This window comes from Anser cygnoides, chromosome 1 (assembly GCF_040182565.1).
Source record: "Anser cygnoides isolate HZ-2024a breed goose chromosome 1, Taihu_goose_T2T_genome, whole genome shotgun sequence".
Taxonomy (NCBI): Eukaryota; Metazoa; Chordata; class Aves; order Anseriformes; family Anatidae; genus Anser; species Anser cygnoides.
Window position 1 is genome coordinate 193302446 of NC_089873.1, and position 263433 is coordinate 193565878.

A 263433-nucleotide genomic window follows, 5' to 3' on the forward strand; every position below is an offset into this window, starting at 1 on the left:
TGAGTAACGTGGCGGGGGGGGGGGGGGGGGGGGGGGGGGGGGGGGTATAATGGAAGGGTGTTATGAAGGTTAACAAATGTTTGCATGGCTAATAGCTTTTGATGTGAAGTATTAAGAAACACTTGTTCACTAACAAATTATTATCAAACAGTTGCTCACGCTGAAACATAAACACAGCTTTTAAGAGACATCTAATGGGAGAGCTGGACCAGGAAGCAAATTGGCTCAGCCAAAGTGTTTGTCACAGAAGTGAATGGAGATTAAAAAAGGAAAACGGTTTCTAAGTGGAATAGCATGAAGGTGCCTGCGACCATAGGAAGCTTTCTGCACTTGTTGCATATGAAGAGAAGGAGGTCGCCAAAATACATAATCTATTGATCCGTTGAGGTTTTGCAGTTCCCTAATACTTTCCTTTCAGTCATCCAATTCCTGGAGCTTTATGTAAGCTAAAGCATCTGTTTTTCTGGATTGGCAGAACCAGTTGTGTTCCATTTACCTGCTCTTAGCCCAGCATTCCCAGGAATTCCCAGAACATGCTCTGGTTACTTGGAAAACCTCAAACTGATTCCGTAATTTCTGCCCGCAGGACAGAGTGTTACAACAAAAAGTGAGATTTTTTTTTTTTTTTTTTCCTTCTCAATACCACACAAATAAATGCATGTACACTCCTTAACTTAGCAGTTGAGTATTTACTAAGTGTTGAGGGCTGTACGGTTTGGGGTCTTTTTGTTGTTGCTGTGGGGCTTTACTGTATTTTACAGTGAATTTATATGTTGGGGAGTCTGAAGGTCCGATTTCACCCTGTGTGAAGAGTGAGTGTGGAGAGAAAACACTACGTAATAGTGAAACCTTAAGGAACTGGGACTGCTGAAGCATCATCTAACGCAGTGTTTCTCTGGCTGTGCTTCCCTTCTGAGGCCCTCTGTCTTTGATTAACATTTCCCTTTTCTCAGAGGGTGAGAAGTCCTTCCACGTTAGGAGGACGGAAAAGTGGCTGTAATAGCTGCAAGTATTTACGTTCTCTGGGGAACAGGTAACTACCTTTAATTGCCGGCAGCAGCTAGGCAATTAGCTGTTCTCTGAGTAGCGTCAACACTTTGTGACCTCCTTTGAACCTTTCTTTGAGCATCCCTTTGAGCTAGAAGCATCCCGGTTTGAGGAGACACAGAGCTAAAGACAAGTAGAATTGTGAAAAAAACATCTCCAAAGAAAAACCAGTTATAAACGTCAATCTGACATTGTGATGGGAATCTTCCTTTTATTGGTTTCTGAAGCTCTTAAAGTTGTTTTAAGCTTTGTAAGAAGCTAGACAGATTGCACTATGAAAATACTATTATGCTGTACTGAGTCGTAAGGGGCACAGTCAGTAATTACCCACCAAGACAAGTTGTCGTCATATGATTTTAATTCTCTATTAGCTTGTTAATTCTGTTCGGCTTGTAGTCTTTCCATTCTTCATCCAATGACAGCCCGAAGGAGTGAGTGTGTCATTGTGTACAGTAGGGGCTTCCTCCATGTGAACTAAGCCCAATTTGGAGATTCTCGATGTAGCAAATACCTTGGCACATACGGTATTTATTCTGTTTCGCAATGACATTGCAGTCACGATCATTTGACTGTTAAAAGACACTCTGCTGTTCATTCTGAGATTTATCAGCTTTGGTGATTGCAGCTCTCTAAGCAGTTGTGATCATGCGGGGTATGCCCAGCTATTCCTGATTATCATTCCCTCAACTAAGTCAGCCTTCGGACCCTCGCTCTGGAAACATGGGTTTTTGTGTACCGAGGGTTTGCAGTTAGGTCTTGCCCCCAACCTCCTGTAGGCTGCAGAGACGGAAGACTGTTTTTGCAGGTGATTGTCTGCTACTGGTAGCCCAGGGAAAAACGAGCAGCACTAATGGTATAAATAATTTGGATTTAACAAGTTTGAGTTGTCTGGACTCACTTTAGTGACCTCTGTACCATCTAAATGTTAAGTACGTAGACTGTTTACTCATCTGCAGGTACGTGAATGAAGCCTACCCTTTGTACTTGATTTTTTAATGGAGAAATTCCTCTCCTAACATGAAAAACGTTTTGGCCTTTCAACTTCACAGAACACAATTTTATCACAAGAAACAGCAAGCAGTTAATGGTGAATGAAATCTAATACAGAACTCTTGGGAACCAAGCTTTGTTTTTTCTAATGGATATTTTCTCTGCAATTAGACATAGTCCACACCAGAAAAGTCCACTGCCCTTTTATAATATTCTAGCATGCTTTTTCTCAACAGTTTTGTACGCTTAGCAATTTGGCAAGTTTAAAAACAGCACTCGTAGGATGTTGTTTCATGAATGACTCCAGCACAGCGAAGGTTCCCGTTCTGTAGTGTATAAACAGCCAAAGGTGTAACAGCCAAGAACGCTGCTTTGAGTTGAGATATGCAGTATAGAGGAAGGCTCTCCCTGCCTGAAAAAACATCCTTTTAACTGCTGACTTGACACACATGTGGTAGCTGTATGATCTTTATATAAAAGTATTTAAAAGTAGAATATAAGAGACTCCTTCAAAATATCTACAACCAGTAGTCTGCTATAGTAATAGACAGCATGTCGTACATTTGCATCACCTAAAATTTACTGTGAATAAGCAAGAATAAAATGTTCTGCTCTAAGGAAAAAAAAAAAAAAGAAGCTACACTGGAATTTGCAACAAATACTTACATAAGCTAAAGAAGTTCTTGGTATGAATTGCCGTCGCTAATGATCTGAGCGACCGGACAAAAATTTCCATCTTATAACTGAAATAACTGTGAGTAGAGAATCAGGGTAAGCCGGTGTGTTCTCTGCTGTCGTGCAGTTTCCTGAGGTGGTGAAACGATGTGAATCCTGTACAGATGATTCTTCATACACTCTTCATTCTGATGATGGCTTGTTCTGGTTTACGAGCAACTTCATTTCTTGCTTATCTATGCTGGAATTTACGCTTTCGGCCTCTTTCTCTTGCTCAGGGACACAAGTGCAGCCCACTGGGATAGTGACGTAGTCTTCCGTGTACACGTAGCGGCCCCCGGCACACGACGAGGTGCGGCGGAGGATGACGGTGGGCATGTACACGGGGGTGCTGCGGAAGTGAAAATTCTCCTCGCCAAAGATCCCCATGAGGCAGCCCTTGCACAGACAGTATGCTTCAGGAATGTACTTAGGGTATCTCGTGGGATCGTATGAAATTCTACAGGAAAGCAAATAATAAAGATTCATTAGTATCTCTCTATGTATTCATCTGGAAAGCATTATTATAAAGTTATTTGACTGTAAACATTTATATAGCGTTTTTGTTGTTGGCTTTTTTTTCTTCTTTTTTTGGCCAGCAAAAACAGCTGTAGTTGTTGCTGTCTGGCTTCTTATTTGTAAAACGGAAAGAAAAAGCATGAACAGCTAACTTACAGAGCTGCTCGGGTCCTACAGGGCACGCTGAAGTATGAAGTGCCTGGCTTTCTGAAATGTGGGATTTGGGGGTTTAAAAGGAGCAAGTCTTGCATTTGACTGAGTGGGTAACTGGAACATTAAAAAAGAACCTTGGACATTTCCAAACTTTTGATCCGCCTTGAATTCTTAAAAATTACTACAACTACTTGTTAGCATTGTTACCATAGAAGCTATGACGTGATGATTTAAAATTTTATAATTTAAATAGAGTTAAGGTATGCTTGGAGTGTTCAGGGTTGTAAATGTTCCTTTTCCTTCAAAGCAGAACTCAGCATTTCTTTCTCTAATTCACCTCTCTTGTCTCTACTTCTCCCTCTAACAGAATAATAACACATGCACGCCTACGCTGAGATAAACTGCAATATTAATGTTTTTGCTGCCCTCTCCTGCCACATTTTGAAGTAAGGCATTGCCCCAAAGGTTCCAGAGTGTGCATCCTCTATTTTTTGTTGTCCTACATTTTGTTGTTTTACCCGTTCACTTTGCTTACTAAAGCACCGTTTCTGGAAAGTTCCCATTAGCAGTCGCTGGAAAGCTTGGAGCCTAAGTACGGCTTGCACCAACAGAGTCCAAGATACAACATTCCTCACTGGTCACAGTTGGAGGCAGAAATAAAGGCATTATATTAGGGTTTCAAGTAATAGTGATCCTGACTGTCTTAAAACTGGTGTTCTCAGCAGACAGTAAAAGCTGATAAAGTCAGCTTGGTTTTTTTGAAATTAAAAAGGAGTACACAGCATAAAAAATGAAGTGTGTAGTTACAAAGAATATCATGGTGATGATGTATTTGTTGCTTAGTTCTTCACCCACTTTTCTTGCTTATACTGGAAATAATCGCAGGGCATGGCTGTAACTTGTTAATTACAACTGGGTACCATGAGTCCAGCAAAAATGTTTGCATTGCCAGAAAAAGAGGATGTTTTTTATACGTGTAACATAATGCCTGCAGTCCTCCTTGTGCCTGCAACCTCTCCCCAGATCCCCTTCTTCCCTGGCGCTTCAGCACTGGCCCTGCTTCAGAGCTGGTTGAACCACGCGCTGCATGTCAGCGCGGGCCGCCCCTGTGCTCCTTCCCCAGAGCCCTGGGGAGGATGCTGACCCCGCGTTTCTTACCAGCAGCACTCACTCATCTCTCACCTAACAGAAAACCCTTTTCTTCCCCGTGCCCCTGCTCCTCCTTCACACAGCACGCTGTTCACCCACGCGCAGCACGCTGCCAGGCCTCTCCTGCAGGCTGCGGGAGTGGGAGGACGCTCTGGGAGGTCATCTGGGCCAAACGCCTCCACCGAGGCTAGTTTGGATGCGTTTGCTGATGTTTGTCCAGCCTGTTCTTAAAAACCTCCACAGGAGATTCCCCGGTCTGCCCAGAGGCTCTGCTGCATAGTTTGACTGCCTCTTTATTTGGTAAGTTTTCCAGCAGTGAAGCAGAGTGGGGTTTTTCTTGCAAACATAATCAATCATTTCCTGTGCTTGGCCTGGAAATTACAGCAGGGGAGGCTAAAAAAATGAGTAACAGTCAAAGGTTTGATATTAGGGGACGTACACAGCTGTAATGCTTATTGTGATGTGAAGCGCTGCAAAGCCAGTACAGCTTCTTGCACCGGGTTTTAAACCACCCTCTATACAGGATCAGGGTAGGACCACCAAGCAGGAGATGAAGTGGAACAGCTACATGAGAAAAGTGAACAAATGAAGTAACTATCAATCAGTATCATTATTTATGGGGTGATACAAACTGAATATACAATGCCCCCCTTCCCGCAGCAGTTTTAAAATAACCATTTGAAAAACTCAGTGGATTTAAAGTGATTCCCTAAATTATGTTTCCCGGAATGCCACAGTCTGCGCATCAGGGCTTGCATCACTGCCCATCCCAAACATGTCAGCCTTTAATCTTTCAAGTGGCCTCTGAGAGGAGAAGGGACTTCTGCTGCAGGAGGGGCAGCGTAAGCCTGCCTCCAGCTGTAACGACACAGGCACTTAATTCAACAAAATCTGCAGCTGCCAAAAAAGCAGCCGGGCTCTCCCTCGCACCTCTGCCCTGTGCTGGTGCTCATGTCCTTCTGGTCACAGGACTGATGGGGGAATATCTCCAACTGGAAAGCAGCCTGGCTGAAAGCTGGATTCGGGTCTTCAGCTGTCTTGCCGCATGTGAGCAGAGTCCTACACAAACGAGGCAGCGCGGACACGCAGCTGTAGATGGGGGTGGAGGGGGACTGCTCTTTTCAGGAGGAGTAACGCCAGTGTATCACATTAAAACAAATCTGGAACCACAGCTTTAGACAAACACAAACCCGATTATCCCTTCATCAAAGAAAATACTTTTTTACTGTTATTTTTGTGGTATATATTTTACCGTATATTCTGGATTCTTTGCCTGTTTAAGGAACTTGATTTCGTTGCAGAGAAATGCGACCAGTTCTCCCACAGCCAGACATCTGTGACACTGCAGATGCGTTTTGCAAAGCTTCTCTGTCCCATTTGCACTTGCTTACTTTCCCCAGGAAATACCTTCATGTTACAGGATCTCACACCAATGTGAAATAAAATGTCTGCTAGCCAGCAGAAAGTGGAATACGGTCATTTCTCCTGCGATACATTCCCATTTCAAACCCAAATGTGAATAATTTCAGTGGCAGGCTGTTAAACTCACCGTGTGTCAAGCCAGTATTTCCTATACTGTGTTATCTCTAGCACCTGGTTTATGATGTTACTGGAAAGCACAGAAAAGCTTGATGCAAACAGCACTTCCACTAATAACAAGAGGACCGTGTCAGTGGAATCAGGGTCTACAACAAACTTCCCCATTCTGAATTCTCGTGTGGCAAAAGTCTGGCATCAGTGAGGTTTTCTGGAAGGATGGTGTGGTGTGATTTCCTACTTTATTTGGAAAATCTCTTATATTCTCAAGTGTGGTATAGAAACCACTACTCCATGAGATGAGGACTGAAAGGAATCACAGAGGCTCCAAACCCCAAAATGAAGGCAAAACATAGAGGTGGTTTTGCATCCAGACCAGAACTTCAGTAATAATGAACCAGAAGTTGGGGAGCAATGCCTCCTGAAACTGAATGCTGCACTAAATGTACACTGCGCTTTGGAACCATACCCAAGGTTCTGCATCTTCAGCTCAAACCTGTTAAGAAAGGCAGCGAATGTAACTGAAGCCTCATTTTACTGTTTCTAGGCAGCCCAGACCGATGGGGTCTGAACTGCCAGCAAACCCCAGTAACCTAGCCATGTGAGGGCACTCGTGTGACCTGCCGTCATGCATTGCGTGTAATCACTTTGTGCATACAACGACAGGCTCTCCTGCTGAAGCTTGATGCAACTCCATTACTCCAAGCTCTACCAGTCACATTTTTAAGTCTTCTGCAACAGGACAAACATGTTTGGTTAAACTTGGGTTAAAGAACTGGATAAAAAGCATGCCCCAAGTTCTCCCTGACTCCTTCCTGCGCGTAGTGGAAGATGCACCTAACAGGTGGACACAGCAGTCAGCTGAGAGGAGCTGTTGATGTTGCTGTTAATGCAGCAAGCTGACTGCCTAACCTGTGCTCCTCAGCTGCAAGTGACAGGGCAGCGAGCTGTGCGGGGCTGCTGTGTTTCCATCTGCTGGAACAAGAAGCGGGTTTGTACTGAACTGGAACTGCTAATGAAGTGTTACTTGTTCTAGGTTGCTTTTCCTTATGACCCTGTAAGTGTTTTGAGAGCTCCCAGTGAAAAACAAACTTCCTGCCGTTTATGCACTAAGCCTGGAAATCACGAGAGACGCTTCTGTCACAAGCAAAGCTCTTGCAAAGACTTCATCTGTCTTGTCCTGTACTGCTACTTTCATATGTAGCATTTTTAATAATATTAGCACTTCGTAGTCCAAATCCAGAGAGTCAGATGCTGGATTCGGCAGGTACAGCTACCTCTTCAGAAAATCACAGCTGTTGTGAGGCTATTCAGTTACATGAGCACTGTACTTAGCTACCTGCGTATCAAACAAACTAAGCACAACGTAAACTCAACAAAAGAATGCCTGCTACAGAGAAATACTTGCTACGAGAAAAAAATAGTTGTTAGCTCCTAATCCTGTAAATATTTCAGAGCGCAAAGTAAAGGGACGATGATGTGCATGTTAGACCTCTGATAACATCCAGCTGTTGTACGAGCATGCGCTCAAACCACAAGGACAGCAGTTCTGCGTCCCCTTCTGTTCTTGCCCTCACCTGCATCTCTGGGTCTTGCATGGTGAGCCACACGATAGCGTTAAATCTTGGAAAACGTCCTGGGTAAGGTTCTTGAAAATCATTGGAGTCTTATTTAAAGGAAACGCCACCTCTTGTATGACATTTTTTCAAAAGCACAGCAGACAAGCTTGCCTTTAGTGGTAAAGACAAACTTGCCTGTATTGCTTTTGTTGAGATTTTATGTAAATAAGCACTAAGCCAAGGATGTGTATAAACTGAAATTGTTTTTTAAAAGCAGAAAAAACAAGCTAGGCAACATTTGAGAAAGGGACTAGCTAGGGTTTCATGATCAGGTTAACACTGACAATAACAATTAAATCTCTGTTTTACTCAGTGTTGCTCCCTAGGAACTCAGTACGGGAAAGGAGTTTAAGAAGGAATCCTTAAAGGATGTTGAGAAGCTTTGCTGATTGTTTCATCGTACTGCCTATCAGTAAACAACCCCCCATGGAAATCATCACCTCTCTACAGAAGTTCTTTATTACTTTTCTAGTAGAGACAAAATGTTGGATGCAAAACAAAAGAAGGCAGGCTCAGCTTTTGAGAAACTAAAGCTCTAACCTCATCTTTCAACCCAGTAAGTGAACCTTTAGTAAACACAGGAGTAGGCTCCCAGAGACAGACACAGAAGCCATGAGACTTGGAAATTCAGAATCAGGAATGAATACTTGAATATACATAAAGGGTTTTGCCAAATTCATGCAGAAGTGTGTTTGCAGAAGCCTCTGAATGTATTCCTGTAACTTCCTGTAATTTCTAGCCATGAAAGGTATTAGAGCCCTAAAAGAACAGATAATAAAACTGAAGCCGATGAAAATAAACAGCTGATTAATGGAACAGCACCTGAGGCTGATTAATGGAACAGCAGTCAAAGAAATCACAGATCAGCACTGTCTGCAAACTTGCCATTGACTTCAGTGGGACCAGACGGTTCAACCTTTACACCTAGCTTTATGATCGGAGCCTACAGACATGTAGGCACGTGCTTAAAATTAACCCCTTTTTAATGGCTCGTGTCCGTGAGTAAAGTTGCTTGCACGTGCATCTCTGGAGCTGAGCTTGCCTTGGTAAGAATCCACCATGCTTGTGGCTTCTGTAGATTTTAACAAGCGACACCCATCCTGTGCTGTCGGCAGGACGGTGAGACAAGCCCCTGCACGAACTCCTGTGAAGCTCCTGTGAAACACAGGAATGGCCAAGGACCACGGCACTTCTTTGCAGAAGCAGGCTTTCTGGGTTTCACTGAGTATCCACGCAATGCTACCAAGAAGGACAAGCAGTGCCTGGAGAGATGTCAGAAACTGGCACACCGTCAGCCTGATGATTTCACAGCATGCTGCTTTCAGGGCAGAGCTTCTGCTGCTGACTCTACTTTTTTTTAAAAATGGGTAATTCCTGGACCAGCTTCCTGCAGTGCTGAGCACATCCAGCATCCTCCAGATTTCACTCAGCTCAACTGACTTCAGTTCAGGGAACTCTGATGTCTCTTTATAGCTCTGCAGGGTAAAGAGCGATACAGGTGGCTAAACTTCATGCTCCGAGCTATACATTGATCTCCTGTGACCGTCAGGATGGAATTTCAGTATCAGGCAGATGAATTAATATTTTCCCCTAGCTTTTGCCTGAAATACCAACTGTTAGTTACCTGCCAGCAGCAGGATGTTGGATCAGATGGATGCTTGGTGCAATCCATGTGCAACTCCTTTATCTCTGGGTTGTAGCAAGCCAGAAGTGAAGTAAGTCTTGTAATTTGTATAACAAAATTAAAGATATTAAATACAAAATAAGTAATGAGAACAGAACAAAGACAAGGAAAGAAACCACATAAGGATCACCTGTACTTTTACCCAGTCAAGCCTAATTCTTCCACACTGAACAGAATGACAAACTTGGATACAGGCAGCCAAGTAGGGTGGATGTTATGCACGGATCTCTAAGTAATTTATTTGATTCTTTCTCACAAATGCTGGTTTGAAAAAATTTCAGTTGACTTGAACTGTCATGCGAGCAGAAGAATTACAAGAAGCAGTGTTAAACAGCTGGGAACAGGTGCCTAGGGAGATCTGCAGGGGAAGGTAAGTAGAGCCAGACTTAATATCTTTGTTATTAATGATCTGGAATGGGGAGTATAAACAGTATGTTAATGAAATCTGCAGATGGTCACAACGGGAACTGCTGCAACACCAGTGAAGACAGAGAAATAGCACAATATATCTCAGACATGAAAATGCAGGTCTAAAAGAAAAAAGACCCTGTCTGCATTAAGGAGAAATCAACTGCTCTGTAACTCTTTAGTGGCAGAAAAGAGGCTGGAGAGCTTCTGAAGTCTGCAAGACGCTGGGGCTGGGCAGGAATCTCAATGCAAGATTCAAACAGTGCCAGTCGTGCTTTGGGGGTACCCCATCCTGCCATAAAAGAGGGGACTGCCTGCTCTTCACAGGTGGGACTTGGTGAGCTCACTTCTGGGCCTTCACTGCGTGAATGACCCCAGTGATTCAAAGACACAGCAGCAGGCAACAGCCATGACCCTTGGTAAGATAAGGGAAGGGGAGCAATTTATGAGGAAAACCTGAAAGAATTAGATGTAAGCAGGATCATAAAAATAGTTCGGTAACACAGGAGAGAGCTGTACGCGGATTTTCAGAATAACACCCTTGCCATGGAAAAGAAATTGTTGGGATCATTTAAATGGAGTTGGTTAACCACTGACAAGACATAACGTGCCACGATCTGCTTTAATGGAGAGCAGCACACCCTTTTTGAAGAGACACAGCAGCTCCAATGGGATTTGGGAGACTGCTTAGAGGGTAACGGGGTGAATGCCTGCCACCTGAATGCTGCACAGCAGACCTGATCTTCCTAATGTTTTTTCTATCTGGCTTCACAATCTATGAAACAGCAGGTTGTAATAATAAAAGCACATTACTGTTCATAATGAGCAATTTTGTACTTTACACTTTCATCACACATTTTGTAATGTCTTTTGCTGTCTCATACTGGTAATGGTGAAGTAAAAATGGGATCAAGAGACAAAGCAGTGAGCTCTGCTAACTAGACAGTGTTCTCTCTTATGAACTAAGCCTATACAGAGCTCCAACTGAAAATAAATACCTGCCCAAAGAGATGTGAGTATGGAAATCACCACTTTCAGACAAGGAGAAAAATTTTCTGATAGCACGAGTGAAAACCAATGTAAAAATACCTGAGCCTACTGGTAGGTGTTCATCATACTTGTTTTTTGCATGTTTAGATTGGTTAAAAAATTCTCAGTCTGCTTTGAAAAAATGTATTACTAAAAATACTATTTCTAAAAATACTTTGTTTATGAAAGGCTTATTGATCAAATAAACCATTTTTCTCTCAGTAGGATTACTTCTTAAACTAAAAGTGGGCAAAAACCATGCCACAAAATAAATGTTTATGGGAGATTGCTAACAAGGAGATGTATTTAAGTTTGCTGGATATACAGTAACTGTGTCAGAGTATTTATGAAAGATAACACACAGAAAGTAGCAAGAAAGTTCCTTTAAAGTTTGTACGTGTTTTAGCTTCCCATTGCCTGCAGTGTCTTCACAGAAAGCTGGAAATTGTGCCCCCAAATCTGTCACTCTTTTTCAGCCAAAACTACCAGAAGACTTATCAGTGAGAATGGGACCAAAGTTTCCAAGCTTTTTCAGAGTATCCCACAGAAGCGCAGACCCTTGTTTTGGGGTATTAAGCAGCCTAACAGCAGATTTAGTTTGCTTATTTTTTTTTTACACCCCCCTAAAAACAGCCTGTCAGCCACCTCGGGGGATGTGTGTTTGTGAAGTGCTGGTTGAAAACAGATGTAGAGAACTGCAGCACTCATGCCTCTCCTACGCTCTTACAGCAAACTGGACAGAAAGCCGCTGGGAATATCAGTCTTGGGATACGTGAAGATACAGCTCCGTTGGTCTGCGCCCAGAGCACGTGCTGCTCTCAGGTGCATTTAGAAACCAGCGGTGGCTCGGGTCACGGCTCGGGGAGCGCACCTGAGCCCCATGGGGCTGCCATGAGGTGATGGGCAGAGTGCTTGGCCGCGGACTGCTGCCGATGGTCCTATGTGTCCAGCCAGGTTCATCTTGGCGTCCAGTCAGGTTCTCTGCTGAGTCCAGTCAGGTTCCCCCCTGTGCTCAGTCACGTTCACCTCTGTGTCCAGTCATGTTCCTCCCTATGTCCAGTCAGGTTTACCTCTAAGTCCAGTCAGGTTCCCCGCCATGTCCAGTCAGGTTCCTCCCTGTATCCAGTCAGGTTTCCCTTTGTGTCTAGTCACGTTCCCCTCTGCATCCAGTCAGATTCCCCTCTGTGTCCAGTCAGGTTCCCTTCTGTGTCCAGTCATGTTCTCCCCTGCATCCAGTCATGTTCCTCCCTATGTCCAGTGAGGTTCACCTTTAAGTCCAGTCAGGCTCCTCTCCATGTCCAGTCAGGTTCCCTGCTGCGTCCAGTCAGGTTTCCCCCTCGTGTCCAGTCATGTTCCCCTCTGTGTACAGTTGGGTTCCCTCCCATGTCCCCTCTGCCATGTTCCCCTCTGCATCCAGTCAGCCTCCCCTCTGCATGCCGTCCGGCTGGGGCTCTCACACGACGCTGCCCGGACCCCCTTAGGGAGTGCTCCCAGTGCGTGCAGCCGCACCTCGCCCCCCTCCCGCCTCGCCCCCATCCCTCCCCGTCCCCCCTTTCCCCCCGGTCTCTCCTCACCCACCGCCTCCCGCCCGTCCCCGCCGCCCCTCCGAGCAGCGGCATAGACCCCGGAGCCCCCGTCGCCGCCCGTGTCGCCCCCCTCCGAGCCACCCCGACCCCTCTCGCCCCTCCGCCGCTCACCTGTACGCCCAGGGCGAGGCGCTGCGCAGGTTGACGGGCAGCCGGAGCCTCTTGTCGCCGGCCGGCCGTGCCCCCGCCGGGCAGCTGGCGTTGTGCTGGCGGCCGGGCGGCTCGGGCTGCAGGGTGTGGTGGAAGGCGCTGAGCATGCCGGCGGCCAGCCGCCCGTACAGCTGCTCCAGCAGCTCCTCGGGCCGCTCGCCGCAGCTCCGGGGCCGAGCCGGCCGTTTGGGAGCTTTGGCGGCGTCCGAGGGGAGCGGGAGCAGCGCGGCGCACAGCAGCGCCGCCAGCACCTGCAACGACGCCGCCGTCAGCGGGGACGCAGCCGGGCGACCCCCGGACCCCGGCCCCGCCGCCCTGCCCGGCTCCCCCCATGCCCCTGCCCCGGCCCTCGGCTCCCTCCCCGTGGCTCCCCGCCGCCCTTACCCTGCCTCGCTGCATGGCGGCGGCCCGAGGAAGCCGAGGGGAGCCTGCCGCTGGCTCTCCCGCCGGAGGAGCTGTTGGAAAAGTGCCCCGCTCCGCGCTGCATCTCCCCGCGTGCCAGCAGCGTCTCAGGCGCTCCGCGCCGGGAGCTGCCCAGAGACCGGGACCGGGGAGGGGGAACAAGGGGGGGAACCCGCGGCCGGGGTGGATTGGGCACACCGAGCTGCAGAAGTGTCTGGTGCCACCCCTGCCCAAGCAGGGACACCCAGAGCAGGCTGCCCAGGACCACGTCCAGGCGGCTTTTGGAGATCCCCAAGGAGGAGACCCCACAGCCTCTCTGGGGGTCACTGAGCAGAGCCTGGCTCCGGCCTCTCTGCACCCTCCCTTCAGGGATTGAGGGACACGGATGAGATCCCCCTGAGCCTCCTCTTCTCCAGGCTGAGCAGCCCCAGCTCTCCCAGCCTCTCCTCACAGCAGAGATGCTCCAGTGCCTTCATCATCCTGGTGGCCCTGCCTTGGGCTCTCTCCAGTATGCCCAGGTCCCTCTGGTACTGGGGAGCCCAGAACTGGACCCAGCACTCCAGGTGTGGCCCCATCAGTGCTGCCTAGAGGGGAAGGATCACCACCTGTGACCTGCTGGCAATACTTTTCCTAATGCAGCCCAGGATACTGCAAGCTTCCTTTACAGCAAGAGCACATTGCTGCCTCATGTTCAGCTTGGTGCCCACCAGGACCACCTGGGCCTTTTTGCACAGCTGCTTTGCAGCTGAGTGGCCCCCAGTAAGTCCTGGTGACTGGGGATTTTCCTCTCCAGGTGAAGGACTTTGCATTTTCCTTGTTGAACTCTATGAGGTGCTGACAGCCCATTTCTCCAGCCTGTTGAGGTCCCTCTGGATGGCAGCATGGCCCTCTGCTGTATCAGCTACACCTCCCAGCTTTGTGTCATCTGTAAACTTGATGAGGGCACGTTCTGCCCAGATTCATACATATCATTAATGAAGACAATGAACGGGACTGGACCCATTATTAACCCCTAGGGCACATTGATAGTGATTGTCCTCCAACATGACTTTGTGCCTCTAGCCACTACTCTCTAGGCCTGGGCATTCAGCCAGTTTTCTGTCCACCTCACTGTCTGCTAATCCAGCTTCATCATCTTGTCTATGAGGATATTATGGAAGACTGTTTCAAAAGTATTACTGACAATATCTACTGCTCTCCCCTCCTCTAATGGGACAGCCATTACATTTTAAGTCAAGCATGACTTCCCCTTGGTGAGTCCATGCTTCTTACACCTGGTGGTTTTCTTGTCCTTCATATTCCTGGAAACGCTTTCCAGGATTAGCTGCTCCATCACCTTCCCAGGGACTGCTGTGAAGCTGACTGGCTTGTGGTTCCCTAGGTCCTCTTTCTTGCCCTTCTTGAAGATAGGAGTGTCATTTTCTTTCCTCCAGTGCTTGGATGCTTCTCCCAGTTGTCATGATCATTTGAAAATTATTGAGAGAGTCCTTGCCATAACATCAGCCAGCTCCCTTAGCACTCATAGGTGCATCCCATCAGGGCCCAATTGATGTACGTATTTGCAATTTGATGAAGTATTGCCTGACTTATCAAGTACCCTCTTCCACCAAGGGGGTATGTCTTCCTTGCTCTAGCCATTTCCACTGGTTTCTGGGACCTGTGATACCTGAAAGCCAGTCTTGCTGGTAAAGACTGAGTTGAAAGTGTCATCCAGTACCTCAGCCTTCTCTGTCGTCTGCGTAACCAGGTCCATTTTCTTACTCATCAATGGGCCCACATTTTCCCTAGTGTTCCTTTTGTCACCTATGAACTCACAGAAGTCCTTCTTGTCGTCTTTTACATCCCTGGCCAGATTCAATTCAATTTGGGCTTTAGCTTTCCTAACTTCATCCCTGGATTCTCAGACAATGACTCTGTCTTCTTCCCAGGTTACCTGTCCTTGCTTCTAACCTCTCTATGCTTCATTTTTGTGTGGAGCTCCTTGTTTATCCACAAAGGCCTCCTGGCATTTTTGCCTGACTTCCTGCTCATTGGGATGGACCTCTCTTGAGTCTGGAGGAGGAGATCCTTGAATGCCAACCAGCTTTCCTGGGCCCCTCTTCCATCCTATGGGCTGTACCAAGCAGATCTTTGAAGAGACCAAAGTCATAAGGGTAGTAAAGCTTGCTTTTTGCCTACCAGAGCCCTTCCCTCTGGATCCTGTGAAACCTCAGCTTGGTACCACAGAAATACAAGACATCAATTTCACAGACCACGCCAGATTTAAAACATAATGATCTGGCATACTTAATGTGATTAAGTGACTTAATTTCATGGGTTTTGAAAAGTGATTAAGTTGAGCCCAAATGTAATTTTTGTGGGTTTGGTACCTTATGAATCATAAGTCGGTAAATACTCATGCACGAGAGGTATCATAACCTTGAACTGTATGGGATTTGAATCAGGTTTCAGCTCTGAGGAAGGACTTCTTTTCTAATGGAATTCAAAACTCTTTCCTTTGCAGTCTTTGTGTCCTGGGGAAACAGGCTGTGGAGAGTGGCTTTCCATTTATCCTCATCCAGCCTAACCCCAAGCCCTACACTACACCTGTCCTAGTGTAACTTCAACACCTCCAAGTGATGTGTTGCAACATGATTAAGACTTATTGTAACACATCTTTTTATAATACTCTTCTTATGTTAAACCAGTATCTTTTCTTAACACTTTCTGAGCTGCTTGAGGATGTCTCACTTGGCTTTACATCAACATTACTGGGAGAAGTCTGGCTCAAAACTTCAGAGCGGAAGGAGTGGAAACAATGCCATAGATGTTAAATTGCCAAAAAATTTAAGGCTCTGAATTTCTAGAAAATATTCCAATTCTGTACACTAGTTGCATCATACTATCCAATTAGCAATCTCACTGATTTAAGTAATAACAAAAAGAATCATAGGAAGGCAACTGATGAGATTCCAGTACACAGGAACTATAACAGTGCAGTACTGTCTCTCATGACAGCGGACCCCAGAGACTTCTGAATTGTAAAAAAATTGGCTTATATACTTTGGTAAAACTTAGATTCTACCACGACTTTTAGGAGTTATTGAAATGTTATTAATGTACTGGTATTGTACCATTGTCATTGACTTATGGAAAAACCTACACGGACTTCCATGGGTAATGGATGTTTTCTAACAGAAGACAGGTAAGACAGTGAAATGCTTTCCTTTGAAGGCCTCAGATGAAATCACCAGACAGAGCACAGAGCATCCCAGTTGTGCCCAACCCCATGGTGAGGTCTGCATAGAGCCTGTTAGGCACAACGTGCCCCAGCCTCCTGCCTCCTCATGCTGAACGAAGGACGTGACTGGTGGCTCACGTCCCATGTGTTTCTGTACTGCTGTGTGACTGTCCATTTGCCACATTTTGAAACCCTCATACCTACATGATCTCAGAGCACCGACTGGCTTCCCACTCCCTTTATATCATTATGTGTGCATAACAAAATATTTACAGATTTCTGTACACATATAATAGAAGGGGTGTAGAATATGCTTAAATATATATTTATATCTATTTATGTGCATATATCACATATAAAGGTATTTAAATATGATAAGGAAACAAGGACCACACAAACCAGAAGAACCGGCCATCAGGTTCATGAATTGGAAACTTTTGTTTTGAGATGCACTTTGAGATTAAACTGGGCCTGTTTAGCCTGGAAAAGAAGACTGAGGGGAGACCTCATTATGTATACAAATATCTGAGGGGAGGGTGTCAAGAGGATGGAGCCGGTCTCTTTTCAGTTGTGCCCAGTAAGAGGATGAGAGGCAACAGACACAAACTGAAGCACAGGAGATTCTGGCTCAATACGAGGGGGCACTTCTTTACTGTGAGGTGACAGAGCACTGGGACAGGTTGCCCAGAGAGGTTGTGGAGTCTCCTTCTCTGGAGATACTCAAACCCCGCCTGGATGCCATCCTGCGCAATGTGCTCTAGGTGATCCTGCTCGGCAGGGGGGTTGGACTAAATGATCTTCAGAGATCATGATCTGCCAACCTCGGCCATTCTGTGATTCTGTGATTTTCACACAGAGAAACAGCAAGGGCATGGAGCTCCCCTCATCAGAGCTGTGGGACACATCCAGCTGCCTGTGAGCCCAGTCTGGTCCTGCAGCTGCAAAAACAGGGTAACACCAACAGACACGGGCAGCAGCCACCCTCAGTAGGCAAGGACAGCCCTTGCTCTGGCAAAGGGCTCTCCCCACCACAGGCCAAGGCTGCCTGTTAGTCCCACATCTCCCTGGTGGCCAAAAGACACAGCTGTGGTCTGGTCATTTCCCTGTCCAAGCCTCCAGCTCTAGGCAACAAAGAAACAACAGCCACTGCCTGTCCTGTCAGGGACAACCCCTGGCTCCCTGCTTGGTCCCAGCCCTCCCCACCTCTGCCCTCCTCCCCACCACAGCCCTTGCTCACCCACTCCTCGCCTCCAGCCTGGGCTGTCTGGCTCAGCTCACAGCCCTTTTTATACCTGTCCCGTGGCGGCTGTGACATGGGCACCGCCAACGTTCTGCTGCTGTGACATGGCCACCACATCACAGGGTGGGTGCTTGGAGCTGATGGAAGGCCCAGCACTCGGCTGCTGGTAAAAATAGGGCTGCTGCTCTTCTGCCTTGTTCAAACATAGTGGGATGGACAAAACCCAGAACTCTGTGGGAAAATGGCCGACACAGAGAGCCCACAGTCACTCCCGTCTGTGTGAGGACAGCCTCTCATGTGGGGCTGTTGTCACTCCAAGGCCTGTCACAGCCCTGTCCCATCCCACCCCACCTCCCCTCGGCCTCCTCATGGTGGCAGGGACCAGGAGAGGGAGGTGGAGCTCAGCATGAGGGTGCAGACAAACAAACGGAGTGTCTGAACACCAGGGAGCAATCCAGGTGTTTAACATGATCACCTCGTGCCCCTTTGGCTGTCTCACATCCTGATATCCTATGTGCATGCATGAAACTGGCAGATAGGACGCTGGGTCTGGGATCAGCCAGGTGGGATGCACAAGGGCAGCTCACATTGCACTAGATGCCCAAAATGTAATGCCCCAAAGTCCACTGTCTCTGTCTGTGGGCAGGTAGCTCATCCCTGCTGCACAGAGCAGGGCTCAGCCATCAGGACCATGGTCTGCAGTGTCACTGCAGGTGCTGCGAGGAGACCCCCTGACCCGGAGCTGCTGCACCAGAACAGGGCAGGGCTGAGGTAAACGTGCCCACAGCCCATGCTCTGAGAAGCTGTCGTCAAAGTTTTTGTTTGATTGATTTTTTGTTTTGTTTTGTTTTCCTGCCCACTTATGAAGCAGTAATGCACACAGAAGACTCTAGAGAGACTCAAGAAGACAAATGTCTGTTTCAGGGGACAGAATTCCTGTGACCACTTTCCACCTTCATCGAAGAAAGCTGCATTTCTGTGTTTTGTAAAATTACAGCAATTCACAGGATCATTATAAGGGAGCCTACTGTACCCCATAACATATTTCATACCTGTCAAGAGAAAGGTAACTACTTGCATCTAACTGAATCCAGCACATCCTGAAGACGACTTCTTATCTCTCATCTGAGAGGTCAACCAAGGATTGTTTAATACGTTTTTCATGATAATACAAGCTGAAACAGGATCTCAAAAGGATTAGCATTTCTCTAGGTTTAATACTGCTGCCTTTCTAAGATTAAATAAATAAATAAATAAAAATGACAGCGGTCCTATTGCATTTACAAAACTTTATTCAGGAATTTTAAATGACCTACTATTTCTAAAATGATAAACACAGAAACAGAGCTTTAATGGTGTCAGAAGCACGTACCTGCAGCGTGGCTTCTGGAGATGGAGTCCGTTTTATATGACCAAAGCTGACCGATCATTTCTCCTTGAGTTTCTGGGATCAAGGTAGATGTACTTAGCTCACAGTGTTTCCACTCCTGCAGTTTCGGAGATCTACCACAGGGCTGAGGGCTTTCTACGTGACAGCACGGAACACAACTCACATGGTTCCTAAGCTGAATGCCAGCCAGGTTAGCACCCTAATGGGGGCATGGTCACCACATCAACACAGCACAATAACCACCTATAACCCAGGTAATTGTTCTGGACAGTGCCCCACTAACATGGCCACACTTACTTCTAGACCCGAGCTACCTGAATCAGGCAGGTGTGTTCATTGGAGAGCTTGAGGCCCTCCAATAATGTGGTGACAGAGTGCTTTGGAAGCACACACAGCTGCTGTTTCCTGAAGGGATTCCAGGTGTATGTCCGCACGAAAGATCACTCTCCTGCCTGGAGTCCAGGAGGGATATCACATCTTATCTTCCTACGTGCAGAACATCTCAGCCAGCAGGAGGAGGCCGCACCTAAGTTGCCTATTAAGAATGGTTCCTGGCCCATGCCAGGCTTCGGGCCACGCCAGGGAATTGTCTGGGAGACCACTAATAGTCACGGGTCAAATCTGTACCACAGAGCGTGCTGATGGTCTTACAGTATGGATGGGTACACACATCAGCTCCCCTGCTCTAGGCCTGCCAGAGCAGGCAGTGTTTTGTTTCTAGCAGAGACACAGCCATGGCTAACATGGTTTTGAAGGAGCTGAATTTGGACTACATCATTTTGACTGTCAGCAGGACTTACCCTTCCAGTGTTGCAGCTTGATCACATGACTTTGTCAAGCTCTTGCAAAATAATGTGCAAATACACTGTAACCCAAACCATGACATAATCAGATCCTCATGCTATAAGAAACAACATGTTCCAGAAGTTCCTGGGAGTTTGGGCAGAAATGGAACAAAAGCGAAACTCTGTTTGTAAAACACAGAATTTCACATAATGCAGCTGTGCATCTGGGCAAACGAAACCAAGAAATTCCTACTGATCAAATCTGTCTATAGGAGTGTTTCTGCAGACTAAGATTGGCTGTGAACCATATCCCAAATAATTAATAACTCATACCACTTTATCATGGATTTGTCTGTGCAATTGCAGTATTTAAGTAGATGCTTTTGTGTTAGATGCTTTTGTGTTAGATGACAGTGTGACTGTATCTTGTCTTTTCCTTTGTTTTCCACTGTATCTTGTGACGGTCCCAAACACTCTCTCCCACTTTAATTAGACACATACTCCATTCCACTGCTACCTGCAGCTGAAAATGCTTCCTCCTGCCTGTTGTAACCTGGAAGCCCGCGTCTTCCAAGACTGTAAGCCCTACAGAAAATAACTACTGTAATATGCAGGAATATGTCATCCCAGGACCAGAGCAATAGATACGACAGAACTGAAGATGATAGCAAGAGAAAGATGGGTGCAAAATGTGGGCATAAGGTTAAGTCATTTGCCCGAGCCCTTCTCTAAGAACTGTTCAGCTGAATTCCCTTCCTGCCTCCCCTGTCTTTCTAACTAAATTAATTTAAAAAAGCTGCACTGTGTTATTGGATGTAAGTGCCAAGGTGCTGGTAACCAGGGGGCTGCAGGGGTGGCCTCTGTGAGGAGAGGTCAAGGCTGTCCCATGCCTGACCTGGCCAATTCCAGCCGGCTGCAAAGGACCAGCATATAGCAAGATGACAATAGTGCACACATTGTCTTTGTGTTGACAGGTGTGTACTGTCTTTGGACTACTGTCAAGGAGCAGAGAAATGTAATATAAAGGCTGCAGTGAAACTGGGGTTCACCAGAGACAGAAGATGCCACACTTTTCTGTATTTCTTATGCTAAAAGACATGGAAGGCCTCCTGCTCAGCTGAATTGAACCTGCAGCAGACGAAGTCATCTTTTTTCCTTTCTGTCCTGCTGCTGGGAGAGAACTGCAGAACAGGGAAGACTTGCAGAAATAAGATAGGTGGCATCTACTTCCTTCTTAAGCTTCTTCCTTCCCTTCCCTTCCCATTCTAAACCCTGAAAACCCAACCTAATTGCAGAAATACCTAGCAGATTGCCAAGAGACTGCAGAATGGCCCTGGTTCAGCTACACATAAACTAACAGTAAGATACTTTCTTCGGTAACAGTGTGTTTCACTGAATTGTGACCTCAGAGATGAACAAGGTCATATCCAGCATTTTCAGGAAGTCAATCCACACACCTTAAATAAATTGTGGCTTTGAATGATGAATATGGGACTTCCAACCTTATAATATCACTTTGAGGTATCTCACAGTGAAAGGTGAAATTTTAGAGACTGCTGCATTTCATACTATCACCATATGTATTTCTGAAAGCAAAAGTTTTATACATTTGATATAGTTTGCGCTGAGTTTGAGAGCCTGTGTAGTTTTTATGCAGGAATAAAAATAAAATCTGGTGGGGTTATTTATTTTTATCTTCAAAAATGTATTTTTTATATATCGTACCATAAATAAGAAGTGTTTCACAGGTATTTTATCAAAACCCACTAAAAAGTCATCACAAAGGAGTATTTTTCTGCTAAATCTTTTAAAAGGAGAAAAAATTATGAGTGGACCATATATTATTCTGGAAGCAAATCCTCTCCTAGTTCTTCATCAGCAAAGTCATCTTCCTCAGTTCTCTTTCTTGCTGCAGTTTTCGGTCTTTCTGCTTGTGGGCCAAGTGGATCTACGTAGGAGGCATCTAGGGTTTAAACAAGCACATTTGAAACAGTTACCTGCAAGTAATTTTAGTTTTGCTTTAAACATATACAATCAAACATAAGACTGCTTTTTAACATGACACATCTGTAAAAGTGTTTTTGAAATGCAGACTAGAAAGATCATACGAGCACTGAAAGCAAATACCACATTTGGGAAGTGAGGCACAGCACTAGGGCAAAGTTACCTGAGTTCTGATGATACGAGCTCTTTTTTTTTTTTTTTAATTTTTTCCACTTTTTTTTTCTTTATTTTTGTACAGACATTAAGTGAGAATAAGACTTCAGAAAGGTACATGGAACAGGAAGGTGGTGATAAGCTAGTCAAGGAAGGGCATTCTAGGAAGTAACACATTCCACAAGGATTAAAGTTTTTAAATCCCTTATACCCATTTGAAAACGCAGCTTTAAGGTTGCAGCAGACAAATATCAAAAGTAAATAAATATTTACATAGGCCACATTTCTTAATATCTATAATTACTTTAAAGTGAGTTCTACAGAATGCAACTAAATCGGGGGGAAAATGCTTTCCTAAGTATGTAATTATACTTGCCCTTCCAATAACTTAATTTTTCTAACTCTCCTCTCTTTGAGGGCCAGAAAAGTCAGAAGGTGTAAGCTGCCCACTTGCCTATTTCTTTACTGCTGCTACTTTCATAAGGTTCACTTGTTCCAGGCAAAGCTTTTAGTTTGGCACTCAGTTTTTCCCCTTTGGTACCACCAGTATCTGGAAGAAAAGAAAAAAAATAAATGACAAGTAACATGCTGTCATGTTTTGTGAAATCATGATACAAGAACAAGATAAATTAAGCCACTATCTGTCAAACAAGATTTGGATGAAACCATCTTTTCACGATGGATACAGTACTCATTTGTAATAGTAGTTATTACAACACAATGGATACTGTGTGCATGCATGTGTGTGTTCTAATGTCTTTTTTTCTCCTAATATATAGCTTTATTTATTTTGGAGTAAACATACTAAGCTATTTCTGCTTCAAATGCTGACATTTCACTTGCTTATAAATTACAGTCACATTTTGGAGTTAAAATAACCATGATAAATATAAGCACTGTCACAGTGCATTTTGACATTTTGTATGCCTGTGTGCTTACTAATATATTAGTCTGATCCACCTGTTCAATGCTGTCAAGGTTAAATACAACATTAACTTTGCTTTAAATTAGAAGAGTATATTTGGCATGTGTTGTCTGCATGGCAGGCAGGCACAGTTCATGTATACAGACCATCTCGGCCCTGCATCCTGCTGTAAACACTGTGCTGGCAGCTCAGCTTGCAGTGGGGCCCCTAGGAATGTGTCAGCTCTGAGGGCTGCCTCGTGCCCAGACAACATCAGATTAACATTCTCTTGCCACAGCAGTATTCCAGACACTTTAAATATTCTGTTCACCTCTGAATCTCCTTTTCACATTCATGGCAACCTTTCAATCTCACTTGCTACAACTGATTTTTATTCAATTTTTTTTTTTTTTTCCTCCTAGGCAAAAATGTTTCATGTTTGGCTTGGTGTATTTACAAGGCAGGACATGCCATGCAGCCAAATACAAACACACAGCACAAAACAATGTGGTTATTAAAACTCCATCTGTAAGGAAGAGAGATGGGTTTAATTCAGCAAACATTAATTACACAGTCTGGACTTGGCAACACATTTCCATTGTCTTACTTACTACAAATGTTCTTTTTATGAATTTAGTACTATTTTAAAAAAATATTCTTCCACAAAGTGCACAAACCTTCATTTCTCTATAAAAACTACTGCAGACTGACGTTTAATCAGGCCTAAATTGGAAGAAAATGCTTCTGCTCTGAAAAAGATCTACTGCATACAGCCTAATACATATATGTCAAATGGTTAATACATTTACAGGAGACAGATTATGGTTGAAATTTCAAAGCAAGGGAAGTCAACTTTAACATCCATTGACCTCCTTTTGCTCCATTCTCTGTGACAGGTGTCATGGAAGAAGTAAATGCCTAGCAAAGGATTTGAATAATCTGAATAAACCAAGGCGTTTGATTGCAAGGGGATCAATCAGAGGGCTGTGAAATTAAAAAGGCCCTCCTCTTGATTTCAGTGGGCTTTGAAACAGGCCTGCACAACCGGAGGTTAGTGCTGAGCTTCAAAGATGATGTGGATGAAAACATGTTGAGTACAGTTAGAGGGCAATACAAAAATGGTTTACAGGGAGAGGAATAGAGTAGAAATACGCACAGAGCCTTGTGAAAGGGAAAACAAGCAATTTACAAAGTGAAGAAAACTGGAAGAAGTATGGAAGAGACACAAAGATGGGAAAGATACAGCAGAAACCACAAGAGGGGAAGACTGAACACGTTGGAGGAACTGCATTAATGAGAATCATAGAATCAGTTAGGCTGGAAAACACCTTCAAGATCAAGTCCAACCATCAACCTGACCTGAAAAGTCTCATCACTAAACCATGTCCCTTAGTGCCACATCTACACATCTCTTAAATACCTCCAGGGACGGGGACTCTACCACTTCCCTGCGCATCCTGTTCCAGTGCTTGGCCACCCTCTCCATGAAGAAATTCTTCCTAATGTCTAGTCCAGGCTTTAGGAATGTCCATTACCCCCCTGGCATAACTTGAGACCATTTCCTTGCATCCTATCAATTGTCACTTGAGAAGAGACCACCACCCTCCTTGCTACAACCTCATTTCAGGTAGACGTAGAGAGTGATGAGGTATCCCCTCAACCTCCTCTTCTCCAGAATAAACAGCCCCAATTCCTTCTGTCACTCCTCATAAGTCTTGTTTTCTAGTCCCTTCACCAGCTTTGTTGCTCTTCTCTGCACACACTCAAACAACTCAATGTTATTCTTGTAGCGAGGGGCTCAAAACTGAACACAATATTCAAGGTGTGGTCTCACCAGTGCCACGTACAAAGGGACAATTGGTTGGTCCCAGAAAGGAAGAACTTGGTGTAGTGAAAATAAAAGATCAAGAAGATGGCATATCTAAGGTTTTCTACTATGAAGGAAGTAAAACAAAGTTTCAGTGATATTACCCAATGAAGCTGAAGGATTTGGTATTAACCAAATGAAGAAGAAAGGATGGTAGACAAAACAAAATGACTGAAATAAACCTCATATGCACAAGTTACCTGTACATCTTACTGTCCTAAATTGAACAATTTTAAACAACCTTTCTTAGTCATCCTAGGATCCTTAAATTTTATTAGGACTATATCCAAGACAGGAATAAAGCACTAAGACCAAATCTGTAAGACAAATTTTCTCCTATTTTCTCTTTCCCATCCACTATTAGATGTGCAACCCTTGAAGTGCCTCAACCTCACCAGCTTTGAATTTCCCTGAACACTTATTGCTATGATTGAGTTGCCCCAAATGGCCATCCTGAGCAGCAAGATGCCTGCAGGATGTTCAGCACGTGACCTCTGTGCCTAAATTCCCCTTCCAGTTTATGAATCAGTATCGTCAACAGGATTCTGAGTGCTATTACGGTGAGCAAATGTAACTGTAGGCACAAACGTAGCTTTTTAGGATTCAGTTGCCCAGACACGTTATTTACTGTCAGGTTAGTGAACTGAACTAGCCCACTAACACAGCAGAAACTTTTTTACAAGTTTATCAGCAAATTAATGCAGCTCACTTTACCTCTAGCGAGACCATTAAAGCAAGCGTGGAGGGAAGGTTAAGATCTCTTTTGGGAGCAGCCTACAGTTAGTTTGAATTAAGCTAATATATGAAACCATTTCAAGTCTCCAAAGACTGCACTATGCTCTAAGAAAGTGGAAGAAGAGTATCTTTCTTTTTAAAGTACATCTGGAAGAGAATAAGAGGTGGTTGACCCCATCTTCCTTACATGTAGATGTCAGACAGCAGCGCAGGACATGAGCGATCTGACTTCAATGCCTTCCTTCACCTGAGGGAGGTCAATCCCACAGCTCCCATCTTTCAGGAAGTGTCCTAGCTGGTGAGCCATTTGGGGTATGGCCTTTCTCGAAGCTCTGCCACAATACAGGATTTGGCTGCCAACATGGTAGCTATGTAAAATTCCGCTGACTATATAACTTTATCTGCCAGAAGTTTGAACCTCATCTTGAAACTACTTTTTATAGTTCTGTTTGTAGATCATCTATATGTTTATATTCAGTATACATATGTAACGTTGCCAAAGTTAAGGAACACTGGCTTGCAATGCAGAGTTCAGGATTTTGGTATCCTACACCAAATAGAACTTCAGGGGAAGAATCATTTTTAAGTTAGGTCATCACAAACACACTTACTTGTGAGGTACGCGGGGTGAGTTTTACAGTTTCTACCTGAGCTTCCTGTGGGGAATGAAACTTTTACTGAAGTAATACACAGGAAATAAACAAAGGTAACACTGGGACAAAGAATAATGATAAAAAGTCTGGATCAAAGGCCTTTTTTTTTTTTTTGTAGAATTTAGCTACTAAAAGTACAGTTTTGAGTGTTAACATCTGTCTGATTGCATTTGCCATCAAAGGACTACAGGTAAACATTTCTCAAACTGCAAACAAATTCTATATACACTACTTGAGTAACTGCACAAACCAATGCTCCTAATTAAATAAAGTTTTTGAATAATGGAAAACTCAGTGCTGAACTAAATTGCTTTCTTTATCCAATAAAACCTTCACTGTATGAATACATGCTCCTAATACATTTATGTATTGTGATTTTTTTTTAAAGCTATGTTATTACTGTAGGTTGTGTGGAAGCCAGTCGCTGTGTACCCACTCTGGGTTGAGAATGTGGATGCATGCACATAAACTGATTGCAGGAATATGGCTCCAGATCTTGGTTGAAAAAAACAAAATTAACTGATTAAGCAGAGCTTGGCAATATATTTTTTAAGATATATTTACTCTATAAAATGTTTATACTTGAGACTTGGATTATCACACTGACATCATCTTCTCACATTCTGCGTGCAATAGCATCAACTGGATCTATGCATATAAAGACACAAATAATATATTCTGTGTGCTGATATCTGTTACGGTACATTCCTCCTCTCATCTGGTTAAGAAGTCATGCCCATAATGTTGTATTTAGGATATTAATAAAATTATGCATTAAATCTATAATATGTTCTGTTCATTCAGATTTGTTCAACCTCCAAACAAAACCTAATTTGAATTAATTCCTCCCCATACAATTTAAAACAAAATACAAACCAACATCAAAAGAATCAAGTATAAAACTTAGTTTTTAAAAAATGGTTAATTTTACATGGCAGAAAAATGAATAAAGCAACATATTGCAAAAGTAACCCTGTCTTGGAATAATCCTATTTTAAGCACTGACATACCTAGCAAAAAAAGATTTCAAATTTGTGTGTTTCTGTACTTCCAGCTTAGAAAGATGTATACAACATGTGTATAACAATACAAACCAATAAAATCCATGATACTTATCTTTTAAAGGAACCTCACAAGTTGCAATTACAGCGATGAGATAAATGCATCAGGAATTCTTCCAGTATGACAAAGGACATATATTAGAATTTTTAGTACCATTTTACTCATCAGGAAAGATCAAAAGGTAAGTTTGTTCAGTAGTCTATGTTCAAGTAAAATGTTCAAGTAAAAAACTGCATAGTGGGGTAATAATTTTTAAGATTGCAGATGTTACATTAAATCCAGAATGTGTTTAAATGCAGCTCTTTGCACCTTTCACATTTGGGATGAAGGCACCTTCTTTAGAGAAGAGAGGGCTTTGTTTTGATTTAATTTGAACAGTAACTTCCATATAGCATACAGAATATTGTATTAAAACTGAGGAAAGAAGTGAGAAGCACGTGCAATTTTTAGCTCCACTGCAGTTCATTTTGCTTTGAAATTTAGTTGAATGAAGGTTGTTTCTGGTGTGTCAGTTAAGCTGACTCCTTAGGTGAGTTCAGATGCAGCAAACAAATTAAGATATTCTCGTCATTCAGATACTTTTCCTTTCCATTTATAAAAAATAAAACCTAAAACACAACTCTTTTTTAAAAAACTACAAAACAGTACACACAGCAGATGGAACCACCCTACGACAATTTGTAATTAATGAAGCATAAATAGACACAAAAAACCTAGCAAATATAAGTGATCGTGCAGTTCTTGCTGCAGAGTAACAGGAGAATCTCCTGCCTCAACTACAGTGAAGATTATTTAGGATGCTTATTGCCTTAACACTCAGAAAGTGCTTGCATATTATTTGAAGAGATCCCTATAGGGTGCTATAGAGTGTTTGAATACGGGATGTTTGTTTGGGATGGACAAACCCATTTCACCTCTAATATCATCACAGCTGAAATGAAAAAGGGAAAAGACAAACTATTCTTGTGCATGTTCCTTCCCAAATTCATCTGGACAGGCTTAGGTAGCAAGGAGAATGCAAAATGCTCAGCCTTTCATCTTCTGAATCCTACGTTACTTCTTTGGGCTTCTGTCCGAGACTGCACGACTCCTCATACACACAACTCCCCTCTCATCTGGTACAAACCTCCCCATTCAGAGAGCAGGGCAAATGCAGAGACCAAGTAAACACTGCTACTGTAATGTATGCCTTAAGGTCATACTTTCACTTATCTATGAAAGGCCTTATGGTCTTGAACAGCAAAAATCTCTTACAGTAGTGAAACCCACAATGTCCTAACTTCCAAATTCTGGATGTTAGTATCACATCTTGGCAAAACATGGAAAAGAGAAAATGCTGAAAAAAGCTGTTAATTTTCTTTCCATTTTTTTTTTAATTAACAAGAAAAGTTTTAAGGGATTATATCAATGTAATTTCCTTCCAACGTGAATCGAAAGGAACAAAAATCATTAATCTGATATTCACGAAGAGAAGAAACATTTATAAGAAGAGTGAACAAATGTGTTCAATTTTTGGTAGGCATTTTAGATTTAATGCTTATTCTTCTCACAATACAAGAGTGGACTTTAACTGACACTCAGATACTAGTTTTTTTGGTTGCCCTTTTTCCATTCTGTCTACCATCTATGCATACTGTAATCATATTCTTCAAATTATGGTTTGGTGCATCTCATGTTTCTTCTGTTTTAATTTATATTGGCAAAGTAATAGGTGTACAAACTCTACAGAGTAAGGTTTTAAGTACAAACCTTGTTGATTTCTCTTTTGTCATAGCTTCCTCTTTAAAAGCAATTTTAAATAATACTTCCTGAAACAAAGAAGCCTGAAGTATTAATACACCTACTACAAATAATATAGAGACAAAATACTTGAGGGGAAAAAAGTCTCCTAGGGATGCCAGTAAGTATGGAGACACTGAGCTGGTAAGAGGAAAGAAATAAAACCTGCATCATACTTAAAATATTTGGAATGCATACACACTTCATTTAGCTAGTAAGTACTAAACTAAGGATGATTCCATGCTTCACTGGGTTCAGTAATGATGGCAAATCCCTCATACAATGAAGGAAAATGATCCCTTTAGGTCTTGGCAACAGCACTGGAAGAGATGAAACTCAAAATGCTTATAAATGTTTCTTTTCTTATATTGAAGTCATTAATATTTCCAAAGTGTATTAAGATCTTAAAATAAAGTAACCATTGTTTATATTTCATGCGTGTCTCCATGCAGGCTGTGTACAGAAATTTCTTGCACTGTAAAACACAGATTCATAACCCGGGTGAACAACACTAAACTTTGGACAAAATAATGTTTGGATCTTCAGGTTTCCTTCAGTCTTCCTCAAGAAAAGGCAGACAAACTACAACGTAGTCCTTAACGTTTGCTGCCGCAAGTGTGTAGCTTCCTCACTGATAAGGAAGACTGACTCCCCAGAATCAACATTACTAGTTAAAAATGTGTAATGCCTTTCATTCCTTAGATATAAATATATATATCTACATTCACCACAACTTTTAATTAAGAATCCCCTCCAAAAGTTAACTCCAGGCTCAGTACAGGACCTTCTTTGTACCTCTGCTTGTTTGCTGAGTCATTTGCAGAAAGGTTGGATCATTGGCACTGACTTTGTATACTAGCAGCTTCCCAAACATGCTCTTACACAGACTTGTTCCCAAACTGTTTTTTTCCATTCTTTCATGAATTTGACACAGTATCTTGAGTAACAATCTAAGAATTACTGATAGGACAAATTCTAGGTCAGTTCTGACCTTGCTTATCCCCTCATCCTCTTCGTTTGCATCTGCTCTTCTTCAATTACTCTGATTATGGAGGGTGGAAAGTAATCCCTTGGAATTAGTAGAGTTTGCAAAGTTCCTGAAGTACTCAACTTTTTTAAGGGGGAGATAATTTTTCTTTTTCCTCTTTTTTTTTTTTTTAAATAAAACTTTCCAGAGATATTTCTGTTTTTAAAGAAAGTATTGACAAAGTGGTCGTTTGTGGGATTAATGTTGTCTCAGCATTTATCCAGCTTGGTTTTCATTTATATTCTCCATTGCTAAATTACTGACTCTCTTACTCTCTCTCCACACTTCTTTCACTAAGAAGGGTAGATATAATGACAAAATATAGTTACAAGAAGAGAAACCCGTTGTGCCATTTGCCTGGATGCCTGATGCAATGTTTTGCACAGCACTAAATACTCTTGCCTGCTCTTCATTTCTATTTATTGTAAGCCGAAGTAGATCTCCACTTTATGATAAAAATCTGTCCTGATGCCCTCTCACACTGCTGTTTTGCTGGCACCTCTATTTGATTGCCTCATCATAGAGCTTATGTTATAAAGGAGAGTCCAGAAACATTTCCATCCCTCTGTTACTAATCTCACCTCCAAATGAATTCTAAAAGTAAGAACTCTTCTGTGATTCTGTTACCAAAATAAGGAACTTCACCCCAGGAATTGTTTTGACCTGAGGCCCAGAACAGGTATAATTCAATCGGAGCCGAACAATGTTTTTTTTCTACTTAACAAGAAATGATTTAAAAGTTTCCTTAGTGAAACTACTGAGCTAAAAAAGGAATGAGGTCTCTCTTAAGAATCCAGTACTCAGTCTAAACTCCTAGATAAATCAGGAGATCAGTCTTCCTAAATGCAAAATAATTCCAAGGTCATTTTAAGATGATTTCCATGACCCTACAGAATTGGATCAGTGTAGTAAAACATCTGATAATATAGGTGGAGAAATAAAATTACCACCTAAGAAAAAAAAAATCCATGAATCGTTTCTCTGTAAAAGGAAGGGAAGAAAAGCAAGAATTTCTAGGGGAGATCTTCTATGACACCCACCGATGTAAGATAAAACAAAAGCAGAATACAAAGAAACCATTTCCTATTTGAGTCAAAATGGATTTTTTTCCAGCTGGCCAAATTAGCCTGAAGTCTGGTAGTTTCCTTAGAACGGCAGCGGGGAACAGTTAGGTTTAACAGTACTAATGTTTCATGAATTTAATAATGGGAGGGAAAAATCATTAGTTCTGCAGTATGCAGACTGCCGAGTGCAGAAAAGGCTAAGCAGGCAAGCTTCCAGACTTACCTTGCTAGAGTTTTACATTTATGAAACTCAGCATTGTGAATCTATAGGAGCACAGAGACATAACAGTCAGAGAGTGAGCTTTTCTTTGTGGATGCTGCTAGGACTTCAAATTTGCCATTCTGGGAAAATGGGAGGAAGGAGCTCAAAGGTAGTACAGGGGTCTGCTTATTACAGGGTTCGTTGCACAAAATAGCCTCTTGAGCTTGTAACAAACACTGCAAAAGACTAGATGGTAAGCACAAAATTCCTTTTTCTCCATGCTAAATAAAGATACAATGAACTTCTGTAGTTCATGGCTTACCCATTCTGTTTCGTTTTAATAAATGACTCCTTATAGTAACTATTCCAAATTTCATCCCAAGTTAATGGAATAAAAATGTTCAAGTCCACAGTATTAAAAACAAGTCGGGATTTAGCTTTAGGGATACACTGAGATCTGCATATAAAATACCAACCTTAGACCAAATCCATGCTTTAATACTGGTTGAGGTTTTGTACAATAAGATAATCAGAAAGTCTGAAACAAAATTTGTGAAGTGCTTGCTTATTACTCACTGAATATTTATGTGCATTTAGAAATGTAAGGCGCTTTTACAAACGCTTTAAGAAAAACTATTTTCTTTAGAATCCTGACAAGTCTGGTATTTAAGCAGAGGCATTAAGTACTTACCGCCACCAGCATTTCCTTCTTTGCGGCTACGTGCACTGCCATCTCTGCCAGACTTAATGCGCTGGAGAACAGTGAAACAGGTTTGAAAAGAACAGAACAAAAAAAAACGTTTAGTAATATGCGTTAGAAATAATTATTGAAAACTCAACCTAGCTTATTACTAAAACAGGAGAAGAATATTAAACTAGGCTTACTATACTGTAACTAATAAACCTTGTGTATTCAAAGGATAAAATTATCCTCAAAGTCAGCGTTAAAAACAATGTTTACATAAAACTAGAGTCCTGTGAAATTCAAACAGAATATCTCAATAAATTATTTTCCTTCAGATAAAATTTATACAAGGAATGTGCATAAAAATAGTTCAGATGAACCTTTGTAAAGTACAGCTGAAAAAACAGGCAACACAGCCCTCCTTGCATGAGTTCAAAGTAGCCTCTGCCTATTAACGTCTTGTAAATCCTACAAGCGTTTTATTATTGTAAAGATTCAAGGGGGGGGAAGTAGGGAAATCTATAAAAAGAACTATTCACTCCATAGATCTTACAATTTGAATACTTGGCACAGGACTGTACTTTACAGCAAAATTTAATTTGCTGTTGAGTGTTAAATGTAAGATAAAGGTGAAGGCAAATACTTTAAAAACTATGCTTAAAAAGGCAGCCCTCTTGCACTGAGGAAGGTACCATAAACATCTTCCAGCTGTGTTTTTTTAGGGTTATTTGAAAACTTTAACAGTTTATCAAAGCAATACCTCTGTATCACATGGCAGAACTGGCTTCTCCTGGCTAAACACCAAATTTCTCATGCATGTATCTTGTGAGTTACAAGAAGGTACATCTCGGTAAGGGACTTTTTTATGTACAGGTACAAATACTTGGCATTTAAAATACCTGGCTGTTAATAAAGTAATCTCTGTATCTTTTGAATTCAGGATCTGCTTAAAACACGTGCACACTACCTAGCTATGTATTACTGTAGCTTCTTCACTCATTTTTTCACCAGAAAAATATCATAGAGTCTGGCAAAGCTGGAACGACACAGAAGTGAAAGAACTTCCAAGCTTCTTGCCAAAATGAAAAGGAAGAACCCTTAAATCAAAATTCACAGGACTCAGACAGGAAAGCAACATGCCTAGCATGAAACCAGGAATGGTGTTGGAACTACCCAGTCTGGGACCAGAATTCTCATACTTTTTATTTATTTTGGTAAACCCTCAAGTCTATAATATGTTCTTTCAATTTTGGACTAGGTATCCTGTTCACCGTCCCGTGAAGCAACATGCCCTTCAGGAAGAATGTACAGACTATCCAAATGCTGCATGATCCCTCAGTCTCTCAGAAGTTCAGCTTTTGTCTGTCAGAGGGAAGTGGTCCCTATATGACAGTACCCTCATGGTATTTACATCATTGGACTTTATTCCCAAAATGTTACAGAAGTCCTAAAGCTTAAGCATATGAGTAATTCCTGTAAAGTTCCAAGTGAGTAGCTTATAAGTCATCCATACTGAAGGCAGACACTTAAAATAGTCCAGCGATTTCCACACTAAAAATGCCTATTTCTCTCCTATGACTGCAAAAGAAATTTAAGGATGATTAGTCCAGACGTGGATGCCTGAAGGTAAATGCAGTAAATCCCCCCCCTGTGTTCGCACCTATCATCATTGCTTCACACCACACCCAATCAGTCCCCTCTTTTCAGTCATTCAGCTCTCTTAATGGAAATAAATGGTAATGTGTGTATACATCAACACCAAGAAGCTAATGTGAACTTTTACACTAATACTTGCCTTTTATTAAACTGAAACATGAAAAAGAAATATTAATGCATTAAAAAATAACATGAAGGTTACAGCAAAAATCCAATGCTGAGAGAAACAGGGAGAAAAACTTCTACAGTGAATGAACCCCGCAGACGTTCCCAGATTCTTGGCTGGAAGCATTTAACAACTTGCCCATATTTGAGAACTGAGTGAAATAAGTACTCCAGAATATTTATTTTGGTATAAAATCCATGTGGATACATTTATTCTGGCAAAATGATGCCAAAACAGCAAATTTTGATAAATTTCTACACAGAGACAAAGTCTGTGTGCAGACTTTGAAATGCAGGTATATTACACTGGCATTTATCTTTTTCTCTTTACTGAGTGCAATCAAGAAACCACAGGTTAGTCTAAAACTGGGAGCAGGAATTGAGTTGTATCTGGTTTTGTTAACTGAAACCAGTGTGTCTTTTGGAAACTGAGGTGGTGAAATATTAAATTTGATAATTTTAGAGCTTGAAAATATGGTTTATGACTATATGCCCATGAATGACAGGAAGAATTTCCTAGGACAAAAATACCTAGTAATTCCCAATGCCAGATGGTAGACATAAGAGTAAAACATGCGCACACACACAGAATAAAACTTCAAACAAACAAACAAAACAAACGCGGATGGAAAGCCAGATGTAATACCAATACTAAAAAGGAAGTGGAGGACTATTGTTTGCAAGATAGTATTGAGATTCTGTCTTGTGCTACCAGGCATCTAAACTGAATTCCATTGAAATCTCTATCATTCAGGTACTAAAATCCCTTAACAAAAGGTGGTTAGAATGAAAAAAGCAAAATAAAACAAAACAAAACAAAAAAAACACATACATGTGCTACAGAAATCTCAGTTCTTAAATAATTTAGAGAATTTAATCTTCTTTAATACTTGCTAATAGCTTTTTCCCACCAGATAGTACAGAACTCTGTTCAAGAAAGCTCAGGTTTCCAACATGAAATAAACATGAGGAAATTTTGCAAACTTATTACTATTATTATTTACAAATTCAAATATCACTTTTCTCAAAAGAAAAATGTATTTTTCTTAGAGTTGTCAACATTTGCAGATGTATGGTACATAATTAAAATATTCAGTGCAAAAAATGCTGGAACTATATATCAGGAACTAGATTACCTCCCCATCTCCAGGGACCTCTCTACTTCTTACCAACTAAAATAATCCAGTTTTCAGCTCATTTCATCTCTGAGCTTTCCCAAGTAAAGTACTGAGGTACTAGGTAGTATTGCAAGGAACTATAACTGATATCGAATTGATACTACCTAAAAACTAAGAAAAGCATGTTTAACACAGTTCAGAGAGGACTTCTTTAATTGTTTTGTAGAATAGGAATATTGTATCTGGTTATCTGCTTTGTTTACTGTTATTATGGGGGAGACAGATGAATATTAGCACTACTACATTTTTAGACTGCTTTCTTTTGTTTATTTTTTGAAGTGCTCAAATTTCACATTTACAGAAAATCCAAAGCGAGGCTGTAGCATAAATTTGGAATTGTTTGATCAGCATTCCCCTTTATGAGCTCTTTTCACTTCTGAAATGCCCCAGCCTACACGTGCATACTTAGACTCTCTAGAATTGAAGTAAAATTGAAGTAACTAAGGATGTATTTACACATTATCTGACATTGAAAGGGAGTCAGTGAGTCTTACTAGTTAAATTAGGTAAGACTTAATGTGTCCTAATGGAACTCTGCAGCTTTCAGACAATTCACTGGACAGGAAGAGCAAGCTTGAATACTCTACAGCTCAATAACACAGACAATGCTTCCAAATAAGAACCTGTTTTTAATTTTTAAATCTTACTTTATCACAAGAATAACAAGAAAACTATTAACACACACCCACACTGCTCTGAATACAACACAAGTTGTGATTTCACACCTTTCACCTTTAGTTTTTCCATATTTTTTTTTTTCAGTTTACAATTTGCCACTGACATGAATGATTTACTTCATACCTATGTGATTTATGTAATTCAATGTTGCAGTTTTGTATACAGCAAAAAGGAGTTCTACTACATGAACAAATTCTTACGCTCCCCCCATCCCTCTATAGCTGCATTATTACTTGGCTGGTAAATATACTTCGCACAGTCTGGCAAATAAGTAGGAAAGACGACATTCCAGAGAGGCTGAATTATGTGGGTGGCTCCAGCATTCCCATCCCATACACATAACCCATCTTTCACTGGTATTTAAAATCACAGAAAATCCAGTGCTCAAAAAAAATTCAGACAGATTTAATGCTGATGCACAATTCAAATGAATGCACTAATTCAAAACTAAGAAACCCCAAATTCAAAACAGGAGCCTCTCCAAAACAGGAGAAATTAAATAAAATTAAATAAAAATTATTTTATTTTAAAGCATCAAAAATACTGTTTTGGCTTTGTGCAGTGAAACTATTATTGCAGAAAGAAACAGGCTTACCTGCTCTCTTATTTCTTTTAACTTTTCCACTTTTTTGAGCTTTGTCATATATTCTTGGACTTCTTTCAGTCCCATATCTGTGCAGAGACGAACTAAAAATCGGAGGCCTAATTGAAAAGCAAAACATTGTTAGAAAAAGGCTTACGAGGAGGTCACACTACAAGTGCACTCTACCAGAACTGGACATACAAAACGGCGCATGGAACATTGCAAATAGCTGGGAATACCAGGTGACTCTAGCCCAATAGCACTATGCAAGTTACGATAGTATGCAAAAATTCAGCACTTTCTGTGATGCAACGTCTGTGTCCACAAACAGTGCAAATACCATTTATATACAAAGATGCAAGACATACTGAATACTTCTGGCTCAGAATGCTTGACAAAATATTTTGGAAACTGGAAAGCATAATAGCAGTACTAATTTATTACTGAGGAAACACTACCAATAGCATTTTGTTGGAAACAATTTTACAAATGCCAAATGAATCAGAATGCTTTGTTTCTTCTGTTGCTCTAGGTGATTTTTTAAGATAAGTATTAATTCTATAGAATAAAAAATACAGACATGAAGATCAAATACAACTGTAGCACGGAACCAAGAGGACTCCAAGAAACAGTCATCACCAGACTCCCAAAATTTTGTTGCTATTCCTGTGTTTGTCAACATCCCCTTGAAAGAACTACCTCTGAAGCAGAAACAAGCATGACATGATCCACTTCCCTCCTGACTACTTTCATAAATGTATTTCTTTTTTATTTTAGTGCTAAGTTAGTTTTCTGCTGCTTTAGTGAGCTGCACCTGTTCACTAAGGGATCAGATAAGCATTGGAACCGGCATAAGGAAGAGGGTTGGGTGCATATGGCCAGGGAGGGAAGAGTGAAGAACCATGGTTCCAGCAGCAGAAAACTGTTCTATCGCTTACATTTCTTGTCCAACTGCTGCCTCAGTTTTGTAATTTGTAGAAACTACATTCAGAAAAATAGTGACATTTCTAAAAGGTTTAGTAAATACTCCACTCCTCTGAAATGTCAGTGACCACTATGAACATAACATTTTGCTTATAACTTTGAGATGTCGTAGTACTAAATTTCTCTTAAACAACAGAGCTCTATGATTCCTCTTTAAAAAAAAAAAAGTACATTTGTTAAAGCAGAATGACACAATTTTATTTTAACATACAATAAACACTCTTCCCACATAAAATTTAAAATTGTAGGCTTATTGGTGACAACATTGTATTTTGGAATTAGTAAAACTAAAGGCAGTGTGGGATGCAAAAGGATATTCAAAACAACCAGTGACAGCCTCTATTTTCTACAGGGCTTTTTCATTTAGACTACAGGTGTGACTGGTTCAGCAAAGTGTCTTTTCAAATGTTTCTTCAAATATATGTTTCTCATAGTGCAGTTTGAAATTCTCTAAGGATTTTCTCTAGAGACCAACTACTTGACCAACTATACTTAAAAACCCAACCATAAAATCACATCCTCTATGTTCTTTATGAAGGCTTTGCTTTGGTAAAAACAATATAATTTTCTCATATATGGAAACTTGCAGTGTGAGTTTCAACTAGTAGAGACTAGAAGCAAAAATGCATGTATTTTTCATCTCTCTTCTGAGAAAACAAGTAAACAAGTAACATAGAATCTAGCAAGTATGCAAGAGAATGAGCTCAACTGATCAGCTACAGTTAAAGTGTATTTTCATCTTTCTCCAGCATTATCCTAATATTTCTTAAAGCACACTTCATTAGTGTTACAAAAAATGGGGCAATAACATGAATTTAAAAAAAAGTTAATGAAAATATTTTTATATGAAAAAAACTTACATCATATGGATTACTACTCAATGAAACAACTTACATTCGACATTCTCTGGGAATTTTCTGTGAATGACTTTGTATTTCTCTAGAGCTTTCTGGTAATTACCTGCAAACAAAACAAATATCTCCTACCCACATATCCAAAATATAAAAAAGAATATCTGATGAGGAATTGATACAGTTTGATTTCACTTCATCTTGCCAGTTTGAGTACATGATTTAATATTATAAAAGCAAATTTGATAAAAACAAACTTAACATTCTTTAATTACTACCTGATAGTAAAAATTAAAAGCATTTGAAAATAGCCCAAATTATTCTGTGAAAAACAGTTTGCTGATTTTTGACCTTTTTTATACCTGCCTGTACAACCTCAACTTCCTGTGAGGCATCTACCAGATAAGATACATTAAACACACCGTGGCTTATCTGAGGCTGCAGAAATATATGGATTGATCAAATAGAAATGCGTAACTGCTGCACTCTGCCTGTATTTCCTTCAATCAGAATACTTGTTTCTCTCTCTCATTTTGTTTTGCCCAAACAGCAGTTTTCACAAATCTGGTAGCAAAATAATTAGACTTTAAGACTTCTGCCTCCAATTTGGCTCAGATTGATCATTATGCAAAGGACTGACAGAGCCTGAGAAGCTAAAAATTCATATCCATAACATAACTGACAAAAAAGTTTGTTCAGATATCACCGTTTTTATTTTCCTAATGTGAGATAGAGATCAATCTGACTTTCTATGTGTTAACATGATAATCTGGGAATTTTGCCAGTGAATCATAAATGATCTAAAAAACAGCCAAAAACGTGTTTCTTTCCTGGGAAAGAAGTTAATCTGCTTCTTTTTGGATGGTGCTGACTGTTCTTAATTCACTAACTTCCCCAGGTCCCGTTCCTTCTTTCACTGTTGAATTAAATATCAGTGAGAAAATACAATTGTTTATTATGGAATTGAGTCCTGCAAAGTTCTAAAGAAGGAAAAAGGAGAATGACAAAATGGGTCAACAAGAAAGAAGAGTATTATTTACAGGATTAAGTGATGAAAAAAACTAGAAAGATTAGTCTCTTTCTATTTTGCCTGTTGACATACTATATTCACAGTAAGAAAACACATTAAGACTGCTTTTTGTTTGTGTAATGCAAATACTACTATAATATCTAAAAATTACAACTACTGTTGGAAATGAATGGTCATTAAACAACTTTAAAATCTCATGACTACGTTAGATCAGATGGTACTACTAGTTACATTAAAAAAAATCTAGCAGATGATTTATGCTGCTTTTTCTTCTTTATTTTAATTATTTAACAGCATAAAGAGTATTTTATGCATATGTCAGTAAAGGCATACTTCTCAGAGTTAAAAGAGAAGTCACACTTTATTGCATATAAACAAAACATTTCTAACAAAATAATATATAACAATTTTTAAACAAAGTTTAGACCAGTATTGACATCAGACAGAAAGATCAAAAGGAAAAAAAAAATCAAAACATCAAACAAAACAAAATAAACCTTCAACTAATTACTAAAAATGTTACAGAACTTACCACTTCTTCGATAGCAACTGGCAACCATCAGCTGCCACTTCACTTGTGTAGGTCTGCACATAAATAAATAAAATTATGCACGTTGCCAAACAATAGGCAAAACATTCTGCATAGCATTTGCGAAGACCTCCCCACTTAGAGCTTTCCACTGTGCCATCACCTAGATGTGCCATCACCTTTCTATCTCCATTTTAAAATGTAATGGCGATACTTACGGCCAGAGAAAATATGAGACATTTGCTTATATACAACAAAACTGTGAGGACTCCTTCCTCACTCTTCTCAAGATAGCACGCAAATTAGGAAAATTTCATGTCAATTGTGTGAAGGTATTCTGAAGCTGAAGCACTTCTCATGTGACTTACAGTTTAGCATACCCAAAACACACTGCACACTATCATTTACAGGACAGTCTTTGTATTTATTTCCTTCAGTCCCTGCAGTCACAGCATAGGCCTTTTTTAACTCTAGCTAATCTGCTTCTTTGCCTGACAGTCACCAAACAATCTTGGAAAAGTCATCTGCTTCACATTTTTCAGTTTCAGCTAGATATGTCTCCTGCAAACTATAAAGGTAGCCAAACAGACACCAACACCATTCTACGGAAGTTTATTATGCAGTCCAGTGTTTAAATTCTAGAGAGAATAAGTTGTCAGCAGTCAGCATCAGCTTCACAATTAACTTTAGTAATGATAGATCTGTGTATGCTGGTAAAAAAAACTGTCTAACATCATCTTAGAAGGAAATTCTAAATGCTAATTATTGTGATTAAAACACTGAATACATTAAATAATGTTAAACTAAAAAAATGCTGGTCATGACTAAAGCAAAGTTATAATTTTTTAAATGTAATTTTATTTACAGTTAGAAGTGATACTTATTCAGCAATCCATGTCAACATTCATATTTATCAATTAGCATATCTAGACTATTTTTAATAACAAATAAACACCCAAATATCTATGTTGTGTTATGTACTAATAATATAATCCCACAGAGAAATAATTTCTCTGTATTACAGATAGATTACAGTTACAGATAATAATGAAGAATTTCGTATGCCAATTATTCGTAAGTACTTTACAGTCCAAATACTTCATGCTTCATGCAAGGACTGACTGCAACTTGAAGCCTAAAATATTTAGATCTTTGCCAAAACAAGATTATGAAATAATTCTTTTTAGTTTCAGCTGTTTTTTTCCAGTTTCTAAGAGGGCTGTGAGCGCCAGCATCTGTGATCTAATAGCTTGACTAAAATACAAATTTTTAAGGTGGGCAGTATTTATAGTGAAAGGAGTACTAGCAAACCTCTCCGTAAGTGTTGTGTGCAAAAGAAGAAAAAATGGAGACAAGAACATACCAGAAACTGCCAGGCATCTCCTGGCTGTAAATGACTAGCTGGTGAAAAACCAACTGAGGCCTACACCAGGCTCAGATGCCGATGTATGTTCAGCAACAAGACCCCGTATTTTGATGGAACTTCTTTCATCTCTTCTAGGGTATGCGGTGTCAACACACTATCAACTACTGAAATATTTGTTACTCTATGCTACCAATCTTTTCTTTGCAATTTGTACAGATTTGTTTGTAGGACCAAGTGATTGCAGAATGGAAGAATAATGCATAATGGAATATTTTACAGCTGCTACATCCATAATTTCAAATATTTATATCCTCTAATTACAATATGAAATTACATTATTTTAAATGTTTCGTTATTTTAAATGAAAAATTAGATTTACAATAGAATCACATTGATCATACCCTGCACAGATAAAGATTTGAAAACATTTTCATGACGTAAGAAGGAGTCTAAAGCACAACACCACCAGCATGAAGAAAACAGTCTCTGCATCTATTTGCATACTGTCAATTGTGGTAAGCAACACAGGTATGGTGAAAGGCCACACCAATGTATTGTGTAGCTTCCCCAAGCTGTGACTCAGACTGAATGCTAAACATCAGGAATATGATCTTAATCTAGTTTGTTCATTTAAAAGCAGTTTATGTGATACCTCATTTAGGAGTAATGCATTGTTGCTACTGGCATGATGGAAAGCTAGTGAGTTTGGTGTATTGTTTTATTTGCTTTTTAAAGAAGTTTTCTGAGATTTTGTGCTTTTATTATTGTTGTCACTCAAAACACTATGATTGTGTATTACAAAAAGTAACTATGAATTTCAATCAGGTTCTGTATTTTCCGTGTACCATAAAAAGTTCAAAGTGTAAGTTCAGTGACCAATATGAGAACAGGCACAACTTCAGTTAACTCTTTGTTTAAAGTATATTTATGTTTACACTTTCCTAATTTTTAATGTTGTGAACTGTCTCCTATATTTTTTTCACCTAATCTGTATGTCTTTCTTAATAATTATTACCTTGAGTGAAATCTGTTTTCCCATATATTTTTATTGCAACCTTTAATCCCTATTTAAACCTATGCTCTTCTCTTCTATAGTAATTAGTCATTTCTAACTGAAGCCCCTTCTAAACCAGAATTAATATTTCATACTGAACATCTAACAATATATGTGTATAATCTTTCCTTGTTCATATGCTGTCTTGTTCATGTATGTCATTCACATTCACATAAGAAAAAGAATATCAAATATTAGAGCATCACAAGGCAAGTAGTAACGAGTTTTCCTTAGTCTGATTTTCTGTAGGTTTCCCAAAACACACAAGAAAAATTTAGAATCACAGAATCATTAAGGTTGGAATAGACCTCCAAGATCATCTGGTCCAACCATACCCCTACCACCAATGTCACCCACTAAACCATGTCACTAAGCACCAGGCCCAACCTTTCCTTGAACACCCCCAGGGATGGTGACAACACCACTTCTCTGGGCAACCAGTCAAATGCCTGACTGCTCTTTCTGAGAAGAAATGTCTCCTCATTTCCATCCTAAACCTCCCCTGGCACAACTTGAGGCCATTCCCTCTAGTCCTATCGTTGGTTATCTGCGAGAAGAGGCTGACCCCCAGCTCCCCACACCTTCCTTTCAGGTAGTTGCAGAGAGCAATGAGGTCTCCCCTGAGCCTCCTCTTCTCCAGACTAAACAACCCCAGTTCCCTCAGCTGCTCCTCACAGGACTTGTGTTCCAGGCCCTTCACCAGCTTCACAGCCCTTCCCTGGACACTCTCCAGGGCCTCGATGTCCTTCTTGTAGTGAGGGGCCCAAAGCTGAACACAGCACTCGAGGTGCGGCCTCACCAGAGCTGAGTACAGGGGGAAAATTCACACTTGCTGGAGTTAATTTTGTTTCTATGAATTTCAGTTGGTCTATTACCATAAAATTCCTCATGAACATGGGGAGAAATCTTTGTTTCCACACAAGAAGACCAAATGCATGTCTTTTTGGAATTCCATTTGAACTGTGGTTTGCAGATTTAAATTAGACCGAAATTTTGTTAAGCTTTTGTCTCATAAGCTCCCTTTTCTGATGTAGAATAGAATGCTTAGCCTACAGACTCACTTTCTTAAGTACATCATATTCTGCTAAAGGTCAATTTCATTAATTAAGTTTAATTTACTATATATCAAATACCTACGTCAAGACCAATTTGATACGTCAGCCTACTTCCACTGACCATGGTAATTCTGCATGGAACATATTTGCTTACTTCTACACTTTGTTTGTAATATCATTCTTTTTGTGGTAGTAGAAGTTACGTGAGAAGGGAAAATGCAAAAACTGCTAAAAGATACATTTATCTAAACCATCAAATTCTCACTGTGTGATTAAAAAAAAAAACAACAACAAAAAACCAGAAAGGAAACAGTTCATATAAATCTATAGAGAAGGAAGTCTTGGGGGCTTAGTAGAGCTGTTCCCCACTTCATAGCTGTGTTTAATGGTAGAGGATAGAGAAAAGAGGTTCAAATATCTCATACTCTCTTGGGCCCAATGGAGGATCTTACTTAACATTGAAACTGCACAGTAAGAACAATACCATCCTGTAAATGAATAAAAGGTTGAGAAAATTAAATAATAATCCAAATATAATTAACTCTGGTATTTGCTTACAGTATTAGGTTAATTTATCTCTAGGCATGATTACGCATGTCCAATCACAAAATATTTGAGTAGGCATAAAATAATAATTACTTACAGGATAAGTGCTGCTCTTTCAAAGTACTCAATGGCTTTTTCACAAAACTGGGTGTCAATGTAATAGGCTCCAAGCCATTCAATGACCTCAATGTTTGAAGGGAAATACCGGTACGACTGACAAAATAGGAAAGGTGAAAGAAACACAATTTTACTGATAAACAACATCTTTATGTTACTTCTGGAATATCTTACTCAAGTGTTTAATTCCCCAGATGCCAAAAATATGCAATATATGAATGGAAGCAGTGTACTGTACGAACTAATCCTAAGAAGAAAAAAAAAAAAAGCATGCCAGGTTTTCTAATTACAGAATGCTTTTTAGAAGTTACCTGAGATGAGCCTGTCACATTTTCCATCTAGCCTTATTTGAAATACTATTTTAAACAGTTTGCAACAGCTAAAATGTTTACTTAGATCAGCTTTATATGTGAATAAGTTACCTAAACTGTTAAACAATGGTAACTAATACATGTACAATTTCACACTTAAGTCAGTCTTCAGAAAAACTAACCTAAAAGCATTCATTTCTATGAAATACATAGGTATGTAAATAACATTTTTGGATTCTTAGAAATTTCCATTGAAATAGGCGCCAAAATTATAATCACGCACAACCTACTAGTACTCAGAACTGCAACACAGACTTTGGTCATCCACACTTTACACAAAAAAAAAAAAAAAGAACTCTTGGCTTGCAAAGAAACTTCCTTTCTCCTGTTTCTAAAACAAAAGGATCTCTAGAAACCACAGCCAGTACCATAGACAGCTTGAAAGGAGAGAGGACACCTATCTTTAGGCAACTGTGTGTATATTACGTGTAACTGTACCATTAATGTATCTATAAATATATACCCATAAACACAAACATATATGTATAACCATATCCATTACACAGACATACCTTCCAATTAATGCTGCCAAGTTATGCACCTTTTAAAATCACATTTGTTATATCCATTTTTGATAATGTGTCTCAAACCAAATTTATATTGAAATTGTTAGGGGCCAACCGAAATAATGACTACAAGAAAAATGAAAGGTGGAGGGTCAAATACCATGTGGAAACACAGACTAAGTTTCTTCAGGATCTGACTACAAAAATTAGATTTTGCCAACTCTCTTGCCCCCTCAAAATCTCATTCTTTCTTATTTTGGGTAACATTTTGAATAGTTTAAAAAGAATCAATTGTTAATGTGATACACGAACATGTGACAACATTTTCTTTACTTATGAGAAAGATTTTTATTATGCATTGGAAAAATAACAAAAAGCAAGTACCTCGTAGTAATAATGAAAAGCTTGAGATTTATCACCTTCATTGTCATATAATTTCCCTAGCTTTGAAAGGACATGAGGGTCAGTTGGTACTACACTGATCAGCTGCATAAGCCACTCTATGGCTTGATTGGGATCGTCCATCATTTCATATCTGAGTTTTTTTTTCAGTCAAGGACTAATGATGATATTCTATTTTGATCTACTCAGAATTCCTATTGCTTTACATAATGTAACCCACACGCTGGACAGATATACCAGTCACTGTAGTATGGACATATATTGTTAACTTTTACACATTGGTTTCATAATTTCTTCAGCATCAGAAAGTATTTTTGTGAAAAAGAAATAATTCATAGAATCACAGAATGGTTTGGGTTGGAAGGGACCTTAAAGATCACCTCATTCCAACCCCCTGCCATGGGCAGGGACACCTCCCACCAGACCAGGTTGCCCAAAGCCCCATCCAGCCTGGCCTTGAGCACCTCCAGGGATGGGGCATCCACAGCTTCTCTGGGCAACCTGTGCCAGGGACTCACCACCCTCACAGTGAAGAATTTCTCCCTTTAGAGGCTGATCTGTCACCTTAAAAAACACCTTGGGCTTGGTTATCTTCTATGTTAGTCACTAATTTTACTTAGATTTCCTCATTTATAAGAGTGAAGAGTGAGAACCAGGAAATTTATTTGTAGCCTTCACGACTTGGTTTATTTTTCATAATATATAATTTTGACCTAAATAATCGATTACGTAAAACTGCTATGTTCAAGAACAGACTTTTGCCTGCAGTGAGATCTTCTGCTCTATGTCTAAGAAGCACAGCACAGACTGTACAATTCTGGTCCAGAGAACAGAAGCAGCTTTGGTTTTAATTATTCCTACAGCGTGCTCTCCCTTCCTTAGTCACCCCTAAGCTGCACAGCAGCTCAGATCTGCAGCACTGCGAGTTAGAGCTACTTCCCAACATGTTTTTCAATTTTTTGCTGCACCTTACCCTTACCCATCGTGGAAGAAGCTTGTGAGCACTGGTAGACAGCAGTTTTACACAGCAGTGGAGCACAGAAACTCTCACCCAGACAGAATTGGGAACTGTAAGGCCATTTATTCTGTTGTGAAATGGGCAAGGCAAGGAATAGAAACCACAGCCCTTTCGTATTTCTGGAGGTTGCTTATTTTACTGACTAAAATATATTTTTATTACCTTCATTACCCTTGGAAGTGTAGTACAGAAACTGGAATCTGTTCTGCCTTGGGGATGATTTTATTATGGTTTGCACATCCTCAGAAACATTGTTAAAGGAATTCATACTGTAGAATATCACTGGTGATGTGCAAAGCCAAAACACACCCCACCCCATGCTTGGCTTTCCAATCTGTTCTGCTTTTGCAGCAGTGGGAGACAATTACTTTCTTACACATACACTAGCCTGAAAACAGCCCTCCCAACAGAACTTCAATTTCATTAGTTATTTTTTCTTTCAGGTTTTACTCAACTGTGCTTACATCTGTGACACTAGTTTCATAATAAAATCAGCAGCATTTAAATAATCCAGAGCACACTTTAATACTGAGTGTAAATGTTTAACTATTCCCTGACACGCTGATGAATGCAATGCAAACAGTATTAACGTATTTTTCCACTTGCTTCATCAGAAATGTCGAAGAAGGTTGTAAGTTCTGTCCTTGTTTTTACAAACATGAGAGAACCAATCTATGCACGATCATCCTAGTTATAATGGACACTACAGTAAATTTTTTAGTCTCCTTGTCGTGACTAGAACACATATTTCAGATTAAATGAGTCTACCCAAACCACCATCACACCATCATCTACTAAAACCACCATTCCTTATGATAACCCAGAAAAAAGATACATGTTTGCTATTTGGTGAAGGACTTGGGCACTATTTCGAAGGATCGCATGGAGTTTCAGAAAACAATCCAAAGCTTCGTCTATTCTGCTTAACTTCTTGTATGTTAGACCTAAACAATAAAGGTTACAATACAAATGCAATGAGATAAAAATGTATTCAGCACATTAATTGACATGGTAATGAAGAAAAATAAAATAGGCACATGAAACTCAGCAGAAGTGTAACTGCCATGACATCAATGTACTCTATACTTGGGTCATCCTTGTAATTCCTTCCAGCTAGCATGACTTAAAATAATAGAGGCAAGGAGCAGGAACCTAATCAAAGACCAAGAACATTCTCACTTTCTGAACAACATTAATGAGGGCAAGGGATGGTTTTCAGGAGTGGAATGACTGTGATGGTTCAATAATGCCAGCGCTGGTAGGTTTTAGTAGATAGTAATATGTACAGTATTTTTTTAATATTCAAAATGACTTATCAATATCAAGTAATAATTGTAGATGATTAACATTTTTTTTTGTAGAAGAGATAGGAAGTTAATATCCTGCTATAACAAATTACTGAATAAAGTAATAAATTATAAATTAATAATAAAGTAATAAACAATAAAATAATAAATTTATATACAAGAAAGCCAGATTCTCAGAAACACTAGTATCACCTTTAGACAAAAGCTAAATCACAAAAGCACCTTTGGCTTACCAAGATTATAAAGTGCTTCAGTGCAAGAGGAATCATTCCTGAGAGCTTCCTTATAAAACTCAGCTGCTTTTTCATAGTCTCCATTTGCAAAAACAGTATTTCCTTTGTTAGTTAGAGCTGCTGGATTGTACCTATCAGAATTTACAGCTAAATCTGCATAGTTAGATGCTTGTGCCAATTCATTCTCCTATATGAACAAAACAAACATTGCATTAGTCATTTGTCAGTCAATCTCCTTGCAGCTCTGGCTTCTTCCGGTTACTGTAGTGGAATTTCAAAAGATTAAGAATGAAAAAATAATACATTCTTTAGTACTAAAATATTCCTTATGTATTTTTATAGGGCAGATCATCTCGTTCAAGTTTCAGGGAGCTTAACACTTCAGACTTGCCATTCTGTTGCATTCAGTCTGGAAGTTTTCTTAGCTGCAAAAAAGTACTATTTGTTTAAAAACAACAACAACAACAGCCCCACAAACCCTACAGATTTCATATGCAAACACTCCCGACTAACGTACATACTTCACATGTTCTTGAAGTTCAGCCATGGTCTTCAGGAGCTAAGTTTTAAATGCAGGTGATGAACAAATCACAAATCACACAATCACACTCCAGGCATACTTCTGTGGTGTGGGCATCCATCTCACTCCCTCCCAGCAGCAGCAGACAAGGGACATGCCCCAGACCACAGCCACAAAAGCATGTTCCAGAACAGCTCTTATGACAGGCAGTTTCTTGTTGTTTACACAGATTATTTAGACAAACACAAAAATTGCTCAAAGATCCAGAAATTGCTATATCAACTTTGGTTCTTCTTAACAGGTTTTGTTGAAGCAAACACTTACCAAATAATAAAGGAATGAAAGGTTTGTTGCAGCTGCGCTCTTTACTCTGCTATCCTTTTTTTCAAACATTTTTAAAGTCTCCAATGCCTAGAAGCAGTTCAGAAACAAGTTAATTCCCACTGAAGCAAACTTACACCAAATTCTTTCAGAAAGCACTGATAAATTACACAGTAATAAACATCTAAAATTACCACCTCATATAATCACATACATGATAATTACTACAGCTTGTAACACATGATTACAGACACACACACAAATATATATATGATATTAATCTTGGTCACAAAACTTAAATAGCATCAGCTATATACCACTTTTTATTTAGAATTTAGATTAGATATAGGTACCTTGAAATACAGATATCTGATAACAATTCTATATACATAGAAAACATAAGTTTATATTATTTGTTTTAATACAGCCAACAGATTAAAACTCTCACACCTATTTTTCCAGTTCTCTAAGTGAACACGAAAGGACTGAGTCTAAAACTCTTTATGAAAAAGATAAAAAAAATACATACTATGTAAAAATATTCAAGGACATGTAGGATTGGATTTCAACCTGAAGTTGTTTTGTGAAATATGATGAAAACACCTAAGTTTAGGAATTATTCAATTATGTGAAGACTGAGAATAGAAGATAAAGAAATATTTTACCCCCAAAAAAATAAAATTCATAAACTTTGAAATGAAGAAGTTCATGGACAAAAGTAAAGAAAAGGTAAATTTAATAAACTATCAAAGAAACTTTAATATCAGGGCTGCTTTTTTTCATTGACTATATAATAACATTTGTAACTGCAGACTAAACTGTTAAGAAAATCTTTCTTTACAGTAAATATTTGTATTAATTACACAAACTTGGAATATTACAGTGGGCCCAGTTCTGTTGCCTACTATAACACAGATGTGGCAACTTCAGTTTAGCCGTCAACATTTGCAACTCAAGTTTCCTTCTTCCTTTGCATGAAACCTATAACCCACTGTTTACATATCAAAATGAATGCATCACACCATATGTGGCATGCCAAAACAAACCAGAAGAAAACAAGTGTTAATTGACTGTCATCCATACTGTTTTTAGTTGCTTCACATGAAATACACAACAGTCCTAATGATGTGTAAAGCGACAAAGTATATAAAGCTAGTTGCAGTTAATGGATTTAGTGAACTACATTCAACACAGAACTATTAACTACTAAAGATCATAATATTCTCCTAACAACAGAAAACTCTCAGAAGAAACAAAGCAATTTCAACCAAAGAGAGCATTTCAAAAGTTTGACCGTACAGTTTGTGCTATCTGGTATGTGAGACTTCAGCTATGACAATTTCAATCTTTTGTATTTATTTGTGACTTTCTGCAAAAAGGGAATTGTCCAAAGTATTTACAGATATAAAACTGTATCTGAGATACCCTATTCCTAAGCACAGACTTGCTTCTTTGAGTAAAAGCCATGCATTTCTTACAGTGGAATCTTTTTTAGTGAAAGTAAGAGCTATATAGTTGAAAATCATTTTCTGAAAAGCCATTTCTTGTTGTATCTGATATGTTTAGCTTTGCTATTACAGCTAAATGGCACCTTTGACTGTAAAGACTATAGTGGATGTAATCTATTTTTCACTTATAATGAAAAGTTCATACGACTCTGAACTCTATTCACTTACTGGTAACCAAGCTGCAGGTCTCTTAAACCATTTCAGCAATTAGGAGCCTTAGGATGAAAATCAATAGCAAAACTCCTTCCATCCTTGCAGAGTGTAAGGGCTCTCTTTAACATCAACTAAATGAAATTTCTAAATAATTTTGTAACTTTTTAATCCCATCAATAATGTTTATTAGATTCAACAATCATAAAACAGATTGCCCTAATTATTCTTTATAACACGATTCCATTGTACCTAAATTACTTGCTTACAGAAGTTAAACTTGAAAACAGCTTGCCTGACTGAAGCAGGGTCTGCCAGAGATGTTAAGGAGCTGCATAACTAACTTACAGGCTTTTATTTTAAAATTAATTTTCGAAGTTCTTCTTTGAAATTAAGAAAACATTTTAAATATCCAATACACAAGCCCTTTCAATAATAGACTGCAGTCTAGATATACTGTGGGAATTTCCAACCTAAATTTATTTTATTTTTTTGTTAGGGCTATTTTAAAACAGTATTAATTATGATAAGCACATTAAGCCCATTAGAGTTACAGCAGAAATCCATTTCAGTTTTTCGGAAACTTAAACCTTCAGCCTAAAACTAAATATTTCAAGAAGTTTCCATTCCTGTTCTTCAGCCAAAGGTGTGTAGAGCAGGTGGTGAGTTACTAAGTATATGAACAAAAGACAGACTGGATGAATGTAACTGGCAGCTGCAGTTAGAAAAAAAAAGACTCTGTGCAATTACCATTCTGTAGTCCCACTCTACTACCAAGTAGTTCCAGTGCAGGTTATAGGTCTTCTACCACATAATCTAGGCAAAAAGTGCACCTTCCCCATTTACTCCAAACCTCCAATGCCCTTCCCTCTCCCTGCACTGAAGTACTCCACAGGAACATCATCAACAAACTCTGTATCTGCTTTTATCTCTGAGAAACAATTTTTATACCCTATATTGGATACTAACTGGAGACTGTGAATAAAATACCATCCAAACAGTGAATTCTTGAGATCATATTACTCTCTACCTACCTGTACATCTCTCACTCTCCAAAAATGATCAAAAAAGCTAAAGCCAAAATTTTCCAAACTCTCAGAGTACTTTTCATATATATATATATATATATATATATAAGAAAAGCTATCTGTCAGACATGCAGTATAATAAAAGGATACCTTTCTTGCTATATCTACAGGGAAGGAAAAGAGGACAGGGTGGGGGTGGACAGGAGCAGCTCAGGAATCCAGAAGAGCTTAAATACAGAGAAAGGAAGGTGGGCTTAAGTTAAGCACATGGCCCTGTGTGCATCCTTCCAAGCTATGGGAAGGTGAAGGCCCTTAGATGACAGAGGCATTCAGCTTCCACTATAATTTTGCTGCATACGATTCTCTCTATTTCTTGCCACTTGTACAACCCACGGGCTACTATATTCCTTCTCGTTTATTCAACGTTCCTATCATTGACTGTATTGAACAGTGCATGTTAGAAGGAAATTGAGCAAATCCTGTCAGATATCTGACTTGTGCAGATAAAGTTGTTTTCCAGCTGCTATCATTTCTAAACGAGCCTTTTTCACATGATGAAAATTTGGTATTATAAATTGTACTAAAACCTATTAAAAATTTCATTAAGAGCAAAAAATCAATTTGACTTAAAATAAAACAATATAAGGCACATGAACTTAGACAATAACAAAAACTTACACCTGGTAAATTGCAGTATTAATTTATACAACTTCACTGGCAATTTATAAGTGTATAAAAGGAAAGGTATAGCTAACAGCCTACTGTGCATATTAACAAGAGATTAGGGATAATTTCTACCATGAGAGCGATTCAACATGAAATTCAGTGGCAAAGATTTGTCTATAATAGCTACTGGATGGATACTGGATGAATAGCTACTTACATGGCCAAAAGTTACTTCACAGGTATACTTAAAAATCTAACAAAGCAACGAATAAGATGCGTGTAACAATATCTATGATACACACTAAAATCACAATGATTTTGGTAGCTTCATCTTCTGAACTTCTGCCAGTTAAATTTTGAGCAATGAGCTATGCTTTTACTTGAAAGCAGCGATACTGTGTCTTTTCTATGACCTTCCTCACTTGCTATTGTATACTGTAGCTTAAACCATTATAGTATCTTTTCAGTAATGGTAATTCATGTAATGGTGATTCATACTAGTTCTCTATGCTCTCTAGGCAAACAATCTTTTATGAGAGATGTAGAACTTTCCAAACTCCCGAGCAGACAATTTAATTCCAGTTTGTATTTCAATAGCAGGATAGGAAGGCTGACCAAAGTTCAAGGTGACATTAAAATATTTTAGGTAATGCTGTGATGCACAGGTAGAAGTGAGAATAGGATAACATCAACAGTATTGATACATACGAAGTGCGTCTGCAAATATTTTGGTGTTAAAGTCAACGTAACAGCGAAAGATTCAGATCATACTAATGAAAATAACCTCCTGGCTGATTAGCAAACTGCTCTTTAGGCTCCAATTCACTGTACTGACTACATTTCCATTAACTGCAAAGCGAGCTTAGACACCCAGTGAAGATAACTAAAAGTAGGTGTCTTAATTTTGAAATGAACTCCGTTCACTGTAACTTCTATGTCAGAAATTTCATTTAGATGAAACTCATCTCTTGGCAATGTGTTTTTATGAAGTTATTTTACTGAGGAGCTTCAATATAATTATTGGGCTTGCCCAGATCATTCTTATCCTTGCTGAAAATCATGCAGTGGCAATGTAAGATGTCTTTAACAATACAATATTAAAAAAAATATATTATTAAAAAAAATAATAATGTGAAAAGTTGCTATACCTGGTTAAAATCCTGTTGCCTCAAATAAGTAGTGGCTTTATTTATTTCCAGGTCATTGGCTAACTCTACATAGTGGGAAGCTTTCACTACTTCAACACACCTGCAAGAGAAAGAAATCTGATAAACAAAATGCATCTGTGCAAATGCCACTTTGTTACATACTTTTGCTGCCAATTCGCTTTCCAAATGTCCTTAGCTATTCCTTCTTTACAAAGGCAAACAGCACTTTGATTAAAAATATTTATGAACACACTTTGTTCCCATAATCAACTTCAGTAACTCTGTTCTCATTATATTTAGGCCACTGAATGAAAAAAAAAAATGTTATTTTCCATCACTGAGTGAACTTTGCAATACTGATGTCAAATATTGACCTAAACAGATGCTGGATAAATTACTCAGTGCTTGGTCTTGGATTCCATTCTTTGAAATGGAATCTTGGTTCCGTTCTGTTTTTAGATTTTTTTTTTTTATGTCAGAATTATTACAGCAAAATAGCACTGAGCTCGGGACACATTGTTTGACCTGCACTAACGTACGTTCTGTGAAAATACTCACATATTTTGTGTATGTTATCTATAATTAATATATCTGTGAGTATTTTCACAGAAATATGGAGGAAAATAGGGACAATATGCAAAATAAAAACATAGAAATAACTCCTAAAGTAACACTCAGCCTTTATATAAAGCCTTATTATGCTTAACTTCACACTATTGTTTTGGGGGAAACTCCTTCTTTGGACAGGTTCTCTCAGCTCATTTTTCAAGCCTGATCTCCTGTTGTGTATGATACTACCAAACCCATAAAGCAGCTTTGTGAACAGATGGTAGACTGTGTTCCTGAGCTACATAATAATAAAGTCATAATCGTAAACTTCTTTCTGCTCATCCCCCAGTTACTTTTGGCTTAGGGTCTTCTGCAAAGTGAGGGGAAAACAGAATGGAGGAGACAGTTCAGATGTTCATTCACAGACACCATCTTTTAGAGTTTGATGTGGTGTATTTTAAAAATACCTAATCACTTGAGGCAAGACCTTTTTTTTTTTTTTTGATTGAATGTATATACTGGTCTCCTAAACTGTTCGGAATTAAGCACACAATGTACAACTTTCTGTGATACTTTAATCCCTCCCACTTTCCCTAAGTGGTGGAAAGCTCTTTTATTTTAATAGTTGGCTAATTTGCCAACAACAGTTTAATTTAACAAACTGCCAGCTTCTATAATTGGGTTGGCACATGGATTGTCACTATACAAAGTATACAAGTGCTTTCTGACACTGGAGGAAAAATTATACTGAAAGAAAGGCAATTTCTGCAGAGGTCTGTAATAACAGAAAGGCCCCAGAACAGTTTTCAACTGTTCCTGTTACTTCTAACCATAAAATGCAGAGATCTATCTATCCGTCTGTTCCTTATGATGACAGAATAGTCTCAAGATTACATCACACTTTAAGAACTCTCAGTAAGAAGTTATGACATAGAAAGAATATTTGTCCCCGCTTTATTTTTGTGAAGAAAATTAATCTGATTAAAAGCACATTTAATATTCAGAGGACTCATGGCAAACTGTAGTACTTGGAAAACCAAACTCAAAATGCTCGTTAAACTAACATTTACAACTTCTTTACAGGGCTTGAATACTTCAGCCTAGGAGAGCGAAGAGTAAATCTGTCCTGATATATGCAAAACAATCCCACACATCTCACCATTTAGTTGTTTAAATAACAGACATGAAAGAGAACATTTTACTTCACGAAAAGTATTTTGTGGATAGCACCAAGGAAACTGAGTATCTGACAAACTGTGAAATAAGGGAAACTTACTTGGTTTTCATGAAGAAAAACCAATATACGGAACAAACAAATCAGACTTACTCAGCAACTGCTAAGAAGTTATAAAGCAACAAAATTATTTTCACAAGACATACTGTTCTGATAAGTCAGAATGGGAAAAGTAGGGAAATGATTGGATTATAATGATTATTAAATCATCAAACACCACCTTGTGGGCTGTGGCGGACTAAACATGTCCTCAGCATGAGAGATTACTTCATACTCCTATAAATTGCTTCATTAATAAATTACAGTCACAGGACCTTCAAATTTTGAAAATATTGCTAATTGGCCAAAAAAAAAAGTAAAGGCAGGAAAGTTCCCTTTTCGTATCAAACTTCCTTCAGTTCCCTACCCTATTTTTTCAAACATTAAGAAAATCTAACACTGAACTTATCTGTTAGTAATGCTGTGTTTGCAGATTCATTTGTGTACATTACCTTCCAATAAGGTTACAAAAATACTTAAAATATCAAAATAGGTCCTTATAATAGAAAAATTTAAAAGTTAACAAAATAGCTCAACAAGTTATACTAATAATTTTTATGCTGTCATTATAGAAAGTGTCTTTTTTAAAGAGTATTCTGTAAGCTGTAAATTGAAAAATAAACTGGATATAAAATCCAGAACACTAAACTGTATCACCAGCCTATCACTGTGCTTGTATATATGTTAAAGAAACAGTAGATGAAGTTTACATTTAGAATCATAGAATGCTTTGGGTTGGAAGGGATCTTATAAATCATCTAATTCCAACTCCTCTGCCAGAAGCAGAGACCCCTTTATTTACAAACACTAAGTTTACAAATTAAATGCAACTAAACGTTTCTAGTAAGATTTAGATTTCAGTAGTTTTATATAACGACTTTGTGGAGTAATGAGAACTTCTTAGGCACCCCAAGTCTTCCCTTTGCTATCTGCTACCTTACCATAAGGAATTGTGATTATTGTCTTCTGCAGCGCGTTTGCAGGTCAAGACTTTTAATAAGTTCTTGAATTGTCAAATTTATTTTCGAATGTAATTGAATTTTACAAAACTCCCTTTGTGCTAATACACAACAGTTCAAAAGGTATAATTAACAGTTGAGTTTTAGTAATGCAGTGAAATTCCTTTTTTTTTTTCTTCCCTCCAGTGGATTATGGAGGCAAACTGAAAACAGCCTGGACCCTGTGCTTGAGATGTGCAACAAATTGTATTTTCCAGACTCTTCAAGTTTGTGAATCTGGTCTAATAACCAGCACCAGAGACTGACATATGGGTTAGACAAAATGAAGGCCTGCTTAACTCTTACCAGTCATAGCCAACAGCAAAAGATGTTTCAATTACTGGTGCAATCAGTTTAGCAGCTGTCATGATGTATTCCTCTGCCATGGATTTCCTAAGGAAAAAGAAAAAACACAAACGTCACCATTTCAAAACCATGTATGCAAAATATAACCAAATCTTGTTCTTGCCTTTTCCTGCACTTGGGACATTCTGAAAACTCAATCTAACCAGTCCCTGCTAACACCACTGCCCTGTATCTTCACAGTGCTCTCAGTTTTTCCTGTTTTCCTTTCACTGCACACTGTAGTTTTACTTAAAAAAATAAACAAACAAAACAAAACAAAAGCTGCAATTTTATGCTGTGTAAACCATAGCATATGAGATAGATGTTTTATTTCCCCTTCTGCATTAAACCCCTATTTTATATTTTTTTTTTACAACTGTAGGACACTAAACTCAGTGATTCAGTTGGTTCTTCCAAACACGTTCTTTCTTAAAAATTACGAGGACACTTTTATATCAATAGCTGTGGACACACAAGAAGATTGGTAATGCTTTGAGGAACTAAAATCCATGGCATCAGAGTGAAGAAAGAACAAACTCCACTATTACCTCTCACGTTCTATTTGTCTTAAACTGTCATTTTTAATGGCTTCAATCAGTAGATTAGTATGTGGATCATCCTGGATGGGGACAAAACAACTGTAAGTAATTATGCCAGTATACATGCATTTTAATTATTTTATAGACAATTTGACTGCAAACATAAACAGATTACATAGTCTACAATGTCAGTTATTTACTTTTCACATTTCAAAAAGCTGACTTCAATTTAAAGTAGTTTTAAATCTAAGTACAAAATCTGAAGTTTGACATTACAACTACTTTCATCCTGTTTCAGTGCTCAGCCATGTGGTCATGAGGAAGTTCAGATTCCAACAAATTCTAAGCTAAATTAAGCATCTACAAACTTCACTAAAATCTTCCTTCTATAAAATACACTACGATATTACAAGTTTTATTATCACTCATTTGAGATTACTTGCATTAATTCACTCATTGCTTTGCTCCTTTTATTTTAGGTTATAAATCATTTACTATCATGTTAGGTAACTAAAGGAGGCAAAGCAATGAATGAGCTATGTAAGTCAGCCAGATGAATTTCAACAAAATCTTTAATAAAACAACTGTGAGGTATGGACATCATGTAAACCCTATCTTCTGAAAAAAAAAATAATTGAATATTCTCAACATATTTTACATTTCTGAGCAGTACTGTCACGCTTAATTCATTCTACTAAAAAATGTAATTTTAGATATGTAAATACACATCAATTTACATATTCAGTATCATCAAAGCATTCAACATCTCTTCCCCTTTCTCCTGAATTACCATATAAAAACATAGTTTATTTTGTTCAAACTTACATTTGTTGAAATGTATTTGTCATCATAATCCACTTCCAAGGGAACTGCAATCAGTTTTTGGAATGCTTTTTTCATTTGTTCACTGTCTCCAATAGCAAAATAACATAGGATCAAGTTGAAGCCTGCCTTCAGATTTGGGGACATGCTCATTATATGTTCAAAGGAAGAAATGGCATCAATGTATTGGCCAGTTTTAATAAATGCAACTCCAATATTTTGCATTATATTAATCCTAAATAAAGAAATCAGAATTAGATTACATTTTTAACTATGACATTGTACTCAAAACTTGCATTTCAGAACCCTAATAGCATAAACTCACCTCATCTCTTTGTGGACACTAGGAATCTGGTCTAGAGCCATACGGTAGAATTTGATAGCTTTGGAATAGTTTCGTTGTTTTAAATATATATTTCCCATATTGACCTTCAGTCTACCTATCATAAGAAGTGAATGAGTTACAGTCTTTTAAAGCATAGTTAGAGTATTTTTAAAAATTGTTTCAAAGGGAGAGCAGAACAACTTTTTAATAAATTTGTCTTCATTATAGGGTACCAGTATTCCTTTAAAGAACCCCTGCAAGGAACAGCCTCCTGGTAACTTTCACCCAGAAGGAGTTAAAGCAGTAGTGAAGTCTAAAAAAGAGCTATCAATGTAAGATGTACATCTGATTTTGATTGTGAATTGAGGAATGAGTAGAAATTTTTTATAGTGCGCTCCAAGAAGGCAGCTGTAAATAAGCATCTCTGAGAAAAAGCGAGTGGAGTCTGCAGAAGTCTCAAAGATGTGCGAAATACTGAAGGAAGATTTTAGAAGGGCAAGTTGAGTCAAAAGAGAATAAAATAGTATTAGAGCAGACAATGTAGCATGTTCCATGAGAAAATCATGTATTTGACTTTACGTTTAGCTTAGCTCATGGAAAGCAAAGATTTCATGAGCACAACCCCACTAAATGAGAGCAGGTCAGACAGTGTGTATCTGCCAGTCACCCTGGCAGACATGAGAACTGAGATCTCTGTGAGTCAACACAAGGGAGAGGAAGTCCTGATTTAGAAAGCTTGGCTACCAATTTTAATTCATTTTGGAATGTAACCTACCTCCATTGCTGAACATCTTATTCTTCACTATAACTTGATAAGTATTCAGTGCTTCAGCATACATTTCATTAGCAGCATACTGACTAGCCAGATTGAAAAGAACCTATCAAAAAATGGAATTATAGGTACAAGAAAATAAAAGTTCTCTCAACAGTAATAAATTTGAGTTCATAGCAGACAGTTTCACATTAATTTTACCTAAAAAGTATTGATTTCATTTTATTCTTTTCTTTTTTTTTTTTTTAACTTAACTACGAACAAAAATCATGCTACATAAAGACAGTGTTATAATGCAAGGTTATTAGAAGCATTTGTTTAAGACAATACTCAGAAACTATGTAATTTATGACCAACAACGTGTGGAAAACTGTCCTACTATCAGTGGTCCCTCAGTTTACGGAGAGATAATTTTTTGAACTGTTGTTTCAAAACAGAAGTTCCATTGGGGTCTGGTAAAATACTTAAACATTTTTCTGCCCAGCTTTACTCTGAACTTCACTGTAAAATTAATGACTGAGTCTGCCTAACCTGATGTATTCATTGCTTATCATTTTCTCTACAGCAATACCTGGAGTATAACCTTAAATTTCTCCCGAATATTTTTATTTATGTTGTAACCTTTTTTTTTTAAAAAAAAAAAAACAGCAAAACTACTAATTTGAAAACCAGAAAGTAAATCTAAATATCTGCTTTACAAGTCAGGATATTAATATGTCCTTTTTCACATAATATATTCCCTGACACTTTATGGTTCAAAATAAAGGCAGCGTCTGTCTGATCTCTTCTGCTTTCTTCATTATATTTTCTAGACTTGTTTTTGAAGCATGGGGTTTACATTTGTTATATTTTGATATTTTAATATGCATGCTTTTTATGTGAGTAGGTGGCTGGAATTAATGTTCATGGGTGCAGTTCTTCAATTAATGTTGACTATGTGGTTCCTGTGGTACTCAAGAGGGCATAGACTTGCAAGGGAATAGATTTGATAATATATATGGATCTTTGCAATCCAATATTAAGTTTTTAACTTTAAGAAGTCATTCACTTTATAAACTTTTTTTCTTTTTAAATTTAGACTGTATCTGATCTGAACACGCAGGGAAGTGGTGAAGTCCCCATCCCCCCACCCCTGGAGGTATTTAAGATGTATGGACGTGGCACTAATGGACATGGTTTAGTGATGAGACTTGGTAGGTCAGGTTTACGGTTGGACTTGATGACCTTGAAGGTCTTTTCAACCCTAAATGATTCTATGATTACAATAAACTCACTTAGCAAACACTGAAACATCATTAATAGGTTAGCTACCAACATGCCTCAGTCACTGAAGATTTCTAAGCGCTTACTGAGTATGTGAGATCTAAGTTGATGTTTTCTGGAGTAGAAATTTGTTCACGTTGTCTCACCAATACTCTTTCCTTTCTTCCAGCTTCTTTTGCTTTTTCCAGAGCCTTAAATAAATGACCAAAATTTAGTGATGCCTTGAATCTTACTAATCCAAGACCACAAAAATACATTCAAAACAAGTATGAAAATAATATACTCATGTCCATTTTCTTCAGATGCTCAGACTGCACACAGTGCTTGAAAAGTAGCACTATAACCCACAGAAAGGTGTTGATTGGCTATAAGCAGACATACTGTTGTCTAAGTCAGCTTAGCTGTAATAGTTTTAGAGAAGTATAGTTACACTGTGTATATGTACATATGCCATAATCATAACTGTAGGAACGTATTAATCATAGATTTGAAAGGGGGAAGGGATAAAACCAGGCTCCCCAGTGATAAGGTATGGAATAGCATGCCAAAATTTGAGGAACTGCATGTTAGTGAGATCCTTCAGGCAGCTCCATGAGGTGCTGGGTACAATGAGGCACGTTTGAAATGTTTGTACACCAATACACGTAGCGTGAGGAGGAAGCAAGAGGAGCTAGAAGCCTTGGCTCAGTCCCAGAGCTACGACATCATTGGCATAAGTGAGACCTGGTGGGAAGAGTCCTGCAACTGGTGTGTTAGGATGGACACAGGCTCTTCAGAAGGGACAGGCAGAGCAGGCAAGGGGGGGTAGTAGTGCTGGATGTAGTGGAGGGGTTGGACAGCATGGAGCTCGCAGCTGGCAATGACACAGCTGAGAGCCTCTGGGTAAGGATTAAGGGACAAACAAATAAAGCAGATGTTGTGGGAGTCTACTACAGACCACCCAGCCAGGACAATGACACTGATGAATTAGTCTTTAAGGAACTAAGAGATAACCTCTAGATCAGCCCCTCTTGTCCTTTTGGGTGACTTCAACTTGCCAGATATTAACTGGGAAAATCACACAGCTGATACATCAAGTCCAGGAGATCCCTAAAACACCTTCATGGTAACCTTAGTACAGGAACTAAGGGAGCTAACTAGGATTCTAGATTTGTTGCTTGTAATCAGAGAGTGTCTTGTGAGTGAAGTGGTGATTGATGGACATCTTGGCCATTGTGGCCATGAAGTAGTTGAGTTTAAAATCTTTAGTGGTAGAAGGAAAACTGCCACCAAAACTTCAGTCCTGGATATGGGGAGAGCAGACTTCAGGCTGCTTGGGGTACTAGTTAGTAAGGTCTCCCAGTAACCCAGTAGTTTAGGAGCTAGAGTTGGCCAACCCAAAGGATATGGAAAAAAGTATAAGCCTTGTCCTAAAAAGTAAGAGTTAGAAGTTATTTTGATACACAGGAACCCAACCAAGGTTGGTGTGCTTTATTGCCACTGTCCTGTGAAGGGTACTAGTGTTTGCAATTCAGGGTGTGCTTAGCTTGGAAGGTCCCCTTGTCTGAAAAACTGCAGAGAAGATGAAGTAATTCATTTTGCTGCTAATCCCTTATGGCGCAACAAAAGCAATATAGTAAGGGTCTTCCATGTGCTACAGCACCAGTAAATCCCTGACAGAGAAGGCTACTGTGGAGGTGGATTACATGCAATTGACCCTGGTGCTAAGGATCAGTCCTGGATGAAAATGACATTATCCAAAAGGCCTGAGTAATACCAAGAAAACAGAATGCCACTCAGACAAGATCCGTACATATCTGGGGATCAATTTTTGCAAAGATGGTTTTTACATGCCTGATATGGAAGAAGGGTCTGCCATTTCCATAGAGTCCATATGTTAAACTGGACTTATCTGTGCCGGTTATGATTAACAGATTAGACCTATATGAAGAGGCCAGTGGAGATATGGGGAAAGGAGTCTTTATAACACTGAAATCCTAACAAATACATACATAACAATAGAAGTCCTATCTTTACTGGGGGGCAACACAAGCTATCACTGTATTGGAAGAGTCATAAAATTAGAATGAAGATGATTTTAATAATTTGAAGTGTTTGAACCCCAAACTAATTCGAATCATCTAACTATGCAAATTGTGCTTCAAATAATATCAAAAGAGAAATGAAATCCAGAAAAAATACCAATTTCAAGTCTCCACAGCTGTTGGCAATGCAACTTTCTTCAACCAGTTCATTCACTTTTTTTTCTAACTGCCTAATCTTCTCTTCTGAACTAAAAAAAAAACACAAAACACAACAACAACAAAAACAAAACAAGAATAAAAGGATTGATTACCACCAGTAATGTAATGGCAAACACTAAGTTTTTATGCAGGATACTCTCAATAAAACAACTCAGTGATGTATCAGGTCACAACTAACCGATTTTCCCATCAAAGAAAATATAATGTGAAACTATGCCCAGAGAGAACCCTCCAAAGGTATCACATTCATACACACAAAGACCTAAGAAAACACAAATCCTCTTATGAGAACATGACAGACATGCAAATTTCATGCACCCAATTTGTTGAGGTGAAACAACAACAGAACAAGCAGATTAACTGGTGAAACTTCCAAATCAAATATCTTGTGAAACAAAATATTGTATTAAAAGCAATTAATTGAAACTCATTTGCATAGAAAACTTTAGAGCATAGCTTGCATGTGCAGATTTTGGTTAAAAGTTCTTATTCAACTGTATTTAAATAACCTCATTTAAATAACCAAACATTTCAGTAGGATTCCCTACTCCTACATACCTATATTTAAGGATTTAAGCTCAAAGACTTCCTCTCAGCCCGCTCACCAATATTCACACCAGACCACAAGACTTTCACAACCTCAGTTCTACCTCAGGTGTTAAGTTCAGACAGCAAACAGGGAGAAACAGCAGGCAAACCCACGCAAGTCCTCGCACAGAGCTACGCGCATCACGGTGTTCCTTGCCCGGAATACATTCTTTCATAGTTCTCCACAATCCTGTTCAGTCTTAAGAGTATTTGTGTGGCAACAGCTACATCCAGGCTGCTGGGCTACAGTCAGAGCCAAAAATCTCTGAAATCAGACTGTCCCTAAAGTCAGTGCAACTACTCTGGGGAGTCAGCTAACCATGTATATAAATGTTTGTGGCACTACACAAAGTTACAAGTTTGGGCCCTCAAGGATTTTTAATTGCCTGGATGTTTCTAAGCTCTGCTATCAGCTGTTTTTTTTTTCTGTAAATGCTTTGAAATCATTTAGAACAAACCTGTCTGGATTTTTCATTTCCAAAGGTGGAGCGGGACCTCTTGCTTGGCCAAGAGGATCAAATAAAGAACCTGCAAAATTAACACAGTACTGAAAATTGTAAAATAACATCTTCATCTGGCAGACAGCAATTTCTACAAACCGTACCTCTCATAGCTGCCTTAGTGTAACCTGCAGCATGCACTGCTGTCATGGGTCGAGAAACCCCATCCTTAAATAAAAACAAAGAAACATTGAGTGTTTGTAAAAAAACAGACTGTGGACAGTATGTGCATCAGTTACATATTACAAAACCTTTAAACACAACAAACAATTGTTACCACCTCAGAAAATTGCGTATTTTTAAACTGTTTTTATCGACCTGTGTATTTCCCAAACATTATACATTATAACTGTCCACAAAGAAGAGCAGCAAACAGCATATGGAAACTAGAATTGATACAAATATGCACTGAAAATTGTACATGTATTCACAATACTTAATTTCACACATTTTTATTTTTAGAAAAATCTTAAGAATTGCTGGTCTTGAGATCTGTAATGTGCTTTAGCTTACTGTCTGTCATACTGTTTCAGAAAGCAGATTTTTTTTCTTTTTATTACTAATTTTACACTATTTTTAGACTTTGCTGGTAATCAGAATGTTTGATTTGATTTAAACCAAGAGAGACAAAAAGAAACTAGAAATTTTCTGTATTAGTAACTTACTATCAGACAGTTCTTCCCCAAAATGTCTGACCCAACCCCAATACCATCGTATTAAACTAAAAAAAGTCAGGCCCCTGAGTGCAACTCATAAACCTTAATGGTTTTGACCACCTGGGACCTCCGCCCACACACCCTACCCATAGGTCCAGGAGCTTTATTTAAGCTCAGCCCTGGGCTCCCAGCTCTTCCCTGGTGTATGCTGAGGAGTACTGTTTTCTATGTTTGCTATAACACTTCTTTAATCCAGATTTCATCCAGCAGAGTGACTTCCTGGATTAATCTCAGCCTTGCTGCCATGGATGTGCCCAAGGGTCACTGCTCCTAATCATGGCCCACGCATTGAATTTTTGGCTTGACCTTGAACGTGCTCCATCTCCATTACATTGCCTTATTTTCTGGACTTTTAGTTGGACATAGCCACCATTTCCATGTGGAACCTACTTGGCTTGCTCAGGTACTGTGGGACTGTCTGGGCTGGTGAGGCCCCCTGCACTGCTGTCCATGTGATTTCTTCCTGGGCTCCTGGTTTGGCTTGGCTTCCCTTCCACTAGGGAGCAGCCCCATTCCTAATGTTTTCTGATAATTCCTGTCTCCCACCTGGACTGACACAAAGTGGATATATATTGATATATATTTAACACAAAGTCAATAAGTTTAAGGATGGTGGTGTGGAAAGTCATGGATGTGTTGCAGTAAATTCTTTCTGAAGTACAAATACATAAGAAAGATGTAAAAAAAAAAACAGAATTTTCTTCTTCTTTCAAAGAAAAGCTATTCAATGTATGTCAGGAAGTTTTAAAAACAATTACAGTGATACTGGCTCCGACTATGTGCTCAGATAACATACTCAACAAAAACACATTTGCTGATAGCAGTAGTACTTTAAAAAAGTACAAATTTAAAATAATCTTTTGTATTCTTATTTCAATTAACTCTTAAATATTTGTATCAAACCCAAACATGTAGCAGACATAACTGTTGTGAGACAATATAAAACATAAATACTAGAAACGTTTACCTGTATAGCTCCTGTCATTGGTCTTCCCATAGATGAAGTTAAAGTTGCCTTTGACTACAAAAACAAGGAACTTGTTTGAAACTAGTATTCACAAGGCACTAGAAGCCTGAAAACGCCATACCTAGTCTTTCCACAATTTAGTTTTAAGAGCTTATTAAACTCAGAATTTCTTAGTAGAAGTCCCATTTACATTATTCATGTGTAACATACTTGTGCCTGGTAAACTTGAAGATGTGGACCACTTCAGTTAGCATAAATATTTAATACTGTTTTTATGTATTTGGATATTTCTGCCAGGCTTTCAAAAGATGTAAATTCCATGGAAATTTCTAAGGCAACAATATTTTCCAATATTAAATTGTTGAAATTAATTTCAATTATTAAAAATTATGCATTTCAAAATCCATTACAAGTAATTTACACAAAACACTGCAGTAAGGTTCAGAGTACGGCTGATACAAGATTACAAACTGTAATTCGTCTATTTTGTTATGTTTTGGACAGCCTCCAAACATCATTTCACTGCAGAGTTTTTTTGCACTTAACTACGAATTTTGGGGAGAGATTTTGTCATACTTTCATGCAGATTTATTTTACAATAAACACAGATATGCTTTGAAACTGCCAGTGGCTATCTTTTCCATTAGCTGACATGTCACATATTGTCCTTTGGTATTACTGTTAGAAGTGTAAAGGAGTAAATGTATGAAACACTAGTAAATACTAAAGGTTGCTACACATACAATACAAATAGACAAAAATAAAAGGTCTTCAGGCCATGAGAAAATATTCCTGATTTCTACCCCTAAGTTTTACTGTTTTACCTACTATCCATCATGTATCATGATTGTTTTTTTCTCCTGCTTAAGGCTGTATTTACATTAATAAGGATTGTGGAGCAGGAGAAGCAAATTCTCAGAGTGAAAGAGGTAGTATCATGGACTGGACAGTGCTTTGGGGGTTTCTATCTCTAGGGTGGTCCTGCAGACTGATCCATTACTGGTTGGAGAACACTTGATCTACTTCTAGACTGCATCACTTGATTTAGCTTAATTCAAAAGAGCATAGTTTGCACACTCCAAGACCGGTCTGTGCACTTAGAAAATTAATAAATAAATGTCTAACTGGAGATCTAAATGTCTAACTGGAGAAAATTTAGACACGAGCTTTTTGCAAGGGATTAAATGATAAACTTAATTTTTGGCATTTTTTTGGTAAATATCTCACTTTCATTATATATACAATAGAACAAAAACCTACCCCAAATGCAGTACCTAAAGGTCTCGAAGCTGATGTACCGGGAATTTTGGCTGTCACCTGGAAGGGAGAAAGAAAGCAATGAACAACTGTGTGTTGATTAGTATTTTTACACAGTTAATTTGTAGAAATAATGCTTCAACTGTTATACAACTTGTAGAAATAAATTATTCTGGCAAATAAGTAATGCTAATCGGACAGTTTCACCTCTTCTTTAGTCATACAATATGTACCTCAAAAGTGCAGGTACCAAACCTGTATTTAGTTTTGAAAATTGAGAGGGGTTATGTCACAGCTAAACGAAAGTAAGAATTGACGTAATTTACATGAGTATGGAGGAAAAAAAATCAGAACAACACATGGTTTTCTAGATTACACTTTCTAGGATGTATCTCAACCTTAGTATAATGCCAGGGCCAGTAATTGTCTGCATAGAATATTAAAGTCCTTTGATAATATTTAGTTTTGTTCTTTAACAATCCTTTATTTAATTTCAAACATCAATACATGTTTCCAACCAAAATTCCTTGTTTGCTGTCTTCCAGCTTAACTCCAGAACTTAATGGAATTAATATTATGCTAATTTTTTACTTAATTTTCTATCAATATTTAAAACACATCTTCATGTTAGTAGTAGACAAAAAGATAAGAGACAAACTTTGCTTGGGTATCGGAGCTAAAATTAGAGCTAGGGCTCTAGAGAACTTCTACACTAGTAGTGTAGAAGTACCTGGAGTACTGCATTTGGCTCTGGGGGCCCCAGAACAAGAAAGACATGGACCTGTTAAGTCAGGTCCAGAGGAGGGCCATGAAGATGAGAAGGGCTGGAGAACCTCTCCTGTGAAGACATGCTGAGGGAGCTGGGGTTGTTCAGCCTGGAGAAGAGAAGGCTCTGGGGAGACCTTACAGCAGCCTTCCAGTACCTAAAGGGAGCCTACAGGAAAGCTGGGGAGGGGCTCCTTGTCAGGGAGTGCAGTGATAGGACAAGGGGAATGGTTTTAAACTAGAAGAGAGTACATTTAGATTAGACATTAGGAGCAAAATCTTTACTCAGAGGGTGCTGAGGCCCTGGCACAGGTTGCCCAGAGAAGCTGTGGATGCCCCATCCCTGGAGGTGTTCAAGGCCAGGCTGGATGGGGCTTTGGGCAACTTGGTCTGGTGGGAGGTGTCCCTGCCCATGGCAGGGGTTTAGAATTGGATGATCTTTAAGTTCTTTAAGTTCCCTTCCAACCCAAACCATTCTGTGATTCTATGATATATTTTAATATGTACTTACAGGGGGTCTTCTCCCATGACTTGTTCTTGCTGCCTGTTGAAAACCTATATCATTTTCTAAATCCTAGAAAGAATAAAAGAACTTCTTTAAACCTCACCATCCAAAGCCACAATCCCAGAACATTTTGACTACTGAAAGCAGACAGGTAAAAAATGATTCTTCTTCCAAAAACACTTGATAACTGAATGATAAGTTTTACTGACAGTAAGTAATGATTTTAGTTGGTCTACCTTTTTTGGTATTTTAGATTAAGAAATCTTCATTATTTCCTGAAAAGTGTAACCCTGAGGACGCAGAGCTTAAGTGATGAAATATAACTTTTTTTTTTCTGTCCAAAAGCTTACTCTTAGTTGTTTTTCTGAATTTTAACTGACATCAATGTCTGTCATGCCCATGCATTAAGATATCTCATGTCATTGAGGTTACGCTAAAACTCCCATTGACTTGACTGTAGGGATTTCACGCAGAATGCCAGGGAAGTCTGGTAACGTTAGTCCTGCTTTAGGTAGGGTTGTGGGGTTTGGACCAAAATACACTCCTGTTCCCTCTTATTGCTCCAATTCCACTACACCAGCAGTTTCCAGAAAGGGGTCTGCAGGGTTACTTGGCCATCCCAGATGCTCTACTGGTTGCATAGGGAGCTGCAGGGGGGGGGGAACTCTACTCATTTCTCATCTCCTTCAGCTGCAGCACAGTAAGAGACCAATGACTGGTAAGCTGCCTCTTTTATCAGGAACCTTGCAGCTGCACACCACATTGCATGTGAATATGAATATGGACTTCAGATAATTAGAATTTAATAAATTATAATCATTACAGTGTATTAGACCTGCTACAAAACCATTTTGTTAGAGAAGGTAACTATCAGAAATAATTATTCCAAAAGATCCTGGTGAAACTTCATAATTCTTGCTAAATACAGAATATTTCACTTCAAAGCAGTAGTGTCCTTGCACATTACTGTACCCAAGTTTGTACTTAAAAATGAATCCTATGTAAAGGAAAGGTGGGAAAGAGCAAGCACTTTTACCTCTGTGTCAAAAGTGGGATTATAATCATTGTAGCCAGAATAAAGATCATCTTCATCTTCCTCAGGAGCCAGGTGCACGTTTTGCATCATTTTTTCTGTGAAATAGTAAACATGACAAATATGACATATAAGATACATATATAAATCTTAAATATAATGGTGATGCCACCACCTCCCTGGGCAACCCGTCCCAATGCCTGACTGCTCTTTCTGAGAAAGAGTCTCCTCATTTCCAACCTAAACCTCCCCTGGTGCAACTTGAGGCCATTCCCTCTAGTCCTATCACTGGTTATCTGTGAGAAGAGGCTGACCCCCAGCTCCCCACACCTTCCTTTCAGGCAGTTGTAGAGAGCAATGAGGTCTCTCTGAGCCTCCTCTTCTCAAGACTGAACAACCCCAGTTCCCTCAGCCGCTCCTCCCAGGACTTGTGTTCCAGGCCCTTCCCTGGACACTCTCCAGGGCCTCGATGTCCTCCTTGTAGTGAGGGGCCCAAAGCTGAACACAGCACTCGAGGTGCGGCCTCAAAAGAGCCGAGTACAGGGGGACGATCGCCTCCCTGCTCCTGCTGGCCACACTATTCCCGATACAAGCCAGGACTGCCCACCTCCTGCTGCGGTAAGCCCGGGCCCGATCCTGAGCCCGGGCCCCAGGCCCCCTGCCCGCGTTGCCCGGGTGACGGGTGCAGCCGCGATCCCCTGATGCCCCGCGCCCGGTTGCCAGGAGACCAGAGCGGGGCGCATGCGCACAGCCGCCGCCGAAGCCTTTGCCCCCGCCTGGGCGTCTCTCCCCCGTGAGGGCGGGTTCCCGCCGCAAATGGCGGCGGGGGATGGAGGGCGGGGCTGGAGGGGGTTGGCAGGGTGCGTGCTGCGTCCTGAGGGCTAAAAACCAACACTTTTTGTAAACTTCACAGAAATACAATTCTGTCCTCCACTTCTTTTTTAGGACAGACAGACTTTTAAAGTGGATTAGTGTTGATCCCTGGGCTAGAGCTACATGTGAACTAAACTTCACTTTTTTTTGCTTCTTTTCGGACTTATTCTTACCTGCAAACGCTTACACATACACTTAATTTCCCGAGTTAGGTTGTCATAGTTTCAAGATGGGAATACGTGCTAAGGAATAAAAAGATGTGTCATACAATGGACATAACAAGCAAGTTTTGTTTTCCCCTATGCTTTCCTCAGCTTCCAGAAGAGGAACACAAAGCTCCTGTGAGGGATGACAGGCTCAACAGACTGCCTGCCTTTAGTCCATGGGATAATGATAATATAAATGGAAGTAAGATTTCTTATCTGCTGGACATTGCTTTGCTGTGTCTAGAAATAAAAATCTGATGAGTGACAGCTAGTTTGCCCACAACAAATCATTGCACTCTGTGAACTGAAATGATCCAGTGTTCAATGGAGACCTCTGAACTTGCCTACAGCATTTTGAGAGAGAAAAAGATTTATGAGGCCAATTGTAAGCTGCCCCTGCTGCCTGACACTGAAAGATATAGATGACACCTAAGAAAGCTACAAAGCCACTACGCAGCATGTGGTCAGCCAGGATACCCTTTTTATGGTCAAGGTTTGTGAGCATTACACAATGTCTGTGCTTTCTGCTGCTCACCTTCTTTCAGCCTCAAAGTCCTTTCAAAAGAGATAAGGCACAGAGGATACGAGTGAAAGGTCTTTCTATTCCGGCTCCCAGCAAGGGAAACAAAGATAACATAAAGAAGTATTAACACATTATCGCTTCTTGTATTAACTTGTTAACGTTCCATGCATGAACCACTTTCACACAGAAACTTTAGACTTGAGACCTTTGGACATGAGAATCTTTATCCCTGGCATTTCTGAAATACAAGTATTTTGCTGAGTAACAGACTCCAGGTGGAAAAAAATTTCAGGTGAATTACTTGCCACAAATTATGAACTTCAGGATAAAAAATACATATACACTACTATCCTCCCTTTTCTGCCTGTGACCCCTCATGTAAAATTAAGCCTATGTTTTTTAGATTTTCTGTCGGTCCCCAGACACACTCAGGCTGAGCAGCAGGTACATGCTGTAGCAGAAGCCCTAGCTCTGCTACCCAGCTCGTCCATCTCAGGGACCTGTGCATACCAGTGCTCAGTGCCTTGCGGTGTTTTCAGCCCAATTCTTTAGGGCACTGGAGAAAAGGAACTCCATGCTAAGGAGTCAGGGCACTTATCTTGTAAATAAAACAGTGTCAGGACACAACTGGAATCTGACTGTGCTCACATCAAACTTCCTTACCCTCCAAAACCAGCTGTTGGAAGATGTTCCTGGCCTCTATTCCCAGACCATACAGGGAATTGTATGGGAGAACAATAATTAGCTAACACTGTAATGGGCTACGTTAACAGCAGAGAGAGTTGACTCCAGCCCCTGGTCCAGCACTGTGCATTGCCCACATTAACAGGCTTTATTTATGCTTCTAAAAGCTGTAACTTTTTTTATTTTTCGTGAAGTATAAGTAAACTTTAATGCATAAAGATTTAACACAAAACCTCAGTCTCAAGATCCACCGTGACAACACTGGGCCTTACTCATGGGATGGGATTATGAGACATGCTCTTCCAAGGTTGCACAATGGGGTGAAACCCAAGTGATACATCTGCCTTTACTGTTTTGGGTTAAGTCCTGAGGGTGACCTGGATTGTGAAGCTGTCCCCCAAAAATGTTAAATGTTACAAGCAGCCCAAGCAACATCATATGCTGTGAACTCCCGATCATTTTAAGATGTCAGCACTGTCACTAAATTAAGTTGTCCAACTCTTTCTCCCCCTTCTGATTTTCATTCCTGTCCCAGATCTGTATGCTGACTTACACTGCGTTAGCTGTTTCTGCAATTAAAGCATACTACAGATCTGATTTTGTTGTTGTTCAGTTAACTTTTAAGACATTGTGTTCCTGGTCTCATTGATTCAGTGAAAACTTTATGGCAGGTTAAGGAGACCACAGAGACATCCTCTTAAGCGAGGAATTTCCTTGCAGTTCAATAAATACATGGTGCATCTGTCTTTTTGCAGCACTGACGCTGCAAGTAAGGACTCAAACTGTTCCAGCAGCTACTAACTTGGGTTCAGGGGTTACTGGCCTCTGTCTGCATGTTGTAATCATTGTTGGCACGTGCCCTACCCTTGCTCTGTCGGTTTAACTGTTTGTCTGATCTACCCTGAAGCTGTGTTTTTCTTTTTTTTTTGAAATCATTCTGAATTGGAAAAGTATTTCTCCCATTAAAATCTTCTAAAAGTGAGTAATTTTCTAGCATTGAATTCTGGTCTGACCAAACGTTCAGAAGTTTTCTACTACCATGTGAAGACACTTCAACTTAACTGTCACACACAGTAAAGCTGCCATTAACCACTCCTCTCAAAACTTCATAGATCTTGTCAGTATACCTACAAAAATTGTTGAGGGGAAAGAAAATATGGAATGTGTTTAAAGTTAAAGCATTTCTAATACTTAACTTTTTCTTTTTTCTTTAGTTGACAATTTAAGAGTTGAGTAGTAATTGAACTTATTGGTAACAAATTTATTGTACTGAGAATTAAAAATAAAAATTAAACCCTTAATCAAGCTCTTCCTATGCTTGGAAGTTCAAACTTCACTATTTTGCTGAGTGAATTATGTTATGGTCCTGATACTCTGGGCTCATTTATCTCATCAACATAAACAGATACGTATTGCATATTACTTTCCTCTTTTTATCAAGCATATGAACGGTACAGGTGTCAGACCCTTTATACATTAGCTCATTATTCCTGAGCTGTTAAAAAATCTCTGTAGCACTTTTTAACATAAAGTTCTTCCAGTAAAGGTTTCCAAGCATAAAAAAAATAAGTCTTTTGTCTCTTGTAGGAGACTTAAACTTTATATTTGTGATCTCTAAATTGCTGTGCATAAATATATATAAATTATATTAAGAGAAAGTTTAAAGATGATGTTTATAGATCCACTCTTGCTGCAATGATAAGTACAAGGATCAGAATTTTTTCAGGGTTAGGTTCTCAATAAAGAATTAATTAGGTAAAAATATTGTAAAAGGTTATACTGAAAATTTTCAATAGCGTTATTCAAATATCGTTCCAAAGGGGGGATTATATTCATTATAATTCTGTCCTAAATATCAATTAATATTTAGCCTATTTATTAAAGCAAGTAAATTTATGTTCAATTTGAAAACAAATAGAAGTCAATGGAACCTCCTTATAATCCATGTTATAAGTAATACATATATTGTAGTTTGGGCTTAAAAGACATTTACAACAGGGAAATTATCTTGTTGATGGGTATTTCTACTATTATAAGATACAATTCTCCCTAGCTTTGCTAAATCATGCCTTTGCGTAATTTTTTACTATGGACTTTCCAATTGCTGCAGATTGTTCAAGAATCAAGTTCTAGCACTACTGGTAATATTTGCATCAGACCACTTGCACTGTGAATGACCACCTAAGTTAACTGCATAAACTACTAGCAATAATTAGAGTTATAGTTTTAATTGTAGTATAATTTTAAAGTAGTCACTAATTATAATTAGTGTGCAAGCCATTAGCTAGACCTCTACATAATAGGAATAAAGTTACTAAATTATTATTTGAGCTTATTATGTTTCCTGAACCATTAGTATCATAGTAGTAACATATCATAGCTAACTACAAAAGAAATGTTCACCAGAACAATCCAAATGTACAAGTAACATATTAAACCAATCTAATACTTAATGAGGGTGAACTATGCCTCTGTTTTCATCCTACTCCAGAAGTTCAGGCTAGGATACTCTGTATTTTTGAGGCATGTGATTCCCTTATTTTCTGCATGGGAACTCACCCTTCCATCTCCCACACATTCCAACCCCTACTGGTCCCAGCAAGCATTGGAGACTCCCATGTCATTTATTCCAAGACTCTCTTATAGTGCCCAGCTCCTCCCCTACAGTAATCCCACCTCCTCTCTGCAGCCAATAGGGGTTTTCACCTCCTCCCAGGGGGCTGCAGAGGAGCATGCTCAACAGAGACTAGAAACATGGAGGAGTCAACTTTGCAGCTTCCAAGATGACAAGTCAGGTCTGCTCCTACTGCTGTTGGACTTCAAAAAAGAATACAGAGGCTGGTGAGTGCATATTGGCTCCACATAGGCCTCTTCTGCTGCTAATTGTAAGCTCTACTTCTCAGTCTCTAATGGAGCCCAGGGCTTTCCACCATATTATTGGTAAAAGGTTTTGATGAAGCCATCAGAAAGGTTTTGATCTTCAGCCTTTGGGCTGAAGATATTTTCTGGCCTTCCCATGTGAACTGCAGGAGAGGGAGGAGAATCACTGCTCCTTATTCTTGGAGACTCCAAGTACTGGGCCTAAAAGTCCTTATTTTGCGCAAAAATTAAACTTTCTGGTTTTTCTTTTTAACCATATTGTCTTCCCTTGACCTATGCTTCTTACAATTTAATTCTCTGCATTCCTCTTTCATCTTGCAAACCTCTCTCCTATTCATGTGTTGACAGTTTGGGCTCACTGGTGAGTTTGGCCATTGGAAACAATGGGGCATGTGGCTGTTGTCATGCCCTAATAAAATAACTAATGCAGAGTTATGTAGCATTGTTACTACTACATTGAAGGTAATAAAATAGTTCGGATTTCATTACCATAGACCTCTTGTTTTGTTCACCAGCAGGGTGAAGGCCTTGTAATTGCTGTTATCACAACTATGATTAGTTCTCAGATAGTTCCTGTAGTAACCCCTCCTGAATTGTTTAACTGAGCTCTTCATTTTGCAATATCGATTTGCCCAGCTATAACTGCTTTTGTCTCTAAAAGTCTAGTAGTTCTTATGACAACTCCAGGTATAAATGCACACCTACGTATATCAAGGAATACTGAAATAACCAGTGGGTATTTCCAAATAAGAGTGATAGTGAGCTTGTTTTGAAAACCATGGTTCCCAAGCCCAAAATACATCAGTTTTATGTTCTGGGAACTTACTTTTTTCTTTGAAGTAAAAACTTGAGCCCACAAAGTATACATTGCTTCAGTTATGCTTTGTCTAAACAAAGTTCTTTGTAACACATGCCAAGTCATGCCATTTCAAATTAGTCTTCAAAGGAGCAAAACTGGTATTTGCTATAATCATAAAACGATGCTTTCTGTGCCAGCCTTAGCAAACTGTGAGCCACGAACTGGCAAGGCCAGGTTTCCTGCACACTGCCCTCTTACTTACTTCCGTCTTCTTGTGGCCCAGGTATCTCTGCTTTGCTCCTCCTACATCTAACTGCTGGCAGCTCTCAGGTCACACGTGCAGCATTTAGGTCCTGAGGTCACGAAGATACTGGCGTGGTTTTCCATCTGCTGTCCTATGACTAGTCCTCATGAAAGCTTTAGGAATTTACACTTCTGAGATCTCTGTTTCTGTGCTAAGTATGGCTGGACTTAGTGAAGTGCTAGTGAGGGTCTTGGACATACAAAATGATTATGTTTTTAGTTATGTTATGTTTTTGTATTTTTTTTCCCCCTTGGAAACTAGAAGAAATGATAGCCAAATAATGTTTCACTGAAATTTTTCATCAGTAATTACGAAACACTTATTCTGAAAAAAATGTATCAATTTTCAACTTGGTTTTCACTATGCCAGTAACACATAACTTACAGGTGGTTTTCAGCTATATTAAGAGTACAGTAATATAATCAAAGAATCATAGAATGGCTCAGGTTGGAAGGGACCTTAAAGATAGTCTAACTCCAAGCCCCTTGCCATGGGCAGGGATGTCACCCACTAGATCACGTTGGCCAAGGCCCCATCCAGCCTGGCCTTGAACACCTCCAGGGATGGGGCATCCACAGCTTCTCTGGGCAACCTTTTCCAGTGCTTCACTACCCTTACAGTGAAGAATTTCCTCCTAATGTCTAATCTAAATCTATCCTCCTTTAGTTTAAGACCATTCCCCCTTGTCCTATCATTATCTACCTGAGTAAAGAGTCCTCCATCTTTTTTATAAGACCCCTTTAAGTAATGAAAGGCCGCAACGAGGTCTCCCCGGAGCCTTCTCTTCTCCAGGCTGAACATTCCCAGCTCTATCAGCCTTTCTTCACAGGAGGGGTGCTCCAGCCCTTTCATCATCTTCATGGCCCTCCTCTGGACCTGCTCTAACAGTCCCACATCTTTCTTGTGCTGGGGGCTCACACCTGGATGCAGTGCTCCAGGTGGGGCCTCACGAGGGCAGAGTAGAGGAGGACAGTCACCTCTGTCCACCTGCAGGCCACCCCTCTGTTAGTGCAGCCCAGGACGCAGTTGGCCTTCTGGGCTGCAGGCATGCACTGCTGGCTCGTGTTGGGCCCTTCGTCCACCAGAACCCCCAAGTCCTTCTCCACAGGGCTGCTCTCAATGAGTTCTTCTCCCAGTCTGTGCTTCTGTCTGGGATTGCCTTGACCCAGGTGCAGCACCTTGCTCTTGGACTTGTTGAACATCATGCGGTTCACATGGGCACAATTCTCCAGCCAGTCCAGGTCCCTTTGGATGGCATCTCTTCCTTCTTTGGTATCAACCGCACCACTCAGCTTGGTGTCATCTGCAAACTTGCTGAGGGTGCACTCAATCCCATCGCCTATATCATTGATGAAGATATTGAAAAGTGCCAGTCCCAGGACAGACCCCTGAGGGACACCACTCGTCACCGGCCTCCTGGACACAGAGCCACTGACCACTACTCTATGGGTGCTTTGCTATCTTTGCTAACAAGTAGGCATTTAAAATCTTAAATTTTGTTTCTTTTCAGGAATATCCAGCATGATTACAGAGCAACATGCAGGTGAGTAGGAACTGTATAGAATTAGAAAAAATGAGTAACACAGCATTCCAGCAGAACAGCTGATACTATAGAGCTGTCAAGATTATTAAAAAATTATGTTGACATTCTAATGTCACGTTTTTTTCACGATATAAAAAAGTTTTTGTGCAAAAATCAAGGAAAGCCAACAAAAATATATTATTTATCAGGATTCAAGAGAAAAGTATTTTAACAGTATGAAATTATAAATTTTTACTATAATTTAATTACAATAAATATTATATATTATAATTTATTATAATAAATTAATTTATTGTGTTACATTTTATTATATTTTTATTATAATATTATTCCCTAATGAAAAAAAAAAAGGAAATATTTTGGACTTTGAACTTCATTTTAGAATTCATTTGTGCCCTCATCAGGAAACTGAGAGCTGTGGGCTTTGACACACTTTCTCGTACTTTCTGTGGCCCAAGCGTCATGGGATGGGGGCTTTGCTTCTTCAGAGAAGGCTGCAAATCCCAGGGCCCCCATCCTCGAAGGTGTTTCAGTTTCATCAGGAGCTCATGTTGAACCTGAACACCTGATGTGGCCAGCAGGGTCTATGCTTTTGGACAGTAGGGTAACTTGGGCCTCAACTTTAAGGCCGGATTTCGGCAGTGGTTGGGTACACTCCCTTCGAGGCGGAACGGGCAGGCTGTACCGCAGCAAAGCCTGCCCTGAGCCTGGAAGGGGCTGCCCTCCCCTGCTGCCTCCTGGCACGGCGTGGGGCTGAGCACACAGCTCCCGTCCTTCCCCGGGGGGGACCGCAGCACGGCGCCCCGTTTTCGGAGGGGACGAGCCTCCGTGTAGGGCCGGCACGGCTGCGGCAGGAGACGAGGCGAGCCCCGGCCGAGAGCCACCGGGGGCGGTCTCCCTCCCGTCGTGGGAGCGAGGCGAGGCCGGCCCGGCCCGGCCCGAGAGGCGCGGCCAGCGGTAGCAGGAGCCAATGGGGGTGGCCGCGACATGGCGGCCGCCGTGGGTGGGGAGCGGGCGCCTTAAAGGCGGCGGCGGTGGCGGTGGCGGTGGCGGTGGCTCGGCCGCGTCCGCCGCGGGCATGGAGTCCTCGCAGGTTGCCGTGGTCGGCAGGTGAGGCCTCTCCTTCCCCGCCCGCATCTGGGGGGCTCCGGGAGCCGGCTGGAAGGAACAGGCGGGGGGCAGCGGGGCAGCGCCTCTCGCGGCCGGCCGGGCTCTCGGTGCCCTCTCCGGCCCGGTGCTGTGCCGCCTTGGTGCGGCTGGAAGCCCGCAGGAGGCTGGGGGCAGGTTTAACAGCTGCTGCCGTGAGCGGTGACCAGCCCTCGGGCTTCTCCCGTGTGCCCACGGCGTGGTCCTCGGTTGGGCACGCCGCGGTGGGTTTGTCTGTGAAGGCATCGCTTCGTCCTCTTAGGCTAAAATTCGTTTATTTGAGCAATAACCTGGTTAGGCGACGCTGGCAGCGAGGCTGCTCGAGGTCGGAGGCACGTGTCTGGCTGCTGTCACGCGCCAGCGATGAAAACCCGCCGCTACCGGTGGCACTCGGTGACATGAAGAAGTGTCCGGAGAGCTGGGCTCTGTGCTGCCTGTCCAAGGAGGGAACCTGCCACCCATAGCAGCCAAAGCCAAGCGAGCAGGTCTGGATCCACGGGCTGCAGCTCTGGGCCCAAAATGACAGTGCCTGCCTGTCCTAAAGGAACGTCTTGGGGTCAAGTGCATCAGCATCACTGCCGGCATATTGCTGTCGTGCTACTGCTCCAGCGTGCAAGTCTGGTACCTACCACTGACTTTGTACGCTTGTTAGTGCCAAAGAAATCACACAATCCTGAAAATCAATATCAGAATAAATTATTTGATCAAATGTTGATTTTTTTTTTTAAGAAAGTTAATTTAAAAGTGCAGTTTGAGAGAGGTGATGTTTATAAAGATACTAATGGCTTAGATATACTTGTTTAGGGGTTCAGGTGGTCCAAACGCTTGTAGCTGAGAAGTATTTGTTAGCTGGGAAGTTATCATAGCTAACAAACGATGACCCATATGTTACTTTTCCATAAGTGCTTGTTCTGTAGTTTGCCTGAGAACTGCTGAGATCTGGGCTTGCTGCAGTGAAGATGTTTGCTTTTTCTTTTAAATGATCTATTTTATATAGACAGTAAATTCTCATTTAACAACACTAAATACACGGTTTCACCCTGCACCCCACCCCCAGTTATTTCCACTGATTCCTGCTATTTCCTGAAACTTCCTGTTTTGTTCCATTTTTATTCTTCTTTAACTAAATGCTGAACACGTTCCTGTTTTCTCTTCCTTTTCTTATCTGGCCTCCTGCTTTATCTCTGAATTTTTACCCCCCATATCATCGTTTACTGATGACCTACTTGCCTTTCGTTTTTCCAGTTGACAGACATTGCTTAAGTTTAATGTTACAAGGACAGCAATCTCAGAAATGTCAAGAAATGCATGTGATAATCAACACCAGTAATAATATTCATGGATATAGAGTTCTGTTCTTGTTGCTGTTAGGATTATTGTTTGTGATGTTACTTAATCTTGCTGTACTGTGTCTCAGTACTTATGTTTAAAGAGGCTAATGCCTGCTAGTAAAGTTACTTAAATTAAAAACCTGCATTGCTTTGATAGACATGATGAAATTATCAGTTACTGTACATTTCCTTTATATATTTCTTAATAATGGGCTACAAGTAATATTGCTTTATCACAAGATGTGGGCAGACTGCTCCTGCAGGCCTCCAGCATGGTAGGATGTTTCATCTAAAAGCAAAGGTGATGCTAGACATGGGTAGGTGGAAAAGTAGCATAAAAACCACGTGTTTTTTTTTTTCTTGGTTTTCACACGCTCATGGTATTTCCTGAATTGTGGCGGATCCATGAGTGCAGTAGCTGGGCCTTAGGTTTCTCTGATTATCTCTGAAGCAGGATCTTGAACTCCTGGACAAATGGGCTGCTCTCCGTATTCAGACTTCGAATTAAACAAATCAATTTCAAAAAAATGAAAAAACAAACCCTTCATAATGTGATTTCATGCACCAGTTCCAGGTTAGGATTGCAGCTGACAAAACTGTTAATACTTGAATCCAGCGTTCCAGAGTAGCAGTTCCTACTCTTTAGAATTCTGCTAGCCTTTTTCTCTTTTTTTTTTTCCTTGTTATCTTTCTCCCAGCACTCAGAATCTGCTACACAACTACCAAAGGATATTGCTTTGTTACAGAGAGAGGTTGGTTTCTTATCAACATGTAAGTGATTTTTGGATCGATTGTTGTAGAGTCTGGACTGTTTTAGTTCTTGCACTGCTTGTTGTTGGACCTTCTCCAACCCACCCCAGATAAATGCTACTTTATTAACTGGTTAACATTTATTTCCTTTTCAGCGGACTCATTGGTCGCAGCTGGGCCATGGTGTTTGCTGCTGGAGGCTTCAAAGTGAAGCTTTATGACATTGCACAACAACAATTAACAAGTGCACTGGAAAACATACGGTAGGTCACCTGACTTGAAATGACTGACGTTGCAATGAATCTGTGGGATTTCTGTAATTATGAATGAACAGCCTCATCTTACTATTCAAGAGAATATAGATTTTAAGCATTAAAGAAGGCTTTAACTTAAAAGTACAACTCCTGTTAAGATCAGAACTGTGCCTCTAAATCTCTCAATGACACTTCTGAAGAGCACTTCAGTAATTAAATAATGGTTTAAGACCTTAAATTTAAATCCAAGTTCTTGAAACCATGTCTTCCATGATTAGGTTATCTATAGACTAAGCTTGAAATACAGGAGCATAAGAGTTTTTGCATAGAAAGACAACAAGGACTTCTTCAGAACTCGAAAGAGGCTAATACTGATTGCTAAAGAGACCTACTGTGATTACCACTTTTCTATAACTAGATTTTAAAAAAATTCTTAAAGTAACATTTCAGCATCCTAGCAGAAGAGGTGGCTAGTTCTATTAAAGACACAACTGCTGAACAGCTACAAGAGAGGCTTGGAAGCACCTTTAGAAGTTGTGAATTTGAGGACTTGAACATGAGAACAGTCAAAATGCTTCAGACAGTAGCCCCCTAGTCCTTTTCTGTTAACCCTGTGGCACTACAGCTGAAGCCCCACGCTTTGGAAACATGGAGCTGCAAATTCAAGTCCTGGCTGTCTGTCCTCCCTCCCCTGACCTGTAGTGCCTAGAAGTTGCTTATGTACTGAGTGACTCTTAACTATACTTCTTCCAAGTATTTCTCTTAACCTTGCCTTGAACCTGTGTAAATCTTTTTGCAGCCTCCTTGCCAAGGGACTTTGTGTTCTGCGGGTTTATTGCTCGCTGTGTGAAGAGCTGTTCTTCTTGTTTGTTTTGAACCTGACTCCTCAGGTGCTTTGTTTGACCCCTAGTTCTTATGTTAGAAGGGACAGTGACTGGTTGGTTCTACTCAACCTTTTTTTGCCCATCCTGGAAGTTTAGTGCTTGTGTATGTGAGAGTGTACATTGATAGAGTGGTTCTGTGTCCAGCCTCATATTGCTATATCAGCATTTAATGCTGAAGTTCAGATTGCTTCCTGATAAGCTTCCAGCTAAGTGCTTCAGCCCTCCTCTCTTGCTGTCTTGCAATGTGACATGTTAGCTGCTGTGCAGCAGCCTGTATGGGGATTAAGTTGTACCTAAAAAGGGATTGTGGTGTGTTGCTTTCGGTAACAAGGCTTACAGCAAAGAAGAGTGACTTCAGGAGCTCCTGTACACTAGCCCTGTTGTAGGAATTTAGATGTGAAACAGTATGTTATGTCTAGTGAGATTTTTTTTAAGTAAAAAGTTGGTAGTGAAGAAAGGGGGAAAATCTGTTACTTACAGTTTTTTTTTTTTGGATGGTTGTGGTTTTTTTTCCATTTCATCAAAACTCTCAAGATAAGTGTTAGTCAACCCTAATGTCTCTGTTACTACACCTATATGATGGTACTTTAATTTTTTTTTTTTCAGAATTGCTGTCATAGCAGTAGCCACGATGAGATTCTGGATTTCTGGAGTTGGGAGGGGACTTGTGGTCTGCATTAGTAAAGCTAGCACTCACCCCATTTTTTTTCTTTTGCTGATAGCAGAATGACAACTGCAGTTTTCCAAGGATTTCAGGTTGGAGAAGAAAAACTAATTATAGTGTGTAGTAGGGTAGAGAGGCATTTGGGTGTGTCAGTGTACTGTCCTGTGCCTGCACATGCTGTTCAATAGGAGTTCAAGGCAGGTTTTGCCTTTCAAATAAGGTGTTTTTAACTCAACCTATAATTAACTTATGTATCCTGGCTGTTGTAACATCTTAGTTAAAAAGTCTAGTTTCAATAAAACATAGTGTTCTTTTTTTTGACAAGAACACAAGCTACGTAGTTTCATCAACCAGTATTTTAATGATTGTATCTATCCAAATACAGTCAAACTTTTTTTTTTTTGCACTGGTTTCATAGCACACAATCTGCAGTAAATCCGTCTGGATTACTGATATGATACTTCTATAAGAGCTGGAGCTTAAGTAGGTAATGAAGGCTTGTAGAAGAGAGCAGCAGGGACTGCCCGTGGAACCTTTATGACAGAGCCAGCTGGTGGTTGCTCCTCTGGGTTTGCTGGGATGTGCTTTCCGTTCTCTCCACATTGCTAATAATTTAGGGAAGTTCTTAGATTTGACTGTGTGGGTTTTTTTGTTTGTTTGTTTGGTTAGTTGTTTTGTTTTGTTGGTGGTTTTTTAGCTTTAGTATTGAAAAGAGTTGTGTTCCGTTTTAGTTTAAAGTCTATGACTTAGTTGTATGTCCTTTACATATTAAAGAAAAACTGAAGAATACAGAGGACTTCTTAGTTTTATTGTCCTAAACCAAGGAAAAGTGGATTTGAGTAGTACACAGTAGCCACGTCTACAAGGAGTAGAGATAATTTGTTAACTGTTATATGATTGACTTTTAGTACGTTGACTTGTAACTCTTTCTGGATTTATATAATCTGTGTTTCAGTAGGGCACTTCGGGATTCATTAATCTAATGAATCCAACTCTCACAGCCGTTGTGTGCAGGCTTGCAAGAGGACTGGCATGGAGGCTGGGAGGGGCTTGCATTGAGGATGGGACCTGCATGTATCTGTGGGAAGTCTGAAATGTACTGTCACGTTTTTCAGAACACCTGGTCAAAAATGAGACTAAACTGTGATATTTCCATCTACTGACACAAATGGAAATAAGTGTCAGGTTGCCACAACGCCAGTAGGCCAGATATGGAAAGGAAATGAGAGTGTGGTTATTGAGGCCTAGCGTGGTACAGTAGATTTCCTACATACTTGTTGATACACGCTTGGTAGTCAGTGCCCTGACACAAAAAATGACTGCACACGGGATTGAACTGGGTGTACCATTAGCATTATTAACCAGTGTCTGCTCTAACGGAACAACCTCTTCCGGAGAAGAAAACAAACTATCGAACAGCTTTATGCCCTGCTTGACCTACTGAAAGAACCTGTACTAACTTGCCTCAGAAAATGTAAATTTACATATCCAATATGCTTTCTTCAGAGTCCATGTAATTCTGGTTTGAATGCAAGATTGTTGAGCTTTAAAATAAAGAGATTTAGAAAAACAAGTAGTGCCCTGTTCCTGGAAGTAATCCTAAAACATACTGTGTGGAAATGCTTTGGTGCATGTCCCCCAAAAACACTTTGACTCTTGTAATATGTAAACTTTTTTCAAATAGTTACCGTGCTACTGTTATAAACATAATCACATAGCTGATAAAGATAGGTAAAACACAGTAAAATGCTGTAATAAAAAGATAGTGAAGCTGTAGAATGAATTCTATATGGAAAAATAAGATGGGATGTTTGAGACTAGTCTAATTGTTTCCCAGAAACAGTTCTAGAACGGTAGCTTCCTCTAGCCACCCTTTCCACTGGGGAGGAAAAGAGTTTCCAAGCTCTTCTAAGGAACTGGAAGGCAGGGCAGGTTGGTAATGCTACTTCTCAGAAGTTCTGCATTCAGAAATGCTTTAGCTGTCTCCTGAGACTTAACGGTGGTGATGGTGTGAAGAGGTGCTGTGGGGCTTTTCTACTCGGTCATGTGAGGGTGGTGATGTACTCATTCTGTCCATGCCCTGAGCTCTTGCTGAGCCACTTACATTTGGAAGTGGTAGAGCCAAGTCCCTTTAGGCGTGGTGTCTGCTTCCATTCTCTTACGGTCCTTTCCCCAGCTGTAATAATAATAGGATATTTTCAAGATGCAAAGAGGACTTTCAAAGCTTTAAAGTTTCCTATTCGTCAGCTGATGAGACAGGACATAAAAGATTGGGAGACCTAAATACATTGCCTTTTTCTGTGGTTGAAAAAACAAAAACAAAAACAAACTTCCATCTGTGTCAGTGTAATGTTTCTAGATGTAGAGAGTAGACTTGGCATTTACTCCTTGAGTGTTTGCAAGTCAATTGAAACAGTATCCAAAGAGAAATGCTGTCTTTCTCCTCATTCCTGTGTGGCAGCCAGTTCCCCTTGGCAGCTCAAATATAAGCTCTAAATAAGACTGACTTTTGCAATGACAAAGGCTGTGTTTTGAGAACAGTTACGGTGTTGATGCTTGCCTGGTATGCAGAAGTAACAGGTTATCTGACAAGGTGATGAAACTTCCATTCCTGAAGGCTTTCAAGGTTTGGCTGCGCAAAGCCAAGGTTAACCTCATCTGGTCTAAGCAATAGTACTGCTGCAGGTGCAAGCTGGACTTGAGACTTCCTGAGGCCCCTGCGTGCCCGTGTGTGCATGTGAACCTTTAGGAGGTCTCAGAAGTCAGATCGGCTTGCATGCGTTGCCTTGCTTTTATGCTGTGCACCAGCTGCTCTGGAGTCCTTTGCTTTCTGCCTCTTCAAAACTGTGCCAGAGGAAGATGAGCAACTGTCCTACTTTAATGTACAGACACTTCTGTGGAGAAAGTGCATTTGACAGCTCTGGATCTCTCGTGTCTGGACCAGCTTGTCCTGCTGTTCTGGGTGGAAAACTTGTAATGTGTAAGTTGTATGCTCATATTCAGTTTGGGGAAAGCAGGAAGAGAGGATTTGGATGAGAATACTTTCAAACGGCCACTTGCAACTCAGTATCAGCAGCTTAGTGTTTGGCCATTGCGTGTGTAGACAGCTGGTCCTACTGTCAGGGGCATTTGTTTGCAAGCTTGATTTGTTGTGTCTCAGGCTAGATCTATGGGGCTGGTGATGTGATGTGGGTTCTGTGGGGTTTTGTTTTTTCCTGGAGGTCTTTAAAAGACGTTTAGATTTAGAGCTTAGTGATATGGTTTAGTGGAGGACTTGTTAGTGTTAGGTCAGAGGTTGGACTCGGTGATCTTGGAGTTCTTTTCCAACCTAGATGATTCTGTGATTCTTTCCATTCCAGCTATTCCCTCATTTATCAAACAGCAGTAGATAGCAGTCTGGTGCCATGACTGGTTACTGGCTCTGGTCTTTGGGCAAAGGTGGCTGGCTGAAGTTGTGAAGAAGCATTTTTGGTGTTGCTTCTTCTTCGCCTCCCTTCCCCTTGCTGATCTGGTCAGTAAGTTGTGATTCAGTAGTCATTAGCTATAGATTCCATACCTTACCTTGAAGTAAATAACAGTTCGGTTCCCAGAACAGTGTTGACATGGGCAGTCCTGTACAACAGAGAAGCTCTGGAGCTTGTTGAAGGGTGGGCTCTAAAAGGAAGCAGTATTTTCTTACGAACATGAATTCACCATTCTCTGAAGACCTTATGGGTACCGAGTCAAATTCTTCAAGCTGTTGCTTCATGTGCACCATGACACAACTGCAGAGTGAAGTCCTGTGGTGTGTTCTCCAGCAACAGCTGCCATGGCCTTTGAGTCTGTGATCGTACTCGGCGATCATCACCCCGAACATGAGGCTGCTCTGAATGAAAACTCACCCAGTAGAGGTCAGTGGTGCACTGCTGTATGCATAAACCAGTCAGTTGTGTGCCTTAATGTATGGTAAGTATGGGGAAGCTCTCTTCCATTGATCACACTTCTTCTGTGGCAGTCTAGTACCCCAAGGGAATGTAAGTAGGGTTTACCATTTGGAAGACTTAGAATTCATTTGTGGAAGAAAATAACCAAACTGTCAATAAATATATTAGTGAAAGGGCAAAAAAAATCCGCTAGGGAAAGGGGAAGCCAAAATTGAAGTAGTGCATTAATTGCATTTCATGTTCTATGTTCTAAGTAAAATTTAAATTGCAAGCTTGGTGATGTTAACAGAGGATTTTCTTTGGGAAGAAGAGGGGGTGAGGGAGGAATGATCTAGCCTCAAATTCTGAAGAATGAAGACAGTAGCTTTGTAGGTTAGTTAAGAAACTATATTCTCTGTGCACAGCGTAGTGCGTAATGGCTTGTGGCAGAAGCAGGAATGGGTGGAAGGTCATCACTGGCAGAGGAAAGAAAGGAAAAGAACAGGAGACAGGTGCTGCAAACTTCAGCAAGAGCTTGTGGAAGATGAGTAAATGCCACATATGTTGCTGGCTGTTTTGAATCCCTCAGTTACCAATCATGGTATGGAGTTTCAGAGGACCAGGAGGAATGTGGAAGTCTAATACTGCACAGAAAGTGAACAGGAGCTTCACCTCCTTTGTAGAAGGGCACAATTCTGTTGTGGTCTCTTCAAACTTTGCTTAAAAAAAAAAAGGTATGGGCTATGGCAAGAGGATGCTGGATTCAGGCAACTGTGCATGTGAAATGGACTTCTGATGAATGGATATTTGATGCATTCTGAATTAATTGGTCCCCTACCATTTCACCTCACAAGGAATGCATCAGGAGCCAGAAGTTTGGATATTTTAGTTTAGATGCTCCTGTCCCTTTACACACGAAGTGCTGGCATCTTTAGTGTGCCAGAAGCCTTAGAAAGTCAATTAGAGCTTTTGCCTAGCTATCCGTGGTGTACCCTGGCAGTTTGTAAAAAGGGAGCTGAAGTGTCCTGTTCCCCATCCCTTGCCACACAGATTACCGAAGAGTCAGAAGGCTGTGCTTTCCAGCTGTCCCACTGCTGTTTGTCAAGGAGCTGAGTGGGGAACTTACTGAGAAACTTGATGGATTTTCTGCTGATTTCTGTGGCACTAACCAGGGTTTTTGGGTATAAATCCGTATTTGAGAAAAGAAGCAAAAAGCTGATAGAACTCTGCATCAATTTTGAACTACACAGACTGATAGAAACGTTAGTATTGGTTTAAAATCCAAAGGACTCCAGAACAGCAAACATGACAGACCTGGGCAGTGCCTGAAAAGTGCATAACTCCTGGCTTCATTTTCTAGCTAAGAACTAACCTTTTCAAAGGTGTTGTCCAATGTAAACAGAATGCCATGCCTAGCTGTTTACTGAGGCATGCTCTTCCTAAAACAGTTTAAAAAAAACATTGTCAATGATCAGCTGTTACAAAAATAAAATATCAGAACTTGCACCACAGAAAAGATTATCTGGAGTTAAGTATTGAAGGATTTCCTTGAAGAGGAGAAAGTTAATGCTTGTAGGAGTTAGCTGTGTGTGTTTTATAGCTTTTTTTTCTTGTGTGTATTTGAAAGTTGAAATGTGTTTATTCTGCACATGTTAAAATGTGGGTGCGTATTCTGTTTTGGAAGGTAGAGTGTTAAACTTTACCAATTTCATATAGAATTTCAGTTGACATCTTGCCTACTCCCAAATTATAGGAAACACTTTGATTGAAGGTGCAAAGTCCATGGAGATTAGAAGGTATTTGCCTCTTCTGGCTCTTGTGCTAAACCAGGAGCAGAACTGGTCTATACACTAGTGACTGCTGCAGCGTGCTCCTTACCCAGACTTTCGTGGTAAGGTGTTGCAGCTCTGGGGTGGTGTTGGAGAGATGCATTAGGAATTTGGATTGTCTGCTGGGAAACAAATACTCTCCTTTACACTACTTTCAGTGGGAGGGAGGGCATCAAAGTAACTTGCAGGGCAGCAGGTGGTTATGACCTCTTAATAAAGCCATGATGGAACTACTAGAACCTATACTTGTATTTTCTTGGACACAATCCAGCCACACAGTTGCTGAAGTAAAATTCTGATTCTCTGGAAGCCGATGGTTGATTTAGTGAGCCATTTCAAGCTGAAGGTCTGAAGGCCCATTGAATCTCTGAGGTTTGACTTCCTTATGTATAGCTCAGTAGGAACTGGGTTGTCTTTAAATAAATCTCTGAAAACTTTTATCTTTGGTAGCTTCAGAATACTGTGGTCTAAATGGCTCATTCTACCTATTTCTCCATGAGCGAAAATAGCTGCTTCTGTCATAAGATGAGAAAGATTGCATATTTGGGTGCCTAAAAAAGATCAGGCAAATGTACCCAAAACACTTTGTTCTCCCTTCTCTAAAACGAGAGCTGAAGGTGATTGCCTCAGATGTACATGCTGACAGGGTAGGTGAGATGAATCCCCCTCAGTCTCTTTAAGAAATCTGGAGGAGGAAGCTTAATATTAGATCTGTGGGCTCAAGACTTGTTGACAGGAAGGAGCTCTAAATAAAGGGATGGCCTGACGAAGTGTGGGTGTGTTATCCCACACTGCTCAGCCGGCAGCCTGAAGAGCGTAGAGAAGAAGAGGAGGAGAGGCAGGGCAACCTACATCCCTTTCCCTTAATTCGAAGTGCTGCTTGGAAAAATATTGATGGACTCAGGGGGCCCCATCTCTTCTGAGGTCTTTAGATGCAAAAACAAATCCAGTGGTACTGTTTGGGTATGAGGGGGGACCTGGGCAGGCTTACTAAGGACTGGGTTGTGGCTGGATACAGAGGTCATCTTGGTCTATATAAATATCTTCTACGCATTTAACATGCGCTGTCCCAGAAAGCCCCTTGCGAAGACTGTCATGTCTGTGCTGCAGTCACTTAGAAAAAGCATGATGGATCCCTGGTTGTTTCAATATTCAGCTGTGTGATTCGTGTAACACAAAAATACACTAACTTTTTCTTTTCAGGCTGTACAGCTTCTCTGTTTGCTGTGTCTTTTCCACCCTCCAGTTGGGTGCCAAGTGCAATTTACTTGCTGTCTAAGGAGGCATTCAAAAAGAAGCCAAAGTTTCGGAACTTGTTTGGTAGGGAGAACAGAGGATTATTTTTTCTCCCACTGCTAATCATTAGCTCCATTTCCTCCTCTTCAGGATGAGCAATTTTTGCTGAATAATAAACAAAGGTTTTAGAGGAGTTCTGCCTTGAGGTAACCAACAGATTTAACTGTAATAATGGCTACATCAAATAGCTTCAGGTTGATTGTGATGAGGTGCTTTAATCCCACTTAATTTCTGTGGAAATTACACCTCTCAATTACTTATACAATTTTGAGGCTTGCTCTTGACTTTTGAGGGTTTTAAGCTGTGGAGGCACTTTCTCAGGTGGTGTGTCCAACCCCAGCAGTCGTGTACTTGAAAGTTCAGTTCAAACTCTGGCCACTTAGTTTAATAACTACAGGAATTTTCAGACATTTGCTCTGTAGTCATTATCTGTGCTAGGGGAATGTATTTTTTTAGGAATGACTCCTGGCAGTATGGGATGTATTTATTTATTTTTAATACAGTTAAACTGATCCTACAGAGGTGTCAACAAGAGCTGTTGTTTGTAATACTAGAGGAACTAAATTAAAGATATCTCTATTCCCATTAAATGTAAGTAGAAAAACTCTTGCTGATTCTGCGCTAGTGAAAACGGGCTTGAGGCGGTGACAAATTTGGGACTAGGAATAAATCTTGCAGCTACCCTGAAGCTGAAGAGAAGAAAAACCTCAGCAGGGAGAAATGACCGAAACTAACCTTTATATTCTTGAGTATAAATGTTTGCTGTGGCATATATAGTGTTCATATCACTGGGTTATTAAGAAGCTTTTATTTAAAAAACAAAAAAAGTAAAGGTGGCTTAAAAATGTACTTAAAGATCAAGTACTTATATGTGTCTTGTTTCTGTCAGGAAACAAATGAAAGAGCTGGAGGCGTCAGGATTCCTGAAAGGATCTTTGAGTGCAGAGAAGCAGTTGGCTCTCATCAGCATCTGCACAGACCTGAAGACAGCAGTAGAGGGTGCTGCTTTCATTCAGGTAAGCAAAGATTTAACAACAACTAGCAAACAGTTTAAGAAAGATGATGAAAAATTACTGTGCAGTAGGTGGGCGGTAGAGTTCAACACCCTGACCCTGTGAGGATGGTTGTGCTTGTTATGATTAAAATTCTTTCCAGCCTAGTATTCCAGCAGGGGAGATCGTGTCTCTTTGCAGGTTTGCCTACTCAAGAGTCCTTGCAAGTTTCTTCTGGGTTATGTTGGAAGAGGCTGACAGCTGGCTAAGCTGAGAGAGAATTGCTGACCTCCACGTGCAACAAAGACCATACCTGTTAGAAGAAGGAATGTGGGGCAGGAGATTCTTGGGGGAGAGCTTATCTATTTAGGCAACATTGCTCATGCTAGAGCTAGGACTAAAAAGTATTTCTTCTCCAGGTATCTGGGTAAGGGAGGGAATATGGCTATGCCCAGGGCTCACTTGTGACTATGATGGAAAGCAAGCCTCTTCTTGCTTGTGCCCTCAGGCGAAAACAGGTTAGGCTCTGTGGAGTGCACATCCTGTCTCTGCCGCAATCGCTTGTCACGGACGCTGCAAAGAGTGCTGCATGAAGAGGGAGAACTGTAGCCAAAACCAACTATCCACAGAGTGTTAGAGTATTAAAAATAAGGTTAGTAGACAGGGCTGGATCTGTGCTGCTAATAAAATTTGGCTGGGGAACAAGTTAAACTACTGGACCTGATTAGTCTGTGCTGCACAACTACTCATATGCTCACTGATGTGGGCATAGTTAAGGGAATAGGTGCATTAGCGACCATTTCTGGAGTAAAGTCTGAATGAGTCTGCACAGAACTCAACATGCTCTACCCTATGTGGTTGCCCAGTACTGTTCCAGAGTTGTACCATTAACTTTCCCACAACATGTGTTGCACCCAAGAGTTCACAATTTGCAGTGTTTCAGGTTGTAAATCCTACAGTCTGCTTAGCTGCAGTACATCCTTAATAATAAATGGAACTAAAAGAGGACATGTCCAGACCCTTTCTTCCTCCAAAGTAGCCAGTTGAGTGTAGAAGAATGGGAGGCAGAGCAAAGCCTCACAGAGGAGTCAAGGTGTGAATGCACTTGCAGATTCCTACAGTCATGAACTATTTTATGTCTACTTCCTTTTCACAAGGTCATGAAACTATATAGTGCTAGCCCAGTATCTTACTTCCTCATTAGTAATGAGCTTAGAGTTTGTCAGTTCATATTGTTTTCACGTATGTATCGTGTCTACAGAGTTTAATCTGCAAGTTTACTGTCTATTCACTCAGTCTTATAAAGTCCTTCTGCAGATGTTTGCAGTAGTAATAACAAGGATCAGCTTAATTCTATGAGCTAACTTGCAGGTCATTTCATCTCTGTGAAACAGCACTGGTCAGCATTTTTCACTGAGTAAGAGCTGACTGTTCTTCTTACTTGATGCTTACTATCCTTACCAGTTACTGTCCATGAAAGGACTCTTTTTCCCTCACGTAGCTGGTTAACTTCCTTGAAAGCCTATATATGTCAAATGACTTTGTTACAAGACTTCTGGACATCCTTACTGGCTGCATCAGCTGCGTGACTCCTGTGCCTGTTGCCTCATTTAGAGAATTCAACTAGATTTGTGAGGCAGTGCTTCTCTTTGAAAACGTTGCTTTGACTCTTCCACATTTATTTAAAGCTCATTCAGTGCTACCCTTTTTTCTTAACTTGTTTAATAGAGTCATAAAGCTTACAGGCTCAGTGTTGAAATCTTTTCTTAGTTCCCTTAAAATTGGCACCATGCTTGCTACTCTCCTGCTCTTTGGTATCAAAATGCATATGTTCAGTTGTTTCAAGTGAGCAGAGTTGTGTATCACTTACTGTTTTGGGTACTGCAAACACAGCAAAACTGGATACCATGTCCCAGTACCTTGATTTTTGATCCCCCTTCTGTTTGTTCTAAGATTTCTTCCACTTCTTCCCACTTGAGACAGACCCTGGGAGTTCCCAAGAGGAGAGCTTCAGTGTCTGCAAGGAGTAGAAAGGAGAAACAGAAGTATATTTAAAAAAAAATTGTTGTTCTGTGTGTTTTATCCAGACGTTCCTTCTGTACTTAGGTCATTTCTTGTCTCCATACATTACTCTTCTTAACGCATTTTGAAGAAGGAGAAATAACTTTTTTTCTGTGCATTTTTTGTCTTTGGCAAATTAACAGTCTTTCACTGGCGTGATCATTTGAGCACCTGGTCATCACAGCTTTATGAAGTCTGCCTTCTTGGTCCTAGCAGACTCCTAGTTTTGCCTGTTTTTCTCTTTCAAGCATTTCTTACCACCTAGTATGTCAATACGGTATGTCTGTTCCTTCCATGCCACCTGTAAGTATCTGGTCCTACTTTACTGACAAGTGTGCATCTGCTTTCAAGCATCCTCACTTGTATTTTACTGTCTTCTTCTGAAGCTGAGTGCAGTTGTGATGGAGTTACTGGCACTTGTTGCACCTAGGGATTTTGAATGTTTATTCCTGATAGAGACACTCTTCAGCTGTAAGAGTTTTGAGCAAGGTCCTGCATGCTACTTCAGATTAAATCAGGGGCTGCATTTTTTTGCCCCCTTCATATTCTTCTTGATCAGCTGATCAGTGAAGCGGGTATTGGGCAAGTGTTGCAAAATCAGAGTAATTCTGTGTTGGAAGGGACCTGTGGAAGTCACCTGGTCCAACCTGCTGCTCAAAGCAGGGCCAACTTACATCAGCTTGCTCAGGGTTTGTCCAGTTGAGTTTTGCGTATCTCTAAGGATGAAGACTTCCAGTCTCTTCAGGTAACTTGTTACAGATTAACCTCATTGTGAAACTTCTTTCCTAGTATCTAATTGGAATTTCCCTTCTTGCAACTTTTGTCTCTTGCCTCTCGTCCTCTCACCATGGACCTTTAAGAAGAATCTGGCTTCTGTGTGCTCCCCTCAGGTAGTTGAAGACAGCAGTGTTTTGTTCACAGTGTCTGAATAGCAACAATCTACCTGGGGTAGCTCGAGCTCTCAAGCTTTCTGGTACTATCTTATGTTCTCTTAATCCTTCTGATAACACTTAACAGCTACATGTTAAGCATATAAATAAATGAAGTAGGTGCAGTACGCTGATGGGTAACAAGCCTTTAGTGTGAAACACTTGTGGTGGTGTTCATATCAGCTTATCAGTTCCAGGCCATAGTATCAAATTTTGGCTTGAAATGAAGTGTTACCAGATATACAATGTAAGCAGACAAATTATTTGAACTAGTCTTTAATTTATTCTTTTGGGGGTGTGAAGAGAAATAAAAGAGAATCCTTATTTTTAGGTTCATAGCCCTATTTCAGCATTGAACTGACTACTTTCTGGCTGGCTGAACCATATTAAACTTCTGAAACTTCACAGAGTACAGCTTTAAACCTGGAAGGACAAGATGGACTATGAGGACAAATGTATTGTTTTTTTCTTATTTTTTATTTCTAATTATTGGTTACTTATAAATTAAAACTTCATTTGTGTTAATCTTGGTTGAATATAGAGGGCTTAATTTTCTGGCCTAGTGATAAAAGCCTACTGATTAACTTGTCAGAAGACTTCCATGAGATCTGCATTTCTTTACACTAGATTTCAGTTGGTTAAATCTTAACTTATTTTCAAATTTGGCCTATGTAGAGTAAGTCCACCTCAAACTAAAAATTTCCTTGATGTTTGCACTGCTTGAATGAATTCTGCAGGTAGCCTTCTATGCTGTTTTAGTGGGACATAACTTGAAACAAATGGGGTGAGATAATAAAAATACAGAACTTCTTGAGTAGCAGTAATGAAGATAAAATGAAAAAGTGAAGTGAAAGATGCAAGAAATAATTAGAAGGACTGAGAAGAAAATTTGGAACAGTAGTGTTGTGAACTTCTAAAAACAAGGTATGCCTTGTTGTGTCTTTGTTTATATCTTCTATCTCCTGGATGCTTTTATGAAGTAAGCTATCTTGATGATTTGGTATGCTTTACATCATCTTCAGAAGGAAATGAATTTGCTTTTTGCTTTAAAACTGAGCATTCACCCAGGAAAATGATGAAAGTGCAATTTCACCTCTCAGTTTTCATGTGCTACTTAGAAGCAGTTGGAAGTGCCTCTAATTACTAAATAATAAAAATCAGTGCAGCGTTTGTATAATCTCTTACCATGGTGCTATTAAAGTAAAAGCCTATCTTTATATGCTTTGTTCTATTTTTCTGCTACTAAATTCTTCCAAAGCTTATTAGCTCTCATAGGAGGATAAAATGACTAGTTGTTGGTGAGATCTAATGCTTGATACTTGAGCTACTGTGTTCTCCAGCAGCAAGCAGGGAGAGTGCCTTGGCTTTGAGGCCAGTGCTCACGGTGAGCTGCTTGCCTTGGCAGGGCTCCTTGCAGCTGGGGCTGGAGGGTGGCAGGGAGGTGCTCTCTGAGCCTGCCAGCTGGGCTGTGGCATGGGACAAAGCAGGCTGGCAAGAGGATGATGTTAAGCTTGAAATTCAGACTACTGCAGTGGAGAGAATTCATAATCCCCGTGGTGTGAGGTATTTATCCTTTTACATTTTAAAGGAACTTTGCCAAAAAAAGCCCTAGAGCAGTTTTTTTTTTTTTTTTTTTTTTTCCCCTCTTATATTAAAATGGGAGGACTCCCTCCTACCATCCTACCTTACATGTGCAAATTCTTGAACTGGTAATAATAACACTAATAGATTTTTGGCTTGGTTTCTTTCAGACCTTCCTGGATGTATTATCTCCCAGGTAGACATAAATTAAATAATTTTAAGGTGGTAGCACTTTTTTTTAATTATTAACCTTCAGAAAGTCTGGAGGTGCTTCAGGATGGGATATCAGCATTGACTTGGGAGTCCTGATGGTTGTTGTCTTGTGTCTCTTGTCACATAAACTTACTTGACTGATTGGTACCAATTTCTACTGTTAGTGTTTGTTCTGCTCTTCTGATGGCTTCCAAGAAGGTTTGTACTTCTGTTGATGACCTGTCTGCAGACAGGTCAATGTGCAAAGGTGTCTTCAGCTGCCCTGAGCTCATAGGCTGGGAGACGATCCTGGTTTGGAAGCTGTGTTAATGAAGTACCTCTGTAAATGAAAAGCTGCTGCAAGGCAGTGTGTGCAAGCATTGAGTAACAACTTCTTTGGGTCTGGTATATGGTCAGCTTGAAGCACTGGACAGGCAAACACGGATCTGTTTGCTCTTAACTGGGCAAATATAACCTTAGGCCTGGTTTTACCTTATCTACCTCAAACACTGGTCTGAGGCACCAGCAATTCCATTTCAGCTTCTGAGGGAGCTGGTTCTAGGGATGTTAACTGGCTCGCCATCTCTGTAGAAGCTTGAGGAAAACTGTTCTCCATTTTTAGGAGTGAAACAGTTAGAGCTCAAAGACTTGCTGTAAAATACTTTATGAAGTCCATGCTTGAGATGAACTGGAAGTCTGAGTAGGCAGCTGTGGTGCTGCTGTTGAATGGACTTTTATTCTTCCAGACTTTCTAACGTTCACTCCCACGTAGCATATGCATGTACCAGCTGGCACTGTCAACCATTACAGACCTTAAAATGGTTTTGTTCCCTGTTAGAGGAGGTCTTCACTGCCGTAACTGTTGTCCTGCCCAGCAGTTAACCCTGCTCCTGTGTTTTTTCACTGTTCTCTGGTCTCCTTTCAAGAACTGTATTATATTTCCATTGCCTTTCCTGGATTCCTTCCCCTGGCACTTTTCCCTGTTTTTCAGGTTGGATGGGATCACAGTAGAAGGAAACAGCAGGTCTGATTCTTCGAGAAAGGATGTGGGGTGGAGGATGTTGATCAGCCACATGTTGAGATCTTTTTGCCCCTTCCCTGAAGGACCAAAAAGGATTCTAATCCCTCCTGTGGCAGCCCTGATCATCATCTCTGTTTGTCTCTTGAAAGCTTTGTAGGATACAGTAACCTCAGGGAAAAAGGTGCTTGTCTTCATAGCATGATACTGACAATAAATGAGATGAAACTTGCCTTCATTTATGTATTTAAAAAAAAAAAAACACAATAATTCTCCACAAAAAAAACCCTCCTAAATCTACAAGTTTTTACTCTGATTTAGATAACATGTAATTCTGCTTGCCCAGCTCCTGTTCTGTGCTTTGTACTGACTGAAGGTTGAGCAGACACCTGTAATTCACTTGTTTGTTCTAACAGTGTACAGTGGCTGCAACTTGATATTTTACTGCTCCAGTTCCTTAACAGGGCATGTTTCTGAACTGTAGGAAGGTACAAAATGTTTCCATCGAAATGCTAGATTTCACCTCACCGAAGTGGTATTTATTTGTACAGTGTCATGTGGTAGACAGTCTCTCATGTCAGTCAAGAGCTAGTGATTTAGGAAGCATCAGATTTCCCTCTAGTATGAACTCATACAGTGAAGGCACCTAACAAGTTATTTAGGTAGATTTGAGGTGAGTTAATAGCCACAAAATTTCTAATTTTTATTTCTTTTCAAAGTCAGATTAGCTTAGAAATGCTGATGTTTTAACTGCTGCCTTTGTAACTGCTCCATAACAAATTAGGCTTGCTGGTCTGTTGCCCTTTAGTTGATGGTTTTAAGTTCTGTTAAAGCCTTTCAGAATATTACCATAACACCATTCGGAAAGCTGGATACTTGTAGATTTGCTGTAAGACACTTATATAACTATATTTTGAACTGAAATTTAAACAAGTCCAAACAATATGAATTGGAGTTAAACTTGTATAGGGGTTGCTCTGACTCTAAGCCTCTGCTCCTCAACAGAAGAGCCTATGAGAGGATTTCACCTTTATTAGAAGGTTCACCCTTACCTTTAGCTGCCCTGCCAGCTCCTGAGTTGTCCAAAGCCTGTCTGGAAGGGACTTCAGAGGTTACTTAGTCCATGCACTGCCGCAAGGCAGGATCAGTCATACTTGGACAACTGTCTGTCAGAAATGGTTCGACTTGTTTTTAAAATCGTCATGATGGGATTCCTTTTTCTTCCCCCTGTTAAACACTTTATTACCTACCCTTATTCTGAGTCTGTTACTGAACCCTGGGATGTGAACATATGTGACCATGCCCTTCCATTTTATTTACCATTTTTATAGTGTCACCAGCAGCGGTAATGTGTTCCCCCTCATTAATGACTCAGTGGTCTGCTCTTCAGTTAGCGTGCTGCTGTCCTTATCCTGTAAGCCACGGGTAAGAGAGAAGGATACCAGTTCGTGTTCAGGTTGAAAACAAAGACTTGATTGCTCAGGCTGTGTGGCTTGTTTTAGGGTAACTAAGCTGTTTAACATCTGAGTCTTTTGTCCACAGACATATTGTGTTACCGATCCAGTATTTGAACATGTGCTTAAACCCCATTTTGGAGGAAGTCCTGCACCAGCTGTGTGGAATGCATGTCTGCAGGGGGGAGAGGGGCAGGCAACCCGTTGAGCTGTCTTTCCTTGGCTTGTATCCCACGTAGCCTGGGTTCCTGCTTCACCCCCAAGTGTTTTGGGGCCAGTCTCTTGATCTCACCTCCCTGCCGTGCTCAGCCAGGTGCTCCCTGTGCTCTGAGCTGCTGGGGCTCAAGCTGTAGTCGTGCTCTAACGTAGCCGTGTCAATTATTAGAGTATGTTGTTGACTTTCTTTTTTCTTTTCTTTTTAATCTTCCTCACTTAAACCGATCAAAATGCTGATACCACACTGAAGGATGCTACATAGCCTGGGGCCTCCCTCACTAACAGCTGTGTGTGCATCTGCTGTTCCTGTGCTGTGTCCCACACCCCTGCGCTGGTGTGTGCAAATGTCTCCTGTCCAGCAGCTGTCCTTACCTTCACCCTCAGATACGGGTAATAGCTCTCCTTAAAAGGAGACTGAAAGAAATGTTTCTCCCCACCCACACCCCATCCTTGTAGTTTGAAATGATGCATTCTTATTTGACATCTCATCTTAGTTAATATACTTAATTACTAGATATGATTGTTTCTTGTGATTTGAGGTTGAGCAGGGGAAAGCTTAGAGTGACGACCTTAAAAACTAAAGCTGTAAAGCACTTTAATGCCCTTGGCTTTCAAAATAACTTGAGAGACTAAGAGAAAGCTAATAGTTTAGTTCTTTTTGACTTCTGTAATACGAGAACCCAGGAATAATGTGCAGTGACTTACTTTTTTAAAGCAATCTACGCTTGCAACTTTGCAAGACCTGCACATGCATCCTATTTCTTCGCTTCTGCTTGTTGTCTGAGTAGTGTGTTAGTACCCTGTACGTGCTGCTCCTTGCACTTGTTACTGATTTGTGAAGTCAAGACAACTTGTGGACAATCCCAGGACTCATATTTAACCACAGATTTAAGAGCAAATGTTTTGGAAAGTCATTGTTAGAACTCTGATAGGGCTGGAAAGACCTGATCTGGAATTAATTTCAACATGCTAGGAAAAGGGGAAAAATATTTTCTTTAGAGACTCTGTGATCATCATCTTTACTTCTCTGTCCTGTGCCAGAGGAAGGAATTAACACTTGAGTGATTCACTTCAGAGTGTAAAGGAGTATACCTTAAGTCAGGGTGTGGGGAGGCTGTTCTTCTTTCTTTTTTTTTTTATCCTGTTATGCTTCCTTATGTAGATATCTTAAGGAAGCTTTTACATGGTTGTTGCTGGAACTGATTTTAATCAATATTTTCATCATTGACCTGAGAATGTTGGTACACACTCCTGGTACTTGAGTTTGCAGGTGATAGTAAATTCTTTTAGGTGGCCTAATGCAATGCAAGCCTAAGAAATTCCTGACAAGCCTCCTAAACCTGAGCAGAGAGAAAGTACTAGGTGAGTAGTAACACAGATGTGAAAGAACATAAGGAAAAACTATTTAAATCATGGCTACATGATTCTGAAGTCACAAGTAGCAGTTGCAGTTTGGGAACGAAAATGTAATTGTCCAACTTTTCTCTAAAAAGTTCTCTTAAATCATCAATGCAGTGTGTGTTTGCAGCCAAAAAAAAAAAAAAGCTTGCAAAATGTTGAGTATCACTTGGGAAGGGATGAGAGGTGAGTGGGAGGTTATTGTCATACTGCTGTATGAAACTTTGGTGTGCCCTTGTCTCATAGGTGCTAGACCTGCAGACAGAACTCATCCCAACAAGGACGGGTGAGAACTAGGGGAGGTGCAGAGGAGAGCAACTGACATGATGAGGGGACTGGAGCCCCTTGACAGAAAGCACCACGTTACGTTGTGGGTGGTGAATTGCTGAAGTTGCCTGCTATGGAAAACCGGTGGCATGAAATATCAGCGGGTTTTTATAGCAGTTAGGCAAGGCGGGGGACAATATAGTGGGCTAGAGGATGTTTCTTACATTCTTAGGGAAAACCTAGGTAACTTCTGTCTCTGAGCCATTGTGTTCATGTCATTTGGTTTGGGGAGGTTCCACTTGTCTCTGTGTGCATGTGTGTATTTTTAAATCAATTATTAAAAAAACAGAGGCGGAGGGGGTTATCACCCTACAATATTTTAGACCATCCATCTTTTAAGCTTCTGATACAGATGATGAAAGCTCTATTTATAAATACATATAGTCATAAATTCATTTTAGGACAGAAAAGCTAAAGGAATACATGAAAAAACATATAGTGTGGTGAGATCTGTCTCACAGAGTAGCACCATACAGTCATTGTTTACATATTTTACAGTCAAACTACTTGTCATTTGGCTAAAACAACAAAATGCTTTGAATGATTTTGACTAGGATAAATAATAATAATAAAAAAAATACTTAGAGTTTGTGTAGAAATTGATAAAGAAATAGGGTCTTAATTTTAAACCTGTTCATATAACAGTTACTGGTATATCCACATACTACTTATCTTAAAACATGTCTCAAAATAAGCACCTAAAATTACTTTGTAATTTTTTTTTTAGAAAAAAGGGTGGGATAATAGGAAAATCTAGAATACTTGCTGTCATATATTTTCACTTGGAATATGTAATCATTTTGAATTTTGTTAAGTTACCAAACCTGTTTAACAAATGTAAAATACTTGATAGTTGAGCTAAATCGGTGATAACAGTAACATCAGAAACAAAATTGGTATTCTTACATAATAGCTTGTTCTGATGTTAAAAACACTTTTCTTTCTCAGCCCACTTTGCTTGCAGAACTCCTAAGCTTTGCAGTCAAAATGTCACACTTCTTAATTGCAGTGGTGTGGTTCATGTGTGTGACTCGTCTGCTGAGCAGGCTGTGTCTCAGTGTGTGACAGAACAAAAAGAAGCAAGTCCCTCTTTCCTTGACGGTGCACCTTCGATCTTCCAGAAGAGAATTGCAGACCTAAACCCTGCAGAAAAGATGAAACTAGCAAGTCTAACAAAAGCCTAAACAGAAATAATAGTTAGTCTTGAACTACTAATTATAGTAGTGAGTGTTTTAAACACTGTTTTACTGAAAATATAATTTGATTTTGGTTGATATGGATTCTGTGAAATGGCAATAGTGATGAGTGTAGCTGTTCATCTGCATACACAAGTGCAGTATTGCTTCGATAACTTCAATAATCTCAGCTGTGCAAGTAATATTGTACAAGAATTGTCTGCTAAATTGCAAGGTTTAATTTACAGATAGCTTATTTTAGCATTTGTACAATCTGTTTTTGAAGTCAGCTGTTTTTTTCCTACAAGATTCCTTTATTTAGATTTGCTAAATAATTTGGAATAAAGGCTTTTGACTGTACAGTTGCTAAATATAGTTAATAGATCTTTGCAGTCTTTTGTTTAACTAAATTTTCAGATCTTACCGATGTCTGGCCTTATAGAGATGAACTTAATACAGTTTAAAATCCATGGCTCCCTGCTTTATGTAGGTTTGTGTAAATCAGGCTTTGTTTTTAAAGATACATCTTTCTAACATGATTTGGTGGATTAAAAATAAAACAATTATGCCTGAAGTCTTTTCTGTGTTCTTTCTAGTGGATTATAGCTATAGAAGATAATGAAGGTATTTGTATAAAGGGATTAGGCACCAAGACTTTCAGAAAAGCAGCTTGGAGTTGCAGAGGTCTCTCTGCTCTTTGTTTCTTAATCCTCTGAAGATCTTCCTATTCCCTCCAGAAGCTGGTGGTCTGTTGCTGTAGGAATTAAAGTGGTTGTGTCCCAGGAGTGCTGTTGGTCCGGGTCCAGCTCGTGGGACAGGTCGGCACTCCAAAGGTGGCTGCTGTACATCTTTGTGTATGAGAGGATCGCTGTCACCTGGCTCTGGAAAGCATTCTGTAGAAAAGGAAAAGCTGAGACCACTTACAGTGCTGTAAATTACATGTGTACAAACACAGGAATGGAGCCAAGGTTCGTGGTACGTTTGGAGATCTCACTTAACTGCACAAGATGAAGAGCGTGCTTGTAGCAGTTGAAGTGGTTATGCTTTCTAAACAGCTCACCTGCTGCTTGAAGCCCTGTTGAATTCGGTGGGGACTAAGAAGGCCCAGAGCTCTTGCAAGTAATTTTCTATCTTTTGTTGTGGTTAGGGCAAGGCTGTAGGGCGTTCCTGCTGCAGCAGCTGCAGCATGGCGGTGAAGTACAACCGCTGGGGGTTAGGTGGTGTGCTCCGCGTGCCAAATGAAGGTAGGAGAGGAGGAGTATCTGCCTACGGGACTTCATAACATGCTGTGAGCTGGAATGTGGGTGGATTTTCAAGGATTAGTTCCTTCAAGCTCAAAATTGATCTGTCTTCACTTGCAGAGACTTATATTGTTGTAAATGTTCATATTAACGTTCTCAGAGAATAAGTGTTTTCTTCATTGCTTCTTGAATACACAGCAGCCAGAATCTAGTCAAGAGGTGGGAACTTGTCGTTGTACAGCTGTGGCTTTCAGTTTATTCAGGGATTCCTCATACTTGGTGACCACTGTCAAGCTCCATACTTGCTTATAGAGATGTCCCTGCTTCTTGCTCTGACAGCATCGTCAGGTGCTGTTATAGAAAGCTGGCTTGCTTGTTGCTGAACAATTAGTAATCTCCATGCCAGCTTAAATCTTGGGCTTTCATCTTACACTGTGATGCTTGTATTGCTATTTTAGGACTATACCGCTGTGTTGCAGTGCTTTGCTTCAGGCCATGCTTTGCTTCTTCACCTCACAGTGCTAGTAAATCCATTGCCTTGGCAGCAACTCCAGTTGCTAGTGCAAGGAGAAGGGAGGTATTTTGCAAGATAGCGTTTTGGGGAGTGTTTGCTAGAGGGTGATGCAGGTGAATTGCTTCCTTGGCATACCCAAGAACGGATAGGAAGAATCTGGGTAGATGCCAGCATTTAATATAGGTAAAAGAAGCTGTGCTCTCAGGTGAGCGTGGATGTGCGTGGGAGTGCAGACGGCACGGTGGGAAAAGCCTGTACAAAAACACAAACCCACTTGATTTCAACAGATTAAACTTCCTAGATTTGTATGTACTGGCATTCAAATGGTCACATCATATGTGAGTGCAGATTCCTAGTTAGGGCCGACTAGACCCTGATCACCACATCTGGGTATCACTTTTGGGGAGGAAGTCTGGCATGTCCTTACCTTGTCTAGTTCCTTCAGTGTTCATAGGCTGGCCAAGTAGCAGCTATGTGTTCTCTGAACATATAGATAACAGGCATTAAACTGTCTGACTAGAAGTTTTTAATACAATGCAGCTATTCCAGGAGGTGGGTTTTAAAAATAAGCAGGTGTCGTGTTCTGCTCAGGCTGCTGAAGAGGACATCTAATAAATTTTTAGTCAGATTAGCAGTAGCCTTGTCCAGGCGCTCAAGCCTTGGAATAAAGGCGCACTGTTTGTCGCAAATGAGAAGTGCAATCTCTACAAAAAGGGCACAGAAATATACAGTGTCACTTAAAATGCACTGAGGTGTTTGCTAACCTTTTTTTGCGCTGATTCTTTGACAGGGACTGTAGTAGCTTTAAAACTGTATCTTATCTTGCTGTTTGATCTTCTTTTTCTCAGGGTAAACAGAATAGCCTCAGACCTCTCCAGGCTCCATAACTGACAGCAAGTGAGGCTCCTGTTTAATAGGTTGTTTAGAGCTTAATTTTCTCTCTGTTCTTAAGGGAATTGGTGTGTCTGAGAAAATAATTGCATGCTTGATGAGGACAGAAGCTTTATTGCAGTGGTCCAAGAACCTGAATACAATTGTGACGATATATGAGAAACTTCAAGCAAATGGCCCATTCAGAAACCTTACGTAACCGCGGCAGAGGTTTGAGTTTCCAGCAGATTTGAATTTGCCTCTTTGATTATCATCTGATGTGAGAGGAGGCTTAGAGTTTCAAGTTCACAATACGTCTATTCAGTGAGACCCGTTTATTAGCCTGAACAGTATCTGCGGACTTCTCTTCATCTTTGGCTTTACTAAAAGAAACTATTTAAACTTAATTCCAGGCTCCAAGCTTGCTGGTTATGAGCAGAGTATCACTTTGTTTTGATAAGGATGCCTATTACTTTGAGCTCTCTCTGGAGTTCTTAAATGACCCCGTTTATCTCTCCTGCATCATGGAACTTTTAGTACTGTCCCATGCAGCAACGTGCTTATTTTCTTGGAAGACTTCAAATTAGTCTTAACCCATTTATATCCAGCCTGATGGAAAAACTGTGGCCCTGGGCATTCCTGCTGAGTTCAGCATAACAGGAAGGACCGAATGAAATGCTGATAGGTGGGAGAAGCTTAGGGCTGGAAAAAAAGTAGGTATTTTCTGTGTTTTGATGGGAAGCTGAAGTTTTGCAAGTTTAGGATTCTTCTAAGACTTTGTAGAACACTTCTGGGGAACAAAAAAAAAAAACAATAAAAACAAACAAAAAGCTGGCTGGCTTTATTCCCCTGTTTTGTCTTGGCCAGACTGAAGCCTTTCCTATTGATTGTGGGATCCACTGTAGTTGTTCTCCCATGTCCGTGTTGCTCTCAGACTGGTGGATTTCTGCATGCATTTCTGCATGCTCTCCTTCAGGCAGCTCATGGGGATAACTTTCAAATTCTGGGGACTGGAGATTCTGTCTGTTGGCTCATACAGGTAAAACTTCACAGCTCTGTAGAGCTGAATGTGCTCCATAGCTTGGGAGAAGTTTCGATAGCATGCATTCTACTTCAAAAATCTTTCTCACAGTTGAAGTAGGTGTCTGTATTTAAGCTTTTCAAGCATGAGGGTCACAGATATTTTGGTGCAGGTTCCAGAACTGTAAGTTGTGTTTTTCTGCCATAGTTCTGGAAATCATAGGTTTGTCTTCTTTTGAGCTACATATGTTCATTTCTGTCTTGTCTGAAAAAGAACAAAAGACCACTGACTTACTTCATTTGAGGTTCTCTTTTTTTTTTTAAATAAAAGCAAAACAACAACAAAAGAACAAGTCTTATTCCTCCTTACTATGTTACCTCTTTGTATGAATAGAAGTCTATACTTTATACAAAGCAGAATCATCTGCTTTGTGTTGAATCTCCAGCGGTATGTAGTCATCCATCTTCTGCAACAGAGAACCTCTAGGGCTTTCACTCCTTTGTGTGTAGAAAGGTATCTTTGTAGTATGGCTCACTGGTGCATCTAGGCTGAATTAAAACTGATGGTTTGTATGGATCAGTGAAGTCTGAAATGCATAGATAAGTGCTATTAAAATAGAAGACTTCTAATACGGTTTTTTGTTATTTCAGGAATGTACTCCAGAGAACCTGGAACTGAAAAAGAAGATTTTTGGTCAGCTGGATCTTATTGTTGGTGACAATGTTATCTTGAGCAGCTCGACCTCTTGTCTCTTACCCAGCAAACTGTTCACTGGCCTTAAGCATGTTAAGCAGTGTATTGTGTCGCATCCTGTAAGTATGATGACAAGTATTGTTTTTATAGTAACATTATAGGTATTTAGTTAAACTGTGTCCCAATTTCTTCCCAGCAGATTGAGAGAGGATATGTGGAGTGCTTTCATGTCTCTGTTAGTGTGCAGGGCCTGAATTTTTGGAAATGCTTTAGTTTGGTCATTCTGTGTGACAGCATATACTAAATTGAGAATGAGTGCATGTTTTGTACTGTCGGTTCTAGATACCTTCTGTGTAAATTCTTGTGCTCACATTGCTGTGTTATTCCAACTAATAGTTCTCAAAGTACAGGGAGTCTCTGTTCGGTAGACAAACCTATAATATTCCCTACGTTCTTCTCATGGCATCATTATTATTTTTCCTGGTGTCATTTTTCAGCTGATGTTCAGTATCAGTAGGGTTCCAAACAGCAAGCTGTATGCACTTGTCAGGTAATGTAGATGAAAGGTGGGAAGCTTTAACTCTGGCTTCATCAGATTTTTCATGCAGAGGTGGTACACCTGAAGAGGAGCAGCAGGCAGATGAAATGGAACAAATTGTACTTAAAGCTGAATTTGCATGCTTTGTGTCTGACTGGGACAAGTCAGTGATGCATAAGTAGCATGACTAGAGGTGGCAGCAGAACCTCAAAATGTTGAAGGCTACCTTTGAGCCTCTGTAAGCATTTGTGGGGCTGCTGGACAGCTGTTTTTCACCTCTGTCCTCAGCGTGGAGGAACATTTTGTCTTAATCCCTGGGATTCTTACTGCTCTGTCTTCTGGACTCTGAGTCTGTCAACTGATTTTTCAAACGCAAGACTAATGTTAGGTTAAGAGGGCTGTGGTCATGAAGGCTTGCAGTAACTGGAGAACGGTACTCTTCTGCTGTCTGTGGTTCATAGAATCACTGAATAGTTTGAGTTGCAAGGTATCTTAAGGATTATTGAATTCCAACCCCCCTGCCATGGGCAGGGATGTTACCCACTAGATCAGGTTGCTCAAAGCCCCATCCAGCCTGGCCTTGAACACTTCCCCAGGGATGGGGTATCCACAGTTTCTCTAGGCAGCCTGTTCCAGGGCCTCACCACCCACTGAGTAGAGAATTTCTTCCTTATATCTAATCTAAATCTCCCCTCTTGTAGTTTAAAACCATTACCCCTTATCCTGTCACTCCACTCCCTAACAAAGAGTCCCTCCCCAGCTTTTCCTGTAGGCCCCCTTTAGGTGTCAGAAGACCACTTTGAGGTCTCCCCGGAGCCTTCTCTTCTCCAGGCTGAACAACCCCAACTCCCCCAGCCTGTCTTTGCAGGAGAGCTGCTCCAGCCCCTTGATCATCTTTGTGGCCCTCCTCTGGACTTGTTCTAATACCTCGACATTGTTCTTGTGCTGGGGGACCCAGAGCTGAACGCAGGGCTCCAGGTGGGGTCTCACGAGAGCAGAGGGGGAGAATCCCCTCCCTTGACCTGCCAGCTAAAACATTACTACATTTTGTCTTTCCAGGGTAGAATGTACAGGCTCAGAATGTACAGTAAATGCCAATTCCGTTGGCATGCTCCAGAATGGCAATGTGAACACAAAAATACAGCACTACTTCATTGTGATATCTCTACAGCTGCCTGTAGCCTAATGCTGCAGTGTCAAAGCATTTGGTCAGCCCTTTTGACACCCCTTCACCACTACTATTGTGTCTTGGGGTGACTGAGGAGCAAAAGGAACAAAAGGATTGGTTTCTCTCCTTAAAACTGATTTTTTTTATCCCCTTTTAATTGGAAAAAGAAATCAAGCTTCAAAGTATGTATCTGTGCCTAAGTTTAGCCTTTCTCCAGTCTAAAACTCAGGAGTTCCTTATCTCAGATTTCCAGGGTTGTAACTTTCCATAGTGCAAAAGATCATGTCTCTTCTTCTAAGCTTCTGTATTAAGGAACTATAACTATGATTTTATATATTTATTACCATTCCCTAGGCTTCTTCCTGTGTTCTTCTACCTGTCAGCCTTTCATTTTTTTTCCTTTACTCTTTTATTGTTATCCCAAGCTGGTTTGTACTGGTTGCTCCATTTAGTTTCAGCTGCAGCCTTCATAGGATCTACTTCTGAAACCATCTTTGATCAGATCTGGCAAAGTAGCTAGTTTCTGCATAAACATTTTTCTAAGTTGCTGTTGTAAGGATATGTGTATTTTCCAAAGTAAATACTTCAGAGTGCCATAAAATGTCTCATTGTTCTGAGATGGCTTTGCAGTCTGAGACCACTTTCTTAGTAGTCTCAGCTTCACTCAAAGGGGAGTGTACTATTCCAGGGGCATTTCTCTACTTGTTATATCAAGAAAAATATTTGCTTTGTAGTAGTAGTTGGTTTTTGATTGTTTTGTTTTAATCATGACCTTACTAGCAACTTAAACAAAAGTAGGACATGGGGAATGGTGGCTGAAGGAAGTAATCTGTTCAGAAAGACACTGAAAATAAGAAGTGTGGAATTTGTTATTCCAGAAAAATAAAAAGCTCAAGTTGTAAAGCCTCTGGCACAGGTGAGCATGCTGAGGAGAAATGAAGTGAAATGCCCAAAGGCCAGAAGGAACTCTTCACTTTGCTTAACATAATAAGCTCAGTAATCAGAAAAAATAAACGAAATCCTGCAGCACAGCTGTATGATAGAAGTGCATGCAATACTTACAGGCACAGCTGTTCTGTCAGCAGTTTCAGGCCTTGTGGCGGTAGAGGTCTGCAGAGCAGTTCATTTCTCAAGTTCCATATGAGCCTGCCAGATCACACAGCTGGAAACATGGAGCTAGAGGAGACTGCCACCGAGTGAAGTTCCTTGCTGTAAGAGGAGGCATGTCATCAAGTTGTCTTAAAATATATTAAGCTCCCTCTTAGTTTTTTTTACTTGACTGCTTCTATATGAAGTTTCCTTTTATTTCAATCTTACTAATGGTCTGTTAAAATTTGCTTGTGTAGACTGTGTAGTTGTGTAGCTTTTTTCTAGTCTAATTCTGTCTCTCTTTACTTCATTTATCCCTTCTTAGTTATCATTTTGTTAGGCTGAGTAAGGTAAATTCTGCTCTCTTAAGAATGCCTTTGCATTACCCTTCTGATTTTAGAAGTCTTTTTTTTTTCTCCCTTTCAATTTCATCTGCATTTTACCACTTTTAGTTTTTACCAACATCAGTTATCTCACTCTTAAACAATTATCCTCCTAAGTCTCCACAGTGTGCTCAGTAACACACCCATACACTCCTTGTGCCAAGTCCGTGAAATAAAATATTTCAATAAGGTCTCTGTCAAAACTAATCATGGAAGAAATTCATAATAGCCTCAGTCTTGCTCAACAATTAGCTCGTCTTCTTTCTGATGAGACCCGGTGATATACTTAAGGGTTAGAAAAGCCTTCAGAGAACTTCTTGGAGCTTGCAGTGTTTCAGGTCTTGCTGAATTGCCTGGCACCGCCGTGTCTGCAGCGGTGTCCATCACACCACACAGCTTTGGTGGTGACACTGCCAAAGAAAATGAAGTAAATGTATTACATGGGTTAGAGCAGGCATAGCTGTACAGCAGGTTATGTGTTGGTCAGATGCTACAGTAAAGGAAAACATGTAAGTACTGAAACAAAAAACAAACCAGAGGAAGGACTGCTGGCACACTGCTGTGACTGAGTCCTGCATTTGCATTTACATGAGTACAGTTAAGAGCAGCTGACTGCAAGGGAGCATGGTGAAAGGATCAGTATTTAATTACCATCCTTTAAATGTGAATGTTTTTTCTGGTGGTCATTTATGGTATGTTGGGTCTGACTGTTACTTGGAAATGAGTACAAGAGCTTCATTTAAGACCTTAAGAATATAGTTTAAGAACTCCTGTTTCTGGGAGGAGCACACACTGGCTACTGCCTGTAACGCTGACCTGAAGAACTTTAGGCACTTCTAGGATGTTCGTTAGAATTTTTTGTTTATAACTTCAAAAACACACTGCACACAAGTCGAGACTTGTGTGTAAAATTACATTTGGGAAGAGTCATGGAGAAGTAGGTTTTTGTGGCTTTTTTTTTTTAAGGAGGTGCAGTGTCTGAAGGTAACCTGTTCCACAGCGTTCTTTTTTGGAAGTATGTATTATGTGATATCTGTTAATGTGTTTACAATATATTCACAGGCTTGGGCCAGTAGCCATTTATGTGTTGAGCTTTGCATCATACAGGTGGTGCATAGCAATAATTTTGTTACAAATTTTCTGATTATCTAAAAGGAAATGCCTTGTTTAATTTGGGAAGACAAGTGGTGGTCATTTTTTACAGCAAAAACCAACCTGCATATTGGGAAAACATCAGTTATTCAAGTCGGCATAAAGCCTTCTAGTACTGAAGTGTTCTCCTCCTTAGGCTACGTGAACTTTGTTGCGATTAAACAGAGCTAGATTTAATCATAGAAGATTTTATTTTTTAATTTGAATTAATATACTTTTTTTTACTGAACTGGTGAATTGTCTCAGGGTCTAAAGATCAGACCTACTCTATTCACTGGAAAATATCCACACTAGTAGAAAGTTATAGATACGCTTTATATTAACTTGGTCTGTTAGTCTCATAGCTGACATTCTTCTTCTGTGTTTCTTCTTCAGGTAAATCCACCTTACTTTGTGCCATTGGTTGAAATTGTTCCGCATCCAGAAACAGATCCTTCTACTATAGAGAGAACATACGCTCTTATGAAGAAGATTGGACAATCTCCTGTCAAATTAAACAGAGAAATTGAGGGCTTTGTTCTGAATCGGCTCCAGTATGCAGTGATAAGTGAAGCCTGGAGACTTGTGGGTGTACGTATATATTTTTGCAATTTTTACACACTGTCAGTTTTGTAGAGGCAAGCAAGATTATATATTTAAATTCCCTATAAAATTGTCTTTTTTATTAAACTGTCCCTTGTGTACATGAAAATTAAAATTAGCATGTAAGTTAAAAACAGTAAGAAGTGATGTCAGTAATAAATAGCAAAGTTTATGAAAAACAAAGTGATATGATCTTAACAACTATCCTTTATCCTGCTTTCATTTCAGAATACTGTCATTTTTTAGGACAATCAAAAGAACAACGTTGAAAGTGCAGAAATCAAGATGCTGATTTTTATTTTTTCTATGTTGTCTCACTATTTCCTGTTATTTTTCTGAATGTTGCTGGCTTACTTTTCAGTTATTATGAAATGTTTTAAATGGTTTTCTGTGTGGCCTTTCAGGAATTGAACTCTTAGGTTCATTTGATACTTGTAGGTAAAGACAGATCTCTCCTCCTCCCATTCTGACTTCTAGCTGAGAATCATCTGTTTGTTTTGCTTCAGCTTTTCCCACAGTTGCATGTTCTGTGCTACAAAATCCATTCTTTCACCAGGAAGAGCTGAATTAAGAGGCTGTTGGAATTCTGTTGAGAAGAGATTTAACTGGTGTGAGTGGGGCTGACTTTTTTGTCAGCCAAAGACTACTTTGACTTCTTTTATTTTTTTTCAAGCTGTTTAAAAAAAAATAACAAATGCACACAGATACAAGTAAAGATCTTGGAACTAAGGTAATATTAACATATTGTAAATAAAACAACTCTTTCCAAAACAGTATCTAAACATATTTGCTCAACTGATTTTACTTTCAGTTAGCTTCCACTAGCAACACAATGCAACAATGTAAAGGAGATGATGAGTAATAATACATAGTGATATTGGGAAGGAACTGAGCTTCTACTGAAGATGTTTCTTTAAATTAAAAAAGGTATCTGTTATTAAAAAAGTTAAAGCAAAACCTTAAGTATATGATTAAAAAACCCTTCAGAAAGCTGTACTCATGTTGAAAGACATAGGATAGAAAGGATATTAACCTTTAAATTATTTTTCAACCCATAATAAGGCTTATCAAGAGAAAAAAAAAAAAAAGAAAATAAAAACTACTACCAAAAATGTGAACAAGGAAGACAAACCCCTAGGGGAAAATGGCCGATGTTATTGCTAGGCCACTCTCCATCATCTTTGAAAGGTCTTGGAGAACAGGAGAGGTGCCTGAGGACTAGAAGAAAGCCAACATCATGCCAGTCTTCAAAAAAGGCAAGAAGGGAGGACCCAGGCAACTACAGGCCAGTCAGCCTCACCTCCATCCCTGGAAAGGTGATGGAACAGCTCATCCTGGAGATCATCTCCAAGCATGTAGAGGATAAGAAGGTGATCAGGAATAGTCAGCATGGATTCACCAGGGGGAAATCATGCTTAACCAATGTGATATCCTTCTATGACAAGATGACTAGCAGGGTAGGTGAGGGGAGAGTGGTGGATGTGGTCTACCTTGACCTCAGCAAGGCTTTTGACATTGTCTCCCATAACATCCTCATAGTCAAACTCAGGAAGTGCAGCCTAGATGAGTGGATGGTGGATTGGCAGTTGGCTGGATGGCAGAGCTCAGAGGGTTGTGCTTAGTGGTGCAGTCTAGTTGGAGGCCTGTAGCTAGTGGTGTCCCCTAGGGGTCAGGTCAGTACTGGGTCCTGTCTTGTTCAACTTATTCATCAATGAGCTGGACGATGGAACAGAGTGCACCCTCAGCAGGTTTGCTGATGACATGAAGCTGGGAGGAGTTGCTGATAGCCCAGAGGGCTGTGCTGCCGTTCAGAGGGATGTCAACAGGCTGGAGAGGTGGGCTGAGAAGAACCTCATGAAGTTCAAGGGCAAGTGCAGGGTCCTGCACCTAGGGAGGAATAACACCATGACCAGTACAGGCTGGGCTGGCCTGCTGGAGAGCAGCTCTGTGGAGAAGGACCTGGGAGTCCTGGTGGACAGCAGGCTGACCATGAGCACTTGTGGGCCAAGAAGGCCAACAGCATCCTGGGGTACATTTGTAAGTGTTGCCAGCAGGTCAAGTGAAGTGATCCTCCCCCTCTACTCAGCCCTGGTGAGGCCACACCTGGAGTAGTGTGTCCAGTTCTGGGCTCCCCAGTACAAGAGGGACATGGAACTATTGGAGTGAGTCCAGAGGAGGGCTACAAAGATGATTAGAGGACTGGAGTACCTGTTGTACAAGGACAGGTTGAAAGAACTGGGCCCGTTTAGCCTGGAAAAGAAGACTGAAGACAGGTTGCACAGAGAGGTGGTGGAGTCTCCTTCTTTGGAGATATTTAAAACCCGCCTGGATGCCATCCTGTGGAATGTGCTCTAGGTGATCCTGCTCGGCGGGGGGTTGGACTAAATGATCTTCAGAGGTCCCTTCCAACCTCGGCCATTCTGTGATTTTGTTTACTGAACTGTGGTGCTCACTGTTGAGGAGGTTCTCCAACTCTAATCTTTCCTTAAAAGAAAGGGGTCTAACAAGTTGTTTCAGTCATGCGAAGAACAAGATTTTTTAGAAGGGGAAAGATGAAATGAATAGCAGCAGATAATGAAAGGGAAATTGAACTTATCGAAGACTCCCAGAGCTCAAATATTAAGGTCATGAAATACTGGTGTAAGCATCTTTTTACACACCTGCTAGCATAGTATTGTAGAAATGGAAGTTAGCATTTACACCTGAGATTTAAAAAAAAAAAAAAAAGCTTCAAGTGTAGTTGGCAAATTGTGGACCAGTAAGTTTGGTAATGCGTAGGCATATATATCAGGGAAAGTAATGCCTCAAAAATGTAGGATTATTTCATGACTCTAAGAGGCTTAAGCTGAATTGTGAAACTTGCTGTCACAGAGACCTTGGATGCCAAAACTATGAATTGGTTCAGGGAACATTTAGACACATTTATGTTAAATGAAAACAATGTAGAAACAACCTCCAGCTCTCAAAATCTGAAAGACTGGATTGCTGGGAGCTGAGATACTGCTTGTGATTGAAGTATGAAAGTATCACTCTGTGTGTGCTCTTTGATTATGGAAAGATAAGAACACTCTGTAGGCTATTATCAGTGGGAGAAAAAAGGTACTGACGAGGTGAACTTCCAGTATGAACCTGTACCTTTAGTATAAACCTGTGGGTGGTATTATGTTAGTAGTAACACAACAGTGCTTTAAGCACTGACGAAGTTGCTTTCATTGTGCTTTATCTAAGTTTCCAAGTTGTTCTGGTTTTAATTTTATTGCATTTCAGGCAAATACACATTTAAACTGCAACAACTTTGATTGTATTTCCATTTCAAAAGTCTAGACGAATACCAGGTATCAAAGGCGTATAGTTTCAGCTGTATGACTTGGGGCTAAACAGCCCCTTTGTTGGGGGAGAATCACTGTAGATAGGTGAAAAATACAGGCCTTGAGCAGTTTTTCTTCCTACTGTTGTGCTGCCAACTTCGTCGTTTTCATTGCAAGTCATGTTCTTTTGGTGTTTTCCATTTGCAAAGCGGAGAAAATGTATTTCTTGGTTCTGACTTTTAAAGTCACTTTTTAGTCCTTATTTCTGAGGGTTAAAATATTTTGAAAAACATCAGCATCCCCAGCTCACAATTTTTGAGAAGCTCCTAAAAAATCAAATTTTATTCGGTGTTCTTATTTTCTTGCTGCAGAAGGTCATATTGATTCTTTCTAGTAACAAAACTTTTTGCTACCCTAAGAAGTACTGTAGTGGAAGCTAAACTACAAATATTAGCAATAGAGACATAGTAATAAAAGAGACCCGTTTGTCCAAAATGACCCTAGTATTAATCCTTTTGTGGTTAGATAGGTAAATCGTGTGTATTAGATTTGGCAGTCTAAGACATTTTGGATGCAGAACACAGGCATTCTTATGAAATTAGTTATGAATGCTTTGGTATTTCAATGCTAATAATTGTATACTGCTTTTGACTGTTGTAAAAGAACAGTGAAATGGAACCATAAAACATGATTTCAAGCATACTTGTTTTATTGCTGGTTGTAAAATGCCAGAACAAGTGTCTTTGTATGCCTGCCATTACTTTTCATAAATTGATCAGTGCTCATACTTCTGTTATGAATTTTCTTTGAATTTGTTTTTAACATGGTGAGTACTTGGGGGAAAATCTATGTTGTTGACAGAGGACTGCTGTATTTGCAACTGCTCTCTGACATATGCAGAAATATTTATGTCCTTGTTAAAAATGCCATGTGTGAACCAGGAGAGAAACACAGCAGCGATCTTAAGTGTTTTGAAGCCACTTGAAACTATCTTAAATCAGCCCCTTTATGTAAACAACCCTCTGTGAGGACTTTGAAACGTAAACTTGAAAATTCTCATCTGGGTCTTCACTTCAAAAATATTTACAGTAATAGCAGGGGGAGCAGCCTTACACCTGCACATGTGCAGAGGTACTTTCATGACAATCACCTTTTCTTTTAGTTTTTTTAATTAGCTGATCTTACTTCATCCAAGAAACTAGTTGAAAGTTCACTGGTAGAAGTATGTATGTACTGTTTAAAAGGGCATTGGTGATAGACATGCAGGTACAGCTGTGCTAACACCGTTTATCTGGAAAACATTATCAAGAGTAGACTGAACAGTTTGCAGGGTATGTTTTAGTTCCCAAATGTAGCTCAGTAACCGACAGCTTGCCAGTCCCCCTTTTCTTTAGCAGTGTTGTGATGAGATGCGTGAGGCATGGGGCAGGAATCGCACCACAGGAGAAGGGCTCTGATGCAAAGCTACGATTGTGTCACCTGATGAGGAGCATTTGAACATGGGGCTGTACAGAAAGCAAGCACTGCAGTCCCAAAGCCTTCATTGCTTGCTCTGAATTCCTGTGATAAATATAATTGCTTGCTGGATCATGCATTGGACTTGCCAATTTCTGCAGTCTGGGGTCTAAGAGTAGGAAGTGCAACAGCCAGGAATCTGGGGGGGGGCTTGCCAGCAGGTTGAGATCAGGCTCAGATTCCACATAGTGACCTAACTGCACGTGGGCATGGGTGCTTAAGCAGAGCACAGCAAATTTCAGGGCAAGGTGATGAAAGTAGCAATGATAAACCCAGACATTGGGATACAGTTTGCCTTTCCCAAAGATGTTGGGGTCCTCAAGCACCCATGAGCTGGTATATTGAACCCGGGCACAAACTGAGTGAATGCAGGACTGGGCCAAATGTGGGAGTGGGAGGTTAATGTGACGAAAAATTAGAAGAACTGGAGGTTGAGAACCCATTTTTTAGGGAAGTAGGAGAGCAAAACTGGTTTGGTGATGTGCAGAGAGTACACTTTGGTACTGAGAACTTTGGCGAGGTAGATAACATGAAATGTTGTTTTAAGGATACAGGAGTTCAACTTTACGAGAAGTTAGCAGCAAAGACCGTAGATTCACTTATGGGCTGAAAAGAAGGAATTCAAGCGAATGTTCTCCTTCAAGACGAGTGCTGCAATGAGATGTTTTATTTTAGATCTGAGCTAGTCTTTTTGTGTGACACGATGTCTTGTTGAACATTGTTTTGACATGCGAGTTACAAGCTCTTGGGCAGCGCAGGTGTTTGTGGCAGGAACTTCTTGTATTGGTTTTCTCTCTCCCCGGGCTCCAAATCTATTCCATGAAAATGCAGGTATTGGGAAGACTCCAGTTGTCTGTTTCCATGTCTTCCTCTTTGAGGTCAAGTATCTGAGAACTTCCTGGAGAAAACTAACGTAAAACCATCCAGGACATACAAGAAGTTCTTGTAGGCTTTATATTTTTAATTCTTTGGTTGCAAAGCTGTTTATAATGAGAGTAAGAGACATACTGTGAGATGTTGAGTTTGAAGACCTTTACTGCTCTGATCTTCCTAGTCGTCTTAACCTTAAATTTTGATATTTTAAGTTTGTAACTATTAAAATAATCTGTAACCAACAGTAGAGAAAAATACCTGACAGCTTTCTCTATTATTCCCTGTTATCATTTATTTACTTTCTCATACCTCCATTGACAGTAACCACTGCTATATCTGATTTTGTTTGTAGCTCATAGGAGCAGAGACTTGGCCTCTTTATTTGCTTAATTTAGGAGTTTCAGCTGCCTTTAAGAACGTGCAGAAACTACTTTGTGAGATGGATCATATGGTGCATGTCTCAAAGATTATGTCCTCTATGTAAGCTCTTAGTACCGCTTTAATACAAGTTTCTTTAAAAATGGGTTTACTCTTTAAGTTATAGTCATGGAGACTGTGTTCATTAAGAATGGGTGGTCCTGCTATTTAGTGTTTTGGGTTTGTTTTTGTCACTCTATTGGAAAATAAGCAGTTGTGGTTTGGCTGTGTCCATTTCAGTTCGTTTTCACAGCAAGAATGTGCATTGGCTTCAGTACCTAACTTATGTACCTCACCCATCTCAGGTGGCTAGCTTGGCTGTTCTTAAATACTGGTAAGGCTTCAAAATTCCAAATTCGTTATTATTAATTGTATTACAGTGTTGTTCAGAGATCCTTTACAAGAATCAAAGATAACTGTAGAGGGTTAAGCATGCAGTTTATGCAGTATCCATAAAAAGTGGACATCATAAAAAGAAGATCAAAAGCCCAGGGAGAAAAATAGTGTTGATACTCAGTTGTTCTTACAGGGTGAGGTGTGTGAGGGTGTCATGGGGGAAGATGAGGGCCAGCAAAGTAAGGAGGTGTAAACTGTAGGATAAGTTTCTCAAACGTGATGAAATGGGAAGAAATGGAGCTGGTAGAGGGATCTAGGAGAAAAGTCATATGCTCAATGATAGGACTGGAAAAAGATTTCATCAGGGTGTGGATCGAAGGGACTTGATTGAAGTGATAGTGAAGAAGTAAAGGGTGTAACGAGTGCTTTTGACAGAGAATGAATATATTAGTAGCAATCGGAGAGAAAAAAGACTGGACCGTAGAGATTCAGAGGATCCAGTGGCAAATCTGGAGACCTATTATGTGGTCAAGGAGGGAGTAGAGTCCAAAATAACTCCAGACAGGCTGGAGTTAGTAGGAGAACGTGGTGAATTGGTAGCAGCAGGAAAAAATAAGATTGTTTTTTGTCCGTGACATATTTAATATGATGACAATCCAAGTCGGTGACAGAAGTTGAGGTGCAGGTGTGACTCACAGACGTAAAACCTGGCAGGCTGGTCAGGGCCCAAAGGTGGAGATGGCAGAACCGCCACAGGCTTTTGGAAAGGAGAACAGGGTCCCCACATAGCGAGGATCACTAAATTACCGAAGGATAATACTCTGGCATCACAGGAGATTAAAATACGTGGGAAGATCTGATTGTGGTATCTAAGTGGTGTCATAAGCAGTGTGGAGGATTCTGATCTAGTGTAGATCTTGAAGTTTGGCTGCCCATTGCGGTCACTGAGGATTTTGGTGGAATTTGTTTTAAATTACCTCCTGAATTCTGTATCTGTGAAAGTCAGTCAGCTTCTGGTAAACAAAGCTTTAACTTTTATGTACTTCCTCTTCCCTTTGACAAGTGCTTAAGGGGAAGACTTGCAAGAAGGGTTAGGCAGAATGAAGAGGAGGAAAAATCCTCCTCGGGAGGGTTGTTTCACACCTAGACTTAATGAAACTGGGTTGGAAGACTTTCTTGTTTACTTCTTAGCATAAACACCAATCCTTGTGGAAGACACCTCGCTGACCTTGCACCCACCCCGCTGAATCATTCCACGAACTTAATGATCTCTTTAACATAAGTGGGAGTAGTTATCCCCTAGAGAAAGACAGTTTAACATATTCCTTACATGTCTTCTCGTTTCTGAACAGAACAAGGTAAAAGACTTTTCTTTAAGAGGATCTGTGTGACAAAGAAAATTGAGCTTATACGTACAGAATAATAAGAGACCTCAGCTGGAGGGATCTGTTTTATTTTCCTTCTGTTAACCACAATTTTTGCCTTTTAGCAGTCATAGCCATAAAATTACAGCTTTAGGCAGAAGGCCAAGAGCAAAGCACTCACCCTGTGATCCTGAGGGCTCCAGCTCTTCAAATGTTGGTACTGAAGACTACAGTATCGGAAGGAAGAGATCACTTTTTCATTTGAAAATTAATCTGCATTGATTCTGAATTGTTTCAAAAGTCTTATGTAAGGCTGTTAACTCTTTAATATTATAGTTTAAGTGCTGCTGCCATTCAGATGCTTGTCTGGAACTTGTGGTTAATTGTCTGCAAATCTTTGTCAACCTGAGAGGGGAAGAAAAAAAAAAATCACTCATCAAGCACAGCTTTACCAGCATAACTCATTGTTCGGATGAAGCACTGCCAACAGAAGGGTGCTTTTGTTGACTTTGCTATTCTTGTTCAAAGAAGTTGTGGTGTTATTTCAGGAGAAAAAAACTTTCACAGAACATGTGGTGCCTGATTGTTTCACTGACATCCGTTCTGTAACCTGAATGCCGAGGTTTGCACTTGGACCTGTCTTTACACAGACCTTCTTGTCTTCCTCTAGACAAGTTACCGTACCACTGCCTTACGTTTGGGTTGAAGAAAATAATGCTTCCTTATCCCTGCCATTGTGTGCCCAACTTGGGGTTGGAACTGGATGATCTTTCAGGTCCCTTCCAACCCTACCTATTCTATGATTATAATTAAATTGTTACCAGAGCTGCATGTTGCAAACATGGTGGGTTGATCGTAATAATTATGTCATTGTTTCCTTTTTCAAGATAGATTTCAAAAGTCTCCTGCAACAGTGACTCAGACAGGGTTATTTTTGATAGGAGCAATGCCTACTAACAGATTGAGACTTGAGATTGAATATTATAAAAGGCTCTATTTAAGCCTGAGGGGATTAAAAACTCGGTTTCTTTGGTTATGGAAGTTATGTTGGTCCTTGGCTTATCATTTTCTTCTAAAGTAACAGTAGATGTGTTTGACAAACATAGGACACTGTGGATGGGATTCAGCTCACTTAAGCTGAGACTTGTACAGTGCAGATGTTTGACTTGCAAGCTCCTTACTTGTTTTTCCGTGCATGAGGAAAATTAGGCCCTTTCAGGATACAACTCATCTGGCCTACTCCAGATGCATGCTTTAGGACGCTGATCTCCTTTTTTTCCCCTACTGATCGTAAAGAGAGTCTAGACGTCTAGCTCAGACATCAGAGTCTGCAGCAGGTCAGGAGAGCTGTCCCACATGCTTGTAGCTCTAGCTGATCACCGTGTGGTACAAAGGAGCGTGTCAGACGTGGTCCTGCAAGAGGGAAGGTTAACAAAAAAAAAAAAAAATCCTGTCTTGGCCAAGCAGACAAGTATATCTACTTGCCTTCTGCAGCTAAAGAAGGCTCATGGAGCAAGAGGTGCTGAGTAGGGGGATCACCTCCAGGTAGGCTACAGGTAGACAAACAATTCAGCATCTCTCTCACCTTAACAACCAGAAGGAAATAATTTTTCTTTTGTCATTGGGAATAAAGACAAGTTCTTGAAATGAAGCTGTATCTGATGGGAGTAGTTAGAACAGGTCTTAGTTCGTTCAGGCCTTTCCAGTAGGTGGAAAATCAACTTCATATGATAAATATTATTTTTCTTAAGTAAAGCTGCAAGGTAATGAACAGTAACTCATTTTTTATAAGCCTTAATGTACTTGCCCTAACCTGATGGGGGCGTTGGCTTTCCTGTAAGTGACACCATCTGGGTGGAACAGCAGCACTCAGTTTTTAACAGGAGAAATTCTTCATTTTGTATACTTCTGATCCTGCCAACTCTGAGGTTTGAGACTGGCAATGAACTCGAGAATCTGGGCAGGTTGAGGCTGTGTAGGTTGAATATTCAGTGAGTTTTTTGCAAGGGAGTGGCAGCTGCATTGCCTACATGTTTGGTCCTAGCCTTTTTTTTTTCAGGTGGCCTCAGGGTAGTGCCAGTGCTGCACCCCCATTCTGCCAATTGCAAGTCTGCACAAAAATCCTGAACTAGGAGAACATGAAGGGAGGTGTAAGGTTTAGCTAAAATTTCTGTATTTAAAAGTGCTGGTATGGTACTTGGACTTTACTGTAAACTCTTTTTGGTCATGTGCTATTAAGAGTGTCACCCTTGCTATGTGCTCTCTGATTCTCTTTTTCTAAGAAAAGTGTTTATTGGTTGACATAAACAGGTCAATTTAATTTTAATACATGAATTACTGTAAGTAGTAAGTATCAGGCAAACTGATGTGTACAGGTAGTTCGTATTACATAGTGTATTAATCTACTATCAATTTAAAAAATAAGGTACTGTCAAAATGTATTTAGATTATGAAGTACAGTGATCTTACCAATGTGTTTTAAAAAAAGTTAGGTGAATTAATGTTTATCCTGAATTATAAGAAGACTTGTATAGTAGGTGCACGATTCTGGCGAATATTTACTAACTGCTATTTCTAGTCTCACATTTTATTACTTCTTAAATCGTATTTTTTTAAATTATATGCAAAAAGCAGTCAGTTTTGCATTAAAGCTTAACATTCACAAGTTTTCCTCTTCTGCTATATAGGAAGGAATAATATCTCCTACTGATCTAGACCTTGTGATGTCTGATGGATTGGGAATGCGATATGCGTTTATTGGACCTCTGGAAACCATGCATCTTAATGCAGAAGGTAGGTACCTTGAAATGAGATATGGAGAAAGTCTTACATTGCATAATGTCAAAAATGACATCTAATTGAAACACCAGCTGTGTACCTCATTTTTCCAAGATCTGTCCCAGTGCTTTGAAACCATTGCTGTACACATAGTTCAGGACTGTGTGAGTGTCAGGAAAAAGTGTATCTGATAATCCCATGTCAACAGAAACTCGCTTTCCATAGGTGAGTGCCTTTTTTTTTTTTTTCTTTGTGGAACTGGTAGCAAAAGGTTCACTGTAAGTATGGCTGGTGCTGGTTTAATTTAAACTGGTTTAGTTCTTGAAGTGAAATTGTTTCTGTCTGCAAAACACTGTGCTTACAAAGTTGAATTAGTTGAAGCAGTCAGGTAACAGTTCAACATGTCTTGCATAATCAAGACAGATTTTACGTGTTTCTGGAATTGTGTATATATAAATCCAAGCTAAATAAAAAGTGAATTGCATAAAATGAAATCAAAATTAGAGACTGGGGCCACAAAGGTTTAAGCAATAAATGTTCCAAACATGAATGATCTTTACTTCCTAAAGACTACCTAAACACATTTTTAATTTTTTTTATGTTGTGGGCTGTCTTTATTCTGCTTTTGTATTGTCCTTGACATGGCAGCCCCCTTCTCCATAGATGGATCTTTCAGGAACTGCTGCAATGCATAAGAATACAATAATGAAATGAAAATAAGAAACCAAGGTTGTAAAATATCAGTGGAAAAAAGGAGTGTTTTATGACTTATTGATCAGTCACTTTGCAAAAAATTGTCTCTTAAGGCCAAATTGGCAATTTTGACATGAATGTGGAGCTGTGTCCTCCACCAGAGGCTTTCAGCTTGTCAGTTTGGTGGCATACCAGTAAATTAAATGTCACAAAGTGATTGCTTTTGTGCAATTGTTAGGGGAAACAACATCCATCCATCTAAGTAGAGGCATCTTCCTAAAAGCTTCCCCAAGAAATTTTCCAGTAATTTCTCCACTGAATATAGACTTACTCAATATAAAGCATATGCATTCTTTAGATAGATCAGAACAGATGCACATTGCACAATCCTTAAACACAGCAATCTACGTGGAGTCCTGCAGGCCAGGGTTCTCCAGTCCTTGCCACCTGATTCTACTAACCTGCCATGCTTCCTCTGCATGAACTGTCTTTGTGCAGGTGGTTCTGTCAGAGCAACTTGCTGGACTGCCTCAACTAAAGCATAAAAACAGAACGACGTGTATTAATACCAGAAAAAAAAAATGGTTTCAGAGGCTGAATCATTCTTGGGTATCCTTTATCTTATTTATATATAAATCTTAGAATTAAGGATCATGGATTTAAAAAAAAAATTTACTTGAGATGAATGGAATTTATAATCATTTGGGTTGGTTTTGATATTCTTCCTGGAGTGCCCTTTGACATTTAATGCTCCATCGTGATTCAGCTTAGTTTCCTTCTTCCCACCAGGAAGTAGTTACTGTTACAAAAACACTTCTGAAATTTGCCATCTCAAACCAGTTTTAAGTAGCATTTGCAATTGGTAGGTAAGTTGCTTATTCATGGCAGAGATTATCCAGATTCTAGATTAATGCTACCTTTTGTTAGGAATATTAGTATTCAAGATCAGAGGAGGAAAATTTACAAAATAGAATTGAGGAGACTGATAAACCCAAAGAGTAGCTTTGTGGTGGGTTTGCAAAATACAAAGCCAAAATATACCTATATAGTTATTTTAGCATTATATAACATTTTCAATTAAAAATTACTTTGATATAACGTAACTAGTACACTTGTGAACTGGGCCACTTGCTGACAAGGTGCTTTTGTGTTTGTTCAGTAACTTTGATCATGAGAAGTATTCCTTCGCTCCTGATCTAGAAGATGCCTTTTCTTCAACTCCAGAGCTGCTTCAGTTTGTGCTGGCAGACTTATTCAAGCTGCTGCTCTCATCAGAGACAGTTCTACATAAAAATTGCTGATGTCAGGACACACGATGGCTTATGGTCACACTTATACCACTGCCAACTTCTTTGTTTGCCCAGAATTGCTTCCCATAGTAAGGAGTAGCATGGACCTCACCTGCTTGCCCAGGACAGCACTCTAATGATGCATTGCACTAAGTGTCTATTTTTGAGCAGCAGAGAGAAATGGAGATGGAGATACCTCCGCTCTCCTGCTTGTTTGCCTGTCCAGCAGGTTTGCCAGCTTCACAGCAGCTACCTTTCTAGACTTAAGATGTTAATTTCCCACAATCTTAACCTCACTGCTTAGCAAATCAATGAGGAAGCATAGTAGGGATGCAGGAAGCATGAGAGGAAAATAGTGTTTGTGGGAAATCCTGGAAGGTGGGGAAGACCGTTTTTCCCTGTAAGGGCGGTGTGATATTTTTGTTTGGTTTTGAATAAAGAATATTACTCCAAAGATTTCTTTTGAAGTCAGCGTTAATTTGACATGCAATACATCAAGATCCTCCCATGAACCTCCTATGTGCTAATGCCAGGGTTCCCATGTTAGTTCTTCAGTCCTTTCCTGCATACTCATAAGTAGCTTTATCAAAAGCTATTATCTAGGCCACCTTAGACTACCAGTTAATCCATGCGTGAGTAATGGGAATTCTGAATATATGGCTGTGAGCCAACAGCTTTGAACATCAAAGTGATAATGTCAAGCCACTAAAAGGAGCAGAAGCAGCAACAGCAACTTGAGAACTGAATGGCAACAGACACAAAGGTAACCCCCCTTTAAAAAAAAAAAAAGGCACATTCAATTTACATATCATAATGCTGATTGTTGGTTTCACTTTCAGTAAGCTGTTTTTTGAGTTTCATCTTATGATTTCTCATGGCAGTAGCACAACAAATGCTGTTAAGTTCCTTTTACAAGGAACACGAATAGACTTCAGTAGAGTCATTTTACCTGCTTCCTTATTGAGGGATTATGTTAGCAGATAGTGTCCCTCCTGTATATGTGCCTGTATCATTAAAATACACATCCATCAACATTTATCACACAATCTTTACTAATTTTACTTACATCAATAAAAAGAATTCTTCATACCAGAAACAGTTCCATGATAGTTACCTGTGAAGATACTTAATATGATTTTGAAGGTTGGAATAGATGATGATAAAGGTCATTTCCAAACTAAATGCTTCTATTATGCAGCCTCAGTAAGATTGTATCTCCTATTTCTTGAACTGGCAATTGCTTTTAAGACCTTAGAAAAAATCATCTGTAAAACCAGAGGCCAGAGCAACATATACAGTATTTTACATGTTTGCAGCAGAAGTTCTTCATTCATATTTCATAGTTGTCTGTCTTAGGTCTGTTACTTTTATTATTGGGGTATTTAGTGAGCTATAATTATAATTTAATCTTGATCTAAACCTGGTAATATTAGTACAGGAGCTGGATATGGGGAGGTTGAAGGATCTTCGTTGCTATTTTTCTGTATTGTATTTATAAAAACACCATTCCAGATTCATATTCTGCCTGTTATTCACTGTGGTATTTGTGAGGTGTCCATAGCATGGACTGTATGGAAAATGGATTTGATATATGGTCCTTAAAAGCACAGATAGCCAGTAAGCACAGTATGACTCTTTGCGGTCAAAATTTTGCTTCTCTTACTGGAAGAAAGAATGCTAACTCAAACTCATCTTGGAAGCACCTGTCAGATGAATAGATTTTGGATGATAGGAGTAGAGTGATTGTGTTGTATGAAAGGCACAAAGGATCAAAGAGAAAGAGGGAGAATTATAACCCATAATTCAAAGCAAGGTTTTTCTTGCCTGATTTGGCAAAACATAGCCAAGTATGTATTTTAACAATTATGGTAGACATACATGCTGGCCAGTTCTAAAGCATAGGTTATTTTCATTGTTATGTCCTCTGGATTAATTCCTCCATAAAGGGAGCAAACAAAGATTCAACCCAGTTCAAGAGCTTTTGTGACACAAGTAAGCAGAATCTCTTTAGGTTAAGGTAGTCAAATCAAAGAAAAGGAAGATTGCCCCTCTTTCTGTCTAGCTCATGTGTTGTGTTTTATGATACTGAAATATCTCCATTTATTTCAGGAATACTTGTAGAGCTGAGATGATCACAGTGATGCATAATCCTACAATCTCTTCTTTCATGTGCCCACCAATTATTTCATACCTGTTTATTCACATTCAGTTTGCTTTCCAATAGGGTGATTAAAGCAGTTTATAGTCTCCTAGAACTGCTGTTTGCATCTGCAGCTGGAGGTTTTTTCTATGAGAACGCTTGTGTATAGTAAGCAAAGGTTATTCTTTTTTATTTTGATTTTTCAGTGCAGTGGCTGGTTTCACCAGTTTCCCACTATGGACCATTAGGTGCAAAGTGGGTCTCTCCATCTTCTGAAGGGAGCAACTTATCTTGCACAGGAATTCTACATGTTTTTTGCTCAAGCGATCACGATAAAGCTTGATTCTCAAGAACCCATCTCAGTGCCTTCTTCTCCCTTGTGCTAGCAGAGGAATTTGCATGCTCATCAAGTGACCTGGTATATGGAGCTCATCCCATATACAAAGCTGATCTAACAAAAGGAATATTTGTACACTGCTACTGAGATAGTAACACAGCACCAGTGAGAATAAAACTTTTTTGTTGCTACGACTGTCTTAGTGTAGTTGAAAGCATTCATGCAGCTTAAGTAACCTCACATGGAATTAATGTAGGGTAGCAAGTGTCCTGTGAATTCACACCCCTAACTGAGAGCATACATTTGTGTCCGAACACACCCTTGATGAAGATAGGATTACAGGTAGAAAGTTTTCCTCAGACTTACAATGTCAGCAAAACAAAGAGGTTGGGACTTTTTTCTCTGAACATATGCTAGCCATGACAAATTCCTCCATGGTGTTCCTGAAGTACACCCCTTTTTTCCGATCTTATCTATACTCATCTTCAGTCTTACGAAGTGCAACCTCTTCTTAGATTTTACCTGCTAAAATGACCCCACCCCAGTCTTTTCAAATATTTGATGTTACATCAGTGGCTTGACCATCTTGCCTTCTGTTTTTGAGTCATTACAGTATCTTCTTATTACATTGCTCATCAGATTTAAAAGTAGTCAAGTTAATGCCACTGTCTCTTTTTCTGTCTCACAAACATCTCAGTGCCTTCCTCATTTTGCCCCACGTGTAATGTCCTTGCCAAACTAGTTTACCAAGTTTGTTTGCTTGCATCCTTCAGCCTTCGTGCCTGTTGTCCTTCTTATGAAGAAGGAAGGAGACTTAGCATACAAGAAGCTAAGTTACTTGAAGCTCTTTACATGCTGTAATGCATGAACTACATAATGCATGTGCTACCTTTTATGTCACAATGTTTTCCCTTCTTTTTCACTGTTCCTCCCATTGCCTCTATATATAGGACCTTCACTTACAAAGAGGTCTTCTAAAGGACAAAAAGCATTTTATGCATACTTCTAAGCTAAAAGTCCATCCAGAGTTCCTTTTCTTTTCCATCCTCAATGCCCCGTTCATCTTGATGCAACTAGAGGCATTTCACTAATACCTATGTTTGCATCACACCAGTGCAAGTCCTTTAGGTGAGTACCTGCAAACCAGAAGTGTAGCTTACTCTTCCTTTGGCAGTGGTATAAAAGAGCCTTGCATTTCCTATTGGGCAAGGTATGGGCAGCTAAACAGCCTTGAATGAATGCCCTCATCTCATGGTAACATGTTCTTTTAACTGCACTGTACCAGGCAGAAATGCTGAGCGGGATAGAGACTTCCATGGTAGCTAGAATGTACCCCTTTTCATCTCTGTAATCCACATCTGCTGCTCCCTTAAAACACCTTGTTATTCCTTCCTCTTCTTCCCCTCTTCACCATAGTTGGAAGCGTGGTAGAAGGGAGATTCAGGGGACTCCTGCCTTCTCTGGAGGTATTTCTGTTCTGTGGTTGTAGTTCTCAGGTGCCTTCTGCAACATCTGCCTTCTTTCCCAGCTGCCTCTTTCCAACATGGATGAGGTCAGTGTGCAAGGAAGACAGAGGTTAGACAGGGAGACAACAAACCGCACGGGTAAAAGGAAACTGTTGGCATTCCTGTACTGCAAGTTGTTCCCTCTTTGTCTGAGATGCATCTGTTGTCATTCTTTTTTTTTCCAGTTGGAGATAATGAGGCATAGTAACTGGATGCAAGGAAAGATGGTGAGTGTCTTTAATAGCCCTATTTGCCACCATTTTCCTGTTTCTCCAGCTCCCAGGTGCTGCCATGTCTTATCTCACACTGTTTACAGATGCTAATTCATCCAGCTTTAGATGCTGTCTGGGTAGTATCAACAAGGATTAAAGTTAAAGGGACTGTGTCATACTTGTTTTCCATCTTCTGGTCCCTATGCTCCAGTCAAGTGCTCTTCTCATCCACCTTTGCAGTAGCCCTGACCTTTGAGTCAAGGAACTCTCAAGTCTGAAGATCTGGAGTCAAATATTTATCATTTTGAGTTTGCGTTTGAAAAGCAAAGTGATTTTTCCAGCAATATTCCCCATTGCTCAAGCAGTTTCTTAAAGCTGGCAGCATAGGTTTTATCTTGACTACTTATATCAAGTCAAACATTGTGTGTCTCTTGAGATTTCACGCTGGGAGTGCTATCTTGAGTTACCTATTTTGAAATGACTTTATTTTTTTTAAAGTCTTTGAGTAGTACTATGTGTATATTCAACTTTCAGTGCGTTCCCTTCTCCTGAGACTGGAAGGTGTTTGCATAGAGCATCCACACCATTTGACAAGCAGCATATACATGCCTGTGTGTTGCTATTTCAGCCACAATGTTGTGGTAAACTATATTGCTGCTCTTCTCTCCAGCCATAATACTTTGTTTTTATCTTTTCTTGTTTTGATGACTTTGCCTAAGTCTTCTTTTCATTCATACACTGCATGCAGTGAGTGAATTGTATTACCCAACCTGCGTTTGGCATGTCTTTGTTACCTTGGTGAGATACACCCACCCAGAAATTATTCTGATTCATTCATGCTGTAGGTGAGCTGCCAGTAGGAGCTCAATTTCCAGGACTAGCTGGCTGAGTGAGCTTTGAAGGCCATCTCCAACCCAGGAGTTCACATCCACTAGGTAAATGGATAAGCCAAGTCCAAGCATTCTGCTTCCCAAAATACTAATGTTCTCTCTTTAGGCTGAGGCTCCTGAAAAAAAATGCTGACACAGACTTCTGTTCTACCTTCTCTTGACTGTACAAGAATTGGAACTACTCAGATCTATGGTATTATTACACAGGCTGACCAGGTGGTTGAGAGGTTCACCTTGGGTTCTGGAAAATTACCAATCCCAAACTATTCAGCACTCATCTAGGTGTCATAGGCCTGTGTCAGCTGTTTAAGCACCAGAATAACTGGTAACTGACACTACTTTGTTTACCATTCGTTCGATTACTAATTGCTTGAATTGCCATGTTTGGCTGAATAGCGATTCCTGCTTTTGTGATTGTCCAGCTGGCAACAGCTGCTGCTAGCAGCTGTGCGTTAGCAAGGTGCCCATATAGTTCTGCACTCCTCAGCGTCAGCCATTTCTACTTCTGTATCTGGGAACTTTCTGTGACGTTGCAGAGTGTGGGGGCAAACATTTTGCTCAGACTCTTCACTGTTACAAGAAGCAGGTCACATGAGTAAGGTGAAATATAAGCATTGTCATCTTGCGGTTGGTGCATGAGTATCACTCAGAATATCTGCTGCAGGTTGATCTAGGTTGGCTTTAGGTGCCAGAGTCTGTGAACCTAGCTGTTAAGAGGTAGCAGACAGGCCCTTTATGCTAATTATGCTAATAACAGGGTATAGTCAGTGTTCCAATAACCAGTGGTCCTTTGCAGAGATTTTGTGGAGGAGGATGGTCTCTGCTTATGCCCTCAATGAAGAGATAAAATTATATCACAGCCTGTTCAACATCCCACAATAATGCTTTTCTTCCTGAATCACACTTCCTGTCAATGATGTTTTGGAGGCCACTAGGCAATTCGAATGGTTCTGGATTTGTTCAGTTTTCTTGACTGACACACATAAAAAGTTTCATACAACTGATACAGTATATCAGTTCTCTAGTTATATGGAAGCTTTCTATTTTGTTCAATTTGTATGACCAGCTATCCTACTTTTTTTTTTTGTGTGTGTGTTGGAGAAGACCAGAACATGCCAGAGAGGGTTCAAGGAGCAGGTGTGCTCCATGGGTAGATAGATAACAGAAGGAGGCAGGTTGACTAAATGCTGATTGGTATGCTCTTGGCACCACATATAGCTTCAGGATACTACAAGGTTGTCCTTTTTTTCAGAGTTTCTTTCCTTCTGACACTGGAGCATGTTTCTAATCCATTTTTGAATAGGGTTCAATGCACTCAAATCTTCCCAGGTTGCTCTCTTGCAATGGATATGTTCCCCCATTCTCTCCCATTTCTTAGGATGTGATGATCATCCTAACTTCAGAGTGCTAATTTCTTAATGGAAGCATCTGTCTTTTGAAAGTTCTTCCATCTCAGGTCCAGGAACAACAACATTCTCCATACTCTTACTGACCTCAGAAGCCTTTTGGAATGCATGTACTTCAGCGATTTCAGGCTAAGAGGCGTGCTGTGCCGTATAAGTATTGTAGTTTATGATTCATGGTTGCCAGTAGTCTGAGGTTTCCGTTCCTTCATCCACCTTTAACCTCAGCCATTTAGGGTTAGACAGGTGTGACTTCTGTGGTATTGATACCACACAGTATTGCATTCCAGGGAACTGTTTGTAAGCTGTTCAGGAAAAAGACTACTTAATGACCTGACCTAGGATTCTTTGGTGCGGTAGTCAGGCCACCCCACTTAAGTTTCTCACATTTTGTGGTTGGATAAGACCACGATGAGTTCAGACTCATGCTTCTCAGTCTGTACAATTTCCTGAGCCTTCGTGAAAGAGTTGGTGACTGTCCCCACCTGCCTTTGTTTTCTGGAGCTTTCTCTTTCTCTTTGCATGGATAATTAGTTACTTAAAATGAAAATGAAGGGTGAAAGTTCTTCCGTTCTAAGGTTCTCAGAAAAGGCAATTTGTCACAAACTTTTAGTGGATATTCAGAACTTCCCGTCTCAGATTTATGTTATTCATTGGGATAATCACATTCTTATTTGTGTTGACTTGCTTACTGACAGAACAGCATCGCTTGTTTACTGTTGTGGTGCAGCTTATGACTTCTAGATTGATGTTCACTGGGAAAGGCTGTCGTGTCCCTTCTTGATTATGTGATAGTTAGCAGCAGTAAGAAGTCCACTAGATATGTGTGTCTGGCTGAATGACTGAGTTCTCTTTTCGGTACATTTGTCATTATAGCTGCTCTCTAATGCCTCAGCACTAATTATTTTGGGATTGCTATTGGAAGCCCTACCTTTGGCCAAGGTCTACTTGACTGCCGTTTTAGCCATCATTACCAGCTAGCTGGTTCTATAGCTCTCTCACTACGTGTTTTCTAGGGTGCTGGTCAGAAGTCGTCAGTCAGAGGCTTTATTTGTCAGCAGGACTTCAGCCTTTGGGTACAGATTCTAATGGGTTTAGATTTCCAGCTTCCCTGCTCCCTTTCTTATCTATCCATTGAATGTAGCTTTCCCAATGGCCATTTTTCTGTGCTAGGATGAAGAAAATTCACACTGTTACAGCTGGTCCTTTTAATGCTCTCTTCTTTAAGACTGGTGTGTCATTGTCAATTTTAATTGGAAAAGTCATTCTTCTCTTTTCTCTAAGCCCCTTGCTACTGGTGCTGAATCTGTATTTTGCACATTTGATGTCAGGAGCCTTTTGGCTGACCTTGTAGATCCTGACCCTTTCAGTAGTGGTGTCTGAGGGTATTTGTTTCCACTGCTGAAAAATGCAGCTGCTCCATGCAACGGCTATCAAAGAGTAAAGTGGGTTATACTCAGAGGTGCTACGTTCAGCTTGTTGCCTACAGGGACTGGGAGTTCTTGGGATGCATGAGTCTGTGTTGTTACAAGTTGAGTTGACTGAACAATGCAACAGATTGCCCAGAAAGGCAGAGTCTCTCTTTTTGGAGATCTTCAAAAGGCACCTGGATGTGGTGCTGGGCAAGCTGCTCTAGGTGTTCCTGCTTGAGCGGGAGTGTTGAACCAGATGAGATCCAGATGTGCCTTGCAACCTCAACCATTCCATGATTGAGTTCTTTCTTCTGAGGTGTAGGGCCTTCCATTTGTCCTTGTTAATTATTTTTTTAAGGTCTCTGTCGACCCGTTCTTCCAGCCTAAGTTGTTCTGGATACTTGCCCTCCAGAGTATTGGCTGGTCCTCCCCCTCCCTCCCTAAGGAGCTCCCTAACCATCTCCCTAACCAGCTTAGTATCATTCAAAGACTTAATTACTATTATGCAGTACAGTTCTCGGGATAGATTCCTGTGGTACTCCACTTTTATTGGCCTCTGAGTAGAGTATAACCCATTAACTGCTACCTTCTGAGCCTGAGCATTCACTGCATCTTTATACATCTAATTATCCAAACATCTAGACCCCTAATATCCTAAGTCTGATACGAGACTATTATGGGATCAGTGTCAAATGCCCTTCTGAAGTTGAAGTAAATGATGTCCGCTACTTTCCCATTACCCATAAATCCAGTGATTTTATAACAGAAGTCAGTGAGGCTGGTCCAATATGATATACCATTGGCAAGTACATGCTGACTGTTAACAATCACTTTCCTCTTATTCCTGTGCCCAAGAATTTGTTTCCAGTCAAGGACTTGCTCCTTGATTTTCTCAGGGACAGAAGTGAGATCAATTGGCCTGTAGTACCCTGGATTGTTCTTCTGACCTTTTCTGAGGATGAGGGCAATATTTGCAATATTTGCTGTCATTTGGGAATCTCAAATGATTTGGTCAATGTATTAATTGTCATGATTTTACAATATGTGGCATTGCAAGGACGTTGGCCATTTCTCTCATATCCTTGAATGCAGTCTGTGTGGTCTGATGGACTCAGGTAGGGCTGAGTTCTTGCAAGTAATCCCTGACTAGATCCTCACCTACTGCTGGTTGCTCTTTTCTCCCTTGAACCCTGCCTCTTAAGCACAGAGGCATGGGAGACCTTGCTGAAGCAAAGAAAGCAATGAGTTACTCAGCATTACCTGTTTCTCCAGTCACTAAGTCACTAATTCAGCAACAGGCCCAGACTTCCCTTGTTCAACCTTTTATTACTAATATAACAGTAGAAGCCCTTCGTGTTATCCTTGACATCTCTGCAAGTTTCAACTGGAGTTGAGCTTTGGCTTTTCTGTCAACATTGCATTGGACGTGCATGGACAGTGTTTTTAAATTTCTCCTTATCTACCTCTCTTCCTGAGAATCAAGGTCTTGCCCTTGGAGGATGCTGTCCTTAAAGAATGGCCAGCTTTCCTGAGGTGCCTCGCCCCTCAGAGCAGCATCTCATTGGGATCTCACCAGTTTTCTGAATCAGCTCAAGTCTGCTGCCCCGAAGATCAGGGTCTGTACTCCACTAATACTCTTCCTTACTCCTTTCAGGATCTTCAACTCCAATATATCGTGGTTGCTACAGTCAAGGCTGCCATTGATTCTCATACCCCAACCAGAACTTCCTTGTTACTGAACAGCAGAGCCAGCTTTGCAGCACCCCTGGTTGGCCCATCCAGTACCTTTATCATGAGGATGTCCCTGACACCCTCCAGAAATAAGCTTGCCTGCTTTTGTTCTTATGTGTTGTCTTCCAGCTTTTTAATTCATCCACCTACTTACCCTGATTGTGTGGATGGCCTGTAACACACTCCCACTGTGAGATCCTCTTTACTGGCCTCTCTGCTGGTGCTGACCCACAAGCTCTCAAGTCTGTCACCCATCCCATAAAAGAGCTCCACAGATCTGAGCTGCTTCTTTACAGAGATAGCAACACCCCCTCCTTGTCTTCTCTGCCTGTCTTTCCTGAAGAATTTGTGTTGTCCACTGCAACGCTCCAGTGATGTGAGTGATCCCACCACGCCTCAGTTACTCTAACAGTCCCGTCATTGTGTGACCACACATGAAGCTCTCATCCTGCTTGTTTCCCAGGCTGCATGTGCACTACAGGTGGACTCCTCCTGCCTTGTTTTATTTTTTGTGAGGTTTGTCTTACTGTCCATTCCTTTCTTTTCACCCCAGTACACCCCTTTGTCATCTGACTACAGGTTGTAATGTTGCTTTTCCATTGTTCCTAATATAAAGCTTTCCTCACCAGATCTGTCAGCTTTATGGCAAAGATGCGTTTCCCTCATTTTGTTGGGTGAATCCCATTTTCCTCTAGCAGGGATCAACCCTCAGAGAGGGCTTTGTGGTCATAAAAGCCAAATCCCTGTTGTCACCCGTAGTTGCACAACAAGGTGTTCATCTGCAAGTATCCATCTGTTTCTCCTCAAGCCTTTCTCCTTCAGTGAAGACCACCTGGGTCTCTATGCCTTTGACTCTTTTCCCCAGAGCTTTGCTGCTCTTGATACATTCAAGATCAATAAATAAAATCAAAAACAGGGATGCTTCACCTGGTAAGACACATACCAAACAGGAGGAGAGAAGAGGTGAGAACATTCTCCCTATGAACACTGTTTGGGGAGGTTTTCTTGTCTCAAGTAACAAAGCACAAGTATACCCATGGTTGCCTACTGCATCCCTCACATAGCGTTGCCTGCTGGTATGGAACATTAATTGGTTTTGCAGTGAAGGCATGTCCTAAATGTTTTTTTCTTGAACTTTAATGAAAGTGCAGTGGATAGAACCCATTTTTCCTTGTGATAACGAGGTGTCTTAGGCATAATAGCACACCGTTTTTGGACTCTTGATTTAAGACAAAGCTTAAGCACAGGTAGTTATTGAAGTTAAAGTAGGAATTTCTGTTCAAGTGTACTTTTTCACTCTTATTTTTAGGTATTTCAAATTATTGTGAAAGATACCGTGAAGGTATGAAACTTGTTTTGAACACCTTTGGACCAGTTCCAGAATTTTCAGGCGAAACTGAGCAGAAAATCAGTCAGGTAAATATATAGAGAGTCAATAGATGCAATGACTTTCAGAACAAAGAATGTTAGCTTTTGTTTTAATGTATGTATAATTTCAATTTACTGTTAGAGGCATCTGTACTCTGTTTCTTGTGTGAATGTGTACCTTGAGCGAAAAGATCGGTACAGAACGTATATGATTATATAAGTCCCTTTTCCAAAGCACTTTGAAGTACATCAAGGGAATATGATCTAGCAGGTGAGTAACATGACTAGCCAGAGGAGTCAACCGCAAACAACCGTGGGTTATTTACATTAAATCCCCCACGCTATTTCTTATTGTGTCTGTTCTGTCCTCTACTGTTATATGCACAGCTCCGAATTTCCTTTTCTACACAATGAATTTTCTCCCTGTGTCTTCCTCTTACTCCATCTTCCTGCATAAGTCCTACAGCTTTTCTCCTCCAGCTGTTCTATTGACTTAGTATATTTACAAACTAGATCTTCAGTCTGTAATGCATACAAAGGTGTGTTTACGTTAAGCATGCTTACAGAAAAGATGTGTTTTTTAAGTGCTATGCTGTATCAGGACCCAGTTTGTCTATTACGTTTCAAAGCCAACAATTTGTTTATATTCACCATATAGGATATTATGTGTCCATAGCAGTTAACTCTGAAGTATTGCCATTTCCTAATTCTACCTTTTCATCATTGCCTTTTTTAATGCTTTGCTGAAGAACGTATGTATGTAATAAACTGTTTATGTTTAACTGTCACAGATTAATTCCACATATGCAGGCAATCTGTCTGGAAAATAGCTTTTTTGTTCCTCTTTGTTAATGCAATTTCAACATCAGCTCTGTTAAAAAGGAAGATTCTTCTATGCTTAAACAATATAGTCTGCTTGTAATAACAATCTGTGACAACTGTGGAGTTATTCACAATTAGAAGCTTTTAATTAGAATGAAACAGGTTGGTTTTCTTTATGGAATGCCAGATTCCAGTTCAGCATCTGTTTCTGTGTCCATTATCTACAGTCTTCAATGCCAAAGATGAGCTTGCAAGAATCCTCTCAAGTGTAAAACATTAAACATCTCTTATCTTACTCATCTATCCCTCCCCCAGATTTTTTTTTTTCTGGAGTGACTGCAACTTGCCAATTATTAGTAGCAGAACCAGGTTTTATCCAGTTTCTCAACAATTGCCTTTTAAACCTAAGACCTCAGGTGCTGCTTTGGCAAAGATGGCCTTGTAATCTGTACCTCCACTCTCAAACACAGCTTTTTTTCCTTAAATGAAAATCTGTTTCCCTTGTGCTAGCTTGCTTGAGTTTTCTATCTGTTCTTCTACTTTCAGTGATGTATTTAACAGATACATCTAGGCAGCTTTGTTTATGCACTCAGCAGCAAAGCACTTTTTTTTCCCCTCCATTTACTTGCAAATAATATTTCTGCCTTCTGATTCGTTCAGGCTTCTATCTTTGGACCCTCAAATAATGCTCTATGTTCTTTCCCCCATTTTCCATTAAAAAAATAAAATAAAATAAAATTCTGGGTTTGTTACATCTCTTTCCCTGTCATTTCAACTGTAACTGTCATTCCTAAAACAAATGTTTTCAAAAAAAATGTTATCTCCCATTACATTTATTAGGAGCCAGAAGAGAGACTGCAGCTTTAAATACACACACACAAATTTGGTTCAGAGTATATGTTTAGCCACGTAAAAGGCCAGGCGGCCTCCTTCCTACTTAATGAAAGATTATTGTCAAATAGGCGAGACAGTCGCTCTGTGGGGTAAACTAAGAAAAGAAACTGATGCACTGATGTTTCTGTAGACACGTTCATTGCGACATTCAAGCCAACCTTCTCCAAGTGGGAGCACTTCTCTCATACATTTTAGATAATTTCCAGTCAGCCTTGTGAAGAATTAGTGGCCTATTGCTTGTGATAGACTATGTTACAGTGTGTGTTGAAGGTTACTTGGTCTGATGCAGCAAAAGCAAGAAAACAATCCTGTTTACTACTCAGGAAAATGAGATTTAACCATCTCTTAAATTTTCTGTTTCAGGCAATGTCTGAAAAAATTCCAGTTGTTCCGAAACACCTCAATGCCAGGAGAGAATGGAGAGATGAATGTCTTACTGGTCTTGCCAAGCTGAAAAAACAAATGTCATCTAACTGAGGTGCACCTTGTCTAACAGGAGAGACCAAATGAAGAGCAGTTCTTCATAAAAAGTGGAAAATTTTGGTCACACAGAAGAGGAGACTGAATGTACAAGCAGTGATATGCACTTGTGTGGAGACCAATGAAACTTTTGGTCCAATTTTGTCATGACATAATTCATGAGTAACTGGAAACAGTTATTAAAAGTTCAGTTAAAACTTTATCAAATTATATATATGCATTGGATGTGCAAGCATTAAGTAGCTTTAGCAGTATGAATATTGTGCAATGCTGGAACACAATCATGTTTTAATGCATTTTTTCAGCTTGCTTAGAAATTCAGCGCTTGAACAATATTTGCTTATGCAGGGATCTGAAATTGGCAAACTTCAGCTGTTTGTCACTGGAGAAAACAAGCCCTCACCCGCCAATCAGTGTGGCAGTGAGGTTAATTTGTAAAGCACTGACTGTAGGTAGGGGGAGGTTGTGTTAAGCAAAGAGTAGATTTGCTGGCCAGTGAGCTGAGACCTCAGCAGCAGTAAGCGTCACTTCAGCTTAGCTCTGTAACCCTTCCACAATGTGAGGGAAAGAATTATTCGTCCTTTCCCTCCCTTTGGCACTTCTGTACTAGTGTGATGATCTAAATGTGAGTAAATAGATCCTTCCCTCACCCCCTTCTTCTAGTTCTGAAGATTTACCAGAGACCTGTACTCAGTTCTTCAGACCATGCACTTGATAACCCATGGCTTTGCCCAAACTTCAGTCAGGTATGACTACCTGTCAGTAGGCATTGCTATGTAGACATATGATCTATTGTAAGATTTGCCTATGAGAAATCAAGTAATGTGATTGAAAGTTTTTTGGGGAGATGATGTGGTAGAGTGGATTGGTCTGGACTCTTCCAGGCTACTCCATAACCTTCTGAGTGATCTTGGGAAGCCAGTTCACCTCTTTGTTTCCTCGTCTATTTTGTACATCAGAAACAATGACTGTTTCTTTAGGACTCAGCTGTAGAACCCAGGTATCTGATATCTTGCTCCCCTAGAGAAGGAAAGATGCAGTGGCTTAGGTGTAGTGCTTAAGCTTTACTGCTGTCCTTCCTGCAGGAGGCAGAAAGTTTGTGTAAGGCTGGAGTGTGCACCTGGAGGTAGTAGTGTCTTCTGTTGCTGCAGTGGCAAGCTTCAGTCCACAGCGGACGAAGTTGTCTTACAAATATGTGTACCATGTAATATAGCTGGATTTTGATTTTAGCTGGAACCTTAGGGCAGCATTGTTATGCAGATAATAACTCAAAACAGTGCATTGCACCCACATTACTCGAGTTAAGCATTTCTGAATTTTGTGCCAGCTGGTCACATACCTTCAGTCACAGCACAGATCCCAAAGCGTTAAGCTCTTGCTTTGCTAATGCTCAGCTCAGGGGCATTTCAAATCTTGTTCATTACAGAAGATGCAGATACACAAACAGGTTACCGCAGCTTAATTAGTTCTGGTGCTGAACAGCAGCAGTATCTGCATGTGCACACTAACACCACTTAGTTCTGCGCAGGTTGCAATGAACAAGACCTGAGATAAATTGCGTTGCTTGATGCACGTGGTGGGCCAAGAGCACACCTCTGGATGTGAAGCATGGGATGGGAGGCATGATGCAGAGATTGTGCTATGCTCTTTTATAATCAGCAGAGAGAAAGGAGAATTTGTAAGTTCAATTTATTTTATCCCAGTTTTAACCTAAAATTGTCAGATTTCTTCTAATGCTTTTTATTGTCACAGTGACAGGCACAACCTTCAGTTAGCCATCTGAAGTTGGGGACGTCAGCCCTTGCTCTTGGTGCCTTATTAAACAATAATAAATTAATTGAGGCTGATTTTCCTCATTTGATGTATGTTTTGTATTTTAGACAAAGCCTTAGAAGGTTCCAATTACTTTCAAGATCAGACCTGTTCCGCTATGAGCATACGACGCTGTCATAACTAATTAGCTCGCATTGCTTTTTTCTGAGATACTTTAAAACTCGATCGTGTCATCAAATATTTGCCTCCATTTTTATTATTTGCTTATGAATAAAAGATTTTAATGAGAAAGGCATTCTCCTGTGGTCTTGTGTGATGCTCTAGTGGCAGGACTACATCCGTGTCTTCAGAAACCAGTGCCTTGATAAAACAATTTATTGAAGTCGATGGGAATAAATAGGCAAGAAATAATGTGCTGTCTCCAGCACTTTTTCACTCTTGTGTGGGTGACCACTTGCTGCAGACACCAGGCCCTGCTACAAGGGAGTGGTTTTCTGTCTGGGCAAAAGCCTTAGGAAGGAACAGGAGAGTGCCAGAACGCTCCTGTGCGGTGACCCAGCTCCTCGCCAGGTCAGGACACAGCAAAGCTCACTTCAGAGCACTGCTCCCCACCCAGGTTCACAGCTTCTGGTGGGGGAGAGGCTCAGCAAAAAATGTATTCTACCTAGCATTTGCTTAGGATTTGAAGCACACAAAATTGCTAGTTGATAAATACAACAACTGGAAAACGTTAAGAAAAGTTAGCCGAAAGGATAAGATGGGCTCTCTTCTTCCCAAGGTTTTGTACCCTATTCACAATTAATCCCTTTTAATCAGCAGGAGGTTGGACCATAGACCTCCTAAGCTCCCTTCCAGCCTCAGCTATCCTGACTCCAAGTTTCCTTTCATTTTGGCCTATTTTGTATCAAAAGTTGCTGTGGCTTATGCAAATTATCTCCAAAGAATATATAGATAGATAGATAGATAGATTAGTTCAAATTATCACATTAATTGAGGACTTTATAACTTAAATTGTAACTGAAATTTAGGATGGTTTAATGATGGAAATACATTCTTTTTTTTTTTTTCCATGTATTTTCTTGGGAAGAAAAATTTAATGTCATTAAATTGGCATGGCTTTTTACATATAAGGAATTCCTTACAGAAAACTTTGACCCACCAAAAATTCCCTGGGAGGATATGGTGCTGTGTTCACATTGTGCAACATCTCCCCTTCTTGGGGCTGCCGTGAGGAGCAGTGGGTTGCACAGGATAGATTCCTCTTATTTCCAGAGGCAGGAGATCACAGAAATTTTTCACAGGGTTTGCTCTCAAGGTCTGAATTGGCCTTTTGGGATACAAACTCCTAGTTTCTAGTCTTGCTAGAAAGCTTTCTTTTTTTCTTGCCTTTTTTTTTCCTCCCTGATTTTTCCTCTTCAGTCTTGCCTTCTCTCTCTCCTTCCTATCCTCTCTCCCATTTCACTTTTTTCCTTTACTTTCCCCTCTTGGCTCTTAGCTTCCCCTAACAGTCCATCACTAACTACTTCCAGGGTATTTGGCTGGTAATTTGCAAGGAACTGCTTGTAGGCCTGTGCAATTGGTCTGCTAATTGGGTGTTGAAGAATCCCTTCTGGGGAGCAACTTGCTGGAGCTGAACTGCTTGTTAGATACAAATCCTGATTCTGATAAATTAATTGGTTTAATTACTTTCAAATTTGTGTCACTCCTTTTATCCCATGATTTTTTCCCATTATTTTTTTTTCCTCAAATGCAATAGACTTGCGGTGATAGACTGCACCTCGAGTGTGTTACGGGGACTTTTAACACCAAGAGTCCTAGCAAGTTGCAGAACTACCCCAGCTAAGGTCAAATATTTATTTTGTTTGATTATTAGCAGAAGAAGCAAGGTTCAAGCAATTGTTCGGTGGTAAACTAAGAGATATTTTGAAAGAATTTATCGTGTTTTTTTTTTTACATAACTGCGTATTTTAGGATCCTGTATTGTTTTTAATCATTACACCTATAGGTCATTTTTAAACCACATTTTTGTTGCACTGTATTCTCTGTTTTACCAATTTGTTACTGATCGTTTTCCTTGTTAGGTGTATTTTACTATTAGTTACTGCTTCTTAGTGGAAGCAGAGTAACAGTGTGTTCATATCATTTAATGCTGGTAGGAAATTCAAATCAGTGTTTTGGCATCAGATGAGGAAGAAATGGCAGCTACAAGGAAATACCTGCTTCGCTGAAGGAAGTCCAGTCCCTCCTTTCCTACATCTCTGAATGTAACACAAGCCTCTCATATCAATAATTTGTTTAATAGGGGGTTGGAAAAGATCTGGCAATCTAAATAGCAATGCCCTCATATCAATAGTTGGATAAGAATTGGGTGAAAAAAGTATGAAAAGGTGCTGGAGAGCCCTAACTTGGAGCAGCGTTGAGGCAAAACAGGGAGGCCTTGAATGCTGGGCCCTCGGTGTGCTGAGAAGCCCAGGCCTGCACACGCGGATCTGTTCTTGTGAAGCGCTCTGAGGAGGTGTCAGCAAAGGAGGCCGTGGCCACCTGCAGCCAGACCAGCAGGTTTCTTGCACGTAGCCCATCAAATATTGGTTCGACGTCCTCTGGCTGTGAGGAAAAGCATGCACCATTCCCAACAGACAATATCTAAAGACAACAGAACAGACAATAGCGAAAAAAGAGTGTTGGTGAGGGCATTGTTTCCACAAAATTCAGAGGACTGTTTTGCAATGCGTCAGGCTGCTTAGGGTTTCTGGTTTGCTGGGAAACTGCATGACGTATCTCCTTAAAGTACATTCAGATAAATTCTCCATAGGCTTGCACATCCCTCAGCATTTTTCCTTCCCAAAACACTAAGGGAACATATGAGAAAATGTTCTGATGACAGAAATCCCAGAAATGTCTCTGCACTTCGGTGGGGACTGACAGGTCCAGCTCTGGGTCCGAGCCACAGCACTCGTTTGTGGGGTTTCTTCTTCAGCCCCGGTAACCTGGAGACATTAATGCTTGGCTTTGTAGAGTTCTTTCTCCTGCTTGAGATTTCAGACCTGTACTCGCAAGAAGTGGAGATGTACAAGGGGCAGAAGCATCCAGGATCTTGTTTATCTGTGAGTGAAGTGCAGTCCAACATGGAAAGGTCACGAGCCCGTACTTACATGTGACTGTAGGAAACCTTTGTGCTGAAGTTGAATTTTTGCTTTTTATTTTTTAAGATTTCATTTTATAGAATATAGGGCTGCAAATTTGCCCCAGATGGGATGTTTGTAAAGTTTAGCTTAAGCCCAGGTGACAATTACTGCCACAGAATTGCACACTGCCCAAGGGACCCTGAACTCCATATGGGTCCAACACCTCTGGGCTGCCACGACAAAATGTGATGTTTTCCAGCTGAAGGCATTAAAAAGCTCCTGTAATTTCAGCTGTTGTGAAAACCTTCCTCTGTACTTCTTACAGGTTTTAACATTGGATCTTGCACTTAATTTTACAATATCATAACAATACATACTTTCCAGATGAAGCCACAGTTGCTTGTTTTGGGCTGCTTCAAAGCGGTAACACACCACAGTAATACAATGGGAGCATTTTGTGCAGTCCAAGGAGGCAGGGATGAGGCTGGAAAACCCTTGCTGTTGATCTGATATGACTGGAGAAAGGTTGTCATTTAGCTAGGAGTTGCTGGGAACAGCATTGATGGAACTGGTTCTTCTGAAAGAGAAATTAGGTGGATTTTTGTTGTTTATTTGGCTTGCCCAGTAACTGCTTAAACATAAATTAAAACTGGCACTGCCAGTGGGAACGGTCTACCCTTGTGCTTCCCTAGAGCAGCTACCTCAGTGAAAACCTTGGCAATTTTCATGTCCCAACATCCTCCCCTTCCTCCTTCTTTACCCCAGCTGTTATTGCTGAGCCTGGTGGCATGGGGCATCCCTTTGGCCAGCCTGGGCCAGCTCCTGGCTGTGTCCCCTCCCAGCTCCCTGGGCACCCCCAGGTACCTCGCTGGCAGGGCAGCACCAGGAGCTGAACAGTCCTTGGTCTGTGTGAGCACTGCTCTGCAACAACTAAACCATCCCTGTGTTATCAGCGCTATTTTCATCAGAAATCCATAACACAGCATCATACAAGCCTCTGCAAAGAAAATTATCCCGGCCAAAACCATGACATCCAGAAAGTGTTTATGTGCAAAGACAAGCTGTTGGAATCAGTGACGTAATACAGAGAAGGCAGACAGAGAAGTGCAGAGCTTTCTACGTCCCAGAGCACCCTAAGACCACAAAGAGAGATTTTTCCGATATTACTCAGCAGTGTCATTTCAAACCCATGGGGTAATGGAAACAGGTACTTGTGCCATTTCAAACATGCGGGATAGTGGAATTAGAGAATTGCATAACCAGGCAATTTAACTGAATGGGCAGTGCCTGTATGTGATGCACATCATGCCGGAGTGTATGGAGTAGCATCAAGTATCACTGTGTAATTCTGCCATCCAGAACCATGTCTTGCATTGGCTTTTGGTATTCTTTTTTAGGAAGAAAAGTTAATTCCAGACATCACCTCCCTGTTATGAAAATCAGTGTTAGTGCCTACTAAAGGGTGACAACAGAAGTTTGATCCATTTTTACAGTCTGAATATAGCTACAATTGCTCAGAGAGGAACATCCCACTTCTCTAGCCTGTCATTTACAAAACAAAAGCTATTAAAAATAAGGTTATGACAAGAGAAAAATACAAAATTTCTAATAAGATGCAGGTATTATTTATATTACTACAAATAAAAGTGTTTTTTTTAGTAACCTGAGCTTTACCTTCTTATTTATTAATCTGATTTTAGTATCTGAATACTTCAGTGTAAACAAAACCATTAGATAGGGATTAATGCAATCATATTTAATCATCAGTAAAAGTGAGGTATGTGCTAGTGTTGTCCTCGTACACTGTATGAACAGTGCTTACTGTGTCTGAGTATAACTTCTGTTCTTTAGTCTTTAAAAAACATCCTGTTCAGACCTCTCTGCAGTGCTACAGGGATAGTGCAGGGATAGTGCAGGGATAGTGCTGCCCTAACAACTCACCACAGTGCTGTCATACAGCTGGCAGAGACAAACTACTCAGAGAGTGGGTGCTGACTGGATGCCCAGGTAAGTATTGCCATGCCCACCGTGTTAGCAGTTCTGTCTGTATGCAACATTTATTCTTCTGTATATTCAGAGCAAAGGAAAATGCAATTTCCCACTCCTACCTCTCCTGTAATGTGCCCGTGTGTTTCTGGAAAGCCACCAAAGGGACCTTCCTCTCATACCCAGCACCTGGCTGTGCTGGTGCAGCTGCAGTTCAGTAGATACTCAGCATGGGTGCCTTGTCAACAACCCTGATTTTTGTTCCATTTCCTAGGCCTCATGGATCCTGCTTAACTTGCTGCCCTGTTTCTGTAACAAGAGAGTTCTGCCTGCATAGCCCAGTCTGCTCACACCAGCTCATGGTCTGAAAGAGGGTAGATTTTGGTGAGATATTAGGAAGAAATTCTTCACTGTGAGGGTGCTGAGGCCCTGGCACAGGCTGCCCAGAGAAGCTGTGGATGCCCCATCCCTGGAGGTGTTCAAGGCCAGGCTGGATGGGGCTTTGGGCAGCCTGGTCTGGTGGGAGGTGTCCCTGCCCATGGCAGGGGGTTGGAGCTGGGTGGGCTTTAAGGTAGGTCCCTTCCAACCCAAACCATTCTGTAATTCTATGGGAACCCTGGCCATAGCATGTTGCATAGCTAGAAGTGGATATTAATAGTTTATCCACATTGGCCTGTCTTCCAAACTTGGACTATTCACCTGTAAAATCTTTTTTTTTTTTTTTTATTCCTTCCAAGATAATTTATCTGCAAATCCAAGTGAGGCCACTCTCTTTCTTCCGTGATCTCTGCTGCAGCTTTTCTGATTTTCCCTAGTGCAGGTTACCACCAGCTGCCACGCTATGGTAGCATTATTTCTCTGTGAGGAAAGCTTAAGAACTTGCTGTGGAATGAACATTCACCTTATAGCAGCATGTGGCTCTTTTGCCAAGATGTGTGCAGTTGTAGGACCTTCTTCAGGTGGTCATATCAAAGGCTCAGAAACCTGTATTGTCATAATTAAAGGGCACAAGCGATCACTACTGGATGTTAGAGCCTACAAGAAGGGCTAGATGTGACCATAATCATGATTTTTGGGGGCATAAAAAGAAGTGATAATTTGGAAGCTGCCTAATTAAGGCATTGCTGAGAGACTTCCGAAACAATACATGATCACCTTCTTTACTAGTTTAATAGTATAACATGAAAGCACAAAGACTAGAACCGTAAGCTCAGTTACCATGGGTAGCCTGGTTAGTTTATCATTAAGATCATAGTGCTCTCCTACTTTTGCAACATGCACCAAGCTAATTTTCAAGTGTAGGAATGGGACCTGCATTACTCTGGTTACATTTCGTAAATCTTCCTATGTGGGTGCATTTCCTCAAGAAGTTTCTTTAAGGAAAGGAAGACTTTGTGTTTTCCAGCCCTTTTTTTAGTATATGGTCCTTTGCATGATCACGGAATCACAGAATGGTTGAGGTTGGAAGAGGCCTCTGAAGATCATTTAGTCCAACCCCCTGCCAAGCAGGATCACCTAGAGCACATTCTCCAAGCTCATGTAGCCATATGCTTATATAAAGTACACTTTATATTTCTTCTTTTTCCTTTTTTATTTTTTAAACCTTCCTCTGAATTGTCCAATCACCCTTTATCATACATCCCTGCTTCTACTCTCTTCTGATGACCCTTTATTGTTAATGTTTCTTAGCTGCTTAGGGGATCATCTTTAGTTTCAAAGCTACACACAGGAATTAATCGCTACCCAGAGGTTTTACAGGTCTCCCACTCCAGCCTCTGCAAGCAAACTGAATTTGTGGTGGTTACTGATATATTTTTCACTCAATAGACGGGATCCAGGTGCAGACCTCTGGCCATCTGGACCCCACATAACCTTGGCTGATGTCTCCAGAGCCTTTTTTGATCCTTCCCCAGCATCTGCTGTTCCCCAGGAGCAGCTCAGGAGCCCATTAGCAGCAACATCTCTGGTTCAGATTCCTCCTACAAAATGCCATGTGCTGCTAGCGGTGAACAGCCGGAGTCCTTTCCTAATCCTCTCTGTTGACAGTGATGTTTGGCTGCTCCAATTTAATCTTGTGATATGTTCCAAGATTAAGCTGCTCCCTTTTTTATGGCTGACTCAGCACTTACCTGTTGACTCAGTGGCTGCTGAGCTCATTGGTGACCAACTCGAAGTTATTGGCACGAGGCCTTTATATACCATGGGGGGTTTATATTTGAAGCTGCAGAGCGGTAGAAGCAGGACCCTGGTAACGAGTGTGGCCTCAGTAATTGGGAATGTTATTCCAAACCCTCATCACTTCACTTATATCTTCTCTTGCTCCATCAGGCTCTGGTAAAACCCTTCTTGATCATCACTTCTGGGCTTTCATCTGCCCTTCCACATGTTTTATGACCACGCTCTGCCTCACGGTCCTGCTTCAGCTGTGCGTAATGACTGTGTTGCGTCCCCATGCCACTTTCATTTCCTTATCCTCCTTTTGGAGGACAACTCAACAGGCAGGAGTCCAGAGTCCTGCTTTCTGCTCCTTGATTCATACTGCTGGCACGTGAGTGTGAGAAATGCCCTCCCAGATCACGCTGGTAGTCCTTTACTGCCAGGAGCCTGCACCATTTAAGGGAGAAGATGTGAACTCATCTGCTTCTTGCAATTCACACCATGATGCCTCCACACTTGTCAGATGGGGGATGTCAGCCATACATCACTGCCTACGTCCTTCATGGATCCTTCCTCCCTATCTGGATTTGAACCTCTTGCTCCAGAGCTGGTCTTGTCCCTGTTTGAACCCACCAGTGCTCCACCTCAGCTTCCTGCGGCGTTGAACTTCTGCAATTTCACTGGCCTGCGTGAAATGTTTTAAATTGTCACTTTCAGTGCCTGCCCCCTCATTTTAATATTGTTTGATTAAAGAAGAACAGCTCTGCATTCCCTATTTTTTGCTAAACCTGATGGTGCCCCTCTTCAGCCCTCTCCCCTCCCAGCAGAAGTCACGGCCTTTTGGGCTCCCAGGGCTGACCTCCCACCCCCTGCTCGTGTTGGCCACCTTTGGACTCCACGTGTGGTGGGCATGCCAGGCTCCACGCCACAGCTGAGCAGCGCTCTGTCTTTTGCCACATGCACTGCTGCAACTCGTCTGAGCCCCAGCTCCTTCCAGATCTCATTTTCTGTTCTTTTCCCTCCAGCCACGAGACATATTTTACTGATTTTCTGTTCTGCAGACACAGCCCTTCCAAACACGATCCTTTCTCGGATAGTCTTTATTCTTTTTGCTACTTGAGCTATTATTTACACTTTGTTTTTTACTTTTTTTTTATTATTATTATTTTGATTTTGTGTGTGGTTTATCCTGTAGTATCCACCAGAGAAAACCAGTTTTATCAAATCCCTGTCACCTGCTCCTCTTTTTCTTTCCTTTTTTGGTAGAATTATGAAGTGTTTAATATACGCTTCTCCTTTTGCAGGTCTTTTTCTCAGTCTGGGCACGGGACCAGCTACAGTTGCACAAACTTAGCAGGATCCTCCATCCTCGGTCAAAATCCCCTGTTCACATGCCCGGGAAAACCACAGTAGCTGGGTGGAGAAATTATCATCTCCACAACTAAATTGCAAGCTGACTCAATTAAGACAGATTTATTGGAGAGGATTTTATGACAGTATGTTTTCACCTTCGGCAGCAAGCTCACAGGAAGCCCAGCAGATAGTGCAGGGCTGCACAACAGCCCGGAGCGTGGCCGTGACATCAGAAGGCTACGTGTGGCCATCCCCAGGTGTGTGCCAGCATCTCCCTTCCCTGGCCAGGAATGGGCAATGGTCCTGGGTCACCCTCGTTGCTTCTGCCATTTATTCTTACTCATCATGCTTTCTCCTAGCTATTTTTTAATCGGTAGCTTTATACAGTTCCTGCTTTTCTACACCATTTTCTTCTATGTTTTTTTTTCCCCAAATCCATGACTGTTTAGGGGTCCCTTAGAGTTTCCTCTTCCTTTCAGCTGCCCCCTCACTGCTCAGCTGCATCTTTGCTTTTCCATTCTCCCCACCCAGGTGGAGGCAGGTGGACACCTGGGGCCTCTGCAGTTCCCAGGGGCTCTGGGCTGGGGACAGAGGCTGATCCAAGCCTGTACCTTGGCAGAGGTTGTTTTCTCAAGCCACAGTCTCAGCCCTAAGCCTGGCAAGTTAGAAAAGCCTGACAGGGGGGCGAACCCACATCACACTAAGACAGCGGTAAACCAAACAGGTTTATCACCTGCTGCGCATAGTTCCTCATCTCCTCCTCCTGATGCCCGCAATTTCGGCTGCTCTTCCATTTCCCACTAATTTATAACTGCTCATGTGGTCATGAATGTTGCTCCTACACTCTTGGACTCCACTGCTAATAAAATAAGTTAAGGAATATTATTGCAGCTTTTACAAGATTGTACCAAGTTTATCTTAGGTCAAAACAAAAGCATTAAGAGAGTTTGATTCACAGCTTACAATTAAGAAAGAAAAAAATCTTCCTAAGAGTAAGTTAAGCAACCAAACAAGCTGCTTAGAGCAGTTGCAAAGGTCTTTGAGGTCTTTTAGGGAAGATTAGATACACATCTTTTAGAGATGATGAAGATATAGTTAGCACAAATCAGAAACCCTTCATCCCTATAAACATACAAATTAAAAACAATTAAAATATACAACATTGCCTAATGCTTAATATAAGCATACACCCAATGCTCATGCAGCCGGCAATTAGTTCATCTAACAAAGAGACAAGAGGAAGACCAAGAAAAAGGTGGGGTGACACCTGATCACAATAAGTAAGGGCTGGATCACAGTAAGTAAGTGTTCACTCGTAGAAGGTGGTTTCCAAAGAGCAACTTTCAGAGCACTTTGGATGGTTCTAAGAAGAAAGGCTCACGGTAAACCAGAGGACAAATATTCGAGGAAACAATCCAAGATAGAGTGCGCATCACAGAAAGGTGTAAGCAAACGTGGTAAATCTACACAAGCCATAGAATAAAATTGTTACAGAAAAGGTATGAATAAGTCAAGGCTGCTGAGACATCACCATTGCACAAAGTAATGAAGAAATCACCAAGAGCTCATACTCATAGCTGTTAGAAAGGGGAAAGCATGAAGGAAATGGGAAATAAGGTCAAGATACACGAATGTAGGCCAATGACAGTAGTCATAACGGAACAGAGATGGTGGAGGTGAAGGGGGTGTGAAAGGAGGCTCAGGTGAAGGACCAGACTGTGCCATCCATCGCGATGTGAGCATTGGTGAGTTGAATTAATTGGGAAGCCAGTCGGGAGGGATCAGTGTTAACACTGAGGCAGTGATAGAATTGGGAACAGAAAAGGGAAGCAGCTCTAGAGGGAGGTGCTGGTCTCTGCTCCCTGGGAATGCTCCCAGGTATGGCACAAAGCTGCACCATGGAGGGTCACACTAGACATGAGGGGAAATTTCTGTACCCTGAGGGTGGTCAGACACTGGTACAGGCTTCTGAGTGAGGTGGTTGATGCCCCATGCCCGTCAATGTTCAAGAAGCATTTGGATAATGCCCTTAAAAATATGCTTTAACTTTTGGTTAGCCCTGAAGTGGTCAGGCAGTTGGACTGAATGATCTTTGTAGATCCCTTCCAACTGAACTGTTCTAATCCAGGTACAAAAGGGCTGTCCTGTGCCATGTGGGAAGGCAGTGAAACAGACCTCCCTGGTTTATCAGCCTATAGCCGGCTCTAGGGGCAGGTAACTGGTATGAAAGCTGCATCTGGTATCCAGTGCATCTGGTATCCAGCTCTTCATCGTGCACAGTCCAGCCCCACATCAACACTGTGATGGAGCTGTTTGCCGCTCCTCTCAGTGGGGCCCACACCACAGTATCCATCTGCTCTTGGCTCTTAGAGGTCTATGGCACATGAATGGCAGCTCTAGGATGTATAAAATAAATGGGGAGGTTGAGGGTTTTGCTATGTCTGGCATGATTGACAGGAGAATCAAATAGAGCAGGGCACGGCTGCACAACTAGCAGGAAAAGCCACTGAAACATCAGAAAAGATCTCCGAAAGCAGATGGAGTGAGGGTGATCTCAAGACTTCTTTAGAGACACAATGGGAGTTGGTACTGAAAGCCCTGGTGAAAGTAGCTGTCAGTGGATTCACATCAGTTCAAAGTGACCGAGGAAAAGGCGGTCACCTCCAACAGCCGGAGTGAGAGCTGGAGGACAACATGGGCTGGTTGTGCTCATTCCTTGCTGGAGGCGTTTGCTCCAGGATGCTGCACCTTGCAGGGCAAGCAGTAAATCATACAGGCGCTCAAGTGACAACGTTGTCATAAAAAAATGCACAGAGGTGATTGCAGCTCTCGAGGAATTGGCAAAACCCAATTAGGCCACTGATTGAAGTCAAGTACTAAGGACAGCCAAGGAATTGTGAAGCTCCCATGATTTTCACCATTTTTCTCAACAAAGATTTTGCATTTGGGGGCTGTGAGAGGTATTCCATGGAAGATCTGAATGCTCAGCAACGAGCATTGATTGCTGCAGGTAACTCAGCGTAGGTAGCCATTGTGTTCGAATTAGTGACAACACTTTCCATCACCCTGCAAACATCAGTTTTGCCATCTTGGTTTTACAGCTGTCTCATCAACTAGGTCTTCATCTAAGGAAGAGGGAAAAATGTTGCTGTGCAGCAGCAGGAGTTTGCAGAGAGCAGGTAAATGCCCTGCATGCAGGAGCTGCTCCATGGGCGATGACAAATGGAGACGTGGCTCAGCCACAGGTGTTGAATGAGTCCCAGTACTGAAACCATTCTTTGGAACCTTTATGTGGTGTCAAAGTGCAAATGTGTCCGAATCTGTGCACAGCAGGTCCATGGGCATTATTCCATGGACTGAGGATGGCTGCAGCATACAGAAGGCTGGGCGCATTAGATTTGTAAGTTTGGGGAAAAAAAACTGCAGATTAAAAGAATTGGTGGTAAGACAAATAAAGAGAGTAGGTTGTGAGATAAAGGTACATAATGGGCTATGGCCAAAAAAATTGTAGAGGTGATACGTAAAGAATGTCCTGAATTAATCACTTTCTTTGTGTAAGTATTTGGGCTTTGCAAATGGTTATCACTTAGCAACCTACATTGTGTTTTTTTTTTTTTTTTTACAAACTTGAACTGCTTCCTGGGGATATTATCTCTGTCTGGCTCAGCAAAATTAAAGCAGTATCTCATTTAATATTGCCTATAAGTAGATGAAAATAGTTGGCACCAGATGTGTTATGAATGACGCTTACAAAATTAAAGTGCTTTAGATGACAGAAAGTGGGGCATACTTGGTGTTCAACACTTTCTTATAGAGTAGCAATCCTTGTTTAGCTTCACGGATCTTATCAAGTGCTTGTTCAAGCCAAGTTACAGCTCCTGCCAAGAATACTTAGTGCCGTGTTTCTGGCAATGACGTGTGCACCAGGCAGGGACCTGGAGGACCTCTGGCCATAGGCTCCGCACCATTGTGTCCCACCAGCAGCAGGCTGTGGAGGGACCGTGGACCCGAGGATGGAGGGAGACATCATGGTGATGTTGTGTGAAGAGTTGCGAAGATCTCTATGGAAAAGGAGTCTCCAGCCTCTTCCCATGCTCCACGCCTTGTACGTTTTGGAGATGTTCCCTAGTAGCCAGTCAAAACATTCCTTGTTGCAGAAGGACAACTTATTTCTTCACGTCTATGTCTCAGCAGATAATGTAAAATGGTCACCTCCTTATGAAAGTTTTATGTGATGGAGGGCTGTTACCATCTTTGTTCCCAGTATTCGTCTCTAAATGAGCCAAGTTCCCCTAATTCATCCTTATGATTCCATGAGTTTCTTCTGATTCCTGTGCTCTCTGAATGCTCCTTGCTTTGTCAAGCCATATCCTGACCAGGATCCCCCCACTGCCATTAATTCATTCAGAGAAGATCTCAGCGTCCATTAAAGTGCATCAAGTCATCTCTCGTGACGACAACATTTGTCCTCTCCCAGTTCTTCCCAGGTGGATTTCCTTGGTGACCATGATGACCCGGGCTGGACACAGGGGTGTCCCCAGCCGGACCCCCACCCAGACTGCCTGCACCTTTTGCCCTCGCTCGTGGCTGCCACTTCCAGCCCTGTCTAGATGAGCAGAGAGGGAATGGGTGGAGGGCAGGGAGTGGATGATGAGTGGCTTGATCCTCCTCCTCCTCCCTAAAATCTCCTGCCCAGCTCTTGTGGCCGGCACGGAGGGAAGCCTGGGCTGGGCTCTGAGTCACCCCCACTCCTGCCTCCTCCTCAGCCACACGCTTTGCAGGAAAAATCCCTTCCCTCTCCGCTCATAGCCACCTCCAGTGCACAAACACAGCCCCGCTTGGAGCAACCACCTCTCCCAGTTCTTCTGGCCGATGAGCCTGGAGATCCTCCGCGGTGCCCCACTGCGAGGGATTTGTTGCAGCATTAAACACAGGCCAAGAGTCTGGAGAAACACAGCAACCATTTCATGACGTTGTACTGGCTGGTGGAGAGCTGAGATAGCACAGGTCTGCTGTGTGGGCATCTGCAAACCTGCAGAAAGCTGCTTTATTTATCCTGCCTTGATTAAATAACAAGGAAAGCTTAAACACGCCGTGTCACTTTACTGACAGCTGCCTTAATGCCACAGGTAGAGGTGAACAGAGGCATTAAGCGTTGGATAATTGTTAAGTGTTAAAAGCGACATGTCTGTGGCCATAGCACTCCTCTGGGAGTTCCCTTTAAGGCCTGAGCCTCCTAAAGCACCACCTAAAAAACCTCTGGTGCACGCAACCCAGCACCACCCTGGAACTGGCACTCAGGGACTTCACAAAATCAGGATTCTGACATGGAGATCACACAAGTTCTTACTGTAAAGTACACTTCTTATTAGCTATTTATATTAAAGCACTTGGTACTTTAAGATGAGTTTTTCTTTCTTTTTTTCCACAATCTGCAGGACTGTGGGAAGCAGTTTTTGGTTTGACATCCACTGGTTGTCTGTGTTGTGTGCAAAGGTTTTCACCTACCCCAGGTAACCAGCAAGGCTGGGTTTTCACAAAGGGAATCCATCACCAGCCAGCATTTGCAAAATCCTGCAAACTGCCCCCTCATGTTCTAAAACAGGAGGCAAATCTCCCGTTCACAGGCTCCTGAGCTGGAGGAGAGACCCCGCCTGGCCTCCAGGAGAGCGAGGAGGCTTTTCTCGCCCTGCCCTCGGCTCTAGCAAGAAGTGTCCCCTCTCACCCGCGCACCAGCGAGTCATGAAGCCTCCCTGGTGCTGCCCAGGCCAGTCTGGGGCCATTACTCATCCTCTCGTCCTGATCAGACATGTTCAACTGCTTTCTGCAACCCCCCCAAAGGGCTGACGGGTGCCTGCCGCCGCAAGCTGCTGTGAGCCCGTGCTGTGATCGGCTTTGAAGGCAAGGAAAAGCAGAGGCAACCTCGAGTTGGGTGCCCAAGGAGCCCCAGCACCACTGCTCCCCCCTGGTGAAAAACCCCACTGATGGCTGGTAGGGCCAACCCTCTCCTCCCATTAAACAGGCTGGGGCCTCACCATCAGGGTGGAGGTTGACCAGAAGTTTGTGTGTTGGGGAAGGTGTTGGTGGGCTCAGCACCCTCCTGCATCCTCAGCCCCATCTCAAACCACCTCTCCTCACTTTTTTTTAGCCACCACGAGGGATTTCGGTTTGGTCTAACCCCCTGTGCAGCCAGCAAGCAGGTTCCTATCTTGACTTAACCTACAGGTAGAACGACTCTGGTCACACAGCCAGCATAGTTCAGGGGTTTATGTCCACGCCCCTGTGGTGTGCGCAGTCCAGTATCCCTCAGGTTGTCTTTCATCATCGGTTATGCTTCAAGCCTCTGTAATCAGATATGGTTATCAGAGCAACAGGGAGAAATATTTACCAACATGAAATTCAGAGAAGTAAAAACAGAGAAGAAAGAAAGATGGAATGAGAAAAGAACTGGGAAGGGAAAGTCAGCTTTATTTGAAATGTGCATTGGTCTTTGTCAGAAAATGATTTAGTTGTGCTTTTAGACACGGGTAGTTCTATACACGAAGATTTATCTCATGCAACGTATTCTTTGCCTTCTGGCCTGCTTGTAATTTGGTTGATAAGGTACTCGTTTCTTTCCTCTGACACGTGTTTATCTTGAGGAAGACACCAAGAGCCTGGGATGCTGGAAGTTCAGATCTGGACAATATTTATACATTTTTATTGTTTTTCAGTAAACATCCACTAATTCTTTCCCAGAGTTTCCTCTTACCGGATGTTGTTTTGGCTCTGATCCAGAGCAGGTGGCTGAGATCTTGGTACAGATCGCTGAGCAGAGGTTTTACCACACACTGAGGTTCCCCTGCGTGCAGGTGACCAACCCCAAATACCATTCACCTACAGAAGTCAAAGAACACCCTTTCCTCGGGACCCTTTAGCCCTTGTATGAGAAAACAAGACCTTGGCAACTCCTGCAGCCATGACTTTTGGCAGAATATCTCAGTGGCCTTGTGCCCTTCTACCAAACTCTTTGGGGACAGCTGTCCTGTGCTGATGACTGCTTGATGTTATGGCACTCTGGTTACCTTCTCCCTGCTTAAGTGTTCCTCAGCTTTAAAATGGAAATTTTTGTTTCCCTAGGGTGAACTTGGATGGTTAATCGCCATGGGCTTCTCTGAGCCCTGGAAATGGAAAGTTTCACCAAAACTCAGTGCTGTTACTGCTGGCACTGTCCACAGATCTGTGGGATTCAAATGGGATTTCTGGTCTCATTTCTCTGCAAAAGTTGCTCATCTGGCTCTTCTGGACACACCCTGTCTTGTGACTGTCATCTCAGCACTTAATGAAGGGGTTAATGGGCATCTTCTCCTCCTCCCTGCTCAGTGAGGTTGCAATTCTAGCCTCGACCCTTCAGGGAGAGAGAGCAAGGATGGGTCTCACCAGGGAAGCAAGGATGGATCTCATCAGGGATCTCCTTCACAACAATAATATGTATTCCTGAAATCATGCCTCGTGAAGATCTGATGCGGCATGGGTTATACAGACAGCTTTGTGGACGCAGAAAGTGTTAAAAAGTACCTACTTATTGTGTTGCAAAGGGCATGCATTGCAAACTTGGGAAAGTATGTTAGGCAGCATGAATTCTGCCCTTAAGCAATATGTAATATGTGAATTACTTCTTAAAATTAGTATCCCGTGCTTGTTAGGATTTGTTTTTTTTTTTTCATTAAGTCTCTTTGCTACCTCATCAGGACCAGACTGTGCACTTCTGCCACTCTTTCAAATACTGCACTCTTTCTACTGGGCCTGCAGGGATTTGGGTCCCCAGGTTTTATAATCTGCAGGACCTGAGCTTTCGATGAGCACTGCACGTGCCCTGGAGCAGCTTGAAAGCAGGTAAGTACATGCTCAGCAGCGCCAGCAGCCCCCAACCAGCTAGTGCCATCCTGAAAGCCTTTCCCTGGCTTTGCAAAGAGGGAAGAGGCTGACTCAAGGTGAGACGTGAGTAGCTCATATAATGTTTTCCTTCTTAAGACACCAGCCACATGCCAGAGGGCCCCCTGAATGAAAAGCCCTGGGGAACACTTGTTCTCTGGGGTTAGGATAGGACGTTGGGTGGGAAAGCAAGTGGATGTCTGATTTCCCAAGAGGGTTTGGAAGACCTTGTACACGTTCATTACAAAGTCAATGGGTAAGAGGAGATAAGTGTCATGACAAAGCCATGCAGGCATGAAAAATGCAAGGGTCTGATTCCCTTTCCTCCATCAGCATTACTCTATGCTGATGAGATGGACTTGAAGGCACAGAAAGGGCCTGAGAGCCCTCACTAATGGGGCAGTTCTGATGGTTCAGAGTTTGGGCTATATATGGATTGTATCTACTTCAGAAAGGTGGTTTTCACAGCAAACATTTACAAAAATTAGAAGAAAATAAAAATAAAATAGGCTCCTTTAGGAGCCAGCAGAAATGGGAAGGGAGGTCTTGGTCACTGCTTGGAAGAGCGAGACTCCAGGTAGCAAACCAGCAAGGTAAGAAAACATTTTCTACCCCTACTCAGCTGGTGGTACGGTCCGCAGACCACACAGGCTTTGGAGACCTCAATTTTGGTCCAGAGAATAAAACCCTCTGGACATCCTTGCAACTCTCCTTCCTGCTTACATTTGGGATGGGGGTTTAATGAACCAGACTCATCTCTCATAAAGGCAGGGGAAGAGAGTTATTTACCTCTGGCTTATTCTCTGCTTTTGTTAATTTATCATATAATTTTGTTTTACAAGTAGGCAGTGACTTTTATTTTCTTGTTGGTGTGGTTATTTTATGGTTGAAGAAAGGGCAGAGATGTATATGAAGTACCAGAAAAGGAAGGAGTCCCTGATGCTGAGGGTCCTGGTGAAGGACAACATACTGGAATAGAGAGAACTCCTCTGCTCTCATAAAACACAGGATGCTTCAATTAAAAAAAAAAAAAAAGACTCAAGTTTCCCCTTGAAATTCAGAATTTACTAGAATCTCTTGAACCAAGAAAAATGCATCCATGGGAAAGGAGTGCCATTAATAACAGGTTTGCACTCACATTGGGTGGTAGAAGAAAAAGAAGCAGCAATTTCCCCCAAGGGAAGTGGGATTCTGAAAGTTAAACAGAAACATTTATAATTGCGAAGAGTTAAAAGGCTTCCTAGCCACCCTGGCTTCCCTTTCATATCCTGAACATGCTGGGGTAATGCATTAGCCCTGTGGCACAGTGGAAACAGCCCATCAAAGGGCCTGCTTTCTGTGGTTCCATCTTCTGCAGGGAAACTGAGGAAACACGAGAACAGGGAGGCGGGTAAGCGTGGACAGATCCTGCCCGCAGAAACTCCCTGTGGGGATTATTCACATTTTCTTTCCGTGCAGGAGACCACTGGTTTCTCAAGATCTGAATCCACCTGCCCTAGTTGAAAACAACTGCTGTTATGGGATTTGCTTTGTTAAATTTAAGGCAACACATACAAAAAGGACGCAGTTTGAGCAAGGTGTGGGTCGGCCTTTACACACTGGCCAAACTTCCCTTTCTATTTGGACTGTTCTGTCAAACTTGCATTTTAGACCTTTCTGCAATGTGAATTTTGGCTGGACACCAAACATAAACAATTATCCTGCTCTAATGTCACCTATGTTCTCCTACCACTCCTCCTACCAATGTGCCATGCGATCTATGCAGGTATCGATCCCAAATTAAAAGACAGCATCAAAATCTGAGTCACTTCCAAACATTATTAAGTGCCCATTTTGGTTAAGCTGATGATGGTTGCCAATCCCATTTCATACCTGCCCTTCCCTTTTTTCTAGTCTTTCTCTCCTCCTGGCAGAGGACTGTATACATGACCAAAACACAGTCTAATGTCTTTCGGTCTGCCTTTCACTTGGCTTTCATATGGATTTTGGTAGGATTTTTCAAATGGCTTTTGCTATGTTAATGATTTGACTTGATGATCTTAGAGGTGTTTTCCAACTTAAATGATTCTATGGTTCTATTTTATGTCATATCTTATGTCAGAGATGATCTTTTAGCTACATTCAGTCAGTCATCTCCCCTCTTGCCCATCTCACCAACCCTGGCTGAGATGAGTGTCTGACAATCTTGTATGGAGAAGCTGAACTCTGTAGTTCAAAAAAAAAAAAAGTCAGCTCCTTGCTGTTTTCACAGGGTGGAGAAAAATCTGCAACCAAAGCAAATCTGGTTTCATGGCTACCAGGCAAATTTTTCCTCCTCCACAGCTATGGGAGATCCTGAAAGTGTTGGATGAAAAAGATTTGCTGCATGGGATGGGGAAGGCAGAGCAGGAGGTAGTTTGCGAAGGGTCACTGTGGTGGCTTTACTCAGCTGGGCAGCTAAGCTCCACCACAACTGCTCTCTCGTTCCCCCTTCTCAAAGGGAAAGGGGGAGAAAATATGATGCAAAGGGTTCAAGGGTTGAGATAAGGACAGGAAGATCACTCAATAATTATCGTCGTGGGCAGAATAGGCTCAGCGTAGGGAGATAAGAGAAATTTATTACCTATTACTAACAAGCTAGAGCGGTGAGAAACTAAAAACACCTTCCCCCCATCCACCCTTTTCTACCTCCTCCCCCTGAGCAGTTAAGGGGAATGGGGGCTGAGGTCAGTCCCTGATGCTTCGTCTCCGCCGCTCCCTCACGGTCCCTCCCTGCCCCTGCTCCCCGTGGGGTCCCTCCCACGGGATGCCGTCCTTCCCGAACTGAGCCTGGGGGGCTGCCCACAGGCCGCAGCTCTTCCAGAACTGCTCCCACACGGCTCCGTACCACGGGGTCCATCCCCCAGGAGCAAACTGCTCCAGCACGGGTCCCCCACGGGCGGCAGCTCCCCCCAGACCCCCTGCTCCTGCGTGGGCTCCTCTCCACGGGCTGCAGCTCCGGCCCGGGGCCTGCTCCTGCGGGGGCTCTCCATGGGCCGCAGCCTCCTCCAGGCCACATCCACCTGCTCCACCGGGGGCTCCTCCACGGGCTGCAGCGTGGAGATCTGCTCCGTGTGGGACCCGTGGGCTGCAGGGGGACAGCCTGCTCCACCAGGGGCCTCTCCACGGGCCGCAGGGGAACTTGTGCTGTGTGCCTGGAGCACCTCCTGCCCTCCTGGTTCTCACTCCTCACTCTCCTGTAGTCCTACAGACAACACTCCCAGCTGCTGTCGTACAGCAGTTCGTTTTCTCTTTCTTATATATGCTCTCCCAGAGGCACAAACAACATCATTTATTGGCTTGGCTCCGGACAGCGGCAGGTCACTTTGGAGCTGGCTGAAACTGTCCCTTATCTAACATGGGGGAGCTGCTGGGCTCTGCTCACAGAAGCCACCCCTGCAGCCCCCCCGCTACCAAAACCTTGCCACATAAACCCAATACATGAGGTTATGTATGCAGTGACGCAGGAAGACCTCATGCTGTGAGGACACCTGGGAGGCTGGAGGTTTGCAGCCACAGGAGTTGGTGGCCTGGGCCTGTTATCTCCAACCATACAAACTGCTGATTGGTAGAGTCCCAGAGAGGTTAGCTGGTGTGTACCGCAGAGGGGATGAGGTCCCATAGGCATGATGGGCAAGACTAAATATGCAGAAGCCCATCCATCACTGGGCTTGATAGGATAAGTGGGAAGAGTCCTTCCTTAGGAGCCAAACTGGTTGCTGCATGACAAGGAAGGAGGTTTCCCTGTGACCTAAACACGTCTAGCATGGATTCAATGGGGGCCTTTAAGTGCCAGAAGACAAGAAGTCTTCCCACAGCCTGAGTCAGCTCTGTAATCCCCACACTGCAGATTACCACACAGACATGCACATAAAGCAGCAGAAAAAAAAATGGAGATTGCATCCCTCAGGAGCCACAGGTGCTCCACAGGCCTTTCTGCTGCTTTAGAAAATAACATCATTATGCCAGACCGCGAAAAGCAGAGGGTGTGACTGCCCTGCATTGCCCAACCCCTGCCCACTCAGCTTGGCAGGGCTGGTGGAGAAGAGAGGCAAGGAGAAGGCTGAACACTGGGGCAGGGGGAGCATGTCTGTATGTTAGCCCAAGGTTCACTAGGAGCAGCTGCGGCCCAGGGTGGTTTTTGATGGTGTGGGGTGACCCAGGTAGAAAGGGAGTCCATCCCTTTCTGCTGAGCAGGAATTAGATAAGAGGCACTCACTGGCCACTGAAAACCAATAGTGCTGGTTGAATGAAAACTCCTCGATAGTATTAACAGGCCCAACAGAAATGCCAGAAAGATGCTAATAGTCACTGGCTGATTGCGGCACCCTCTCCAAGGCCCACATGCAGTAGGGGATGGAAGACATCCCACAGGATTTCTGTGATGATCTCCTGCAGGGTGGGGGATATGTTTCTTAACTCTTCGGGTAGGACCTCATACAGCTCATGAAGTGTACCTGACCAAGTCAAAGCCAGGCTATGGTTTTAACCAGGACAACTCTGTTGAGACTGGCTTGACTACCCTGGGCCATCCCACTTGGGGATCCTTGTTGCTGAAGGAGAGATTACCTCTGGGGCTTTGATTCACGCAGACTGAGGATCATTGCAGAGGGATGAAAGCCGGGAAGTCCCCTTCCTTCTTTCTCTTCCTGCAGAGCCTGGCAGCCCAGTTTAGTCATTCTGAGCTGAGAGGTAGAGGGGAGGTCTGTCAAGATCTTCAATTAGTCACTGCATCTGCACACCTTAGGTCTTTTTAAAGTTAGGCAAGTGTCAGAGCTGGGGACAATAGCGCTTGAGCTGGAAGATGATGCTGGCTTTCTGCTCAGCCCATACCTGTGTTTCAGAGTTCAGGTTACTCAACTTGCATAAGGAGTGTTTTCTTAGAATGTTTTGCTTTTGAGATGCATCTGTGAGCACACATTGGGAATGGCTCCTCTTCAAATCCAGTGGCTGATGTCGCAAAATTTTGCACTTAAAAAAAATTTTTGCAAATCATGCCTTTGAAGTCATGATCTGTTTGGAATAACTCAAGGAAATCCATTATTATTTTGCCAGTGCTTTTGAGCTGTTTAGGCAATCAAAATGCTTGCAAGAACAGGCCTTTACCGAGAGTGTAAAAGGTGTCAAGTGTAGTGACAAGTCCCAAGTGACAAGCAGCAGGATGTGTGGGAGGAAAGAGGACGTGGGAGGATGAGAGTCATAAGAACCCCAGAACCTCCGTCACACAGACCTCATCGTGGTTCAAGGTGACAGATCAGCCTGGTCCAGCTGTGCAGGGAGAGCTGGGCAGCTCCAGGAGAGCCCGCTCCTTCTGAACCTTGGAAGTCTGGGAACAGGCAATAAATTAATGGGTAAAGATCACTTTAAGTCATGAAGAAAAATGTGAATTACTGGTGGAGTTTCAGCTCTGCACCAGTAGGGAGCCTTGTTTTTACTCCTTGGCCAAAGATATTAAGGAACATTTGGCATTTGAGGACAGTGGCAACTTTCTGCATTTCTATCACATGGGGTTTGGACAGATGCCATTACTTGTTTAGAGCTTGATTATGCAAACATATACATAGGTGAATACCTGCTTATGCAAATAATCCCTTTGAATGATTTTGTGGATGTATAAAAATATCCTTGTCAGACCCTCAGATCTCCAGGGACAGCAGAAAAAACACACAACTGAAGCTCTGAAGATTGACATCAGCTGTTAGGAACCTCAGTAGTGATATTTCTTATATATGATCATTTACAAGGTGAAAACGACAATGTAATAGATGGCATTTGAAGTTATTTTCTTATATTACTATCCATTTAGTGAATGTGCAGCTGCAGTTACCAACTGATGGGGCAAAGTCAAAGGCCCATAAATATACTTACATAATAATTCTTTTTGCCAAAACAAAGCATTGTCTTTCATGGCTGAAACATACATAGAAGTAAAAAACATACAGGAAAACAGTGAGACTGTGTTACTGTGCAGTTTCTCTAAGTAGCCATAGAAGCAGCCACGGAAGAAGAGAGCAAAATTCTTGGGAGCTTAGTCACTCAGGAACCTTGTGGCTAATTCATTATGGCTTTCTTCGTACTTCATAAGTTCCTGCACTTCATAAGGACCCAGCACTGGGTCACTAAGGCTAAATTCTGCAGGCCTGTATCAACTCACACTTAAGGTTTAATACATGGAGCCTCTGTCCTGCAGGATACTTTGCACAGCTGCATAAAACAGTTGTAAACATTGAATATCAAATAATGATAGAGCAGAAAAAAAGGCAAATCTTCAGAGAGAGAGACCTTTTTTTTTGCAGTACACCTGGATGCTGTGAAAGAGGAGCAGCTGAACTAGAGGTGTATACATACATATTTACTCTTCCTGACTGAGCCAGTAAGGAAGATGGACAGCCTGTGTATTTATATGGCTCTGTATTCTTTCCCAAATTCATGTCTCTTACTGACTGTCAAATAGGAGCAGACACAAGTGGCTAAACTCCTTTGGCCATCTTCTGCTGTTATCTACATCGAGCATATGGCTTCCTGGCTTTTGTGATCTCATGTGCATGTGTGTGTAAGGAATGTGAGATCAAGCTAATTTAGTTTTCTGTGACCTACACAGAAACCTGGCCTACCCCCAGAAATGTTGCCTCTAAGAGACCTCCCCAGAGAGGTCCCTCTCATCCTTGGAAGCTGGTCCTATTTCAGGTCAGGTATAACAATACTTTCCAAATTAGGGGTATTCCACCACCCCGATCAGCCAGAGAAGACAATTACCAGCATGGTTTAACTGGAAAATTTTCAACTCTTGAATATATTGTGGTGACATTTGCAGGTGGTATTGTTCATATGCATTGGGGGAAATGGGGCTTTTTGTTAATATGCATATCTAAGGTATGTGTAGGATTTGGCCTTTTTAAGTAGCTGTACTGATGTTAACTAAGGGTTGTCATGTTAGTAGCTGTCCTGTGTTCATTAAGATCTTCTACCATGGACAAGGAAAGATGAAAAGATGTTGTGGTGGAAAGGGAAGTTGTGGAAACTGCTGCTGCTAAGGCGATCCACAGCCCTGGAGACATGGGATGAAGCCACCTACCCACGCAGCGATCCTGACTCCCATCAGGACAATGCAGAGAAATGTCTTGTCCTTCACTATAGTTCTGTAATTTGAAATGGAGAGGAAGGAAAACTACATGACAAAGAGAGAGGAGGAGAGAAAGGTCTTTGGATTTACTGATGGAGGGAAAAAAGACCTCAACAACCTACCAGTATATAAGCAGTACTACCTTGCAGTAGCACCATGACAAATATCTCACAACACATTGTGCGGGGAAGCAACACCCCATGCCCCAGTCCATGCTGAAGGTGCTCTGCCTGCATGTTTTGGAAGATGACACAAACTTTTTGGGTAACGGGGTGACCTCTCTGAGCTACATACAACCCATGGGACAGGGAAAAACCACATCAGAGAATGGTAGAATCACAGAATATCCTGAGTTGGAGGGGACCCACGAGGATCATCAAGTCCAACTCCTGGACCATCCAAAAATCAGAGCAGATGTCTGAGAGTGTTGTCCAAGCACTCCTTGAACTCCAGCAGGCTCAGTGCTGTGACCACTGCCCTGGGGAGCCTGTCCCAGTGCCCGCCCACCCTCTGGGTGCAGAACCTTTCCCTAACACCCAGCCTGACCCTCCCCTGTCCCAGCTCCACGCCGTTCCCTCGGGTCCTGTCGCTGTCCCCAGAGAGCAGAGCTCAGCGCCTGCCCCTCCGCTCCCCTCGTGAGGGAGCTGCAGGCCGCCATGAGGCCTCCCCTCAGCCTGCTCTGCTCTGGGCTGAGCAAACCAAGGGACATCAGACACTCCTCATATGTCTTCCCCTCTGGACCCTTCACCATCTTTGTAGCCCTATGAATGTCACCATGCAGTATGTAACAACTCTTCCTTGGATGCAAGTCCTTTGAAATGGTTACATCTGAACTTTTTTTTCAGTTTGAGTTAAAACCACTTGCATAAATAATCTCGTAGAAGTGCTGTTTGTTGCTGTTGTTGTTTTTTCTCTCTCTCCCCTTCTCTTTGTTTAAGCATATTAACAACAGAGTAATTACATCAATATAGTGATACCAGTGAAAGCCTATAACACTGCTTTGAAATTACTTGCACAGGTTAACTTCATTTGTAATTTCTGAAGAAAGTGTGCAGTGCTTCATATCAGTGTTTTCCCAAACTGCAGATGTCTTTGAAGGGCAGGGTGGAGCTGAAAAAGGGAACAATTTTAGGCTGTCATTAACATTTTGGAGGACAAAATACCTCACACCAAATAAAGGTAAAAGGCCGTAAATACTTTCTTTATGTTACTATCTATGCAGCTGTTGTTCTTGCCACAGGGGTGCTTTGCAAATACAGGTGGAAAAGCTGGCTGTACATTAAAGGGTAGTTGTCCTCATTTCTGTCTTTCTTAATCTGTGTGCCACATTTTAAAAGCCTTGAGCATCCATATTTTAAAAGTATCAGCTCAGTGATGTGATGACTTTTTAATGGAGCCACTGTCAGAAAGATGCCTTACCAAATTGGAAGATGTCAAGAAGAGTCTAACATCTAGTAATTTTAAAAAGTCTAACTTTAGATCTAATTTTAATGTTATTTTAATTACCATAGTGGAGAATGAAATTAGATGTCTGTGGACCAATCCTATTCTCATAACATTTTTGAGAGGTTTGGCAGCAGCTTTTATGAGAACAGGGCTGGGTGTCATACCTATGTATACTAGTAATGGGAGAGGGATTGCCAGTGTCTGTATCTTCTGGAAAGTCAGACAACCTTTGTAAATCATGCAAGCTGTCTGAAGCTCATAATAGGAGGACCTGTAAAGATGAATTCAAAGGTGGTCACTTATACAGGAGAGAGAGTGGGTGACAGAGCAGCAGGGATATGACCGGCTTGCATTAACAGGAATATACAGAAGTTGTGCATCCTGCCCTGCCTACCGTGCTGAGGTCTTCCCTAGAGAGTTGTTATTGAGTGTATGAACCTGCAAGAAAAAGAGACAAACTGAAGTGAATTTGTAGCTGCAGGAAATAAAGAGATGAACGTTTCTGGTGAAAACAGCACTTGTGTGGCTGTTTTTCAAAAAGCCGAAACCCAGCTCTCCCAAACCGTCATCCAAGGTTCTTGGGTATTCAACATCACTGTAATCTGGTATCTAACAACCAGAGGCAGAACAAAAACGTGCTAGGAATACAATGGCTTTGCCATCCATGCAAAGCAATGCAGAGACAGGCTAATTCACTGCAAGTGAAATTGAAGAGCATTAGCCACACAGTGTAGGCTTCCTCCTGAAGGCTGGAGGGAAGCTTTAGAAGAACGGGCTGGAGAGATATTCTGGTAGTTTTACCCTGCTGGGCAGCTGAACCTCCACCATTGCTGCTCTCTCACTCACCCTCCTCAAAGAAAAAAAGGGGAGAAAATATGATGGAAAGGATTCAAGGATTGAGATAAGGACAGGGAGATCATTCAACAGTTATTGAGACAGGCAGAACAGACTCACCATATGGAGTTTAATAAAATTTATTACCTATCACTAGCAGACTAGAGCAGTGAGAACTGAAAGCAAACCAAAACCACCTACCTCCTCCCCCCAGGCAACACAGGGGAATGGGGAGTGGGGGCTGATTAGATTAGAGAAATTTATTACCTATTACTAACAAGCTAGAGCAGTGAGAAACTAAAAACAAAACTAACACCACCTTCCTCCCATCCACCCTCTTTCACCTCCTCCCCCTGAGCAGCGCAGGGGAACGGGGAATGGGGGCTGCGGTCAGTCCCTGACGCTTCGTCTCCACCGCTCCTTCACGGTCCCTCCCTGCCCCTGCTCCCCGTGGGGTCCCTCCCACGGGATGCCGTCCTTCCCGAACTGAGCCTGGGGGGCTGCCCACAGGCCGCAGCTCTTCCAGAACTGCTCCCACACGGCTCCGTACCACGGGGTCCATCCCCCAGGAGCAAACTGCTCCAGCACGGGTCCCCCACGGGCGGCAGCTCCCCCCAGACCCCCTGCTCCTGCGTGGGCTCCTCTCCACGGGCTGCAGCTCCGGCCCGGGGCCTGCTCCTGCGGGGGCTCTCCATGGGCCGCAGCCTCCTCCAGGCCACATCCACCTGCTCCACCGGGGGCTCCTCCACGGGCTGCAGCGTGGAGATCTGCTCCGTGTGGGACCCGTGGGCTGCAGGGGGACAGCCTGCTCCACCAGGGGCCTCTCCACGGGCCGCAGGGGAACTTGTGCTGCGTGCCTGGAGCACCTCCTGCCCTCCTGCTGCACTCACCTTGGGGGCTGCAGGGCTGCTTCTCTCTCAGCTCTCACCCCTCTCTCCCAGCTGCTGTAGCACAGCAGGTTTTCCCTTTCTTCAGTCTTTCTCCCAGAGACCCAACCAGTGTCACTCATGGCTCGGCTCTGGCCAGTGGTGGGTCCCTTTGGAGCTGGCTCTGATCTGACATTTGCTCACAGAGGCCACCCCTGCTACCCCCCTGCTACCAATCCCTTGTCACTTAAACCCAGTGCAGGTATCTTTGTAGACAGTGAGATTCTCTCTGGAAGAAAAAATTGGCACATTAGTGAAAAAGAGAAAGCCAGAGGAAGGATGAGCAACACACCTCGAATCTGTTCCTGGTAATACAGAAGCCACCTGTCAGTTTGCCACCAAGTGATGAGGATTACTCTGTACAGACAAGGAATCCTTCCTGGACTCTCTTCCAAGGCACTTAATGGAGAAAAAAAAGAGAAAACAAGTAAATACAAAGTGTAAGCATGGGCCAGAAAGAGTGATGTGGCCAACAGGGCCTGGTCAATGCAAAGCCAGGAGGGATGTATGATCACACAAGAAAGTTGTGCATACTAGACTGACAGTTCAGGCAGAGCTGACTTTACCTGTATGCACTGAACTGAGGTGGCCAAGGGAAGCCTGGGCTCACCCCAATCATTAACATAAATACAGACTTACCACCAGACACACCTGCCTCGAAAAAAGTAACTCTGCTTGCAAAATTGCGTGTCTACTCCTAGCATCAGATGGAGAGTAGAGCAGAACAGAAGACAGAAGAGGGCAAGAAATGCCTACACCTCATTTTTCTGCTGAATGGAGACAGAAGGACATGCAGAGGAATAAGCCAAGGAGATTGGGGGAGACTGGGAAAATGAACTGGGGGCCAGTAAGAAGCCTGAGCCATCATCAGAAAAACATTTCAGGTGAAAAACGTAGAGTGGTGGAAAAGATAAGGAGCAATTACAGCGGAAATAGAAATCTCAAAGGAATTGAATGGATGCAAAGTAGAGAAGGAAGAAAGAAGAGCAAAGAGCCTGTATGATGCTAGGTAACAGACACCAAGGGAGAGGCTTCCAGATGATACCTTAAAGGAAGAGAAAGCTGGGTACCAGCAACAAGTGGAAGTGAAGGAAAAAGGAAAACACCAGGCAAGTGCTGCTGCCTGTGTAGGACTGCTAGGCAGAAGAGGATAAAAAAATAAATCTACTATAGGAAGTACAATCTAGGACACATGAAGCAAGTGAAATGCCTTTGGGGAAGCTCAGGAGCAGCTTCGGAGGAACTGCAGCAGGGATGGTTACTTTGGGACACAGTGGGGAGAGCTCTGGGGGGAAGGCTGGAGGCAGGCTTAGGGCAAAAGCCAGGGAAAATCAGAGGAAAAGGAAGAGGAGGATTAGAGGATGAGGGAGAGAAACTCCTTGGGTTGAGGAAGAGCTACAGGAACAAAATGGAGAAGCAGGAAGGAACCAAAGGCTGCAGCTAGAGATCAGAAAGCAGGTCCCAGGAGAAGACAGGGTTGTTAGAGGGGAGGGGGCAGAGGTAGGCAGCCCAGGCTAGGAGCTGTGAGCCATGCTGGCAGCCAGCAGCGGGAGCTTGCATATTCAGCAAGTCAGGCGGCAATTAATTAAATCAAGTCAGGCAGCAATCGGTCAGTTAAATCAGGTAACAATGACTCAATTAAGTTGAACTGGGGAACAATGAACTTATTACATCAAACCAGAGAACAACGAACTGATTAAATCAGCTGGAAGCCTCCATGGTACATCCGGAGCCTGGGCTAGCAGCCACGGCAGCAGGGGGATTCTTGCTGCAGCCGCCTGCTTCAGGAGAAACATCACAGCAGCGACCGTGCATTGCTGCTGACAGCCCTCCTAGTCCCCCCTTGCCCAGAGCAGGTAAAGAAAGACAGGGCAGACTACAGCTGGTCTGATGAAATGTCTGTAATAAACCAAAGGGGTGGGGAGGTGGAAACTGCCAGCTTCCAAATTAGCAATAGCGTTGTGAAAATTACTGGGCTGCCTAGGGATGGGAAAGGCCCTCCCTTCCAAATCTGGGTGATGCTGGATATCCGGAGCTGTCAGCTTAAGAAATCACCTGAGAGACGGGTGCCTGCTGACGATTTAGCCTGCCCTACCTACGATGCGTGAGAGGTGCACTTTCCCGTGGTGTCCTGAGTGAGCATGGCTATTAGGGCACTTGTACTAAAATGTCTGTGTACGTCCTTTTTGAAGTAAACACTACAAATCACATGGATTGGCACAAGTCAGGCTGCTCATGTACTAGCAGTACAAGGAACTGTTTTCATCCCCTTTCACTGGTCTCCCTTATCATTTGAGTTTGTGGTGCTGGTCTTTTCTATCTTTTCTGTTCCTTCTGTCTCCAAAAGCGGAGAACATCACCAAGCTCGCTGAGTTATCCTACAAGAAAGCACTCTGTCCAGGGTGTATTTGTCTTGGGCTATGCCATGAATATCAGTTAACTGAAAATAAAAGAGGGAAGGTTTCATTGATGAGGACAACCTGAGCTCAAAAAGATATGGGTAACAGCCATCTGCCCCATTGTTCAAACAAGTGCAATCCCACTTGTTCTGTGAAAGTACCTGTAAGGTTGCTGCTGGTGGGGAAAAGTAGTCAGGCATTAGTAGAATTACAAATGCTTCAGGAGCTGCAATGGTTAATGAGCAGCTATATTACATGGACAACCTTTATAACACCACACGCTTTCATTGAAGTAATTATATTGGAGAGGAAGTGACTCTTTGGGTGTTGTTTCTGGATAGATGAGGTCTTGGGATTTCCAAACAGTATGTAAACCAGGGCTAATACAATCCCCATAAGAGTGTCTGCCGATAAATTAAACTGAAAATAAGTAGTAAAAAAGAGCAGATTCCTGAGCAGTGTACAAGAGGATTGGTGCTGTATTCAAAATTTTGTATATAGTATCAGCACCATATGAATGCCTGTTGCATCCAAACAAAACGTGCCACAAGAGAGCACACACTTTGAGGCATACCTGCACAATACTTTCACACTGAGGCACTGGAGTTAATTTTCTTTTTCCTCCTCTGAATGGCTAAAATAGTCAGAAGGCTACAAGAGTCTAAATAGAGATATGAAAGCTTGGAAAGGAACCAGAAATCTGCAGTAAGAAAAAACTCCCACTTCCAGTCCTCAGTGCAATTTTTGAACTGCGGTCTGCCATGGGAAAATGGAAAATAAACTTCCTTCCTTTTCTCATTCCTTCTGAATTATAAAAATACTGAGAAGTTGGAAACGTTTTGTGCAAATCTTCAGTTTAATGAACCGTATGAAAACGATGTTAAAATTTCGGTCAGAAGTTCTGGCTGTCTCAAGCTCTGGTTTGCTTAGGGTGGTCACGATGAGAACTTGAACTATACAAGCATTTTTAAAAAGCTGCTAATGATGCAAATGTTCTCGTAGGATAGTCAGCTTTACTTGTGACTAGGACAAGGACAAAGTTATGCACTAGCAAAGAGACTGGCTTATATCCTAAAGTTAGGCTTTATATCTAAAAATACTCTTGGTCCTTAACATTATGCTGTGGCAATCATCTCTATTTATGTATTTATTTATTTTCCAAAAATTGTATTTAGAAAGATGTTTCTTTTGCATCTGAATTACCATGTATCTAGTAGCATGGAATTTCTGAGCCCTGTAACTTTAATTTTCATCTTTGTTCACATGTCAATAATAGATGGTTTCTGTCTCTATCCTTCCCTTCCTTCCCCCTTTTAACTTAAAAATTATGTCAACAAGAAGACTTTACTCATTCACATTATAGTGCACAGCTGCAGCTCTTACAGAAGGAGGAGTTGTCATAGCTCAAAAGTAATTAATTTACATGTATTTATTTCACAGGTTTATCAAGCAGCACTTCTATGCTGACTAAATTACGCATAAACCATTCCTTGTCTGTAAAGAAATAAGTACAATTTAATTCCAATATGTAGACAATTACTAATTATATTTCAACCTTTCTTCCATAATTAAAGAGAAAATCATAGGATTATAAAACCCTTTTTATGTTCCTTACATTCCCAACACTTCGTGTTCTCGTATCCCTGGCATCATTACTTATAATTGGAGTCAAACAGCAGGCTGACACTACCAGGTGGGACAAGTAGCATCTGACACCGTGTGTAAGTACATGGAAAGATGAAAAAAATGACCTAGCAGAGGAAAGCCTGGCCCCTTGCTCCCCAGTCACCCGTTCACTCGCTGCTTCCCACCATGGTTCCAGCTACAGAATTGCTTTGGAAATTGCCTCCTTTTGGGAACACAGAACATCATGGAAGAGTTTTCTTGCTGCCAGAACTGTAGGTTTCTGTTCTAGGAGAAAGGCCAGATGTTGGCATCTGACTGCAACACCCTCCCGAAGGCAGTGCAGGAAAGACCTGCCTGCAAGGCAGATAGGAGAGGTCCATGCCATGGCTCATCTCCTTTAGGTAATTTCACGGAGTCTTGTCTCCACGCATTTCTCATAATACTTTTCCTATTGTAAAAAAACTTTTTTTGGCAGTAAATGTGGACTTGCGAAACAGCACAAACTCAAAATCCTCTGCCGCAGCTAAATATACACAATCTTTAAAAAAAAATTTGACCTGGTAATGACAGAGGGGACAAATTCTACTCTTCAGAGGTCACCGAATCAAGATGGAATGTGACTGGAGAGGGAAAGATACATGAGTCCCAGATGTTTCCTCCAAAGTTATTCTTACATGGAGAGATGGGCTTCCCTTTCACAAAGTACAGCCACATGGCCGGGTCCTGAGGCACCTCCCTTCCTCGTTTGTGCTGTACGCATGAACCTTGAACGTCGTCTGAATGCACAACTTCCACAGAAGGCAGCGAGCGACGGAAGACTCAGGCCTGAGGTATTTATGCCCTTCTAGCTCACCGTAGCATCATGTATCTTGGGTCTGGTCCTGCAGATGCGGCGGTGACCTGACTCCAGCTGATGCAAGCACTGAGCCCCTACAGATGCTGAGTAATGGCTGAGTGGTCCGAAAGAAGAGCTGATCCTGCTTGGACCAGGAGGTCGGGATAGACCTCCTGAGATCCCCTAAAACATGAATTTCCCCGTGGTCCTACCATGCAGGTTGCGTGGAGCCAGGTGTGAGGGCAAGGATGAAGGATGAGTGCCACAGAGACAGGGGGTGATATTTGAACCACAGCTGACGGAAATTTCTTTTCTTTCAAATGTCCAGATTGAGTTGCTTGTGTCAGACACTTCTACCTCTCAAAACTGAGCATGTGATCAAAGAAACCATTGACTTTTGCAAAAGATTTTCGATCTATTTATTTATTTTATTATTCTAGGAAGTGAAGATAAAGGACAGAAGAATTTAACTAGAAGTGGTTTGCCATCTGAACCCTTATACCAGTACCTTAACCAAGTCCAAAACCTGAGGAAATGTACTACTGTACTGTATGTTTTCTTCAGAAATTTAGGTAGAGGATTAGAAACCTCTAGTTTGATGTGCATGTGTGCAAGATGGAGAACTCAGAGTTTCAGGCAGGGATTTTTGAACCCAAAGGTTAAGAAACTAAAGTGTTTCCTCAGCAACTGTATTCCCTGGAAACAGAAAACTCTGCAAAGAGGTCTTGTAGTGACACAGATCTGCAGCCCGCTGGAAGCCTGCAGGCTTGTTGGGTGCTGCTGTAGCATTTCAATCACCTTTTAGGACAAAATTGGGAAAGCCAGCAGCTCTGGGCTTTTCCGGCTGCCGTTTGCCAGTAATTCTGTAATGATTTTCATAAGTAAAGGCCTCCGTTGTTTTGTCCCGAGGAAAAGGCCTGCGTTTGACGAGGCAGAGTACGGGGGCCAGGCAGGAAGGGACGGAGCGGGGCAGGGGCACGGGAGAGGCCCCTCAGAGCCGGGCCCCGCCGCGGGGCCGGGCGCCCCCATGCCTGCCCCGGCCTCGATCCCCGGCCCGGCCCCGGCGGGCGGAGGCGGGCTCGGGGCGGGTTAAAAGCGGCGGCAGGTGAGCGGGGAGGGACCTCAGAGCCGCGGGGCGGCGAGCCGGGCACCGGCCGCTCCGCTGCTACAGCCGGACCCTCAGCCCAGCCCAGCCCGGGGTAGGGGGCTCCCGGGGCGTTCATCTCCCTGCGTGGGCACCGACGGGGCAGGTGAGGCGGGAGGGAGGGAGGGAGCTGGGGCCGGCCGCCGGGGGAGGCCGCTCCACGGTGCCCTCCTTGAGGCGAAGGACGGGGGTGCGGGGCAGGCCCGGCCCGGCTCGGCTCGGCTCGGGGCCGCCGCGCTCGGTGCCGCCCGGTGAGGGGCCGGGACCCGCCTCAGCCCGGCCCCGAGCCCTGAGGCGCTGCCCGGGCGGGCTCCCGGCTCCCCTCAGCCCGGCCTCACGCTTCCCTTCCCCAGCTCCGGCGTGCTCCTGAGTGCCGAACAACTCTTTTCTTCTTTCTTTTTGTCCCCCCGCTTCTCAATCAGCAGCTCTCTGCGAGCACGTTATGTGAAGCACCCGACCGGCTAAAAACCCGAGCGAGCTAAAGGCTTCCGCAATTACAGGTAATTCGCGACACACCTACCGATGCTGAGAGTTGCACCGAGATAAACAGCTTGCATCAGTGCAACTGACAGGTCTGGTGAGCACCTGGGCACACACTGGAAACATTCCTCAGAATCACGGGGGAATAGGAAATGAGAGGTGTGAGTCAGAAATAAACGTATCTCCGGGTGTCGGGGTGGATGGGATTGTGTGAGGAATGAGTACTCAAGTGCTGTTTCAATAAAACTCAAGAGACGTGTTGGAGTAAGAACAAGAGTGCTTGGCATGCTGAAGTGGATGGCACTTGGCTGCTTTTGGGTGGCATTCAGGGTACGGCTCTTTTTCCTGTCACTGGGTTTTCCTAGGTGTTACTTTTCCCATCTCTTGTGTTGAAGAATCTCTCTTTGTTTATTTACTCTTTATTCTCCCACACACACACACATAGAAGGATGTATTTTTGTTTTGTGCTTCACTGGATTTTACCACGCGGCATAGAAATATTCTAAGAGAGCAGGCAGAGGGTTAAAAGAAGGAAGTAGCCGTTTGTCTTAAGTGTACTCTTTTTTAAACCCTGTCTTTCTGACTTTGATCACTAATAAGCTTGCTGTTGAGTGTGGTTTGTTTGAAATGATATATGGGTTTCGGTCTGGGTTGTATTTGTGTTTACCACAACATATGTGTGTGCACTGAGCTGACAGTAGAACAAAATACAGTTTCATCCTTGATTTTTGTTAGTGAAGTTATGTAGTTTCTAGTCTCCCTTGGTCTCTGGTGTTCAGCCTGGAAACCCTGCTTTCTGAGAGGCTTGACCTAAAGTAAGGTAGGAAAGGCAGCAGGCAGGAAGATGTACAGACATTTGTGGAGACAGACAGCTGAGGACAAGGCAGTGGTGGCTCAAGCCTCAGCCTTCTGCAGTAAGCTTGGAGAAGGAGACACCCCCACATGTCAGCTGGGGTTTGCAGGGTATTTTCCCAGGTGAGATTTACAACATGCTTGCAGAGCCATGAGATTGTTCCTCTAGTGAACATCCATCAGGACTTGAGTCCCCAGAACTGTCAGTCTCTTCATTGGTAGAAGGGCTACATATCACAGAGATTAAAAATGGAGCAATAAAAAGTCATGAATTGAGATACATCTCTGGAAGAATTCATTTCTTTCCTGATGGGGCTAGTTCTCTCAGATCTCTAAAGCTTGGGCCTCTGCCTGTGTTGTTGTTTTGCATCCCTTGAAGTCTAACCCAGACAGAGTACTTGGGCAGCCTCATTTAATTTTTACAAAAAGTAACTATACAGTGAAAAAGATACAGTGGAATACCTCAGTATCTGGTAAATTATCAGCAATTTGAGGTTTAAGTTATTCTAAAAAGCATTTCATTTATTCAGTTGACTTTGTCAGTAAAAAGGACACTTTATAAGTTGGATTTTTCTACTTGGTGTTCCTGTGAACAGCTTCAGTGAAAGAAATGGTTTGAGAAACTTCTGCAAACAGGAACATGGATTGAATTTTTGTTTCTCTTCTGCTGTTTTCCTTCTGTTTGTCACTGCTTTTAATTGCTATTAGTGATGACTGATAACTTATCTAACAGGAGGACTGAGTCTTGCCTGACTAAACAGTCTTTTGCGTAAAGAAAAGTCTGAAGTGATGATACATGAGGAAAGATAAAGTGCTGTCAAAACAAAAGGAGTGGAGGAAAAAACCAAATACATCTATTAATTGCTAAAAGAAAGTTGAAAACTAATTCTATTCCTGATCTCATGCATGGTTCTTCCTGTAATGTATATTTTTAAAGGGAAAACTTGATTTCTATCTCTGTTTTTGTTAAAAAGAGATGCTAACAAAATACGCATTCAAAGAAAAACTAGACTGCAGTATAAAATCATCACGTATATAAATTTATTCAGTATTTCCGAAAGGGTGCAAGCTTTGTGTGTGACAGACAGTAACTTGCCAAAACATGGTGAATTTGTAGAGGGGAATATTGGATGTTCCCCTTGGGTGGGGGAGGAGGAAATAAGAATTAAATAACTAGTTTAAAAAAAAAGTTCTGCAAATAATGTTGCTATTTTCATGACTGGGAGCAAAGCATAGTGAACCAAAGATGTTCTTTAAAAATAGGGGAAATAGGATGCCAACGTCAGTAAAGAAATAACCCTCAGGAATTTGAGTTCCTTTTTGAAGCAAGAAGTTTTAAGCAGTCTTTCCCTGCCAACCTTTCCTTCAGAAATGGCTGACAGGCCAAATTCCAGTTGGAATTCTTCTGCCGTGTTATGCCTTCAAGCATGACTGTTTTTTCTGATGCCCAGTTTTCCACAAGCGGAGTGAATTTTGTGCAGAGATGTTCTGGAGGATGCTAATTCTTAATTTACAGTTGTGGGCTGGTGGTGAAGCTACATGTGTTTCTGAACATGCTTGGGAAATGACTTAAAGTCCGTAAGGGCATGAACACGGGACAGGCTTAATGCGGCAGTCGGTGTGGAGCGGAACCCTTAAAGCTGTTGATAATTACTTAGCAATGTTTTTAACATTTAACTGCATGCGTGTGGGGTCATAATCTGTCGTGTTAAAGGCTATTTTTGGGTTTTACACAAGGCTTAGAGCAAAAAATGCATCCTGTTTCCATAAACTTGAGTAGAAGAAATGTACAACGCTTGCTGTGTTCAAACCTGTCAGAGGTTTCCTGTTCCTGATTAGTCCTTGCCTGTTCCTGTGTCAAATCAGATAAACTGTAACTCCTATCTGTCCTAGCTCTTCTGTTGCTCTCCAGTTTCCACTCTGATCTGCAGATAGGTGTGCAGAACAAAGTTTAAGAGCTACTAGAGAAAATTGCACAGGCTTTTGTGATTGTTAGACTGCTCTTCTGATCCTTATTCAACTTCTTAGTAAAGAAGTAGAGCTATTGACACTTGAGGAGCATGCAGTTGGAACATTCTGAATATCCTGCTGTAAAATTAAAATAGCAGGAAGTTTAATAGTGAAACGAAAGGATTTTGCTTTGACAAAGTCTTGAATTCAGAGCTGCATCTTACAGTGTGAACTCTGCATTGAAGCTATAGTAATGTGGGGAGCTGTGTTCTTCACTAGTGGGAACATCCTGAACAGATTTAAGCTCTGTGCTTCACCGTGGAGCTGGTACTTACTTACCTGTTTTGGTGCACTGATAACAAAGTATGAATCTGTGAAGCCTACAGTGGGGCACAGCAGACCAACCCCGTGAGACTGTTATCCCACTTAGTGTCTGGGAAACTGAGGCATGGCACAGGCTTAAAGGTAAGTAGGTGGTCTGGGAGTTGGCAACTAAGGGCTGTAGCCTCTATGCCAGCCTTTCATGATGAGATAAAAGGATGCTGTCTCTGGAAGAAGTTAAATATCTTTTTAAGAGCTTCTTGGGATCTGTCCGGGTAATACTTTGTTTCTTTTTCAGTATAGCACCAGAACTAACTCAACAATATAATAAAATCTTCACACTTGCACTCTTGCTTACAAATAACTTCAGTCTGCCAACACGGGGTCTAGTTTATGCTGGTAACAAGCTGCTGAAATCCAGGTTTGGCTGTTCTTCAAACTTGGATAGGAGACGGCATATATAGCTCTAAGGCACTTTGATGCTGGTGGCAGCCCCTCTCCTGGCTGGTGCTTACAACGTAACTGTCTAGATCAAGATCTGAAGGGAAGATTGTATCAGCAGAGCTGTTAAACATGTGCTGTACCTCAACAAACAGTAATACTTCTTGTGTGAATGGGGGCCATAAAATAGCTTTTACCTTTTATCTGGAGCAGATCAGATGTTCTAAAGATTTCTCCTTGGATGAAATTGTGTTGGAACTGCCGCTCTCAGGCATCTGAGTTACCTCTCTGTCCACTGCTCTGGCCAGGACCAGTGAGTGTTTTTTTGCTGAAGTTTATCTCAGCTAATGTATTCCTATGTTGAATAAAGTGACGTTTCTTTGTAGATTACTGATCTTATATCAGTATCTGGAGGCACTACGGAAAGTGGCAGGGTGTCACACCAGACTGGTGACTCCTGGTACTCTTAATGTATTTTATGTTGTTTTCACCTTTGCTGTACTTTTAACTGTGTGTGCTGAAGCCATGGCTTTAACCATTGACTAATGATTTCTCAGTGTAACAGTTCTTAACAGAGTGGGGAAAAGAAAGAAAGCATCTGCTAACTAGCTGTATTCCGAAATGCTGGTGCTCAATGGCAACTGTCCTTGGTCTTGTGCTTTGCAGAGATTTTAGTGGGTATATGCAGAATGCTGTGATTGCAGTTTAATGTAGACTTATAGGAACTATTTTAAGTAGTAAGCAGTCTAGTCATGGCAGCACAGAGCTCAAGACTTGCCCAAAAGCTGGGGAAATAGTTAAGCTTTCTTTTCCCCCCCCTAGAAAGCTCAGGTACTGTTAGTGGGCTAGACAGCAGCAAGATGAGAGCTACATTTCATGTGCCTCTCCATGGGTTGTGTGATCATCTAGAACTACTTCCTTCATTGCTAGCTCTTCGGTGGAGCATGGTGATCTCTAATGATCACTTTTAACTCCTACTGAAACAGCTGTACTATCCTGCTCTTCGGATTTCTCAGATCAATCTTCTGATTTCTCAGGTGGAGGAACAGAAGGTTCAGCTGACAGCAGGACAGTGATTTATGCTGAGAGCTGTAAAGGCTTATCTTTGTGCCCATTTTTTTTTTTTTTTTTAAGAAAATGTAACACTTAATTTTGTCTCATGTAAAGGTACATTCTAAATGCTTAGCTCCTCAGCTTCACTGGCTTATCGTCTGTTCTTCTAATCCTCCTCTTATTTTCATTCCCAGTCCCTAATCCCACTCTACTCTTTTTATGTCCCTATTTCACCCAAGTTTATGTTTAACTTATTCCTATAACATGCTTTACTTCTGGGATGAGCAAAACAGGTAAGTCGCTGACTGCAAACTGTAATTTCTGTATACATTTAGGTGGATCGGCTTACACATAAATAGTATCTGGAGTGACTCTGAAAATAAGAGTTAGCACCCGTTAAAGGGGAATAGTTTTCCTGCTTTCTTCTCCTTTGGTCAGCCAGACAGTTAATATTTTACTTCCTAGTAACATGGTCTTGAAAGCAAGTATTCGGAAGAAAGATAACGTCTGATCATGAGTCAATACCCTAGCTTTTGAGTAAGTTAGGAGTAAATGAGCCATCACATCGCTACAGATAGCCCAAGCTGGATGTCTAGCTGGAACAATCTGAATTGATGGGTTAATAGTGTGAAGGGCCATTCTGAGTTACCTTGAATTTGGCTTTGGTCACTGTGTCTCTTTACTGGAGAGAAAGGTGGGCACTGCAGAGCAGTTTCTGAATTGCCTTTATTATGTTCTCTAAATTGCGTTGTTGAGATGTTTAAAGCAAGCTAGTAGGAAACACTGGTTCCAGAGTACTTGGATGGAATTCAAGTTGCCTGAATATGGCCCTACAATCTCAACTGCATTGCTCTTTGGGAGTTTTACTGGTTGCAGTATCTGATGATCAGTGCTTCTATCGATCTCTCGAATGTCTCAGAAGTCACATGCCTCTCCACCAGCATAAAATCAAGTCAAAGGCAAGGAGGGGCAAAGGTTGGTGACTAGCTCTGCAAGCAGCAGGAGGAACGGGATGGTGGCAGGAGGGGTAGAGGAGATAGTTGGAGGACTTGGAAAGGCGGGTGGGAACAGTGGAGGGGGGAAGGTTTGGGCAGATATGACAGGCAAAGACTTCTTGAGGGGGGGAAGGAGAGGAAGTGGCTCAATGAGCCTGAGACTTGTTTTACTTGCCAGTCAGGTCAGATGAAGAAAGACTGCCTCTCCGAAGCATAGTGGCTTTTTCTGCACACATCCAGATACAAACATGCTTTCACTAGGATTGAAGTACAATATACTCTCAAAGGAGATGGAACAAGTCCAGTGGATGATATAGTTTCATAATATATTGTCCTCAGCAGTGATGCTTCCTCAACCATTTTTCCCCACTGGCTGCTCAATCTATTCCATAAATTGCAATATATATGTATATATTTTTAAGTGCCTTTCAAATGGTTTGTGGGGCTGTGTGCTAGTGAAATGGGTCAGTTGGGGGGGGGGGGAACAACACATAATTGTACTGGGAATAACTTCTGAACAAACTAGTTGGCTGTTTGTTATAATGTACCCCTGCAGTGCTGCAGGAGATGGAGAGCTGCAGTGTGACCTCAGGAACGACTAGTGGTGGGGAAGCATCTGTATCTGGCTTTGCCACCGAAGACAAGGTACCCTTTAACTACACCCTGAGGTGATTTATTTTGGAATCCCCTTCTGCACAGGGAGACAAGGAGTGATTGTACGTGGAAACAAATTCTCGTGAAGCTGTAGCAACAGCAAGGCAGCGGTTTTGGTGTATGTCGATAAAGGAAAGCTTATGAGAAGGGAGTACACATGTTCCACTTCTCAGAGTCTTATGTTGTAAGGAGATAGTCATCGTGCCCTCTTCTGTCAGCTGAAACAAGAAATGTAAGGAGTCTGGTAGATTTAAATGATGGGGTTTTGATGTGTGTGATGGCACAGTTGACATAGTGCCCATTTTGTAGAGGACTTATACTCCAGTGTGCATAAGCATGTAAAAACAACCTAGTATTCACATCATGGTTAAATTTCCTCAATTTGCCTGAGCTATCATATTCTTTGCTTTGTATTGTATGTGATTTACAGGGTGTGTGTAATTCAGTTGGAAGGCAGTAAGATTTTTCCCATTGTTCGAAATTGGAGTGCAATGCAGAAGATAGTTCCAAAGATATATCTTCATTTTCTTCCTTGTGCAATGTGACCTAGCTCAGAGTTAGTAAAAATCTTAACTACATCACGTGATAACTGCAGTGGCCTTTGCACCAGTGGCTACTGACCTTTCTCCAAAAAACAGGATTACTTTTTTATTGGTGCCCTGTGCTGTAAATGCCAAAGGAAGATGACCTCTGGAAGACGATGGAATTCATAAAGTTGAGAAATGCCTTGACAAGGCAGTTCAGAACAGAGGTCAATGAGTGCTTTTAAAGTGTCTGCCTGATGGGCACAAGAAATGTTGGTTTCTTAATTTCAGAGTAATGTGCAAACTACCTCTGTGTAAGTCTGTCTGAAGGGGGTGGAGGTGTGGAATGCCTCTTAACGCTTTCTGTGAATGGTTGGCTGGATTTACTTGGCTTCCACAAACAATTGCAGTGTTCCTGGGGAGGCAGGGGGGAGGCAAAGGTGAAAGGTGCTCTAGGTGACCCTGCTTGGCAGGGTGGTTGGACTAGATGATCTTCAGAGGTCCCTTCCAACCTTGGCCATTCTGTGATTCTCTAACTCGTTACAGTGCTCTGAAATGCTGCTTCTGTTGAAGAGTCTCTGAGCTACTTTTGGCTTGTTTGAACTCTTCAAATGTTGACTTCAGCTTTCTCCCAGCCTCTTAGACTTCTCCCCTATTCCAGGCAGTGTTATTAAGGGAAATTCACTTGGATAGGCATGGAGAATGAAGTCCTGCATCTGACTGGTTATCCAAGGCTATTTTTTGTAGTTAGTGGAGAGAAACACAACTTTGGGATGAATCTCATAATATTGATTTTTTTTTTAAACATCCACCTCAAGATAAGAAGATGGATCATGACCAAAATTTCCCTACTGTGGAGTTTGCTTCAACTAACAGTGCAGAGCGCCCTACAGTCACATCCTTAAAAATTTGGATTGCAGGTTATCCAGATCTTCTCATGTAAGGTAGAAGCACTCCTCAAGGTCTATCTCTTATTCCTGGAACGTACTCGTGAAAATGGATCATACAGGTTTTGTTTTCCAGTTTCTTCAGTTTTCTGTAACATTCACAGAGCTTCTTCACCACACCCTGAGAAGTCCAGAGGCTCTAGTAATTTCTCATTCTGCTTACGTTTCAGCATAACACCTTACCTTTGACTGATGTCATCTTCTATTCTTCATAACTGCTGTCAAAACTTACTGATGTTGTAGCTTTTAATTTAAGGCCGTTTTCATCAATTTTCCTTGCCTGACTTTCCTCATTGATGCAGCTAATAGATATTTTCAGTTGCCAAATACACGTTGAAGTAAGATGAAGTTGATTCCATCTCTGTAATCAAGTAATGAAATACAGCCTGATGAAATGTGGTTATGGTGTCACTTTGCTTATAGGTAAGACCACTCTATCAGCAAGATGTTACCACAGCCCGTTAATGCTCTGCAATTATCCAACATTGCCTTTATTTTATAACGTGTGCTTGACAGTGTTTGTTTCCCATCCTGATTAATCTTTATTTTGTTTGTTTTTTGTCTTGTCTCAGGTCATACGATTAAAACGAGACAATGGATTGGGGATCTCTGCACACCATTTTGGGAGGTGTAAACAAACACTCCACCAGCATTGGGAAGATATGGCTCACGGTCCTATTCATCTTCCGCATCATGATCCTGGTTGTGGCTGCAGAGAGAGTCTGGGGAGATGAACAAGATGACTTTGTCTGCAACACTCTGCAACCTGGTTGCAAAAATGTTTGCTATGATCACTTTTTCCCCATCTCTCACATCAGACTCTGGGCCCTGCAGCTGATCTTTGTCTCCACACCTGCGCTGCTGGTGGCCATGCACGTAGCTTACAGGAGGCACGAGAAGAAACGGCAGTTCAGAAAGGGAGACAAGAAATGCGAGTACAAGGACATTGAAGAAATCAGAAGCCAGAGGTTTCGTATTGAGGGTTCCTTGTGGTGGACATACACCAGCAGCATCTTCTTCAGACTGATCTTTGAAGCAGTCTTCATGTATGCATTTTATTTCATGTATGATGGGTTCCGAATGCCTCGCTTAATGAAATGTAATGCTTGGCCTTGCCCCAACACGGTAGACTGCTTTGTTTCTCGACCTACTGAAAAGACAGTGTTTACTATTTTCATGATTGCAGTGTCCAGCATTTGCATTCTTTTAAATGTGGCCGAATTATGTTACTTACTGACAAAATTTTTTCTCAGAAGATCTAAAAAAGCTGGAAATGCAAAACATCACCCCAACCACGAGAATAAAGAAGAAACCAAACAAAATGAAATGAACGAGCTAATATCTGATAGCTGTCAGAACACAGTTATAGGATTTTCAAGTAGCTAAGGTAGTGTCAGTGCTGGTACTTACTCTTTCTGGAGTAAATATTCTTTGTCTAAAGGCTGCAAATGAAATTTGTTACGCTAAACAACTTACATTGGGTGTGATTTTTGCAATGTAGTAGCATGTGTCAATTATGCACTTGTTTGGAAGGGAAAGAAAAGCCAGGGCAGCCTAAACATGTGAAATTTATGAGGGTTAAATAGGGAAGTGTATCTTCCTACAAACATCCTTAAAAGCTAGCTGGCAACTGGGAAACCCACTAATACCTTCATGCTGATACAGTTTCTGTAAACTATCTGCAACAGCAATAAGAACAAAATTTTTTTCCAAGATAGACATTCTAATGTTACAAGATGTTTTGTAATAGCGATAGTTTTTACTTGTGAACTGACAATTAAAATATTTTTTGTAAAGTCTAAGATTCTATGTTACTTAAGGTGTTACATTAAGTAATTGACTCTGTTTTGACTAGCAGGCTTATGCAAGTAAACCCTGAAATACCATCCTCATAGAGAGAAGATGGTAGTAGGCCACATCTTTACAGCTTTGCAAGCACTGCTTGAGTCTGGACAGGTAACTTGAGGCACCTGCATAGCCCCTGCTATGGGGGAAGCTGTGTGAAAACCCACCACAGGTAGTGGATAATTAGGGTAGCTAGGTTCTGAGTGCAAAGTCATGCATAAAGCCAGCGTGACAATACTAGATGCAGTCTGAGTAGACCCACTTTGAACATCTAGCAGACAAGATATAAGTATTCTTATTAATCTTTTCATTGTGTACTGCCAGTTTTATAAGAACATACCAAATTTTATGTAAATATTCCACTTACACATGTTTGTCTGTAATGTATTAGCTGTATTTAATTCTTTATGCTATATCACATCATGGAACCTTTTGTGTTTTAACTTTTTTTTGTGGTAGACTGGTGCTGTTATGAAACTAGGGCCTCTTTGGTTTTAAAGACATGGAAAAGTATCTTAAACACTGGAAATGGAGAAAGTCTGAATAAAAGGCAAACACTTTAAAACTTTGGCAATGAAGTGAGAGTCTATATGTGACTGCTAGTGAAATCTTGAGCAGTTTATGAAAGGTTCTGTTTTTGAGCAAGGAATTACATCCAAAGTACACATGTGCATGCACCACTCATTTCAAGCCTGAGTTGATATCCGGATTCTGTTGTACCTCCACTACAGGGGGGGAATGTGTAACTCCTGTCTGCACAGCGGTATGTGGTTTTGAGATGGATGTGCTGTTGAAAGTAAAGGATCCTGAAAGGTCAAAGAGGTGACTGTAGCAAGACTCTAGCTATGGTGCTTTCTCTCCTATTTTCAGTTGCCTCTCTTCACAGTAAGTCATGAATCCACAGTCCTTGTAGTTGCTCTTTTTCATATTGGAGCAAATGGGTTAGCATCATTGTTCTTGTACCATGAAGCAACTTTTTCAAAGGGCCACTGCAGATATCCTTAGGAGCAGTGATTGCACCAGGTGCATAAATCACCTTCAGTTTTAAATTTCCCTTCTGTTTTTTCTGTTGCATCTCACTTTTTCTTACTTTGTGGCCATGTTCTAAGAGCTTTGGGTTTATTTCTTGCTTTATGTAGGATCCTAATAGGGTGCAGGCACAAGCAGCACTGAGAGAAGATACCTAACATCAGATCTGTCCCCAGATGAGGCCCTAAACTGATGGCTGTCACTTATCTATTCTCTTCTACTGGCAAACTCCTGATCTTCCCTGCATTTTCACTTTCTTTCATTAATCACTGTTCTGAAAAGAAGTTATTGATAGTCTTCTGAATGCATCTACATGCAAGCTTGAGGGGAAAAAAAGTATAAGTACAAAACTGTAAATTTGTATGCTTGGATTGTTCTCTCTGCTGACTGAAAATCCAAGCAGAAAGGAAGAGCAATACAAGAGCTTGCCTTTGTAGGCATTGTTACTGATGGCCTTGCAGCTGCTCCAAGTAGTACAGGCTACGTGGACTGCTACGACAATGGTATAAACCTAATTACTGTTGTGGAGCTGCTCCTTTACAATGGGTAAGGTCAGTGCTTGGGCAGTACCTCTCCATCCCTGCCCAGCAAATTGCCTCCCCCCCATTCTGTCAAAGAACAAACACAGATTTCAGGCTTCACGCAGTGCTGGGCTGGAGGTGTGAAGAGGCAGCTATTTTCAATCCAAAGCTATATTTCACAGAGCAACTGTAGCTGTGGACTTTCATCCGGGGCATGCTGTGAATTGTGCACTGTACAGGGAGATTGGTTAATTATTATGCTTGATCATGCCTCATCACTTGAGGTGATCAAACTGAAATAGCCTCATGCCGAACGTCAATAAATCTGGAAAACACCTTAAGGTAAACACATCATCCTCAGATGGAGGACAAGTATTTTTGCTTGGTTTACCACAAAGGGCATGCCAGCTAAACCCCAAACTGGGACGTAACAGTAGCTCTCTATATGGTATTTTCATTTCCCACTCACATTTTCAAACAGTGGTTTTATTCTATTTTTTTTTTTTCAGAATATCATGTCTGTTATTTTAAGCCTGGATAAGTGGGCAAAGCTTAAATGAAGAAATTGGGTGTCTGTGATCCCTTGTGCGTCAGCACAGCTGTATGTATGGCGTTACTGTAAATGGGTTTGGGTTGGTTGGTTCATGTGTGATGAGTAGGACTTGATAAGATGCTGGCAGAAACAACCCTTCTCCACTGCTGGAGTGTCCTGACAGCCAGTTGGACCAGAAACAAATGTGCCAGTCCCTGTCTAATCTACACCACAGACAGGAGCCAGAACTTGTCCAAGGCTACGCTAGTGCAAATTTATTGACTCAACAGGGAGGACCAGTTGTGACTGAGATGTGTTTAGCCGTGATGTTTCCTGTCACACTACCGTGCAACCCTAACCACAGGCACTCTGTCTGAAACATAATCTGGCTTTTGTTATGGCCAAGGAAAAGTCCCTTAATTTTTCAGTGCCCTCTGAATTGTATTCCCAATCTCCCATTGCATTAAGCTAAAGTACATAGGATCACGAGGAAATTGCAGCTTGCAGTATTTGGCAAAGTTGGCAAAAGCAGGCGCTTGTTCTGGTTTCTCCAAGTCACCTTCCTACCGCCTGCCACATCCCGTGGCCTCATAAGGTGTTATGGGGTCTCTGACCCGCTGGTGACTGGCAATCTGTGCCGTGCTGACACCACCACCCCATGGCAGTTCAGTGAGTTTCTTAGCTGGAGATGGCTTAATTGTCCCTGCCCGTTCCTGGCATTGTACCCCACCCTGTGACTTTCCCCTTTGTTATGCCTGGGGCAGAGATTGCTTAAATTGGTTGTGGTGCCAAATGATTAATCAGAGCCGCTGGAAAAGCTCTCCTACAAATCCCCCCTCACCTGCTTTCCTATCAAACAGGCAGGAGCCCAGACTGGCTCTTAGAGTCACAGGCTGTCCTGAGTTGGAAGAGACCCACAAGGATCATCAAGTCCAACTCCTGGACCATCCAAAAATCAGAGCAGATGTCTGAGAGCATTGTCCGGGCACTCCTTGAACTCCAGCAGGCTCAGTGCCGTGACCACTGCCCTGGGGAGCCCGTCCCAGTGCCCGACCACCCTCTGGGTGCAGAACCTTTCCCTAACCCCCAGCCTGACCCTCCCCTGTCCCAGCTCCATGCCCTTCCCTCGGGTCCTGTCGCTGTCCCCAGAGAGCAGAGCTCAGCGCCTGCCCCTCCGCTCCCCTCGTGAGGGAGCTGCAGGCCGCCATGAGGCCTCCCCTCAGCCTGCTCTGCTCTGGGCTGAGCAAACCGAGGGACCTCAGACACTCCCCATACGTATTCCCTCTGGACCTTTCACCATCTTCGTAGCCCTCCTTTGGACACTCTCTAGTAGTTTTATGTCCTGATACTGTAGCACCCCAAAACTGCACACAGTACTTGAGGTGAGGCCGCACTGGCACAGAGCAGAGAGGCTCTGCACCTGCTGGGCTCTGCTCCCATTACACAAAGCAGCCATTGACTCTAGCCCCACTGCATGTTCTCCTCTGTCCCTCTTTCTTCTCAGCCAAACCCCCTGAAACCTTAGTTTTGTTCATCCGTTCACCTAACCCCTTCCCAGCAACCCCAGATGACAAAACCACAAACCAGACCAGTGGCGGGATGCTCTGAAACCCCTCTCAACCTCCTGTGTCGCTAACCTTCCTACCCCAGCCCAGTGCCTCATTTGTGAGCTCCTTGCTGTGTTGGTCCACACCAGATCAGAGTGTGGGTGCCCTGAGCAGAGGCCTAGGGGAGCGTACCACAGTGCCCCACCATGTCACCTACCATCACGCTGCCGCAGCATGCCAGAAAGGATTGCCACCACCAACCCGAGGCAGACCTCTGCTCCCAATTGCTTGGTGTGTTTTCCTAAATGCCACTCTTAGCTCTATATCCCTCACTAAACCAAAGCTTTATTGCTGTGTTCTGAAATAAATCTATTTCTATCCTTCATAAAGTAGCACTCCCTGCCTTGCTGGCTCTTCCCTTTGCCACTTGCAATGACCATTGCACAGCAAGCCTGGAAAGGCTGTGCCCAACAGCCTGCCCAGGAGTCCCTTTTGTGTGGATCTTGGTTATGCTCACTCATAGCTCAGATTAAGATTTGTAAAATTTTATTGTTTTGCAAAGGGAGCAGCTGTGGACCTTGGCTAAGAGCAATTGCCCTGTTTCTTTTCTTTGTTACCAGATGCTGCTCTTACTACAGAGGGCAGGCAGAGGGGCATGAGTTCCCCATGCCCTTTCTGATGTAACCTGTGTCTGGTGAAGTTGCTTGGTGTGCAATCATCACAGAAAAAATTCTGCTCTGCTGTCAGAGAGCACAGCTTCTGAAGCCACTGCTGGGTCTGAGATCCTACACCTGCTGTCCCCCAGGGAGGCCCATGGGCAGAGACTATCTCCACCCCAGCAAACACCCTGATGGGGACTCTGCACCCCCGATGTGAGCTTATGGAGCACAGCTGCCTCTTCAGTGTGCAGGGCTCAGATGGCTCCCAACGCCTCATCTGACACAGAGCAACGGGCAGGTGGGTCCGTGGGAGGAACAGACAGGGAGAGGCTCTGGCAGGGGCTTGACTCAGCCTTCAAGCCCTAGCAAGGGCCGCAGCCAGCACCCTGCCTCGTCCGTGCCAAGAAGCACAGGGACAGCAACACCGCTCCCTGTGTCTTGTCCCCGCCCGGGTACCTCCTGGCTGTGCTGCCAGGCCACCCACCCATGCCAGAGCTTCTGCTCCAGCCTCCTCCTGCAAAAGCCACATCAGCACTTTCTGAGTGTTTGCAGAAGTTTCAGGGCTTGATCCAAGGCTCCTCACTGCCACTCAGAAAATCCCTGTTGATCTCCCCAGGCTTGGGCCTGGCTTGTGGGAAGGGTGTAACTCCTTAAAAACTCAGTGATGCCACCCAGCCTCTTTCTGCACAGCCCTTTTGCAACACCAGATCCCACGGCACACCGCAGCCATGACCTCCTCGCGGCACTTCTGCCACCTGGGTGAGCAGTCCTCCTTGCCACCAAGGCCACCCACTGCAAGCAATGCTGGCCGAGCACAACATGGACTGGCAGGCCCATGCTGACATGTAGTCGTGCTCACAAAACCACAAAAACACAACAGCAACATCACGTAAAACATGACAACAACCTCCAGGAAGAATCAGACCATGTCCTTTGGTGCCACCGACGATCCATGGGAAGGCTGGAAAGGAAAGCAGCTGGTGAAACCCTTGGCCCAGGTAAAACACCATGCCTGTCCCCGGCACTGAAGTTCACAACAGCGACACCTGTAACGACTCTCATGGTGTTTTTCTAGACCTGGGTGACACCAGAGGGAGAGTTTAATGCTGTTAATAGGGTGCATGACTAGGGTTTAATCAAACTATCTCCCAGGTAGGCGTGCAGGACAAGTTCTGTCGGTGATAATAAAAACCAGTTTAAAAGCATCCTCCAGAGCTTTAATAGACAGTCTGAAAAAACAGTCACGGTTACTCAGTATCCGGTTTCTTGGTTTCTTATCTAGTCAAAATTTAACTAGTTCCCGTAAAGTTTTCCAGCGCAGATAAGGCTGGAGCAGGGAGCAGGAGTGCTCACACCTCACACACCACAGCCACATGGGAGGCTTTGAGCTCCCCAGGAACCGCTGACCCAGGGGGGTCATGCAGTCAGGTACTCAGCCCCACCAAGGACACCAGTCAGGACCACCAGTGGGGTGCTGATACCGGACATCACTTCCCCACTCCTCAATGAAACATAAACCTGCACATCCCTCTTCTTGCTCAAACCGCAAGGAAGCACGGCTGTCCTGTGTCCTCACAGGCCTTTTTATTGAAGCTTTCTCTATATGAAGTGATTGATATATATATATAGGCATTTATGCAGGTGCACAAGTATGACACATGGTTAATATTTTGTACTAATACAGAATAAATTAGCGCTCCCAGTAAACACTTAAAACACTGTGTTGAAGGTTCAATTTTATTTTGGCGTCCCTGATTATTATTCTTGTTAAAGCAGTATTTAAATAGGCTGAGAGAAGACAAAATCATCAAACTACAAGAGTGAATTAGTCAAGATCAGAGAAGAACTGAAGATCTTTGGAGAAAGATCATTTTAGCAGCAACACAAGGGTAGGAGGTCAATGGAAGTTAAAATGCATTCTAGGAAAAATTTGAACTCCTCATCCAAGGCCCTGATTTCCCCTGAACTGAACTGATTCAGGGGTGAGAGCTGGCCTGCCTGCCTCTGCTCCGCACATAGTGATGACAGAGATAAATCAAATTATTCAGATGTATAAATAAGAAAATTAATAATGAAATTGATAATTATGCCATCCAATCATGCTGGCATGGAGGGGGGCAGATTATGATACCCGCAGAGGGTCAGACGCTGGAACTGCATTGACTATATTAAATTTCATGGGGGCTGAGGAGTTATGGATCAAAGGGGAATACCATACTACTCAGGTTTCCTTCCTCGCAGCCTGATCACCTGATAATTTTTGTGTTTATCCACTGCTTGTTGCAAAATTCAGTGTCACGGCTGAGGCTGCTTGCAGCTTGCAGCATGCTAAGGGAGAACCCGACCTGCCCACACTTTCTCCCACTGGCTCCTGGCATCTCCCCTCTTCTCCTGTCAACACTGCTCTCCGTCCCAGGGAAAGCAGGTACTTCCATCCGAAGTCCCTTGTGCTAATTAGGAGCTAAAACAGATTTCTTGCTTGTGGGCGGGTGTTTGGTCACGCCAGGGTGGGTGATTCACACCCCAAAATCCACAGCTGCCATTGCAGTGTAAAGGGGCAGCCAGGCCCTGGCACTGTCAGGAGACACGGAGAAGCGGAGTTGTGGGTGCCCGGGGACTCGCAGGTCACACTGGAAGGTGCCGGGTGAATTTAATACCTGGAGGGCTGGGTGGCAGCTGAATGGGGGTTTTCTTTATTGCAGCTCTGAACGTAGGTGTCTGATATTTATTTAAATCTTAAGTACCTGAAGAGTCTTGGATCTCATCCCAAACCTATCTAATGCCTTTATCACTGTGCAGGAAAGCCTGGACCAGCAGTCAAAGGTTTGGGTAGTGGAAGGCATCCCAGCAGCTGCTCACAACCCCCTCCAGACCCAGAGCTATGCTCTGCCCTGGGGCCTCTCCGCAGGACTCAGCTGAAGGAGGACGCGGCCTGGCCTCCCCTGGGCCTGGGGACGTACAGCATTGCTTGGTGCACGCATGATTCACCAGCTTAACTCACTGCTCAGCAAGCTAGCGCTCGCTGCTGGCTTTTTTAACAGTTCTGGTTTTACACAGCCTCCTTCACTGAAGAGCTGGAAGGCATTATCCAGTTAACCATCGAAAAATTAATCACTGGAGGATAGCCATGTATTAAATGTCATTACAAAACCAGCAACAAATGCATCTTTTCCTAACGGAACTGTTAGGAAGATATACCACTTTTTTTTTTTTTTTAATTTCCACACACAAGCAAAAATAAAAGTAAATACCAGAAATGAGAGGGCCAAGGGCTTCAAGAGGTTGCACGGCCCGGTCTGCAAGTTTGAAGCAGGATTTGGAGGACATGGCACGCTTGAGAGAGAAGGACTATCTGTTTTTCTTAGGCTATGTCTAAAGCAGAAAAGCTGATCAGATTAACTAAACATTATATTTATCTCAATAAATTTCTGCGAAACTGTGGTAGGTATGCTTCAATTTGTCTAAAGTTTATATGCTTTACTTTAGCTTCATTTGTTGATGCTAAACCAATTTGAACATTGGGTAAATTCAGTGCTTTTCCCCCTTTCCCAGATGAGTCCCCAGACCTTAAGGAATCTTCTCCCACAAGTTGTCTCTCCTGTCCTTTTGTCCTTCTGACTTCTTCCCCTCTGCCAAGCTGGATAAATCCTGCAGGAAGGGTGGAGAGCAACACCAGCATGGGCTACCTGCAGCCTGGTGGCTATAGCACTGTGTGGGGAGTACGAGGTAAAGGTTTGAGTCCTCTCAGGCTAAGCAAAGCAAAATCTCCATATCCTGGGTGAGTCTGGGAAAAGCTAAGGGTGTCTCTACACTGTCATTTTCACCAAGGTGGGAACACAGTGCTGAAGTGAATCTCCTGGTTATCTTCACCCCACTGTTTTGGATTGCACTGTGGAGTCAGAATCACAGAACCATCCAGGTTGGAAAAGACCTTCAAGACCATCAAGTCCAACCATCAACCTGACGTACCAAATCCCATCACTACACCAACTCCCTTAATGTCACGTCCACACATTTTAAATGCTTCCAGGGATGGTGATGCCACCACTTCCCTGGGCAGCCCATTCCAATGCTTGACCACTCTCTCCGTGAGGAAATTGTTTCTAATATCCAATCTAAACATCCCCTGGTACAACCTGAGACTGTTTCCTTGCATCCTATCACTTGTGACCTGAGAAAAGAGACCGACACCCTTTCACTCCAACCTCCTTTCAGGTAGTTGTAGAGAGTCAGCCTGAGTCTCTTTTAGACTGAGCAAAACTGGAAGACATACTCCTGAAGCACAGCCCATGTGCTCTGGCTGCCAGGGGGATCAGTCCATGGGGGCTGGCCCAAAGCAAACCCCATAGACATGTATGCAGTGTGATCCTCTGCACCAGCCCTTCCTACAGAGTGCTCTTGCTGGGCTGCAATAGTTACGAATGTCTGTAGCCATCACCTGTGTCTGCAAGTGTCCTATTGCAGCATTGTGTACTGCAGCATAATGTAATCTACTGAAAAGTAGTGCAATGTACGCGTAGCCAAAAGCTATTCTATAAATGAGACAGGTGTGGAAAAGGAGAAGATCCTTGGTTTGGGATTCTGTTCCTGGGACGGTTTATGCATTTAGCATGAAATCATCAGCACCAGCAGCTGCTCTTAGGAGAAAGCAAGGTGCTAAGTCTTTGGTGGGAAGAGGTGTGGAAGTGTCTTTCATGCCAGAGGAGGTCTTCTCCCAGCTCTGCCATATCACAGTTCAAATGAGCTAAAGGAAAAAGAAAATCCTATGTGGTTGTTTTTATTGATCTTGCTGTGATTTTCATATCAGCAGGCAGTACAACTATGCTAGTGGGTAGTACTGGCTGAGTGCCATAGAAAAGAAAGAGAGATGCAAATCCAATTAAGTAGGCAAACCGGAGCTATGCATAGCTAAAAGGGCAAGAATAATCTTGTTTTATGCCAACATTTCATGCCCCTGGAGCTATAGGCATGCGTGTGTATTTTGCTGATTTATAGGCAAAATTCCTGTTCCCAGCATATACAATAAGCTTCACGACAATGCAACGTGTCTTGACACAAGGAAGAATGTACTCACCTGTGATTGCGGGTTGCAGTTTGGAAATAAAGTGTTTCTACAGCAGTCCCTGGTGGGAACGGGAAACTGCACATACTAATCCCGCCTCGAATTTCCTTGTAGCTTCACGGAACTGTTGTCTGTCGGACAATTTCCAGTAGATTCTATCTCCTTTGAAATTATAGAAACTACTGCGATTGATTTACGAGCACCCTTACACTGACACTCTACACATAACAATTAAACACCTAGCAATAACACTTCTTAATCAGCTTAGTCCTGATTCATTTCACATTTTTTTTCCATGAGCTGAGCATGCAAGGAGCTGCTGTAAAGTTGGTGGCTGGGGGCTGAGACAAGAGGAGCTCTGGCAAGGAAGCTCCAGCTCACACAAGGCTGCAGTCGTTCAATGCGTGTGATTTTGGCATTTCCCCTTCAGGGTTCCCAAAATCCAGCCTCTCTTTCAAAATGATTTATGTGGTCAGATACCAAAGGAATACATTTGTGGGGTTTTTTTGTAGTCAATTTATTCTGCCACCATTTACTCGTAATAAAGTAACGTTGTACGGGAACATTTAGGCATTGTGAAAGAATTTTGAGTGAGTAGTAACCTGTCAGAAACATATTTCTTAATAAAAGAAATGATCTACTGACCCATAAAAATACCCCAGCAAGTCATCAAGTACCTGCTTAGCTGGAGCCTTCAAGTGCTCAGAGTACCTGGGTAATGCAAACATTGCAAAAGACAGTAGTTTTCTTGGACGTCCACCTTTCCCTGCCCTTTATGCTGTATTTGAATAAAGTGAAGGGCAGAGGCAGAAACATTCCTGGCCCAAGGAATTTATTATTTCCTTTTCTTGGGGTATTGGTTGAAAGTGATATGTCCTGTGACCGTCTGGCTATTTTGTAAGCCTGAATGCATACATTGCTCGGGAACAATCTTGGTGGCACGTCTGAAGAGATGCTGTGTGGCTCTTTGGCACTGCTTGGCATGATGGCTCTGCTTCTTCTGTGTCTCCAAGATCCCTGCCCACAGATCTCTGCAATGGGCTCTGCTGGGACTTCTGCAATCAACAGAACAGACCTTGGTGCCTGCAACATTGACCTTCCCTGGGGCTCCATCGTCCCCAGGGGAGGGAGGCTCCCTCCTTAAATGAATTTAGCAGTAATTATTGCTCCATTCCTTAATGATCTGGTCCCTTCGGCTTGGTCCGAGTCCAGCTGTTTTAGTCTAAGAGTAGGGAACCTCCTGAGCTCTTTCCCCCGGCTCTGTGCAGCTCCAACACACCTGCATTTGCACAGAAATCCTGGAGAGACCTTCCAGGGAAGATCCTAGCAGTTTGCAGCTTATCTTTTTGAATACAATTCTTTCCCCAAAGAGATTGGAAGTCCCTTTCCACAGCCTGAGCCAGGCCCAGGGAACAGCCGTTCTTCTCCTTGGGTGTATTCTGCACACTGGGGACTCCTTGGTCCTCAGCAAAAGGAAATGCAGAACCGAGGCAAGTTCTTAGTTTTTGCACCCTGTGGCAGCTGCTGACCAAAAGAATGGGGAGAGTGACAGGGCTGAGAAGGCACTGTCCTTCAGGCAAGGAAGTGGGACCCTTAGGAAAGCCAGAACTGGGAAGTGCTATTGTGAAGTGCATAAAGATGTCAGGGAGAGCCTGAAACAGCAGCCAGACAGTTCATGCTACAGAGAAGGGGTCCAGGGACCTCTTCACCAGCAGCCCTTGTACCCCAAGGATACTGCCATCCTCAGTCTTCTCCACCTCTTGTTGCCCAAAGCCAGGGAGGAGCCAACATCCTTACTCCTTTTCAACCTGTTACAGACAAGGACTATAAAAATTATATGAATACAAAGCAACAACCACTTCACACTTCCCAAGGCTGTTCACAATGATTTAAACTGCCATTAATTACTGACTCGTTCTATGAACAGCTCACGCAGTCTGGCTATCATCTTCTATTGTAGACCAAATTTATCAGAGTGTGGGTCTTAAATCATAAGCATTGGTCGTTATCAACCAGGCCCTCAAATACTGAAAATCCACCTGTTTATACTTAACAGTCATTTATCACCTGCAGAAATGCAGCAAAGGAATGGAGCACAAACAAAAATATGGGCACAGAAAGGGTCATACTCACTGGCCTCAGGACATTTTAGTCAACTGCAGAAGAATTATTTCATTAAAATGTATATCTATGTGGTTTTTGTTTGTTTTTTGTTTTGTTTGTTCATTTGTTTTTTACTTGTGTTACCTAAGTATCTAATACTTCCCCTGGATTTATTCTTGTGTTTGCTTATCAGCTTTTACATATCAAGTGCACTATCTGCGACTCGTGTTACCAGTCTGGGGTTTGTATATGCCATAGAACCCAGAGGAGTCCTTCCAAGCAGCAATACCATTCCATAGCCCTGCCCCAAGAGAAGCAGACCCTGCCTCTCTCTGACAAAGAGAGCTGCCCTCAGCTCAGCAGTATTTTCATGTACTTTGCTGTTGGGTTTTGCGTCTGGTTGTTCCAGGTCAGCACAATCATTCCGGCAGGCTGCCTTCGCTCCCCACTCTGCTGGTATGAGGTAGCGTACAGATCATCGCTGCTATCTTTTCAAGTCTGTGGAACATCGATGAGCACACGCTGTTTGAACCCTTCCTGAATGCTGTCTGGTGTCCAGCATAGACATTGATGAACCACAGCGTTCACTCAGAACAGCCTACTCCCAAAGAGGAGGGGCAGATCCAGGCAGACATTACCACCTCACCTACTTTGTGTTCTTTAAGGTGCTCATGGCTTGTACTTCCCCAGTGCTGCCTCTGTTACTTCATGTGGTAGGCTTCCAATTACCTTCTCAGCACATGTATAATCTGGGAATATACCCTTTTTTTCATAATATACTCAATGGCCTTTGGTCAAACAGCTCTTCCTGAAGCCTACTGCTTCAGTTCCCTTTATTACTTCCTGTACAAACCAGAGTCTCACAGTCTTGCATAATTTCAGTTGACTTTCCAGCTCCAAATTGTTGCCCATTGACTAACAGCAGTCAAGCTTCAGCATGCAGCTGCCTGCTTGGTTTTGTCATCACAGGCACCCTCCTGGTGTTGTTTCTGCATAGGAGGACCAGTGCCAGCTTTGCACATAGCTTTGCATGCTTCAGTGCCCAAATGCTCTGCAGGCACTGAAGATTTTCCCCCCCCCAGCATTAGTATTTGACCCTGTCACGCTATCCTCTCCTTGAATCTGCTGCACTGAGTACAGACGGCCACCAAAAGTCAGCAGGTTTTAAGCATTCTCCAAATTATGCACACAACCACCTTGCAGAGTGCTAAATTATTTTCACATCTCAGTGGCGATGGAGACCTTCTTGAATAAAGAAAGAACTTCTGGCCTTGAGCTGCGAAGGAGCCATCTGATGGGATGAGTGACAAGTAGCAGAAATACAAGTGAAAAAAAGTCTAAAATCAGGGAATGCAGAAAAAATGGGGAATCAAAATACAAATAGTATGTGTCTGAGAAGTTGACCTGTCCTTATTTCATCTCCTATGCCCATAGGCATCTCCTATGGCTTCACATGTCCCATTGCTCCAGGGAGAAGCACTGGACTTGGAGATGACACCCAAAGGGTCCTGAGGTTGCAGCTGACCCTGAGAGCCATGCAAATACATGTGATTTCAGACCACAGCTGTCACTCAGCATAGATCTGTGGGTGGCACATTTTGGTGTGTAGCTTCTGCCTGGAAACCTCTTTGTAAAAGTCACTTCTTTTTTTTCCTTTTTTTTTCCTTTTTTTTCTTTTTTTTGCCTTTTTTTTTTTAAGAGCCCGAGATTTTATCTGTATCCCTTTAGTTCCTCATGATCCTTCCCAAACCCAGTTCAATTCCTTTGTCTCCGAATAGGTGAGCAAGAGGAAGTGTTTCCCACCATATATTTGCGCTCAATAAATGACTGGGTTAATATGATGCATACATAGGTGCAACCAAGTCGTTACTGAATCATGCTGTCCTTGTTTTTAATCTGATTCAGGACTTGCACTTGAGACCTCAGCAAACTGCTGGATTAGTCACGTAGTCAGTGACTTGAATATTGACAAAAGGAACCAGAAAAGGCACTTTTCTCAGATTGAATTGAAACAATGCAAAACGTGAATCCAGCCCACTTTCCATGGTGGAATCATTCGTCCTTTTTTGGATGCTGTCTGCGCTCTCCCCACCCTTTCGCTTGAGCTCCTGTCACTGAGTCCACTGATTTACAGCAGAAGTTTTATTTTGAAAGCTCTCCTCCCACGTCCCCCCTTCCGTCTGTGGGGATGTACAGAATCAGCCCTTCTCCCACTGCTGGCATCCAGCCTTTCCTTCAGTGACACTGCCCACCCTCTGTCCTTTACAGCTTTCATTGTGCTCCATCAACCCTGCCCTTAGCAATTTCTCTCCTCAGTCTTCAGTGCTTGCCACCGATTTCTCTCACTGGCTTCTTCCTATTCTTATCTCTGAATAAGTAAATTAATGTGGGCTTCTTCTAAGCTCTGTGTGCTCCAAGAGATATGGAAGAACAAAAGGTCCTCAGATAAGCATCAAAGATTAAAGTGTTCTTGGCAAACCTGATAAAACTCTAATAGCCTAAACTCTAATAGTTCATTTGCAGGTATGTAATGTGCATGACAAAGGACAGGAATTAGCCAAAAGTTAGGTCTGCCACTAGTTCTGGCCTATGCCCTGCACCCGCTCTCCCCTGAGGGGAGATTATTTTTTAGGGACAGAGGTGCGCACAGCCCCAGAAGCAAAGAACATCACGATCATCTCTCATGAACCTTCCTCTGCTTGGGTCTGCGGCACATTTCTTGACAGAGCTGGGGGTGAAAGAGGACCCCTCTGTGGAAAGGGACCATCCCACCTCTCTGACAAGAGACCTGCGACCCTCTCCCAAAACATTTTTTGAGCAATAGATGGGAAATACAGGCTCTACCCACCATCTCTGTTTTACCAGTGAAGGCGTTTGAGCTTTTGTGCACAAGCAGGGCCAGCTGCTCGTGTGAGATGTGGCCAGGGGAAGGTGGGCCTGTGGACACCCCATGAGCTGTGAGGTCTGGCCATGGGAAGGTGTCCTCCAGAGCCTCAAGGCTTGGGTGAAGGACCTGGGATGGTGAGGCAGCCATACAAACCCATCTGAATTAAGGAAAAAAGGCGAACAGACACTACAAAACTGAATCCTTCTGGATGCCAGAAAGGGGTGAAACAAGGGCACAGGCTGCTACTGACACTTTAAAAGTGTCACTTTAAAGTGTCACACTGTTGTTTTGTTTTGTTTTACACCTGAATTAAACTGGTTTTAATTCTCTGTTATTCTACAAGAATATTCTATTCTATGCCCAAGCTGTTTCATGTAATAATTTCGTAGAGTAATTTTAAGGAATGGTGTGGTAAAGATGGATCTAGCTCGTGGAGGAAAGCTAGGTGCTGCATCCCTCTCCAGGAACCTCCTGAATTTCTTGAGCTGGGCAGTGAGTGAGCATAAGGAAGGGTTGATGTCTACTGCACTGGCTTCTCGTTTCAGTGGTCTTTGTGGTGCATTTTAGGAACTCAGTGCCATATAGTAGACTTGGAGGGCAGGGCTTTACAGACTGCAGCTCCTATGACCGGGTATTTGCGTTAGCCTGACTTTGTCAACAATACTTCAGGCACTGTTGCATAAAATGCACAGGCTTATTTGTGTATACGCTGGGATGGCAATTTACGTGAACATGAAAATAATGTTTGGATGCGTGTTTCAGACACTAATGTGTGTGCAAAGATATCGAAGTAGACCAAACAGACAGCTCAAAGGCTATCAAACCGTGGTGGTTTTGGTCTTAGCATGACTAAAATGAGTGTTTGAAGAATTAATGTGGAGACAAACCGGTTACACATGCTGAGTTGAACTGGGAAGGTGCTTTTATTGCTGATGTTGGTGAAAAATGTCAGGTGTAACATATTTAGCCAGCCTTGAAGAAATGAAAACTATTTCCGAAATACAATCTGACTCTATAGCTATATTTCCAGTTGGTCAAAAATAATTCCAAGTGACAAGTAGCAAGGAAGGTGCTAGGTGTTGAAAGAGCCTTGCTTTAATCAGGAGTGATGAATAAAGAGATTGCTACACATATGACTTAGGAAAAATCAAAATGTTGTGAATAGCACATTAAAAAACTGATGCTTCATCGTAATCAAAACTAAACCTGTCCATAAGGGATAGCAGAAGATCTTCTCCATAGTGGATAATTATCTTATCCATAGCAGATAATAAAATGGCAAACAAAACTTGGTGTCAGCTCGTGTAAACTAATACACAGGGAGGAAAATCAATCTGAAGTATACCTGTTCAAGTATATGTGTGCACCCCAGGAGGTACCGGTTCTAGCTGCCAGAAGTCTTAGGAAAGAAACTTGGAGCGACTATGGAAAAGTCAACTCATTGCTCTGAGATGCCTGAAAAGTAGAAACAAGTAAATAAGGATTACTAGAAAATGATGGAGGATGCAACAGAAAACATTGCTCTGTACATATCAACTGTGCATACTGCAGGTACTTGGACCATCCACATAAAAAGGCACAAAAAATTGTGATGATGATGATAAAATTATATAGCAGCTCCTACATGACAAGGATGTAACAAATCAGGCTTTCCAGTGCAAAATAAAAAAGATGGAGAGAGGATATGACACAAATTTCTGCGTTCATGAATGCACAGAGGAGTCGAACAGGGAAAAATAACTGGCTATTACTCCTAGTGGTGAGGAATAAAGAGTGTCCCATGAAATTATATAAAAATAGGTCTTAAATAAATGATTTTTTTTCACAATATAGTTAAGCCTTTGAGATAATTACTCCATGATTTTGTGGTTTTTGAGATATATATGGGATAAATTCAAAATATTTTTATAATTCAGATGCAGGTAACATCAAAATATTAGACAAAGCAATGCCAGAAAGTGAATCAAAGGCTATTATAAATATACATCCAGAGCTTCTGGAGGTGCCCATGGGCTGTGAAATGAAGAGACGGAGACACAACCTTTGGAAATAGCAAAGACAGATTATTGGAAGATGATGCCAAGAATTCTGCTATCTGGAAATAAGCTAATAACTGTTTCTGCATTGAGAAAATTACAACAGTATTTTCCAATTTTTATGAAATGCTTTTATTTCTGCATTATCTTACAATCCACAAGAACCTGTGTACTGCACAAATATGCACACTTTGTAACATTCACCACCGGCAGTGCTACCAGAACAAACCATCCCTACAGCTGAACCTTTAAAGATGCCAGAGTTGGTAGCACTTGGCTCTTGCACCTCCTGCCAACCAGCCGGGCATTCAGCGGGGTGCAGGCATCTCTGAGCTCGTGCTTGGACAGAATTCTGGCCAACTTTCCCTTCTCCTTCCCAAATAAAGTGTTAGGTACTTCCTCCTGCATAAAAGCAAGCAAACAGAAATGAAAGAAAATAAAGGTAACACTCAGCTTTACCATCGTTTTTGTTTGGCTGTGAGTGAATGCCACCATAGATAGTAGCAGTGAGCAACATGAGAAGAGGATTTCTTTCAAGCAGTACAGTTACCGCCATCAGACTTTTCAAACTTTGATATTATTTTTTAAAACAAAGTCGATTCTTTCAGACATTTGTTCTTCTTTCTCTTCCTCTTCTTCTTCTTCAAGATCTTACATATCTGACTTTATTTTCTAAACCTCCCAGTGCAGAAGCAAAGTCACTTGGCCATTTTGCAGACACACACATACACACAAGTGCTAGTTTTCTGTAATTGTTATCTATACAAATTACCAGATCAAGCTTAAATTACATTTGAATCACTGCTGATGAAAGCGTTCCTACTTCCAGACACGCCTCATAAACCCCAGCTGGGTGCTTAGTACAATACGCGGGACAGATAACACGACAAAAAAAATAAACACAACCATTTCCAGCGGCGCTTTAATGTACTCGGAGAAGTTTTTATTATCTCACAAGCGATGGGCACGGCACTTCACCAGCTTCCAGCCTTTTCACACACCCGCTGCAGCACAGCGTTCTTTTCCGGCAGGATTTTTGGTCACGGCGCTTTAAAAAGAAAAACAAAAACCCTTCACTGGGCTGTGAACGATGGTGTTTACAAGACTGCGAAGGGGCAGCGGGGGGGCGGTTCAGAAGACTGCAAAGGGGCCGGTGCCTCGGGATGGCGGGGGGGGGGGGGGGGCGGCCTGGCCTAGCCCCGGCCTGGCTCAGGCCCAACCCCGGCCCAGCCCCGGCCCCGATCCCCGGCCCGGCCCCGGCGGGCGGAGGCGGGCTCGGGGCGGGTTAAAAGCGGCGGCAGGTGAGCGGGGAGGGACCTCAGAGCCGCGGGGCGGCGAGCCGGGCACCGGCCGCTCCGCTGCCACCGCCGGAGCCGCAGCCGCGCCGAGCTGAGCCGCGCCAGGTGAGGCTCCGCGGCGGCTCCTGCCCGCCGGTGGGGTCGGGGTTAGGGGGGTGCCTGATGGAGACGGGGCGCTTTGGGAAGGGGCAGCTGAGCAGGGAGGTGTCTTGTAGCTGTCCTGTGGTATTATTATTACTCTTTTTCCCCAAATTTTGCAGCGCTGGTTCAAAACTGTGGTGTGAGCCGGCTCTTGGAGCCAGGGTGGTTCATCCCGATGGGGCGCGCACTCAGATAACCTTCCTTCGGTCCCGATTAGCCCCTCCTGAAGATTTCACTGATTTATATGTATATATCTCTTACGTAGCTATTTTAATGACTACACAAAAAGAGGAACTCTTAACCAAAAGATGCAGGTATCTGATCACGGCCATGGGTTCAGGTCAACATAAAAAGCTGCGTAAAACGTTGCCAGTCTCGGCAGTGTGAGATCATGAACAGCGGGAGGAATTGCAGGCACCTTCTCAAGGCTCTTTTATTTTCTTACCCAATTTAACCTTTCTTCGTGACAGTAAATGTGACCTGCTCCTCGTGCCTCGAGGCCTGTCTGTACAAGCTAAGCCCTCGTACCAAGGGTATGTGTTGGGGCATGCCGGGCCCTCACTCATACCGTAACGGCAGCGGCGTGAAGAAGTTGTATTTATTTATTCTTCTTTCTCCTGTTATATGAGAGTTAGAGGATTTGAAGACTTTACCAGTGTGCTGTTGCAAGGTACCGTGCTCTCCCTAAAGCATGTGCACTGCTCCAGGGGGAGAAGGGGCTCCATGGCTCCTGTGCAGGCCAGTGCTGCTCTGCACAGCAGCTCAAGCCATAACCTCGCTGGACCAGCTATGTGAGCTCCCAGCTAAGGATCTCGTGTTTTGTCCGGTTTAGGGAGAGTTTCCAAATGGCTGCTGACCAGTGAAAGATGAGACTGAACTCTGACTTCTGCAAAACTTAAGCTTTTTTTTTTTTTCCATATGGTAAAGAGGATAGATTCTCTTCAAGAGTATGAGGAAGGGAGGAAAGCTGAAATAGAGCTTCTCTGACGTTCAGTCTCCTGTTTATTTTACTGGGGTGTGATAGCATCTAGAAAATCAACATAAACTCTTTAGCTAAGGGCTTTGTCTCTCAACTCTTTGGCTCTGCTCGTCTCCTTTTCTGATGAGATAGCGATGAATGTGGAAGGGCAGGCTCTGCAGTGCCTTCCTGTGCCTGCTGGTTAGGGCTATCTATGCATGCAGCCCCAACAGAGCCAGCTTGAGGTTTCTCAGCAGCATTGGCATAATCAAACGCTGTACTTACAGTGATGAAGGCCCTGCCAAGCAAAGGATGTGTCTGAGCTGCAGCAGACAGCCTTGGGGGCCTGCTGGAGGTATCTGGGAGGAGTGAGGGCTTCTGCCGGAGATAGTCAAGTAGTACTTACCTGGGAAGCAAAGTAAGCACAGCCCAGCCTTCTAGGGCTGTGGCATTGGCAAAGAAATCCTATAAAATCACTTGTGTTGTCCAGATGTGGCATTAACTTATGCGGTGATATCATTTTCTATTGCTTTGGGAAATGCATTGAGAGGCAAAGCACAGAGCGGACCACAGAGAAATATCTCAGGAAAGGGAAGTAAAGGCACAGAGGATGCAGGGAGGAAATATATTTGAAGGTGTAACTTATTTCCTATCCGAAGTCTTGTTAAGAAATTGTATCAAGGTATGCTTGTTACATTGTAAATATACGGAAGGAGAGAATCTAATAGGCTGTTTGAATCCATGAACATACGGGTGGTATTAATGAAAGTGACTTGCATTTTACTATGATTCTCAAGTGAGTGCTAGGAAGTCCTCTTGTTGATAGAAGATCTGGAAATTATTCTTTGCCCCTCGAAAAGTAACTATTTGGTGTTTTGTGTCATCTTACAGGTAAAAGGACACAGAAGAGAAAATGGATTGGGGATCTCTGCAGGCAATTTTGGGAGGTGTAAACAAACACTCCACCAGCATTGGGAAGATATGGCTCACGGTTCTATTCATCTTCCGTATCATGATCCTGGTTGTGGCTGCAGAGAGAGTCTGGGGAGATGAACAACAAGATTTTGTCTGCAATACTCTGCAACCTGGGTGTAGAAATGTTTGCTATGATCACTTTTTCCCCATCTCTCACATCAGACTCTGGGCCCTGCAGCTGATCTTTGTCTCCACACCTGCGCTGCTGGTGGCCATGCACGTAGCTTACACCAGGCATGAGAAGAAACGGCGGTTCAGAAACGGTGAGAAAATTGACATAGAAGAGCTGAAAAACGAAAAGATTCACATTCGAGGTCCCCTGTGGTGGACATACACCAGCAGCATCTTCTTCAGGATCATCTTTGAAGCAGTCTTCATGTACGTGTTCTACTACATGTACGATGGGTACCAGATGCCTCGCCTGGTGAAGTGTGATGCGTGGCCCTGCCCCAACGTAGTGGACTGCTTTGTGTCTCGGCCCACTGAGAAAACTACATTTACTATTTTCATGCTTGCTGTGTCTGGGATCTGTATGACGTTGAATCTAGCTGAGTTGTGTTACCTAGTAGCAAAAATTTGCATGAAACAATCCAGGAAAACAGCAGCTTTAAAATAATCTCCCAGTTCCAGGATTTCCTAGCTCCCCATTTCCCTCAAATTTTCTTAGGTGTCAGAAAACAATTGGCAATATTTTCACACTCAAAGAAAAGGATAAAAATAAAAGGCTATATTTTTATAATAATAGCCTGCTTGGGAAGCTGATACTGAGGCAAGTTTCAAGATTATGGGCTAATTCATCCACAAGTAGAGAGAAAAGTCTTTTGGCAGCAGCTCTTCCAAGTATGCCTCCTGCTGTGATGGTCACTCTTCAAAAAGTGGGAGTGGAAAAGCCCAGAGAAGGCTCTAGTGCCCACAAGAGAGCAGGGAATCAAACACAATGTCTGCTTCAGAGGCAGGCCAAAAACAAAGGGTTTTGGTCAAAAGTGGGATGAAGGGTTTTTTGGGAGGAACTTCCAGCTCCTGGAGAAGACAGACATGACCATTATAGAATGCATCCTATTCTCTCTAAGCATTCTGGAGAGACATGAACTCCTTAGCAAATGCTATCAGCTTTGCTGGGGACCAGCAATTTATTTTTATTTTTTAATTTTTTATGTTCTTTCCTGCACTGTGGAGCCACTCCTATGGGGCTGGGGGTGGCCAGTCTCAACTGCTTGTAGTCAGTGCTCCTCCCTCCACTCACAGGGGCTGCAGCAGTGGGAGGAATGAAGTTTATTTTTCCTTCTCTTCGTCAGGTGAAAGAAAAGGGCTGTTGCCTCACCAACATTTTGTGAAGAATCACAGTATAGTAGACTTTATTTGATAAGACTATCTCCTGACTGGGCTTCCTTCAGCTGTGTACCTTTAATTTTTTATTTTTTTTTAGTAAAGATCAAGAAAAAATGCCTCATTGTTTCATTCTGTTTGTTTTCCAGAAGTGCTTCAACACTTACGGCTTGATGTGAAGCAGATTGCACCCATTGGTGCTCCTTCCATCAGTCTCTTTTTTTCTTATTACTCATTCATCCTGTATAGCTTTTCTTCATGAAACCTTCTCCCACTCTGAGGTACCTTTCAAGTAAGTGCATCAAACCACTCCCAATCTCTGACATTCCACGTTGTGAGACTGAAACACCCTTCCTCTTGTTACCATACGTTCAGCAAGAATTTCAGACAATTTGCGGAGCTGAAATAGCAAAGTGTCCCAATCAGAAATGAGGAGGATCTTGGGAACTTGATGTTTTTCTTGAAGTTCACGTTGCTGAGCTGTGAATTGTAGCATACTAACTTGATCTATGTGAGTCAGTCTCATCTCTCCAGAATAGTCTTGAAACATGTTCTGCTTTTATGCCTGTCCTAGGCAGCTACACCAGCACATATAGCAATGCTGTGTACCTCCCAAGTGCCTGCCCATTGAACTCACTTCTAGAAAGCTGCCTGTTTCTCCTTAGCTTTAAGAACTAGCTTTCCTCCCAAAAGAATGAGCGTTATCTTAGGTTCTCTCTTTTGCATCTGTCTCCTCAAATACTTTTAAATTTATCACTGTTGGATAAACAAAGTTGCCTTAATTGAGACTTGTGACCCGTCACTGTGTACTGGAAGCAGAGCACAAGCAGGCTCCCATTGCTTGTGTGCTGTATCCAGCATCGCAGCTTGACTGCAGATGGAAACCTTCCCTCTAACAGGGGAGTGGGGAAAAAAATAATAGGAACAGCATCCTTGGAAGCATGAACAAAATGATGGAAAGTCAATAATGAGGAACTGGAAACCTGGTCTCTGAAAACAACCTTAATTCAACTCTAAAGAGCAAAGTTTGGCACATATCAGGTTTGTGCTTGGTAAAGTTCCTGCATTGTTCCGTGTGTGAGTACAAAGAACAAACTATCTACATTCCCGGTGCTCTAGTATTACATTTCTTTTGTAACAACAAGATTTTTATTTTCTGCCGAAAGCATAATTAAAGCACTTTTGTGGTGTCTGTTTTCTGTATTACTTATACGTGCCATGTATTGTCTAACATGTCTAATGAAAAATCTGTTTACTGCAATAGAAAATGTATGCGCCAATAATACATTTAATAGCCAAGAGCTACTGTAAGCATTTAGCCTTCTGCCACAGGTTGTTTTCAACCACTTACACTGCCTTTGCTACCAGCTACATCCTGCAGACTTTATGAGCCCATAGTGGAAGGCCACGTGTGATCAGTGCTAGAAATCAAGTATGTGGTGTAAATCATTCCTGTACTAGCAGAGCTGCAGCTGGAAAAGGCTCATAAACAACCTAACCCACTCCGCCAGGGGGAGAGTTTGTTTTCCCAGTGTGCCTTTAACTGGAACTTCAAATGAGCTGCACCACAACTGGTAACGCCAGCAAGATGAGGTTAATTATCTTCAGCTACTAGTTTGGCAACCAGGTATTATACAAGGAAAAAAAAGACAGAAATTGGGAAAGTGGCTGGACGTGGCCAAGAGAGGAGTTCAGTTTGGAACTGCAATATCAGATGATAATAGCTCTAGCAGGAGGTGTTTACTGTCTCTGAGATTTCCGTTTATGTTTTTATTTGTCTAAATAGCTGCTTTGTAGGGAAAAAAATGTTCAGATAATAGGAACTAAACACTGCATCTATTTCTGTTCTACATTGCATGGTTGACCTACAAATAGATTTGATACAGATTAAAATACAATGCTGTTTTGGAATTGTGTGTGTTCTTTCCTGAAATACACAGTGTCTACACCTTTAGCATGTGGTTCCTGGACTTAGCAGAATGAAGGTTACAAGACTGTTGAAGAATAAGGCAGCAAATCTGAAGTCCTGACTGTAAAGAAGGCTGACTCCTTACTGCCTAGAGTACAGCAGAGCAAGGATGTAAAGCATCAAATAATGTGGTATCCAAACTGGGAAGTGTAGGAGTGGGACAGGCTAGAATTAAACCTTGGCTGAAATCACCAGAGGTTTTCCATTGGCTTCATCAAGGCTAAACTTTCACCCCAAAACCTTGAAACCAAGCCTACAACTATGCTTGTCAGAAGGGGAGGAAAGCAAACTTCACTATTAGTTCATAGACCCAGCTAGAGAAAACAAAACAAAGAACAAAAACTCCTATGGGAGAAAGGCTACATTAAAAGGAAGCCAGAAGTCCTCATTCTGACTCAGAATCACAGAATCACAGAATCGTCTAGGTTGGAAGAGACCTCCAAGACCTCTGTCCTAACACTAACAAGTCCTACACTAAACCATATCACTAAGGGCTACATCTAAACGTCTTTTAAAGACCTCCAGGGATGGTGACTCAACCACTTCCCTGGGCAGTCCCATTCCAATGCCTAACAACCCTTTCAGTAAAGAAGCTCTTCCTAATATCCAACCTAAACCTCCCCTGGCGCAACTTTAGCCCATTCCCCCTCGTCCTGTCACCAGGCACGTGGGAGAACAGACCAACCCCCACCTCTCTACAGCCTCCTTTAAGGTACCTATAGAGAGCGATGAGGTCTCCCCTGAGCCTCCTCTTCTCCAGGCTGAACAAGCCCAGCTCCCTCAGCCGCTCCTCGTAAGACTTGTTCTCCAGACCCCTCACCAGCTTCGTTGCCCTTCTCTGGACTCTCTCGAGCACCTCCATGTCCTTCTTGTAGTGAGGGGCCCAAAACTGAACACAGTACTCGAGGTGCGGCCTCACCAGAGCCGAGTACAGGGGGACAATCACCTCCTTAGACCTGCTGGCCACACTGCTTCTTATGCAAGCCAGGATGCTGTTGGCCTTCTTGGCCACCTGAGCACACTGCTGGCTCATATTCAGCCGACTATCAACCAGTACTCCCAGGTCCTTCTCTGCCAGGCAGCTTTCCAACCACTCTTCTCCCAGCCTGTAGCGCTGCTTGGGGTTTTTACACCCCAGATGCAGGAGCCCGGCACTTGGCCTTGTTGAACTTCATGCAGTTGACCTCAGCCCATCAGTCCAGCCTATCCAGATCCTCCTGCAGAGCCTTCCTTCCCTCGAGCAGATCGACACACGCACCTAACTTGGTGTCATCTGCAAACTTACTGAGGGTGCACTCGATCCCCTCATCCAGATCATCGATAAAGATATTAAAGAGGACCGGCTCCAGCACTGAGCCCTGGGGGACTCCACTAGTAACCGGCCTCCAACTGGATTTGGCTCAATTCACCACAACTCTTTGGGCCCGGCCATCCAGCCAGTTTTTAACCCAACAAAGCGTACACCAGTCCAAGCCACGCGCAGCCAGTTTCTTGAGGAGAATGTTGTGGGAAACGGTGTCAAAAGCCTTACTGAAGTCAAGGTAGATCACATCCACAGCCTTTCCCTCATCCACCAAGCGCGTCACTTGGTCATAGAAGGAGATCAGGTTTGTCAAGCAGGACCTGCCTTTCATAAACCCATGCTGACTGGGTCTGATCGCCTGGTTGCCCTGCAAGTGCCGTGTGATGACACTCAAGATAATCTGCTCCGTGAGCTTCCCTGGCACTGAGGTCAAACTAACAGGCCTATAGTTCCCCGGGTCTACCCTCCAACCCTTCTTGTAGATGGGCATCACGTTTCCTAGCTGCCAGTAGACTGGGACCTCCCCTGATAGCCAGGACTGCTGATAAATAATGGAAAGTGGCTTGGCCAGCTCCTCCGCCAGTTCTCTCAGTACCCTCGGGTGGATCCTATCCGACTCCTGGATATAGAAGTACCTTTATTAAAGGTTTTCTATCATGAACCAATGTACTGTATTATTTTCTATCCAACAGCAAGAATATAAAAGACAAATGATAGGGTCCATACAGAGATGTGCACTCCTGTACCATGGAGGTTCGGTTCAAAACAGCAGCATTGTCGAAAGTTGCTTTTTTTGGTAAAAAGTAAATATACAACAGCAAATACACAACACCAGGAGCACATTACTAAAAACAGCCCTATGGAGATTAATTTCTCATTTTCCCTAATTACAATTCCCTCCCCTACAACCTAGGCTAATGTGGCTTGTGGGCAACAAAATCGTAATGAATTTCACTGTGTTTTGTGTTTACCTGTTCTGATAACCAGGGCAGTCACTACTCTGGGTGTTAATTACAGTTTTCCTTGGATTTTCACCATCATAGTATGTACACAGTCATTTAAACCTGCTTGTAGCTATGGCAATAGCAAACGTAATGGTAACTATCCAAGACTTAATTAGCTAATGGTAATGATCTTCAAAATACTTCAGGAGCTACATGTACTTTCTTCCCCATCTGGCCAACCCAGCTTGTTGTCATTTTCTTTTACAGAATATATTTCACTTCTGTAAAGTTGTTCCAGCTCTGACTTGGGTATTTTCTTGATATATCTTCCTAGCCATCAGAAACGTCTTTATGCCCTAGGCTTGGAAATGTACTAAGCTTTAATGGAGCAAGCTGAAGGAACAAGTCACACTTCTGACTTTCCACCTCTGAGACAGCTTACTTGTGCCATGGCTGGTCCCTCTAGAATTCATCCCCAGAACTGGCCGTGTAATTGTACTCACCTCCTCCTTTTTTCTGCCCTGTAAATCACCGACGGTAACTCAGTGATTATTTTTACATCCACCTGCTCTATGCCCACAGCAATCCAACTAATAAAATAAAATTCTCTCCAAGCATCCTGCCAGGTAGCCAGATGCTTGCATCAGCCTTTCTGGTAAAGGAGTGCTATCACACCAACATGACTTAGACTTTAAGGGAATGTGTTTAGAGTGAACTGGTAGGGGAACTTATACAGCCAAGCTATGAATCACTGCAGGTTTTGGATGAATACAATATCATGTTTAAATGCTGCTTTCTATTTGCTTTTTCATTGTATCTTAGAAGCTGTTCACATAAAGCCTTGCTATCAGGCTGCTGTTTCAAACAGCAGTGTGCATTCTGTGCACTACTAAAACCAAACGGCATTTCAGCGTGTCACTCATAGCCCAGAACAGTGCCCAGGTTAGTAAATACTGCAGCCACACGGGTCCGAAGCAGGCAGCATTTTTCAGTGGGCAAGCTGTGCTGGGCTTACTGGCTTAGGCAGCATATATCTTTGCTGTCCTCTTGGCAATTACAGTAATATAGGCTTGTCAGCTGTGAAAGAAAATAGCAGTCTTAAAACTGTTTAAGCCAGAATCATGACATTTTGTTTAAAATGTTTTGCAGATATTTTCTGACTGAGGTTCAGTCCCTAAGAGAATAAAAAAATTACTCCTCCAAGAGATCCACCCGTTAGCAAGACTGCAGCACCTTCTTTTGATAGGGAGACTGTAAAATTTTCTGTCTGGTATCCAACATTGCTCTTGTCCTAAGACTCATCTCACTTGATCTGAAAGTATTATAGCAGTCCTAGTACAGACTTAGCCCTTAATCCCGTTGTTCCTGAGTTTTCCCAACTGAAAGATAAAGACGATAACTATGTCGTGTTCACAGGGAGCAGGGATGTTTAATCAAGCATTGTTTGTTAAGATCACTGCAATGACGGGTGCCAGAAAAAATATTTTATAATTATTGTGTGGTAAAGATTTCAAACCTATTGTGTGTTACATCATTCCTGTAATACCTGCTTATGGTTAGTCATGTCCCTGGCCTGGATGTTGCGTCCTGTCCAAGGACTGAGTGTTTAATATACGGTGTAAGGAGCCTCCACAATCTCTCCAGCACAAATTAACAAAACCAAACACATCCATACACATGTGCATCCAGACACAGAGGAACAACCCGACTGAATCATTATCTAACTGTTATCTGATAGAAGACTGAGACATTGCAACATGGATTTGTCAGGAATGATTTCTGCCTAGGCCACGATAACAGGTTTTGTATATAGCAGTAAAATAGTTGTTAATGATTCATTGTCAAAGTGTGAGGATCCACCAAGTGGGATAAACTCTATGCAGCTGGGAGGAACTGCAGGTGCTTGGGAAGACAGTCCTGGAATTCGATAAGATCCTTATCACCGGGAGAAATGGTATAACCAAAGCAGTTTGAGAAGGACTTGGGAAGTTGGGAAGGACTAAAAGCTATCGTTGTGAAACACTGAGCACTTGCAAAAATTGTAGGATGGAGAACTGTTCTGACGCAATGAACAATTTTTGAAGGGAAGAGCTGGAGTTTGTAGTAGACCATCCATGGAACATGAGTCAATAACGTTATTGACTTGGAAAAATATCATACTGGTATGTATTAAAGGTTTGCCAAAAATATGATGTTTGTAATAATGTTTCCAGTATTCTTAGCACCTTGAAGTCCTTATCTGGATCCTACTTCTGGGCACCTTCTGTTAAAAAAGCCCATGTATCAGCTGGAGTTGGGAATAATAGATGACCAAATATCTAAAACACAGAACTTGTGAGGAAAGCTTGAAAGAAATGGGCCAGCCTGGAAAAGTGTGAAGAAAGAGCCACAGAACTCCCCAACTATGCAAAAGACTGTGGCAAGGAAGATGAGGATGCTGTTCTTTATATCTGCTGGCAAGAAGTAAAAGGCTTATGTTGGAATGAGATGTGGGCTAATCACTGCAAAAAGCATGCTGTGAAGAGGGCTAAGCACTGAGTTAGATGACGGACTTTTCATCACTGAAGATTGTTAAATGGCAACCTAGTCCAACATTTGCTGAGGGTGGTCTAGATACAGGATTCTGCTATGGGACAAAGGGAACTTCTAAAATCTGTGGCTAAGGGGGCTCCAACTGAACAGTCAAGTTGTACAGGCTCTTTTTGCTGAGCCAAAGCTCAGCTACTAAATCAAAATCTTTTTCACATGAATTCAAGTCTACATGTCAGTGCACAGGTCTATCCAGTATGATCTCTGTCAGCAGGGTTTCTTTCTGCTTTTAGCCATTGCAATAACACATTCTTGCACCATAATAAATTCAACTTGACAAAAGCATACAAGGTGGCATACACTTATCCAAGTAAAATTGCAATTCATATAAGTGAAGTTGGTAATAGTTTGTTCTTTTTTTTTTTTTTCCTCAGCAGAGTAGGTAAAAAGCTCTTTCTGCCTCAGTTTTATATCTCACAACACAGGCATTCCTTGCAATATGAGGAAGACCAAAACCCAGACCAATTTTCAGTTTTACTGCCCAGTTGACTATACGTAGGTGGAGCTCCCTGCAGCCTGGTCTGCATCCAGAAGTTTCACAGTGATAGCAAGCCATTTTGTTTTACCAGTTTCTTTCAGTTCAAACCAGGCCATCGCATTGTGCAGCAGTTTGAATTTTGCAGAGAAAGTTTCCCATACATGAGCTCTGCTTGTTTTTCCGCTCCTTTTGCTGTTCCTTTCCGTGGAAGGTATCTGGTGTTTGAGGCCTTGACAAAGTCATGATGTATGTCAATAAGGTATATTCCTGGTAAATACATTTTATTTGCTCTTACCCTGAGTACAATGGACAAGAACATCAGGCGGGCAGCTTCCTTGTACAGAAGCTTTGGTTGTGGTTTGGCATTACGAAGCATCCACTGGTAGCACTCATTTAGGATATTAACGTTGATGTCATCGCTTCCTACTCACCCCTAACCCCATCTGTGTCTCTCCCTCCCCATCCAACCCAGCGCTTCCACTCCAGGACCTGTATCGTGCCAGCATGGTTGTTTGCACAGCTGCGCTCAGCACTGCATTTGGTGACTCTTTTAGCTGATACAGAAGCAAGTGTTTTGCTTTGGTGCATTGATTTTTAGCTGGACCAATTCCTTGATATGACTTACAGGGAGGGCACATGAATAAACGCTTATGCTGACGTGACTGTGGGGCAGTAGGCCATGGTGTTGGGCAAGAAGAGCTGCAGGGAACGAGCGGAAGGGGTGGAGGGAATGGCAATATGTTAAGTCGTATTTGCTGCTACACGCAATGCAATTTCAAATCACAGCCTCTGGGTGTATTTTCATAGGTGGCTGCTACTAGAAAGGCAAAAGTCTTCCTACCTTTTCCCTCTTTCGCTGCTGTACCTTCCCTGCTCTCTACTAGTCCTGCTTCTCACCTACTGCCCTCTTGTCCCTTGCTGCAACACAATCCCCCCTCAGCCCTTGTAGGTGTTGCTTTAACTCACTAACTCAACAGAGAACTATTTGAACTCTGCCTTTTGTTCTGTTTTCAGCTCAGTTAGCTTCCTGACAGGCTTGTGGCAGGCATTAATATATTTCAAATATCAATATTTGTCTTTTATTTCCTCACTTTTCTGTCAGTAGTTTGGAAAACAAACAAACAAAAACTTCTTGCCATGACCAAGTGATAAAAAGTGCCATTCCTTTTAAGATTCTGCACATCCTGCATCTCTCGTTTTGATTCCTCCTCCATACAAACACCTAGCTTGAACAGTTGTAATTTTTCCTCTTCTTCATCACATAGGGCTTTTGCTCCCAAGAGGATGACCTGAAAGCATCTCACTGGTACGCATCCCAAAACAGCCTGATTTCTTCATTGTGTTAGGCCTCCCACAATTTCCAAAGGACTTTTGAGACAAAGCTTGCTCTACTGGGTAAAACGCCAGCCTAGGATGTCAGTGCCATTCTCAGCTCTGCTGCAGATTTTCTGTATAACCTAGGATAAGTTATTAAGTCTTCCTGTGCCTCTGTTCCTACAAACTAGAAATCACAACAACTCTTATTACAAATAAAATATAATTTTTATAATACAAAATAATCACAATAACTTTTCCTGTCATCAGCTCTTATTTGTTAATATGTTCTCTAACATGCTTCTTAGTAGTGTCTAACAGAACACTAATTACTAATTGGTACAATAATAATAGTAACTATAATGTGAGATTAAGCCAGAAATTCAATCTTTTTATTACCAATCTATTTAATAGCTAATAGATTCCGAAAGTATTTTGATTCATCCATGTAGAAAACAACTAGAGAAGAAAAGACTTCAGTGCTTCTTGCTTGAAACTGTGCGCCCTGAGGGAACAGCAGCCTTTCTCAGCATTTAAATATCTTTGGTGCCATCTTCTGTAGCACAGTGGCATGTCAAGTAAATTCTTTTTATTGGCATATCATGCAGGGTGCCACAACAAGCAGAAATTAAGGTATTCATAGCTCTTTTTGAGGCTGCGTGGACACAAGTGCTATCAGCACTGCTGATAGCGATGTACCACTTCTAATTCCACTTCTTCTGCTAAAGGAACCAGGGTCATCACCTGTGTGGAGGCCTGGATGGAAGATGAAAATTATGTAAATATTCATTTTAATGTAAAAAAATAAATATGGACTTAAGTTTTATGCTGCTATCTAGTGTTAATAACAATGGAGAGAGGCCTTTGAACATAAAAAGGACCTAGGGATTTGGCGCACACTGAAGTGGCATCTGGCAGTGCTCTAAACCTTTAAAGACAAGTGCCGATGAGGGTGTTGGCAGGATGGCCCCTTCGTGGGAATCCTACTATCAGAGTGTCCAGGGGAAGAGACACTTCTTACCACCATTTTTTAAACCCAAGCATACCTTTCTTCTGAACAAATTCCTCAGGGAGACAAGTACTATTTTTTCTCTTTCCCCCCTAATTTGGCTTCAGATCCTCATGTTCTGGTAAATGACTAAAAAATAACCCCTCATGCCTCCTCAACATGCTTACATGCTTGTGTATTCACCAGTACAAAATTAGTCCTTTATTTTTAAAGGTGCTCCTTTCAGGTTTCCCCTGGGGATTTGGCCTTCTCACCTGTGAATTTTCTACAACTGTCCCAGAGAGGTTTGTTGACAGTCCAAAACTCTTCTTGTAAGAACCCAGAAGGGAATTCCTGGAAAGGAAATTGTTCGTGGATAGGCAGACCCGCAGTGGGCAGCCACGGCATCAGATTATCCCCATTTGAAGATGTATTGAATTTTATCTTAAAAATCCTTGGTGGTGGTACTGAAAAGCTCCTCTATAACCTCACTGCTCTCCTGATCAAGAACATTTTTCTAAGAAAAGAGTGTTAAGGTCAGTTTATACAGCTGGTGGGAAATACCACTTCACACCTGCAAGATACTGAAAAAGCAATCACGGAAACAGCAAGCACTTCATAGTATTAAACCTTTTGGACAGATGGTTGGAAGTGAGATCTCTCTCTTCTTCTTCCTAAAATCAAACCTTTCAGCTGAGGGGCTTCGCTGCATGAAGGAAGTTGTAATGTCAGGAGCTACAGGGGCTGCTGGGACTCCCTCCATTGCCATCATGCCCCACTGCTTCAGGATCCACACTGTGGTACTACAACACTGACAATCATGGCAGCACTGTGTTTTGGATATATCACCCACCTCTGGTGATAATCATTCGTCCAAGTGCCACCACTACTGCTTAGGTCAACATACATCTTCCTCCTTAGAATTTTCAGCTGAAAGATTTAAGAGGTAGCAACCAAGCATTGCAAGGATACAGGCACATGTGGATCCTCTGGCTCAGTTTGTCACTGGTCCTCTGCTACACACAGCTCTTCAAAGTGTCTCAAAATTTCTCATGAATGTTATTTTTACTGAATAGAGCAACAGAGAGCTTTGAAGACAACCTGGTATGGTCAAGTTTACAGCTCTCTGACTGTAGAGTAGCTATGAACAGAAACTATATGCTATTGCTGAAGAGTCATTGTGCTAGAATAAATCATTCTGTCCAATGTTTTCTTTTCTCAGAGTAACAGTCAAGAACACAAAAAAGACTAATCAAAATATAGGGGATAGCAAAATATTTGAGTACTGGTGCTGAAAATATTAAGAGACGAGTTTAAATCATCATCTGGACAGAGTTGCAATATATTAGGTTCTTTAAATGGTCTGCACACAATGGCATGGCAGCTATCCTTGACTGAGGAGAGTCTTTGAAAAAATGCTTTTAAAAAATATTGCCCATAATGCCTTCTTTTCCTAACATAGGCTCAGTCACAGGTATAGGCTCTCAAACCCTGAAGACCCAGCCTTGCCATTTGTAGAACTTGAGGAGGCTCTCGAAACCCCATAAGGAGCTGATGCAATGCCACTTCTCTTCTGTCAGTCAAAGGATATGGCCTGACATAGGGTCATAACCGCTGCATGCAAAGCACCCCAGCTTGTGGGGCCGGGAGCTCTTTGTACAGGACACGCAGGCAGCAGAAAGACTTACTTCATCGTAAAATCATAGAATGGCTTGGGTTGGAAGGGACCTCAAAATATGATCTAGTTCCAACCCCCTTGCCATAGGCAGGCAAGCCACCCACTAGATCAGGTTGCTCAGGGCCTCAGCTAACCTGGTCTTGAACACTTCCAGGGATGGGGCATCCACAACCTCTCTGGGCAACCTGTTCCAGTGCCTCACCACCCTCTGACTGAATAATTTCCTCCTAACCTCTAATCTAAATCTCCCCTCTTTTGGTTTTAAACCATTTCCCTTTGTCTTGTCATTATCTGATTGAGCAAAGAGTCACTCTCCATCTTTTTCATAAGCCTCCTTTAAGTATTGGAAGGGTGCATTGATTTCTCCCCGGAGCCTTCTCTTCAGGCTGAACGTCCCCAGCTCTCTCAGCCTTTCTTCACAGGAGAGGTGCTCCAGCCCTCTGATCATCTTTGTAGCCCTTCTCTGGACCCGCTCTAACAGCCCCACATCTTTCCTGTGCTGGGGGCTCACACCTGGACGCAGGGCTCCAGGTGGGGCTTCACAAGGGCAGAGCAGAGGGGCACAATCCCCTCCCTCCACCCGCTGCCCACCCCTCTGTTGGTGCAGCCCAGGACGCAGTTGGCCTTCTGGGCTGCAGGCACGCTCTGCTGGCTTGTGTCAAGCTTTTCGTCCACCAAAACCCCCAAGTCCTCTGCAGGGATGCTCTCAGTGAGTTCTTCTCCCAGTCTGTGCTCCTGTCTGGGATTGCCCCAGCCCAGGTGCAGCACCTTGCATTTGGACTTGTTGAACCTCATGCAGTTCACGTGGGCCCAACTCTTAAGCTTGTCCAGGTCCCTTTGGATGGCATCTCTTCCTTCTATTGTATCAACCGCACCACTCAGCTTGGTGTCATCTGCAAACTTGCTGAGGGTGCACTCAATCCCAGTGTCTATGACATTGATAAAGATATTAAACAGTACTGGTCACAGGACAGACCCCTGAGGGACACCACTTGTCACCGGCCTCAACTTGGACATAGAGCCGTTGACCACCACTCTCTGGGTGCAACCTTCAGTCCAACTCCTTATCCACTGAATGGTCCACCCAACAAATCCATATATCTCCAATTTGGAGACCAGGATGTCATGTGGGACTGTGTCATCAGCCTTGCAGAAGTCCAGGACCGACATTGGTTGGTCTTCCCTTGTCAACTGATGCAGTCACTCCGTTTTAGAAGGCCACCAGGCTGGTCAGGCACGATTTACCCTTGGTGAAGCCATGCAGGCTGTCTTGGATCACCTCTTTGTCCTGCATGTGCCTCGACATTGCTTCCAGGAGGATTTGTTCCATGATCTTCCCAGGCACAGAGGTGAGGCTCACCTGCCTGTAGTTCCCCAGGTCCTCCTTTCTACCCTTTTTAAAAATGGGAGTGATGTTTCCCTCTTTCCAGTCACCATGGACTTCGCCTGACTGCCAAGATTTTTCAAACACGATGGAGAGAGGCTTGGCAGCTACATCAGCCAGTTCCCTCAGGACCCGGGGATGCACGGCATCAGGTCCCATAGACTTGTATGTGTTTAGTTTCACCAGGTGGTTTCAAACCTGCTCTTCGCTTACAGTGGGAGGCTCTTTGCTCCCTGAGCCTCCATTTATGGATTCGGGCTTGGTCTGAGGGAAACAAAACCAATTCCTTTGCGCGAATAACTTGTATTTCGGATATATCTAAAGCACAGTGGCGGGCAGCGGGCCACCGGCGGGCTGGGGGCCGCCACCGTGCGGCGCTGCTGCGCCCCGCGACATGGCGGCGGTCGGTGCCCCTCACGCCCCGGCGCCCTGCCCTCTTCCACCGCCGCCCGGGAGCGGCGGCCGCTGCTGACAACGGTGTGCCGGCCATAGCCACGGAGCGGCCCCGGGACGGCGACGGGGCCTCCGGGGCCCGGCCAGGCTGGGGAGGGAGGCGGGCGAGGGGAGGGGGAAGAGGGAGGGACGGGGACCCGCTGCTGCCGCGGGGGCCCCGCCGCGGGCGGGCGGCTGAGGGCGCGGCCAGGCAGCAGGTAGGGAGCGGCGCCCCCCTGCTTTCTTCCATAGCCCGAGCTAAAATTTGGGGGCTTACTGTGTCTCCCCCCGGGCCCGGTTAAACGAGCAATGATCGGACGCTGTCCGGGCTCCCCCCGAAGGAGTTCGGCTTTCGCTAATTAAAACAGCCTCGCGTAAGTAGGGCGGGCGGGGGCTCACGGGCTGACCCGCCGAGGGAGCCGGTTGGGGACTGGTAACAGGGGGAAGTGTCCAGAGTTCATAAAATACCTCGGGAAATGCAGGGGAGAGGGGGGAGCCGGATTTTTTTGTGTGTCAGGGATTGTCACAGCTGTTGCCGTGCAAGGGTGTGTGTGTAGGGGATGTTGTTTCATCCTTAAGGGTTCCCGCTAACTTTTGAGCATCAGTGTGCATTGCAAGCCACTTTTACGCTAGGAGAGCAATGAAATCCAAGACGTACCGCGGAGGCAGACTTACGTCCACCCTTGTGAATGGTGCCACACAGAATGACAGCGTTACTGAACATAACCCAAGCTGCTTCTGATGTTTCATGCAGTGAGCTCTGATTTACCTGACCGATCAAGGGTTTCACCCGATCATGGGGAAAACACCTAGCTGGCCTCCCTCGGGCCACACAGGGACCAGGCTTTTGCCTCACTCCGGTCACATCTGTGGCCTGAGAATTAACCAAAAACATGCCAGTTACTCACTTGTTCACTTGGGACTCTAAAGGGATGCAAAGTATTTTAAATGAGTAAATGCTCTTTAAAACTCTTCGGAAGGTATTTATAGCTCGATTAGGCAAAAGTTGGCCAGTGTTAGCAGGAAGGAAGGTTGTGTCATTTTTTTCCCCATAGGCAAAAAGAGTATCAGAGAGGTATTTTGGGTCCATCCCTGACTCGCTGAAGAAATCACATAAGCCTGGGATGTTATTAGGAATCCTGAGTGTGTGTTAGTTGTGTAAGAGCCTGACATAGATGTGAAAAGGAATTGAACTGAGTAGCCAGAACAGCTAGAGTTTCCCTTTAAGGGAACTTCAAAGGGAAAAGGGAAAATCCTACCAGAGCGGTTCAGAATTAAACTAGAAGAAAAATTAATTCATTTCCATAAGACAAAAATGTACTTTAAGAAGTTTGAACAGGGTATCTGGCACTGCCTTGCAGTTACTGTAACGTGCCTGAAGTCCCATCGTACTTCAGCCTGTCTTCTGGGTGCCTGCTTCTCTGTGGTGAAAAAGGGTCTTGAATCTTTGAACTGCCAGAAAAGCTCGTCTTTCCTCTGTACATCTGGGGCAGGGGGTGGGACGCTCCTTACTGTGCAGTTTTTAGATCCATGTGGCTGATCGTATGTGGACACCTGACAGATCTGTCTCATTCATGCTTCACTCACTCGGGATGTAGGGACTGTCCCCCTCACGCTCGACGGCTATTCCGTAGTGCCCACTCTTCCGTAGCTTCACACTCTTCTCACCTTTCAGAGTGTTTTATTGGTAAGTCGCTGTCTTTTAATTCCAAAGTAGAGCTCTTAGGTGGCATTTCAGTATGCTGGGGAAGGAAAGGGGTTACTTTCTGTTCCTGTCGTTTTTCCTGTGAGCAGTGAATCTGAGCAAAGGTTTGCTATGCCCAGGAACAGAGGAGTTTAGCAGGTGGAGTGTAGTTCTCCTCCTGGGCTCCTTGCGCTTTTGCTTTACTCAGGACAAACTTTCACTGAAGTCAAGAGGTTTTGCCTAGGATTTAAGGAAGGGGCTTCACAGTAGTAGTGAGTTTAAAACGGGATTTTTTTCTCACAAGTGTTTAAAATGTGATGAAAGTGATAATAGAAGCCTCTGAAACTGTTACACTGTGAGCATAAGAAAGATATCTTTCAAGCCCTCATTCAAAATAAGTTTATAAAACAAATTATGAAACTTCAGCTGTTGTGTATCATATATTTACATGACCAAATACCATTAGTTTTCACTGGGAATTATAGTAGCTCATTCTGTCCCTCCAGATCTTCCAGTTTGTCTGGAATGACACAGTCCACTGCAAACTTTGTGCAAAGTGACTACTACTTTCATTGGATATGGATTACCAGAGACAAAAAACTGATATGTAGTTACTTGATCTTTTAGTGTAAAAACAAGGAAGTATTGCAAGTTGTGTTCTCTTTTAACAGCATTTTTTTTCTCATACTGGTTTGTAAAGCCTAGGTAATTTGAAGATAAAAACCCAAATCCCAAGATATTACGGACTACCACAAGAAACGAAAGAAAATGTGGGCTGAATTCGTATTCTGACAGAGACATGTGTTAGGTCTCAAAATAATTGCTAAAGGACTTTTTTAGATATACCCGTATTACAAAATCATAAACACACCAGCTGTCATAACCTGGTAGTATATGCAGCCTAGCTGTGTAATTTTTTGTGTGTATGTATATATATATATATATGCCTATAAAAATATACATGTATGAGTGAAATTATAAATGAAATATTTTATACACTTGACAGTGATAAACCTCTTCTGTGATGGGGTCAGAAATAAAAATAGAGGAAGTACCTGGCAAGTTATAAATGCCAGATAATTATTTCTCTCCTGTAGAGGGATATATTTGACATCATGGCTTTTAAAATTTATTCTCTGTCTTGCTCATTCTCTTTGTCACACACACAAACAAATGCAACATCCACAAAGTCTGTTCGTGCTTGTACTAAACTTGGTAACTAATGGCAGAACATTGATACTTAAACATAATTCTATGCCATTTTTTATGACCTGCCTATTTTTCAGTTTCTGTCTCAGCGGAATGATTTTTTTAAGTGACACAAAAAATATACAGCTCCCAGTTCTTATGACACAATCCCAAGGTGCATGAATTCCTAGCTTTTCATACTATTGAATCAAATTGTTTTCTGAGACAGATTCTCTGTCATTCTTTTGCAAGCATTTCTCTAATAATTTCATGAAATACATTTCATGACAGATGTTTCATTTTTTAATCTGTATTTTTCCAATCACAGAAGGAAAGAACGTCTCCCTTCACAAACCATATATGAGGTTAGGACTAAGCAATTTCCTGTCTTTGTATTTGAAATCATGACCAACAGTGCTGGAAGTAGTACCATGCAGCTGAAGTTTAATACTACAAAAGCAAGCTTGGAAATGTTCTCAGCTAAAATACTGAGTAATGTCTGTTTAAATTTAAATGTAGGTATTTTGTTGTTGAACTCAATGGTGACTACTCAAATATTCCATGAGGTCTGTGAGCTCTTGGATTTAGTCTGATGTCATTTAATCATTATTTATATCAAAACACCCCTTTAAAATGGTTGGTGTTATTTTTGGATGCATTACATTGGCTTTAGGAATTACTCACTGGTTTATTTATTAACAATGAAGGGAGATAAAGGACCTGGATTTCTTCAAACCCTCTAGCCATTGGAGCTAAGTATCTTTGCGTTGTCTTTGGAAATTATGTCCTTCCCATATTTTGGTATAGGTGATACAGGTTTGTGGTGAAGGCAACGATTGCTGCAGTTATTACTGAGATGAACACTGAGGTTTTCACCTCTGTGCAGTTTAGATGCTATGAAGTATCCACTCTCTTCTTAAGGACTTTTTGTCTGTGTACTGCATGGATTTTCAGACTTCGATATAAATCTTTTATTAATGTAAGCAATTAGAATCCCTTTTAAGTATATCCTTTGAGAAATGCATCATTGTGTCATACCTTTGGTGTCCTGAAGTATCTCAGACTGGGCATTGTAGCAAAAAGGGAAAAAAACATCTTCAGTAGTATTAGTGGATGGAGAAAGACTGAAAATAAGTTAGATTCCTTTGCTTTTTACAAATTATTATTTTTGTTCTTCCACTATTCAGTAGATAATTCTTCCAAAAAGCACAAAAAATCCCACTTTAATTGTAGTGAACATTGCTTATTGATGTGTCCATATTAAAAAAAAAGACAATTGCTGTCTGTTCACCTTACACTGCATGGATTATAATTTTTCATGAGGTTAGATTGACTTCATTTTGGGGAACAACAGAAAGTGTTATCTCTCTTCGTTAAGAACAGTTTGCGGCACCTAGCCCAATGGAAGCAAGGGTGACCATGCTGAAAATGGACCAAAATTTTGAAGATAAAGAAAATTTGGTGTGCTAAATTTTTCCAGTCCAGAAGCTTTCTATTACGAATATTAGTAACCAAAGAACAAACCTTAATTTTGACTACTTATTACTTGACCCTTCCACTTTGCGTATCTGGGCAGAAAACAAAGAGCGAGATAACTTAAAATGATAGAATAATGCAAAGGACAGAAGATAAATGAAGTGCTGAATTTGGTATTATGCTAAATTTCTTGAATCCACCCAATATCACATTATTCCTTTTGCTGTTGCTGTTGCAACAACTTTTACAGTCAAAATAAGAAAATTACTGAACAACATTAAGATAGAACTAAACTGATAAGATTGAGAATAAAAATTAAAAATCATGTAAAGATACTAAATTAGTGTTAAAGAAATAGAATATCCTAACAAAGTTTATGCAGCCTTGGGTTAATATTTTGAGAGAGAAAAATACATTCTTTAGAAACACCTTGAATATATTTCCAAAAAAAAGAGAAAGATTAAAAATTGTTTTGAGACCAGAAGCATTACTGTACAAAATCAGTATATTAATACCATAGTTTACAATTTATCACGCTGTGCTGGAAAAGGAATTCTATAATATTAAAGGCAATGTGTTTTTGTAGGAAATCAAATATCTATTTTTAGATAGGGAAGTTTACGCTGAATTAACTTTCTGAGGGTAAAGTGTATTAGCATTCCGGGATTTTCAAAAATGTTGCTTTTTGTGTGGAAGAATACTACTCTGCAATTACAGGTATCTCAGTTCCTCATAGTAAAATCAAGCTATACAAATATAACAATATACAAAACTAACAAAATAACTACTTTAACTGACAGCTTCAAAGATGTTCAGTACTGACTTTGGAAATGCTTCCTCTTGAAATTCAGCAACACTGTTGCTGGAAATCACAATAAATTAAATACCAAAAATATTCAGTTTTTTCACTGGTAATTTGTTACATGTAATGATGAATTCATTTTAGGAATTGTAACATACACAGGTATTTAGACAAAAAAATTAAGTATAAAGCTAAAAAGAGCAAAGTATAATTCAGTTATATTAATAAAAGTAAGTTGAAATTTTTAAAGGAGGGATGGCAGGATAATATCTTTTTTAATAGTGATTTTTCTTGCGTGTTGATTGTTGTATCTGATTTGTAATTACAATTAATTATTCCTGAAAATATCGAAGACAGATGAAAGTAAAGTTTTGTGGTTTGTTTTCATTTGAAGGATGACATCTAAAAGGTAGAAGTGTGTTTGTTAGGAGAATGAAATGTACTTCTTACATACATTGCAGTATGCTTACTTATATTCCAATTGAAAACAAGCCAGGGATAACAGAAGCAATACTAGCAAATTGTAGCTTGTTTCTCAGTTGAAGACAGCTGACAAGGAATCTGATTAAAAAAAAAATAAATCTTTAAAATAAAATAAAAAGTCTTTCCAAATCAGAATTGTGTCACTGACTAGAACCGAACGTGGGAAGCCCATCATATATGAATTATTGGAAGCCACTGAAAATATATGCCAGTTGTTTCTCACAGAAGTAAGATCATGTCATTTTATTTCTCTGTGCACAGTTGCTGAAGTGCCCTGAGCTATGGTGGTTTTTTTTTAGAAATAATTTTATTGATGTTGCAGTACAGTAACCACAAGTGGCAGGACATTAGGGAAAACAGTATAGAAACCTTTCCACTGTTCCTCTCAGAATTTGTCATTTTCCCCAATATTTTTAGATATTCCAATAATTCTCTTTCCAGAAATAAACAGACTCAAACATGAGTAAGCTTGGAGAACATTTGTGTTGATGGTGTACACATAGAATTAAACTGTACATTTGATAGTTTTTGAATAATCATCTATTTGTATAGGGTTAAAATAGCAGAGACCTGAGATACTACTAGTCCCCTGAATGCTATAATAAATAAATCCTGATAACAAAAAAAAGTTCGTTAGCCAAACTTTGTATCACACAGTGATACAAGTGCAGTCACTTTATGAGTAAGAATATTCTAATTAATTGAACCAATTTCCATCTGTTCCTTTCTAAAAATAGTCAGGAACAGCTAGAGGCATCTCAGGTGGAAGAAACAGAGAGATGACATTGTTCAAATATTTAAATGTAGTAGAAATTCTAGTTCTGAGTGTGTTTTGCCTGCCACTGTGTGTAGACACACCTGTAGTGGCTAGTGAGAGCACTGAGCATCCTGCTCCTGTGCTCCCCCAGACCCATGGCTGCCTGGGACGCAGGGTTTGTAATTCTGAGCACAGGCGTGCAATGTTCTGCCAAAGGAAGTGCACTTAAGAATGTCATTTGTCAAGGAACAATCTGTTCTGTCGCAGCATTGTGTAATTGTAAGATGTTTTAACGTTGCTCTAATTGCTCTTATTGTAGGTTAGAAAACTGGAACGATGGGCGACTGGAGCTTTCTGGGGAGGCTGTTAGAGAACGCGCAGGAGCACTCCACGGTTATTGGCAAGGTTTGGCTGACGGTGCTGTTTATCTTCAGGATACTGGTGCTGGGGGCCGCTGCTGAGGAGGTCTGGGGAGACGAGCAGTCAGACTTTACGTGCAACACTCAGCAACCTGGTTGCGAAAATGTTTGCTATGACAAAGCCTTCCCCATTTCTCACATCCGCTTCTGGGTGCTGCAGATCATTTTTGTCTCCACTCCAACCCTCATCTACCTGGGCCATGTGCTGCACATTGTACGCATGGAGGAGAAGAGGAAAGAGAAAGAAGAGGAACTGAAAAAGAAGGGAAGCGTCAAAGACAACAACTACCCAGGAGCAGCAATGTCTGGCAGTGGTGGTGGAGGCAGCAATAACGCCAAGGATCCTCCTGCCAAAAGGGGGAAAGAGAAGCTCCCAATCCGTGACGAACGCGGTAGAATCCGTATGGGGGGCGCACTACTCCGTACCTACGTCTTCAACATCATTTTCAAGACACTCTTTGAGGTGGGCTTCATTGTGGGCCAGTACTTCCTATATGGCTTTGAACTAAAGCCAGTCTACCAGTGCAGCCGCCCACCTTGCCCACACACCGTGGACTGCTTCATCTCACGGCCCACTGAGAAGACCATCTTCATCATCTTCATGTTGGTGGTGGCCTCTGTCTCCCTGCTGCTGAACATGCTTGAGATATATCACTTGGGGTGGAAGAAGCTCAAGCAGGGCATGACGAGCCAGTACAGCCTTGAGATGCCGATCACAACACTGACACCGGTCATGGTAACAGGGGAGACCAAACCCGTGTCCCTGCCGCCGCCGGCACCACCCGTGGTGGTAACAACCACGGCACCCCCTCCCGTTCTGCCTGACACCCGCGCTGTCACGCCGCTGCTGGCCCCGGTGACCATGGCACCGTACTACGCTGCGGCTGCTCCCAGAGCGCGGCCCCCCTCCAACACGGCCTCAGTGGCAAGCTACCCCGTGGCTCCGCCAGTTCCTGAGGAGAGGCACCGTGCCATCACCCCCACGCCCGTCTCCACTCCTGTCACCATCCCGACGCCCATCCCCACGCCTACGCCGGCCGTCATCAACTACTTCAACAGCAAAAACCATGCGCTGGCAGCCGAGCAGAACTGGGTCAACATGGCAGCCGAGCAGCAGGGGAAGGCTCCCTCCAGCTCGCCGGGCTCCTCCACCCCCAGCAGCATCCGGCGTCCCCTCCCAGAGCAGGAAGAGCCACTGGAGCAGCTTCTCCCACCCCCAGCCGGGCCACCCGTCGCGGCGGCCAGCAGCAGCAGCAGCACCAGCCTGAGCGGGGCGAGCGGCACCAAGTGGGACGTGGAGGGTGAGGAGGAGCTGGCGGAGGAACGGCCCGTCTCGGCCGCCTGCACCACCGTGGAGATGCACGAGCCGCCGCTGCTCGTCGACACGCGGCGCTTGAGCAGGGCCAGTAAGTCGAGCAGCAGCAGAGCCAGGTCAGACGACCTGGCCGTGTAGCGCGGTCGCCTCGGCGCAGCGGGGCAGGTGGCTGGAGGCAGAGCGGGCAGGGGAGCTGCCCCCGGGGGTGCCAGGCCCGGCGCGGGCGGGGAAAGGCCTGGGTTTCAAACTTTGACGCTTGCTGTTTTTTTGCACTCTGTGAGTTGTAGTGGGGAAAAATAACAACATTTTCTAATAGGTCAGGGGTGGCCGAAGTGCAGCCCGTGGGCCAGGGGACCAACCCCCCTCTCTTTAATGTCCGTGGCGGATCTCCCAAGGGCAGCCGTAGTGGAGGCCTGCACAGGTAGCAGGTGGCGATGGGAGCTGGTCTTGTGCCCCGAGGCTGACTTTGATTTGAGAAGAACATTGATACCCTTAGTGCCCATGTGCCTGCCCATCATCTCCTTCATGCCCTTGCCTTCCAGCCTTTTCACACAAGCTGTTCGTGAGCAGTCACCATGACTTATTTTCTTCCTCTTAAATCCTAATAGAGCCCGATGGCAAACACCAGGATGGCATATTGCCTGTTGGCACCCGTCACCTCTATGGAACAACTTGCCATGTTAAAGACCAAGGCGACGGCAGTCTCTTCCGTATAACACAGCTTAATGAAGCCTTTGTGCTCATGGCAAGTTGCCAGTGTGATCCTCTTGGCTGGGCAAAGTTTAGGTAACCCCTGTAATAGATTTTATCACTTTGAAGTTCATCTTTCTCCTTTATTTATTTATTTTTTTTACTCTTGACCTGTTAGGAAGTGTTCGGTTTGACCTTCTATCCAGTGTTTGCCAACCATGATCACACTATTTTTTTTAAGCCCACAAATACATTTCAGCATGTTTGATTATAATTTTAGATGGCTTCTGAAATTGCTTAGCAGAGGACAGGAATGTAAACCACACACCTCAGAAATGATTACACAGAACAATTTCTCTTCAGAAAGCAAGGATTATGATTTCAAGACATTGTGGCCCCATACGTTGCCTGTGGACAAACAATAGGATGAAGTACAGCTCTGCATTTTAGACTATTAGACACCAGCTTAAGTTTGTTGAAAAAAAGCTTTTTAGAAGTAAACTTGAGTGCATATTTTTAAGTATTTAAACATTTTTAGAGTAATTTTGATCTGTAGGTTTAAACTTACTTGGATGTGTACTTACTCATTTTAGTTTGATTTTTGATCTTACAAGAAAATGTAAGGGGAAAGAAACTTAACTAATGGTGAAAGTCCCAAAGCAACACTATTTCCTGTTATGATCTACCCTGTCCTTTAACAGCAATCTGTAGTGTCTGACAAGTCCGTAAAAACAGATTTAGACAACACTGTATTGCAGAAAAGGTGGCTAAAATATCTGGGCAACATGCTAGTGGCTAAAGGGTCTGTTTTGATCCCACTGAAGTCACTTGCAGAATTTCCATTCATTTTAACAAGGAGCAAGATTTGGGGATGGATCTCGCAGGCCATATTCAGTCAAAACTAAAATTCATACGGAGTTTTGGGAGCCAGAAGGAGTGTAGATTTGGGGCCTTAGATAAAGACATTAAAATCCTGCTTTTGAAAATCGTGCATTTCCCTTAAAAACGGGTGGAGGAAACTGCTGGGTACTTTTTTCTAAGGTGCAGCTTTCCTTTTAACTGACTTAGTCCTCCTATCCTTTGTGACAAGTACTCTTGCAGAAATCAGTCGGAATTTTGCATGCTTGGTAAGGCTGGTAAGAGTTTGGGTACAAAGGAACACAGGATTAGGCCCAACTTCTGTTCTAAGCAAAATCCAAAGGAACTGAAGCTCAGAGTCGGTCCTATGGCTGCTGTCAATTGGAAGCACTGTAACTGGAGAAGAGCAGTCGAACACACTGGGATAGCCCCTTGCGTGGTCAGAGTATTTGGCCTGGCAGTGCAGCCCTTCCTCGGGCGAAGCAGGGTCACCCTGTAGCAAACACTTAAAATTGCCAGTTACTCTGCTGTTAAATGTTTTCCTCAACGTGTTTATTTTATTCGACAATTAAAATATGTTCCCACCACTCAAGATTAAAGATTTTTTTTACTCCTTTTGAATAGACAGGAGTTTCTCATGGTCAGAGGCACTGTTCTGCAACCCTTGGGTGTGCTGTCTCCTGACTTCTTGACCTGCTTGTAGTGAAGCAGGTGAGAAGTCTTTCTGCTGCCACGGATCTTGGGGCAGACACTGCATTAAAAGTCAATGTACAGCAGTACAGTAAATATATCTACTATTAGGTGTTCAGCTTCGGGCATGCTCTTGTGAATTTTCTGTGTTATAAGCCATAAAACCCCTTTCTGCAAGAAAGCTAAAAGCTAAATCCTGCTCTGTGTTGTTTTCCTGCAACTGTGCTGAACGTAGAGGTGATACAGTTGCCTACATGTAAACAAAGGCAGAATTTAGCACTCAAAAATTTCAGCCGTATTAGCATCTATAGCAGCAGTTTTTAAGTTTTGGTAAATGCCAAATAATTAAATTGCTGCAAGAATGCAATATGCATCTCTGTGTTTTTGTACACCATAACTCAAGGGCTGTATTTTCCTTTCCTTTATGCTTCTGAAGAATGAAGCCAAAGTCTCTCTGGAGTGTGTTTCTATAAACCAGACCAACTGGAATATGTGCTTTTTTATATCGAGGCCTGAGAGCAAAACTGACTTTTTGTTTGATGGAGCCCTGTATCTTGCAGTCTGTAACTTACTGCAGCCCTTAAAGAGTGTCCCCTGCAGGACTGCATCCATATTGTATATAAAGAAATAAGAAGAGAGATAGTTTTAACTTAGGATCAACTGATATCTAGTCTGCCCTTTTGAATTAATGTGTGTGGTTAGGCCTGCAGAGAGTTTGGGTGCTTTTGTGGAATGTATGGTATTTTCAGGCAGAGTAACTACTGCCGGAAAGCTGTAAAAGATCTTTTTTTTTCTTTTTTTCTTTTTTTTCTTTTTCTTTTTTCTTTCTGTTCTGTTAAGTTCAGGGGGAGAAATGCAAGTCTTTTGCAGTCCCTAAGAGAAATCTGACAGAGCAGCCTCCACATCAAAGCAATACTAGTCTGAGAAAGCAAAGCTACAACTCACAGGTTGTGCTTTTAGGATCACCTTGTTTAAGTTCCACCAAATAACTCTACAGTGTCAAGCTTCTTGGTTACCTACAATTTTATTTGGAGTCCAGTAATTGCTTCTTCCTTTAAGCCCAGGTAACTGTTTCGGTTGAACTCCCTTTAGTGCTAACCACTCCTTTTAGTTGCCATGTCATGTTTGGGATCTGTTGGAAAAAAAAAATCCCATTGATGTGGCAGATTTGGAATATTTTAATTAATCTTTGTTCATGAATTATCATTGAATTCAACATATGTGAGTAAAGCATAAGGACCAAACTCTGGATTTGTCCTAATGCACAGTGTTAAAATAAGACTACAGATCTTAATTTGGAACTAATGGAAAAATTATGATAGGGCCTAATCCTTTTCACTCTTTTCCTGAATAAGAATTACAGATAGAAATTATTTAGTGTCTAATAAGATATTTTCAGTACATAGGTATTAGTTAATGTATCAAAAGGTGAGTGTTTCAATGATTAAAGGTATTTGCCCTGTTTTGGTATTAAAAAAGATTAGTTTGCTATCTTCCGTAATTCTGGGAAAAATGCACAAACACTCACTAACTTGCAGAACAGAGTCTGTTGGCAAAAATATCTGTTAATTTTCAAGTTGTTTACTCTTAGACATTAGTTAATCCCAAAGAGGGGGCTGGTAGCAAATAGTACTTTGATTTAGCCTGCTCACATGGCCATTCAAGCCACAATCCTGAAAGATTGTATTCACACCCCCAACCTGAAGCCAGTTATTGCGGAAGAGGAACAGAATCATGCCTGATCAATCAACCAAACAAAACAACTCAATTTTTTTTGCTCTTTTAATAGAATGTGGGAAGATTGTCTTAACTAAAGTGGAAAAAAAAAATAAAAATCTAAGGTAAACTATGAAGAAGAGAAAAAGAAAAAACAACAAAAAAAGATACTCTTTGAACAGGCTACCAGGTGTATGATGTGCTACTCTTTTTGCAGTGAGTCATCTCCCTGTTACTAGTTGACCTTGCTTTGAGCAAGGGGGTTGGACTAGATGACTTCCAGAGGTCCCGTCCAACCGCAGGAATTCTATGAAACACATTTTTGAAATCACTGATGGCAACATTACATTCTTCATAATAGTTTTACAAAGATGTAATAAAAATATATCTATACTGCACATAAATACATAGTTTCTTGGCCATGGGCACAGTTGATCTGTTTTCTGTCACTGAGCTTTTTAATTAGTGCAGCTGTCAGTTAATAGAAAAGAAAACCAAGTACAGATGATTTTAAACCACACATTTCTTCCCTTTCTATTTTGATTAAATGAAAACAGCCTGCTAGAACCTTCCCTTTATAAAAGTGGTATATTTTGTCTATGAAAATCAATCTCTTGGTTTTTCATAGATTAAAAAAAGTGCTCCTTGAATTTGTTGGTCCATGCTGGCATTGAAAAATCCTAAATCCTTGAAAATAAGTAGTATCCACTGATGAAGTAGATGAGCTGTGTTCTTCTCTGGTGTAATTTGGAAGCCAGTTGTGTGCAAAATGGTTCCAGGGATTGATTTGGCTCAGTATATTTGTCATTTATAAAGGCACATGGAGCTAATTAAATGTCTGACATTTTACAGCTCTTGAGATTATTTTCTGGTATGAATACATAAGTGTAGGATCGGTAAAATAATTAAGGCAAGCTTTAAAACTCAGATGAATACTTAGGTCCTTTTTCGGTGATTCATGGGACCACCCCCTCTGCTGATGCAAATTGTTGCATTCCGCTGAGTTTGTGTGAGTGATAACAGTCTGCAAAAGCTTGTCTGCAAAAGCAGAGCATTGAGCCCCCAGCTCATTTTATTTTTATTTTTATTTTTTTTAATACATACACTAACACCATGGATTTGAACAGGCTGGCTTTTTTTTTTCCCAAATGTTTTTGTTTCATTTACTTTGATTTTTCTTGTGAAAAGTGTGCTCTTGTAATTTTGATTTTCTGAGGTTTACATTCAGTTTTTGATTTCAGATTGCACATTTGGATGAAATTGTTTTCCAAGTTTACATTTGTATGAGAAGTAAAAGAACGACTCTGCCAAAATCTTAAACCTAAAAGTGAAATGTCAGAAATGTCTTACTCTAACACAGGAACTCTTCGGACATAAGGCAGTACCATTAAAGAAAATGAAACCTGATCACTGATCTATAGCATCAGTTTTCTCTGTATGGTTAAACTATGGGAGCTGGATATATAGGGAGCACACTATGGAAAAAGATACTTTTCACCATAAACTTAATTATTACCCAGTAAATTCATTATTATTGAATTAAGTTCATTATTATTGATACGCCTTCTTGTGTGTGTAGAGGTTCAATGACAAAAACTAGCTGTGGTATATGTCCTTTAAGAACTAAATTTACAGCCTGCTTTAAAATTCCAGACAAACTACTCGTGGAGAAACACTGCACTGTTACACGTAGAAGATTTTGCAAAAAGGTAAATGTTTTGTTTTCTAGCCAACAATATGGTTCTGAGCCTGCAAATGCAATTTCATCCAAGTTATTTTTACTCTTGCAAATAAGATCATTAAAAGTAATGGGACTATTTGCATAAGCAAAAAACACTGATGTGAAAAAGAAATTGTAGATTTGCATTTTAAGTTCATTGTAAGATGCCAATCAAATTCCAGAAGTTTTAGTCCTTGAAGAGTTATGCAAGAAATGTGAACGTACTTTAAGATGGAGAATATATTCCTGTTCCCATTGACACTGTTTCTCACAGTTAAAGGGTTGTAAAGCATAAGAAAGCTTACTCAGAGCTTTCTTGTTGCTTCCTGAATGTTTGTCTTTTACATGACAGAACCTGACAACAAACATAACAAGTTTTCTGGGCCATCAGGGACTTGTAATAACCATAAAAGCAGTAAACAGTTAAAAAGTGCTGTCTTCAAAGAAGTGCCTTGTGTATTAAACTCTGTAAGAAACAAGTTGATGTAAATGTTAATTTACCTCAAATGTTTACAAAATCTTGACTAAATAAACTTTTTGTACCACAGTATTGTCTCTTCTAGATTAAATTTTCATGGCTGTGTAGATGGTCTTTTGAAATACCGGGATGACTGAACAGTTAAGCAAAGTCAGTTAGCTCTCTTCTTCACATGGCATGCTTGCTGAATTGCAGCTGTTGGAGAACTGGATGTTTGAAACCCACCTCCATGCAGAGCTCCCAGTGCCTTCAAAGGAAGTTCACAGTCCAGAAGACGTGGCTGGTCAGGACCCGCACTGGCAAGTGCAAGGGGTGAAATGCTGGCCGCCTTGAAATCAGCGGGAGGTCTTCCTCTGCCTTCTGCCAGACGCACGTTTAAACTTGGCTCTTATTTTGACACACACATTTATCTCATGCTGTTATGGTGTTAATAGTGACTCCCATCTTTTACCCCAGTGACTTTCACTTATACAGACTATGATGCATCTAGCTGGTTTGTCTAACGAGACTCTTACTATAAATGCCCAGTGGTTTTTAGTGTCCTTACTAGGGATAATGCTGGGTACCCACCGTGTTTGAGATTTGCCCCTTGTAGGCAAAGTTCACAGTTTAGCACACAGGAGTGTAACCCAATTTGCTACTGAAAATGTATGATATACTTGAGTCCAGGTCCAAGTTTAATTTGTGAAGAGCAGCAATGTGGGCTAGATTAAGTGACTGTAGAAACGATAAAGTAAGTATGGGGGTTTTGTAAATCTTACTTTCATGTGCATCATTTATACGCCAGTGCCATGGATCTGGGAGGGCAGGAGCTTTTCTATCCTGTGGCACTGGGTATTTCTCTTGTGTTAGCCCAGCCTAGTGTATTTTTGATGCCTCCTGTGCTCAGGCAATACCGTGTCTGCTCTACCTGATGCATCCGTATGGTAAAGCAGATTTATCCAACGTCTTTGAAGACTGGGCAAGGGTAAAGCAAACTGACAAGGCTATAATATGGATAGTTCTAAGACAATGCCTAGCAGTGGGAAGAAGCCAAGGAAGAATGTGAATAAAGTGATAATAGTGATACCAGCTGCATGGGTAAAGAGAACTCCCTTGTCCCTGACCAAGAGCACTTTTTACTACAAATATATGTGGCCAGAATATGTTGCATTCTTTTCATTTAGATGCAGATTTCACTGCAAAGTTCCACAACCACGCCATTTGAAGAACAGGCAGAGTACTCCAAAAAGAGTCGAGAGCACCAGCTGGTACAGAGCGTGGCTGTGCACTGGGCTCTCCCGATCTTGGGAGGCAGCCACGCTGCCTTCACAGGGCATCCAGCCTCCCAAAGAATTGCTGGCAGGAGCATGAAGCATGAATGTTGCTACTCTTAACCTCTAAAGGCCTGTGTGATGGTGGGGATATTGTTTGCTTCCGGGGCTGCCTTGCCACATTGAGCAAGGCAGCTTGATGAGAATTGTGGAGGAATAACCAAAACCATCTCAGTGTGTAGGAACAAAACTCTCTATTTGGAAATGGTAAAAAAAAAAACAACCAACCAACCAACTCCCGCCCCCCCCCCCCCAAAAAAAAAAACACAGAAATAACCACAGAAATTTAATGTTCCCACTGTGCCTCCCAGAGTTTAAAAATGAAGTAACATCATGCAATTCTCTACCTTTAAGCAGGGTACAAAGACTAATTGTGAAAATCCCTTTAGAAATATCTGTCCTTATTGCCCCTCAACGACATCTGTGTGAAATGATGTAGAGTCAGTCTGCTACCAAAGCTCCGAATTTGACCTGAGTCCAATCTGGGCTGTGTTCTCACCTCTGGTGCATCAGTCCCAGTGCTAACTACGAGCTGCAATCAAGGTGAAAGCCGTACACCAGTACAGCCTCTCCCCCCGTACCGTGGCAGGGCACAGCGAAGCTCGTGGTGGTGAGTGGAGGAGGTGTGTTGGGGGCAGCTCTCCAACCTTCTCCTGTAACCCTGCACTGTACAGCTGTACTGGAAGCCAAATGAGGAGCAGCATTTTTGGCAACTGGGTGTGTCTCAGGTCTAACCATCTTTGTGTCTATTTTCAGTTGACAATGGAATAAGCAGATGTTTATCCAAAATCTCAAAACAGAAGAGAGGCCCTTCTCATAGAGATGGTCTAGGAAGAATTCACTGTTGGAGAGTCCTAGTCCAGGAAAAGAGTGTTTGAGGAAACGTACGTTTTAGAACTTACAGGTATGTGCAAGAATTTACTAGGCCAGAACTTCTGGTAACTTAAAGTACTGCTACTGCATTAGTAGAACAGTTGGTTTGCACCACCTACACTTCATTGTGTAAGTGTGGTGGTTGGTTGTTTTGTATTTGTGGTTTTTTTTTTCCTTTGTAGAATGGAATTAGTGATAGATAGCAACAAAATGCTGTCCATCATAGTAGTTACCTCCCTTTTTCTCAAAGTAGCTGATCTGCATATCTCTGTGTCACTACTAGTAGTATAAGGTCTATCAGAACTTTTTTCGGGATCAAGAGGAGGGTCTCCAATGACAGGAACTTTTGCCATACCCCATTTTCAAGGGTGACACTCAGCACTTATGGCAGTGGCTACAGGTGTTAAGGTGCCTGGTGCTGCAGAGAGCAGGGACAAGTATGTTAACACCAAAATCATGAGATCATGCACAGCTGCAGAGGGGAAAAATAAAATAAAATACCTGCAATTCTTCATCCTCAATCCTATTTATTTGTCCCGTGAAAGCATGATAAAACATATAAAAATGTCCAGGCTTTGGCTGTTCTGAGTAATGTGAGACATGGCTTTTTAAAGAGTTCCTGTACTATTTAGAGAATATTTCTGAAAATACAAAGTGCTTAACAGGTTTCTGCTCTCTATTCTGTGGTACAGATTTCTCCTGTGTTTATACAAGATCCACCAAAGTCTGTGAGTAGATAGTGGGAAAGTGAAATAAAAACCTTATTTTCCACACACACAAAAAAATATGTCTTATATTTCTATACTCCTAAATTAAATGAGAACTGGAAAGGAGGAGAAAGCAGTTAACAGCCAGTGTATATTCTCACTTCCAATTTGGCAAGATGAAACTTTCTAAAGACTTTGGCTTTAAGGAATGTTGTGGTCTTCTGAGCAGATATTAAGGGATGATTATGGTTGGGTTATCCAGCCCCACAGGGGAACCTACTGTTTGCTTTGCATGGCTTATCTAGTGTGGTTTGTTATGAAAATTCAGCACAAAATGCAGAAGTAAGCAGCTGAGAATGGTTTGCCTAAGCAAACTTGTTCTTCTTTGAATTAGTCACAGATAATCTGAGAAAGTAGCTTCTTCATTATGAGCAGTGGAAGATGAGGAAAAGCAGAATCATAGAGTAGTTGCATTTCTTACTAGTTCTTTGTTAAGGGGTGTTTCATGCTGAATATAAATATGTTGTACCAGGTCTCTAAAACAGAGGTAGTTTTCATACCCCCATTCACCATCCCTCCTTTCTGTCTCTCTGCTCTCTAGGAGGGATTTAAATTTTTCTTTTTTTTTCTTCAGTCATAAATTTGCATCTGTCTTTCAGACCGCCTGTACCCCCTGTAGGGCCTGGTATGTATCTTTAAACAGTCCCGTGGCTGAGATTGGAATTCAGTAAAAACAACAAAATCAGACAACAGAATGAGCAGTAAGGACTGACAGCATCAGTTAAAGTTATTTAAATTAACCACAGTTTAGTGTGGCTGAAGTTTTGTCACAAATAGCTATCACAATGCTGAGTGTGACTTGTCCTAATGTACGTATGACCGCGAAGCTATACTCAGCACTGTCACATTTAGCAGAAGTGCTCACGTGTGGTTTGTTCAAATAGAACAGTGAGTTTTTGTAAACCAAACCATCTATTTTCTTGACAAGACAGGCAACACTGGCGTGACCTGGACAGGACTGAGAAAACCCTGTAGCAAATCCAACCTGGCTGGGATACCAGAAACATGCACCACTAGCTGTCCTGCTTCGCAGCATCCTGGAGTTTTACTAACTCTCTGCTCCATGTAGTCAAGCCCAATGCTTTGAGGGAGAAATTCTTGGCCAAGGGTCTACCAAATGATCCCTGCATTACGTTTGCCTGCTCATGCAGGCCAGCCCTGGTATCAGTGCCAGGCAAGTGTCAGGGATCTGCCCGAGGGCCACGGGATGTCTGTCACTTCCCTGCTGTGGAAACCCAAACGCCCAGAGGTCCCAGTTAGCACAGGGTCCTCTGCAGTGTGCTGCAACCACAGCTTCTGGCCACAGCATAACCAACATTTCTTCAAAGGAAAAATACCTGAGCAGTCCTCAGAATGACAGCAATTTCCTAGAGTTTTGGTCTTCTGGGGCTGAAGAGTTACAAACAAGATTGCTGCCCACCGATCACACTGCTTTTATCAAGTAGGATCAAAAACATTCCCTGTTTGTCATTTATATGTTTATAGGACAACTAAAATACCAAGCAAATCTTTCCAAGCCTGTAAAACTTCATGTACCGATATGGCTATTCCTATAGTATGTTTGAACAAATCCATTTTGAACCTAGAAAAACCTTTGCACAGTGCACTCAGCTCACTAGATGAGTTTTCTTTCATTTGGAGTATAAATGTCAGGATGATGTGAAAGGAGGCAAACTGGAGACAAAACCAGTTGTGAGAAGGCAGTAGAGGCAAGCTCCAGGCATATTTTAATGGTAAAGATCTAGTGCTGAAACCACTCAATGGCCATTTGGGATTTTTTCATCTTCCAGCACAGACCACTGTTCCCTGCCTGGCTTTGTCCTGACACCAATTGCTTTTTAAAAGCTTCTTTCTCTTACAGAAAGTTTATAACCACCACAAAAGAAATGCTTTCAGGCAAGGGCTGTGCCTACTTCTGTTGGCTTAGTCTGTGAAACAGGAGCTCATCACTGCAAGATGTAAGTTGTAGCTACAGCCAGTTAACATTCAGAATTTCTATTTCATAAGAAAGCCTGAGATTTCAAATCAAGAAGCAATATGTTTTCATATATCTTTCATGAATTAAACTCTGAGAAATTCTCTCTAAAGCATTTTGTATTAAGGAAAAAAACAGATGATTGTTTTGGAAGCAAAGTATCATTCTGGAATTCAGCTCTTTTTTTTTTTTCTTTTTTTTTCTGTTTTGTATTATTTTAAGGTTATTTTGCAACATGTGAAGTGTAGCTGCACCTCATGTAGTGTCAAGCCAAACAAAGCAGAGGTGATGATGATGGGGTGATTTCTGAGCTCTTCCCTGAAGGCACCTAAATTCCATCCATAGTTGTTTTAGACACCTAGTTGTTGTTTTGAATCTTATTCCTTCATCCTTGAATTCAAAGCTTTCATATCCAGAGTGCTGAAGCTCCATCTCCACAGAGGATACAGATGGGATAATAATCCCATTGCTGCCGAATAAACTGGAGAGAGGATGGACTACTCATCATCCATGTGTAATGGGAAAGCCTAAATGTATTTGCTTAGGTGTGAAAATCTGTTACAAATAAAGCCATGACCTAACTTTCTAACACAGTTTTGTGTACCACTCTGAATTCCTTTTCCCTACGGCTGCTATAGCAAGTCATGCATGACACTGAAATGTGCATTACAAGTTTTTTTGGTGTATAGGAGAAGTGCAGTGATCTGCATGTAATGTGGGTAGCTGTCTTTATTTTCAGCTGAAAGAATTCTCTCAGTTGCAACAACGTAAATCCAGTATAACTCCATCACACTGGTGAAACACAGATAAGACTTCCTTTGTGTTTAAATGACTGCCGTGGACAAGATCAATTGCAGAAAGAATAGTTCTTTTTTAAAGAAAGATCTGCAAGTTTAGTACATAATGGGCCAAATTAATCTCTGCTGTAAGTACACTCGTTGGTGTTGCAGCAGGAATGAATTAAGCCCGAAGCAACTTTACAATAACTCATATATAAGCATGCACAACTAAAAGTGTCATCACTTTGAACAAACTCAGCATTGTCTGGAGCATAGTTGGTCTGCTGAACCTCTGAGGCTAGGAACTGGCCATTGTGTGTTGAGTTTGTTTAGACAGTACCATTTTTGTTCAATTGGCTACGTCTGTGGTATTTTAGTGACAGCAGAAATGTTCACCCTAACTACAGAGTGACATTATAGCTGCCGGACAGGACTTTTTTTTTTCTAGGACATGTATGCTGTAACTCATTTGTACACTTTTGATACAGAGAAACAGCATGTTTGTTTCACCAGTTCTAAAATGTGTGACTCTTTGTGTTACATGCTTAATTCAAAAGGGGTTGAAATGCTCTTACAGAATAGTCCTCAAGAGTGATAAAAGGAATTGAAGAGAGTGAAGACTGAAACAAATCAGATCCAGAATTAATTTAATATTAATTCATCTTTAGAGAAGATAATGTAACATTTTTTTCTCTGTTTTCAGGCTTGATTTCTCTGAGGTTTCAATTCCAAATGCTGTGTTATAAGTGATACAGCCACTGCTATTCCCACCAAGCTCCTCAGCCTTCAGCAACGTGGTTCTTTTAGAGATCACTGGTTGTTCAGACTGCATCAGAGGAACAGATGTGCTGTGCATTTTAGGCCATCAGTATCAGTGTCAGAAACCTCCAAGGATGGTGATCTCACAAGCTATATCCTCTGTTTTTCTAGATGTCCACTGTGAACATCCCAAGCTGCAGCCTGTGGCTGTTGCCACTTTTTTACACCATCTGCCACGTGCAAGAAGCATTAGTCTCTATTGTGTTTGTAACTTCCTTCCAAGTGCATTAGCCTCCTGTTACACCTTCCCTTAGCTTTCTATTTGCCAAACTAAATAAGCCCATCTCCCACAGCATCCCCCTGGGGCTCCAGGCCCCTGGCCATCTTGACTGACCCTTGCTGGATCCTCTCCAGGTTCTCCACATCCCTCTTGAACTGAAACTGGACACACTATTCCAGGTGAGACCTCACAGGCACTGAGTAAAATCAAGCAAGTTGCCCTCATTTTCCTCCTTGAGAGGATGACTCCCAGGACTGCCACGGTGTGACAGTGAGCAATCAGAGATGTACACAGCTAGCTGGGCAGGAGTGAGGTTTCTGATTTGCAGGTAAGTTTGCAATAGCCCTTTCAAAAACTTCAGCAGCAAGAAGGGATCAAACAGAATTGAACAAAGAAGGGAGTAAACTGAAAGCATTGTGAAATATATTTTGGAAGAACTAGGCGAGGAATCCTCCTGTGTGAGGTGAAGTTAGGATTTTATTGTGTTGTTTGTTTGTTTGTTTAATCTTTGGTATGATAGCTAGGACCAGATTTGAAGTTATTTGACCTGTTCCTAGCAAGAATCTTTGCAGTTAGAAGAATATCTTCTACATTGGGTAACGTCTATTTTCTTGCTTTGTCTACCAAATGTCCTTTGTCTCCTGTTGGGTTTATTAGCTGTGTGGGGTGGTCAAATGCCCAGCTATCACCTCGTCAGATACAGAGATCCGGGTCTGGCAGGTGATGTGAGGTCAGGTCCAGCCCCGACAATTTTGCTGTTGTATTGCTGGGGTGGGTTGGGGACAGAGGAGGTGGATGAGGAAGTTTCAGCAGGACAAAAGTGATTTCCCTTTTTTCTTAGTTGGCCACTGTCGGAGGAATAAGGGCACGCTTATCACTCAGGATATTTATAGAGTTTCCTACAAGAAGATGGTTTATAAATAACTACAGATCTCAGGGCGACTTTCAATTTCTTTATGGAATAGAGGCCTTAGCAGAGAGTAGGGAAGTTTAGCTATTCTCAGAGTTTAAAAAGCTACTGCTTGTGATGCTTTTCTTATGATTAGAGCTCAAGACAATGTCTGTGGTTCAGAAGAGCTGTTCAAGCAACTTGCTTATGCTCTCCTGCCTGCATTTGTTGTTGTTGTTGTTGTTATTATTAACTTTTCGGTCCATTCCAGCATCCTAAAGCAATTTTATAGAATCACAGAATCACAGTATCACTTAGGTTGGAATAGACTTCTAAGATCATCAAGTCCAACTGTTAACCTAGCGCTACCAAGTCTACCACTAAACCATGTCCCTAAGCACCACATCTACACATCTTTTGAATCCCTCCAGGGAGGGTGACTCAACCACTTCCCTGGGCAGCCTGTTCCAATGCTTCACAACCCTTTCTGAGAAGAAATGTCCCCTAATATCCAACCTGACCCTCCCCTGGCACAACTTGAGGCCATTCCCTCTAGTCCTATCATTTGTTGCTTGAGAGAAGAGAGTGACCCCCACCCTGCTACAAACTCCTTTCAGGTAGTTGTAGAGAGCAATGAGGTCTCCCCTGAGCCTCCTCTTCTCCAGACCAAACAACCCCAGTTCCCTCAGCTGCTCCTCACAGGACTTGTGTTCCAGGCCCTTCACCAGCTTCGTAGCCCTTCTCTGGACATGCTCCAGGGCCTCGATGTGCTTCTTGTAGTGAGGGGCCCAAAACTGAACACAGCACTCGAGGTGAGGCCTCACCAGAGCAGAGTACAGGGGGACAATCACCCCCCTGCTCCTGCTGGCCACACTTCTGATGCCAGCCAGGACGCCACTGGCCTTCTTGGCCACCTGAACACACAGCTGGCACACATTTAGCTGGCTATCAACCAGTACCCCAAGATCCCTTTCCGATGGGCAGCTTTCCAGCCACTCTTCCCCCAGCCTGTAGCACTGCTTGGGGTTGCTGTGCCCCAGATGCAGGACCTAGCACTTAGACATGTTCAGTCTTATACAGTTGGCCTTGGCCCATCAGTCCAGCCTATCCAGATCCCTCAGTAAAGCCTTCCTATGCTCAAGCAGATCAACATTCCTGCCTTACCCGATGTTGTCTGTGACAATCTTGATCATCTTTGTAACATCAGGCAGTATTGCCTTGCAATTTTCAGCCCCGGCTTACAGCGAGGTTCATGACCCCACTGACCTGACCTGTTTCATCTGAACTGCATCCAGCCTGTGGCACATCTGCGGCTTGGCAGACTTTCTCCCATATGGCTGCTGTGACAACCTGGAGTTCAGGCAGGAATTAAAGTGCTGATGATTCTTGGGAGCTCTCAACATTTTTCTCCCACAAGTTGGAGCTTGGCTGGTTGATGGGGTTTGCTAAAGAGCACTGGTACTTTGGGAACGCTCTCTTCAATGGAAAGGACCCTGCTGGCAGGGACTGAGGCAACATGCCATTAGAGCTTGGGGCACTGCTCTTAGTGACTGTGATACTGGCCGCCGTGGGAGCCAGGTTTAGTTGGTCTTTCACCTATGGAAGTGGCAGAGCCTTCTGGAGACTGAGTGTATGGACATTTTTGTTTTAGTCCTGGCTCTGGGTGGTGGCATTAGCAGTCTAGGCAGTGAGGCCATTGGGAAAGCACAAAGGCCTCACTGCCAGTATCAGAGCTCCTCAGGATCTCTGGACAGCAAGAGATCTCCTGGCTGGATTCCTTAATGGATTTCTTTCCACCTGACTTGGAATCACAGTGACAGATGTGACAATTCAGATGATGGAGTACTGGAACAAGCTGCCCAGAGAGAGGTTGTGGAGTCTCCTTCTTTGGGGGTATTCAAAACCCACCTGGATGCCATCCTGTTTAACATGCTCTAGGTGACCCTGCTTGAGCAGGGGGATTGGACTAGATGATCTCTGGAGGTCCCTTCCAACCTCAACCATTCTGTGATTCTGTGATTTGGGGAGAACTTCTTATGAGTTTACCTGTCATCTCCTTGAGGCTATCACACACTTCCAGAGGAATTTCCAAGCTACAATTGCTCTTCATCTGACACTTCATCTTGAAGATGTTTATCAGTTCCAGCCCAGCATAGACAAGAGACAGTCCATACCCTTCACTTCCAAACATTTTTTGCTTACTAAATGCTACCATCCTGTTGGTCTCTCATGGGCATCATCTTGATGTCATTTCCTATGGATATCTCTCTATACATTCTTACAGCTGGGCTCTGTCAACACCATGGGTGATTCAGTGACTGCTGTCTTTCTGGGTAAATATTTCTAATGCATGACCTCTGTGGAGTGGTATTGCATTAGTGCTGATTCTCAGAGCTTTCTGTGCCACCTTGTAGGATACTGTTAATGGTACTACCTCTTCCTGCAGAGTCTGCTTGAGTGTTGTGCCTGCAGCTGACACTGTTGAGCCATGTCAGCTCCTGGCACCAGTCAGCCCATGTCCCCTGCAGGCCTGGGCACCTCCCCAGGCACTGTCAGATGGTGTGTAGAACAGATGAACCAGCTGGAGAAGACAGAACCAAATCCCAAGAGTATCTCACCAGAGACGGTCTTCTCAGGACCTTGGGGCCCAGCAGCAGGATGTACCTGAGCTTCAGAAATGTCTCTGGAAATCACTACGTGTGCCAGATGCTGGTGCCTGTATGTCATGAACATTATAGCTACCTGACAGGCAGGAGAACTGTGCCAGTTCCTGGGGCTTGCTCACCAAGGCAGATTGGCAGCATTAACCCTGTAAAAAAGGTTAAGCAACCTCTTCCACAGACTTTATTTTTTAAGGAGTTTATAGGATAATAAGGAATTACAGGCTCTGGTGAAAGTCAGTGTTAATTTGTGCTTATGAATCATCTACAGTCTTTCGAAATCCCTGCTTTTAAATCTGCTCATCAACACCTAAACACTGTTTACTTACGAAATTCAAAGACCAGTTTCACTTAGGATCAGGTGCTACTCAGTATTTTTCTGAAAATAACCCTTATGTGAACTTGCCTATATACTGATTTAGTTTAACTCTATTATGAACCTTCCCTTAGCTTAATTCTAAGCAGATTCTTAGGTGATTTCTTGAGACAGACTTAAAAGATAGCTTAAAAGATAACAGTCTTTAAAGAAACAAAGTTGAAAGGTACATGGGTTACGCTGTAAAATTGGTCATGAAAAATGAAACAGGCTCATGCAAATTAAATATCTCACAGATAAACACACACAAAGAGAGCCAGACATAGAAATCCGCCTAGTTCTGGGAAAACTTCCAAGGACAAACAGAGAGTTCTGCCCATACTTTTTTTTTTTTTTCTGATAGGTTGGCTAGTGTCACCTAGAAATGACAGGCTGAAAGTGTATTTTCCCTTCTTCATAGCTCAGAAATATATATACATTATTTTTTTTCCTTTTATGAACTGTTCTATCTATCCCTGAGTCCTTGGTTTGACTCTTATTGTGATTCTGGACCCCAGATTATTCATTTTAATGCTCTCAGGCATCTCTGCACTGTGCTGCAGTCAACAGTGTTGACATATCTGCACACATGGGAATCTGCTCACTTCAGGATGCTTATCTGCCTGTGGCAGGAGCCCAGTTGCACGGAGACCCTGTACGACAGTCTCTGGCTATGTTTTCTGCTAACTGTATAATGGGTCTTTCTGCATCTTTCCCCCAGAGCAGCCAGCTGTGGAGTGGGTCAGCTGAGATCTTACTGCCTCCCTGGAGCAAAAAGGGGCTGCTCGCAGAATACATCCATGCTTGACTTATAAACATTTTGTCCTAGAAAAATAACAAATTAATATCTGTGATATGCAAAGGGAACTTGGTTGTGCTTACAGCTACTAGCCAAGAAAGATAACTTTTGGCTGCAGGGAGTCCCAGCTGGGCTCCTCACAAGGAACATTCCTCCACAGCTTTGCAGAGATCTTTGTTGTGCGTTGTCACCAGCACCTTCACTGTCTGGCTGCTCTTTTGTCCAACAGTGGTCAAACAAAATTTTAGGGCTCTGCTTTTCAGGCTAAGTTGTATAATATTTACACGTAAGAAACTAACATAAAATTCTGTCTAATGGTGTCAAAGCTGGATGGTCCTTAAGTAGACACCAGACATGGACAACCTTGAAGGGTAAAGAGTTAAGTTCAAAATGTAGAGTAGTTACCAAGCAACTATTTTCCCTTCTGTATACAACACTGTGTTATCATTACAGTGCTCAGAGATAGGCATGAATGACACAGTGAAGTGGGCCCAGGAGGCGTAATCAGCTTCATGTCCCCTACTCCTGCAAGCTCAGCTGGTTTGTTTCGAAGAATAATTGCAAAGTGCAGGTCACCAAGCCTGAAAAGCACATACTGAGTTTTCAAAACACAACTGATCTGTCAGCTTGACTGAACATTTTTCTGTATCTCTGAATTTATGTCAAAAAGATGGGGAATTGCAAACCATGTATGTCAGCGCAGCATCTCCAAGGTGGGCTAGCTGGCTGGACTAACCTCTCCTAAAAGTGACCTCCTGCCAAGACTGATTTACAGAGCAGGCAAGCTCTGGCACTCACTGCCCATCTGCTGCAGTGGCTTACTTTTGTACTGACTCTTCTCCAAATGTTCCCCCAGCATTTTAGAGCATACTCTTTTTGCTCACCGTTGGTCCAACCGCCACAAAACCTCAAGTCTCTCAGCAGTGCCTTTGCGTTAACCTTGAGAATGTCCTGCAAGCTCCCAGTACCTCCCTTTCTCCATCTCTGAAAGGGGCACATGACTTTCACCTGCTTTAAGAAGTGCTTTCACATCTGCAGGTGAGAAGCTTTAAGTTGTACAGACATACTGTTAGCTACTGGAAAGGAGGTACATTTTCAAGAGCAGGCTATAGTAATTTGTACAAGCAATACACAATAATAGTTGAAATTCAGCAACCATGATTTAGAAGTTTGTGTCCAATAGCCAAACTATGAGTGTTCCAGCAAACAACCTATTTAAAATTATTTATTTATAATTATAACACTGTTTATTCTGTATATCATTTTGTTCTTTACTACAGCTCTAAAAATCCCTGCCCTGTCTCAATACCTCCACTAACTAGCTAAGGACATTGCAAGCCATCCCATACAGTTCCATGACTTTTACCATAGTCTTCTTTCATCTGAATTATGTGCCACCAAACCCCTAAAACACAAGCCAGAATAATTTTAGAGGGAAGCCCCAAACTAAGGAAGAATTTGAGGACATGCCATTGGTGATGGGGCTTCAGTGTAACATGGCAAGCTCCAATGCATGACTGATGGGAATGTAAACAGTGTCACATGGGGAAATGATCTGAGATAGGCAAACTCCATACATCTCCAGGCTTTTTTTGTCTATCATGAGAAGGCAACTGCACTGTATTACTGCACTGTGTTCACTGGTTTTCCATGCACTGGACAACAACAAGAAACTTCCCGAGTTTTGAGACATTACATTTTGTGGGATCCTTCAAGCAGTACGATTTTATTTTTGAGGAAGCACAGTGTTGGTGGCTAAACCCAAATACAATGTCTTCAAAACACTGGGAAAGCTAACAGAGGCTGGAGGAGCTTACAGCCTTGTCTCGGGAGGCAGTGACTGGAAGTATATTGTGGGATTTCTGCTGCACTAATAAGACAACCATTTTTATAATGCCAAGTAGATCTCAGGAAGAGAAGAGCATGTGCTTCGGAGTAGGCCTAGACATGAACTAGACCTTGGCCTGGTGGTGGGGAGGAGCCTCTGTGCTGTGGACGTGACTCCCTCCAGCCTGCAGGGACGGAAATGGTGCCTGGCTCTTCGTCTTCCCGTCCTGCGCTGATGTTTACACACTCAAAGCCACCGTCACAAGAGGCAACTTGCTGACAGGGCTAGCGATGGGGTCAAGCACAGAAAGTGCACCAGCACTCAGTCCTTCGTCCTTTCCCCTCTGGTACGCCAGCACTTGAGATCCCAGCTGGAAGTACTCAGGACTAGTGTGGAGGCAACAGGGTGTCTCTGATCTGTTGAAGAAGAGGATTTCAGCATTATCAAACTGATATTTTCCATAGACAGTAACTTTCATGTTTTACACAAAATTTGAGGTAAAATGGTTAATACAAAGAGAGAAATGCTTTCAGTTTATTGTTAGGAATCTAATTTGGTATGGGATTCGGGTGACAAAAAAAAAATCACATTTCCCTTGATGCTGTGCCACACAGAGGGGATTGGAGATGATTTCTGCTACAATAGTCTTGCTGCAGATACTGCACAGATATGACTTTGGTGTGCTTCAGCTACAGGTCAATGTCAAAAATACAATATGAGAATACAAAGAGATACTGGGAGATACAAGCACTGATGATGCAAAGACTGAAAGACGTAAAGATACTCACAGATGCAATAATGACAGATGCAAAGACAGAGCCAACACAAATTGAATGTCAGCACATGATGTTGGGAAGTTACGCTGTGGTTACTGCCCCGAAGAGAATATGCTGCTTTCAGTTTTATTTTGAGAGAAAAGGAAATCCCAATGAGATAAATATAGGATGCTGTAGCATTTTGTCATTTCCTTACCTGAATCTCATTTAAAATTATTATTATACTGACATTGTCTTCGTGCAGGTTGTGAAATATATGTTTAAATCTCTTAGAGGCAGTGTAGACAATGTAACTAGAGAATTTAGCTCAGGCTGCCTGTGGCATTCTGAACTGCCTGTGGCATTCTGAACATTTCTTAAGCATCAACACCACCATCTTTTTGTGAATAGATCTAACACAGGATATTTACTTCCAGGAAGCTACTAAGATGCCCTAAGATGGAACAAGTTACAGCTGTCTTACATACAGTTAGTGGCAAACAAAAGAAAACCGCAATCCATGAGTTTCTGAGTGTGGTGGGTTTACATGGAGAGGTGTTGGTAGTGGGGAGCTGCAGGGGTAGCTTCTGTGAGAAGAGTCCAGAGGCTGCCCCGTGTCAGATAAGGGCCAGTTTCAGCTGGCTCCAAAGGGACCTGCTGCTGCCCAGAGCTGAGCCAGTAAGTGATGTTGTTTGTACCTCTGTGAAAGCAGATTGAAAAAGGGAAAAAAAAAAAAAAAAAAAAAAAAAAAAAAAAAAAAAACACCTGCTGTACTACAGCAGCTGGTAGAGTGAGGAATGAGAAGCAGCCCTGCAGCCCCCAAGGTGAGTGCAGCAGGAGGGCAGGAGGTGCTCCAGGCACGCAGCACAAGTTCCCCTGCGGCCCGTGGAGAGGCCCCTGGTGGAGCAGGCTGTCCCCCTGCAGCCCACGGGTCCCACACGGAGCAGATCTCCACGCTGCAGCCCGTGGAGGAGCCCCCGGTGGAGCAGGTGGATGTGGCCTGGAGGAGGCTGCGGCCCATGGAGAGCCCCCGCAGGAGCAGGCCCCGGGCCGGAGCTGCAGCCCGTGGAGAGGAGCCCACGCAGGAGCAGGGGGTCTGGGGGGAGCTGCCGCCCGTGGGGGACCCGTGCTGGAGCAGTTTGCTCCTGGGGGATGGACCCCGTGGTACGGAGCCGTGTGGGAGCAGTTCTGGAAGAGCTGCGGCCTGTGGGCAGCCCCCCAGGCTCAGTTCGGGAAGGACGGCATCCCGTGGGAGGGACCCCACGGGGAGCAGGGGCAGGGAGGGACCGTGAGGGAGCGGCGGAGACGAAGCATTAGGGACTGACCGCAGCCCCCATTCCCCCAAATTTAATTCTAAAAGGATTTTGGCTTTCCTAACTTGATCCCTGGCTGTTTGGACAATATTTCTGTATCCCTCCCAGGCTATTTGTACTTGCTTCCACTCTCTGCAGGCTAAAGAAAATGGGCCTATTTAAATGGCAAATAACTTACAGCTTAAGGGTTTGATATAGAAGTCTTGAAGGCTTTTCTCCCATTTCTACGAGCCTGGGCTCAAACCTAAAAGTGACATCCTAAAAGAATGAAACTCCTTTTAAAATACAGCCAGAAGATGCTTTTCCACACTCTGATTTCCACTTCTATAGACGCTGTTCTGATGCTTTATATTTATTCATATCACTAATAAAACAATGATTCTTAATTTCAGAAGTGTCTGCCTGCTGGAGAACTGAATAAGCTTTCCTCCGGTGGGAAAATAAGACAATTCTGTTTAGTTTGATCCTACCTGGCTTTTTTGTATGCGCATACCAGAAGTGTGTGTTGTTCATATTTTCAGACCTCAGAAATACAGTCATGAATTTTGTGGTATTTCAGTTTCTGTATGCCCATATTCCCACATGGACTGTTTATGCTGCTGCTTTTCTTAGAAAATGGCAAGGAAAAACAATAGTCTTTTTCCTGGAAGTTTTGTGCGCTCTGCTCCTCCCTTCCCTGCATTGCTGATAACCCCTGCTGTGACTTCTGAAGGGCTCACTCAGCAGTCCAAGGGTACTTAATGGTAAAGCCTGGAGCAGCTCATCAAATGCGAAGGCTGCCTGGATTAGGGAATGGAAATTCCCTTTCTAAATGGCCCAGCTATGACAGACAAAACAAGTGCTGCACAGCTGGTCCATCCCATCAATGCAAGCTCATCCAGTAGGCAATGGGGTGACAGTGGTGTCTCCAGGCAGTGGTTTACCCCTAGTCCTCAGGTGTGTTTCTTCTAGGAGTATTTTCCATGGGGAAAGGCTGGTCTCTCTGCAGAGACAACCAAGGCAGCTACCTTAGATAGGTAGTCTTAGGCAGAGTAAATCCTACACATGATTATTACTTAGCTGGATAAGAGAATAAATGAAGGTATTTAGCTGTGTCCCATGGAGACACAGTACTCCTCCATGCCCCAGATCGCCACACTCCATGTGTCTAGTGTTGTACTTTGCCATTAAGCACCATGAACCTTGGGAGGGATGGACTCAACCCAGCCAACTTGGGTTGAGTCCTGTTGTCCATCCTGTGGTTTCTGGGGTATGCAGCAAATTTAGGCCCATAAAAGAGCACGGAAAGACTGTTTGCAATGAGGAATGCAGGTGCAGAAACAAGAACAGTTGTCTCTGCCGACACAAATTATCACAATGTCATAGAACCATAGAATGGTATGGGTAGGAAGGGACCTTTTAAGATTATCTAGTCCAAACCCCCTGCTGCAGGCAGGGACTTCTTTCACTAGACTAGGTTGCTCAAAGCTACATCCAACCTGGCTTAGACACTTCCAGGGATGGGGCATCCACAACTTCAGGAGGAGGGGGGGCTTAGGCCAGGGGCTAAGTAGGTTGCCTCAAGTCAGCAGCTGTGCATCTTTCCATGGGGAGAGACCTCTGACTTCCCAGTGCTTGACAAACTCTTTATTTCTCCCATGTTTTATCCTGGTGAATGCTTTTGTAAGGCAGGGAAGAGGTGGGCAGGGAAGTCCTGGGGTTGGTGAGCCACAGGCAAGAACTTACCTGGCTCCCAGCACAAGGGTGTGGGATCTCAGCATCCTCCAGGAGAAATAAAATGCTTTTCTAAGGTCAAATTTGTGTAACTAAAAAATTCACTTTTCTGATGTGCTTGTTTGCTTACAGTGACCCCCGTTTTAGTGCTTTGTTTTTTCACAAGTCTTTATGAAAAGGTGCTCTTCCTGGCATTTAAGCTGTTGATAGAGATTTTGTTAATTGCTGTTCTACAAAGGTCAAGGCTGGAAAGACACTGAGGTCACGTAATGTCCACACCCAACATCAGCAGAATAGAGCTGCCAAGAGATACCTAGCTGGACGTGGAGATCACGGTCACCTTACAGACATACTTGTGAAGTTACCTATGGAACAATGAGATGTTTTTCTCTAAGAACAGACAAGAAAATGCCAATGTTCAATAATCAGGCCAGGCTCTATTGGTTTCCCAGGGAGTATCTGGGTATGTGAACTACTGACATGAAAAACATAACCCTTGCTCTTGAGAAGGTAGCAAGGATAAATAGCCAGGTGTCCTCTGACATTTCTCTTCCTCCAGCTTCAGAGGGCAACATCCTGCCTTGAGCATTAATTCTCCTGGGAACTCTGAAGCAAGACAATGTACTGTACTCATTACCTGGTGAAGAATAAATTGTTGCTGTGATCTAAATTAATTTTGAGTTGCTTAGGGATGTTTTTCTGTTGCTGACAACTGGTCCTTCTAATGTTGTGCTGCAGTCCCAGCCTAAATCTTTTCCAGCATGCTTTTCCTTGACTGATCTTCCCTTTAGCAGACTTAGTCCTTTTTAACTTTGTACTTTAAAACATTAAAAAAAATCCATGCTGATCATTTAGATGACGCACTGTATTGCAATGTTCTAGCATTATTGTGTTAGTTCAGCAGTAAATCATACAGCTCCAGGACATGGGAAATTATGGACATGATTTCTGATAACGCGCAGTGGTATTTCTTTCTTGTTAACCTTAATTTCCCTTTCCTTCCAGCAAAGCTGTGTGAAAGGGTTTCTGATCCAATGGCCACCTTTTGAACTCCTGTTGCTGTCGTCAGTAAAGGAAGACAGAAACCAAGTGAGCAGAGAAAGTACTGTGGCCGTAGCAGTCAGCAGCTGCCTTCATCATCTCACCTGTGCATTTTGCAGTGCTTTGTCATGTTCCTTAAGCACAGAGCAGTTCGTTGGGCTCTTGCCAGATATTCAGGGACTGAAATAATGGTAGAAAAGGGTTCAAATCAAGAAAAAGTCTGTCTGACAAAGCAAATGATGCATAGCTGATGTGTGAATCTTATTTCCTGGCTGCAGTCACCTAACTGGTGTCAGGGCTATAGAAAATGACTTTCTGACATACAGCCAAGTCTATGCCCGTCTTCTCCAGTAATTCCTGGTTTCCCATGGACGTTAGCAATTCCCTGTCTCCAGAGAAGACAGTTTTTGCCTTGGGCTTCAGAAATTTCCTATGCTAACCAAAGAGCTGATATAGTGATTTCTCTGTGAATTTTGGCAAACATGAATTCTAATGAGATGCAAACTTTGTAAACATATACCGTTACGTATAAAGATAATTTGGCTGTTATCAACACCAGAGACTTCCTTTACCAAGAAATTAAGGGAGATATTCCATATATAAAAAACATAATACTGATTTTATGGTTGAGGAATCAGAGAAAAACTAAGACACAGCTTTATATTCCAACTTTCCTGCAAATTTCCTATCCAACCTGGGCTGAGTCATTCGCTCTCTGCTTGTGGTTTGGAAATACACAGTTATACTCTTTCTTTTTCTTTCTTTTTCTTTCTTTCTTTCTTTCTTTCTTTCTTTCTTTCTTTCTTTCTTTCTTTCTTTTTCTTTTCTTTTCTTTCTTTCTTTCTTTCTTTCTTTCTTTCTTTCTGTCTTTCTTTCTTCCTTTTTCTTTCTTTCTTTCTTTCCTTCTTTCTTTCTTTCTTCCTTTCTTTCTTTCTTTCTTTCTTTCTTTCTTTCTTTCTTTCTTTCTGTCTTTCTGTCTTTCTGTCTTTGTCTTTCTCTTTCTTTCTTTCTTTCTTTCTTTCTTTCTTTCTTTCTTTCTTTCTTTCTTTCTTTCCTTCCTTCCTTCCTTCCTTCCTTCCTTCCTTCCTTCCTTCTTCTTTCTTTCTTTCTTTCTTTCTTTCTTTCTTTCTTTCTTTCTTTCTTTCTTTCTTTCTTTCTTTCTTTCTTTCTTTCTTTCTTTCTTTCTTTCTTTCTTTCCTGTTTTTTGTCCTGATTTCTCAGATTGGAAAAACATTGACTTTATAATTCTTTTATTATCCTTTTGTAAGCCTTGAACATGACTGGACATGGGTGCAGCTGTGTTACTCGCAATTACTTTGTCACCCTTACGCTTCATTTGAAGAGGAAGTTAGTGCTGCAGAATGCCCAATTATACACTTGTTTAATTTGTTTTATTTATAACTCTTCACCAGGCCTGGAACAGAGTGATTCAGCAGCAGCATGCAGGCAATCTCTTTTTCTGAAGTTGTCAACCCATGCACCATGTCTGAAGGAGCGTGCCTGCTGCACTAAAAAGTTCTTAGTTTCAAGGGGAAGTCATGCTTCACCAACTTAATCTTCTGCGATGACATGACTGGCCTGGTAGATGAGGAGAGAACAGTGGATATTGTCTGGGCTGCCACAACTTTTAATACATGATGAACAGTGGCTTAGCAACTACATCCGCCAGTTCCCTCAGGACCTGTGCGTGTATCTCATCAGGTCCCATGCACTTGTGTACATTCAGGTTCCTCAGCTGGTCATCCAGCTCAAGAAAGTTGAAGAATCAGAGTTGTTGTGCAGCCTGGAGGGCAGCATGACAGCCTGTTTTGGGTTGGCAGAAGGCACCAGAAAGCCCAGCAGTACCTTCATGCTTCTGACAGAACTTCCGAGCAATTTAAAAGACCACTCAGAGAGACTGTGTCCCCAGTTTTATGATCAAACAAGCTTACCTGGCTGCTGGCAGCTTAAGTGGTTGCTTCCCCCTGATAGTCTCAGTACCCCTGCCTGGATTTACTGCCCTGTCCTGGCTCTGTGAATTAAACTAGATAAAGAATTAACTCAATTGCTCATATATAGCAGAATATATTCAACAGGTCAACTCTAAGATCTGGAGCGACCACGGATGTCTGCACAGACTGGCTCCTAGGTCATGGTGGTTCCTGTTGTCCCTTCAGGTATAACACCTCTTGATTGTCTTGAACACTAGAAATATTTTTTGATATTTTTAATTAGAAGATTGGATGGAGAGTTCTTGATGTGTCAAAATGGATGGTATTATTTGCAGAGTTCTTCTACATCTTGGCATAAACCAAAGTCTTAAGAAAATGATAATAAAAGCAAGAACTAGAAGTAATTTTACAACAGAATTGGACTTGAACTTCCTATATTTACATTTTTAATAACGCATCATGAATTCATTAAATATTTAATTAATATTTTATCTTAATAACAAATTTTAATTTCCACTTGAGTTGAGAGAAGGAGGTGGATGTTGACTGCCCATGAGAGTCATAAAGAGCACTGAATCCTCATCCCCTGAAAAGATACTTGTTCTAACTGAAACAGGCTGGAAATGCAATTACTTTAACTTCAGTTTTTCCTAGTTGCCTAAAAAGATCACATTGTACTTGCTTAAACAAAGCATTTAAAAATGCAGTTGTCATCCATTCTATTCCTCCTCTAGCTGGACACTTTGTTGTTTTATAATAAATGGTGACATTTGTTCATATCATGTGATTTAAAAGGATTCATCACACATTAGAGCCCATAATCACAGCCTATAGTCTCATTTTAACATTTCTCACCGGCATATCCTACTTGACCCTGCTTACTGCAGCACTTCTATTATGCTGTCTAAAAGGACAAGAGGATTGAACAGAAACAAAAATGCAGGGGTGAAAATTGCTTTCACACTCACAGCTATGTGTTCAGTACTGTTATAGCTCTAGATGAATAGAAGAACTCTGGAGTCTGGCCAACACCGCTTGATAGAAATCTCCATCTTCCAAAAAAAATGTCCTGATGTGTTTAAAATAAACTGGAACAGCTGAAACAGTGAGCAAGAACCTTCTTTCACAGAAATACAGGACATCACTCAAGACAACCTGATTTAACACGATATCAGCTTCATACTTCATGCACTAACACTACTTTGTGGTGTTCACTTTTTTTTTCTTGGCTTGCTGGCAATATATGATGAGGATAAATATCAAAAGGTTGAAGGATAGTGATTAGATAGGTTTATGATAGGTAACGCAGTGTTGGCGTATTCCTTATGAAATAAATCAAGCCATAATAGAGCAAAAGCTTTTATTTTTCAAAAACTTTTGGTTCAAATTTGTTTCAGACTGTTTGCTGATAACACCGTGTATATAGCTTTCATGTTTCTAATGACTGACAAAGCCAGTCCAAAATCTTGGGTTTTTGTTTCTTTCCCTTTCTCTTACTTTAAAGAGCTCTGCATATCAAAATAATGTGAAATTAAAAGGTAGCAGGGCACTGCCTGAAGCTGAGCCAAAGAAGAGTACGCTATGCTTGAGCTGAGCGGCGGGTGGGAGGGAGGACATCCCTTCCAGCCCACAGGGGTTGGGCACTTGGTGGTGCAGTGCCAGGGTGAGCTTGTCTTGTGTTTTGCCCCAGGGCCAGGGTTTGGTCTGGACCTTATTTTATTTAGCAGTTCAAGTGCTTGGTGTGGTTGGGGTGAGGCTAGTAACATTCCTGTGCTTGTAACCCTGGTCCTGGGCCCCACACACATCCACCTGCACACTTCCAAGTCACACCCATGGCTGAGCCAGTTTAACTCATCTCCTAAACCAAATCTTCTCCAGCTTTGCTGAAACCCAGGTGTGCAAGGATGGGAGGTTTCCACCCAGTAGCAGCACATTCCTTCTGGGGAAAACAAAACAACACAAAACAAAACAAAACAAAACAAAAAGAATAATGAAGAAATATGACTAAAGAAACCTGTTTCTCCATTTTAAAGCCCTCTTCCACAGTGCATATAGCTCTTCTCTTGGTTCCTCATTTGTCTTCTCAGAGACCATCCGTTCCAGTAGACTGTTCACAAAATAGCTTTAATAAATATCTTCCCATGTCTCAGCTTCTCTATATCCCCAATACTCACCTCAAAGGGCTATTGTGCATGTCATTAAATAAAGCTGATAAAGCACTGCAGTGGCATATATATAGTCTAAGAGAAATCATTATGGTAGCGTTAGTACTATATGAAATCTGATACAAATCTGTGAACTACAGAATTGGTTACAATTATTTAGAATAAACAGTAAAGATACTAGATGTTAGAAATAGTTGACTACTTTAGAAAATAGTTCTGTAAAAACTTTATTCAGGAACAACACATCCCAACAAAGATGAAGTTGGGCCTGCATGGATGAACAAGAGCTCCTGGCCAAACAGAAAAAGGAGGCTGACAGAGGGTGGAAGCAAGAACAGACAGCCTGGGAGGGATACAGAGAAATTTTCTGAGCAGCCAGGGATCAGATTAGGAAAGACAAAGCCCATTTAGAATTAAATTTGTCCAGGGCAGATTGTGCCTGAATCTGGTGGCCCTCTATGACGAGGATACAGCATTGGTGGATAGGGGAAGATCAATTAATATCATCTACTTTGACATGTGCAAAGCATTTGATTCTGTCCTGCATCACATCCTTATCTCTAAAATGGAGAGACATGGATCTGACAGATGGACCACTTGGTGGGTAAGGAATTGGCTGGATGGTCGCACTCAAAGAGTTGCAGTCAATGGCTCAGTGTCCAGGTGGAGATCACTGACAGGTGGTGTTCCTCAGGAACCAGCACCATTTAATACCTTTGTTGCTGACATGGACAGCGGGATGGAGTGCATCCTCAGCAAGTTTGCTGATGACACCAAGCTGTGTGGTCAACATGCTGGAGGGAAGGGATGCCATCCAGAGAGAACTGAACAGGGAACCACGTGAACCTCACAAAGTTGATGATCTTTAAGGTCCCTTCCAATCCAAAGCGTTCTGTGTGTGATTCTGTGTGATCTTTCTTCTTCCAGTGTGATGTCCTGATCTTCTTCAAGACCTTCTTGATGATGTCCTGTCTTTTCATAGCTTTCATGGTCTTGTTGCATCTCAGCTCTCCTCCTAGCTGGGCCCAGCCCTGTGGACATCAGTCTGCTGCTGTCCCTTTCTGTTTGCAGCCTTGCTGTACAGCTCTAACATGTGAACAGGGTCCAGTGTGGGAATTGGTGTGACCGTTCCTGCAGCTGTCAGAGGCTATCTCCCCATGGGATGGGAGCAGCCAGACCAGACCCTTTTGCTGGCTCCCACAGTCCTCCATTTCTTCCAGAATCCACTGCATGAAAGTGTTACTTTGCCATTAAATCAGGATTTACTCAGCAAAAATAGTAGTTAAATAGCCAAATGACTATTTCAAGCAGTTTCTAAGCACATATGTGACGGTAGTTAGAGCAGCGTCCTACCTCCTCATACTCTGTAGCAGGTGGGTGAGGAAGGGAAATTTCATCGCTTGCTTTCCGGCTGTGGGTTTGCTCACAGCCAGCTCAGGGCTCCCAAGTGCATGCAGGCTATGAAAATACACAGATGTAATATGGCTAATAACATGGAAATATTCCTCTAACAGCTCTCTGTCACAGCTTCTTGATTTTTGACGGGTCAGGATATTACACCTTTACATCTAGAAAATTAAATAGAGAATGTAAAAGACCCTGAGAGCTATTTGGGTTACTTAATAGTATGTGGGATGTGATTCACCTCATGCAAGTTTAGATGAGATTAAATTTGTGTTGCCTTAGAGGCAATGGTGGGAAACAGTCACTTGTGCAATGTGATTCTCCAGTTTTGCTTTATGTCACACTGGGATATGCATGAAGACTCGTGCCCTAAAGCTGCCTGTAGTCGTACTGAATGTGGAGGTAGCCAAGGGGAGTTCTAACAGGAAAAGCTGCAATGATGTTTCTGTGTATCTTCAGGTCAAGGAAAATGTCTGTAATCCATGTATCTGACCACAGGACGCATGGAGCAGAAGAGGCAGAAAACAGTCTGGAGTTAGAGATGCTTTATAACCTCCTCCCATATCATTTTTTTCTGGAAAGACCCCATTAGTTATGCTGGCTGTGGGGCTCAGAGCAGAGATGACTGAAGACACCAAACACCACACAGCTCCAGGAGGGATCCCAGCAGCAGGCACGTTATTTTTATTGTGACAAAGCTTCTTTTTCTTGATGAAAAACATTCCCCAACAAGGCTTGCTCTCCATAAAACACAGAAGGAAACATGGATAAGGCCTCTGTTGGCCTGCAGACATTACTTGCTGTCAGCCCCAGGGCTGTGGACATCCTTGGCATGGCTGGCTTAGGCCAGTGATTTCTCTCAGCAAGAATCCAATAGCTTTCTGTGTGAGGGAGGATGTGGTGACCTTGTGCACAGCTCATCCTGACACCTCTGAACATTTCCCAAAACTGCCACAAAAACTGCAGCCGCCATCTAAACCCAAGGAGCGTGATCTTCACTTATATGTGGCGTGTGGCCCTCCTGTGTACATGGTGCCTGGTCTTCACTGCAGTGCTCCGCTATACATGCTGCATGGTCCTCAGCGTGGTGCTCCTGCATACATGGTGCGTGGTCCTCAGTGCTGAGCTCCTGCGCATGTGGTGCAAGGTCTTCAGCACGGTGCCGCTCACAAAGCAGGTGTCAGGAGAAGCACAGGTACTTGCACAGGAGGTGGCAGATGCTACAGCCTCTCTGGTCTCAGACCCAGCCACCTCTCCCAGGCTGCCAGGTGCTGTCTCCCAACACCTCTCCTCCATACTGAGAGAATCAGATGTTAAATCATGTCTGGGGCAGCTCTCCTCTTAGCCTTATACCCATACACCCAGGGTTACATCTCCTTTCTGTCAGCCAAAGGGCCACAGGACCCCTCTGTTGTCCTGGGAGAGGAAATTCCACCTGTCATCCTTGGATGGTACGTTCAGGGAGGACCCATCAATGATGGTGTCTTTCACTCTGCCCTGAGCATCCAGGAGCCCAGAGGACTGTTCTTGTTGCATGCTTGATGGTTGTGGCTGGGCTGGATTTAAACCAGCACGTCCCATAGGTGCCAGGAAGGCAGTGACTGATTTGACAGCCCTTCACTTCAAGAAGGACATCGAGGCCCTGGAGCATGTCCAGAGAAGGGCTACGAAGCTGGTGAAGGGCCTGGAACACAAGTCCTGTGAGGAGCGGCTGAGGGAACTGGGGTTGTTTGGTCTGGAGAAGAGGAGGCTCAGGGGAGACCTCATTGCTCTCTGCAACTGCCTGAAAGGAAGGTGTGGGGAGCTGGGGGTCGGCCTCTTCTCACAGGTAACTAGTGACAGGACTAGAGGGAATGGCCTTAAGTTTCACCAGGGGAGGTTTAGGCTGGAAATGAGGAGACATTTCTTCTCAGAAAGAGCAGTCAGGCACTGGGACAGGTTGCCCAGGGAGGTGGTGGCGACACCATCCCTGGGGGTGTTCAAGGAAAGGTTGGACTTAGGGACATGGTTTAGTGGGTGACATTGGTGGTAGGGTGATGGTTGGACCAGATGATCTTGGAGGTCTTTTCCAATCTTTATGATTCTATGATTATATGATTCTATGACATCTGTATCTTCCTCTTCCAAGAGCAGAAGACACCCTGAGGCAGCATTGGATCCATTTTCCTGGCCAAGATGTCACAACCACAGCAGTGGCACTTTGCAGCAGGCAGCTCCACAATGATGAATTAGAGCCAGGAAGAAAATGAGACTGCACAGAAGTCTGCTTTCCTCCATCTTTTCAGTCTTCAAGTACCATCTGTGGGTGGCAGTCACAAGACATCCCAGTGTGCCTGGCTGAAGAGAGTTTTTTTGTTTTGTTTTCCTCAGACATGTTAAGATAAGCTTCCCTGCGAATGTTGATGTCTACCACAGACCTGATGTCTACTGGGCACTTACACAAGCAGTTGGACAGTGAGTTCAGCATGTCCCAGAAATGGTATGGTGTTCTTGTTTCTGTCATCCCAAAGTTTCACATGGCTGTGGTGCTCTCCTGTGGGGAACAAGGAGGATGGACTGTCCTAAAGACACTTGTGGGGAAACTTTTTGTCCTCCCCTGGAGGTGTCATCCTGGCTGGGCAGATGGCTGGATGCCATCTGGTTGTGTATAGAGTGAGTGAGATTGGCTCTGCAGGCACGTTTGGGCTGGAAGGGGGGAAACAACTGCATTGAAGTGCTTGGGTGGTGTGGGTCTGCTGCTGTGCTCTGTGGCTTCACTTCATTTATCCCTGGTCTATCAAATAGCAAAAAAGTAATGTGCACGGTGAAATTTCTTCTGACAGGTTTTTAACTGTACATTTTTGTTTGAATATCTCTGGTTAGCATTGTCTTTTTCTTGTCCTGCTTTGTTGTAGCACATCTTTCCCAAATATGTAGCACATATTCCCCAAACCATGCGGCAAGGGCACACTATTCACCATACAGCAGGAGCAAGTCAATGCTTCAGTAATGCCAGCTTGGGGCTGTTTGGACACATAGCACACTGAAATGGAAGCTCAGGAAAAAAAGAGAATTGAAACTAAATTATTGTTTTCCGCATCATTCTTTAAAAAAAAACGGAATTATGAAAATCTTTTCCTTGTTAACAGTAATGTGTAATTGATGTATTTCATTTCACCCTAACACGAAACCCTGTGAAACCCACGTTGCTAATGTGCCTGATTTTTCACAGAGTTAACAGAAATGTGGTTACATCAACCTTTCATTGTATGTGGTGTCAGTTATGCACAGCAGTCTTTGTTATGCATTGACTGCGCTCTCGCGCATGTGACCGTCTCAGAAACCTTGCACAATGGCATAAAAAGGCTCTCTTCTTGTCAGCAACACCAAATTTGGAGAAAGAAAAAAAAAAGAAAGAAAAAGATTTCAAATGATTGCCTTCTGTTGCAAGAGGACGTATTTTAGTAGAAATACCTCTGATGTATCATTTATCTTTGTATGCCATTAATTAATTAATTTACGGGCTGACATCATCAGGTACTATTTAAGGAACTGGTTTTGATCACCTACTTTAAAATAAATTAATCACCAATTACCACAGACTTCCGTAATTCTGAATTTTTTCCAATCTGCTCTTGATCGTTCTTTTTTGCCTCATTGAGAAGCGTGCAATAGTTGCACTGTGGTCTGCCTTCACTTATATATTTATATGTACATGAGTTGTTTTACCCAGCACAGCTAGTGAGATTTCTGTTTAGCCAGAAACCTTTTTACAGCACCTACAACATTGAACAGTTGAAAATTATATTGAAAATGAGTACAAGTAATGGATTAGTGTAATATATAAGGTACTTGCCTGCAGACACATATTGTTTCTTCCATGAGGATGACTACTGAACTTCTTCGGACCCAAACCATGTAGAAATCAAACCTGGCAGGTACTACAGCAATATATTGTAAACGGAGTTAATGAACCCATTTACAGAAAAAAAAAAATCTAACTAATTTAAGTCTTATTGTAACTGAGAAATATAATCACCGTGACATGTCCATTGATCTGTGTCCAAAGCTCCCTGAAACCAATGTCGCCACTTTCATTTCCTGCAGCCACTGCTGGGTCAGGCCCTACTAGCGGCAGGTAATACAGCAGCTGTGAGATGAGCTGCTTGCAAAGGTTAAAATACAAATAGTGTTTTTGTGTTAAAGAAATACTGCTTGATACTGAGGAAAAATACCAGGCAAAATGCTTAGTATTAAATGAACATTTTCTGTTAAAAGAAGTTATTTGTGTCCGGTGTCTTACATGTGCTCAGAGATCACTAGTGAACATGACCCCAGTGGGAGACGCTGCTTGTACAGAGATTTCCTTTGTGCCTTTTGCTGGATTCATGTATGCAGTCATCATAAGCTCTTCTTGTAACAAGCAAATGATCAGTGTCGTGGCAAGAACAGACCTCTCTTTCCTCTATCTTGCAAATAATTCATACATTGCCAAATAAGCAAAGGCAATTTGAGGAACTTGTACTGCTGTTCGAGCAAAAGCTCCCTGCTTCTCCCTTGTGAAATGTTTTCCTTTGCCAGATTCCCAGTACTTGTATCACACATTTGGTAACCTGCAAAAGGGACCTGTTCCACATTCCCAGTGTTCATAGCTACTACTATCAGGGCTGTCTGTTGAGCTATTCCCACTAGTGATGAGGATTAGCCCTTTCAAACCCACGGTGATGAAGCTGGGAGTTGAATGCAAGAGGGTTTGGTGGTGGTTTTTTGTGCTGTCTTTGTTAATCAGACAGAGAAACAGATCTTTTACAGAGTCCAAACCGTGATTGTTACAGTCCACACTGTGTCATGATCTCAATTTATGAAACCATTAAAGCTGTTTCAAAGGCCTTTACTACTGTGCTAAGTTACCTTCCTGAAACAACAGACTTGGCTCTATTGATTCCTCTACCAACAGTTCAGCAAAGTGATTGCCATGAACCAGAAATGTTGCGCTATAAAAGGTCACCTTCAAAATCTCTCCAAATAGAGCTGTACAAGGCAGTCTAAGTCTTTGGAAGATTCCTGACATTCTCCTTGGTACCTGCATTTTCTGTAAGGTACAGTTTGGGCACCTGAGTGCTGACTTCCCGTGGAAGTCAAGAATCAAATAAAAATAGGTTTTAGCAGAGCTTCCAGATCTGCATTCAAACAAGCCATCTTACGTCTAATTCCCTATCCTTCACATCACAACATCACAGAATGCCTGAGGTGGGAAGGCACTTCTGGGTCCATCTGGTCCCACCCCTGCTCAAGCAGGGACACCCAGAGCAGGCTGCTCAGGACCACATCCAGGTGGCTTGTCCAAGGAGGGAGACTCCACAGCCTCTCTGGACAGCCTGTGCCAGTGCTCACATGCACCTCTATGGTCTACCAGAAACTCTACAGCAGGGAAAGCTGGCAGGCTTCTGCTGAGGTGTCAAGATGAAAACAGGAGTTCTGAGGGACAGCTTTTGCGTGTGTCCATCCACTGCAGGAGACATTCATAAAAGCATTTTGCTCTTGTCAGTTTTTAATGTTATGTTACAAACCTAACATGTGCCATGATGTGTATGAGAAGTCACAGTAGGTTTTGGATGGACGTTCAGCCAGGCTCTGCAATCATAAATCATCGAAACCCTGCCAGGGCCAACATACCCCAGGACTGCAAAGCTAAGGCAACCAAGCGAAGTCACCGTCTGCAACTGATATGTGCAGCAGAGCAACATCTTTACGCTGTAACTCACTGCCTTCAGCTCCAGATCCAAACCATCCATCAACATCTGGGACAACTTCTGAGGTGAATCTGCACGAGTACCCCAGCGTACTCCCATGGGTTTTGGAAGGAGGTCTAACTCCATGCACCCTCCCAGCCCCGTGGGTTCATGTGATTCCCACCTCACAGCTGGTGAGATCTGTAGTGAGGTGAGTCTCCTGTTGGATGCTTCCACTACATGAACCCTTACAGTGGGCGGCACCAGGGCGATACTAGACACCTTTTGCTCGTGGTTCTTCACACTAACATCACTTTGGGCCTTTTTTTTTTTTTTTTGAAACTAAACTCAGATTTAATTCTTCAATCTGAAGTCTTGCTGTGGTCACGTTCCTTTTTCAACATCTGGTCACTTTTGCTTGGATCTTTAAATCTTAACAGACATCCTATTTCTATAAAATATTATACATATATTATTGAGAAATGTTTCTACAAAAACAACAAAAAAACACACAAACAACTGAGAACATCCATCTCTCTCCCCCCCCCCCCCCACATATGTAATTTCATACATTTTTCCTAGTCTTGAACGGAGGGGAGCTGTGTTAGAAGAAAACATACATAGCTGATAGCACCACGTCTTCTGAAACATATGTTCTAAAAACGTGAAAGCAGTTTCGTGTTCTGCAGCAGAACTGCCACTGCTTTGCTCCTTGTGAGTGGGGAACTTCTCCAGCAGGTCAACTGAATTTCTCCATTAGTGAACAGGAATGGACAGACAGGAGCAGCCAAACACAAGAGGGAACACAGGAGGGGGTTAGAGGTGCTTTTCCCAGGAACAGCACCTCCGTTGCCACCGGTAGCTCCAGGCCTCACTCATCAGACCAAATGCATCCCACGCCAGTGCACCTCTGTCCTGCAGTGGCCATGGGCATGTTGCTGGGACCAGGAAATCTTTTTCCTCCTGGTAACTCATCTCAGAAGACAGTAGCAAGAGGCAGCTCCCCTGTAACTCAGGAACCTCCTTCCTTGTGTTGGGAATTGCTGTGCCTCTGGGCAGGCAAAGCACAATACATCCCATACGTGGTCTTATTTCTCTGAGGCTTTTCTGCTCACCTGTTTGTACCTGTACTGCAGCCATCTGTCCCAGGGTGCTGCTGAAGGAACAGGAGCTAGGATACTTGCTTAAATATACAGGCCAGCAAATTCACTTTCTAATATTTGAAAAAAAATATATAACTATAAACTGTTCTTGTGATTGCTCTCAAAAACACAAGTCTTACCTAGAAGACTTAGCACTGCTCCCACCCTGAGATCACACCCCAGGGGGTTTATGTGGACTAACAAGGTGCTGTGAAGGGGTGGCTCTCTTCACTTTAACTTTTAATTCTTTTGCTTGACACTTCATATTGACATCCCATTATTCACTTCCTCCCTTCTGAGCTTAAACAGTCTGGATATTTCAGTCCTTCTCCCATAGAAATCATTTCTACATCTTTGCTAGGCTTCCATTCCCCAGAAGGGTCAATGATTGCACCACAAAGTCTGGACCCTTGTTAAACTCTGACCATATTGTTACTAAGGAATTTCATAGGATCCTCTTCTATTTTGGCAAAGTACCAAAACCTAACTAACCCAAGCTGTTTCTCACGGTTCAGGGGATTCAGTTGATGTGAAGAGTTAGGTTACTGCTCTGTACCTCCTCTCCAAAGAGCTTCCTTTATGGGATTCTCCAGTCAAGCTGGAGGAGAAATCACATTATTTTGCCATGATGATGACACCAACAAGAATGTCCTCCTTGGGGAGTTAGCAGACATTGTTTTTTTAAACGTGAAAATGAATGTTGGATTTTGTGGATGAGGCGAGATTTTAGAATAAGAAACACTTATTGCCTGAGGGCCAGAGGAAACAATGGCTGCAGTGTAACATGGTCCCTTCTCCAGGTGAGCATACATACACACATATATAAATACATATGTGAGAAACAAAGTTGTGTTTTTGCAGTAGAGAATTACTTTTCTGTATTCCAAGGTAGTTGTGTGGTCATAATAAGGAGAAATGCTAAGTAGATAAGTAGACAGTATAAGGCCTCACTGTTCCAAAATAAGGTAGAAGCTTGAGAAAAAGAGGATGAGCAGTGTGAGAACAGTAAAACAAAGATCACAAGTTCTCAGAACTTAAGAAAGGAGAAATTAAAGGGTTGAAAAAAAGAAAATTTGAACGTATATGGTATAGAGGAGCGTCGAGTAGCTTGTGAACCTGTAGTACTCAGCCAAAGAGGAAACGGGGAAGGTGATCAGGCATCGGGAAGTAGGGAATAGAAGGTTATGATTTGTTTACAAAAATGTGCTCCTGATTGACAGGACGCCCGCCATTGCAATCGCAAATAAAATAGCTTCACAGAAGATCCTGAAGAAAATTATTTGAGATTTTTCTCACAATATAGTAACAGACAGTGCAATCTATAGATACTTCTTTAAAGTATATCACTTCAGGAACATTGCCTGTAGAAACTACACAAGATATAAGAAAATGTGTATGAACAAGTCTGTACATTGCAAAAGACACCTGGGTTCTTGTCCTCCAACAAACCTGAACTGAAGGACACACTCACAAAGAACTTTAATTATTTATTTTTTAGCTGCCTTAGCTGATTTTAAGCCCATCAACTAATGCTCTTGCTCCTGGTCTCTTTTAAAACTTTTTTTTAAACAACTTTCACCTTCAGCTTTAATCTTAATAAATAAATAATAAATAAATAAAATAAAGCTTTATTTTTTAAGTTAATGGAAATCAGACTGTAGATCTTTCAGTATCTATTCTTTTGATTACTATCATTGATTTGTTATGTACTAACATGGATTTCCTTTCTGGCATTAGAGAAAAAACAAATAGAAGATGTTTTCAGATGCAACGAGGAGGGGAAACTTTCAGGAATTATTTTTGTCCAGGTCGATGATTTGGCAGTGGTCACTGTTTGCCACGGTGACACAGCTTTGTCCTGAGCTGAAAAGCTTCCTTTTAGCTTCAAGTAGGGTATTCCAAAAATGCTTAATTAAAGACTAGAAATGCAAATACTACATTCACATCGCCTGCATAATGTATGCTGAAAACAGAAAACATCTTCATGACAGTTGGAAGCATATTGTTTACTCAGCAAACATACCAAGAAATAAAATACGTCTTTTTTTTTAAACCAGAAAAGCACCTTTGGTGATTTGTCACACAGGAAACGTCAGCAGTTTAAATTATACAGATGACAAGGATGTTCCTGTTCATTTCTAAGACAGAACATGGAGGCTTAATGTTTTATGAACCAAAATTTTAGTGCAATAGCAAAATAGAGGACTTATAACTATCTAGGCACAGGCTCTCAAAACTTACCTGTACATGACACAACCAATAATGCCCTGAGCACTTCCCTCCCCTGTGACTGAACCAGGAGCACTTATAAAAAAAAAAACAAAAAGGAAAAAAGGAAAATAAATGCTAACAAACCTAACCCTTCCTTGTACCTGGCAGAAGACCCATTCTTGAGGACCTCTTCTGAGAGAAACCAAACCAGTCTGCCTTTGCTGGGGAAATGGCAGGTCAGAATGAGCCACCAATTCACCATTTGCTTATTTTCCTCAAAGTCAGGCAACAGCTGAAAAATGGAGGCAGTTCAATGCTAGGTCTTGTTCTCTCCAGACCTCTCGAACACAAAATGCTGGCTCCCCTTCCTGGCATCCCTGGGCCTTGTTGTCAATAGCTTTCACCTCCTGCACAACCTGCAAGCACCACTGAGGGTTATTCATTGTCAGCATTTGCCCTCCAGTCAAACCCTCGTTTTCAGAGTTTTGGGCAAAGGCAGGTACAACCAGTAAAATAAAGACTTCAGCTTGGCACGCAGTTCTGGGAAGCTCTCAGCGCTGATGTGACAGGCTTTGATGGTGCAAAACGGGATGGCAGACAGGAGCAGGCCTCATCCAGGGCCACATGCCACTTCTCCAACAATCTCCATGCCATGGGGGAAGCAAAACTCAGGTCGTGTCCAATTCCTGCTTATGCTCACATCTGCAGAGTCTGAGAGTACACGAATCACTTGAATGAGAAATGAAAGCTCAGCTCCACCTTCTCGTTTTCTTTCTGTATTTGCTTTCAGTTTGCAGAAATCGTTCGACTCGAAGGCGTTTCCAGGACTGCCACTGGTTTGCCTGGATAATGCCATGGTTCATGAGGGGAGCAGACTCTGGGCTGCTTTTCCTAGCTGTGATAAACACAAGGATCACCTCAGCCAGCTCTCACATCTGACGGCCAGCAGCAGAGAAAACCCGACTGACGATGTCCTTAAGGGCTGTTTCCAAGGACTCAACTTTCTTTACATATTTTCTTCTTTTTTTTTTTTTCTTTTGAGAAAAAGAAAAAAAGAGGCTAGAGATAGAAAAATATTTGATCAAACAGGTAAAGTTTTGTGACTCCTTGCTGGTACCTGGTACACCATGCAGGGATTTAACTGCATCCTTCCCTGCTCAAATTATGCACAAGCAAATATGCCACAACTGCTGTATCAATTGCTTTACTCTATGAAGACAAATGATTCTTAGGCGAGGAAATACAAAAATTTTCCAGTTGTATGAAATTAATGCATTTGGAAACACCAAAATACTGATATCCTGAAAATAGAACTAGCTATACAAAATGCTTTTAAATATCTACCTTGTTTCTACGCCCACTAACAGCACAGAGCAGTAGCTGGGTGAAATCCTTTGAGACAGGCTGTGCAGCAAGTTTGAATAGGGACAGAAGCCTGGAAGAGACTTTCAGAGTGCAAAGCCTACAGTCCTAAATCCTGTAAACTGTTCAACACAGATACAACCAATCTTTTCTGTCCCTTCTCTGTTTGCATTAGCTCACTCCCCTCACCCAACAATACCAGCTTCTCCAGCCACCACCACGTATCCCTGAAGATACTCACCACCCAAGTGTCTCACTCAAATCCTTTCTGGTATTCTGCCTGTGAGAACTGGCTTGGGGATGGTGAGGACTTTTGTAAAGGTAACACGAAGGTGAAATTATGCCTTACTGAAGGATAAGGAAGAAGTGGAATTATCATTACAGCTTTCTCTGGCCATGGCCTAATTCGGGGCTGCCCACAGCAAGCTGGGGCCCTGCCAAGGCAGAGCCACTCTCCCAAGGCTGGCAGCTCCAGATGGAGCAGTGCAAAGAACATCCCCACATCATCTTTTTATGCCTGTGAGATGGCTGCTGTGCTTGTGGATGTCCAAACAGACAGGCAATTACCACTACAAACACTAGCATGAGCCTAGATATTGAAGCACTTGCCCCATTACGTTGTGGTTTCAAGCACCTGTGCCATGGCTCATGTTCTAAGGCTTTCAGATTTCAACATTACTGTAGCAGATTTTTAATTTGAAAAGATTTATTTCTGACTTGACAAATCCCCAAGGCCATGGGGAGAGTATAGTCTGTGCTGTTAGCCATGATCAGGCTCTTCAGGAGACACACACAAACCCTACGGCTTCAGTCTAGCCCTAAACAGAGGGTAACTCAAACTTCAAGGCAGCTTTAATACATTTCCAAAACATCATTAGCATTTGTTGTTGTAACCCAGACAGTCTTGTTTCACTTATGAGGGTCTCATACTATTTTAAATCTCGGTAACTCCTTGGCCTTAAAATATTTTGAATTTCAGTTTCATTGAAAGTCCTGATGCCCTTGGTGCAAGAGGAAGCTGGAAAGCTCCCACTCAGCTTAGTCTACGTCATACTCCCTTCTACTTGTAATGTAATGTAAATACGTAACTGCCCTTCCTAACAGCAGCAGAACAAAATGGGAAAGAGTATTAGAATGAGAAGGAACTTTCATATACCCTCCCCCAAAAGAAAAAAGTCTGCTAAAATGGAAATATGGTGTGCATGCCCATTACCACTCCCATCTTTTCTCTTCCATCCCAAAGACATTTCTGCCAGCTTTCAGGACTGCCAGCTTTGTTGGCCACCTCTCCTATTTACACAGCCTCTCATAGGACAAAGTCATAGATAATAAGAAAACAAATTTTGTTGCATTATAGATTCACACAGTGGCATTTTAAAGGCAAATAACATTGTACACCTTCGAAATTACTCCACAATGACAACCTTTTTTTTTCAGTAATTTACGCTTAGTTCAGTAATTACAAAAACACCTAGGCTGCATTTTTCTCACACTCCCAAAATTACTGCACAATTATACACAGAAAAAAATGTGACTGACGAAGCAAATTACTTTTCTGAAGATTGCATGAGTTTTTCATTTTTTCATAATGAGGCATATTTTCTATGTAATTTGCTTACAGCTGCTTTCTCATTTTCCCAGTATCTTGAGGCTACAACTTCACTGACGAATTGTTCAAGACTAGATCTCCAGTGGAGGAGATGTAGAGCACTTCCCACATGCACTTTGCAGGTGAGCTGTGCCAGAGCTTACAGAGATGGCCAGAATATCCAGGTTACCACTTCACACTTCCCTCTCAAGGTGGAAAGAGAGGGCAGGATTCAGATGCATATAGTCAGCTTGG

The 263433-nt window shown here is 42.2% G+C and overlaps 6 protein-coding genes and 1 long non-coding RNA gene across 18 annotated transcripts; 5 read left to right on the forward strand and 2 right to left on the reverse strand.

The window, feature by feature from the left end:
* Positions 1–1233: 1233 nt before the first annotated feature.
* Positions 1234–17553, reverse strand: IL17D (interleukin 17D). 2 transcript variants are annotated; one of them, XM_048046997.2, is made up of 3 exons: positions 17444–17553; positions 12546–12835; positions 1234–3211 (listed from the first exon to the last, which is right to left on the reverse strand). In XM_048046997.2, exons 1-3 carry the CDS (start codon positions 17519–17521, stop codon positions 2896–2898), a joined length of 684 nt encoding a protein of 227 aa, XP_047902954.2. In that variant the 5' UTR covers positions 17522–17553; the 3' UTR covers positions 1234–2895. The 2 variants fall into 2 exon arrangements, with proteins under 2 accessions (XP_047902954.2, XP_066845882.1); XM_066989781.1 differs by lacking the exon at positions 17444–17553 and adding an exon at positions 12969–13696.
* Positions 17554–17556: 3 nt separating this feature from the next.
* On the forward strand, positions 17557–18723 carry LOC106040378 (uncharacterized). Its single transcript, XR_001209876.3, has 3 exons — positions 17557–17612; positions 18093–18217; positions 18318–18723. It is a non-coding gene; the product is annotated as an uncharacterized lncRNA (long non-coding RNA).
* A 2569-nt stretch (positions 18724–21292) lies between these two features.
* On the reverse strand, positions 21293–73052 carry IFT88 (intraflagellar transport 88). Of its 4 annotated transcripts, none has more exons than XM_066989775.1 (26): positions 73032–73052; positions 68190–68284; positions 67160–67222; positions 65887–65943; positions 64627–64680; positions 63048–63111; positions 62902–62971; positions 61794–61884; positions 59699–59803; positions 58349–58455; positions 57578–57688; positions 57256–57487; positions 56440–56510; positions 55853–55939; positions 52727–52826; positions 48230–48316; positions 47386–47572; positions 46681–46789; positions 44810–44960; positions 43529–43644; positions 39414–39466; positions 37895–37960; positions 36029–36135; positions 31763–31823; positions 22233–22328; positions 21293–21584 (listed from the first exon to the last, which is right to left on the reverse strand). In XM_066989775.1, exons 1-26 carry the CDS (start codon positions 73048–73050, stop codon positions 21463–21465), a joined length of 2481 nt encoding a protein of 826 aa, XP_066845876.1. In that variant the 5' UTR covers positions 73051–73052; the 3' UTR covers positions 21293–21462. The 4 variants fall into 4 exon arrangements, with proteins under 4 accessions (XP_066845876.1, XP_066845877.1, XP_066845875.1 ...); XM_066989776.1 differs by lacking the exon at positions 73032–73052 and adding an exon at positions 69233–69260; XM_066989774.1 differs by lacking the exon at positions 73032–73052 and adding an exon at positions 68794–68945.
* A 22-nt stretch (positions 73053–73074) lies between these two features.
* Positions 73075–136483, forward strand: CRYL1 (crystallin lambda 1). Of its 3 annotated transcripts, XM_013188169.3 has the most exons (9): positions 73075–73313; positions 75966–75998; positions 79381–79488; positions 88944–89070; positions 103694–103855; positions 108442–108636; positions 119149–119254; positions 132161–132267; positions 134299–136483. In XM_013188169.3, exons 1-9 carry the CDS (start codon positions 73090–73092, stop codon positions 134410–134412), a joined length of 1176 nt encoding a protein of 391 aa, XP_013043623.3. In that variant the 5' UTR covers positions 73075–73089; the 3' UTR covers positions 134413–136483. The 3 variants fall into 3 exon arrangements, with proteins under 3 accessions (XP_013043623.3, XP_066845879.1, XP_047902952.2); XM_066989778.1 differs by lacking the exon at positions 75966–75998; XM_048046995.2 differs by lacking the exons at positions 73075–73313; positions 75966–75998 and adding an exon at positions 76952–77108.
* A 32543-nt stretch (positions 136484–169026) lies between these two features.
* LOC106040406 (gap junction beta-6 protein) lies at positions 169027–179706 on the forward strand. Of its 4 annotated transcripts, none has more exons than XM_048047066.2 (3): positions 169027–169180; positions 169500–169574; positions 177864–179706. In XM_048047066.2, the coding sequence occupies exon 3, from the start codon at positions 177886–177888 to the stop codon at positions 178675–178677; it is 792 nt and encodes a 263-aa protein (XP_047903023.1). In that variant the 5' UTR covers positions 169027–169180; positions 169500–169574; positions 177864–177885; the 3' UTR covers positions 178678–179706. The 4 variants fall into 4 exon arrangements, with proteins under 4 accessions (XP_047903023.1, XP_047903025.1, XP_047903024.1 ...); XM_048047067.2 differs by having other exon boundaries at positions 169037–169180; positions 169497–169574; XM_048047068.2 differs by lacking the exon at positions 169500–169574 and having other exon boundaries at positions 169032–169180.
* Positions 179707–196764: 17058 nt separating this feature from the next.
* LOC106040409 (gap junction beta-6 protein) lies at positions 196765–202121 on the forward strand. Its single transcript, XM_048047070.2, has 2 exons — positions 196765–196915; positions 198801–202121. The coding sequence occupies exon 2, from the start codon at positions 198823–198825 to the stop codon at positions 199498–199500; it is 678 nt and encodes a 225-aa protein (XP_047903027.1). The 5' UTR covers positions 196765–196915; positions 198801–198822; the 3' UTR covers positions 199501–202121.
* Positions 202122–213245: 11124 nt separating this feature from the next.
* Positions 213246–223723, forward strand: GJA3 (gap junction protein alpha 3). 3 transcript variants are annotated; one of them, XM_048047062.2, is made up of 3 exons: positions 213246–213663; positions 219999–221504; positions 222022–223723. In XM_048047062.2, the coding sequence occupies exons 2-3, from the start codon at positions 220016–220018 to the stop codon at positions 222201–222203; spliced, it is 1671 nt and encodes a 556-aa protein (XP_047903019.2). In that variant the 5' UTR covers positions 213246–213663; positions 219999–220015; the 3' UTR covers positions 222204–223723. The 3 variants fall into 3 exon arrangements, with proteins under 3 accessions (XP_047903019.2, XP_066845883.1, XP_047903020.2); XM_048047063.2 differs by lacking the exon at positions 213246–213663 and adding an exon at positions 213676–214976; XM_066989782.1 differs by having other exon boundaries at positions 213247–213663; positions 219999–222152.
* The last annotated feature ends 39710 nt before the right edge of the window (positions 223724–263433 follow it).

What these genes read in the sequence shown, in the direction of transcription:
- LOC106040406 (XM_048047066.2), top strand. Translation starts at nt 177,886, where the DNA reads ATGGATTGGGGATCTCTGCACACCATTTTGGGAGGTGTAAACAAACAC.
- GJA3 (XM_048047062.2), top strand. Translation starts at nt 220,016, where the DNA reads ATGGGCGACTGGAGCTTTCTGGGGAGGCTGTTAGAGAACGCGCAGGAG. An exon ending in GCGGCGCTTGAGCAGGGCCA is followed by an intron (nt 221,505 to 222,021) that starts GTAAGTCGAGCA and finishes AAATCCTAATAG; the next exon opens with AGCCCGATGGCAAACACCAG.
- IL17D (XM_048046997.2), bottom strand. Translation starts at nt 17,521, where the DNA reads ATGTCACAGCCGCCACGGGACAGGTATAAAAAGGGCTGTGAGCTGAGC. An exon ending in AGGCTGGAGGCGAGGAGTGG is followed by an intron (nt 12,836 to 17,443) that starts GTGAGCAAGGGC and finishes GCGTCGTTGCAG; the next exon opens with GTGCTGGCGGCGCTGCTGTG. An exon ending in GCCTCGCCCTGGGCGTACAG is followed by an intron (nt 3,212 to 12,545) that starts GTGAGCGGCGGA and finishes GCTTTCCTGTAG; the next exon opens with AATTTCATACGATCCCACGA.
- LOC106040409 (XM_048047070.2), top strand. Translation starts at nt 198,823, where the DNA reads ATGGATTGGGGATCTCTGCAGGCAATTTTGGGAGGTGTAAACAAACAC.
- IFT88 (XM_066989774.1), bottom strand. Translation starts at nt 68,929, where the DNA reads ATGCGCCCCGCTCTGGTCTCCTGGCAACCGGGCGCGGGGCATCAGGGG. An exon ending in CTTCACCAAATAGCAAACAT is followed by an intron (nt 44,961 to 46,680) that starts GTATCTTTTTTC and finishes AAAAAAACTCAG; the next exon opens with ATATGAAATGATGGACGATC. An exon ending in GAAAGAGCAGCACTTATCCT is followed by an intron (nt 39,467 to 43,528) that starts GTAAGTAATTAT and finishes ATTTATGTGCAG; the next exon opens with ACCTACACAAGTGAAGTGGC.
- CRYL1 (XM_013188169.3), top strand. Translation starts at nt 73,090, where the DNA reads ATGTCATTTATTCCAAGACTCTCTTATAGTGCCCAGCTCCTCCCCTAC. An exon ending in AGGGTGCTGCTTTCATTCAG is followed by an intron (nt 89,071 to 103,693) that starts GTAAGCAAAGAT and finishes TTGTTATTTCAG; the next exon opens with GAATGTACTCCAGAGAACCT. An exon ending in CTGAGCAGAAAATCAGTCAG is followed by an intron (nt 132,268 to 134,298) that starts GTAAATATATAG and finishes TTTCTGTTTCAG; the next exon opens with GCAATGTCTGAAAAAATTCC.